A 288358-nucleotide genomic window follows, 5' to 3' on the forward strand; every position below is an offset into this window, starting at 1 on the left:
GCGAAATCTAGGGATACTGAGAGTGACCTTGCTCTACAGCCTTACTTCATTGACCGTTTTTGTTGAAAATTTAATGGCATTAGTGTCCCATATGTAGAAATAATCTGACCAAGTTTGGTCAAAATTGATCAGGTATTTCTGGAGGTATAAGATGGTTTAGAGACCAACCACATACGAGTACGTACGATGATCCGGAAAATTCCACCCGGTTTTTTGGTTTCTTGGGTGTCAAAACGTGAAGATCCGGTGAAAACCGCATATGGCCAAATTGGACCGATTACCAACTTCTACAGCTATAGCTCCGTTATAGCAATACACGGGAAAGCAAAAGGATCAGTAATTTCATTGATTGTTATTTATCAGTCTTTATTATTTGTTAATCTTCTTTTTTTTTTTTTTAATTACTTCGTTTATGCCAGTAGAGAGAATGCATATAATTAATATTTTATTAGTGTAAGCTTCCTTTCGATGGTTTCCTGAGCCAAAAAGGTTTTTCTTGGGCAAAAAGTTTACTTAGATCGTAATCCTTTTGGCGGCCGATTGTAAAAATAAATTACTCAAAAAAGATAAAATTCATTAAATTAAGAAAAAGAAATAATGATTATATTGATTTTTATTGAAATCCTTTTGATTAGAAAAATATATCTGACATAATTTTTATTGAGGTATTATTGATAATTAAATAAATTAACAACAGAAATATAAATTTAGATCAGCATGAAATTTATTCAAAACCTTTCTATTTATTAAGTCCAATAAATATAATATTTATACTACTTTTTACATTTTATTAAATAGAATCTTTTTTAAAGTTTTTTATTATGTTTGAGTAATCTTTTATTTTCATTAAACCACTATTTTACTGAACAATAATTTTTAATTTGGAATTTTCATTCTTCCTTGTTGTTTCTTAAATTATGGAAATTATTATTAAGATTCCCGACTTTGTCTAGAACTTAGTGATTGATATGAATGAATTATACTAGTTACTGATCATTAAATTTTTATTTACTGTTTTTAGGCGGTCTGATACGATGGATTATTTACTTTGAAAGTAAGACTTTGGTGTTCATTCATTTCGAATAGCGAGAACTGAAGCTACTTCCGGTTGCATTTGTGATGAGCTGAATATATTGTTCCATATAACCATACTAAGCCTACCGAAATGCATTTGATAATGAGTTCTATAAGCGAAACTCGCATTACTCACCTTAAGATCGCGTATATTAGAACATCATAACTCTTAAAGAAATCAATTCTGATTAATACAGGTTGTATCTCAGATAATTGTTTTTATAAAATAAATTATTTTTTAAAACTTACATAATCTATAAAAAACATATAGTTAAATATTCCTTTAATATAAAAAATCTCAGGTTTGAAGAATACATAAACAAATATTCAATGAAATTAAATGGAAAATACATTACATAAAGAATTTAAGTTTAAAAAATACATCCTTCGAAAATTTACGTTATCTTTTTTGAATGTTTATCTTAAAAATATTCAATGCATATGTAAATTTATTAGAAACTTTTTTTTTAACTGCAATTAAATTTGTTTTTAAAAAAATCGGTTAAATTCTCATAAAAGATTCTACGACTCGATTATATGTAAAATTCTGCTTATCTTTTCCCACTTTTAGTACTTTTGATGATTTACAAACTTCTGTGTCCTTAATATTCTAACTTTCTGTGAATCAAAGGAAACTGAATTAATCTGACTTAACTACATTTCCAAATGCGTTTCTAATATATATGGATATATATTTTCTTTTCGAGACAAATCCTTATTTTTCATACTTTCTTCATTATATCAGCCGATATAATTGGAATTCTATGTTTATGATTTTATTTTATAACTTTAAAAAATTGAATTTGAATCGAAACTGATACATATTTAAAGGTTACGCGGTAGCTCCAAGTGTGAATTGATTATTTAAAAAAAAAGATTTTTTTTAGATAAGTTCTTTTTTAAGTAAGTTATTAAACTTACCTTGGCAAGCTTATAGATACAAATTAAGTGTATGTTGTTTGTCAGAAGAGACCGTACACTTACTTGGCAGAAAGAATGGGATGCTATCGAAAAATATATTGTGGAGATAGTAAAGAGAATGGAGATAGATCACCGTGAATGAGGTGAAGACTAGATCATGGACAGGTGACGAAGCCCTTAAGAACACCCCCTCACGTTCACCGTGGAGGTTGAGTAGAATAATGCATCTGTGGGAGGCAGAAGAACATGATCGGAGGGCGAGGAGGAGGAGAAGGACAGCTCCCTGTGGAACCGTCGTTGGTCTGAAGTTGTGTGGATCGGCGACGGTGATGAGGAACGGAGACTCGGAATCCCCTGAGCCCGATGGCACCTCCCGGGGTTGCGTGAAGCTTAACTGCCGGTCTGGCCCCGAGAGTGGAGCATCGATGAGAGAGGAGATTTAGTCGGTAGGGCGCAGGGACACATACGCTCTCTTAATAACATTATGTGGAATCTGTTAGTGAGTCCGACATTCAGTAAATAAATAGTATTCCTCCGTCCCACCGGAAAAAAAAAGAAGTTATGTTGTTAAAAAATTAAATGAGAAAAAGGAAATTATTGTATATTTTTGCAAAATTTTAGTTAAAGAAAATAACTTAATCAAAAAATTATAAATAGTTATTTTAAAATTTAACCTATAAAATAGTGTCATCATTTCATCGTGCATATCATGATGCTATATAATTCCACTGTTGATTACAATACAGAGATACTCACATTTGATTTGATTCATAGAATGTAGTCATGCGCAAATGGCTAATATTTTACGGCAAGTGTAGGAAATGTTCATCATTTTCCTTAAGGCAGTTCTGAACCCTTCACATCATATTTTTTGACACCCTTCGTAGGACATCAGGATTAATGGAATTCATCTCTGCAGTAATGGCTCGCTCCTTTTTTTGTAGAGTACCTGAGTTTGCTCGATATACACTTCCTTTCAAAAAACCCCAGTATAAGAAGTCTGGTGACAATAAGTCAGGGGAACGAGGGGGCCACAGACATTTTGAGATCATGGGATCTCCAAACATTTCTTCCAAAAATTCCATGATGTTTTTGTATTTATGGAAATTGTCCCGTTATTTCAGGTAACAATATCTTTCATCAGGCTGGAGAAGCGTACAAATTGTATAATTATATCCTGGTATGCCGGACTGTCAAAGGTATCGTAAAAATAAATCGGGTCCACTATCCGTTGTTAGGAAATTGCACATCAAACCCCTACGTTCTGTAAATGTAGCGGCGATTCATTTAAGATGTGTAAATCTTGTCTTGAGCAATATCTGTTGTTCCGACTATTAATCTAACCGCTAAGGTAAAAATACGCCTCATCACTAAAAAAAACACATTATCCAGTATGTCCATCCTATAAATTTCCATCTGGTTTATAAACAAATGGTAATATCTTATTCCTTTAACAATGTCTGCGGATTTGAGTTCCTGTACGCAGTGTATTCGGTATGAATGTAAATTTATCTAATATCTTTGTGGTCTTTTGTGCACGCTTGTAAGGTATTTTTGTATGCGATGATAATTTACGCAAACGTTTCCTTGGAGACTGTTCAAATAATGTACGATAAAATGATCGTATAATATATGATTACAATAATGAAAGAAAAATTCCTTAGTCTACTTTAATTAATTTAAAGATAAAGTGTAGTGTTTTCATATATAATCAATTTTATATAACAAATTACCTATATTATCAATTTTATATAACAAATTTTAAGATCACAGAATTTTATTCCTTTATAGTTTATCAAACAGGAAATCCACTGGTCTAGTGGTGAACGCGTCTTTCCAAATCAGATGATTTGGAAGTCGAGAGTTCCAGCGCTCTAGTCCTAGTAAAGTCAGTTACTTTTATAAGGATTTGAATACTAGATCGTGGATACCGGTGTTCTTTGGTGATTGGGTTTCAATTAACCACATATCTCAGGAATGGTCGACCTGAGAATGTGCAAGACTACACTTCATTTACACTCATACATATCATCTTCTGAAGTAATACCTGAACGGTAATTCCTGGAGGCTAAACAGGAAAAAAAAGAAAAATGTTTTTCAAATAGGAATTCCACATTGAAATTACTGATTTGTCAACGTTACGAAATAAATGGAAAAAAAAACTTTATTACACAGAATAATTATATTTAGTTCTTGTTTACTTACAAATTTAGTTCTATTATATAAAAAAAAGAAAAGATTTTGTGTGAATGTATAAGTAATCTAAATGTTGAATAAAAATTCATTTTTATAATCAGACCATGTTTTAATAATAATTACAATAAATTATTTTTTCCCCGTATGTTATTTTTGTAAACATGAACTTCGTGCTTGATGGAATATTGTCTGTAGTACTTTCTAGAAGCCACAGACGTAAACTTCTATAAATTACTGTTTGTAACCTCTTTTACACGGTAGAAGATAATATTCTGATAGTCCAAGTGTGTGTTTTACATACTACTAGCTAGGTATTTGTAGTAGAATTCGCCCTACCATGTTTCATGTTTATGTTGTCTTGTGTATGAACTAATCACATTCACTAGGGGGTAAAAGCGAATGTACAACACAGATCGGTCGTAGAACATCTACATTCGCGGTAACATAGGCCAGTAATGTTTTACCCAAACGTAGCTATGCCTTCAAGCGTAATTAAATTTGAACCATTCAAATGCAAATTCCATCAGTTTTCCCTTTCGTATGGTATTATTCCCTGCTGTAATTTTCTCCGATCTATTCATACTTCCATGGTTACCGACATCTCTTTCTACATCTGTACTACCATCAACTCATCTTTTATATCTATAAGAGATCTCCTCTCTACCCTCATCCGCACAATTTATTTTGTATAAACCGTTGGTGGAGGAATTATTACTCGTTTTCATTCTTTCATATTAAAATGTATGACATTTACTGTGATTAAAGTATTCTTATATTTTGTTTAATGTTCTTGTTTTATACCGTTTTATAATTAATGAAAAAGGTTTAAATATTCTCAATTTTTTTCACGTTTATTAAAATAAAAAATATTTTTTCCCCTTTCAATTATTAATATTTCTTCTTTTGAATTTTTTGCTAGAAACAATTCGTTTGAATAAATTTTCAATATTTATATAATAATTGAAGAATGTATTATTTAAACTATTGTTTTTACTTCCTTTTATGCTTCTTTTTATTTATGTAAGCACTTGTAAAATTCTACATTTCAAACGGAATCTGTTTTTATATTTTGTTTGATTTATATGTTTCGGTTTTTTCTGTATTAATAATAATATATTTTTTTTTTAAATTCGGTTTTGTAAAAAATAGACTAATGGAATAAAAACAAATATAAATATTGTAGAACAAGTTATTTTTTTGTTATTTAAAAAGAAAATACTTCTTTTTTTTAAATTAATTATTACGAAATTTGATTTATATTGTTAAATGCCATAAGGCTATTTATAGAGTATGTCGGACACTGAAAAATAGAATTTAATTTTTTTATCCTTTTATAATAGTCTCATTATTTTTATGAGTGCATATTTTTGTATTTTAATTAATTTAAGAGGGAATGTGACAGAAGTTTATGTACTTTAAAATGAAAAAAGATATGTTATATTTGTTGTTGGAATCCACTTTGCCACAGTATGTAGTAGGCCCATATATTTATTTAGATGCTTATTAAATATAAATATATGCTAACGCTTAAAAATATATACTGAATTAAAAATTTAGTACTTTCTGGATAATAACAGAAATTTCAGACAGGATGAAGTAATATTTACAGAAATGTTTTACTATTTAAAAATTTATTAGTACAGTGAATAATACATTTTAACGTACCTGTATTAGAGATTGTAAGCGAATTTATTCATTTCCTTGATTGTATTATATTATATTCCACTTACCTATTTCGATGAATAGAAAGAAATAAATTTTATTTACAATATAAGAATTATAAAAAATTACAGATTACTTGTAAATTTTGACCTAAATATTATATATATAAATTTATACAGTATGTTTAGGAAAAGGGAATAATTTTGGAACTGATTCTAAAGCTGGAAATAAGGTAAAAATCAAACATATTTCTGAAAAAAAAAACTTTGTTATCGAGCAGGGGAAAATTTCGTGAGAAAACAAAACGAAAAAAAATTAAAAAAAAAAAGGTTATGAATTTGTAAAAATTAAAAACAGCTGTTTTTAGTGCTTTGAAAAATTAAAATACTTTTAATTTACTTTACAAGAATTTGATGTGGGCACCACATAACTTCCTTGTACGCCTATTAAATTACAGATACTCATTTTTTTTAAATGAGAAGTATATAAAATTTTATTTCATTAATAACGTCTGATATTTTATTGTTATTCTTTTACAATCAGAGGTTAATGAATTATATATTTAAATTAAAAAAAAAGAAAAAAAAAGGAGATGAAGTCTAATTCAAACATTCACCTTCTAAGATCCAAATATTTGATTAATTAAAATTTCATTTGGCTGTAACTCTGGAACCAATGAACAGAAGTACCAAAGCTCTCTACGACAGCTTATTACTGCAATTAAGAGAAAGTCCAAAAACTAAATAATTTTGGGTTTTTTGTGCAGTTTTGGTTCAGTTGATTGTAATCAAAAAGGGACGTGTACAACTAGATGTTAAAATAGTTCTAATTCCAAAATTTTAACATCCAACGGATAATCTATTTTAAGTTATGCGAGATACGTACATACATACGTACGTATAGACGTCACGCCGAAACTAGTCAAATTGGATTCAGGGATGGTCAAAATGGATATTTCCGTTGAAAACTGTAACCGAAAATTTTCGTAATTACAATAGTTCCTTTACTTCGTTCAAGGAAGTAAAAAATACTCTCTGTGGTTTATACAGTATTAATTTACAATGAAGTTCAAAACTTCCACCAATGACATCGGTGCACTTTTCAACACCTTATTTTCTATCGCTTATATTTTTTGTGTGTTGGAGATATCAAAGATATTTTTCTTTCCTTTATGACGGCAGCAGCATATAGAATATGAGCGATCAGTTCTTCATTTTCTCTACTTTTTGTTGGTATTCCTTGCGTTTCATCGATTCCTAGGAACAGTAAACTAAGAAACTCAGGTCCAGCGATCTAGGTGATCAATTTACAGGCTCTATAATCCAATCCATTTACCAGTAAATTTTTCATCTAACAATTGCTTTACGTTGTTCTATAATGAAAGGACCTATTAATTGGTTGTCGATCATGACACAAACGTTCACCGAAAATCATTACCGGAAATATAATTCAACTACTGCATGTGAGTTTTACTCAGACCACCGACGTGAATTCTTTGTGTTGTTTATGCCATTACAGGTAAAAGTCTGAAAGTATTTTGAACGGAATGAAGCGGTAATTATTGCTAACACCATGAAAAAAGTACTGACTTCTGGCACGGTCACCAAATTGGGAGGTGTTGAACTTTGTGAATATGATAAGGACGCAGTCCGTGAGCATGAAACGTCCTATATACTGTACTGTAATGATGAGTCTGAAGAAATTCTTTGCGTGTGCGTAATAGGACTAAACTGTCCTGAAGAATGTTTTCCTTTTCATCACCATGTACTGGTTGAAACATAAACGGTGGGAATTCTACTATTCTCACGAAGATTATTAAAAATTCTACGAAATATTTTTCGGTTAAGAATTACTCATCCAGGATACGGCTGTTTTTAATTTTTTAAATTAAAAAATATATTACTGTTAAGTTTTTCTGTTTTGTTTTGTTTTTCATAAATTTGATTACATCAGTTTCTTTAAAATTACATTTTCTACAAGTATTGATAATAAAATTTACGCATTTATTATTCAGTTAACAAAGTTATTGTACTTCAAAACTAAAAAAAACGTCGTTTTTCCGTTTTACGTTGGATAACATTAAAAATACAAAATAATCATTTCTGGAACCTGTTTTATACGATTTTTCAAGGCAAAAATCATAGAAAAACTCATGATACCATCATTTTACTCCTTATATAACGCCTTAAAAATTTCACTTCACCATGACCTCATTTCACCGATGAACTGAAATCTGGGCGAAATTTTTCACTAATAGTAACTGGATAACAAAGCATTTTCAGACATATGATTGTATGAACTTTGAAGCTCTAGAATCAGTTCCCAATTTCCCTCCCTCAGTTCCCTTTCCTCCTCCTGAATCACTCTTTCCGTGCAGGTTAAACCAGTCAGAAAACTAGTTTTTAATCTAGAGAGACTCCAAGAATTTTTGTCCTAACTTTCTTATATATGTATGGAATTTAATAAGTAAGGTGAAATTTTATTTTACATAGAATGCTTACTATTTTTTATGTAAGATAACATTTAAATAAAGCAGCGGTTGCAAAGTTATTAACAATTAAACAGGGCCACCAATTTGAAATGGATTCTGAGATCAGGTTCATTATTTTTATACAATAAGCCTCTAGGTACCGTAGCAATATACGAGATTTCAGATCTATACAATTAGATAAATTTTTATGTTAAAATTCAAAATGGCAGATTGTCGGTAAACTAAGCGTTTTCTGAACGTAGGCTGGCTTAAAGTTATCTCTTTACTTCGATGTGGAGTAAATTCCCCTGAATTCTTGAAACGGTTTTTATAAACACTTTTTGTATATATATGTACACATATATATATTTACATAAAGAGTGTTTTTATATATATACATTCTGCGATAAATACGAAGTCGTTGTTAAGAAGGAAACATAATAAATTGCATAAATTAATATTATGAATTTCCGAAATATAATGATGAAATTATTGTAAGATATTAATAAACTTACAATATTACTGTTTGGTCATCAGTAAGAAAACATCTTACATAACCGCACTCCATAGGGAAAAATGGGTGTATCAAAAAGGACGCAACCCTAAGTTTAAGAAGATAGCAGTCACGCGTAAGTAAATTTTATTTCTCTCAACATGTCAGTTGGTAACACTGTACTAAAATTTAGTAACTTGTAGCAGTTGAAATTTCCTTCTTATGCACTATTTCTAACCAACTATTTCTAAACCACTACAAATTGGTCACTATTATGTTAACTATGTCGTTTTCCAAGGACGAACGTGTATTTATTATTGAAACTTACCGCGCGTGTAAATCTTACGAAAGCGAGTTTCGGTTAAATTTTCCAATTCTTCAGTTCCTAATAAATCGACAATATCGCGTATGATTAATAAATTTTGTCACACTGATCATGTACAGTCCACATGATCGGAAAAGCACAGGTCGACCGTCACCGTGTTAGCAATAGAAGTTCTGGAGGACGTGAAAGAATGTTTGATTCTAACATCCAGAAAATCGCTCAGAAATTTATCTGTAACAGTCTGGACTTTCACTATCTACATTTTAATTGGCTGTTAAAAAATTACAATCGCAAGCTTATCGAATCGGTTCAAGAACTGAAAAAAGAAAACCTCGGAAAACGTTTAGAGTATTATCGTTGGTTTCGTTCTCTTATTGATGACAGCGGTATTGAAATTTTGATCGTGTTTATTTCAGCGACGAGGCACGGTCTTTGTAATGACTACATTAACAACCAAAACTACTGAATATGGAAAGCTGAAAATCCTCACGCGTTTCACGAACGACACGCACGTAAAATTGGTGTTTGGTGTGCTATCTCCCGGCGTTGTAGAATGGGGCCGATATTTTTTGACAACTCCGTAAACGGTATGGTTTATCGCAACTTAATCGAACAGTTTATTGTCGTGTTAAATTTACACGAACGAGAATGTCGGTTCCAGCAGGATAACTCAACACGTCAGACGCTGGATTTAGGTAATTTTTTGGCCATCGTTTGTTATCAAAAGGGTTGTTGCCTCCAAGATCCCCATATCGTACACCAGCGGACGTTTTCCTTTAGGGGTATTTGAAAATTGTAATTTTTATAATCCGTTCTCATACACTTGACGAATTGAAGGCTAATATTAAAAGTGAAATTTCAAATATTACTGAGCAAAAATTACGAAAAGTGGCTGCAAATGTTATGAAATATGTACGAACAAGCATCGGGATCACAGGAAATCATTTTGAACATCTATTATAAAGTTACTAAAGGTAATTTTAATATTGCTAAATAAATATTTTATTAAAATTAAAAATTTTGTAATAAATTCACGTGGCCAAACAAAGGGGTTGCGTTCTTTGTGAAACACCCGTTAGCTAGCAGTTACTTTTTCTCACATACATCTTTTTTCACCTATATGACGCGTCTACTTTTTATAAACATACATCTCTTCATTAAACAATTTTGCCATCTCTTTCCTAGTTTCGAACCAATTTTTTCAATAGGAAGTACATCTCAGATAGATGAATTTTAAAATAAAATCTGCCGCGTTAAAACCTATCCACAGGATCGTTTGGAGAAATTAAAAAATTAAAACAAGGGAGAAACGTAATACTTTTATTAATTTTCAATGAATAACCGTTATTATTTTACGTAAAATCAGCCGGTTCCCTAGAACCATGAACAGCAAACGATTACAATCCTTATACTCTAATTCATAGGGGTTATTATACTCATACATCCTTGTATTCCGTTCTTCTCTTTAGTTGATATTCACTCGTGTAATGGAATCGAGAGATGTTGTCATGCATATGAATTACAATTAACATCACCCGTTACATCATGTAATGATTTACTGGCCAGCTGTTCACCTGGGATTAATTCGTCTCTATAAAGTTATGTTATTGATTGATCTATTTAGGAAAGATGGACTGGTTAAGTCTCATGAGTGGAAATTATAATTTCTTGAGAATGTACAGTAGAAAAAAAACGCGGTTTATTGCTGAATTAAGAATAATGATATTAAATAATTTTTAAAATAGTAAATAATTTTCCTTTCTTTACGTTAAACAAATTTAAATCTCAAGAAATGTCTTCTTTTTTTTTATGCTTTTATTTACAGTCGCATCAACAATTACAGTCTTAGCGACTAAAGTAACACTATCATGTACTGTTACAGAAAACAACAAAAATCATAAACAATAAAGAATCAGGAACAATAAAGAATAAACATAGATACGTAACAACAATAAATACAAACTAAGATACATAAATCAGACAAAAACCACTAAATTGTTTTCTTCATTCCGCTGTAGGAGAGGAACTGCAACAGACGGTTTATACCTTCTTTCTGGTTTAGTAAGAATTTCATATTTGAACCCAGGTCTAAGTTTTGTTGGATGGTTCCAAAGACTGGGAAATTAAAGAGCAGATGGTGCACTAACAATTTGACCTTACAAGCCTCACAGATCTTCTGAGGAGAGCCAAATATCTTATTTTAAAAATAATGGAGAAAATTTAGTAAAAAAATACATCATTTCCCAAGTAATGCATTACTCCGATTATAGCTTGAATTCATATTTACAGTATTTACTATAAAATAAATTGTCAAAAAACTGAAAAATAGTTCAATTTTCTAATATGTGATAACCGTGTGGTCCTTATCAATTTTCACGACCAGTCCGATAAATATTTTATTAGAAATCTCTCTATTGTTGGAAAGAATGAAGGAAAAATCGATATTAAATTTCGTAATAATCGAGAATTTACTAAAGTATTACGCAAAATATTTCTTAAGAGTTCAATCGCTTTGAGAAAAAAAATTCTTTTTAAACATCTTTCTGGGCTAATTATCAACTCGATCAAATAAATATCAACTTAATAGGAGTATGACAGTACCTTTATTTTCTAAATGCCAACCATTTACAGTAGCGTTCCTGATACTCCATTAAAGAGGGAAATTATAATCAGTTCCGATAAGACTAAAAGAAAAATGTCAATTTTTAAGAAATGAGAAATGATTCGTTTAACAATTTAAAAATATTTTATTACGGCATTGAAGTACGAATTTTTTATTTACTGGATGGAATTTTTTTATTAAGAGCAATTAATTTTCATTTATTAGTTTATTTAACTAAAAGAGATGTTAATTTACTTTTCTTGAATATTCAGTCATTCCAGCATGAATGACCGAATAATCAAGTTAAGTATGTTAAATATACGGCCTCCGTGGCACGAATAATAGGATCTCGGGCTTTTATCCGGAGGTCCCGGGTTCGAATCCCGATCAGGAATGGCATTTTCACACACGTTATAAATCATTCATCTGATCCTCTGAAGCAATTACTAACGGTGGTCCAGGAGGTTAAAAAAAAGACAAAAAGAGAAAAGTATGTGATTATTAAATTAAAATAAAGTTAATATTTATCTTTGTAAATAACTAGCTGTTATATTTTTACGCTATGTTATGCTTATTTTGTAAGTATTGATTCTAATTCGATTAGTTGAAGATAAATGATAGATTAAATAATATATTTTATTCGTTTAATTAAAGCGTAACAAAATTATTTCTTTATATAAAATAAAGTAAACATAGAAGCGGTCCGATTAAAAATAGAAATAAAAAAAAATAGAGAAAATAAAGTAGTTACTACGTATTGAAGATAAGAGAGTTTTTTTGTTATTTTTTTGTGTTTGAAGTGTGTGGTGAGTTAGAAGGGAGGTTGAATGTATCGGTATGGGGGATTTTAGAGTACCGTAGAATGGAAAACAAACATAGTACAGTGAGGGGTTGTTTGTACAAGTCGGATCAACAGGCGAGTAGGCAGCTTGGCTGGCAGGCAGGCATGCAGATAGATAAGCACGTCGCGTCACCCCAGTTTGCTTTTAACCCCTTCTACTCACCACTTATTCTATCATAGGCTACTAGTCAGCCATTATAACACCTGAAAACAAGTGCTACCGTAAATTTTTAGAATTTATAAAATGAATTATATTATTCGTTATTTTGGGATTATTAGTTTTAGAAGCCTATTTATGATCGTCATCATTAATTGACTTTTTATTTCATTTTTCAGTACAACATAAACAACAACAAAGTTTATATTTTACCTTTGTCAACGTACCATTTTACGTTCGCAATCAAACAATTAATGTACTCGAACGACTAAACACGTTAAATATGGTGAAAATATTGTGTTTGTCATACTGTTCATCATATGTTTATTTACATAAAAACATCGTTCGAAGAGAATTTAAAATCATATCGTCCTAAATAATATTGGCCATTATTTGCAAATTTTTTTTTATTGATGTGGGCTGAGTTTTGTTCAAATCGGAAGTTGACGTGTCATTTGTGCTTTAGATGTAGCTGTAATTTTAAATATTGTGTTCTTCTTTTCACACAGCATGCGCCATCTTCGTATGTACCTGGTATTTGAAGAGAATAATGATAAAATGATTTCAATTTGACAGTCAAATGCTTTATTGTACCTTCTATTTAACAACATCGTTCATTTGACTGTTCGCTTTCTTGACTACCCGGTCTTTTTCATAGTGACCTTCTCGTAAATGATATTTTATACTAGTAGTATTTTTTTAAAATGTTTTGTAAATATGTATAAAAAAAAAAATTCAATGTAATTCTTACATGAAGTCAATCGGCTTCATCACATTCGCATATAACTGCTACCTAATAAGTAGTATTGTTTTTATTAAATTATTTCTTCAAGCTATGAAAATCTTTATACACAGAGAAGCACACGATAAGTTGACACATTGGTAAAGTCGATTGTAAATAAATGTATTTTTACTTGGTTTTTTAATATTGTGAATGCGTAATCCCTATATTTTTTTCTTTTTAGAAATACCGGCAAATATCACTTAGTCTTTGTATTCGTTTGTGAATCCGTAACACATCAGTTATTATTGAGCTATGAACGTTCTCGAAGGTTTGTTTAAATGACAAGTTGTAAATTTGTGTTTCTTTATGGTGAATAGAAAAATGTTACCACGAGTCAGCAACAATGTCGAGTACAATTTTAATAGTCGATGTATTCCAACAGGAAACATCATTCTTCATTTACATTGTAAATTTGAGAAAGAAGGCAGCACAAAAGAAGAGAAACGACCTAAAACGGCTGTCGTTGTTCTCCGGAAAATATCGAAGCACTTCGAGTTGTCATGCAGCGTAATCCGAGAAAGTCTGCACAGTGAGCTTCACGAGAAATGGGAATATCTCGTCGTATATTACAAAGAATGTTAGATGCAGAAATTTCAAGATGTTTCCATAAAAACTAACTTTGGGATGGTGTGGCGACCGGATGCGTCACAAGGTGGGTGTCTTCCCCTACGGGGTTGGGATGTCCTGCATAAGTTTGAGCTCCTGTGGACTAATGCATAAGGACACCTTTTGTCCTGCATAAGTTAACAGAACCTAACAAGCAAAAAGATTGGAATTTGTTGCACAGTTGTCGGAAGGGAAATGTTAAATTAAATGTTAAAATTTTCAAGGGTTGAAAGCTTATTTTTTTTAAAATAATACAATGTAGCTTGTGACACTCATTGGAATGCTTTTCGAATGACAAGCAATTTGGTACAAATAAAATAAAAATTGTTTCACTGATATTGAAGTTATGATTAACAATCTTTTTAGGTTATGTTGGGATACAGTGTCACTGACCCAGAACAATAGATCTGAAATCGTCCGTTCTTGTTAAAAAATGAGTTTTTACTTTATCCAACATTGATAAAACGTACCTGTAAACACAGCAGTGTAATATCAGCTAAATATACGAAAAACCATTAATAAGGTACCTACTTTTCCGGAGGCTAAACAGAAAAAGAAAGAAGTTGTGAGAAGAGAATTGTTATGTGGTGCTGTCCCGTAAAACACTATCTCTAATACTTAGCCGTATGCTGTCAAAAAGATTTCAAGGTCATCTGTGTGACCACATATTCCAAAATAAAATTTTCTGCTCTTTTGATTCATGGAGCTAAAAGTAGATAATTCAATTTGGAAAAATCGTGTTACCTTGAAATAACGGTCAAGGTCAATTTCTAGGTCAAATACAATCCATGAGTGTCTTCCTTCCAATCTGAGTAACTTATGTTTACATAATTTTTTGTATTGTCCGTAGTTTGCGAGAAAATCGCCTGGAGAGATTAAAATGAATCATCATATATAGAACCGATGCAAACGTAATTCATTTCATAACAGCAAGAATATTTTTATTTCAATTAATCCAAAAAATTCGATTTTTGATGAAAGTTTAAATTATATATGTATTTTTTATAATCCTTATTCTGAAATTGTCAATGTACTTACGTGAAACGTGATTCAGCCGCACTATGGGGTGGAAAGAATAACTAACTATTTTACTAAGAAAAGAAAGAAATTATTTGTGTAACATATTTTCAATAAAATTTGCGCTTCAACGTTCAGATCTTAATATTACGTATTTACTCTCTGTAGACAACAAAGTAAATGTCATTGAACTGTGTTCGACAAATATTCACAAAAATATGAGTATTCTTTTTTTATATATACTTTGTATATAAAAACATATTTTTATAATATGATGATTGAAAAGATTTTAAAATATATAAACTATAATTATTTTGTAACAAATAAAAGATGAGGTTTTCATGTAATAGGGCATAATAATCTATTTTCACTTCAAAAAAAAAAAAAATTATAAAGTATTGAATATTTTAAAAAATAAAAATGGTTTTTGACTTTTGGATGAAAAATATATTCTTTAATAACAAGACAGAAATATTCAAACGAAGTATTCTGAACAAAGTTTTAAAACGTTGCTCTTAAAACATTTCAAAATTTAACTCTTTAATTATTTATTTTAAAAATATTTAACCCTTAGAAAATAATATATTATTTTCGTAATTCAAAACATTTAACTTTTGAAATTTCTATCCAGTCTTCAGAAACGTAACATTAAGGAATGCAAATGTGCAATGAATCATTGTCTTCAAATATTGCGTTAAGCAAAACAATCCCCCCTTTCAAAAAAAAACTCCCTTTCCGATGGATATTTCTTGGTGAATTTAACTTTTTAAAATATTTTTCCTATCTTCGAAGTTACTTTTTCTATCTTCTCTACAGTTCAATTTAATTTTTAAAGCTGAAAAACTATTCCAGATCATTAGGAATTACTGAACACAGAAGATACGTTCAGAAACATTTTTAAAAAATGTACAAATGGGGTAGGTTCCAATAATACTTTTGAGTACATATATCGAACACTTTGTTTTATTTCCTGGCTTAAAGCTATGCTGTATTGTATGTAAATCTTCATTAATTACATAATAATATGATATTTGTTTATAAATTGTTAAATATTTCATCGATTACTTCCGCTTTGTCGGAATGATGACGACATCACGATATAAAAAAAAATTCTTATCCGTTTTTAAAAGCTTTTATTTAACTCGCTTTAGGAATAATCAAATCTTGCAACTGCTATATCATTTGATCTATCGTATGAAAATCAAGAAATTTGGTACACGTATGTAACTTCGATGAAAATAGTACGATACAATACAATACGGTGTCGGAATTTGATATGACCCACCCCCACGCGCTACCCCTACGCTAAATTCATGCATTTAGTTGAAAATTTTCATTTATCATGAACTATAGTATGAAAATGATTGAAATTTGGTACACGAATGTAACTTCGATGTGTAAAAATAAATATTTTTACTTATTTATTTAGTCTTTAAAAAAATACAAAAAAAAACAAAAAAAGTTACAAAAATATATTTGATTACATATAAAAAAATTATTTTTTAAAAAAGCTTTTATTTAACTAATATTAAAGTTAACATTAATAAAAAAAAGGAAACAAATTAGAAAAACCCTCTAAAGAGTAAAAAATAAGAATTAAATCAAATTGAGAATTTTAAACAAAAAAAATATAATATATTAACAAATATAAAACTGCACTGAAAAGTAAAAAATAAATTATATAAATATCTAATAAATAACCAATAAATAAATGTAATAATTATTACATTTTAAAATTAAAAGTTATGAAAATATTTAGTTAAATAAAAGCGTGGCGCAGTTTTTATAACAATGTTTTCGAATAAGTATTTCCTTTAGTTGCTGTATTTTAAAATATATTTTGTTTAATGAGGTTGTTTAGTATATATATACTTTATTTATCAGTAATAAAATAACTCAAGTTTTAATTCTTTGATGGTTCAAATTTGCACCGAGATGACCTTTAAGGGTTAATAAGATTAAAAATAAAAATTACATTTAGAAATCTTGCACAAAGTAATTACATTTTGACGGTAATCTGAAAGCTAAAAAACGAGGTATGAATTTTTATCCCGTTTCTGAGAAAAAGTTTTCCTGTTTCAAGCCTATTGACGGTTCTGACAAAATTTAAAATTGTTTATCTTCATTGACGACTTTCCTATTCGATGGATTAATATACCCAGGTAGAAGAATTTTTGGGGTTTCTTACTAAGATTAATTTATCTACTAAGATTGCAGAAATAAAAATAATATGAGAATTTATCACAAACACTAAAGTTATAAACTTTGGTATATACCAGTTCCGAAATAAAATTGTCAGCTTTCATTTTCATCTTTGAAATAATAATTTTTTAATAAAAAAAATAAAAAGATTTAAGAGTTTAAAATTTCTTGTTTCTTTCTGTAATACACCATAAAAAGCAAAGGAAATTCCGGAAATGGGTAAAATTGAATAAAATAAAAAAGATTAATTTTTTTAAAGAAATATAAGTTATTTCTAATATAGTATTTCATTAGTAACAATAATTCCTGTAAACTCTCTTTATTTTTTATTATCTGATATTTTATACCTGGGTCTATTTATCTATTTTCTTTACTATTTTTATTCTAACTCTTTCCCATATTAATCAGTTTCCTTCAAGCCATTAATCTTAACTGATTAATGATAGTATAACTTTTTAGCTATATTAGACACATTTTTCTAGTTATTGTTGCTTAGTAATAAAAACTGATTTTAGCACTAGATAGATCAGAGAATTATGTTCTTATGTTGTCTTATTAACATTCCGGAAATCTGCAGATATTGCACGCAGCTTTCTGGATTAAGCAGCCGCGTTAATCGTTCGTGAAGTATGAATGAGGTGTAGTCTTGTACAGAATCAGACCAATCATATCTGGAGGTATGGTTACCTGAGATCTAACCATCAATGAACACCGTTATCATTGATTAATAAAAGAAAATGCCTTTATTAGGATTCCAAACTGAGAATTCTCGAATTCGAAATCAGCTGATTTACGATAACGAGTTTTATCACGCGGGTTGGTCTGATATATTTGATCATCTGCACTCTTAGTAATTTACTGATAATTTGGTAAGAAAGATCAAAGGGAACTAAATAAATTAAAATATACCGTAGGATATCACTAATTAATAAAAAAATACAAAGTAGTTAACGGTGTGATGGTATTTTTCGTGAAAAATCGTTTGGTTTGTTAAAGTCTCATTTATAGTTAATATAATAAATAAAAGATATTACTTTATTTACTTAAAATAACAAGATATACTTTGTATATACTGATATCATAACGTGTGAGTTAAAAATATATATTTAAAATTAACATTTATGATTAAAAACACGATTCAAAAACGTGTTACAACGTTTTTTCTTTGTGTGTGTGTTTTTTTCTTAATCTCCTTGCTGCTATGTTCGTTTTGTTTGAACTTTAATTTATGACTACAAATTTTATGACATTAAGATGGCTAATTGATATAAATATACAGCTTAGTTTCATGCAACATTGTCGTCCCTTTTCTAGAATAAATCCAGTTTTTCCAATAGCTTCTCTAGTTATGAGGAAAAACGCATAACATACATACAGTTACTCATAAAGTAATAACACAAAAATAATTATGTCTTTCATCGTACGGATTGTAACTTTTGCGTTCTGTAAATTTTTTCATAACAAAAATGTAGTACATTAGTTTGTTACTTTCTCTAAGAGTAATAATGGTAATTATATATACAGTCCCAATAAGAACAGAATGTATGTATTATGTATAGACTTAAACGTTATCCGTATTTTAGTGTAATTTATAAATTGATATAATTATATAATATATTATTATATATTATATATTGATATTAATTAATTATATAATTCATTAATTAATGAATACAAACTATTTTAGATAATTAATATTGCTGTTTCGTATCTTCGTTATTAAAGCATTAGATTAGATCCATCATGTATAATATATCGTTTGTGGAATGTTTTGAATGTACAAGCGAAATTTCAGTATTTTCTTATAACAAATTCATTAGTAATTAAAAGGAAAAATCATAATTTCTTCCTTTTAACAACCGCAAATAAAAGCATTTTAATGATACGTTTACTTGTATGATAATAATACTCTAATTTGGCATATACGAGAATTACAATACCTGTTAATTTTTGAAGGTACTTAAGTTTTTACGTTACGTTAACTTTTTACGTTTTAATTATTTAATTTTTTTTTATTGAGAATAGCTTCGTACTTCGCTTAACTATAAAGGAAGTACAAAGAAGTATATATAACGTTTTAAAAACATCCCTCTAAAATCGTTTTAAGAAATTTTCCAGTTAATTCGATTTTTTTTTTTTTAATTACTTTTTTTTAAATAATTTCTTTAATAAATATGTGTATTTTAACTTTCAATAATTAATTTAAAAATTAGCTGTGGAAGAATGTGATACATGTTAGATGTTAATTTTTTGTATTACTAGATGTATCCAATGAAATACATGCAAAGGTTGATATTAAAGCATAGAAACGGCTTCCTATTTTATAACTGACGAGATAGAAAAAAGTGATCTAAAAAAATATATACTCATTGAATGATTTAATGAGCGCGGATCCGTCTCATTGAATCAATTTTAACTTCTTTGTACGAAGTAAGGAAGTATTGTAATCGAGAAAAATTTCGGTTTTCAGATTTCAATGGAAATATCCATTTTGACTAGTTTTGGCGTGACGTCTGTACGTACGTACGTATCTCACATAACTCAAAAACGATTTGCCGTAGAATGATAAAATCTTGGATTAGGACTTTGTACCATCTAGTTGTGCACCTCCTATTTTGATTGCAATCGACTTGACCAAAAAGTCTAAAAAAGCTCATTATCCAAAATAAATTGAACTGGACTTCTTAACTGCAGTAGTTAGTCCTCATTGAGAGATTTTCAACGATATATCATAAGTGGAACTTATTTTCATTGATTCTAGAGTTATAGTCAAATAAAACTTTAATTAATGAAACATTTGGATCTTACAAGGGGAAGGTACATTGGTTCGAATCCGACTTCCCTTTTTAACTATTTTTTTAAATTTAAATTTATTTATTTATCTACTAATAATAAATTCAAATATTTATTAAACATTATTAAAAAAGTTTTTATAATAAACAATAGTTCAATAATAACAATTAAAAAAAAAAAAAAATTAAAAAATTATAAGTTATCAGTGAAGTAAAATTTTATGTATTTTTCATTTAAAAAAAATATGTTATGTACGAATTATTTAGTAGGCGTACAAGGAAGTCATGTAATTTCCACATCAAATTTTCTTTTTTATTAGGAAGATGGACACGGGATACATAATTCTAAGTTAAAATTTAAGAGAAAAATAATGAAAACTGTTTCTTGATAAATATTTTTATTTTCAATTAAAAGCAATTAAATTTGCAAAAAAAGTAAAAATATTTGTAGTAATAAAACTAGTAGTATAGGTAAAAATTTTCCATTAAACTAGATTTACTAACATTTTATTTCGTATTTTCTCAAAATTACATTCGATAACAAACATTGATCAGTTATGGTTCAAACAATAATAATAATAGTTCACATTAATTTTTTTTTTTTTTTTGATAGTATGATGGTAAAATGCATTTACGCACTCGTGTATCAAAATTGACAGTGTTGGAATCCTGGAAAACTAGACTATCAACTAAAACACCACCCCTGACGAACATCAAAAAGAGGCAGGCAGCTTGGAAAAAACTGACACGTTTGAACAACCCAAGAGCCTTTGTGTGTGTGTGTGTGTGTGCACGACTTACGGACAGATATAATTAATAAATAAAAAGGGTGATCCATATGGGTTTTTAAGTTATTTTGTAAGCCGCGGGAGGCTCTGTGACTGAGCATAAGGAAAGCAATCAGGCTCTAATTGTTTCAATAATTTTCTTCTTAAATTACACTTCATCCAGCCAGAAATCTACTTGATTTTGAAATTTAACAGCAACACTAGCACACCTTTTTATTGGTGATATGACTGAACCAACATGTGTAAAACTACTCTGTAGCCTCTTATTGAGCGATACGGATTACCAATAGTTACAGAATGATTTACAGGAAGGTAGTTTTGTAAGTTTCTATGGAAGTGAAAAAGGTCGAAATAGGTTCGCCCCGAGAATAAGACGGGAGGTTGAGTTGTTTAGATAAATCTGCTAGTTTTGCCGTAAAAGTTATTAATTTTATGTTTAATCCAGTTGAGGTAACGATTCTGGCAAAAAAAATCAGCCGATTCTCGTATGTAGATCCGCACTATTTATACCATTAGTATCCCTCAGTTTTGAAATATGAAGCATTTTCCATAGTTTAGTATCATTTTGATGATATTAAACCGGGTATTTACATATACCCGGTGTGTCAGGAAGTTTCTGACATATTTATAAATTTATTCTATCATTAAAATAATTAAAAATTTCGTATTTATGTAAGTCTGAAAACTGTTTGTTTTCGAGTTGCGCTAGCGAAATATTTTGCTAAAATTTCTGCTCTTAAGTTCAGTTAATGTAATACTAAAATTCTACGAACACAAATTGTTGAGCAGAATTAATGTTTTTATATGCAGTTTAACGTGAAAAATTAATCCCAGAAATGTGTATCTAGTAGTTTCCGAGAAAATTAATGTAAAATCAAAAAAGAATGAGTCGAAAAATACAATTTATGGCAGTTTTGCTACTTATATTCTAAAATAAAATATTATAATCTTGTTTGAAAAAGTGCTACTATAAATAGCTACGGTTTTTGTATCGATAGATTTTTCTATACATTTTATTTTGAATGAATAAATTTCTGAGAAAAATTTTAAGGAGAAAAGGATCTTTGGACAAAATTTTATAAAATATTGTAGACAAAAATTGTTGTAATTCATCGGCTTTCTCGTATTATATATATTTATTGTCATAGTAAATTCTTATCTAAAGTCTAGCCATGAATAGTAGAATAATAATATTTTTTAATCAAGAAAACTGAAGATGTAAAATTTTACGAAAACGGTCTAGCAATAGATAAATTAATCAAATTTTTTTTAAAATTAATCCTGAGAGTAATGTATCACAAAACAACATTTATTTGTGCAAAGTGTGGGATTTTTTTTAATTAACAGTTTAAGATAAAATTAAAAATCTCCACAAGTTTAGTTTAAACCGGTTACAATAAGTTTGATTCAAGGCAGAACTGATAGAAAAAACCCAAAATTTCTGAAAGAAAAGAAAATGTTTGAATCCATTTCTCTCTCACTCTCTCACCCCCTCTCTCCCGCTATATATATATGTACAAGTAATCAGAAAATCCTAGGTTTATAAAAAAAAATTATACAATTTACACACCTCATTTAATTATCAGTGTATGTATATTCTGTAGTCAGCTTGTAGGTAGTGTCAGATAACTGCTACAGTTAAAATAAACATACATTTCATCGGCTTCATAAAATAAAGTAGAAAAAGAGAGCGAGAGAATGTTAACAGAGAGAGTTGATTCTATTTGTTATATGCACTATGTACCTAGAATGAGTGACATTTGCAAAACAGATACAAAACAGAAGTTCCTCGAGGCTGTAAGTCCTACGCCCGGTTTGTCATTTTGTGAACACTATATGAAGGAACATGTTACCTCACATATACGTATACTGTATATGTGACATATAAAACAAAGGGATGTGTACCTTAAGGCCGTGTAAAATTACACAACAAAAATGTAAAATGCTTCCTTTACGTTTTAAACCTTGGAGCAAACACTGCACTTTTATTTACAAACCATATAAATTATTTTATTAACTTTTCGTTTTTTAGTATTGTGTGATCATAAAAAATAGCAGTCGCAGTAAAAAAAACTGAGGAAAAAACGTGTTTATATAATATATATATATATATATATATACCCATTTCATAAGAAAAAATAATTTTAATTTTATTTTTAAAATAGCTATCCAACCAACATATAAAAATTTATATTAAAAAAGTAATTTTATAATGCGCTATCTATACAGTAGTTAGAAAATTCTGAAATATTGTCGTTATCAATTATTTTAAAGTTATGAAATTGTAATTTAAGCGAACAGTCATCTATTTAAGAAATCGCACAATACGTATTCCGCTGGAGTGGTAGTGGTAAGTTCACCAGCCATATGAAATGGCACTATCTGTAAGTTCTTGTATTTCAGGGTCGTTCGAAAATTCTCATTCTGATTCTGATTCTCAATCTCATTCTACAAGTGTAATCAAATGACTGTTATATTTTTCAAATATGATCCTTTAGATAGCGTACTGTGAAGTTTCAAACGCGTGCGTTTAGTTGTTTTACTTTTTTGGCAAAATGTCCACATCAAGCCAAAAACGTTCTCTTTCACCATTATCACCTGTCCGTACGTCTTGGGTTATTGCTTCAAAACTTCTTGACCTACGCTTCAAAGTGCTTCCACCTGCGCCGTATTCGCAGAATTTTGGTTCCCAGCCATTGCTTCCTCTTTCCAAACCTGAAAAAATGGCTTGGTTGTTAATGATTGACCTCAATTGTTGAGGTTAAAGCTGAGACAACAGCTTATTTTGCACGGTTGGACAAATTTCTATATAGTGGAATTTAAAAATTGGAATGTCGTCGGTCTAAATGTATCAAATTACAAGTGACAACGTTGAAAAATAAAAATAAAAAATCTAGTGTTTTCCTTTGTCAGGCCGACATTTTTCCAGACATCTCGTATTGTGTTACAGTAACAAGTAATAACATTTGAAATTACAGATACAATCGTGTTGACAGAGCGCCAAATTCGTAAAAATTGGTGGATTTTATGAGGTATTACTGATAATACTAAAATTTATATTTATGAAAAGTACTTTTTTGTATTTTTATACACTTTTGTTTAATACGTTTACTTTCAATGAATATTAATTTTTTTCAATTACATAATGATTTGGATCTGTTTTGAAAAACAAACCACTCTCCGCGTTAAATAGCAGATAGATTGTTAATAATGTTTAACAAAAGCCTGGATTCAGTTAAAAGTCTCAATTTTTGGAAGATCCTTTGTAATTTATTAGTATTACTGTATATGAACTTTATCCAACAGTTATTTTTATTCTACCTTAATCCTTTGGTTTTTCATTTTCAATTTTATATTTCTATTTCTACTTTAAAATAGTAAAAATATACTAAATGTCTGCAAAAATTAATTAAAACTGGAAAAAATAACCGTATATCAAAAACAGAAAAATTGCGCACATATAGCATATATTCTGCATATCTAGCAATGTGACATGCCTAGGGGATTAGCCTGCCATGCACATATCCAATAAATGACTGGTAAACATTTTGGTAGAACCGTTTAATGTTTTTGCATAATAATTTACTGTCGCTACTATTGGAGATATCGTTTATTCTGGTAGACTGAATTCGCTCCTCACAACAAAACCCGTCTGTTTTTTTTTTCAGAAATGAAATTACTGTAATTTTTTTTCAATTTCAGATTTGTTATAAATGAATCATTTTGAAAATGAAAATGCAAACTATAATTCAGTGAATTAAATATATTATACTAATTTTAAATATTCTGATGTGGACTCACATGAGTTCCTTGTGCGCCTATTAAATTACATATACACATTTTTTGCTGATCTTCATTTAAATTTCATTTGAACGTGTCGGATCCGTAACCATGCACACATCGCTTCGAATCCGACTTCATATATATACACTTTTTAAAATTATTTTTTCTAATTTAAATATAGTTAAAAAAAAAGTTAAAAAAATAAAGGTGATGATAAATGAAAGAAGCATGGGCTAAAAATTTGATTAAGCGTGCCTTCTAAATGGGCAATTCGAAAATAAAAAAAAGGGATGAAATCTGATTCAAACCAATATGTCTTCCCCTTCTAAGATCCAAATATTTCATTAATTAAAATCTCATTTGGCTATAACTCTGGAACCAATGAAAATAAGTACCACTTATGATATATCATTGAAAAGCTCTCAATGAGGGCTTATTACCTCAGATAAGAAAAAGTCCAGAATCCAATTTTTTGGGCTTTTTTGTACACTTTTTGTTTATTCGATTGCAGTCAAAAGTTAAGTTGTACAACTAGATGTTACAATAGTCCTAAATCCAAAATTTCAACATTGTACGGCTAATCGTTTTTGAGTTATGCGAGATACATATGTACATACGTACGTACGTACAGACGTCACGTAAAAACTAATCAAAATGATTCAAGGATGGTCAAAATGGATATTTCTGTTGAAATCTGGAAACTGAGATTTTTCGCAATTTCAATATTTCCTTTACTTAGTAAAAGGAAGTAAAACCTAACAAAAATGACAGAAAACATATTTGTAAAAATTTTATATGCCTAATAATGTTTTTAGTACTGGAGTTTTAATATTTTCACAACAGGTGGTCGGGGAGGTTTTATTTTTCATTTTTTATAAACTAAAATATTAAGTTTATTTTTTATTTAATAAATTAATACACGAAGAATAAGGCACTAGGAGAGTAGTTTATGCAAAATCCACCAGGTTGGTCTAACGGTAAATTCGCCATCGCAAATCAGCTGATTTTGAAGACGAGAGTTCTAAGGTTCAAATCCTAGTAAAGGTTTTATAGGGATTTCAATACTAGATCGTGGATACTGGTGTTCTTTGGTGGATTGATATCATCTCAAAAACGGTTGACCTGAGACTGTACAAGGGTAAACTTCATTTATATTCATATATATCATCCTCTGAAGTAATACCTTACTGTGGTTCCGGAAACTAAATAGAGAAAGAAAGTCAAATGAGTGAAGTCTAAAACAACCATGATTGCTGAAATAAACTGTTTGAAAGTGTAAGGAAGATTCAATCAAAACAGTATAATCATAATATCTAATCATGTATGACAGTAGTAGCTTGAGAAATATGAACATAGTTTCACGTATCGGGTGCAGAACGATCAGACTACACTGTGAATTTTTTTTATTGGTCGTTTCACAAAGTTCGTCGGCTTAACAAAAGAGGTAGAGAATTGCCCAAGACTAATAAAAGAGAGAAAGTATGAATGGCCGAGTACTATTCGTTGTCACTATCTAAATCGATAACTATTATTCATATAAGCCCGGCCGCAATACCCCTTCTCGATAGATTTTTAATTCTAATATGCATATAAAAGTAAAAGGTGTTTACAATAAGATGAGAAATTGGAAATATCAGTAATTAATAATAACTTTCGATTGAAATTTTAGAAATATACTAATTTAATTATTAACATCAGATTCCACTTAAGAAATTTTCCTTTACAATTAAGATTATGTGCGTGTAAGCTACTTAAAAAAACAACAAAAAAACAACCATTTATTAAAAAAATATACAGTCTTTTATAAACAGATTTTTTTTTAAACGATTGCTTCTTAGGTCTATGCTATAAAGTTAATTTACTTTGTAATAATATTTAAAATGTCTCTTATTCTCAAGAAACTAAACTAAGTTAAATAAATACGTTGTATTTATTTCTAAGCGAAGTTTAATTAAATTAAAATTAAATAAGTCGAGTTTATAATTTAAAATAAACAGAATTGCAATAAAAGTAAATTTTACTTGATTAAAAAATTTCTTTTAAGTCAATTTATTAAAATTAATGAAATAGCGTTTTTTTTTTTTCGAATGATGTTTTAACAGATAATTAAATCGCTAAAATAGAAAAATAATAAGAGCAGAAAAATAAAACAAGATTAATTTTTAATTAAACCTCTCCTAAAAATTAAAATTTTATACGCGTAAAATAAATTATCATGTTTTGTTAAAGAATAGATTTGTTAAAGAATCTGCGAGACTCTTACCGTACGGTTTACAATTTTATTATAATTTTTTTGGATATTAATGTTATTGTATTAATGAGTCAAATTATTTGCCACGTTACGTTTATTGTTTTTGTTTAATGTAGAAAAGAAAAACTTTTCTATAAAAGTTAAAGATTTTTCTCTTAAGTAAATGTTTAAAACAGAAATGTTATTCATAAAAAATAGTTTACGGAAGAATTTCTGTCTTCTACAAACATATTAGTGGGAATAGTTTTGCCAATCTTATCAAACAGCAATTCTTGGTTGTGATGATAATTCGCTGAATAAACTCAAAGCTTGCGTGTGAGAATAAAGAATAGAAATTTTGTATCGATTGAAAACTTTAATACACCATTGAAATCCGAATCCATAACCTTCCGGATAAATGGCTGAAATGCTCTACTCCATCACAAATTCGGTAATTCTGATATTTTTGTATGTGTCTATTTACCCAATAAATGTATTTATTTTTTATAATATTATTACAATTATTGTTAATTTCTAATTCTTCAAAGTTATTTTCAATACATTTACTTTAATATCACATCCGTTTTTGTTTTATTCCCTTTATACAGGAAATTCTATTTATTTGTAATTATTGTAGTGTTGTAAAAGTTCTTACGTTGTAGAAACTTCTTACGTTGTAGACTTTATTCATACAATTTTATTCAGAATCAAATTTTCTACAAGCTTTGTTTAAAACTTTCACGTATTCATTAAACAAATTTATTTTAACCTAAACATAAAATAGTGTGTTTTCGACCTTAATCTTTTGTGTTTTACCCTATACTCCTCTAAAACTATTAATAATGCAGTTCTAGAACATTTTTTTTTTCAATTTTATAAGCCAAATTTTATATAAAACCTCTAAATTTGTCCCTTAATTTTCGTCCCAAGAATTACAGTATGGATTAATTTTACCGAAGGTGCAGATATCAGGCCAAAATCTTTCGCAGCCTACACTCGTTAACGAAGTGTTTCTGTACTTATATTTATATGAACTTTCTTTTTTATTTTCATCAGTAGAACATGTGCCGAAAATTTTTTATATTCTTCGTAATACATTATATATTATATATATAATGATATTACTCATTTTTACCATATCTGATTGTTAGATATTATTTTACTTTTTTGAATAAATATTCATGTAGGAACCTCTAATTTCAGTTTTTTATTTTATATTATTCTACACGTATATTTTTAAATAACAGGTGATTCAAAAAGCGTACAAATTCGTTTGAGGTCTCATCTCATAGAAAGTTTTTCAACTTTGGTTCAATGTGGCTTCCGTTTGTAATGCGACATACATCCTACCTGAAGATGTTTTCATTCCAGACTGTAGCCAGCAAGTCGGCCGTTACCTGTGCAGTTGCAGCGTTAATTCTAAGTCTTAACTCATTAAAAAATTTGGTTTAATTTTTCTTTTTTTTTTGTCTTCAGTCATTTGACTGGTTTGATGCAGCTCTCCAAGATTCCCTATCTAGTGCTAGTCGTTTCATTTCAGTATACCCTCTACATCCTACATCCCCAACAATTTGTTTTACATACTCCAAACGTGGCCTGCCTACACAATTTTTCCCTTCTACCTGTCCTTCCAATATTAAAGCGACTATTCCAGGATGCCTTAGTATGTGGCCTATAAGTCTGTCTCTTCTTTTAACTATATTTTTCCAAATGCTTCTTTCTTCATCTATTTGCCGCAATACCTCTTCATTTGTCAATTTATCCACCCATCTGATTTTTAACATTCTCCTATAGCACCATATTTCAAAAGCTTTTAATCTTTTCTTCTCAGATACTCCGATTGTCCAAGTTTCACTTCCATATAAAGCGACACTCCAAACATACACTTTCAAAAATCTTTTCCTGACATTTAAATTAATTTTTGATGTAAACAAATTATATTTCTTACTGAAGGCTCGTTTAGCTTGTGCTATTCGGCATTTTATATCGCTCCTGCTTCGTCCATCTTTAGTAATTTTACTTCCCAAATAACAAAATTCTTCTACCTCCATAATCTTTTCTCCTCCTATTTTCACATTCAGCGGTCCATCTTTGTTATTTCTACTACATTTCATTACTTTTGTTTTGTTCTTGTTTATTTTCATGCGATAGTTCTTGCGTAGGACTTCATCTATGCCGTTCATTGTTTCTTCTAAATCCTTTTTACTCTCGGCTAGAATTACTATATCATCAGCAAATCGTAGCATCTTTATCTTTTCACCTTGTACTGTTACTCCGAATCTAAATTGTTCTTTAACATCATTAACTGCTAGTTCCATGTAAAGTTTAAAAAGTAACGGAGATAGGGAACATCCTTGTCGGACTCCCTTTCTTATTAGGGCTTCTTTCTTATGTTCTTCAATTGTTATTGTTGCTGTTTGGTTCCTGTACATGTTAGCAATTGTTCTTCTATCTCTGTATTTGAACCCTAATTTTTTTAAAATGCTGAACATTTTATTCCAGTCTACGTTATCGCAAGCCTTTTCTAGGTCTATAAACGCCAAGTATGTTGGTTTGTTTTTCTTTAATCTTCCTTCTACTATTAATCTGAGGCCTAAAATTGCTTCCCTTGTCCCTATACTTTTCCTGAACCCAAATTGGTCTTCTCCTAACACTTCTTCCACTCTCCTCTCAATTCTTCTGTATAAAATTCTAGTTAAGATTTTTGATGCATGACTAGTTTAGATGCATGACTAGGAATTTTTCATTATAAAATTAAAATACTTTAGTGGACGAAAAGATTTTTATAAATGTTTACAGTTATTTTTTATTAAAATTTGTAAAACGTTAGTCAACATTTTGAGATGATAAATGATTATTCTTCTTAATTTTTCTAAAAAAAATCACCTTTTAAATGTTGAAACAAACGTTTAAACATCAGGGTTTATTTTCGTAGGATTTTTATTTTGTTCATATGTCATTAATCTTGAAATACTGAACATTTAAAAAAAAATATTTCATTAAAATCTCATCCAATTTTCTTCCATAAGAACTGTTCAAAAGGAAGGTTAAAACCTAGAAGAAGTTAAAACCTAGAGAAACAAGAAATCAGACTTGTAAATTGTAAATACTTTTAAAGAACCAAAGGACAATAAAAACACAAACAATAATTAAATGATAAATTTATTGTCTGTATTTCTTTATAAATATTGAATTACTTACTGAGGAAGCTTTGCATCATTTACATAATATATTAATTCCAAAAAAAAAACATAGTCAAATAAGATTTTTTAGGATTTATTGTAAGTCTATCAGGGATCAAAGGTAGATATAAAGTGGATTTCATGGGCATTCATCTTGGTCTTAGTCTATAATGGGTCCTACATTTTTTTAAAATTAAAATTATTTAAATTATTATTTATAACATTTTATTATATCTTAATAATTTATAATATTAATCTATATATTGGGCGCGTTGAGTCAGAATTTTTTGTAAATACGAATTATGGGAAAAAATCGTTGACTCGTAATCAAAATCTGTAACGTAACGCAAGACGCTAAGCATATACATATGAAAGAGAAAAAGGCAAATTCGAGAATACATAATACATATATCGTACAGTATACATATATGTACATATGATGTACATATATACATATATACATATATGTACAGTATAATATGTAATAGCAGAGGATGGGAGGTGGGAGAAAAAACTACCGGTGATTTACAATAGTTCTCCCTCGCTCTCTTTTTCTCTTTCATTGTACGTGCCCACACACGCGTAAACGTACAGATTAGTATACGGTAAAGATAAACTGTGAATTATAGTTAGCCGTACCACGTTGCTTCTCGGTTGTGCTTGTATACCTGTATACATTGAAATGTTTGTTTATATGAAATATTTTAACACGTACTCATAATAATAAAAAAACAATAATTGTTTAAATTCAGTGTAACTGTATCATAATATTTGTAAAGAATACTGGATAAAAAAGTTAGTACATCAAAAATGTATTTCCTCTTTATATTTTATTATAACGTGTGCACGTGACACTTACATTCAAAAAGCATATACGGCATAATATATTATGTATTATGTATGTATATGTATAATATATAATTATATATATAAAAATTTTTTCCCCATGTAATTCGTATGTACAAGTTTTCACTGCAAAAATATATTTGAGTCTGTAATATATTTATTGTTATTATAAAATCTAATAATACATTTTTATAGTAATAATTATATTTTACATATCTATATATCTATAATATAATTTATAATAATAATAATAATCGGTACTTATGTATTAGCCCGTTGACCATAACCATAATAATCCTGTAACTTTGAAAAAACTTCAAAGCTACGGGATCGTTAACATATTTTACATATTAAAAATATAAGCATTATTGCTTATAATTATATATATAAATTAACCAAACTTTTAACCTACGCTCGCTAACCATGACTAATTACCAGTAGTGTTTGATTATTTAAATAATAAATAATTGTAATAATTACTGAATTTATTATTTAAATATTCAAACATTATTGTGTTAGTCAAGGATAGCGATCTAAGTGAGGGTAGGTTATTCTTAGGTAAAATATATTTATAAAATAAATAAATATTAATGGTTATAAAAATGGTAATTTAATGGTTATATCAGGTGATATTAACAATAACCCAAAAGTTTGCAATTTATTGGTCGATGGGCTAATACGTAAAAACCTAAAACAATCTTATTATTATTCCTAATCTTATTAATTTATTCCTAAGATCCTCGAATTGATTGAATCCAAGGTATAGGACAAGTTCACAGGACAGGAAGTTAGTTGTATTTGTACAATTTTATATGCACTTTTATTTAGTCGCAAGTCATTGAATGAACACTTATTGTGGGATGGATTTTAATATCCAACTACGATGTAAGTTTCCTGTGTACTTAATACTCATCTCAACTATCCTAAACATCTATCCCGTTTTTTGATGAGGGAACTAACAAACCTTCTTGTCTTCTGGATACTTTGTTATTCAACATTATTAGAGTAATAAAGCAGTAAATAATTTTTAAATAATGTCATCACCATGTCCACCTCATTCTTTCAATTCGGGATGTTTAATTTCCAATTCATGAAATTTATCACCTTCATAATTTTTAACTATTACTAATATTTAACTAATAATAGCATATTTCTTTTAACTAGCTTAATAGAAAATAATAGGTCATTTATGTGTTTCAACAATGTGATGATTACATTGTTATTAAATGATTTTGAGACATTCAATTAGTTATTTAGGATTTACTATTTTTAGCCATTTTTTCTGTTGACAAAAATTTAATTTTTTCAAATAATTTTTGTTTCATATCAGCAGTACCTTCAAACAAAATAATTAAGCCTTCATTGTATTAAGATTTTCTCTACCTTCTACCATTTCAGCATAAAATTTATCTTTCTTTTTTCTTTTCCTGTTTAGCCTCCGGTAATTACCGTTCAGATAATACTTCAGAGGATGAATGAGATGAAGTGTATGAGTGTAAATGAAGTGTATGTAGTCTTGTACAGTCTCAGTTCGACCATTCCTGAGACGTGTGGTTAATTGAAACCTAACCACTAAAGAACACCGGTGTCCACGACCTAGTATTCAAATCCGTATAAAAGTAACTGACTTTACTAGGACTTGAACGGTGGAAATCTCGACTTTCCAGATCAGCTGATCTGGGAAGACGCGTTCACCACCAGACCAACCCGAGGGTTTCCTTTTTTTTACTAGGTTGTGAAGTTGCTTACAGTTTTTTTGAAAGTATTTATTTTGTATGATCTTCGGTTTTTCATCAACAATCTCACTGTCTTCATTGGCTAGTAATTATTCTATTTCAACTGGTTTAAATTATCACATTCAGAGGCATCTTGCCTCAAAACTCTCCTAGTGCATATATTTTTAAAAATCAAACATTTTTAAAATAAGAATAATAAAGTAAAATCGTTTAAATAAGATAGTAATGTTAACTTATGAAAAAACATTATTAATAAACATTAAACTTTCATATTAGCCCGCATAAATGCTGTATAAGTTGGATTATTTACCTGAATCTATAAAGAGTTCAATGCACTTATGAAGTAAATACATCTAAATGCCACTAAATTATTGAAAAAATACCTGGAAGCACAAAGCTATGGAATGCACTCTTAATAAATCAACAGGAAAAACATTTAGCATGTGTCTTTGTAACAAATTTTTCTATTTTTTGCTTATTATATGGAAAGCTTAAACATTTTTATTATCTATTGTTTATTGCATATATTTAACTTTTTTTTCTTTTTTTTTAAAGAAAATTATAAATTAATAACAGATTTAGATAATAGAAATGTAGTGTCATAAGTTTTTTCACATCAGTATAGTTTTGTTAAAAACAGTTTTGTTTATATTACAGAAATTTTTGTTTTTGAGTGGAAGAAAAGATATCTGCGAGACTTTTACCGTACGGTTTACAATTTCATTGTAATTTATTTGGATATCACTGCGTTTTGTTAGATTCTTTTATTTTTTTATGAATTACTGATTGTTATCTTATGGATTTAATATTAAAATTTATTGCCATATTTTTTATCTTTTATAATTACCACGAATCGAAGATAGGTGATGTAATATTGCACTTAATTTAGTTTGTAAGTGTAACCCTCGACTTTTATCGTTAAACTTGATTTTACCATTCGAATCTATTTCTGTTTTATTTATCTCATTTTTAATAAAACTAGTATAATCTCTTGAACATTAATACTTAGAAATTATGGGAATTAATAAAATTGTTTCATCTTCAGTACTTTTATTTACGTAATATCATTTACTATTAAAACAAGCTGCAGTATATTTTCTTTTAAATTTTATTATTTCAAGTACATTATCAAGTTTTGTACCCTAGTACTATCAAGTACTGCTATCTAACGGCGCGATTCGTTACGTCACGTTAAAAATGAATAAAATGGCATATTTGCGTCTCGCGGTTCATCAAATGGAAAAATAAACGTTGTCTAATAAAATTCGAGATATTTTTTGGAAGAATTTTTTATTAAAAATCTAATTGAACTGAAATATAATGTTTTCATGCTTACTTTTTTTTTCTCTGTTTTATTTCACTTTTAGGTTAGGTCACTAACTTTTAGGTTAGGTCACATAGTTCGTTGACTTCGCCGTGTCGTCTAGTTCTGCGGACCCTTACCGGCGAAGCATATATTTTTTCACCGATTTATTCTTTAAAACGATTAGGTATTGTTTAATTTTTGTATTCAAATTTTAAAATGGTAAACTTCTTCTTTTTTAGATCTTCAGTATTTGGTAACAATTAATCACATTAACTTGCTATTTATTTGGTAATATCTGTTTTGAACGTGAGTCGACTTACGTCTTCTCTACTACGAAAACAAAAATAAGATTTACTCACAATGTTTTTAAACAGTTTTTTATATTTATTCCTTTTATTAATGTTAAAAATATCCTTTTACTTTTACAACTATGTGCAAAAAATAATTCTGTTCCTGTGAACGTGTTTATGCATGCGCGTGTATGTTCTAATGAAATCATAATGGACGCAGGTGATAAGTAATCCCTGAAAATTACAAACCCATTTACAAGAATAACATTCTATCGCAGAAGGGTTTACCAGGAAAAGTGAGGCGTAAAGCAGCTTGTCTTCTTCATTCATCCAGATATATGATTGCTCATCAGCATTCTAAGCCTACCAAGATGGAAGCAATATTTATCCCCACAAATGACATCTTCGCTGTATCAATCACAGGGACGGCTGTATAATGAACATAATTACTCTCAGAGAAAGCAATTCTAAAGTTGTCTGATATTTTTTAAACTTGTAATACCTGCATAACAAAAAGAGTGGCACGCTTAATGAAAAGCAATAAATCAATATTATGAAACATTTCTTTTGTGATATGATGCATTATACGCTGACTCATCTCAGTATTAAAAAGTAAATGAAAATTTTAAATAAAGTTTTATATTTTCATCGATAAAGGAATCAAAATAATGAAAAATAAATAAATTTATATAGGGTATTTTAACTATTTAATACTTTTCAGATATTTAGAAGTTAAATCGGATAGGAAAATTTATATTTAAGTAGAAATCTGAATGAAATGAACAGTAAGAATACAAAACAAAAAAAAGGAAAGAAGCAAAGCACAATAATCAAAATGAAAGCTGTTGTCCTGCAACTGAGCAGTACCAGGTGCTGGCATCGGCCAAGCGACGTTACGTTTGTTCATTTGGTCATTTTCGGTGCAAAATATACTATATGATAAACAACAAAGTGGACTGAGCCGAAAGGGTCAGCTAATTACATTAAGAGCCGGCAGAGTACCGTTAGTTATTATTTGCAGACGAAGTGCTTTAACAGTCTATATATCATTTTTACTCCGTCTTTCCTTCTTTATCCGCTGAGAAGAGTACACACGACTAATTATTATAATGGACTAAATGTTCATTTTCTATCCGGAACAAGTTGTAGCTAACATTTCTCACTAACCGACCCGTTCCATGAAAAAGATTAAAACTCAATGTATATATATATATTCTAAAATCTGATATGTTTTCGTGTATATATTCATTAACTTACAGATACAGGTGGATAAAACACACACACACATAATGCGGATATATATATATATATATAGCATTACAACAAGCAGTAAATGAAAATTAATTATAAATTTTTTTTCCAGCACTTTGTAAGGACATAAATTGCATATGTTTAGAAGCAACTATTTTTAAGAGATTGTACTTAACTACACAAACCTTGTAGGTTTCTCATTACTTCAAAAATATCTTAGATGAGAATCGTATAGTATTTTATTTCAGTCTTTTCTGTTTTAAGTCTTTCGCCCTTATATTTAATTCTTCTAAAACAGTTTGTTTTTTATTTCATTATAAAATCAGTTATAAAAAATAATAAATAAGTATTTAAAATATATTTCAATAGATTTCTCTAGGAGCTACATTAATTTCCATAAGTGCCATGAGTAAATAATCATTAGCAGTAGCGGTATAGCTAATTATCGTTTAGCAATAATAATAATAATAAGTAATATAATTATCTTACAGTAAAATGTAATGAACAAATTACGAATCAAGTTAATAATGAACATAAAACAAATTGTGAATATTATGAAAAGCTTAACGCTTAACACAAAACGTAATAATATCATAAAAAAGCTGAAACTTTTATCCTACAACTGCGGGTTGTTTCTGATGCACGGTTTACACTCACAACTTAATTTAAAATATTTATCATTTCATTTAAATATAATATTTTTTCGTTTTTTCAATGCAATGATTCTAACTACAGCGTGTGCGACGGTACTAAAGGCGATGGTCAGCACTAAAAAAATTAATTTAATTTCACAACTTACAACAAATTTTGCTCGTACGGTCGGCAGACTGGTGTAGCAGCGAGGCTTAACGCCAGGAACCTAGCGATCGAGTTCGAAAACCAGCCCGACCGAGTTACTTTTTTACAATTTAAATATTATTCATTTATTTAATTCTATGGCTCAACTGTGACGTCACAAAATAGCAGACGACTACAACATCATTTTTTGGGGTGGGGTTCCGATTTTGCAAAAAGTATTTTTTGAAATATTATTATTTTGTAATCGTTAACAAATGTGCCTAAGAAAAACATGACTTCATTAGACGATATCTCGAGATTCTGAAGGTGACCTTGCTCAGGCAGCCTCATCCCATCGACCTTTAAAGTTTAAAATTTTACTTAAATTATATTACACTGTCCCATATATAGAAGTAATCTGAGCAAGTTTGGTCAAACTCGGTCGAGTAGTTCTGGAGATATAAGGTGTGAAACATCGAATAAACACATGTAAATGCGAATATTTCTATCCAGTTTTTTTGTGTTCCTTAGGGATCAAAACGTCAATATCCGGTGAAAACCGTATATCCCCAAATCGGATGGATTATAATACTTTCCCTTCTACAGCTATAACTCTGCTATAGTGCTATCTACATGGGAAAATAAAAATCGAAAAGTTGGATACTGCTAGTTCAAGTTCCTTTAGTGGAACTGAATCTCATCACAACTCCGTCTGAAGTAACTTTTACATAGCATCGCTGGACTTTGGATCTTATGATAGATGAAACTGATATAACTTACCATTACACTTACTGCCCGGCTAGTAGGTTTAGTTATTAGTATATCGGCTTAAATTTTTTGATTTCAAAGCATTTGTAATTCTCACCCATCTCATGTTCCTACTCAGAATATCTGTAAAGCATGTCATAATCCTAAAATAAAATAATATATAATATTATGCACGTCTATGTAATATGAGAAAGGCATTAAATACTCATAATTGTAATAATAATATTTGATATGGGAGAATACATGATATATATATAAAAACAGATCTTTTCATTTTCTGTGTATATGATGTAGAACATTACTGATATAATATTTATTATTCTATATAAATAATTAAGAATCAGTTGTGCTAACTTCTACATAAAATCAAAGAGAAAACAGTAAAAAAAAATTGCATTAAAATAAAAATATGTGACTAAATGTGGAATTTGTGAACAGTTTTAATCAAGCAGTCAATGTAGAGTTTAAGTGGTTTAGGCTTTGTTTAAGCTAACTTTCCACTTAGTACTTCAGCTGATTCAAGCCACATTATATTCTATTATATTCATCAATTGCTTTGTTTTATTTATATGTTATTAAAGAAGCAATTTTTATGATTTTTATTTAATTTCATAATAATAATTGTTAAAGTAATAGCTTTTAGTAATAATTAGATATGATTCAAAACCAAAACTTTTTTAAATTACATATTGAGCCAAATTTCATGTAAAAGTTTTTAATAGCTTTCTTGGGAGAGAAGATGATTGTGTGTGACTCAAAATAGCTGAAGTAAGTTTTTAAAAACATTGTATTTTGAAATCAAAATTTTTTGGTCGTTTCAAAAGTTTATATTTTTTAAATTTTTATCGTTGACCACCACAGGCGAAAACATAACATAGATTAAATATAAAATGCATTTAATGAAAAATAATATTTGGTTTTGGTATACAATTTTAAATAATATGGAATAATTTATTTATTCATATATATATATATATATATAATAGCAACAACTATCTGATGCTGTATAATACTAGATGATAATGAATTTCTGTAGCATTAGATAAATTCCATGCCTGTCAGGGGCTTAAGGTCAGAACCTGCAGATGAAAGACAGAAATGCTACCACCCCACCTATGGATTGGCAGAATTTTAAACTAATAATATTTTATTAATTAATAATAAAACTACGATTAATTATTTACAACACAAATACAATGGAGAAATAAAATCCCATTTATATCAATGTTTTCAGTAAAACATTTAATTTAAAATAGGAGTCAAAGATAGAAATACTATTTTACACTGAAGAAGTTTGAACTAGTTATTTTAATCACGTATGCTAAATAACAACATCATATATACAAGTAAAACCCTTTTATGCTGTTCATCATATGATTTTACACAGTTTAAAAAACCACTGCAGTAAGAAATATAATTTCTTTTACAGTCACATTAAAAGAAAAAGTTTAGGAAAAAACTATTCGAGACAATAAACATATTAAACTAGATATCATTGTCACATGATATCTGCCCTGAGGCAGATTCCTTGCCACGCGTTAATTTTTCTTATTCTTTTCTAGTCCCGACTAGGTTTTTACATCTCTGATAGCTCCCATTTCCTTTAAGATCATTGATAATTTTTACTCTCTCCTGCCCTCTCTTTTTTTGCACCTTCTATTGATTCTTCTAGTACTGTTTTAATCAATTTTTATCATCTGACATGTCGTAGATGCCAGGTGGCTTTACTATTCTGAATTGTTCAGATTAATCTTTTACTTTTTTCACTCTCTCATTACTTTTTCATTTTTCATTATTTTTGCTCATTTAATTAATTTCAGTCTCATCTATCCTCACATTTATAATGCCATTTCTGACATAGGCTTTTATATGTTTTCTCTTTTCCTATTTCTTAGTGTCTACTTCCACACTGTTAAAGATGTAGACTCAAAACATTACAATTCATAATACACCTCTTTAAGTCTTTTTTTTCCTGTTTAGCCTCTGGGAATCACCATTAGGTATTAAGAGGATGAATGATGATATGTATGAGTATAACTGAAGTATACTCTTGTGTAGTCTCAGGTCGAACATTTCTGAGGTGTGTGGTTAATTGAAACTCAACCACAGAAAACTGGTATCTATGATCTAGTATTTAAATCTGTATAAAAGTAATTGGCTTTTCTAGGATTTGATCGTTGTAACTCTTGACTTAGCTGATTTGCAAAGACGTATTCACCACTACATCAAACCGGCGGGTTCCTCTTTTAACTCTGACTTACTGCACAGTAATTTGCTTCTGTTAAATCCTTCCTTTCCATTCTAATCTTTTTTTATTTCATTTACACTTTTAAAATCTTCTATTAACACTTTACCTAAGTATCTGAATTGTTTTACTTCGTAAGTCTTCCTTTTTTTAGTAGATATTATTTGGGTTATTATCTTTTATCTTTACTTCTTTTGTTTTCTAAAGATTCATTCTCATGGCATATGATACACTACTGTCTTATAACTTTGTAATCTCCTGTTGAATATAATTTGGAGCATCTCCCTAAAACATCATACTATCTACATACCTTATAACATATTTATTTTCCTCTCATCACCTTCTTCTGACGCACGTTTCATCAAATTTTTACTCCTCTTCCTAGACCAAATCACTCAGTTTGAGCATTTTTTATTTCATTTTGTTATAGAAGTAAAGAAAAATAGTAACAATAACAACTTTATTTTATTGGTGCTATAAATAATTCTAATTTTTATAATAAAACAAAATAACTTTTTATTACTTTCCATAATAGATTACAAGCCAACAAAAATTTCAACATTTTGTCTTGTAAAGTCTGAACCGATCATTTTAGGTATATTTCATAAGAAAGCTACCTACTGTAATGGGTACCATGTTACGACTTTCAGAAAATTTAGATATATTCGTGTTTCAAATCCCCCAGACACTAAAACCACCATCAGCACAAAAGTTTATATATTTATATTTATATATATTTGGCACGATAATAGCCATAATTTTGCACCAGTCACTCTCTACTTGATACATAAAATATGACTACCCAAAATCTTGGTCAAGTTCATTAATAGGTAAAGTCCATCTATGGTGGTGGAAATGTGGGGGGGGGGCTTTTTTCAGAAAAACAAAATATGGCTATAACTTTCTTATTAAGTAAAATATCCAATTTGTTTAATGCTCCTACTATTCTTTAGATAAGGGCCTAAAACTTATCTAAGTAAAGTTTTTTGATATAAGATCACTGTCCCAGGTGATGGAAAAAATTGGGTTTTGAAGACAAAAAAATCATACCTCCCTTAATAGGCACAGCATCGAATCGATTTAGTAATCATTAGTCCTCTAAACATTACCTAAAACTTTTGCCTGGAACAATTTTTGATATGAGCAACCCTTACAACAAGAGATGACAAAAATATTGCTGGAATTGATGACAAAAACATGTGCTAAACATATAAAACATGTTTCACATGTTAATTTCAAATTAAACTTAACTTAAAACTGAAAATTAAGAATTAAAGTATAATTTTTTTTAAAAATCACAATTTAAAACTTTTTTTAGAATATGTAAAAATTAAATTATGGAAATTAAAAACTACATATATAAAATATTACAACAGACTTGATAAAATTAAAATAGAAATAAATAAATAGTATAAAGTAGCTAGCCAGTGTTACAGGACTGTAAAATTTACTGCAACCATTTTTATTTGTACAATATTGATTTTTAACTCAAATTTTATGTCTTTCTTATAAATGTGCTACATAGAAAGCTAATACACATAATTTGGGTTGGTTTCTCTGAGAATAATGATGTTCATTGTTCAACTAGTTCTAAAAGGTGGAATATTAACTAAATTTCTTTTGGTATGGTATATTGATTTATTTGGCTCAATAAAGAAGCTACAGGAAACTACTCTACACTCTTCACTTTATTTAGTAAGCCTGCATAAGATGCTTATTATTCTTATGAACGTATATTTTATTTTCAGATATAACTTAAACCTTGTGTAAGGTTGACTATAAACAATTTATTATGACACCTAACACAAAAATATGTATTTAATTAATTAACATCAAATAATATGCTTCAATAAACTAATCTAATTTAATTTTAATCAAAATATTTTAAATCGGTGTGAATAATGTCAAGCGTCAACTATTATAGTGAGGAACTATTATTATAAATTAATATTAAAGCATGCCCCGGTTATAGTAAAATATAATTATGTGTAATTGGCGCTTTCAATTTAATATCGTTAATAACAGCTCTTGTTTCTTTGTCTGTGAAAAGTGTAATAATATAGTAGAAATGCAAGCCAGAGAAATGCAATAAACAACTTAGTGTCCCGATATTAATTAGTAAATCAAAGGGAAGCGTTATAATATGCTGTTTGTAGAATTTAATGCTCAATCTATATGCTCAAAGGTAAAGACCAATCTACAAAACATCAGCAGTATTAAGCTTTTGGTATTAAAATGTCCAGGAAAAACTTGCAAACAAACAAGCACAGCAACAGAAATAAGAATGTAACTTCAGTTACGACGTATTAAGTTTAAAACTTAAAAAGTACTGTGGCTCAAAAGAGAATTTATTCTAAAGCATGTACGCTTTATAAATTGCTATTTCATTATAAAAGATTTATTACCGCATATGATATTAACATTCAAAATATGCAACATGGTTTACATTTTAATGACCAACAGTTATCAATTCATTAATAATCTGTGCGATAACAGTCCCTAGTTTGTGATACTTCAAAACCTAAAATCACATGTTTATATAATGGCTTTAAGTTATTAAAGCCTTTTTGTTTTTTAATAATTAATATTTATTCTATTTTCTAATAATTCAGTATATGCAGTTTATTGTCTTTTTTCCTGACAAAGGGGAGAGGAATTAGCTAGGAATGTCATAGATATTCTTATGACCGATAAACTTATTAAAGATATAAAATGTAAGTAAATAGCCACTAATTAACCACCTATTAATTCTAATGGTAATATCATGCCTAATTTAACTACAATAAATCATATAATTTTCTTTTTGTTATTATACATATTCTTGATCTGTTTCTACAAAGTTAACTTTGGTGTGTTTCCACAATTTGTTTAAAAAACTTTTAATACTCATACTAAATAATATTATCACCATATTAATGTCTATGATGTTCAATTTATTTTTATTTTATAATTTCTATGTCAGAACTAACTAGAAAGAAAATGCTGGATAGGCAGACAGGTACATAAGGATTCAATTGAAAGAGTTAATTCAGTTTATCCCATTTAGTGACAAAAAATGGTGCGAGATTTATGATTCTAAATTCAACTTACATGGATCATGTTATATTTTTTTATTTTCAGAATCAGGATGTGCAGCTCATTATAGGAGCTGTACAAAAAAACTCCTATTCCACCTCTTTTGGTTCTATATGTTCTGAGGTGCAGCGACTGGCTTTATTAGAATATGAGAAACTTATTCGATTAATGTTCATCAGCTTCTGAAGTTATAGACAGAAAACCATCACTTGAAAACATAAGAAGATTTCTTTCAGTATCTCATACAATTAAGAGAAAGATTCTGCCCACCAGCACAAACAGAACCATTTTGTATTGTATTTCCACCATTGTGCCTTCTAAACAGGCACTACGCCTGTTAGAGTCTAAGCTACACTTAAAATACAGAATTTGGAGTTTATTTTCCGGCAGAAGATTTCCATGGAACAAGCAAAAACACTGAACCCCAAAAATGAATGGCTGTGGGTGTACACTGATGGATCATGTCCTGACTAGGAAAGTAATACTGGTACCATAGTGTACCTCTTCTCTTTTTACCATTCAACTGGGAAATACCATTCAATATCTGATGTGGAAGTTGCTGTGATCAACATTGCCCTCCAACAATTGTTTGTAAGAATACATGCCTTTGGCATGACTCAAGCCTTTCTTTATGACCCAAAAGCTGCTATTCAGGCTATCAGATCTTTCCAACATCCAACATCTTTAAAGATCTTAGATAAACGAACCTCAATTACAAAGCTCAAATTGTAGGAAAGGAGGTGATTCTATAGTGGATTCCACACCATGTGGGCACATATGGAAATGAACAGGCTGATCTCTTCTAAAAAAAAAAGCACATAAACCTTGCTTCAGCAGCCAACTATATTATTATTTAGCAAAGCTCTTTATTAACAACAAATTCAGAATTTCTATTCAACAATACCTGTAGTGAAAATAAAAGATGGTCTTTGCTGATAGAGAATGAAGTTATTATTGTAAGTTCTATCAGTTATAGAAGTGAGAGTATGACTGTGTTCAGACCAACAAATGACCATGACTGTCTTGGTGCCCACTTGCACCAAATAAATATATATATCCAACATCTAGATGTGTCATTTGCGAGGCGGAAAATGAACTGGAAGCATGTAGTGAATGAATATGAATATTTTAAAAATTGTAAAAGAATGTCTGTTGGAAATTTCTATTGCCGTACGGAAATTAATGTGTGTATCAAAATTAGAGCATTTGTACTTTATTCTTTGTCAGATGAACTAATTTCAATAACTTTTTATTTGGAAAAGGTAGCTTGATTAATGGTCGTATTGGAAATATTTTCCATATAATTTAAACGGTATAAAATGTTATGATTAACTATAATTGTCTACAAACAATTTTAAGATATTTTTCTTTTTTAGCCTTCATTACTTAGCGCAATCTAAAACTTTAAATAAAAATAGTATTTCAAATAAACACAAAACTAAAAAAACTTAAATAGATTTCTTGTAAATATTAAAAAAAAACTAAAAAAATACAAAACCCTACAAATTTTAAAATGTTACTTTTTCAGTTCTTTTAACTTTTTTAATTTGGTAGCAAATAAGGACTGTTTTTAGTATGGTACCAATTTCTAATAATCAAAATGTTTAGCTGTGGAAGCATATATTGTTTTTTTTTTTTTTTTTAGTGTGAATCTTTAAAAAAGACAGAATAATAATAATAATAATACTGAGTGAGCAACGTAAAACCGAATCCATATGAAACCGCTACCAAACACTATTTATGAAAGAATCACGCAGCTAGCGTGACTAGTGGATATATATGTTACTACTCATTGTTTCTGCCGTTTGTGAGGTGGTTATGTGTCAGTGCAGTACACCTTTTGTTGCGCTGCAATATTGTGACTGCAGTTGTGTTTGTTAAAAAGTCTTATTCAGTCCACGTGGAGATAGCTACGTTTGGGGCCTATATTCGTTCTGGATCGTTTGAAGAATCACGTCAAGTATTCGTAGAAAAATTTCCGAATTTCTATGTCCCAGCGAAGAGTAGCATACACGATTTAGTTAAAAATGGCGTACAGCAGGTTGGATTTTAAAGGCAACCTTCCGTTAGGATTCCACAGGCCACTGCCGATATTGAAAGAAGAATTACTAGCTGTCTAAAAAAATCACTACTAGTTATCCCAAAAATCTTGTGATAAATACATAATATCTTTTCGTAAAATTCTTTATGAATTAAAATTGAAACCATACCGCGTTACAACTGTACAACAACTGAGGTAGACAGACAAACCGAAACGACTTGATTATTGCAACTCGCTTCTCGAAAACATTGTTGGTGAACAGATAGACCCGATGTCGTATTTCATGTCAGACGAGGCGTGGTTTCATTTATCCGGCGATGTTAATTCGCAGAACACCAGGTATTGGATGGCGAGGTATCCTCACGAGATATTCGAGCTTCCACTTCACGATGAGAAAATTGGTGTTTGGTGTGCCGTTTCCGGTAATCGTTTAGTGGAACTAATATTTTTTGACCGGACTGTCAGTACATAAGTTTACCTCATAACTTTCAAAGAATTCTGTGCGCGATTAACTGATAATGAAAAGAATACAGCTTCTTCCAATAAGACGGAGCAACGTGTCACACATCAAACGTTTCACTGTATCGCGTTCACGGAACTTTCACAAATGAACGAGCTGTCAGCAGAGGACGGTGGCCTACACGTTCCCCAGAGTTGTCTACTTGCGATTTTTTCCTTTGGGGATACTTAGAGGATTGAATTTATGCAACTAATCCCCACAATATTGATGAACTGAAAGTGAACATTAAACGAAAAATCAACGTAATGACAACAACGTTTTGCATAAGACGATTCCCAATATGATCAAGCAACCATCATAGTGCATTAATGCCCAGAGTAGTCATTTTGAACATTTTTTGTAACAATATTGCAAATAAATGCAACATTTAAATTACGTTTTATGTTTACCTTATTTAATTTATCCGTATAATTTATAAAATTTCATTCCAGCACGACCTACTGATTCTGCAGCGGTTACGTTATGAGTTCGGTTTTATTTTGCTGACTCTGTATTTATAAATAGGCGCTATAATTTGTAATGAAAAAACCTGCTTGCTAAAAATTACAGTCGCATCTGTCCTGAGGCAGATTCCCTGCATCGTATCTGTCTCTGTTTTACAGCTAAATGTTTAAGGAGCTAATAGTTCTCAATTTCATTTTAGATGACTACAATGTTTTCTCCCTTTTCAGTCTTTCTTTTTTTGGATCTTCCAGTGATTGTTTTCGCATTATTCTAATATATTTTTCTACAAAATCTTGATATGGTTGAACCATTCAGCTTTCCTCTCTTGTTTTCATAGTTTTATGTTGCTCACTCTGTACTACACAATAACTAATAATTTGAAACATTATTACAAATTAAACAACAGCTACGTAAGCTGATATTATCTACATCAATTAACATAATATTTCATTCAAAATTTAGTTAAATGTTTTCGGTCCTAAATTACTTAATACAATAAATTGTAGAAAACTTTAAACGATTTAAACAATGTTGAAACTTAAAAAAAAAAAGTATTACAGAGTACTAAATCAGCTGTTACTTTACAGCAATGCTAACTCTATTACGGTACAACAGTGCATGTTAACTTGTCATTGTGGCTTCTTACTTCAACGTACAAGTACTGTACTTGATTGTCTCTAAAATTAATTACGTATTTCAGAATCTAGTTTATGTAATATTGCTTTAATTTATTATTGTTTTATAGAAATTTATTTCTTATTTTTAAACAATTGTTCACATTCATTTTTTATTTATCCTTTTAACTGAATTTTGGGTAATTCTAATCATGTGCAACTAAAATGCCTGTATTGCAGGCCACTGATTCCGATATTTGAGTATTTCTTTTATACTATTTTAGCATTTCGTAGGTGTTTTTTTGAATAGTACATTGCTTTTGTATTTTTAAAGGATAAATTGGGGTTTTTACACCATGTATTATAAAAACGCTTAGAAGGTTAAAGCTTAGATTAGGTAAAATCTAATTCAAGAATATCATTTTTATTTAATTTTACTATTATTCTAGTCCACATATATGTTTTTTTCTTTTCGTATTACGAAAAGATAATTAAATATTGTATAAAAAATTAAACATTTTTTGTTTATATTTGTAAATAAATATCAGGTTGTTCTACTAAAGTGTAATAAACGTGTCTAGAATTGCAGGTACAATAGTTTCAATATTTGTTTATTACTCTATGTTATTGAATCAGTATATTTTTAAAGAACAAATGGATACTTAAAATATTCAAGTTGCCTGTCAATATGAGTGTATTAAAGTGAAAGAATGTAATTTATTGATTAATATTATACCATTATTGTAATAAATTGTTGAGTTTTATTTCCATAATTGATACATTTATTTTAATTTATTTGCATATTAATTAGTTTTCATCGGTAAATTTTATTGTTCGAAACGTGTAGTGTACAGCGGCTAGGCTACTCAGAGATGACCCAACGGGTTGGTCTAGTGATGAATGCGTCTTTCCAAGTCAGCTAATTTGGAAGTCGAGAGTTCCAGCATTCAAGTCCTAAACAGTCAGTTACTTTTACACGGATTTGAATACTAAATCGTGGATACCGGTGTTCTTTAATGGTTGGGTTTCAATTAACCACACATCTCAAGAATGGTCAAACTACAATGTACAAAACTACACTTCATTTATAATCATACATATCATTCTCATTCATCCTGTGAAGTAATACCTGAACGGTAATTCCCGGAGGCTAAACAGAAAAAAACAAAAGGCTATTCAGACATATTCTATTCAAAAAATATTTCTCTTAATTTTTTTTAGCTATTATTTAACTAGATGTTTAGTTTTTAGTTATTTATTTTAATAACTGTTAGTCAAAGTACTGTTGATTTTTTTTTGTACGAGTTTGTTTAATGAATGAATGAATTGTGTTGTCCTAAGCACGTATTAAAAATATGTCTGATAATATAGATAAAGTTATCGATAAGAATTTAGATAATATCATTATAGTAGATGTTTTTTTCTCCTATTTTCTATTGTGTGTACTTATTTCTGTAATTTATCTTTCTTTTAGGAGTTTTTATTTTTATACTATTTTTCTAATTTACAGATTGTCTAATTCTGGCCTCCGTTGTGCGAGTGGTAGCGTCTCGGCTTTTTATTCGGAGGTTCTGGGTCCGAATCCCAGTCAGGCATGGTATTGTCACGCGCTAAAAATTTGCCATGCCACCTCATCCACTGAAGAAGTACCTAACGGTGTTCCCAGAGACTAATAAAAGACAATGTGTTGACCATGAGTATTGTATTCAACATTCAGATCCGCTTTATTCTACTGTATGTGATTTATTATCACATGTATGTTATTTATTATGCAGTAAAGACACTTTTATTATTATTATTATATAAAACGGCAAAACGCGGGACTCCCCAGTCAGATCGTACATAAATGAGAAGGGGACCTCATTTGCTGGCTGAATATGCATAAAGTTAGTTATTCTTGCAAATTTTAGTTCCCAAATCCCTTTTTCTGATAGTATTTGCATAAATCTCTGAACGAAATCAATATAAAATAAAATCCACTGTTATTTTCAAAATAAAATTTGATAGTAATATCTTTAATTATGCTCGAAAGACATCTTATTTTATTTAACGGTTACTGAAGTTTCAACTAAATTATAATATTACATTTAACAAAACATTTTCCATAATTTTCTTAATAAATGTATTAATTTCATTTGAAGCGTTCAAAAAATGCTAAAAAAATCGTCAGATAATCTATTTTTTTAGGGACTCGCGCGTGTGTGTGTGTATGTGACACACAAACACGATTTTCCACAAACACAAATAGAATAATAAAAAATGTTATTACTTAGTTGTTCTTTGTACCCGTTACGGGTCGCGGTTACAAGAGCTCCGCATGTTTTGCGCTCTTGAAGTTTCCTTCCAACCACACTCGTCATCATCTCTCTCCATCTCTCTCTCCACCACCAACCTCCTAATTCCATTTCCCCATCAACCCGCTGGCCTTCCCCTCCCTTTCATTATCTCGACGCTGCATTCTCAAATTTTCTTCAGCAACCTATCATCTCCCATATATTACATGTTCAAACCATCTCGGTTGAGCATCTTCCAGTATTCGTATAAGGGGTTTGCTGTCCCAAATTACTCATATATTTTGGTTTCTTATACTATGCCTTCTAGTCTTTCCTAATATTATTCTCAGAAACTCATTTCTTGCGCCTGCAGCCGACTTCTACTATTCTCATTCAGTTTCTATGTTTCGCCAGCATATGTAAGTATAGGAACATACGTAGACTTAACTGCAGCCATTTTAGTATTTACATTAACTTTTTTTATATAGAGTAATCCTCGGGATGTGAAAAATACAACTAACCGCCCGCAGGCACTCTAGAAACTATTTCTTCCTCCATTGTACCATTACCTCTAATAGCAGAACCTAAATATCAGAAGTTGAAATACCTGCTTCAACTGACATCCGTTTAAGTCTAATTATGTCTCTCTTTAAAGATCAGCACCGCTGATCAGTTTGCAATCAACAACAGACTGATCGTCCGCATATGCTAACTCTGAGATACACACTGGTTCCATTTTCCAATGTCCCATACAGAATCTTCTTTCTCTGCTGATGCAATCCTTTAGGATTTCATCTAACGTATATTAAATAGGTAAGGTGTTTCAATATGTTACCTTCTCTGACACCAAGAAAAAAATGGTGATTTAGAATTTCCCGCCCTAACTTAATTATAACAAAAAAAATTATGAAATAAATTATAGTTAACGTAAATTTAACTAATAAAAAGGGATTATAAGCAAATAATCTCCTCTTAAAAAAATCTCTGTACTAGAAAAATAGATAATTAAACTGTAAAAATTATGGTGGAGAAAAGCAATTTGACTAGAATAGTCTATGCTCTTTATTACATAGTTCTAATTTATATTTAACAAACGCCTGTTTATAATAAATAGAATAATTCAATTAGTTTCATATTGCGTTTTTTCCTTAAAAACAAAATTTTAATATATATCTTTTTATGTTTGGTTCTTAATGATTCTTTTTAAAAAAGTATTGCAATTTTAGAAATGGGTTTAGGTTGTACATTTTTCTTGAATACAATATTATTTGGTAAATATTGAACATTGAACCGGTTATGTTAGGTATTTATCAGAATCATATTTCTTTTTATAATGTCTTGAGTGACTGACTAAATCAAATTTGGCTGATATAGCCAAATATGTTTTAATTTCATGACATTTTAATTAATAAAAGAAAGTAATGATAATTTCATTTCTTTATTATTTTATTTAAATCGCGTTCACTATAATCGAGGTATCAACTGTTCGATCAAAATATTATTAACAAAGCAAAATAATTTACCTTTTTAAGGCAAAGGGACGTTTTAATGGCTTTGTTTTTTTCAGTTTGGAGTTGTTATTTCGCTTTATGTGTTACACTAATTTTTCTCGAATGTTTACATGAACTGCGTAGAATGGTTTTGGGAAAAATTATTAATAACCTTACTTAAAAAAGACGTTACTACGTCTATTTAATTTTATTTTTACATATTTTGTTATTTTTAACGTACCAGTATTGTATTCCTTCTTATTAATACTTTGGGCTGATAAAGTTTTAGTAGATTCTAAAATTTGCTTCAACAAATATAGACCGTATTTTTGCGTCGGATTCTAATTTAAATTTAACGATTAGTCGCATTTTTTGCATCTTCTAATTAAATACAACAGACAATTATCTTCTATTTTTAAAACTAAATAAAATAGTAATTACAATTTAGTTATATACAAACATCATTTTCTTCCCAAAAGCAATGATTTTTTACCGAAAATTGAATCTTTAAGAATAATTTTCAGTTTTATTTTTGTTTCAAATAATAATTCCCTGCTTTAAAATTTAATTTACCGTTTCTTGTGGTTCAGATATACGTTATTGTTTGTGTATGTTGCTGATGTATAGTTTTATTGATTGTAGCTGATATCCTTTCATTATACAGAATGTATCACGAATTTCTCTATTCTACTCGTGAAAATAATGGAAAATAAATCATATAAATCATGGTTTTTGATCTGAACAATCGAATAAAATAACTCCAAAATGGTTTTCGCACCTATACTGCATATACGGATGCAGTAGGTTTTGAGACATATGGGGTAAAAACCAATAAATTGGGGTAACAAATTTTTTTTTTGTTTGACGTACATTAACGGTCATTAACGTACATTTTTGAACATTTATTACAAATTGATACATATAATGCACTTTGATCTAGTGTACAGCTTCTAAATAAAATTCGAATTTCTCTAGCATTCCTTTGTTTTATTTAACTTATACCATTTTGTTTAAAATTAAATTCTCTACAAGTTTTATTTTTATGTGTTTATTGCCCATTTAACAAAGTTATTGAAAGTCAAATATAAAACACAGGGGTGTTACTCCATTCACCCTCCATACACCCACAGGGTGTTTTACTCCATTCTATTGATTTTCACCCAGAATTTCTAAAAAACTGTTGCAGATACGGTTCTGGAACCTACTTTATTCGATTTTTCAGATTAAGACCCATAAGAAATTACTAATTCTGTCCCTTAATTAACGTCCTAAAAATTTCAGTCCGACCTTATTATACCAGGGTAGCTGTTGTGAGTTACAGTTTGCGAAATCATTCAATAGCTGCAACTCCGAAGCATTGTAGGACATACGTTTAAAATTAAGTATTTCCGTTATTTTCACGAGTAGAGTATGTCATAAGAGTCTCGGAAGAATTTTGTGATATACTCTATTTTAGAATTACTGTCTCATGGAAACTTAACTGTCTTAATTATTCTTATCCAGTAAATTGATTTCTTGTTGTGCTATCTTTTATAATGCATTTCAGTGTAATATTATATTAAATATTCATATTTGAGTTCTTTAATTCATATATTTTTGTTGTATATGATAATGCCTTTGAGAAATACTGACAACTTATCTATTAGTATTTTGTTGTCTACGCTTTAAATTTTGCTGCATGTGTTTATGATAAGTTTCATAATTTTTCCTTTACGGAATATTTCCAATCAACACCTTTCTTCCTGGAGCTCTATAAATGTAATCTTAACCCTGAAGATTATGGCTTCAAACGTTCATTTCTAATGATGCCAATGTGACTCATTGCGGTCAAAAAACGTTTATTCCGTATTCTTTGGAAAATTTCAACGATGTCCGATCCATCCAGGACTCCATTAACATCCTACAATAAATTGACACTCTGAAATCGTCCATTTCTACTTGTCAGAGTCTAATGTTCACCATCATAATAAAAAGAAAAATTCAAATCATAAAAAAGGGAAAAGGAAACACAAGGAAGAAGACTTATCTTAAAAATCACGGTCAAATCATGATTTTTTTTATCTACCTTTCAATACCATACTTTTTTAAAAAATCCGTTGCCCTATTTGTTTATAATAGCAATGTTAAATACTATGGTTTATAAATATATATATATATATATATATATATATATATATTGTGAACCCGGTTAATTATCTTATTAATGTTCATAGTAAATGCTCAGTTATTGGTTTTGATGACTTCATTTTTGTTTCATTAATATTAGTATCTAGCAGTATTGTTGAATACTCTTTATCCCTAAATCCATAAATTGTTGCCAACTCTCGTAAGTATAACAGCTGCATGCTCTTTATTCGATATACATTCAAAACTATCTCTATTTTCATATTCTATAGATTTTTATTCCATTTCTACTGTACAGCAGAATTCTTTGTTTCCACTTCCATGATTTTCAATCAGTTTTTTCTCAGAAAGAATTGTACTTTATTGCATTGTATTCTACAATTCTTACATCCTTTTCTCTCTTATTTCTTAAATTATTCTACAGGATTTTTTCTAAAATTGTATTTTTACAAAAAAGTATTACTTTTCACTAATAATAGCATTGAAATATGTTTTATAATGTAAAATATTAGAAATCTCCTTTGAATACGTGTATGTTTGGGTGCCCACGTGCACGTGTGTAGAGTAAGTAAAGGCTGGATGGTTTTAGTTTTGGTTACATGTTTACATTAAATATTAAAATTAATACTATATAAAAGAATAATAAAGATCTAAATTAAATTTTTTTACCTAGTAATATTTATTTCATTCATTACTTAATTTGTTATAATTCAATACATTGTGTTTATTTCATATTTGTGATATATTTAAAAAAAAAGCAAAAGCAAAAGACAGGAACTATATCTCAGTTCTTGTTCCATCTATTTTCTGTATTAATTATGATTTACGAGTTTGTGTTTTGTTCAATAAGGTAATAACTTTGCCAAACAGTATTTTATAACTTTACTAAATAAGTTGAAGATGATTGCATACCTTGCTTCTACAATATTTCGGTTATGATCAGGTGAAATCATCATTTCCTGAAGCTGACTTCCTGATTAATAAGAGGGATTGGTACAGAACTACAACTGCCAGTTTTATAGCGAGAGAAGAGAGGAGTTCAGTCGGTATGAAACAAAGGCCCTTTGTGATTCTGTCAGGGATTAAGGTTTGCGTTCTTTGTGTACAAGCCTCCTGGTTGACGGAATACAGACCGAAGAACTAAGGGTACGAGCGGGACTGAAGGGGGCTCTTGTTTGTTTGCTTAGTACTCTCGTATCAACAGTTGGCACTTTCATCCGCTCTCCTTCTCCTTCCATTTCTCTCTACTTCTCCTTAACGTTTCTCTTTCTCTCCTACTTTATTCCACCCCCTCCGACATCCTTCTAAGCTGTTCGCTCTACCGCAAATTCTGAAATGCCAACTTCCTCTTTCCTCCGGTAATCCTTTCAGGAAGCTCAAGAACGTTGCGTTACTAACGCTATGAATTGTCTGTTATTCTTCGCGAATTGGGTATCGAGTTCCCTCTTAAAGCCTCAAATATGATTATCGAGTTATTTTTACACTTCAATCTTAACTCGTATCTTATTCATAATACGTAAATTACTTTTATCATACAAGTTATAACTTATCCATAAATAAGTTATTTTAACTTATTAGAGAACTTTGAATATACGTTACTTACTTATTTTCCTTTGACGATTTAATTTTAATAAGTTTCAATTTTACTTTAATATACTAAAAATGTAATAATTTAAAAAGAACCTATTTTTATATGTATACTGGACGTTTTGATTTAATAAGTTGATATTTTCTTAAAATATCTTTATTTTCATGAAAAAAAGATTTAATAATGAATAAAGTTATGTAAAAAATCTTATCACTTATTATTACAAAATAAAAATTGCTTTTCAAATACATAAAATTAAAAAACACTATGAGAATTTGTAAATGAATTTTAAACTATAAACGTGAATTAACTCGTTTTTATTAAAGAGGTAATTTCCGATACCACTGACCACCCTATTAATACAGTTTCTGTAATTGTCTTATATTCCCTTCATTTTAGAGAAAGTTGTTGCATATTAAAATATTTTAGAGCTTTCCATAAATCTTTCAATGAAATTTAATTTAAATATATTCATTAAAAGTCCATAAATAATTTGAAAGTTATTTAATTTCTTTAAAAATGGATTATCTATTGTAAATAATTCTTTTTCTCATTATTTTATGTTCATATTGATTTTGTAATTTATTGACAATATACTCCGAAGTCTTTCATATCTTTAGCAAATGTTAAAGGCAGTTCGTAAATATCGAGTAGACCTGTACATTACAATTAAATTTTAACATGCAGGGTAAAAACTCACTATCAAAAAAATATAATCTTTCACACACACACACACACACACACACACACACACACACACGCACACACACACACACACACACACACACACACACACACACACAGAGAGAGAGAGAGAGAGAGAGAGAGAGAGAGAGAGAGAGAGAGAGAGAGAGAGAGAGAGAGAGAGAGAGAGAGAGAGAGAGGGAGAGAGAGAGAGAGAGAGAAAGAGAGAGAGAGACATACATACATACATACATCCATACACACACACACACATATATATATATACATGTAGTATATATTTACTGAGTGTTCTAGACCACCTGTCCACCCTTTGTAATAATTGAAGGACATGATTTTTTGGGAAAATGCAAAAAAATGTGATCACCAGGTCGGGGGCTGTACCGTTTGGTCATATTGCCAACTTCCAGTTTTGACCGGAAGTCCATTTTTTAAACTGGAAACACATATTTTCACCGCAAATTTGGATTTTCGGGACATAGATACGTAAGTCTTGTCCGAAACATTTTTCCATAAAGTATCATCTTTAACCTCCTAATGACCTTCCAACTTTACCAAATCGTCCTGAATTCATTTCAGAAACTCTTTTAAGGACCAAAAACTTGATTTTTATAAAACAAAACATCTTACAATAGTATAGTTTTCGGTTTTGTAATAATAAGTACTACGTTTCATCGAAAAAGACAGTGATCCTGTCAAAATAATCTTGTTCCGGTCGAGACTGGACATGAACTCACCGTTTGATAGGATGCACGTGGTTTAGAATAAAACTGTTTTCTTTTCTTTTTATCAATACCAAGTAGTTGAAAAGATTTTGAAAGAATTTAGGACCAGTTAAAGTTTAAAGGTCATTTTAGAGAAAGAAAAAGTACTTTTGGGGAAAAATATTGAAAAAATTACATGGAAGGAAGAAGAAGAAAAATTAATATTAAAGGGAATGTTTATATATAAAAAGAAAAAAAAAACGAAAACGAAGTGGAAATACACAGTTTTTATAAATACATGAAAATAAAATAAAAATTTATAATGATGATATTAAAATCAGTTGTGTTCATAAAAATATCATAAATTATTAATATTTATTGTAAAAGATGCTAACAGTTCAACATTTTATCCTGAGATTAAATAGTAGGATAAGGAATAAATTCAAGACATATTGCAAACGTGTGACGTAATTAATTCTGTAGCATTAATTAGAGTTTTGTTTAATTTATTTCAGAGGTATAAACAATGTTTTAATAAAGATGACGGGAGCAATAAACTTACCTCGTTTCAAGATAATTAAGAAATTAACCGGAGAACCGGTCTAGAATTATAGGGGTGTAAGATGAACAGAGAAGAGAAAGAGCGGTGGCAAAGAAAATAGCTTTCAGGCAGATTATGTGCAGAATATTAGCTTTATTAGTACCAACGCTACTCTTAGCTTCCCCACCGACTGTCTGGGAAAATAACGTGGCGATAATCAACCTGAGCTTGGACTATAATGTAACTACATATGAAAATGCCTCCCGGGTAGCTTGTTTACCGGCTGAATATTAAAAACACATCGTAATAAAACACGTAAACGTTGAGTATTAAGCACACGTAAGCACCTCTCCCGATCATACTCAAAATTACGACAGTGGAATGTGCAATTATATTTACGCAAATTACATATTCTTGGCCGGCTTCCGTGGCGCTAATGGTAGCGCTCGGCCTTTCAACCGGAGGTTCCGGGTTCAAATCCCGATCAGGTATAGCATTTTCACACACGCTACAAATCATTCATCTCATCCTCTGAAGCAATACCTAACGGTGGTCCTGGAGGTTAAAAAAAATAAGACATTCTTGCTCATTTTGTTCCACCTCTTACTGCTAAGCTGATTGCTAATTTTTTGTACTAGCGCCTGCTTTTTTTAGATATCGTTTGCTTAATCGTTCCTTGAAAGATATAATAATGTAATAGAAATTAATAAATTACCAATAATTATAGTATTTCATTTAATAAAATATCGGTAAGAAATTGTCTTAATGTATTAAATAATGTGTGTGTGTGTTTGTGTGTGTATATGTATGTATATATATATGTATGTACGCGTATGTTTGTATATTTATATATACTTAAGGGAATGCGGTTATGTAAGGTTTTAAAAAAGTTGATAAAGAGATACTCGTTTATATTTCTGTTTACATGTATGTGTTTTTAGCCACATAATTATAATACTTTTTTAGCATTTTTTATCTTTGTAAAAGAACAAGCAAGCACCTTTTTAAAAATTAAAGGTTTGTAAATTTGTATTCATATAAAATAGTCACATAGTTGTAATTTTTATATGTGGGATTTTTCCCCTATATAGACTACGTAATCGTAGTATCTCGTATAGATAAGTACAAACGTCGTAAGTCTTTAAACTTACCTATTTTCTCATTAGTTTAAAATTTAATAACTCGCTAAAATATGAAAAATTAAAAAAAAATATGCCGTCGTTCAGAGGATACCATTAAACAGGCGAGTTATATACACGAAAGCTTTGCAAGTTAGCATAAAAAGCATTATTTTTTGTGGTTAAACGAAGGCAGGACTCTTTTCTGAGCTTTTTCCTGTCTTAATCACTTGAATAACTTCGCTGTAGAAAAAGGATTAATTTCAAAATCCATAGGGATTGAGATATCTAAGAAATCAACGATTTCTTCCTCATGAGGACTTCATATTTCAAGCGGTTGAAAGACATTTGAATATTAGATCTTGGATACCGGTGTTCTTTGGTGGTAAGGTTTCAATTAACCACACATCTCAGGATTGGTTGACCTAAGAATGTACAAGACTACACTTCATTTACACTCTTACATATCATTCTCTGATGTAATAACTTACGTGGTTTCGGTGGCTAAATAGAATAAGAATGAAAAGGTAAGCGGCAAATATTTCAGCCTTTTCCTTCTCATTGTTACCTATCAGACATTTTCATTGGAGGATGAGTGGATTGAGGTAGTCAAAAACTCGTCGTGGCCCTTCATAAAGAGTAATTGTCTCTACCTAAACTCGGTAAACTTTCATGATAACGGTTAAATATCTCATTCTTGTAGCTTTGTAATTATCGTTTCAACCTGTTTGCTTTTTAGAGATAATTTATTTTAATTGCATTATTATATAACGAATTAATTGTTGTTTTAATTTTTATTTTTCCTGCTTCATTCTCAGGTTATGAAATAATATTTTGGTTGGTCTCTCTTTAGAAACAAAAAATACAAAATTTAAATTAAAAAGAATAGTATACTACTATATATTTAATATTTCTAAGTTTGTCTTCTCCAGTGATTTTTCTTTTCAAATCTTTTTTGATCTGTAATAATTTTTTCATGTAATTATTAATTTGTTCTTTTTTTAATATTAAGACCACAATACAGTTATAAAGTACAAAGCGAAGAGCTAAGTAATATTACCTTTTATCTACTTATATTTATTTAATCTGTCCATTGCAGTGTTGTTAGAACAAAGAAAATTTAATTATTATGTTTATATATGAATGTAATATTAATACTAAATTTCTTCAAAATAGATTACTGGAATTTAAAGGTTATATTAATATCTTATATAATACAATATATTTAACAACGCAAAAGAGATTTTAATCTCTGCTGTAAAAGCATCCTTACATTATTATAACTATGTAATAGTATAAACATATTGTATAGACATTCCTTCATAAAAAAAACTACATATTCATTTTAACTGTAATTAACAGTTTCAATGTTTTACAAAGTTTCATATATGAAAATTTTCGTATTAATTATTTCATTAAAAGATATAATCTCTGGAACTGATTTGCATATCAAATATCTGTTATCTATTATCTTTTATTTTTAATTTTGCGTTTTATAAATTTCCTCTTTTAAATTATTCTTTTTTCTATACGTTGTTAGTTAGTTTTCCTTTATTTAGTTTTCAAATATTCACCACAGTGTTAAGTCTTTGTTTACTATCGATAATCAGTTTAAAAATGTATTCGGTAGTTAAAAAAAAAACCGTTAAAATTGTTAAAATATTGGTATAAAGATTCTATTAAATTTACATGTATTGCAGGTTTTATGTATACTATAAAAGTTTTGATTTATATGAAGAGGAAGAGGGTTTTTTGTTCGGGATACACGAAAAAACTACCAAATCTATCGCTACTAAATTGTTACCCATGTTTCTTGGCATAACTGAGAAGGTTCTTGGATATATTTCATTTCGAAAAAAAAATGTATAGTGGAGGTTTGCAGCTTGAAGTAAAAATGTTTAAGAGTTGAATTAATCAACTGTGAACAGACAGGGTTTCAACTGAATGATTCGAGAAAATCAAATGAATAATATTACATAATAATAAAATTAAATTTACTTTAAAGTAAAAAGTAATCTATATCTGTACTATTATATGTAGAAGAAGAGAGCTTTTGTTTGTTCAGGATAAACAAAAACTACCCGATCTTTCGCTACTAAATATTTACCCATGTTTTTTGGCATAACAAGAAGGTTTTTGGACATATTTCATCTTGAAGATTATCTAAAAAATATTGGAGATTTGCCGGTTGAAGCGCAAACTTTAATGAATTGAATTAATGCATAGAGAACTGTGAGTACTACTGCGTGAGTTGGGTTTGAAGTGATTGATTATGAAAATCTAAAAACCAGTTTCTAGATTTTTCTAGAGTTTCAAGAGCTAAATTGTTTTTTTGAATTTTTTTAACTCTGTTATATTTTTAACTTTTCTGTAATAAATGAAGAAATCAACCTGATTTTTGGTGAGTGAAATCTTCATGTCAATAAACCATTATTTGATTTTTGAATTCGACCTTAAACTGGGGTGAGTAAAGGTAAAAATATGTTTGAACAATGATCGTAAATTTTCCCAATACCCGACTTCAGTAAAGGATATACTCAGTAGATTTGGACTTGCAAATAGTCTTTTGGTAAATATTTAAAAACCATTTACGGATTTTTTTTAATTCCGATTTTTTTATGGGGTGCAAAAGGTATACGGCGCTGTGGCTCAACCACCACAAACACTGCCACCGTTACTGCATGTGTGTCTGGCTGTACCTGTCCCCGGTCACTTGATTAATAAACATAAAATAAAAAGATTGACCGCTACGGGAAACCCATAATCATATAGTGCTGGCAAAGCTGCAACAGGGAGCTAGTCGTTTATAAGTCAAATTTAAAAACTTAAAATAAAAATTTATTACACATATTTTTCTTCTTTTTTTTTGTAAGCATGCTTCTTCGTATTTTGTTTTTTTTAAATAATTTGTAAAACATCAATATAAAACATGAAACTAAGGTATATTTTATGCAAAGGTCCAGGTTCGAATCCTGGTCAAATCACAAAAAGCAAATTAAAGAAAAAACAATGACTAACTGGACAATTTTACTTTTCCGGCTATATAGCTAAGTAGCTATATTAAAGGAGAAAGTATGGTGATCATGCCAAACTGGAATATCGGTTTTTTTTTTGCAAATATTTACATTTACATTTTAGGGCCCATCTATTTCATCTAGATCATAAAAACATACGTATATTTATATGTACGTGGATACGTATGAACGTATTTGTATAGTAGTGTTTAAGCTTTATATCCCAAGACTGGCCAAACGGATTTTCTTCAAATTTGCTCAAATATTTCTATATATGTGGCGCTGATCATATTAAATTTATCAAAATTTGTACGGGTTGGGGGATATTGTTAAAAACCAATTTCGATTTTGTTTAGAGAAAAAATTATTAAAGAAATTTTTTTCCTACAATGCATAAATAATTTTAAAAAATTCTAAAAATCAACCCCCCCCCCCCACATAAAATTGGATATGTCTTTTTTGTTCTTTTGACCTATTTCCCTTCGGTTTAGATATGTTTCAAAATATTTTTAAATGTTTAAAATTCATATTTTGTGCTATGAAGAAATCTCGAATTCAATGTTTTTCTAAAATGCAGAAAAGTTTATATGAAAATTTATTTTTTTCTTATTTTAGCTTCTATTGAAGGAGTGGTGTATTTATCCCTCCCACCCGGAACCAGACATCCAATTAAGCATAAACACTGTTCCGGGAGGTGCCTTTGCCTCCAGATGAGGGAAACGCTAGGCCCGGCTATGCCGTTCCGGGCCTCCATGACTCAGCAACCAGGACTCAGTCCTTTGTGCTTCGCCTCTAACGGGGACACCTCCGAGAGGAAAGGCCCCGCGGGGACTCATTCTTTTAGCTCAGGGGCTCGAGAGTCTCCGCACTTCATCACCGAACGGCAGCTCCGTACGGAGCTGTCTTTCACCCCCTCGCTTCCCAATATTTCATTTTCAGTATTCCTGACCCAGTTTCGAAGTCCACCGAACTGGGTAACATCGTTCCAATGATGGTCCCCATCTGGAGATGTCCAGTTACGGCAGTACAGTCGCAGCGTTCCTCGTCCCACTGCGGGCACTGGAATATCACGTGTTCCGGTATGTCTAACTCCCAACAGTAAGCGCAGAAAGAGTCTTCAGCTGTTTTTCGTCCACACAGGTATGAATGAAAGACCCCATGGACGGTCAGGAATTGTGTCAGCCAGAATCCCATTTCGCCAAAATTCCTCCCGGTTCACGGCTCAATGTACGTGATCAAACGATGCGTCCGCCTCCCTTTCGTGGACACATCCCAATTGGCTAGCCAATCCCTGTAGAGAATTGCGTTGGCATCGTCCTTAGACACACCCTGATAAACTTGCGCACGAGCTGTCACCAGCTGCTGAAGTACTGGCATCCCAGTCACCATCAGCACCGCCGCAGTTGAGACCGAGGCGTATGCCGACGCCACCTAAAGAGCCATACGGCGCTGTACTCCCTCCAACAGTCTTCTGTTACGCCCTACCGCCATGGCTCTCTTTTACACTGAGGCGTCATAAAGAAGAATCGAGGTTGCCACATGCACGTACAGCCTCCTCTTCGATGCAAGAGCCCTCCAACGTTCGATGGTAACTTAACCAAGTTCTTGACAGTCTGCCCAGCTTTCTCACTCACCACTGGACTTGACGAGTGAACGAGAATAAGATACTTGTCTGCCTTTCGTGATTGGGCCATCGCTTCCTTCATTATTGAAATCGGGAAGGGCACCAGTTGCCGCCTTCCCACGAAGGGGGTGCTAGTTTAGAGAAACCTTACATAAGTTGAAAGAAACTTTAGTTAAGGAATTTATAAAGCTTAACCATATATATATATATATATATATATATATATATATATATATATACCATATATATATATATATATATATATATATTAGAAAAATTCTTTTTAAAAATTTATTCTGCATCTCTAAAAAATATATATATTTTTTTTTTACATTAATTCATTTAATTGATATTATTAAAAGAAAAAATATTATGTACTTTTCTTCATCAATTAAAGAGCTATTAAAATTAAATTAGCTAATATCAACATTATAATTTGAACAAATTATTTACATTATTATTTATTATAATTTTGAACTGACGGTGGTTTTGGAATATGGGGTTGTGAAACGCGAAGATATATGAAAATTTTCCGGAAGTCGAATCATAGTACCCATTACAATAGGTAGCTTTCTTATGAAATCTACCTAAAACTAAACTTGTCCAAAAATATAATCAAATAAACTATTTTGAAATTTGGGGTGTTTTACCAGTTTACAACCCCTTAAAATTGGGTAATTCATTCGGTTTGAAAAATAGATATTTTACGTGAAAATAAAAACAATAATTTATTTTTAATTATTAAAAATCTTTTATTGATTTATTAAACTTTTTTATTACCTTCATAAAAGTTATACTTTATTTTGTTTAATATTTTAAACAATTCCCTTTTAATTTTTTTTTTCAGAGATCACTTTTTTATTAACAGATTTTCCCAAAACAATCGGAAATCCCCTAAAATAGAAATTTTTTATTCAAAATTTGGAAATTTTGATACCTAAATCTTATTTTGTTAATCATCCCGGCTATACCTGCCAGATATTTAAAAAAATTGTATGTCTATTTTTTAAACCCAAGTTTAACAATATTCTTTTTTTTTATATAAATATTTGAATGTCATATGATTGCTTTTGCTTAAATACGATTTTGAAAGTGCAGTTACTTATTTCTTTGATTTAAAAAACTTTTATACATTGTAACAAGAATATAATATGAGAAGTGAATTATGGTTTTACTAATATTAAAAATTTATAACAGTAAGTTCACAGTATACCTAACAATCTCTGTATCTCGTATCTCCAGGATATTTTGTTTTTAAGATATTACAACTTAAATAAAAACCGATACAACTAAAACTGTATCTTTTTTCATTGAATATTAATTTAGAAACAAACTTTATCATTTAAAATATTTCAAAAGAGAAGTATAATATTTATGAGTTTAGAATAATATAGTGGCGACTTTTGTATTATAATTAAATTGATACGTTAAATAAGGCAGTTTTATTATTACAATTATCATTTGTTTTTTTTTAAAATAAATAGATTGTTTGAAATTTTTTAGTACGACATATTATTCAACGTAAAATTGACCAGCATTATTATTTATTAAAGTAATTATTTGAAATTAATGTTAAACTCCCGCCTACGAACTAATTCTGTTCACAGCGAACCACACAAATGACTGATGAGTTAATTTAAAGAGAGTAAAGTTCATTCTATATGCAACAATAAAGATTACTTGCCATCACCTATTGTTTAAATTTCCAATCGAGTTAGAAAGAATCAAAAACATATTTTAAAAATAATCTAATTCGCTATTATCCTTATGCTTATGATTACATAGGTAACTTATGATTCAAATCGGAAATAATTATTCCATGGATAAGAACGTTTTTCAGTTAAAAACTACTTTAAAACTTTTTTCTCTCAATACAGCTACCATTGTCATAAGATAGTTCCCTCATGAACTTTGGCCTTACGAGTATATAAAATTGTTTACTTAAAAAAAAATATATAAATATTATTTTAATTTATTATTTAATTTACATTACAAAATTTTAATTTAAACTGTTCTGGTTTGCTTTGAAGTGCCTTAAATTTATCTTCATTATTAAATATTTATTGTATGTACGTATATTCCCGTCTAAGTATAATGATTTCTTTTGGGGAAACCTGAAAAATTCACAACGATTTTTTATGATAAAAAAGCCTTTCGACATGACGGAAGGCGGAGGTAGATTTCACCGGTGCTGAATAGGTAATAAAAAAGATTTTCACCTTAAAGTTAAGAAAAACTTCAAATTTACTCAATACGATAATTGTTGCATGTGAAAAACGTTTCTCATGTTTAGCATACAACAAGCCCCATCTTCTTACAATTCCAGCAAACGTTTGGTCATCCCTTGCCGTAAGGGTTGATCATATCAAAAATTGTTGCAGACAAAAGTTTTAGGTAATTTTTAAAGGACTAACGACCACTTAAAACCGATTCGGTACTGTGTCTATCAAGGGAGGTATAATTTTTTTGTCTTCGAAACCCATTTTTTCCACCCCCTGGGACAATGGCTGGTGATATCAAAAAACTTTACAAAGAAAAATTTTAGGCTCTTATCCAAAGAATAGTAGGAACTTTAATCAAATTCGATATTTTACTTCGGTTTTGAAATTTCGGTTACTACGGAAATTTCCATTTGACCATCCCTGAATCCATTTTGTATACTTTCGGCGTGATGTCTGTACGTAGGTATGTGCGTATGTATCTCGCATAACTAAAAAACGATTAGGCGTAGAATGTTGAAATTTTGAATGTAGGACTGTTGTAACATCTAATTGTGCATCTAGCCTTTTTATTGCAGTCGACTTGAGCAAAAGGTCCAAAAAACCCAAAATCAAAAACATTTGGATTTTGGAGTTTTTCTCAACTACAGTATTAAGCCCTCTTTGAGAGTTTTTCAATAATATATCATAAGTGGTAGTTATTTTCATTGGTTCCAGAGTTATAACCAAATGAAATTTTAATTAATGAAATATTTGGTCTTACAAGGGGAAGGCACATCGGTTCAAATCCGAATTCATTCCCTTTTATTTTTTTTTAAATGAAAATTACATAAAATTTTATTTCACTAATAACTTATTTTTTCATATATTTTTTTTTATTGTTATTATTGAATTATTTTAAATGTAAAACTTTTTTACAATCAGAGGTGAATAATTATTAATAAATCAATATAATTAAATTTAAAAAAAGTTGAAAAAATAGTTTACAACGGTGCTAAGAAGGGAATAAAAGAATTTCCACCTTAAAGTTAAGAAAAACTTTAAATTTACTCAATACGACAATGGTTGCATGTGAAAAGAAATTTCACATGCAACACATGCTCCATCTAACAATTTCAGCAAGATTTTTGGTCATCTCTTTCCGTAAGGGTTGGTTATATCAAAAATTGATTCAGTCAAAATTTTTAGGTAATGTTTAAAGGACTAACGACCACTTTAAATTGATTCGATACTGTGCCTATTAAAGTAGGGACCTACCTAAAAAAAAACGTGATTTTGTCTTGAACACCTTACTTTTTCCATCCCCTGAGCTAATGGTTTGTGATATCAAAAAAATTTACTTACATACGTTTTAGGCTCTTATCCAAAAAATTGTAAGTACTTTAAAAGAATTCGAAATTTTAGTTAAAAAACAGTTACAGCAATTTTTTTTTTCTTCAAAAAAGCCACTCCGTTTCCACCCCCATGGTCCGATTTTGGCCGTAAACGAACTCGACCGAGATTTTGAGTCGAGGTTTTTTACGGAACAACTTGAAAGGGATTGGCACAGAATTACGGCAGTCATCGTGTCCACAAGAAAGTGAAATAAATATATATATATATAAACGTTTGAGCTGACGGTGGTTTTGGGGTCTGGGGTATGTGAGACGCGAAGATGTTTCGAAATTTTCTAGAAGTGGAATCATGGTACCCATTACAATAGGTAGCTTTCTTATGAAATCTACCTACAGATTATCAATCAATACTCGGCCTTCATAAGAATGATTTGCGTAGACAAATATTTAGAAGATTAAATATACTCGTATTCACTTATCCATGTTCATATTTATAAACGTACAATTAGTCATTTATTCTAAAATTTCTGATTTATTTAAAAAAAAAAAAAAACGTAACAATATCCATCCACACGACCAAATCAGACAGTGAAATTACCTCTCTCTTTTTTCTGTTTTAGCCTCCGTAACCACCGTAAGGTAATACTTCAGAGAATGATATGTATGAGTGTGTAAATGACGCGTAGTCTTGTGCAGACTCAGTTCGACCATTCCTGAGATGTGTAGTTAATTGAAACCCAACCACCAAAGAACACCGGTATCCACAATCTACTATTCAAATCCGTATAAATGTTTCAAAACCTTTACTAGGATTTGAACATCAGAACTCTCGACTTTGAAATCAATTGATGAAAATAACTTCTATTTTTGTTTTTTAACCTCCGGTATAATATAATAATAATTATAATAATAATAAATAAGTAATTTATTTTTTCTTCTTTGTACGAATAAAGAAAGACAGCATTGTTATCGCGAAAAATCTCGGTTTTCAGATTTCAACAGAAATATCTGATTAGCCGTATGATGTTGAAATTTTAGATTTAGGACTGTTGTTAACATCTAGTTGTGCACCTCCCGTTTTGATTGCAATCGGCTGAACAAAAAGTGTCTAAAAAAGCTCAAAATCCTAAAACATTTGAATTCTAGATTTTTTCTTAACTGCAGTAAAAAGCTCTGATTGAGAGCTTTTCAACGATATATAAGTGGTACTTATTTTCATTGGTTCCAGAGTTTTACCCAAATGAAATTTTAATTAATGAAATATTTGGATCTTATATGCAGAAGGGACATCGGTTGGAATCAGACTTCATGTCCTTTTTTTTATAATTTAAATATATTAATTTATTAATAAATATTAATCTCTGATTGTAAAAACGTTTTCCGATAAATAATAATAATAAAAAGTTATGAAAAAACATCACAAGTTATTAATGAATAACATTTTATGTAATTTTCATTTAAAAAAAAAAAATGTGATTATGTAATTTAACAGGTGTACAAGGAAATCATTGATGTGCACATCAGATTTTTTTACATGTGTTCTTTAAAATGTAAGTAAGATTATTGTTATAAACAATTTTTTTCTTATAAAATCATTTCATTATTTTTACATGTGAAGTTGTAGGCTAGTTTCGCGACTATCCTTTCATCTCACCGCGACCCCGAGGTTTGAAACGCTGCTCTATATATATATAAAACTGACCTAATAATAATTTTTTAAATAAGAATTAAATAATTTTTCTGTTACCTTAATTAACAAAGTTCAATATTATTCCTATTTTACCTCGGTTAAGAGTAATAAATTTATTATTTTACATAGTTTCAATGTAGAAAAAATTATAATTTATATTTAAAGTTACAATATTTTAAGAATATTTGGGAAAATACTTCCAATTTATTTAGCTTATATGTTTTTGTATAATTATTTATTTACTTCGCCACTGAAAGAGTTAGTTATGCTGTATTGTAATAGAAGTGCTAATAAGATATAAACTATTGTCAGAATATCAGATAAAATTTCATCTTAGACATTAATTTCATCTACCCTATTATTGAGATATTTTTTCTTTCTTTTTAACCTACGGATCTACCGTTAGGTATTGTTTCAGAGGATGAGATGAATGATTTGTAGAGTGTGTGAAAATGCCATGCCTGACCGGGATTCGAAACCGGGACCTCCGGATGAAAGGCCGAGACGCTATCTCTCGTGCCACAGAGGCCGGCATTATTGGGATATTATGTGAGTAGAACAATAACTAATTCGTTTACTTACATTAATGTTGAAATTTTTTGTATTTATTTCAAGATACATGAAATTATATAAGAAATATATATAAACATATAGACAAAAAAGTAATGGACTAAAAATGAATTGCGGTTTTAATTTGTTATAATATCTCTTGAATGAGGTTTACAGTTAATCTAAGGTGAGAATCAAATAAAAAAATATAGTTTTATTTGCGCGCTTGGATGGGATAGTTCCCCATCTTTTTGCACCACTAACAAAGACGGCGACTCTTGAACAGAAAGCCTTCTGTGGTTACAAAAACTTGCGTTCCGTATTAAAGTGAATTATGACTTTCCAGTTGACAAAAAAATTCATCAACAGCATAATTGGTTTGAAACAACCGGATGTCTGTGTAAAGGGAAGAGTACGGAACGACCGACTGTGTCTGAAGAAAATGTTGATCGTGTCAGAAAAGGGTTTTGGCGGAGTTCTGAAAAATCTGGTTAAAAGCACCGGCAGCGAGTTAGCACTGTCGCTGGTGATAGTGTGGAGTGTTTTAAGGTAACAGTTGCTTACGCGTCCATACCGTTTACAGCTTCTCGATGAAGCAAGCTGTTACAGGCTTGAAGGTTACTGACTACGCTACGCGTGCTGGCTTCGCAATCGAAATGTTGTAACGTGAATATTACGAATTTTTGTTGGTATCGTGGTTAATGAGAAGTCAACATTTCATCTTAATAAAAAAGTTAAAAAGCATAATGTGTGCTTTAATACATGTATTAATACGTGCTTTAATACAGGATAAATGTAGAGGGCGGGGGGTCAGAAAATCATCATAAACTCTAACCCAAAGGAATCCAAAAATTAAATTTTTCAGTGCGATATCCTGAGTTGGTCTTTTTCGATGAAGCAAGCCATAACAAGAGTCGCTTATTTGGATGTGCTGCGTACACCTCTCTTTTCTCAAATGCAATGATGGACAAGAGAATTTTATTTTTCAACAAGCCCTCTTCCTCACTGGCATAACTATACAGGATTGACTGAATGATGTTTTTCCCAAACGATGGATTGTTCAACTAGACCGGATGACACAGCTTGCTTGCGGGACCCTCAAGTTACCCAATCGGGTAACTGTAACCCGATCAGGATCAGTTACCCGTTAGACCTCAAGGGATTTTTTTCTTTTAAAATTTTATAAAGGATGTTGATTATGTGTCTCTATTAACCAGTAAAGTTGCAAAAAGGCCTTTTGTGATTTTTTTTTTTTTTATGAGCCTAAAATTAAATTTTCAAATTAAGTATAATTTAGATATTAGTTAAAATAATTGTTTAATTATTTTATACGTCATTTGGTGGTAATCTCTGAACCAAAAAAAATAAAAAATTTAGTAGAGATTCTCAAAAAATATCTAAACAATAAATTTGACCTTTTAAATCACTTTTTACTTTAAAGTTAAATATTAATTTTTTAATATACATGAAAAAGTTACTGAAGAACAAATTTTGTAAGGTGTTAAAATAAAAAGTTTTAAATATAAATTTTTGTAACCAAAGTTATGAAATTACTAAGATTTCAGAAAGTAAGTTTTTTCAATTTATGTGAGGTTAAAAGCTTAGATAATATTTGAGTTTTCTTTGGGTTATTTTAAACTACTAACCTTTAACGTTCCCATTACTTTTTTCTGATAATTCATCGTAAATAAATAAATAAATATATATATATATATATAATTATCGCTGAACGTACTTCTACTATACGCCACATATAACCATATTAAAAACATGTTTGTTTTTATATATAGATTATTAAATAAGGGAAATAGAAATTTCCCTATTTTAAATATGTAAAAACCACTAAATTAAACTGTATATTAAATGTTATTCTAATAATTTAGTTTGCAAGAATAATGAAACATTTAGATAAAGAAAATAATTTTTAAAATAAAAATATTACAATTCACTAACTTTTATTCTATTTATTTTCAAAGTATTTAAACTGTGAAAGCTGCAATTTTTAATTTATTTTTGTGCTCAAAAAATAATTTATAAAAACAAATAATATATAGTAAATTTTTTATTTATATTATCCCTTTATATATCTTGTAATTCTATTTTTTTTTCTTTTTATAAATCATTAAAAAGAGAAAGTAAAACAAGTCTCAGGTTAAAATAAGAGTATTTTAACAAAAAAAAAAAAAAAGCTGGCGAAGTATTGCTTGTCTTTTCCGGCTACAGCGGCCAATACATGGCTTTTCCATTACAAACATTAAGGATCTGACTTTTAGTTAAAAAATTAAATTAAAAGAGAATTGCTTAAAAACACTGAAGAAATAAAATATAAACTTTATAAAAGTAATGAAAAAATTGCCTCTCATTTTGGATCTGTAGTGTAATATAGGCCAACATTTTAATAGCCTTTTAAGTGGTGAAGAAAAATACAAAAGAAAATTAATTAAATTAAAAGATTCAGAGCCAATAAAAATAAAAGTAACAGAATACATATTTTTTGAAGGTTGAGAATAAATTATAAGAAAATCTTTTCTAAAAATATTCATGTATAGGTTAAACTTAAAAAAATTTTAATATTTTTTTTTTCTAAATCTAACAACCTCTTCAGTAGTGATTAAAATAAGAAATAGAAAATGTTTATAAAAACTTTCCTGCATTCAGTCCGGAGTCAATATTTTAAACAAAGGTTAGAAAGTTCTTGATAGCTCTATATATGAAGTATAAACTTTTAAAAAGTTTCTGAAAAATATTTAAACGGAAGGGAGATAGTTCAAAAGAACAAAAAAAGGTTGACTTTGTAGGTAATGTATGGGTTGCAATGTAGGTAAAAAATTTGCTTTAACAAAGTTTTCTCTAAAATTCCTGAGAAGAAAATTGGTTTTTTCGTGATACCCCTCACACCTTTGAATTCACCCCGTAATAATGAATTTAAAAAAAATTAATATTGTTACAATAAAGTTATTTGATCCAAATTTGAAGAAAATTGGTTCGGTCAATCCTGAAGTATAAGGCCAAAAGCAGTGCAACACACATGCCTCCGTACACACATACATATTGTTTTGATCTAGACGAACTAGTTAGACCCTAAACCGTAAGTATTTGCAAAAAGTTTGGATATGATCACCTTACTTTCCCTTTTAATATAGCTAGGAAATAGATAAATTGAATTGCTATGTTAAGTTTACTTTACATAGATATTCTACCTATATTCGCCGGGGAAAAAAGTAATAAACTGAATTGCCATGATAAGGTGTACTTCGTGCAACGAAGTATTATAATCACGAAAATTTCGGTTTTCAGATTTCAGCGGAAATATCTATTTTGACCATCCTTGAAACCATTTTGACTAGTTTCGGCGTGACATCGCATAATTCAAAAACGATTAGCCGTAGGATGTTGAAATTTTGGATTTAGGACTGTTGTAACATCTTTTGAAATTCCTATTTTGATTGCAATCGGCTAGATCAAAAGAGTCAAGCCAAAAATCCAAAAAAATTGTATTTTGTATTTGGTCTTCACTGCAGTAATAAGCCTTCATTGAGAGCTTTTCAAAAACATATAATAAGTGGTATTTATTTTCATTAACTCTATAGTTATAGCCCAATAAAAGTTTAATTAATAAAAAAAATATTTGGAACGTATAAGGGGGAGGAACATCGGTGAGAATCCGACTTCATTTCCTTTTTGTTAATTTAAATATAATGATTTATTAATAATTATTATCCTGTAATTGTAGAAAAATTTTATGATAAATAATATTCAATAACAAAAAAAAAAAAAATGAAAAACATATGTAATAAAAAATATAAATATATAAAAAATATATGTAATTTAATAGGATGTAAGGAAGTGATGTGATGTCCACATCAGATTTTTAATTAACTATTGTAATGTATTCTACAATAATTAATCAGTAAAATATTTTTTAACAGTCATATTAAATATTCAAGGGAAATATTATAAGGTAATGAGAAAAAATGAAAAGCTGACAGTTTTACAATGAAAGTGAGAAAGATGGAAACATTTTTTATACAGTTACTACTTGACATTTTGACTCACTGTCCGGATAAGAAGAAATTTGCAAAAGGAAGCATAATTATCTTCCGCAAGCCTACCGACCGACGTAATTGCGAAAAAAGTCTCGACAGCTTTTCCTGGAGTATAATTGAATCTACAGTCTGCCAGTGTTCTAGAAATAAGAAATAAAGACTCTTGTATATAGTTGCACTCGCTGGAACGGTTTGGGTAACAAAGAAAAAAAAAGGTACAAAGTGAAATGTTGCCGCTGCTGTAAAATTAGAAGTAAAGTATAAAAGTAGGAAATGAAAATAAGTAATGAGGCACAAACGTCAAGTGGCACTTCTTGTCACTGTTTAATTCACTAATGATTTGAGAAAAAATAACTTATCCTTACTTCGTTTCTCTCTCTTTAAACCCGCTGCTTGAATTTCTACAATTCCAAATTATTCTTCCTATTCTTAAAAAAATTATAGCCGACTAATGTCGAGAAATATTAAACATCATTTTGAATTTTAATATTCTATTTCTATTACCATATCTTTTATTTATTTTTGTATTAATTATTTCAAAAAAAAAGTTTTTATTATCATGATATTATGTATAAATTATTTAAAAACTGCAATTATACATTTTTAATTAATTTTTGGACTATTTCAATACAAAATATTAATACTCATAAATTCTGTTCAAATTATTTATTTACTTTATTTCTATGTTCAACTTTAATTTCTATAAACATTCTATGTATATATATACATAGTACATAATGTATATATATACATAGTATATATACATATAAATATATATAATATATACACATACTCCCTTAAAAATTTACTGAAAAATCGAAACAAATTTTTGTAATAAGATTAAATTATTTTACCAATTTTAAAAGCGGCATATATTTAGCGCAAGAGTTATAATCAATTCACAAACCATCCTTCTTTCGTACACCTTACAATTTAGGCCTATCATCAGCACATGAGATTCTCTCTGGCTACGGGAGTGCATTGCATCCCCCAACAATTAAGGTCCCATGAGGTGGACTTATTTAATGGGAATCATACCGGGAGAAACACGAAAATATATTGCTTGTCAAGCTTTCAATTTGATCTGCAAGGATCGGAAGGCAGTACACAATTCCATCCTTAAATAAAACCAATATATTACTGACACTACGTAAACAAATACTCGCCCGATAATAAGAAAGACCCAGCAGCAAGGGACTTTTTTCCCCAGGCTCCGCGATTAGTAACGTAATATATATCCCCTGTTATTCCTGCGTTCCGTTCCGTTTAAGTTGAATAATCATTCTGATATAAAACTGTTAAAAATAGTAGTATTTCTTATTAAGAAACAAAGATCATTAATCCAAATACTAATAAATTTCAACTGTAAACTTTAGTGTTCTTAAAAGGAGTAGTGTTTTCACACATCATTTTATAAACACAATTACATATCTACAGTTTGTTCGCACGCAACAATAAATATATTTACTTAACGTCTATTAATTGACATGAAGAAGAGAAATCCCAATTAGCAGTTTACTACTACACATTCAATTTATTCTGGCTAACATTATGCAACAGCTTTTGACTGATTATAACGGTAATCTTTTTATTTTTGTAGCGTATGACAATGTCCTTACCTGACTAGGGGGAATCGAACTCAAAATCTCCGGATGAATGGCACAAACGCTACCGCTCCTTCACGAGACCGATATTCACACATCAAAATCAGGTTTTACTTCCTTTTACGAGGTAAAGGAAGTATTGTGATCTTGAAACATTTTGGTTTTTAGATTTCAACTGAAATATCCATTTTGACCATCCTTGAATCCATTTTGACTAGTTTCGGTGTGAGGTCTGTACGTATCTCGCATAAATCAAAAACGATTAGCCGTAGGATGTTTAAATTTTGGATTTAGGACTGTTGTAACATCTCGTTGTGCACCTCCCCTTTTAATTGCAATCGACTGAACCAAACGCTCCAAAGAGTTCAAAATTCAAATTTGTTTGGATTTTGGACTTTTTCTTTAATAAGGCCTCATTGAGAGCTTTTCAACGATACATCATAAGTGGTACTTATTTTCATTGATTCCGGAGTTATAGCCAAATATATTTTAATTAATGAAATATTTGGATCATACAAGGGGAAGACACATCGGTTCAAATCCGACTTCATCTCATTTTATCTTTAAGTTTTTTTTTTAATTTAAATATTTTGATTTATTAATTATTAACCTGTGATTGTAGAAAACAATTGCACGATAAATAATAATTCAATAATAATAAAGTATATGAAAAAATATCAGAAGTTATTAATGAAATGAAATTTTATGTAATTTTCATTTTAAATAAATGTGTATATATAATTTAATAGGCGTACAAGAAAGTTATGTGATGTCCACATCAGATTTTTTAATCATCTTATTTTAATTTTCTCTCTAAAACATGCGTTTTAAGAACGTGTATCGTTTAATTGCTAATTACGATGATTAATATCTTTAGTAAGGAGTTACTAAACACTAAAATGCTCTTGTAAAATATCTCCTGTTTCATAAACAGTAGTACCTCTTTTTGTATAAAAAGGAATTTTATGCATCTATAGTTATATAACAATTTTTTAAATTTTAATTGTTAAAATAGATTACTAATTTTGAAGTTTTCTTAGAAAATATATTACATAGCAAATAGATTCGTATCTTTAAAGTTAATAAATTATGAACAAATCGATTTATAATATTTTTCGTCGTAGATATAAAAATTTCAATTAATAATTTTTTTTATTTTCTATTAATGTTAAAATAATTTAAGTGACTTTTTTTATCTCTAAGTAATAAATTGGTTTATTTCAGAAACTTATTGCTCATAAATTAAACTTATCCCTACAAAAAGGAAAATGATACGTTCTTTTTTCTACTGTGAAAACCGTTACATGTTCACAAAAAAAGTAATTCTTTTGTTGCGTTGATTCAAATTCAAAATTCAAATTTAGAATTTCAACGGAAGTATTTCTATTTGTATCTGTTAACAACTTAAAAAAAATAAAATTCAGTAAAATAGTATTTATGTATGTGATTAGTAAAAACTCAACGTATTAGTAAATAAATTATATTTATTTTTAATGAATAAAATTTATTCTAATAAAGTTTGAGAATTGAAATAACATAATTCATTGAGAAATAAAAATGTAAACAAATCTCTTTTGCAATTAATTTGGAAGCTTTTCGTATCTAATAAAGACTGTTTATTATTTATTTTTTGTGATATAAATATATATAAGTGCCGCAGTTTGTCTGTTTGTTTACAACTGCATCACGCGGTACCCAACGGATCGATTGCTTTCATTTTTTCATCATACATTATCTCAGGGAAGGTTTTAAGTCAGAGATCGAGCCCCTAGTCCCCTTGGGGGTTAAGATATAAACCGTATACATTATAGAAACAATAATCAATGGACCAAAAAAACGGAAAAGAGAACCAACGAGCCGATTGCTTTCAAATTTTCAGAATACATTAATTCTACATCAGGGATGGTTTTAAGTCATAGATCGAGGCCATAACCACCTTGCGGTTTAAGATATTATAAATATTCATTAAAGAAACAAAAATTAATCCTTTTAATTCATTATATTTCTGTCGTCATAGCAACAGAAATATAACCAAGTAAAGATTTTTTTTGTCTCAAAATTAAATTTACAGTTAGTTACACTATTACAGAAACCATAAGTAAATATGATCTCATACAATCACCTGTTGAGAGGCCATTTGAACCTCCTTAAAGATTACATTCTAATATTGCTACATAGAACATTTAATCTAAGTTCATACAAAAGGTTAGTTCAGAGAACAATGCATTGGTAGTTCAACAAAAAGCAATGACAATCACAAGAATTCATAAACAAGACAAAAAAATGAAAATAAAACTGTAATTAATAATGAAACAATAGTAACTAAAATTAGACGTAGTGTAATATATATATGGCTAACACTAAGTTGATGCAATTTCACCTCTCTCCTTTCTTTTTCTGTTTAGCCTCCGAAACCACCGTAAGATATTTCAGAGGAAGAATGAGGATGATATGTATGAACGTCAATAAAGTGTAGTCTTATTCAGCTCAAGTCGACCTTTCCTGAGATGTGTGGTTAATTGAAACCCAATCACCAAAGAACACCGGTATTCACGATGCAGTATTCGTATAAAAGTAACTGCCTTTAGTAGGATTTGAATCTTAGAACTCGAAACTTCGAAATCAGCTGATTTTTTTATGACGAGTTCACCGCTAAACCAACATGGTGGGTGGTGCAGTTCCATCTCAAAACACATAAAGCCACCAAGCTTCAACACGAAAAGTCGTTTTAGCCTACTAGCGTCTTCACTATTGAAGGCCAGACCTAATCCAATATGGTATGCACACAGCCCCTCTGCGAACGCGCGGACGCCTTATTACCACGTTGGGACGCCCAGGTAGCTTCCCCGAGTGTCTATTGACGGAAAACGACTCCAAGAGCCCCGCCGCCCGCCATCCACGGCTGGCCGACCATAACTATCCGGCAACGGTTATTCTGCCTCGGATTGATTACCTTCTTCTAGCTTGCTTTCTTCGTTCTTCTACAGCCTGAGATCTAACTATGGTAGTTATTCCAAGCTCTGAACATCGCGTTAACAGTCGTTTTCCTGCCACATCCTACTGTGATGGAATGTTCATTTTTGCCAGCAGATCTGTTGGGGGCATTCCGGCTATTACTGCCGCCAATTCTGTACTTATCGTCCTATATTCGGCGATAATCCTTAGAAAGTTAATAGCTATACAGTTCACGTGGTTGTTTAGCCGAAATTTATATTTTGTACCGAATCCCTGTGTTTCATCTTGTACATACGGTAAACCCACATATTCCTGGATTTCACCGTTTCTTACGAACCAAGAAACCTCCGTAAAATGACGTAGAAATACAATGAAATAAAATTATAATTCTTTTTAATGGTATACTTCTTTTTGCGCGTAGGATAAACTGATCAGAGTGTATTTTTAGCGAGTTATAGACGTTCCTCGAACCGTAACCATGAAGATTTGCGCAGGCCTAAGTGGATCAGTTTGCACGCACATGCGTGTAATGTCTAATTCAGTCAGTCGTTCAATACAATTAAGCGATTGTAAACAACAGATATTGAGTCGTAATAAATATATTTATATACACGAATTTCTGAAGACGGATATTTTAAACTGTGAATATTGTTTTTCATATTCATATAACATTTTTTATATTGCAGGGTATATTTATTTTTTTTTGAAGATATTTTGTGAAAGTTGTGTACCAAAATTTGAGGTTATATTTATGTATTATTTTTTATGAGTAAAATTATATTTTTTAATAACACAGAAAATAGCACACATCAGATAAATTCTTCATTTTGCATAAACAATTTTAATTTTACCAAAAACAAAAATTTTGATAAAATATACTATTATAAAATAAAACTATTGTATCATATTTTTCATATCGTAAGCCGCTGATAATCCTCGTGTCTATTCAATGGTAATCCGAAGAATTAATGGAACTAAAATAATCGAAATTTATTCGATGACCTTAGTTTTATATGATAACGAATATTTCAATACATTTTAAACTGTATAAAATAAGTATTATTTAATTTAATTGTTATTCATTCAAACTTTTTATTCATGGTATTTAATGTCGTCCATCGATCGTTTGATTAGGTTCAAATTTGTTTGAATGCGTAAAAAAATTCTTTTTATATTCACGCCAAAGAAGTATAACTTTTTATGTGCGTACATAAGTACACACGAGCTTTTTTTCTATAATGAATATCTGGAAAAAAATATTCTCACAACCATGAGGATAACGAATACAGGGGGCGGAGCTCCCTGGTTTGACGTCAAGTCCTGGTTTGGTTAGATGTCTAGTAAATACGAATAAATATATATATATATATATATATATATATATATATATATATATATATATGCGTACATATTTACGGATGCGCGAGCGCGCACACATACTTTTTATGTAATTATTTTGAATTTTTGGTCAAACTTTTTGAGGTATTCTAAAAACGGTGTATATATGTTTTCAGAATTACCAAAGAAAATAAAAAAATAAAAACAAAGACAAAGTTGTTGTTCTATTTATTTATATATATTATTATATAATAATAATATATATTATATATTAATAGTTCTATATATTTAATAATAATTTCATAAAAGTAATATTCCAATAAAGATCTTAGTATAACTGTGATATTTTTCGATAAAATTATCATAAAACTAATCTGACACAAGTAAATTTATAAAAGATAATTAAACTCCAGTAATTCTGTGTATATACTACAAACTTTATAATTCAGGTAGTTATACAATTCTTAAGTTCAAACGTTTTTAAAATGTAATTTCTTCTTACAACTAATTTTCTTAAGTAAATAATGAATAGTGTATATTTTTAAGAATAAATTTAGAAAGAGAGAATAAATTTCTTTTTTCTCCTAGAATTTGATCAAAATGAAACAGTGCCATTGATTAGATACTCGGGTAGATTGGTCCAGAAGAAAAACGATTTTTACCCTTTCTTGAGGTTAAGAAAGGTTAAAAGGAATGAAATCTAACCGAGCAAATGGGGTTAGATAGAATAGTAGTACGGTCTGAGTGCTCGGGCAGTTTGTTATAGTAAGTCAATGGAGGAGAGAGCTGCGGCCTGTTCTGGACAATGGATGTCCGACTGCAGAGTTTTTCAATTATTCCAACCCAAGGCACGGGGTTCGGGTTAGGGATGGTTTGTCTCCAATAAATAACCTTCTACTATATACTTCTCTGGGACTCTGAATCTTCAACTATACTTTTCGTTTTTACAAACTAAAAAGAACTTGTTTCCATTCAGTTCGTTTTCAAAAAAAAAAAAAAAAACTTATATTTTAAGAACAAAATTAACGTGAAAAGGTATCTTAGATAAAATCTTTTTATTTCTAATTTAAATTATTTTATTTTTTGAGGGTGCTTACATGTTATTATTATTGACTGCATAATTTTTATTATTATTGATTTTAAAATAATTTTATGTTTATTATTAATTATAATTTAATAACTTAAACCGGTATAATTTCTTGTCTTTTATGATTACTTATATTGTCTTTAACTCAATTGTCTTCCTTAATTATATATTCCCAGAAACTATCATAAAATGGGCGAATTATATCCTGAATAATGTTGAAAGATTTGAGGGTTGTAATTATTTAAACAAAAAATGACTTACCTTTTATTTTTATAGATTCAGTTACTACCAATAAAATTTGTTTCTCTACCATGAGTAATTAAACTGATTTGACATTACGTTCCGCTCCTTTTATTCTATTATTATATTTTTTCCAAATTATCTGTTTTATATACCTCAATTACAGTTTTTGGCTATTTTTACCTTTTACACATCCCTCTATTAGCAATATAATTAAAGTTTGGTGTGTACGTTTACAGTTATCTATGTGTTGGGTGGCATAATTTACAGCAGCTGGTAAGCTAATTAAAATACCAGTAACTCACAATCATGGTTTAAGTTTCCCAAAGAATACCATCGCACAGGATAAAATAAACAATCACTTTCCGTTAACTTCTTTACTAAGCTAAATATACTTTTGTATATCAGCATTCCAATCCTTTCAATATAAAGGTGATCTCTGCAAGCAACAATGTAATTCAGTTTATCTCAGGTACTGAATGCATATTAGATACCATTTCTCGTGCTACTTTTATCTCAAATGGATGACGTAGCAAAAGAAAGACCGAGACAGTTTAAAGCGATAAACGGATGTACCCGTTTCTGGAGAGATATACCGTGTTCGTATTCAGTCGAAGAATTTTACTCCTTAACTAACCATTGACTACCTCTATAAAGTTTTTTCTTTAAAATTTCTTACAGAGCTAAAATATTAATCCGGGATTTCTTAATATATGACCCACTAATCTATTTTCTATCATTATAATATTTTAGTACTCTTTGCTCTTATTTTTCTACTGCTCTCAAGATTTTTGCATCTTGAACTTTATCACATTCCACCTAATATTTTATGACCTTCCTTTAGCAAACATGTATAACAATTTTCTGTTTTTTAATCCCGTTTTCCTATTTTTTTATAAAAAATATTAAAATAGAAATGTAGAGTATTTCTAATTAAAAAACATTAATTATTTAATTTATTTTATATTTATAAAATATACTTCTTTATTTAATTGGTAGTGTAAGATTTGTTCGTAACATTTTCATTCTTTAGTAAAGGCACAAAAATTTTTTTGCTTTTATGTAGTTTTATTGAGAGATATTAAAGGTTTACAGAGTATAATTAACTTTATTTTATTCATATTTATATTCAAATTTTTTATTATAAGATCATTAAATACGTACTAATTAATTAATTTATTAAATACGTACTAGTCAACTTCTTTTACGTCTTTTTTTTCGAAAACCACGAAAATTACTGAACCAATCATTACGAAATTTTAACTGTAGTTTTCTTATCACCCCTGGAAGGTTTACCATAGTTCAAACTTCACCAGTTTTATTACTATGAAAATCATAAATGAAAAAAACTTCAAAATAAAGAAACCTAAAACTTCTTTTAATACGTTTTGTGTCATTGTCTATATGGTTGACGTTGTCTATCGTTATCTACTTCTTCATACAGTTATTGTATGATTTACTAAATTTATTGTCATTGTCTATAAAAAATCAGTTTATATTATTGTCGTAATTTACATAAAATAAAAAATAAAAATATTTTGATAATAAATTAAAGGAAATGTAAAAATATTTACAAATTTAACGAAGTTTTGATGATTTGAGAAATATTGAATTTCTATATCAATATCGACTTCTTCAGAGAATTATTATGTGTTTTACTAAGTTTAATGTATTTATCTAATCTGGCAGTATCCGCGAGAACTCATTCTCCCGCAAGATAAATATCACTGTTGATTTTTTGTGAAAAAAAGAAATTCCATAAAGGTAAAACAGATTTACATATAATTAACCTTCAGTTTGATATTATTAGGTATTACTTAAGTCGGCGATGTCATAGGTAGGAATAAGAACTTCTAGGGCTACTTGTACTTATAATCGTAAAACAATGTGAATCTACTCCACAAAGTTCTCAAAGACTTCAAGAGGAACGTATACGCTCGGCTCAAAATCGAGTTCAACCTTTGAGAATGTTAGGTCTAATACAGCTTTTGATTAAAATTCGTCTTAAAATTAAATGTTTGAATTTCACAGATCTTCAAATAGGTAACACTATTAAAATATATAACCGCCAAAAAATTTAACTTCTGGATTTTGGTGTGCTGTGGGAAAAGTACTTCTTGAAAAACTTCAATATTCTCTTGATTTCATTAAAACTTTGATTCTGGAAACACACTCTCTCTCTAAACATTTCTTAGATAATAATACACAGTACACTATTTTAAATTTCAACATTTGGAGTAACAGAGATAAGAGAAGGGAAGTTGTGAATGCAATAACTCTGAGAGTAACAGCCCTGCACAATTACTAAAACAACTATTTCCAATTTTTTTAAATTCTATAGTCACATAGCACGAGCGTTGACAAGACGTTGAGGGGAGGGGGGTATTAGTTTTTTATTATTCAATTGAAAAGAGAAGTTTTGTTGTGTATGAACAACGCACAATTTATTATAATTGATTCATAAATATTATTAATTTGATTAAGTTAATAAAAAATAATCTAATAATTCAAAATTTACTCAGTGTTTTGAAACAGGGATAAAATGTATGCTTCTCTGTGTAAGAGAGTATTCAGTAATTCAGTAGTAGCAATTTAATTTTAAAATTTTCTTGTTAAAAGTACAGCTCACCTAAATCCTACCCTACTAAACAACACTTGTATATGTATCTGTGTGTGTATCCCCCTTAACGTAGCACCGGAATGTACCGATCACTAGCGCAAAATTACAAATTATTAGTACATGTCTCGTGTTGGTCAGGTGTATACTTGTTACATATATCGATATTCCGTATATTTATATATATATATATATATAGATATATATATATAATGATATATATATTTATATATATATATATATAGATATATATATAATGATATATAGTACATTTAATATGCACTAAATAAAAAATACGTAAAAAAAATTTAAAACACCATTTCTAAATTAAACGTCCTAAAATTTAAAAAATAATTTTAGGACGATATCTCAAGAGTGCATTTGACAACAAGCTCTAGTGGTGATATATAAGATTATGTGTAAGTCATAGCTTCAAATTACAGATTTGATGTTTTTGCCACTTTTTCTTATACGTGAGGAAGCTTAAAAAGTGGGATGTAAACACGCATAACAAAAAATTGGCAAAAATATCAAATTTTTAATTTGAAACTATGAATTTAACATAATCTTACCTATCACCGTCAAAGCTCGCTGTCAAATCCATTCTGAGATACCGTCCTAAAATTATTTTTTACCTTTTAATGCTTTAATTTAAGATTGGTGTTTTAAACATTTTTTTAACTTTTTTATGTGAATGTTTGTTTTTCTTCATAAAATAATGAACTATAACCAAAACGTAGGCACCAGAATGTACCGAGCACCAACCGAAAATCCCGTTTCGTTAGTATCAATTCCTAGAGTTAAATTTCCAATTTAACTTTCGTTATATCAATTTTCATTATTAAAAAAAAAAAAAAAATTTTACACAAGAGGTAATCAGTTTTGGACACCTAATAATCCCATTCCGAGACACTGCTCGCCAGGGCAACCCGCCCGGAGAGACTAGCTGTGAAGGGGTGTTTTAACTAAAATACAGTTACTAATGAATTATTGAAGAAAAGAAATTACGAAAGATACAATGGAAACAAGTCGGTTTATGGAACTGATCACGTAAAACTAAATCAAATATCCCAGAAACTCCTTAATTATCATTATTCCTAATTTTAATTTTTAATTACAATCATTGTCGCACTAAATGTCTTTTCATTACTTAGTACTATCAAATTTTTTTTTAACGTTTTTATATATATGAGGTTAAGACAATTATTATTCGCAATGTAGTTATAATTTTTATTGCGATACAAATAAGAAACTTACATGTATATCATTTTTCAACATAATCCCCTTGCATTTCAACGCACTTGGTCCATCGTTGCACAAGCTTCCTGATGACCTAAAACTGATTCCGGAGGTTAAAAAAAAGAACAATAATTAATCCCCCACCGGCCCAATGAAATGAGGTAAATATGAGTGTGACATGGAAATGTAGTCTTACACAGACTCAGGCCAACCATTCCTGAGATATGTGGTTAATAAAAATCCCACCCATCAAATTACACTGGTAACAAATGTCTAGTACTCAAATCCTTGTAAAATCAAATTAGGGACAAATTTGAATATTATTTTATCTCTTAAATGGTTTTACTTTCTATAAAAAATTTTCTCGTGCATTATTTTCTAGTAAATTAAATAAATTTATTATTAAAAATACAAGTAAAAATAACAGCGATGAAACTTTTTTTTTAAGAAAAAAATTTTAAAAATGAAAAATAAAATTACCCTCTTTTTAAGGTTAGGAATTCCTTTTTGAATAAGGAATAATGAAATTTATTGTTACCGTTTATTGTTTCAACCTACTTAAAAGGGTTTAATAATTCTTGTCATAATTAAAGAGGCTATAAATTGCTTACTCATTGTTTACTTCCTTTTGGCTCGAAAATCTTCTTTTTGTTTTTATTATTTTATTTAAAGATGAATTTTCTTTGATATGAAATATTTTTAATCATATTTTATAATACGTTAAATTATAAAACGTTAATAATTGTTTGAATTTTATGGGAATAATAAGGACAAAAATTAAATAATTTTATCTAAAAGATAATATTAATAATAATTATAATAAAATAATTTCTTGACATTATTAGATATGAGTTACTTCTCATTGTTAAAATGAATATTTAAAAAAATAATTCTGATTCTCCATCTGAATAATCTCGTTTTATAAATCATTAAGAAGATGCAATGGCCAAGAGTATTTTGCAGTATTTTGTATTAAACTGTATTTTATCGCATATATTTTCATAGGTTACAATAAAACTATTTTTCATAGAAAATACATAATTTATAAATATTTTAAAAACGGTATTTGCATAAACCGACGGAAAAAATGGAATGACAATGTAGATATTTGAATTCAGATAGAATTATTTCTTGTTGTATGTTTTAAACAAAAAAAAGTGACGAAAAAAGAAAATGTACGGGTCGGGTGAGATTTAGTAGAGAGGCGATGGAAGGAATATTTTTAAAGATTGCTTGAAAATGATGTATGCGTTATTCTAGCGATGAATAACTTAAAAGAGAAAGAGCGCAAGTGTTCATATATGTGTCTCTACCGGAGAATCTGTGTGTAAGTATGTGTAAACGAGTGTGAAACGGTAAAAGAAAAAAAATCGAGGGTTCAGCGGAGGGATTGACGATTTGTCGCCTTCTGGCAGCCTGCCGTCCAGCTCAGGTTGAAATGTACTACTGGCAGATTCTATAATAGGAACTCCCTCCGTCTTTATCTCTTTTTGGTCGTTACACGACGCTATCTTTCCCTTTCTCGCTACCTACCCTCATCTTCTTGTATATCGCTGTCATACTTCTCTATTTTCACCCTCTTATCAAATGGAATATCAGAGGCGTGTTACTACAATTCAAAGGGACCCTGTCTTTTATCGACTCGTTATACTTCGTACTGCATGGACACACCGAGGGAATACAGCAACTTATACGGAGTAACAGACCTGTTTTACACCAGACTGATTACTTGTACCACCTACGCTCTAACCATTACAGCTGGAAAAAGGCGGTAACAATAATTTCACTAATGGAAAGATGATTACACTAATTTTAAGAAAATTAAAATATACAGTTTAAATGAGTCGGCAAAAAAACGAAAAAATAATAATATATATATAAAATGCAATATTTTTAACAACTTTTTTTGAATAATTTAAACTGATGTAGATCACAAAATTACTGTTATGTATGAGGCCACAATCCTTCTTCCTAATTATCTACTGTTATATTTTATTTTTATTTCATTGTGACTTACTACATTTTAATAACCGTTCAAATCGGTAGTTTATTATTACGGGCTGTTTGTTCTCACGCTCAATAGTGTTTCTCAGACTTTAAAGATTCACAGTTCCCTTGATTTTTAGGTAACTAGTTCCGGCTTCCCTAACTACATATTTACTCACATTTATATACGCGTGAATAAACAGAAATACACATATATTTATTATTTATATACAAATATATTTGCTACAAATTTTTACCGTGTACATGTGTATTTTTATATAGGTTATGCGTTTTTTGAGATAAATATCTTCTGCGTTGAACGTAAGATGAAAGGTATTAAGTGAAGGTCATAGCGTAAATTATTACGGTCAGTACACTACTTTTCTGTAAAATTGATGATAGCCATAGGATAAAAACTAAATTTGTAGAAAATCGATTTCAAGATGCAAAGTTTAGATAGATATATATATAAATGAAATTCAACCATAAATGCATCCATCAAAGCTTACGTTAGAAAATTATTAATTTCAAAGTTTATTACATCTCTGACTACTTTTAGCTCCACTACCAGGTCCAGTGCACCGCACAGTTTGTGATTAACTACTTTAAAGGTAAAACATGATGGCTTCTAGGGGTATGAAGACATCTTTTTTTCTAGCAGTAGCATAGTTGGAAGGATACGTTTATGCAAATTATCATTTCGGAAGTTATTATTTACCTTATCAAATAAAACCTTGATTTAGGCGTTTATAGACAGGTTCCTTATTCCGAAATCAGATACATACCAGAAATTCATCATCTAAATGCAAGAAGGACGGGAATAGGGTAAAAACTTATGAAAAAACTTAATGGTAAACTTATGGTAAAACTTAATGATATAATAAATCCTTTTTTTACTGAAAATTGTAATTGTATCATATGCTCACTTCTTATTTTATGTTTCTGCAATCTATATATCGTGAAATAAAAGTTTTTCAACCTTTCATCGGTCGTATGGTTATGTTTTTACAAATAAGTCTCACAGCTTTAAAAGTTTATTTATGAAAAACACCAAATATTGAATAATATTGTCGCGTGTTCGCGATTCGACCAGGATATTGAGAGACTAACAAATTAAAAATTTCTTATAAATACAATTTATTGTTCCAAAAAAAATTGAAAATAATAATAATATTATTATAATTATTAAGCCGGAACGCAGACGAATAAGCCCAGCAGAACGGCGGTAGCAAAAGAAGAAATATTGAAGTTAGAGGAAGGTGTTACGCATGAAGAAATCGCGGGCCTGACCACCGCAAGGTGGGCTTTTCTTTCTTTGATGATCTTTTATTTTTCAGTGTGGATATTAAAACGAGTATCCGGGACCTTGGATCGAGTCACAAGGCGATAACGGTCCTAGACTAAGGACCAAAATTCTCAGACAGAGACAAAAGAACATGACCGAAGGGTCGGAGGATGAAAGATAGCCCTCTGAGGAGCCGTCGTTTGTCTGCGCTCACGTGAATGGGCGACGGTGATAAAGCATGGAGACTGGATCCCTCTGACTCAAAGGCAACTCCTGGGGATGTGCAATGCTTAACTGTGAACCCGAATTCGGGAGGGGGGCTCGGTGAGATATGAAATTCGGTATGGCGCAGGCATACATACGCTCTCTTAATAACATCTAGCGGAACCTGTTAGCGAATCCGACACACACGGGGGGGAACCCGTAAATGGGGTTCCTCAGACTCATCGGAAAAAAAAAAGAATAATAGTGGTAGTAAATAGATGTAACATACAGAATAGTAATTCAAATAATAAAGATAAGATTCGTTTAAGACAGTTAAATTACAAAATAACCAGAATACAGTCGAATTTACTAAAAAGGTATAATAACCGCTAATTAATACCTAATAGGGAATTAATAAGAAAATAACACCAGAAAAGTCGAATGCTGACATAATTTAATTCTCTACAAATATTACCTTTACTGTTTATAATAGAAATACACTTTATTAATGAATAGAAAAATACTGTCTCTTTCACTACTGTTTATTAATAACTCATCGAACAACTTCCTGCACTCACGCGCTCTCAACAATGTCATTCTCGTGACGTACTCTTCATTACTCCCTGTTACCACACACTTACTGATATCGCCATCACCGTAACCGCGTCGAACGTCTGCTTGTAAAACTACTCTAATATCGCTTGTTATCAAGACTACGCCGAACACGGCTTTGCAGAACTAATGACCGTTAACTATTGCGCTGAAGACGGACTCGTCGAACTACTCGCAGAACTAGTGAGACTGTCCCTGGTTCCTGACAGTATTTATATCCTCTAGCCTGCTGTACAAGTACCCACCTCATCCTTTAACTGTTGAAGCGTTATAATTTTCATCGTCTCCGCCCTTACGTTTTCCCTTAAACTTTTATTCCTGTCCGGTAACCATTCTGGTTGAACAACAGTTTTTGGAAGTGTCGTTGTCTGTATTACAAACAGACTGTTAAACGGACTTATTAGTCTGTAAAAGAATCTCTTTTAGTTCCTTCTGGATTCTTTTTTTCGTTATTATTTTCTCCTTCTTTCTTCTTAATCGGATGAAATTTATTACCCTGGTCCATTATACTGAATCTATTAAATATCTATTTATAATCGTATAGTTTCTTCCATTATAACATTAAAACGTAGATTTTTTCTTCAGACCCTTCATCAGTGGATAAACTGAAACATCACGTGTAATCATCATCCATATCAAGGAAAAATCCAAGATATATGTTGGATAAGATCCAAGATATTTACTTTCTTGTATGAAGTAAAAGAAGTATTGTAATCATGAAAAATTTCGGTTTTCCGATTTCAACGGAAATATCCATTTCGAACATCCCTGAATTCATTTTGACTAGTTTCGGGGTGATATCTGCACGTACGTAACCTACGTATGTATCTCGCGTATCTCAAAAACGATTAGCCGTAGAATGTTGACATTTTGGATTTAGGACTGCTGAAACATATAGTTTTGCACCTTCTCTTTTGATTGCAATCAACTACAAAAAATATCCAAAAAAGCCCAAAATCCAAAAAAAATTGGATTATGGACTTTTTCTTAACTCCAGTGATAAGCCGCCCTCATTGAGAGCTTTTCAACGATGTATCTTAAGTGGTACTTATTTTCATTGGTTCCAGAATTATAGCCAAATAAAATTTTAATTAATGAAATATTTGGTTCTTACAAGGAAGGCACATCGGTTCGAATCCGACTACATTTCCTTTTTTTAGCTTTTTTTTTAATTTAAATATATTGATTTATTAATAATTAACCTCTGATTTAAAAAAAATTGCAATAAATAATAATTCAATAAAAAAAATATATATATAAAATAATCAGAAGTTATTTATTAGTGAAATAAAATGATATGTGCTTTTAAAAATATGTATATACAATTTAATAGGCGTGCAAGGAAGTCATCTGGTGTGTCCACATCAGATTTTTATTTTTTTTTTATTATTATTTTTTCTTTCTGAAAGAAATTAGTTACCTTGATCCATTATACTAGACACTAGACCTATTACAATATTTATAATCGTATAGTTTCTTCCATTACAACATTAAAAGGTTTTTTTTCCGCAGATCCTTCATCTGTGAACAAATTCAAACATTATGTATCATCATCCATTTCGAGGAAAACTCCAAGATTTTTACTTCCTTTATTTTTCATGTACAATAAAAATCGGATTTTTATTGTAGATGAAAAATAAAAATTTAAATCCAAGATTTTTATTGTACATTTTTTGGTGCCTTTATTTTAAATTATCTTTCATTCCAAAAAAAAAGAAATTATATTCAAAATCTTAAATAATTGTCGACGTTTAACCTTTTAAAAATAATTAACAAAAGGAATAAAAATTTTTATTTTACTCAGAATTATGTAGCACAGATATTCTTATTATTTTATATGATGTAAATTTTTATTTATTTGTTCTTTTAAATTTTTCCTGGTAAAATTAATTACGCAAGCCAGTTAAATACTTTTTTTTTATTATTTTTTTTTATACATTTCCAACATGTATTGTGTTATTATAATGTTTAAAGATTATTAAAACTGTGCATTTTTCTCAATTGTGTATTTATAATTTCGTTTGATAAATGGAGATTTATGGTATGACAAAAATTTCTTTCAATTTTTTTCTTCTTTTTTAAACAAAACGAAATAGTTGATTAGTTAAAGTGGTTGATACAAGGACAAGGTAATATATTTAGGTTTTAAGTGCAAAGGTAATACTCCTGTAGGTTAAACGAAGTAGAGACGGAAAAGAGTAATGTAGACAAATAGTGAGGATATGGTTTCTGTCATCGAGCTAAGCAAACTGCAGACAGAAAAGGAACAGAGGAGGTAAGGCAAATTGAATGCAGCCATCGGTTTCCATTAGCTCAGTTGTCGCAATAGCAGCGGGTGGTCGGGCGGGTCCTGATCACGTGACGTGACTCACATGACACCAACATGCTGTTACTTGCTGGCTGTCACGTGATATTTATCTCATTAAGTCCATTAGGCGTCCATAATGACGATCATTTATTGTTGACATCGTAGTAGTTGCGGGCGTAGGGCGATGCGGGTCTGTTCAAGCCGTTTCGTGTGCGGTTGTACATCAGGTTATATTGCTAGTACGTCGTTGTCCCTCCCTTCCATTATTTAATGTAAAACGTTGGTAGCAAATTGGTTTTTATATAGAAAACGGTTCTCTCTTACGTGAATAAAATTAGAAAATCATACACCGTTATTAATTGCTAATTAAATTTATACCGGATAAATCTGAAAAAAATGACCAATAAACTGCACAAAAGTAATGATTGTTCCCGGTGAGTTAATTAACATATTATGATACATACGATGTTTATGTACCTTCGGTAAATATTATAAGTATGAAGTGTTCTTATTTGAATAATAAGAGCTAACAGTTTTATAAAATTTAATAAATTGATAAATAAAATTAGTCGTGAATTTAAACATTCACACTACAAAATTTGTAAAAACAGTAATATTATCTTGAATTAATGAATTTATAACTTTTTGAATTCTATTCAAAAACACACACGAACACGTGAATATGTGTTTACGATGCTTTTCTGAGATATTCTGGATATTACAAAAATTATTTTTAAATTTTATGTTCGTTATAGATGGATATCCATCCATATCGTTATAGATATCCATCTATAACGAACATAAAACATTGTTACAATGGTACATTGTTTAAAACATCATAAAATAAAAATTATTATCCGTAATATATTACATAGAAACTCTGATGTGGACACTACGTGACTTCCTTGTACGCCTGTTAAATTACATATACACATTTAAAAAAAAAAATGAAAAGTGCATAAAATTTTATTTCATTAACTTCTCATATTTTTTTTTTCTTCTTATTGTTATTACTAAATTATTATTTATTATAAAACTTTTTTTTATAATCAGAGGTTAATAATTATTAATAAATAAATATATTTAAATTAAAAAAAGTCATAGAAAAAAAAGATGAAGTCCAATTCGAACCTATGTACCCTTGTAACCCTTGTAAGATCAAAATATTTCAAATATTTCAATAATTAAACTTTTATTTGACTATAACTCTGAAACCAATGAAAATACTTACAATTTATGATATATCGTTGAAAAGCTCTCAATGAGGGCTTATTACTGCAGTAAAGAAAGAATTCAAAATCCAGACTTTTTAGATTTTGGACCTTTTTTGGACACTTTTGGTCTAGTCGATTGCAATCAAATGGAGAGGTGCACAACTAGAAGTTACAGCAGTCCTAAATCCAAAATTTCAACATCCAACGGCTAATCGTTTTTGAGTTATACGAGATATATACGTACGTAAGTATAGTCGTCACGCTAATCAAAATGGATTCAGGGATGGTCAAAATGGATATTTCTGTTGAAATCTCAAAAACGTAATTTTTGGCGATCACAGTACTTCTTTACTTTGCACTAGGAAGTAAAAAATAATTAATTAAAATATTAAAAATTACGATACTTCATTAACGGCTGTTTAACTGCAGTTGACCAAGCTAAAATTGTGCTTGTTAGTTTTCCTATTTTACATTGTTTATATTAATAGAATGATAAAAAAATTCTGATAAAGAAATTTTTAATTCTTTATTACCGGAAATCTCTTAATCATTACTTTCCTTTTACAACTTCTGAAGTTTTAAACAACATATAACCCGAGAGAAACAGCGACAGGGATACTAGTAAAACATAATAATAAAATGTATTTAAATTATTTGATAAATCCATAATATACTGCTGTTTTGTTAAACCGATTATTTTTTAATCTTATTTTTTTCTAACTAATCTTAGACTTAAAACTTTATCATAATTATTTTGGTTGTTCTTGATAATTTTTAATTAAACAATATCAATTATTATTATTATTATTCTGCGGCCTTGCGAGACGCTTACGCGTAACGGACGGTCTCCCAGCCTGCCGTAATGGTGGGCGCCGGTTTTATTCCCATAGCTCTTCGGCAAGATAGCGCCAGATGTCTTACAGCAGGCAAAAACGGGGAGACCATCACCTAGAAGGAACGGACTTGCACGGCAAGAGACCTAGGGCTACGGGACCACAGGACGATGGAACGCAAGGCTTATGCCTCTGGTCAGACCGTACACAGAGAGGCGGTATGGAGTGTTGGAGTACTACGTGATGGAGTTTTTAACGGATGAAGGGTACTTCTGCGCTTATTTTCATGCTATAGGGAAAGCGCCGTCCCACGACTGCCTCTATTGCCCCGGTGTACAGAAGGACGCCGTGCACACCTTTTTCAAATGCGCTCGATGGACGGCAGATCGAAGGATACTAGAGGGGCGATCTCGGAGCACTGAGCCGCCATAACGTGGTTGCGATGATGTTCCGTGGACTGAGCAAGTGGGAGAGTGTGGCCCGATTTGTCGGGAGCGTTCTCAGCATCAAAAGTAGTCTATTATTATTATGGTCATTAATATTACGGTGATTATTACTCGTAATAATGACGGCAATTTTGATTTTGTTAGATATTACTACTTACAGCTTTCTGATTATTTCTGTCTTTTTGTATCAGTCTATTTATTTATAACATATTTGTATACATTTCAATCAAACACAAAATTCCATCTATCAGACGTTTGTTTTCTACGGACTATATAAAATAATTTTATTTGGTAGTTCTAAAGCTTGCAATTATATTTTGAAATTATGTTTTTATAAAAAAAAAATAATAATAATAATATTTTAAAAACTTTTTTTATGTAGTAAAATAATAATTGTTTTTTTTTTTTTAATTCAAAAGTTTAAAAAAGTATAAAGCTTCTCAAATTTATTGATGAATTTCAAGCTATTGAATTGAACTATTTGGATGTTTAACTATGAGTTAACGCGATCAGTACGTCTTAAATATTACGTCAAATGTTTAAATCTGAATTATATGAACAAAATAAAACTCCCTATTTCATTTGTCTGGATTCGACAATAGAAACTGATTTTCATGAAATGTAGCTAAATACTATTGTACTATGAATAAAGACATTTAAATGAGATCTTTTCTAACTCTCAGTGAATTTCCATTCAAAAGTTATAATCGAACAAGTTTTAAACAAGTAAAAATAGCGTATAATTTTTCTTTTTGAAATGGGAAAACCGTCTTTTATAATAATTATTGTCTCTAAATTTAAACAAAAGTATTTTATAGATTGTTTCACGTAATTAAATATTTTTAATGTATACTTATAAGGATACGATGAAGAAGAAATGTTTTACACATAGAGCATTGACTAAAAAAAAATTTGAATTTAATAACCGCATTAATCGAATACATGAATTATTAATTACTTTTGCAAATAGCTCTAGAATATAAAAGTATTTTTATCTCGTTTGAAAGCTTTTATGGAGTTTGAAGATTAGCCCCTCGATCGGGATGTAACAACTGCCCCCGGCAGATTACGAATAAAATGGGTGAAGTAGAAATTGTCAGCCGATAACCGCTACTGTGGACAGAGCGTGTTCTAGTGCCTTCGACCAGGATTACCCCTCACGACTGTTCGCTACCTTTTCAAACAGTACTCCCGGACACCTGGTGGTCCACGTGTCTTGTCCCACACATTTATCCTCTTGAAATCAATTAAACCCAGCCGCAGTTCTGATTAAATCTATCGGTTCAGTAGTAAGTAATCCTACTCGCTTAATACGTTTTAAAAAAAAATGTTTTTTCGTCATGCTATCGTGAACTTTTATTTATTTACGCTTATCTACTTTTTTAATTCACCCATTCATTAATCTTTTAACTTAATTAATACGAAAAGCTCTATTTCCTATTAATCATTTAAATTTATCCTCTTATTGTAATATACTGGTCTATATATATATATATATATATAACCCAACTCATTCTCTGAAGCGTTATCTAACGGTGGTGCCGGAGGAAAAAAAAAATATATATATATACATATTAAAATGTTTTTTTTTTTATCGACGATGATCGTATCCATATTAAACAGTGCAAATGATTTTACATCTTATTAAAAATACATTGAATTATATTTTCCGTTGTTTGTACCTTATCATATCTTTTAATCAAAAATTAATTCAATTTAAAATTAAAATAATTTTAATTATTTTAAAATAATAAAATTGTTATTATTTTAATTATTTAAAATTAAAATTAATTGATCTTTTATCATATTTTTAATTTAATACAAAATTTCATTTTAAGGAAATCGAGTAAGAAAAATATTTTTTCGTCTATTCTGCTTACAAATATGAGATGAAAAAGAATCTTTGCGTAACAACTTACTTGTAGAATATCTAAGTATAGAACATTCGAACATACATGTGGAAGAGGCAGCCAGAAAGGGCGAGAGCGTGGTTCAGGCGCTGAGTAAAATCATAACTAAGAAAAGTAGCTCAAGGACCATGAAGAGGAGACTGCTGGTAAGTGTACTCTCGTCAGTGGTTTTATACGGAGTGAAGATTTGGCAGGGAGCTCTTTCCACAGTTCGAAATTTCGGTGGACTAATCAGGCTGCAACGCAGACATAACCTCCGGATAATCGTTGGATATAGGACCAAAAGCACAGAGGCGGCATCGGTGATGGTAAGGGTTCCTCCGGTGGATTTGCAAGCTAGGATAAGGATCCTCATTGTGAACGGTAGAGACAGGAGGTCAGCAGTAAGTGAGCTGTACACGGAATGGAACGGAAGGTAGCAAACGATACCCAAGGGTAGATGGAGATACGAGCTCATCAGAGATGTCAGAAGATGGGCAGAGAAGAGCCGTAGAGATACGAACTTCGAGTTTACCCAATTCCTGTTCGGCCACGGGTGTTTTTGTGATTACTTATAACGGATGGGTAGGAGCATCACCGACTAATGTCATGATTGCGGGGAACAGGACACCACGGAACATGTGGTGTTCTTCTGTTTAAGATGGCGAGATTTGAGAGTCGGACTAGTGGAGAAAGGAATATTGAACGCGAGCAGTGTAAGAGTAATGCTTAGCAGCAAGGTGAAGTGGGATAGTAATGACGGTGGTCTCCACCATGATACGTGGAAAGGCGTATGAAGTGAGAATTCGGCAGAATATAGATCAACGGGTGAACCGAGACACGGAGTCCGAAGACGAATGATCGTGGGGCCAGCCTGTGGCGGTGGGCGGCGGGGGCTCTCCGGAGTCACCATCCGTCAATCGCCCCCCGGGGACACCACAGGGTCGTTTTGAATCGGATAGAAGAGAGCCCGGGTGATCACGCTGGGGCTGAGTACATACCATAGGGACTGGTTACGGACCCTGCGTGACTAGAGGAGGAGGTTTATTGCGGGTGAGAGCCCCGCACTGCCGTCAGAGCGGGCCTGAGTGAGCTTTTTCCTCCCCTTTCCGAAAACAAAAAAAAATATGCTGGTATGAATAATATTTATTACAATTATTTATGTTTTTTTATTAATTTTTTCACAAAAAAACATTAGCTAACATTTCTACTTATCTACGGGATATACTTTAATCTAGTCTGAATTTCAAAAATATATTAAATTTTTATCAATACCAGAGTTAATTAAATTAAATCAAGAGGCCACTAAAACTTAAAAATAAATTTATAAGCAGAATCTTTAAGGTTAATGTCCTACTAATTTTTCTCTGGAAAATGAGAATGGAGTATAACACAAAACCTTTTGACCAAAATATCATTAGTTAAAACAAAATTTAAATAAGTAATACTCTTAATTCGATTGATGAATTAAAAAGATAATAATATTTCTAAACTATTATATTTATTATTTATTATTATAATTTAATTAAAAATAAAGTAAATTTTGTATATAAATCCAGTGATTATATAACTTAAAAAAGTTTCATTTAGAAAATTTTTTAAACTACTTCATGCTGATTTACCTATCATTTCTGAGCATAGCCGAAATATTGGGTTTTCTAACAAAAACCAAATGCTCTTGTATTCTAATTTGTCCAACGAACCCTAAACTGCATTTACCATTATTACGTTATAATTTGAAGATGTTCATTTCTGAAACAAAGTTAACGTTCGTGGTACAGAATCCCCTTTCTTAAATGTATCCGTGATAATGACAAAATTATTTTTTTTAAGTGTTGTGATAATTGTAATTGTAGGCAATCCTACAAAATAAAGTTTTATTTAGTCAAACCAGTGTATTTTAACAAGCTTAAAGAGTATTTGGAGAGCTTATTTTTAGTTACTATTTACATTTTTTTTTAAATGTATATTATTTTTATGTATGTATTATGTAGCTACATAATGATAAATATTTATTTAACGTAATTAAAGATACAACAAGAGCCGAACCACTGTAATTTTTGTGAATCATTTATACGGAATTAAAGCAAATATAAATATGTGCGGAATCTTTATTATGCACATATTATATCTTATATATTAAAACAATTGGGATAAAACTTAATTCCAGTCCGTGTGGGCGTTTTACTGGACGGATCGGGTTGATTTTTTTTTATTCTACTCGGAATTATCCACAGATATGTCATCAAGCGACATCGGACCCAAACGTCAGTCTCCTCTGGGAATTCCTAAAAAAAAATCCTCATAATATTATTTAATTGAGGAATTTTCGAGATCATTATTCATAGGAAAATAACTTAAAAGGTCTGTCGATGCTTGATGACGTATTTGCGGGCCATACCGAACAGAATAAAAAAAAAATTCAGCCCGAACCGTCAGCCGGTAATCCTGGACGAAACCGAAATAAATTTTGAGCACGCATTTTACTTGTGGTAGGAAAAAAGAGAAAGATAAAGGAATTGGTGGTGAGACATCTTGTATATGGAATAAGTTTTTAGCCGATCTTTTGAATAAATAACTTTAATTTGTAATAATAAGGCTGTGGAGCAGCACGGGTTTACTTGGATTTTAGCTTGAATAGGTTTTTAGCCCAATTTTTAAATAAATAACATTACTTTGGTGTAATAATAGTGCTGTGGAGCAGCAAGGTGCCACTAGTAATTTTTGTATGACATTTATTATATTGTTGCACCACTAGGTGTCAGTTAATTTTTGTTTCGCTTGGTGTTTTGCTTATCTGTTCTACTGATGGTAGATTTTTTTGTTTTAAAAAAATTACGTTTTACGTGCAATGATGGACCCGAAGGTTAAACACAAAAAAAAACGATTATTATTATTATTCAGGTTAGGTTGAGCTTTCACTCGACGTGGTTGCCTTTTGTACGCCTCTATACTAGCATTTGGTTCCGCGTTCCCGTGTTCGTTATTTTGTTGGTTTGTTTCGTTAGTTATGTTTGTAATTATTTTCGGTGTTCTGAGTTCATTTTGATGTTTAATTTAGTTTTTCTTTCTAAGCCTGAGTAAGTGGCCATATTGACTATCTTTTTATTTTGTTAAAGAGGTGGGGAATCTCATTTACGGACGCCTAAGCAGTGTCGGGTTCGCTAACAGGTGCTGCAACATGTTATTAATATGCATATTGAGTTTCCAAACCTGCGCACAACCGACTAAACCGCCACCCCTGGCTATCACTCTTCCTGGAACTGCTAGCAAAGCATTCTTTCCGGAAGGGGGATTACACGCCCACTCGTACATTCATACGTCATAGTGCAATCGCATCATAATAGGAATATAAAAAAAAAAACACATTAGTCACATCAAATCAAAAACAAACAAGATACATACATTCCCATACATCAAGATACAGAAAATAAATTGTGAAACTACATACAAGTATACAAATATATGCAAATACAAGAGAAGAAAAACTCAAGAAAAACAAGTCTCACAAAAATATAAACATCATATTAAAAAAAAAATGAAATGTAGTAGAAATAACAAAGATGGACCACTGAATGTGAAAATAGGAGGAGAAAAGATTATGGAGGTAGAAGAATTTTGTTATTTGGGAAGTAGAATTACTAAAGATAGACGAAGCAGGAGCGATATAAAATGCCGAATAGCACAAGCGAAACGTGCCTTCAGTAAGAAATATAATTTGTTTACATCAAAAATTAATTTAAATGTCAGGAAAAGATTTTTGAAAGTATATGTTTGGAGTGTCGCTTTTTATGGAAGTGAAACTTGGACGATCGGAGTATCTGAGAAGAAAAGATTAGAAGCGTTTGAAATGCGGTGCTATAGGAGAATGTTAAAAAACAAATGGGTGGATAAAGTGACAAATGAAGAGGTATTGCGGCAAATAGATGAAGAAAGAAGCATTTAGAAAAATATAGTTAAAAGAAGAGACAGACTTATAGGCCACATACTAAGGCATTCTGGAATAGTCGCTTTAATATTGGAAGGACAGGTAGAAGGAAAAAATTGTGTAGGCAGGCCACGTTTGGAATATGTAAAACAAATTGTTAGGGATGTAGGATGTAGGGGGAATACTGAAATGAAACGACTAGCACTAGATAGGGAATCTTGGAGACCTGCATCAAACCAGTCAAATGACTGAAGACAAAAAAAAAAAAAAATTTAAAAACATAAAAATACGCCTGAAATGAGACTTTCATTAATATTACACGATCAGTGCAACAACGCAACATTATAAATGCATATACATCGGAAAAATAGCTAATCCTCACAGAATGCAATAAATACAAAATACTACATACTACAATAAAGCCCCAAGAAACAGGGAATTAGCGCAAGATTAGATAGACGTCATAAAGACATAATATACATAAAAAGCAAAATACTCAAATACATACGTAAAAAAAATAATAAATCATATTATCAGTACAGTAAACTTACAACTAACCAGGCACACATACATACCCCTTATACTTACTACTTCGCCAACGACGCCATCAGATACGGGAGCGGAGTGCCCGCGGCCTCTTCACGTCAAGGCGACCCCCACATGCACGGGGGACCCCCTAGTTGCTCACTCGCGGGGGCGGACCCCCGCACCAACCGATGCCGCCTATTGTTTCGTGACTTTTCCCATGCTTGGAGGTCTCATCATGATTTTCACATACGTAGTGATCGCCTTCCAGTTTTCTTTCTTTTCTATCATTAAGTCTATCAGATCTTCAGGCTGGAGCATCACTTCCCTGCCTAGTATAATCAAGTAGCTCTGTCCTAGGTCTTTCGTATCTCGGACAGCGGAAGAACACGTGGTATGGCGTTTCCTCCTCCTTGCATACGGGACAGTTCTGTTGGTCGTCGAAGCCGTACTTATGAAGGTATGCTCTGTACCTCCCATGGCCCGCCAAAAACTAGGTAAGGCAGTACTTCAGCAACCCATGAGCTCTCCCTCGCCAGCGCCTTACATCTCTCACCAGGCGGTGTGTCCATCTGCCTTTTGTGCTGCCGTCCCACCGTTCTTGCCACTTGCTTTTCATCTCCTCCGTCAGTGTGCGTGTCCGTCTTCATCTGACTGCGGGAGAGAGGGCCCCAAGCTCACTTAATATCCGTATTTCGATTACCAGATGTACCGGAAGGAATCCCGCAAATACTTCTATCACATCCTTCGACACGGTCCTGTTTGCTGCCGTGATTCTTAGGCGGCACCTCCTGTGTAAGGACTCCATCATGCCTTTGTACTTTTCGTACTTCGTTACTCCCCTCTATACCTCTGTTCCGTAGAGTCGCATTGAATAGATTACGCTTACAAGTAGTTTCCTCCTTTGCTGTCTCGGGCCGTGGCAGTTCGGAAGAAGGGCAGCAGCAACTAACTTCCTTGTTCTTTTGGACCCCACATACCTCCTTTCACATACCTCCTTTACGTGTGTGCCAAAACGAAGCCAGGCGTCCATCCAAATGCCTAGGTACTTAACCGCCGGTCGTGACACTATTCTTTTTCATTCTAGTAGTATCGCTATGGTGGATCTTCGTTTGGTCTTTGTGATCACGACAGCTTGTCTTTCCCGGCGCCATCTTTAGCCCGACCTCGTTTATCCATCCGCTTATTGTGTTGAAAGCACTGGTTATCTTCTCGACTGCCTCTCTCATGTTCTTGACTTCAGCTACGAGGGCCAGATCATCAGTGTAGCCAAGTAAGGAGACTTTTGGAGGGAGCGGGAGCCATCTTGACTACCTAGGCATACATATATATATTTTATTCTTACGTTTTTTCGTTGTTTATTCTGTGTTCGTGGACTGTGGTTAGATTTCGCGTCACGTATAGTGCGTTTTATTTTTATTTTTTTGGCAATTTTAGTAAGTTTTTATTATCTTACTATTTGTAATTTATTTGCCGTTGCCTTCGACTATTTAGTTAGCATAGCAACCGTAGGCTAACTACAATTTTCTTTTTTTAGATGTTTTCCTTATTTTATCTTTTCCACTATTCCTGTACTTTACGGCGAGTATAGTGTGGAAAACAGTTTATTTTACTTACTTTTGGAATTATTTGAAGTGGTTTTGTGTATAAATTAATTTTAATTCAGTCGTTGCTAATTATCATAGTAACCGCTTTTTTTTTGTTTTTATAGACTTCGAAATTTTATGGTGTTTGGACGAAGGAACGATTATTATTATCCAATAAGATGGGTGTATATATTTTCAGTTTCGGTAGTAATGCAGTCTCGACCTTCTCCAACACAAGCTTTTATTTTCATTGTACGCACTATTACTTATATGGTTGTAATAAACGTTATTTCGGTTCATACAGAGTATTTGTAGAAAGGGACTATTATTTAAAAGCCTAATGTATAACTTTTTAAAACAATTTTATAAAATATTATGTGTAACAATTTGTTTTTACTTAAGAATCATTATAATTAAAATTTATTTATTTATTTAAATTGTTTTTAAATAATTACAGAAGCTATATATACGTTTTAAAAGATTATATTTTTTACTTATGAAATTATTATTATTATGTTAAATTTGCATGAGAAGTGGTTAGTTAGTGAAAGTTATTTGTAATATTTGTCTCGCTTACAAACCATTTGATTGATAAGACAGAAATTAGATTGATGTCGAAAATTTATCTATAATAATATAGAGTTAGTGGATGGTTGTGCATCGGATTAAGGAGATGGCAGTTCAGTGGATAGGGACTGATAAAAGTGTATATGTGGATGAGGTTATCCTATCCGTCACAGTTTAGGACACCTGTGTCTCCATTACTTAGATTGTCCGTCCCATCTGGCAAGACTTATACGAAGCAACCCGTCGCGACTGATCCTACATATATACTGTAATTGTAATGGACTACTTTATCTCATATATATAAAAAAAAAAATATATGGCAGAAATAATATATAAAATAATAAAAGCTTTCTGGTAGAATAATTCTTTTTCTGATAACTACTCCCGGGTATCTATCACATTTCATTACGTTATATTTCATATTTCTTACTTCTGACGTTTGTCATAGTTCTCTTTAAGATGTAACAAATCGTCTTATTTTTTTTATATAACTAAAACCCAATTCACTTTCCATTTACTAAATAATGTCGTTTTTCTTATTACTTGCAATTCTATTTCGTCAGATACAATGTCAAAATATACATTTTAGACAGAAGATTCTGCTCATTATATAAATTATATTGTATTTAGCTATAAATAAATCTGTATTAAAATAACGTTTCTCTTCTATGATTATTAAACACTTATTAATTTTCAGTTTTCAATCAATGCCCACCGGGCTGGTATAGTGGTAAAGTCGTCAACGCAAATCAGTTGATTTTGAAATCGAGAATTCTAAGGTTCAAATCCTAGTAAAGGCAGTTACTTTTATACAGATTTGAATACTAGATTGTGGATACCGGTGTTCTTTGGTGGTTAGGTTTCAATTAACCACACACCTCTGGAACGGTGGACTTGATAACGTACAAGACTACACTTCATTTACATTCATACATATCATCCTCATTCATCCTCTTCTGCCTCTCTCAGAAGACTTTTCCCAGAAACTATCATTCCACTGGCAGCACTGTAGAAATCCTACCTAGTACCCTGATCAGTCAGCCAGTATTCCAGTTCACTCTTCTATTTCCTTTGTACTGAGAATATTTGCTACCATACTTGATATCAGTTCTCATTGTCTAGTATCTTTCAACATAAATTCTATCTCATTTTCCGGTGTCAACATGGCTAGTTTAGGCTAGACCCTAAAAGCATTCCATCTGTCACAAACAAAGAACACATGTTCTGGAGTATCTTCCGCTTCATTATATAAACAGTCAGATGAGGATCTTCTTTTGAACCTGTTTAGGTATGCCCCAAATCCCCTGTGGCCCGAGAGAAACTGCGTGAGGAAGTATGACCCTCTCCTACACCCCTTCCGGACACAGGGTTCAAGTGTGGGAATCAGACGTCTGGTCCACGCTCCTTTAGTCGATGGTTCCCAGGACACCTGCCAATCTTCCCGCATTATTTGGTTTGCCTGTTTCTTGGGAACTCCATCGTGAATTCTGCAAATCAAATTAATTCTGATGCTGATCGGTGGCACACCGGCTATTATTCCGACCGCTGCCCCGGATACTGTTCGGTATGCCATAGCTGACGCGATCGCCAATCTAAGCTGGAATGACTGTAAAAGCCCACAGCTCCTCTTAATTTCTCGAACTGACCTCCAAGCCGGGGCCGCATATAACAGTACAGATGTTGCTACTGATAAAATAAGCTTTTTTACACCAGCTTTGGGTTCAGACTTTGTCGGTATCAGTTTCCTTAGAGCAATCATAGTCCTCTCAGCTTACGCAACAGTCTTCCTGGCATGGGTAGTAAATTTCCTGGATCTATCCAAGTATACCCCTAAGTACTTAATTACCCTATCCTCCTTTATTATTTGTCCATCTACTATAACAATGAGCTCAATTTCCGTCGGCCAACCATCGACAACACCGCCGTCTTATAAGCCACCAGGGGGTGTGGCAGTAGATATGTTTCTTCAAAACGGCTTTTGAATGTTTCTAAGTCTTTCTAATTAATATTTTAATATTTAAATATCTAATTTAATTTCGTCGTGGGTTTTTAAACATTTTTAATTTCATCACTTTTTAAAAAAAATATAAACGCCAACTTTAATATAAATATGGGTAAAAATATTCCTAAGCTACGTTTGAATTGAAGATTTATAGGGGAAGCATTACATATTTATACATATGAAAAAAAAACATTTTGGAATGAAATCGCGTTATTTATTTTAGCTATTTGAAAATTAATCTTCATTAATAATAATGCAGTAATCACGTAATATTATTATTCTGTAAAACAAAATTCTATTAGCTGTTATTATAAGAAAACCGGTTGGACGTACTGGAGTTAGCTTCAGGGAAAGGTCGTCGCATTAAAATTTTGAAATGCTACAACCTTTCTGGTTAAAACGCTTGAAAATTTTAACAGATTTCCCTTAAAATCAAAAAACGAAATATTATATATTATCATTATTTTAAAATCCCAAACTATAGGAGAATAATATTACCGGTATACGTAAAAAATGTAGATACTCAACAAAATTCTTTAGCAGTCAGCTTCTTACAGAATAAAGATATTTCTGGAAAAAGAATAAAAATATTATTTGTTTCCCTTTTATATTTAATCAAAACTAATCGCTTATCATATTTTAATTAAATATAAATATTTCTGATTTTAATGATTAAATAAATAAATAAATTTTAACGATTTAATGATTAAATAAATGTAGTTATGAAGGATAATAATGGGCGTTCTCTTTTATAAAAATCAGACATCTATCATAAATAATTGCTGAAGATATTTTATTAATAAACTGATTAAAATAAATTTATTTCTGTAAAAAATTAATTAATATTAATTTCAATTGCACCATTCATCGTTTAATATATTTTTCCATTAAGAAAAAACACAAAGCTTTACCTTGATGTTGATAAATTAGACTATACTAAAGCACCCTGCTGATGGTTTATATTTAATTCCGACTTTTATATATATATTTTTTTAAAGTTAAGAAGATAATCCTACCGGAATAGAATCTGATTCTTTCACTTACCGTTAAAGTATTTTTCCTTCTTGCTTGTTTTAATAAAGCTAAATGCGTTTGTAAGAAATACAGTTCAGAAACAGAGTTAGGAAAAAAACTCGGACCAATATATTTAAATCTGGCTTGACATTAGAGGCTTACAAATAGGAAAGGGGTTCTGTGCAGCCATTCTTTCTAATTAACCCTCCACCCCTTCTGCTGACCTGGCGTGAATAGAGTTGGTGGTGGAAGAACGGTAGACGGGTCTAACGCAATTACAAGGGGTCACCGCGTGGTGCTACAACCAACCCCCCTTCATTTACTGTTTTATAAATTCACTCATAAATCTGCATATATTCTCACCCCTTCACTAAGGCAATCTCTGCTTGCTTTGTACCGTTTTTACCCTGTAGCTATAGTGGACAAAAGTTAGGTTTCACAGTTTTTCAACGCTTCAACAGGAATAACTGTGGTTTTTTCTCTGCAATTCATTACATAAAAATAATTAACTAATTATCGTGTAGAAATATATACGTTTTTGTTTTATTATTTTAATTTTTCTACTATGTTAATTAATTTAATTATTTAGTACAGACATTAATTTAAATTTTAATTACAAAATATTTCTTAATGAATTCTTTTATAAAATAATTGTTTAGCAAGGTACGGATACGACAACATAAATTTGTTTTTCTTGCTTACATTATTATATTACAATATTACATAATATTACAATATTTTATATTATACGTATTCCTATAATATTTGAATCGTATAAATTTTTGGATAAAAAATTATTTTAAATTTATTCTAATATCTAAAAATAAATCTTTGCTTTCTATAAATTTATTTATTCCTTTACCGATTTAAAAGCACTGTTAGAAACACGGCGAATCTTAAAGAATCCTAAAAATTGAAGAATTGAGTTTACGCGATATCAAATTTTATTACGTTGATAGCACCATATGCGCTACTAATTGACCATAAGACTAATTTTATTTACTAAAAATAATTATTACGATTAGAGAGTAATTATTTATTTAGTTTACCGAAGAATGAATAAGAATTAATTTTTTTTATGAAACTATTTTGTTGAAAACTTGAAATATTTTCATTTATTTAACGTTTGCGAACCCCCCTACAGCCATTATGGATCTAACGTATTTTATAATCATATAACACATGGTTTTATAACAAAAAGTTATTTCACAATAAAATATATTTCCCTTTTTTTAAATGAAATACACCTTACGTCATAAGCTGCAATATATAAGGTTAACATAAAGTTTATAACTTCTAAAATATATACAATAAATTATCATATTTCGTTAATGTCGATTTCAAAGTGTATAATTAATTGATACGTTCGGACGGGCCCACTACGCTATAAAAGATACGCTATAATAAATCATTTAAGTTGCGTATTATAGTCAAAGAAGCAAACTTCCTTTTTAAAGCTTATTTTCACTTTAATTGAGCTTTAGTATACTCTCTATTTTAAGAGGATTAAAAATTTAAATTTTAAAATTTCTCAAGGCTAAGAAAAAAGTCGAATACATAAATTTAAAAAGATTATTTTATTTAAAAAAAACTGTTGCAAACACATCTATAGACATAGATCTGTCTCTGCCGACTGATACGGCTGGTCAGTAATACTCTCTTGTAACGAAAAATTACATAAGCTTAGCGCCTACTCCTACGTGTTTTGTTGAAAGACCTACGCAATTTACTTAGCCTTAAGAGTTCAGGTCCTCTTAAGAATTCAGGTCCTCAGTGATGACAGCCTCTTAATAATAATGAATCTAGGTGTGTGCTTGAGAGTTTGAACTGCAAACAATCTGAGTTCATCAATAAAATTATCTGACAGCTTATCAAGAGTAAACAAGGCAGTGGGTCTCGAAACACTGCGGCATTCTTGGGAACGAACAAGCTGATGAGACTGCCAAGAAAGCGGCAACAAATGGCCACCGATTGAAATTGACGTGTAAGATTTCACGAAGGCATTCCGTGTCAAACTATGTACTCAGCGGAATAACTTCTGGCGTCTGAGTCCGCTGACGGCCTTACATGGAATCCGGGAGATAGTCTTGGAGAAACCTTCTATCTCAAACAACAGAAGTCATCCTAACGCGGTTAGGGATTGGGCACACAAACTAACCCACACCTACGTATTTTGTTCTCCTCAGCAGAACTGCGAGGCGTGCATTGTAAAACGGTCTGTAAACTACTTACTACTAGATTGCTCAATGTTTGGGACTATTCGTCGTCAATTAAACCTGGGTTCATATGTGTAGGATTTTCTCAACAGAAGCCGTGCATCAAAAGACTGTTGCAGTTTTACTGTGACAGTGAGATGAAGAATTCAATTCTCGAAACACTGCGGCATTCTTGGGAACGAACAAGCTGATGAGACTGCCAAGAAAGCGGCAACAAATGGCCACCGATTGAAATTGACGTGTAAGATTTCACGAAGGCATTCCGTGTCAAACTATGTACTCAGCGGAATAACTTCTGGCGTCTGAGTCCGCTGACGGCCTTACATGGAATCCGGGAGATAGTCTTGGAGAAACCTTCTATCTCAAACAACAGAAGTCATCCTAACGCGGTTAGGGATTGGGCACACAAACTAACCCACACCTACGTATTTTGTTCTCCTCAGCAGAACTGCGAGGCGTGCATTGTAAAACGGTCTGTAAACTACTTACTACTAGATTGCTCAATGTTTGGGACTATTCGTCGTCAATTAAACCTGGGTTCATATGTGTAGGATTTTCTCAACAGAAGCCGTGCATCAAAAGACTGTTGCAGTTTTACTGTGACAGTGAGATGAAGAATTCAAACTGGTGATTCTGCTTACATGAAATCGTTTACGAAGTACAATGTTTACATCAGGACAGAACTAAGATAAAGTGTAATTAATATTTTTTGCAATCGATATTTCTTTGCAAATTATATTGATTTTTAATCATTTTTTTCTTATTCTTTATTGGATAAAAAGGTTTTGAAGTTTGTTTTTTTCTAATAATTGTGTTATGTATTATTCTATCCGAATGAAATTAATTTTATTAAATTATTAATTTTGAAGTAACAGATTGTGTATTATAAACATTATTTCGGGTAAAATATCTTTGCAAGGTCCAAATGGTCAGGATTAATAATTTACGTATAAGAGACATATAAACGTTTAGAAATTAAAAAATAATGAAGGAAATACGACAACGGCATTTAAAATTTCTCACCAGTACTGTACGAAATAACGTATATAATGTTAAACAAGTAACATTTCTATATTACTAATCGTTATAAATCATAAGGGATTTTAGATTCTGAGTTATTTTGTGCCTGCGCGTTTGTGTGAATGTGTGCGTACGTCTGTGTGTGTTTGTAATTTATAGAATTAATATTGAACACTGGCAGTATTGTTACTAGCCATACAATTGCGATATGAACAAAGTTGGATCAAGTTTTCTGATATAATATTGAGAAGGGTGGCGGGAAGTTGAAACAGGCATTGTCTGAACTTCAATTCTCCACCCCATAGGCACCATACCGCTCACCCTTTGGAATCTAGGGTCGACTTAGCAAACAGAAACTTGCCATCCCTTTTGGCTATTTTGAACAATTTTCATCATTTAACTCTCTATGTATGAGTTACTAAAGGGTAAATTATTGATATTAAGAAGAAAAAATAATACGCTGTATTTAATGTATTTTAATTTATGAACGAATTAATTCATACATAAATTATTTATGAACTATTTAAATTTAATACGTCTCATATAAAGCGTTATTAAAATAATTCCAAATTCGTCTTATATATTTCAGATTCTCTTAAAGATTTTTTATATGCTTAATTGTTTCATTAAAAAAAATATGTGTATATTACATTCCAGATAAAAATAAAATGATTAATCAAAATTAACAAAATCATTAACTCTAAAAATATTGGATTTATGAAAATATTACATAACCCTTATAATGTAAGTATTCATTAAATAGATTACAAAAGTTTGTCAAATATTCTATTAATTGTTAATAATCTTTTGATATATAATTACCTTTTATAAATGTGTCTTATGCTATTATGGTGTATTATTCTTATTTTTAATCAAAAATATGATAGTTTCGATGTCTTGTATTCCACTATACAGAGTGTTTCTAAAATGGTGGGCTGGCTATACTTATCGGATTCCACTTGATTAAACTAATCAAAAAATATCCTTAGGAAAAATGACAATTTCTCCTTCGTTTTCCCACTGTACGCCATTTTGTTATTTTTATATAAAAATTGATATCTGAAGTTCAGACAGATGAATTACATTAATATTTGATAAGCATCTGGTAAAAAAGTTTTAAAATTAGCAAATAATCAGAGCTTAAATACCTTTGAAAATTACAAATTGGTGGCTATGTTTATTTATCAATCCGTTATTTCTCCAAAAATATTAGTTTTATAAAAATATATGTTTCACTAAACTATTAAGACTTTCATTCATGAACAAAATGACATTTTATTTCTTTTTAAATCGGTTAACAAATAACCGAGTTACGACAGAAAATTAATGGTGTAATTTTGTTTGTTTTCATGTTCTCCACTTTAAGTCCAATTCGATTAAATATTAATCGTTTTTATTTATTGTTAATTCTAGTAAGTATTAAATTAAGTAATAATTTTTTTCATAATAATAGACCTAATATTTATGACACAAAATTACATAAATTTTCTAAAAATGTTAAAGTTGGTATGTGAACGCTGTTTGAACCGGTTTTCGCTGGTTTATAATCAATATATATATGCTGCATTTCCGAACCCTCTTAGTCCGTTGCTAACCATCAGTTAAGTGTTGTTTTTGTTCGTAGTTAATTTACAGGGAATAAATTTGTTAGCGGTGAGTTTGTGTTAGCCATTTTAAAATAATATACAATGTAATTCCAAGTGCCATCAGAACAATCCTTATTCTAAATAATAATTAAAAATAAAATTAAGAATTTCATAAAGCTTAAAACTAAATTTTTTTGTTTGTTTTATTTTGGATAAAGTTTTTGTAATATTATTTAACCAGCGTAAGTTTTTTTACCAGCAGGCCTAAGTAGCTTAATTTTATATATAATCTTGCTTTGTAAAATGTAAAATTCAGTTAAATAAACATTATTATTTTATATTCTGTTACTTTTTTGTTAATGTTCAACTAAGCTAGTAAAATACTAAATATGTATTTTTTTGACTTCAACTAATTATTATCAGTTAACTTATAAAACAGCTAATTATTTTATGGACTAACTAGGTAAAGTTTGAATTAGTGTTTTTATTAGACACTTTAATTAATTCAGTAAGGTAATTCATAAAATACGTAGTTATTTCACGAAATAGCTGAATTGTATAATTTACCAGTATCATACGTAATAAACTGGCTTGCGACAAAAAATAAGAGTACACCAATCTGTGATATTTTTATTTTAAACACCCCCCAAGGCAACCGGTCCTCGCCGTTAAGCAAAACACAGTCACCTCGGAGTGTCGTGGCAGCAGTCTCTGCATAGCCTTGGTAGCTCCCTTCTGGGACTTTTCCATCTGGATTTCCTCGGCTTCATCGAGACAGACCGACTCCCACTTCCGGGTAGCCGATATGCCCCTCCGCTGAGAAGCTACCCTTCCCCACCCTACTCTACTAGCTCCAGATGTGCATTTCACGCATCCTTCGCTTCGCGACCCACTCATACCTTGAGGGTTCTCTGTGCCATCATCGGGGAATCCAGTCGCCACGTTTGTTCCCCCATTTTTTTTTAACAACATGTAGACTCCTATACATACAATCCCAACGTCAGAGTGCCCCTCACCCAAGCATATACCGTTATTTCGCCATATTGAATCACGGGACCATACCCACCCTTACCATTCACTAGGCTGCACATCCAATCCATCCCGTAGGCCGAAATACCATCCAGTAATCAAATAAATTCCAAAAACAAGAACTTTTTATTTTAATAAAAAGTACTTACACTAACCTTTATGCCACATCGCACCCGAGTGTTGCCACCAGTGTTTAGTCACTTGGTAGCCTCCGTCACAGTGTCGATGAGAAACTGTAGCCCCGTATAAAATCAAGATAATACAAAGAAAAAAAAAGAAAAGAATACACAATATTATCATCAAGTACAATAGAACAGAAATCACACATTTATCAGGATAGTCTCAATGATCCTCTCTCTGTGTGTATTTCTTGAATTATATTGAAGGCATTATATTTAAAAATAGTGGAAGACATAAAACAATTACATTGATCCTTTATTTATACTAATTACCTACCAAGAGAATGAACTTTGTGGATGAAAGGTCAATCAATTCTAGGGCGGTATTCTATCATGAGTAATTCTTTGTTATTTTAAAATCGGCTTAATTGCACTTATAGAAATTAGTATTGCTTATATTATTTGTCGAGTAATAATAATAATAATAATAATAATGTAATTATTGATTCTTTAAATTTAAAGAATAAAAATTCTCAAACAAACAAATATAAATTTTAAAAAAATTGGAGTAAATTATTAATATTTTCCATAACAATATTCTTAATATTTAATCGTAATAAGTAAAATACTGGTAATAAATATTATTACATAGAATCGTAATAAAATTCTTAAATAAATTGAAACTTTTCCCAAAAAATGGAAAACCATTCAGGCATTTCGAATTAATATTTTATTTAGTATATAAAATAAAAATACATATCTCGGATATTAGAAAATTATGACTGTTTAGAATATGTAAGAATCGTGGATGATTCGCTGATTATAGTAAAGGATAAGAACGGAAATAAAGGGAACTTAATACTAAAGAAAATGTAAAAAATACATAAAAGTTTACAATAATACAATGAAGTTTAAAATGAAAATAATACAATTAACTTTCGGGGATATTTTTTTATATTGGGGTATATTTCTGTATTTTTTTAATGTATGTTGGAAGTAGAAGAAAATCTTGTATATAGCTTAGAGCAAAAATTGTTTGTTACTAAAGAAGATATAGGCCTACAGACTAACAAGGTTATGTACCAGGGATGCTCTACTTCTCCAACTTTGTTCAATACTTCTTAAGATGATTTAATAAGAAAATATAAGTTAAATTTTGATGAGAATACAGTTTCAATATTTTACTTCAAGAAACCAGTATCAAACAAAGTTACCCGTTACCCATTATGTCCTTTTTAGTTGCTATTGTTGTCCTTTTAAATGCTATTCAAGTAGGCATAAAGATAGCAAGTATCCTGTTGAAGCTACTGGATTACGCGGATGACATTGTTATTTTTGCAACCAATTTGATTTCATTGTAGAAGATGATACATTACATCAGTATCGTCTAATTTGTAATCTGTAGTTAAATATTAATAAGTCAAAAAGTGATGGCTTCTGCAAAGGTGGAAAACTAGCAAAACATGAAAAGTAGTGGTGTGGTAATCTTCTAATAGAGGTCGAAAATAAGAAGAAAGCCAGAATTAGTAGAATTTGGTATATATAGAAAATCCACATACACAGATAACATTATAAATGCGAAATCTAACCATCCGTGGAAACAGATTTACCTGCATATTGAACATATGTTCAATATTGAGTAATCGATTTACCATTAGGTAAAAAAATAACTATTATCTTTAAAGTGGCAGCTAAAAATGATTATGAAAACGAAATAGTAAGGAAACTATTTATAAAGATAAAAAAAATCAAAAGAAGGCCAAAAGAAGAAAAATGAAACCGGGAAAAATTTACGTTCACGGGAAAAGAAATATAAAAAATAGTTTTTTTTTTAAATATAGCATTTATCAGAAATAATACCATCAGGAATAAATTTAAAAATAATAAAGGAAAAAAGACAATTATAACAAAACTGGAGTGTACCAAATAAAATGTGACGGTAACGTAACGTATATAGGACAAACGAGGCGAAGATTTAAACAAGATTTAATGAACATATAAGATCATATAAAATTATGCAACACGTTTGACAGCAAAAGGACATAATCCCGATGAAATAATAAAATCCATAAAAATATTATCTTATGCAGAAAAAGGAAAACGTATATAATATTCTAGAAAACTTGGAAATATTCATGGTAAAATTAAAAAAGATAAAACATAATTAATGAATAAATAAACACTCAATACAATAAAGTATTTAGGAATTTAAAATTGTTAAATTAAAGAATCAGAAGAATTAGTTTAAATAAATAACCGTTTGAGCGGAATAGTAAAGCAGAAGAGGCCATGACGGTGGGATTGGGTGTGGGAGTAGCTTAACATCGCTATTTATTCGCCGATCCCAACTCAGGAAGACTCATTGCTTAAAGAAATTTTTAGAAACAAGATACTCCGAACGCGTCAACTACGAATGTTACTGTGATAATGCTATAAAGGGAAATATAAAAACTCAAGTGAAATATAAAAGCTATTTTATATAAGTATACTATAACACTTTTTCTTAAAAAAAAGAAATAAATTCGTACAGGGAGTAAAATCAGACCTTCATACCGTTAAAAATGAATTTAGTATTTCACGTTTTATTTTTAAATAACCTTAAATGTTCTTAAAATTTTACCAGTCACGCAGATAACAGCATTTAGATCTGTTTTGTTAAGTAAAATCTCAGCTTAAATCTAACCATTAGAATTAGAATTAGATTAGTTATTATAAAAAGTAAAAAAGGAAGGTTTAAACCATGATTATGACTGAACTGACCATTCGTTTGTAAATTTGTGAAATTTCATCATTTTATATTTGATGAAATATAATAATTATACATTTTGTCCTGTATATTCTGGTTAATATTCGAAGTTATTTAAAACAAAGTTGTACTCCGAAAAATGTTTTTTTCGTAACAATAATTTATATACAAATCTACATCTTAAAAGATTATGCAAAAAATTCCAATAAATTAGATGATTACGGCAAAAAAATATATATATACACTAGCAAACCGGTCTATGCTTCGCTATTGCTAGATTTGAATATATATTAAATAAACACAATTGAAAGTTTCATAAAACATTAACAAATGAACATTAAGGAACTTCACAATATTCAACCTTTCCCTTTTAACGTTTCTTCTATTTCCCCTTTCTCCCAATTCCCATTTCTCCCTTTCCCTTTCACATTTTCAGTTTCTTTTTTCTTTTCCTCCTTTCCCATTTTCCTTTTTCCCATTACAATTTTTACCCCTCTTCACTTTCCACAATTTTTCCTTTTACCCCCTTTCCATTTCATTCCCCACAATTTTTTCTTTTCATTGCATTTCCCTTTTTCTTTCCCTGATTTCCCTTTCCGCCTTTCTCTTTCTCTTCTTTCCTTTTTTCTCCTTTCCCCTTTCCATTTTCTTTTCCCGTTTTTCTTTATCCACGTTTTTTTATATTTTCCCTTTCTTCCTTTTTCCTATTTTCATTTTTACCATATTCCTTTTCTCTTTCCACCATTTTCCTTCATCCCTTTCAACAGTTTTCTCCTTTTTCTACCCGTTTCCCTTTACTTCATTTCTGTTTCCCTTTCCTCCTTCCTCTTTTTTCCCTTTCCCTTTTTTATCTCCTTTCCATTTCCTTTTCCCGTTTTTACTTTTTTATTTTTTCTATTTTACCCTTTTTCCCTTTTTTCCATTTTCATTTATACTATATTTCCCCATTTCTTTTCTTTCCTTTCCAAAATTTTCTCCTTTTTTATTTATATTAGGTGTTATTTAAAAATTAAATATCTATCTTTATAGTTAAATAAATTATTTTCGGTGGTTTTTAAAGATTAAATTCCAGTTTACGTTAGTTGTATATTTTCTTTTCCAAGGTTATTTAAAAACACAAAATTGTCGTGTAATAAATATTTAATTTGCATTAACAAAGATTGAGGTCAATAATTGAGATAAAAACTTTCCTATCTTTTAAGTTGGACCAAATTACAAATAGTTACGAAATTTAATCAAAATTTGTTCCGTAGTTTTGGAATTTATCTCCAATATATATCGTGGTACGAGATTTTTATATATATAAGATATATATTAAATGTGCGTGTATATTAATTATTTACAGATTAAAAATCACCATATACACACATATAAAAAATAAGATTGATCTCATCTTTAAGTGTTAAAATATTTTCTTATTCAAGAAGGCCTTTTCGGACCTACTGAATCCATCATCAGTTGTTAAGATAACAAAATTTCTCATACCTAATAAGTGATCACTTTTAAAGGTGAGATTAAGAGTTTATTATTTATATATGTTTGTATATGTTGATTTTTAAACTGTAAATAATTAATTGTGATGTGACACACAGGACATGTTTAAAAAATTTACATATGTATATCACATTTTTCACATGGTATACCACAAAGTTCTCCCGAGATTTTCATAACTTACTCGTGAAAATTATGTTAAAATTTCATATAAACGTATGTTCTAAAATGCTTCGTTTGCGAGATGCGGCTAGTAAAAGAATTTGCTCGGATTTCAGCTACCCGGTGAAATGAGCTGGCACTGAAATCTTTAGGACGTTAATTAAGAGACAGAATTAGTAATTTCTTGTGATTTTTGACATGAAAAATCGAATATAATAGGTCCGAGAACCGTATTTTCAATAGATTTGAATAATCTGGGGTAAAAATCAATAGCCGTAACTCATAAACGAAGCATTTTAGCTTCATTTATATTTAGTTTAACATTATATTCAAAAGTAGAACTGGTTATGAAACTCCCGGAAGAACTTTGTGATAAATTACTTTGTATAAATATAAACTTTGAACTTTGTATAAATATATATACTCGGTTTTAGATGAATTTTTTTAACAAAATATATGATTTGTGGAAAAAATAACTATTTTATAATATTGGAATTTTCCTTAAAGAAAATTGAGATCTGGTATTTCAAAATTAAATTTAAAGGAATACGAAATGTCTATTCCTAATTCTTACAGATCACGGATAGGTAAGGTAACCCTGAATGAGTTTCTATATTATTGACAAATGAAATGAATTAAAGAATGTTGTAAGGTTAAGACAAACAAAAATAGTCCAAATATCACCCCTATCAATATTTTTAACCACGATATTTTATACTTTACTTGTCTTTTAAACAACGCCTGATTTGAACAACTTTACCACAGATATTAAATTTAACCTTTGTTAATTTAATTATTACAACTTATTTGGAAATTACTTCCGACGGAAAATGTATTTTCACAATACGACTTCTTAGTACCATCAGCATCAAAATTAGTTAAAATGTAATGCACAGCTTTTTCTGAAATTTTAGAAATATATTCATGACTCTTTGACGACTGCTTGGTATTAATAAAAATCAGAATGGAAATTTGTTTTATATTTTTAGCAAAATCTAGAATTTAAAAAACATATTAAAAAAAAAGAATATATCTGACATTTCAATGGTTTTACGTATTTCAATGGTTTTATTCAATGGTTTACTCTATTTTTTCTATTAAATATTTTAATATACAGAGATAATAATGTTATTGTCTACATGGTTGGTGTATTTTTGTGTGATTTACAAGGGACCTAAAAAAATGCAAAGCATGAAAAGTTTAAATAAGGATGATATAGGCCTCATTTTGCTTTAGTGTTATATTCCTTATTTCCTTAGACAGATAATACCGTAGACATCCAATTTAAAACCGATTTTCAACCACTTACTGCAGCAATCAGTTTATATTAACCCTCATAATTTAATCAATCAGCTCCATATATTTCTTTACAGTCGGTTACTCATACTGGACATAGCATACTATACTTTATATTTTTTTACTTTCTCCTCATCACTCCATGAAGTATCCTTTTTTTTGTTCTTACCCGCATTAGTAATATGAAAAATTTATCCATCCCCACCATGAAAAATAGGAAAAAAGTTGCGTTAGTATTCATTTAATAATTTATTTAAAAATAAAATTAATTTCTTTAAAATGCAATTAAAAAGAAAAAAAAATTAAAGTAAAAAGATAAAATAAAAATTAAAAAAAAAGTTACTTTTTTCGAATACGAAATATTCGAAGATTTTATTTATTCTATGCTGTATAACTTAGTGTAAGAAATGGTAAACAAATCACTCGTTGGTTTTCATTTATAGCGTCCCAAAAATGAACTATTATTTTAAATGTGCCGCCATTTTTTTAGCAGTAAAACCAGAGTAGAGATTTTTATTTGCCGTTATCAGTAAACATTGAGGTTAAATTTTGGAAACACATACCTAAACAACGCGAGAAATTGTAAAAACAACGAGTTATCGAAAAAAATCATTTTAGCAATGAGGCAATTTTCTTCTTTTCTTCTTACCGGTTTTGTCAACAAACAAAATTGTCGAATTTGGGAATCATAAAATCCAAAAAAAGAATGAAGAACTTCCTATGCATCACCGACGGGTCACGGTTTGTCCGGATTTTGGGCTGGGGAATTGATTGAACCTTACTTCTTCGAAAATGAAAATGAAAGTGCAATTAGTGCCAGTGGAGTTCGATGTAGTGAAATGATTTCAACTTTTTTGGGCCTAAAATTAATAATACGGATGTGAAAGACATGTTATAACTACACAGTGCAATATGCCACACTGCCAATGAAATCATGTAGTTATTACAAGAACAATTTAATGATCGAATTACCTCGCATGGAGGTGATCTAAATTGGTCGCCAATATTACGTGCTTTGACACCGCTGGACCTTTTTCTTTTGGGCTATCTTAATGATCAAGTGTGCCTCAAGAAAGCACGAACAATTGAGGATCTCAAAGAAGAAATTCGGCACAACATTGCCAACATTTCCCAGCAATCATGTCAAAAATTTTGGAAAATTTTATCAAAATAAAGAACATGGGCAGACATGGCCGGGGCGCTTATTTGTCACACAAATGAGTTTTGTATCACAAAACCTTCATCTCACTACTTTTTAATAAAGAAAAAATATTAAATAAAAAATGTGTTATTACAAAATTAAAATTTCAGCGCTCATTTTGGGACACTCTTTACATCCTGTTGAAAGCTATATATATATATATATATATATATATATATATATAGATTTAAACTACCAATGCCAACAGATATTTTCATATATGTAAAAATATACATTGTTTACAATCTTATAATTATTAATATAAAATATATAATTATATTAATACAATTAATATATCATATATGTACATTTCATATACTAAAAGAAGGCGGAATGCATCAAATGTTAGTTTCAATTACAATAATACTGTAAACTAGTGTCATAATTGTCAGAAACTTATGAAATATGTTTGTTTAATATTCGAATCAAAATAAAACGACAGTTTAGGTAATATAGAATATGTTTATATACAGTTATTTCCTCATTATAACAAACAAATTAATGGTCGTAAAACTCTTACTACGGTTTATTTCTTAAGTTTGTAATGTTAAAAAGATAAAAAATAAATTAAAATAGTCAACAGATGTTTATTTTTTATTTTTTTAAATAAAAAAAAGTAAAGTTATAATGCAACACTGAGAAATCAAGTAACAGAAACTATATTTAATTAATATTACAATGAATTAAAAATCTATATGTTTTTTAAAATTTTAAAATCATTTCTTCCAGTTTAATTTATAAATTAAACTTATTAATGTAAGAAAATATGAAAACTTTAGTACATAAGCCTTTATCTAACATTGTTTTTTTTCTTAATCATTTTATCATTAACCTAATAAGTTTAATGTAAAAAATATCCGTAACGAGCTATTTTTGTGTTCTTGAACCTAAACAAAGTCACAGTGATCTCATTTATGAATAAGTGCATATTGGAATTAAATTTAATTAAAATTAGAAAAAGCTTCAAATTTTGCTTAAAAATAATACATTAAATTCATAATGAATATTCTCTTTAATTAAACAAATGCAGTGTATATATGCGAGAACTTAAATACTATTAAACATTTTGTTAATAATGCGTTGCAGAACCGTTCTCATTTGTGATAAGTATGACAGAATCATGAACCTCCTTGCCCTTAAAATCATCTCGCAATTTATAGATGATCTCCTAAACGTTATGTTATATTCAAAAGTGATATTCTTATATATAATTTTTTTTTCATTCTTCAGTAACATGTTGAGCAGATATCTTCCGCCACCAAAAAAATAACAAGGTACTGATAAACTAGCCAATTATTAATAATAAGAGGTTACGTATCCCTTTTAAGTCATTACCCGAGTTTATCTTTTATTCCTTTCCTGGAAATTGGTAACAGTGATTAATAAGTTACAAGAATTAATATTTAGTTATAAATTGTTCCTTTTATTTTTTTAATTAAATACTGAACAAATTAAAAAACAATACTGAACAAATTTCCTGGAAATTGTTCGAAAAAAATAAATTCAGGGAAAACTAAAAGACAAAAACGAATAAAATTTTTATTTGTATGTTTTTGTATGAAGGATATTAGTCAAGCATTTTATATATATATATATATTTAAAAGGATACTTATTTGCTTTAGTTTTCTGAAAAAAGGAATCGTGATTAAATTCCTAAGTAAGCTGATATTTACAAAGAAAATAAAATTTAATTAAAATAAATTGCATTCGTTTTTCCGTAAATTATTCAAGAGTAAAACAAAGCAATTATTGTATTAATTTTATATTTTACTGTTTTTTAACAGTATTCTTTGTTTTTTTTATGATTTAAGTCTTTGATAAATTTTTGCAAGGGTATATATACTTTAACTTAATAAAATAAAGATTTTATTACAAAAATTCCACCTTAATCTTAAAGTAATTTAAAATTAATTTTAATTATTTTTATATTAAAGTTAAAGAACAAGCCTTTGTGCATAATTAATCAAAATAAATCTTTGTGAAAAGGTATATTCTTTAACCTAATAATTTTATTTTATTATAAAAACTCCACCTCAATTTAAAAATTATTTTAAATTAATTTTTATTTTTATTATTTTACATTAAAGCTGAACAAACCTTTGTTATAATTAATGAAGATATACAAAAATACAAATACTTATTTTTCATTGTTTTTGTTACTGTTATTATTTTCTTTTTAATATAACTTACTACGTTTTTATTTAAATTAAAAAAAAATTTCATTTTTATTTTCTATTAAAATATTTATTAAAGTGTTGCAATGAAGTAGAGTACACTTTTAGAATATTAACGATATTAATTTTGCAGGAATAGAAAAGAAAACGACATGGCTGTGGAGTAGTCTTGCTAAGAATTTATCATAGCTGTACATCCCTTCCTTATTTTCTCTTTTCTTCCTTGTTTCCTTTTATTACTCCTATTCATTTGTTTTATAAATGTTTCGTAGAAATTACTTTTAAAGTAAGCGAAAGTATAAATAACAAATGTACATTTTACTTACTAAAATTATAAAAATAGATAGAGTTTAAACGGTATTGCTGTTGTTGTTAACTAATGATAGTTATTTTGTTAAATATTTATTTTAAATACCTCCATTTTCACTTTTTAATTAACTTATTTTTATTCTAAGATTGTGTATTATTTTATTTTTAATAAGTTTTTCCATTAGCTCTTTTTGTGGTTTCGATTTTACCAGCCTTTCACAGTTTTATTATATCATTTCCGTCCTTCTGTTCATCAATTTTCCGTATTTCTTTGAACGTTAAATAACATATACCTAAGACAAACTGGACATTAGATTTAAAAAGGAGACTTTTTATTAGACTGCTTCTGCTTAGTAAAAATACTATTTTGCTGTTTTAAATAGGTTTTGCGTCGTTCAATCACAATTATAACTTATCATGTTGGGAAGATAGATTCTGTAATCGTACTTCAATTGTCGTTAAGCTTTTATTTGTAGGATATAAATACGTAATTCGATTAATTCTTTGTAAGTATTGACCTCATTAAACGATTCCTTTGGTAAGAAATTTTTAATATTTTACCTTTGCAAAATATGTATATTTATAAGGTGTTAAACTTTTTTTCCTTTAGAAGGGGCTGCCTCTTTCTTTCTGTTTAGCATCCGGAACCACCGTAAGGTATTACTTCGGAGGATGAATGAGTATGATACGTGTGAGTGTAAATGATGTATAGTCTTGTACAGTCTCAGTTCGACCATTCCTGAGATCTGTGGTTAATTGAAACCCAACCACCAAAGAACAATGGTATCCACGATACAGAATTCAAATCCGCATAAAAGTAATTTCTTTTACTAGGTTTTGAACCTTGGAACACTCAACATCGAAATCAGCTGATTTGCGATGACGAGTTCACCACTAGAATACTCGGTGGGTTACTTAAGATGGGGCTTTACTTTTCCTGTTTAGCCTACGGTAATTACCTTTCAGATAATACTTCAGAGGATGAATGAGGATGATATGTATGAGTGTAAATGAAGTGTAGTCTTGTACAGTCTCAGTTCGACCATTCCTGAGATGTGTGGTTAATTGAAACCCAACCACCAAAGAACACCGGTATCCACGATCTAGTATTCAAATCCCTGTAAAAATAACTGACTTTACTAGGACTTGAACGCTGGAATTCTCGACTTCCAAATCAGCTGATTTGGGAACTTAAGAACGGGCTGGATGCAAACAATTGCACTTTTGCGAATGGAAATTTGTAAAATTCTTGTTTACCTGTATTCACTAGGCCTAATGTAGAGGTTTTATAAAGTCTGTACTATTACTTGTCTCCTAAATCATACTGTTTACCTATTATTACCAAAAATAATGGAATCTTTAAAAATTTTATTGAATTAGTCCATTCTTAGTTATTCACGATTGACAACATCGATAAATTACTTCATTAGTAAATGTAAAATATTTATGTTTTCTTTAAAATCGAAATTTTTAAACGCATAAATTTTTTTTAGTATTTTTAAATTTATTTATAATGCTGTACGTTAAGTTACAGCACTCAAGGCTACCGTGAGTAATTTCTCATTATAATATTTGAATTACAAGGGTTAACTAAAATTGCATAAATATTTTTAATTACAACTGTAATTTACTGTTAAAACAAATTGTGTATAAAATAAATCATGTCACTTTACTAAAAGTTGAAATTCTCGTTAAACATACTCAAGGTAAATAACAACGTGTTAAATCTTTATAATCGTAGAATAAATTTATAATAATTTCTATTTTTCTTTTAAATAAAGCTTGATTTTTACACCTAAAAAAAAGATTTTAAAATAAAAATTTAAAATAGTTAAAAAGAAAAAGTTTTTAGATTACATTGCTGTTATGATACGAGGTTTGGCTATTAAATAACAAGACTAATACTGTAAATTACTTTATTTTAAATGTATACATATTTCGTTATTATTCCCTTCAATATACACCCTTCCCCATTCCCTACAACGCTCTACGCGAATTTTCTATTGTTCGAAACAGTGCTGGAAGTCTTCTTCTGTGAGTTCTTTCATGACGCATGCCGCTTTTTCTTTCACAGCTTCAATGATATGAAATCTTGTTCCTTTTAATGCACCTTGGGGAACAGTTAAAAGTCATATGGTATCAGGCCAGGAGAATAAGGCGGATGATCTAACGCTGGGATGTTATACTTGGCTTGAAACATCTTAACAGACAATGCAGTGTGAGCCGGTGCGTTGTCCTGAGATGAAAAAACCATGACTTGTTCTTCCACAATTCGAATCGTTTTTTTCTTATTTTTTCACGGAGTTGAGCAAGGACTTTAAGGTAGTAATGTTTATTAATAGTTTGCCCTTCAAAAACCCAGTAAAGGTATACAATCCATGAATATTGAAAAAACACTCCATCTCTTTGAATTTTGATTAACTCATTCAAGCTTTTCTCGTTTCCATCTTGGAAACGCTTAAACCACTAAATAGCCCGCTCACGTAATAAATATTGCCATATACTTTTTTTAATCAAAGATAAATTTCAAGTAGCGGTTTATCCAAGTTTCATATGAAATTTCACCGTAATTCTTTACTCTAATAAAAAAACTACTCATTTTTTTGGCAAACCAAAAAAAAGATGTTATCCACACGAAGGCCATGGCCATAATAATATGTCTACAAAAACTAGAGAGACAACTCGAAAGAGAATGTTTCACGCTACACAGCTGTCGGTCGTACGAATTTGACGCATGCGTATTTCTTCTGTTGCAGCATTAGTCTCGTTATTTAATAGCTACACCTCGTACTGCAACAAAAAATTTCGTTACAAGACAATTCAACATCAAACAATCGACCCTGAATAAAAGGAAAATGGTTTTGCGTAATAAATTCACAATAACATCTTGAATTATTCTGCATGTAAGTAATGAGGTTTCTTTAGTGACTGAGATGCGTTAGTGATGAGGTAGTGAAAGAATACTGAAATCAAAATGATGTTAGTTTTAAGAAATCCTGTATTTAAACATTAAATAATAAAAACGTATTTAATATTGTAGGAGTATTTATTTAAATTTAAAAAATTATTGATGAATATTTTTATTTTAATTGTATTTTCTAATATTGTTATTATTTTTTTAATATATCAGGAATTTCATTTTATCAAATATATTAATTCCTTTAAAAAAATATTACAAAGTTTAATAATTAATAATAAAGAAAATAAGAGTATTTCGAAACATATATTGGCTTCAAAATATAAAATCAGTTTACAAAATAGATATGAGGTCGTAAATGTATATTACAAAATATACCAAAAGGTATTGTCTGCGGGTCCCAGCTGACAACCAAGCTAGCCGACTAATTACCAAGGGTGAGCCCTCTATGTTATTTCCCCCGAGAAGTCTAGATTAGTTCTGCATCGCTGAGGAAAATCTGGATAGGGCAAATAACAGTCCTAAGTTCTATAACTTTCCAGCCCTCCACTGTTATGTTTTACCAACAAAATCTTCGTTGTATGACCGGCTTGTTAGTAAAATACAACGAATAAAGTGTATTAGTCTGTCTAATCTATAAAGCGTTTGTAAAATGTGTATAATTTATCATTTATTTATTTATAAATATTTATGTTTTTGATAAAACATATGGAATTAAAAAAATATCTCGACTAATCATTTGTTAATTAATTATTAACAAATAATAATTACAATTAACTTGATTAATCTTCGAATAAAAGGTTTTTGATTTTGTTTTAAGTAATATTGACTATACAACAGGCTGTAATTTAGTATAAAAAAGTCTGCATCTAGTTTTTGTAAATGAAAAAAGGTTACAAAACATTCGGATCACGAATCGAGTTCAATTTCTTTTTAAATTTCGTGTCATAATACTTATGAAATTAAAAAGATTTAGCGAAATTTTTTAAACGAAATAATCATTATGTCAGACTTATTTTATTTTTATGTTTTAGAAATATTTTTATGCATTTTTTTGTGTTTTAACGACTTCATAGACGTTAATGTTGCAAGTTATTTATTTAACTGAAATAAATACAATTCAACTAGGCAAAAAAAAATCTGATAAAAATTTGTTTAACATCAAACTGCTGCCTTGGTGGTATTGTGGTTAACTCGTCGCCGAAAAAAATATGTAATCAGCTGTTTAACAGCGAATTTTCGAAGTCGAAGGTCCTGAGATTAGAATCCTAGTAAAAGTTTGTTGCTTTTATGCGGATTTAAATACCAGACAGTGAAAACCAGTGACCTTTGGAAGTTTTTTTTTCCCCTACATCCCTGGGCCGGACATCCAGTTAAGTATACTCGGCCCATGGACGTGTCTTTGACTCTAAGGCGGTCTTCCCACCCGCCGGTTTTACACCCGGTACGGCAGGTCAACCGCCCCGGTACAGATCTTTTGTTTGCCTGCCTCTAATTCCCACCAAGTGGGGCCAAGCCCGGCTATGCCGTTCCCAACCCCCCGCGACAGGAACCGGGTCTCGGTCTTTATGACCGAGACCTTTGGAAGTTGGGGTTTAATTAGCCACACGTTTCAGTAACGGTCGGCCTGAGTCTGTACAAGACTATACTTCGTTACATGTCACACATATCATTCTCATCTCACTGGGCCGTGGGAGGACCCAGTTCTTATTGGCCACTAGTTACCATGCAGCCATGAGGTGTAGCGTCGTTTTGACGAGGGCAGTTTTAAATGAGCAAACATCACTGTCGTTGGGGTAGCGACTGCACTGCCGGGGGCAGGAATTCCCATGCAGCCGTGAGGTGTAGCGGCATCTCGACGATGGTAGTAAGTGAAGTAAATGTCACGCGGGACTCTGCAAAGAAGCTGAGTGGGAGTAGGAAGTCTGACCGCCACTCCCTGGTAGACCAGACCGGAGTCCACAATGAAACCAAGTCAGGGGTACGAACTGAAAGTTAAGTTCACTAAGGGAACTAGGAATGAATTTCGTTGTTGCTAACAACATTTTTGGTGGAATGTTATTTATTCAATTGCCTCGAATATAATGAGACATTTACGCGAATTGGCTCTGTAAAGTGTAGAACTATGTGCGTGGTTTGTGCTTCCGCTAACTCGGTTAGCTAGTTCAGAGGGCAACGATGTAGGACATTCAAGATGTCCGGATGAGACCTGCAGCGAAGGCAAACCAACGAGGCTTGACTTATTATTATGAGATGTAAAAAGTTAGAGGGTGAAAGACGACTCCTGTTAAAGCCCATCAGGCTAGGAACGGGAGGGGTGTGTGGCGACCAGAATCGTCACAAGAAGGGTGTCTTCCCCTACGGGGTTGGGATGTTCACTAATTGAACGAACAGATTGCAACGTATATATTTCGTAATATATATATAAAATATATGTACCTTATTTAATCTTTTATTTACACACACATATTATATCCTCCTATATTGCTCCACTATACGTGTTGAAAAGTTCTATAGAATTATTTATCATTTTTTTCTTTATGTGTATATCATGTACCTGATCAAATAGATTTCAACTTTTTAACAAGATTTGGCGTATTCTAGATAAAGATATGTATAAAAGAGACACATCGTTTAACTTTTTCAAATGAGGTTACAATGAAGTATAACTTAATTTTTCATTTATATAATACATATAAGTTTATATAGTACTTTTCCGTTACAAACTGTAGTTTCTCTTATTTTGTTTGGTTAACATTATTTTTTTCTCTTTTCTTAAAATTTTTAAGTTAATTAATTTAGTTACTATTATGTTTTTACTACAATTATCAGCTGATTTTGAAGTGAAGACTTCTCAGATCTGAATCCTAAAAAAAGGTACAGAATTTAATTTGGATTTGAATGCTAGATCGATGTTCTGTGGTGATTGGGTTTCAATTAAGCACAAGTCTCAGATATGTTCTGCCTGAGTCTGTACTAGACTACACCTAATTCACACGTCACGAACAATAAACACGGCTGCCTATTGACCCCGATTCCAGAAAGGTGTATGGGTTAATTTGCTACTCTCCAGATATGAATATTAGAAATATATATTTCTAATAATATTCTAATAATATTATTAGAAATATATGAATATTAGAAATGAATATTTCTAATATTCATTTCTTATGAATATTAGAAAATGAATATTTTCTAATATTCATAAGAAAATAGATTATTGTAATTTACACTTTTTCTTTCAAATCCCTTTACAGTTTCTTTTCTATTGTTTGTTTAAAAAAAAAAGTTTTAGTAGTATTTAATTTTTTCTCTGGTTTTTAAAGATCAGGTATTATATTGTTAGTAAAATAATAAAGTTTAATATTTTTTTGTTATTCAGACAATAACTCACACAAACAAACTTTATCAGAAATTTAATTAAAAACTGCTTTTATCTAATTTTTAACCTTTATTCTGGTAAACGTTTTTCATAAATATAGAATCGATTATTTAGAGAAAAATATGAGAGTAGAAATGTAGGAAATATTTTTAATCAAGAATGTACTGCTATTTTTAAAGAAATTTGTACAATGCAATAAAATACAACACTATTTAAACAAGATAAGTGTAAAAAACATCCAGAAATCCCTAAGAATGCCATGTAATTAATTTCATAACGAAACAAGGAACATTAAAAAATTAAGCATAAAAATCCGGCAAAGGATTACAAATTATTCTCGGCGCTGTCTCTTATGTTCAACAAGAAAAATTAAATTAAGTAAAGTGTACTTAATTTTAAATAAAATTTATAAAATGAAATATATTTAATTGGAAATATTTCATCCAATTGATCTCAAATATCCCAAATCTACCTGAATATTGTCTGCCGATGATCTCGCCCTCTTGGTAGAAAATATAAAAACGGTAGAACAATAATTAAACATGCTATACGGAATGGCCAAAAAGGCAGGTTATTTTCATAGAAAAAACATAGCATATGAGAAATATTAAAAACGTACCAAAATCGTTACGGATAGAACTCGGAAGAATTAATAAGACGAACAAATTTAGGTATCTGGATGAAGTTATCCATCCAAATGAAGCGGTCAATTAAGCAAACATTGTCAGGATCAATAAGATTTTAAAATCCTATGGCCTGACGAAGGACGTATAAATAAAAAAGGAATGTCAAGGGTGGGAAAGATCAGGCACTATACAAAGGTAATCCTATCAGAAGTTTTATTCTAACAATATCGAAATGAGTATTTCAGAACCAAGAGAAAATAGATAAACTGTAATTTTCTAAAACACGGATACTAAGGAAGATTCTAGGACCCAGAAAAACTAGTGATGGTTGGAAATTAAGAAAGAATGAGGAAATTTACCGGGAGTTAGATAAAATTACGGAAGCGATACTTAAGCTAAAACTGACATTCTACGAAAATCTAACAAAAATGGATTCAAGCAGGCTTACGAAGAGAATTTGTGACGACCGTAATGGTGACAAAACGAAAGTTAAATGGTTCAAGCTAGTTAAAGAGGACCAAAGGGTAGTAAACATAAACGTGATGGATTTAAAAGACAGAAGGTGCTTCGGATAAAATTTTTAGAATTCAAAGGGATCCACAAGGAGAAAAAAGAATGTGCTAACCTAAACTGATCGAAAAAAATAAGGAAGTGGCGCAGTAAAAGAATGAAGGTGCGTATTGATGAGCTAAAAATCAGCAAGAAATTAATTATTTTATGTGGTCCTAAAGTGATTGGTGTAGAAAAAACTTTTCTTATTGATATTACTATTATTAGTCGGCTTTTACGAATGCAAAAATCATATAATGTTTGATTGCGAAGCAGTTATTTTTTTACAGTAATTCAATAACTACTTGCATTCTTACAGTTCTTCTTCTTTTCTGCATAAATATTTTTCCATTTTTTAAATCTTTTAAGGTGAGAATTTGTCAAACAAAATTATTTTATAGGCGCTAAAAATTTTTAAAAGAATATAAGCCAAAATTATATAAATTTTGAAATATTAAAAATTCTGTAACTTTAGCATAGTAAATAAAATGTATAATCATATCTGTAATAATCCATAACATACCATGAAACAAACAAATAACTGTGTTTAATTATTATTTATGAGTAAATAACAATATCAAAACTAAATTTCTTTTAGATCCATTCAGAAATGATTCAAAAAGTAATCGAAATTTATAACATAGAATTAAGCCTGGTTAACAGAATGAAATATAATTAGATCATGATAAATGATTTGAATCGGTATAAACAAAAACCTAATCAATGTTACCCGATCACTTACACATTCATTTAAGCCTATCACAGAATCCAATAAAATTTCCCCGATCTAATGGCCCTTCCGAACAATCAGAATAGCTAATCGTTTGGACAAATCAGAGCGCACGGACTTCGTCGATCAAAATATCGAAAATTGTTAAGCAATCACAACAATGAATAAAACTGACCAATTGGAAAACAGCTTGTTTACTCAAATTACAACAATAAATTGTTTCGATTAATTAAATTTAAAAAAATTCTAAACGATCACCACACCTAATTTTTAACCGATCACGACTAGAAATGCTTCAAGAAAGTCTAAGTACACTAGATCGACACGTATCAGAACACGCAAATACGTTGACCAATTGCAGTACAGAACAGTGATAATAACAATAAAGGAAACCAATTGCAAAAGATTTTATTATAAACAGGAAAAAGAAAATATTTAATAAAAATCTAGAAAATACCATGTTTTAAACGTTATAATACAGAATTAACTAATAGCCGCCCTATGTGGCTGAGTAGGTAGCGTCCCGGCATTTAGTGATGCAATCCCAGGTTCGAATCCGTGTCAGGTAATGGCATCTTATTATACGCTACCAATTTCCGTCGGGGCTAACAAACATAGGTATTGGTGTCCCCTCTTTCATAAAAAAAAACAAAAAAAAAATTAATAGTATAGTATTTTTTATGATTTAATACATGATATGAATTCAATTCTTTTACATTTATCAGTATTTTTTTAAATTAATTTAAATCATGAAAATACTAGACAGAACCTATTAGTGCTTTTTATTAATAAAAAGTAGAAGCTGTATTTTTTTTATAAACTGGAAAATTATTTTAAAAACTATTTTTCAGCCAAAATTTACAACTTCTCGGGTTCGTTTTAAGGAAAAAAATTGTTGCGCTGTTCTACGCAAGAAGATCGATTTTCTGTAGTTTAATTTGATTTTAATACATTTTTAATTTGGTTTAATAATGTTTACAATAGAAACCGCAGATAAAGAAATGTCAACGTTCCAACATCATCATAGCTACATCATAACGATTCACGCTTCTAACATGCCCCGCTCAAATTGTTTTACCTTAAATTGAGCCTAACTCAAGAATCACTCAACTAATAGTCATAAAATTTTCACATACACAACTTTAGAAACATCTAAATTTCAGTGAAATTGGTTTAGTAGTTTTGGTAACTTTCGGGTCACAAAACTATATATCTTCTATTTTTCAAATAGAAGATAAATGTACCGGTAAATGTATAAAAATTCATTTACCGCAGCATTCACACATATATTGATGAGTAACTTATGATTTGTTTTTTATTTGCTTGATGCTATCGCCAAATAAGCTTTGAAGCTAATGCGTGGGGTATGGAAATAGAATTTTGTAGCGTATGAAGAATGCCATGCCTGACCGAGATTCGAACTTGGGACCTCCGGATGAAAGGCCGAGACCCTATCACTCGTGCCATGGGGGCCGATAATTTAAATAAAAATGTCATAAATCAAATTATTTATTTTATAATTTATTTTAATTAATGGCACTTTTTTTTCTAAACGTGAATTAAAATTAATTTTGAAATAATTACTAGTATTTTATTTTTTACTGGAATTATTTTATATTCATATTAACCTTTTAAATTTATCAATTTATAATTTTTTTTTTGTATTTTTATGATATTTTCTTTAATTTTGAGTTTACTAAGCGCCATATATCTAATTCCGCTCAAGAAATTCAGAGGAATTCAAGTGAAACTAGGTTTTAGACTTTAAAATAATATACTATTCAATATAACTATTGCAAGCTTAATGAATTGAATATTGATCAGTTTAAAAATTTCTAGTTAAAAAATAATTCTATAAATTTGCGATTCGTTGGAAATTTTCAGATATTAAGAAACATTTGACAACGAAATAAGCAATTGAATAATGAATAAAAGAAAGAAAATTCGTTTTTCTATCAATAATTCCCTTTTGTTTTTTCAAGCATTTTAAGGTTCACTAAACAAATAAAACGGAGTGTTACACTGGAATAGTAGTACTTCATAGTATTATGACCTTCGTTAGGGTATTGAACCGTAGTAGCGGGGTTATATTATAGGAGTGCTCAACGATACGTAAAATACTTTTCATGCGTTTCGCCTACTAATGTCATTCTTGTTGTTCGTTGATAGTTGGTAAGTAGAGGTAAATTTGGGAATTCATCATCTGTTTTAAGAAGTTTCTTCTAAATTCTCATCAAAAAATTTGCAGTTTATATTTTATAAGTGTTTAACTAATTGCTTCGGTGAAATAATTTAGATAATTACTCTATATATTAACTTTGCCGGTTCATATTTTGTAATAAATAAAAGTCGTTGTTCAATTGATGATTAATTATTAATTTTAATGAGTTATAATGATTATTAAATGTTTATTTTCTAGTTTTAGTTTATATGAAATGAAGATTACACTGTTGATGAAGTTATACATGACAGAATAAAGTGTAAAATTATACTGTAATTTGTTAATAATAACAAATTACCTATAAAATATCAACTGATAAAATAGGCTAGCTGTATATACAAATTTATTTACTTTTACAAAAGAGTAAGAAGAACGAGACGGTATACATATTTCTAAATTCATTAACAAGAAGAAAAGAGAATGAGTCTTAACAATAAGTTTTTTTATTTACCGTATTTATTTTTTATTACAACGGATTTAGTTGTGCATTTATTTGCTTTACAAATTATTATTATTTTTTTTTAATGTTTCTGTCAATTCTTCATTTCTGTGTCATTTAGGCTACAATTTCACTTTTGTTCCTTGCATAAGCCTTTAGTATGAATATGTATATTAAATAAAGATCTTTAAAAACAATTTAATAAAACAAAATATTTGATTCTTAATGTAAATAAAACATCTCTCCAATAAAAACACATGGTGCGTAGGTTTGTTTGTTTTATGTGCTCACGATTTTATTTTAGCTGCTGTTGGCGCAGATTTGACCACATGGTGCGCCGGGCGGCTGCGCACAGTCAATGCTGAGCGGAAAAAATTGAACTAACAACTGTGTAATAAATTTTATTGGATACTGTAAACAACAATACGTTGTTCGCATTAACATTTATTTTTTTTATATTTTGATAAAAAAAACTGTTGTAGACATATTTTTTTTTATATTTTTTTTATAAAAATAAATAAGAATAATATATAGTGCATAAAAATATGTACAATATGAAAATGTATTAATTCTTTTATTTGATATTTCTATCACTATGGAAACAGAAATATAATTTAGTAAAGTTACTAATCTTTTTTCTTTAATGAATTCTCTAAAACACTTGATATTCTAACAAATATGTGGATAGAAACGCGTCGAGAATCCAGGTGGCGACCCTGGACCCTCGACACGTTCATACATTTTAATTTTTTCAGAATTCTTTAATTTATTCTTGCAAAGAAAACGAGTGATTACAAACCGATTTTAAATATTTCCTATAGCTTACAGATATAATTTTATTTAAAAAAATAAACTAAAGTATCAATTATTAAATGACAATTTGAATTCACCTTATTGTTTAGACGATGAATTTTTAAACAAAATCAGATCTGGTGAAAATCGTTATTAAACGATTAAACGATTATTTCCTTGTAGGGAGAAAAGAAAGTTTTACAAAAATTATCACAGTTTTATATCTTTATAAATTTAAAAAACACTGGCATTTTTTTGTGAAAATTAATTACTATTATGTACATAAAATTTTGCCGTTTTGCAATGCTTTGTTATAAAAATTTCTAATATTTACGAAATAAATATTTTAATTAATACAGGTTATATAACGATTTTTTATATATATATATTTATAAATTAAGATCTGGTTCAATATTTTAATGTAAGTTTTAATAAATAGGTTGAAAAATTGTAACAATTCCTATTTTTAAGAGGATGTACACCCACCTCTGGTTTTGTTTTACTTTATGTTAAAATTTATTATTTTTGTATTCCTTTGATCCTTTTTTTTTATTTTTTAAATAACTTTGTTATTTATATAGTGGCTTAGTTTTTTTTTTATTCGCATTTCTCTTAAACCCTACCTCTCACGCTCTCTCTTTCTTGCTGTAAGAGATGAGAAATATAATCCTGCGCATAAAACCCCTATTTGTAGAAAAAAAATTGAATGCTAAAAAATCCAAGAGTACGAAAATATTTAAGTGTAGGTGGACTAATTTAAAATTTTTAAATTCTCTTACTTTCAATAGCAATATTTTGATAACTGAAAAAAACCTCACTTTTAAAATGTTTTCATAAAGTTTGCATTCTTTAAAATTTGGCTATCCAACTTTTTTTGCACTTTTTCAATCAATAATTTAAAAACCGAATAATTATTTTTTTTTCAGGTTGTAAAAGATTAAACCATTCCTATATATATATATATATATATATATATATATAAAATGTAATATATGTAAAATTAAAATTCAACGCCTATATGATGTGTGTGTGTGTGTGTGTACTTAATTTTATTCGCTCAAGCAAGGCTCTCGTAAACTACGCACAATACAGAAAAAATACCTAACAGAAGTTACTCAGATTAGAGAGGGACACCTCATACTGACCGTATTACCAGGTCACGGATGACCTGGTATTTCACCTTAACACACTGAGTTGGTCTGTTTGTGAACTCGTCATAGCAAATCAACTGATTTCGAATTCGAGAGTTGTAAGATTCAAATCCTGGTAAAGGCAGTTACTTTTATACAGATTTGAATACTATATCGTGAATACCGGTATTCTTTGGTGGTTGGGTTTCAATTAACCACATATATCAGTAATGGTCGACCTTTATTTTTCTTGTTTAGCTTCTGGGAATCATCGTCAGATATTACTTCAGAGGATGAATGAGAATGATATGTATGAGTTAAGTGATGTAGTCTTGTACAGTCTTAGGTCGCCCATTTCTGAGATGTGTGATTAATTGAAACACAACCACCAAAGAACACCGGTATCCGCGATCTAGTATTCAAATCAGTATAAAAGTAACTCTTCCTTTAATAGGATTTGAACATTTGACCTCTGGACTTTCGAAATCAGCTGATTTGAGAAGATGCATTCACCATTATACCAAACCGGTGAATTAGGAATGGTCGACTTGAGACTGTACAACATTACCCTTAATTTACATTCATACATATCATCCTCTGAAGTAATACCTTAAAGTGGTTCCAGAGGCTAAACAGAAAAAGAAAGTCGTTTTTGACCTTGAACTTTACCTTGACCTTATTTTAAGGTTAAAACGATTTTTTCAAACGAGATGACCAATTTTAGACCCCCACCGATGAAAAGAGCACAAAACTTTCATTGAAATATCTGGTCACGTATATGATTATAGAACTTTTTTGAACGTCATACGGCTAAACATCAGAGATATACGGGTGAAAGTGTTTGTTATACAGTGAAAGTATTATAAGAGTTACAAGTTTTTGAAGTACATACAATATTCCTGGAATATTTATATTCCAGGCAATTTATTTCACAAACTACGGGAAAGACATAAAAATGACTTTACACTAAAACTCTCCAATCTTTAATTTATTAATACGATGTTGTTAACGAAGTGCAATTTTTAATGTAGATATGATACCATGCTAATGATTGATTGATTGGTTGAAAGCAATAAAATTTGAAATGAAAACCGCATGTTATAAGCCGGGAATTGAACCTGGGAATAAATAAGTTATTATTTAATATAGTAATTTTAATTGATTTAGATTTTATATGAAATGTCTTTTATTTTTTTTTTGAAATTATTAAATTTAACTGAAGAAAAGTAATGTGAAAACGGTAAATTGTTTGAACCCTTAAGCTCAAAACAGTCGGTCATATATATGATGCTGCTAGTACCATGGTATTCGATTCAACTCCGCTCAAACTTTACCTTCTCTAAGCAGCTAACTACATTGGAATCTCATTCATCTCAAGTGTCAGATAACTCCTCTTACAAATTTACGAAGTATTATCACAAATTATATATTGCATTTCCAACATCACTCTACCTATCGTCTTGCTTGAATTAGCTTAAAAACTTAGCACTCAACATATTAAATAATCCATTATATCTTGTTTGTTATGTTATATATAGCGTCACATCATTACTTAATATTAAAAACTGTAATAATTTACTGTCAGTTTGATTAATGTCTTTTAGTTTTATTTATTCCCTGAACGTTATTCTCTCGGCGTAGCCTAGACCATCTCGTGATGGAGAATAGGGTAAAACAGGTAGACTTCGCTTCTCTTCCAGAAGCACATAATTGACTGACATAATTACCACCATGCCTTCACGCCTTTAACTTCTTAATCGATAAGATGAGAACAAATTACAATTACGTAGGATTTTGACATTTTTGTTCAATTAAATTTTAAACTTTAATTTATCTCCCACTTATGTATTCGTTAATTATTACAACTATAACGCAAGAACGTATACTAATAAAGGTGAAAAAAAAAAATAAAATTAGAAAGCATTTTATAGAATTGAAAGTTTTCTCTTAAGAAAGTCAGGGATAAATTTAAGTAAAATATTTGAACATAAAAAAAATTATATTTGAAACAATCTGTAACGGACATCCAACTCATCATAATAAAAAAATATGTTTTTTTTTTAAAGTTTAAAAGTTTTAATTTTGTTCGCTGAAGTAGCTTCTTTTTTTGATAAAAATTTGAGTAAACAGAATTTAAACATTTTATGTTTAACAATTTTTTGTTTTATTTTCCGACAATCGTTCATCCTATTATAATGGAAATAATGTTTTATTAAAAAGAATGTACTTTTCAATTTGAAATAATTTTACAAAATTACTCAAGAAGATTCCTTCGGAGGTATTTTTTTTTTTTATTTGCACTTTACTCCCCGGGTCGGATCATCAACGCAGCAATACACAGCCCAGGGATTGTCTACTCAAACGGGCCTCCCCGAACGCCGGCCAAAAGTCTAGTCTGACAAGTAGCCCGCCGGTTACATCTCTTCATTGCCTGCCTTTAACCCGTACGGCGGGGTATCCAAGCCCGACTATGTCGTTTCTGGACTCCACCCCAAAAGCCGAGACTCGGTTTCGACGCCAATGCCTCTAGTGAGATCCGGCAGTCATACCGGATCTCGTGTCTTTTTCGGGAAGAGATGAGAGAGTCCCAGTGCCTTATCACTGCCGCCCATCCGTACAAGCACAGACGAACGGGAGCTTCGTAGGAGGTTGTCCCTCAACCCCTCACACTCGCTGGTTTTGTACTGGAGTATCATGTCTCAAAGTCAGTTACCGCACGAAACCTCTCTGCTTCTGATAACATACAATCTATGATTGTGTCAACTGTAAGGGATCCAGTCACCAACTCACAGGAGCGACTTTCAGAAGCCCATGTCCAGCAGTCGAACATGACGTGTTCCGATGTATCGAGCTCTCCGCAAGAAAGGCAAAAAGGGTCGTCAGCTCTCCTTCTGCATGTAAGTACACCTGAAACACGCCGTGGCCAGATAAATATTGGGCCAACCAGTAGGTGACTTCACCAAAGCTACGGTTGACCCAAGGCTCGACCTGTCGGATCAGGCGTTGTGTCCATTACCCCGTGGAGGACAGGTCCTAACGGACCTGCAATACTCGGAACAACCACGTGTGCATATCACTTCTGTAAGCTGCGCCAATAATCCCAATCCTTATCCTCCTTCGGAGGTTTAAATTAAGAATAATCAACTGGACGATCTCTGGGAAATTAATTAATAAAAAAAGTAAGTTGAAAAATGTGTCTATAATAATTTATTTATACAGTAACCAGGCTTACGTCCAGTTAAGAGTGATGCGTGTGAAAAATGCCATACCTAACCGGGATTCTACTACGGGACTTTCGGATAAAAGGCTAAAAGGCTACGACTCCTCACGGAGATCAGTAGAATAATAATTAGAATTAATAATAATAGCCCATTATAAATTCTACCTTAAAATTAGTTGTGTTAATTAATTAAATACAACTAATTGTTTAATGTTTTTTTACGTTTTATGAAAAAATGGAATTTTTTCTGTAGGGTGGAAGTCATATTAAATTGATATAAAACTTACATTTTCTAAGTAGTAATGATCCGTGTATAATTATTAAGATTAAATATCTAAATGTACATTATAACTAAATATAAATATTTTTCTTTTCGTTTTTACTTCCTTGTACGAAGTAACGGAAGTATTGTGACCGTGAAAAATTTCAGTTTACAGTTTTCAAGAGAAATATCCATTTTGACCATCGCTGAATCCATTTTGACTAGTTTCGGTGAGACATCTGTACGTACGTATGTATCTAGCATAACTCAAAAACGATTAGCCGTAGGATGTTGAAATTTTGGATTTAGGACTGTTATAACATCTAGTTGTGCACCTCCCCTTTTGAATGTAATTGACTTAATCAAAAGTGTCCAGAAACGCACAAAAATCCAAACCTTTGTCCAAATTTTGGACTTTATCTTAACTGCTGTAATAAGCTTTATTGAGTGCTTTTGAATGATCTATGATATGAGGTACTTATTTTCATTAGTTGCGAAGTTATAACCAAATAAAATGTTAATTAATGAAATATTTGGATCTTACAAGAGGAAGGCACATCGGTTCGAATCTGACTTCATCTCCTTTTTTTTAATTTAAATTTATTGATTTATTAATTATTATTAATCTCCTATTGCAAAAAAGTTTTACAATATTAATAATTCAATAATAACGATAAAAAAAAGAATATGAAAAAATATAACTTATTACTGAAATAAAATTTTCGTAGTTTCATTTAAAAAAATGTGTATATGTAATTTTATAGGCGTATAATGAAGTCATGTGGTGTTCATAGCAGATTTTTTAATTCTACTTGCAACCGAATTGAAATCATTAGTAAATGTACTAAAAGAGTTTGTTTTAAAACGCAACCCAAAATACGCAACCAAATTTAAAGAAAAATAATGTAATATATTTAATGCGATTAGTAATAAATATTACGATTATTTGTGGAAAACAATATTGTGATCAAATTTTTTTATCACAAATGTTCAGTGTCCACGATTTTCATCAATACAAGCCTTTACCCTATTTTTAATACCTGTGGCAAATTTTCGACGTGAACCTTTTCCAGTCTCGTAATTCTTGACTTATATTTACTTTCAATTCTTCAATGGTATTTGGATTATTTCTGAATATACACTCTTTCAAATATCTCCAGAGAAAAAAATCTGCAGGAGAAAGATCACGTGACCTAGTTACCTCTAAGCCAGTCGATATTATTCATTCTTTTATCAAAGAAATTTCTCGAAAGATATTTTGTTGCTCTTGCCGTGTGATATGTAGCCCCATCTTGTTGAAAACACTAATCTGTCTCATTTAATTCTAAATTTGCAATAAATTGCGTTGTAATTTCTTGGAAGAGATCTACATTAAGAGTATTTTCAAAGAATATGGAGCCAATTATTGTTCGCTTGGAAATTGCACACCACAGACAAATTTACTATGGGTATAGAGGTCATGAATTGGTGATGTGAGGATTTTGAAGCTCTAGTAGCGATCGTTCCAGCTATTAACGTAACCACTCAAATGAAACCAAATCTCATCTGTAAAAAATATATTATCCACCACTTTAATGCTCTCCCAAATAAACTGATTAAACCATTGAGTGAAGCCTAACACCATAATTAACTGGATGTAATTCAAGTGATACATGAATTCGGTTTGGCTTTTACGTTAAATAGACGGGTAACTTTAAAGGCACCCGCAGAGATATTGCCTTTTGTTGCGCAAGTTTCCGTAATTATTTGTTACGTGAGTTTAAAAAACTTAAACTAACATCTTCCAATGTTTTGTCATTAAGTACTAAACGTTTCCGGCTATTTCTCTGATTACAAACAGAACCAGTCCCTCTTAATTTCTTTATAAAAACGATGAACCGAAGATTTACTCGGTACATTCTTACCTGAAAACTGCAATTGAGAAGCTTCTTGCTACAAAAGATTTAGTTATTAAATAATTTTCCATAATAAAAATCCTTTCTTCCGTGTTTAAAATAACTTCTTTTTAGTAAATAACACAGATAACCAAAAATAACTAATTGGTCACAAAAAATAAACAGATAATTATATCAGCTGATTATAAAACAAAAACAGTAGGTAGTCTCCAAACTTCTTCATCCAAAATTATTGATTGCGTTTTAAAACAAACACTCAGTATTTTTTATTAAAAAAACTCCTACATTTAAATATATAATTTATTACTTTTTTTATTTTTATCATATTCCTAGCCTTATTAATTTTAATTAATGTAAACTAATGTCATTTAGTGTACTCTGTAATAAGATTCTTATTTTACATGTTTTCCTTCAATAAACATATACAAAGCTATCTAATTATCCCGTAAATTTTGTAAATTTTTTTTAACTGAGCTGCCTTATTTTATTATTTCTTCACGCAAACTCTATACTTGTATGAAAAACGTTAGAAATGTTTAGAATGCGTGCAAAGCAAGAAGGTTTCAAAAACAGTGATAACAAATTTATTTATTTTTTGCACGCATTGTTTTGTTTTCTTTGAATGAATGATGATTTTTAATTAAAATTCAATCTCTTTATTGCACTTTACTGCATAAAAAAAAATATATATTTTTTATGTATTTTATTAAAAAAAATATAAATTATTGATTATTTTTTTGTACATAAAACGATAATTAAATATTATATAAAACTGGAAATCAACGAATTCTAAGGCATTTTATCTTGACAAATATGTATTAATAATCATTTTGTTATTTTATGTAATGCTTTTCATGTTTATTAATCTGTATTTATTCCCCAAACCATTTGTTTGTTGTTTTACACCTTTTTTCCATGTTTTTGTAGGATTATACAGTTGATTATTGGAGAGAATTTTTTACGGCCGATGGGCCTTCACAAAAAAATATTTTAAAGCATTTTACAGGGATTGAGTTGTAGAACTTTTTTTAATAATTTGGTTATTTTCATTTACTGGAATGAAAAAAATATTACGAATGCTGGTGTCACGACTAATACAAAAAGCCTTCATTGTTTTATATGTAGATGTAACCAATTAAATGTTATCCGAGTTTAATTATTATAAGTCAATTTTATTTGCTTTCTAAAAGGGTAAAATAATTATTACAATTTTGATTTTTGAAATAATCTCATAAATGGAAGAAAATAATTAAAAAAGTATAAATTCAAACTTCACATCTATAAAGACAACATTCATTGTTATTACAAATAATATTGGTACCAACCAAATGGAGTGTACCATATGGCTTCGCAAATAGTCATGGTCCCGAAACCAGGCAAACCGGTAAACGATGTGACATCTTACAGACCAATAAGCCTGTTACCTATTCTATCGAAGGTATTCGAGTCAAGATGAAGGTATCAAAGGTTATTCTTTTGGAGAATTTGACCTGTTTTGGTGCATGGCCATGTAATTCCTGACCATCACTTCAATTCCATTATGGATACCTCTATTGAGGAAAGACACATGCTTGTAAACGTAATCAACAAAATCCTTTCAGGCTTCAGAAAAAGACTGTTCGGCAGTTCTTTTCAGTAACATTTTTTTTCCTGTTTAGCCTCCGGGAATTACCGTTCAGGTATTACTTCAGAGGATGAAATGTATGAGTGTAAATAAAGTATAGTCTTATAGAGTCTCAGTTCGACCATTCCTGAGAGTGTAGTTAATTGAATTACCCGACCATCAAAGAACACGATATCCACGATCTAGTATTCAAATCCGTATAAAAATAACTGACTTTATTAGGACTTGAATGCTTGAACTCTCGACATCCAAATCAGCTGATTTGGGAAGACGCGTTCACCACTAGAACAACCCGGTGGGTTACTTTTCAGTAACCTGGATGGACTTTTCTTTCAGGTAAAATATAACCAAGAGTTGTGATGTTCTTCGAAATTAAGGCGGGAGTTTCTCAAGACTCTGTCTGGGGCTCGTATTATACACCGTCTATACTGCAGACCTTTCACAGGAAGACTTATTGCAAACCTTTTCCAGGAAGCGGCAGTGACCTGCAGCTTCCTTTTCGAATGCTCTGGCAGTTAATCCCAGCCCAATTATAGCATCGAATAGCCTACAATCAACAGATGGTTGACTACATAGAGAATAAGCGTTAACTAAGCAAAATCGAAACATGTAACATTCACAATGAGGAGAACAGACTGCCTTCAGGTTCACCTTGGTGGCGTTCTAATTTCACAAATTGTGAGTGAGATACCTAGGTCTACATCTCGATCATTGTCTGACCTGGAAGGTTCATATAAGAGAGAAGAAAGTACAACTTGAGATAAAGTTTATGAAAATTATCTGGTAGTTGCTGGAGAGAAGATCTAGGTTGTTCTTGTCTAATAAGTTGCTGGTATACTCACCAATTCTAAAACCTATTTGGACCTATGGAGTTGAACTGTGGGGCACCGCGAGTAGAAGCAATGTGGACATCTTCCAGCAGTTCAAACTATAAGCTGGCGAGGTGTATAACAGAGGTACCTTGGTTTGCAAAGAACGAAGAGATACAGTACTATTTAGGATTCTGAACAATAACGTTCCAGTTCAAATACTATTACTACACAAATCACTTGGCAGTAAACATAATGGACAATGAGGATGACGATAGAAGATTGAACCGACTGCGTTCTAGACCTAGTGTCCCTATAGAGTCTATAGTAACTTTGGCTAGACCCACCGGGTTGGTCTAGTGGTGAACGCATCTTCCCGGATCAGCTGATTTGGAAGTCAAGAGTTCCAGCGTTCAAGTCCGCGTAAAGTCAAACGTCAAGCGTAAAGTCAGTGATTTTTACACGGATTTGAATACTAGATCGTGGATGCCAATGTTCTTTGGTGGTTGGGTTTCAGTTAACTACACATCTCAGGAATGGTCGAACTGAGACTGTACAAAACTACACTTCATTTAAACTCATACTCATTCGTCATCCTCATTCATCCTCTGAAGCATTATCTGAAATATTAGCCGGAGGCTAAAGAGGAAAAAGAAAGTAACTTTCGCTATGAATATTTTGCATTTTCTGTTCGAATCTTAAATTCAAATTTGTTACATATACTTTTCTTTTTTTTTGCACTGCTTTATCGTTTATTACTTCTTTTTTTTTTTTAAATAATTATGATATCCTATTTAGATTACTATTGTTCTATTTGTGTTGAGTGTCTTTCGTAATTTCTAATTGTATGGCCTTGCCGTATAAGATTTTACACGAGTATTACTAGTCGGTAATTTTTGAAAAGTTTCGCTGAGGATTTCTTATCATGTGATTTGGGATGTCATCCGATTTATTGAAGGTTAATCTATTAAACGTAACGGATTTTAAATAAGATTTGAAACAATAAAAAAAAATTCTTCTTCCAGTTAAAATAGTTAGATCCAGTTGATATCTATTTTATAGTTTGTAGACCAAAATTTTTAAAACACTTTATTTAAAAGATAAAAATCTTCTGATGGATTAATTAAAAATATAAGAACTGATTTCTTGTTTGAAGAATTTGTTTTTAGTGCTCTTTAGTTTATTGTATAATACAAAAATTAAAAATATGAACTTTCTCAAATGTGTTGTCTCATCCACGTGCTGGTACTAGATAACCGGATTTATTTTTATATCTAATTAGAATATATTATTGTATTAATAAAAGGAAATTAAAAATGAATAATTTTTCGTTTTTTTACAAGAAAAAAGTTATTACTAATAAATATTAACTTTTTCAACCCTTTATAAAAACAAAACTACGTAGTTCTAAAGTTTTCAGCTATTATTGCATTTTGATCATTATTTGAACTATATGCTATTTAAAAATACATTTCAATAATTTTGCGTAAAGAATTCAACGTAAAAAATTATAAAAATATTTAATTACCATTTCCATCATAAAAGACTTTTTTAAAATTGTAAAAAATATTAATGAAGATTCTAAGATTGATATAAATAAGCCCAAATATATATATATATATATATTTATTCCGTAGTTTCTTTAAGTTTCTGTCATAATATTAATGTTTATTATAGTAAATTTAATAACTGATTTAAAAAAAAAAAATATTATTTGATATTTCTGTAAATATTATTTATCAGATTTTTGCGTGAATGAACTACTTTTAATACAACTGATGTTTTATTGCCGTCTTTAGGCCTCCATTAATTTTTTATCTCTAATTAACAACTGCAGTTCTACTAACACAAAGATAATAATGGCCGGCTTTATTAGCACACTATTGTATGTCATCTATTACTTATGATTTCTGTAATAGTGTACCGTAATAACATTTTTTTGAGACAAGAAAAATTTTATAAATTTTAAAATTTTGTGAAAATTTTATTAAAACTATCAATTACAATTTAAAAAAAAATTTTTTTTTTCATTTTTTAATACGATAAAAACGTCATTTTTATCGTAATCATTGTAACAAAACGACAAAGTTAACTGAACCATTTTAAACATAAATTAGTGTTAATTTCAAGATGATAAATTCATCAAATATTTTGTTTTAATCATTAATAAATATATTTTTGGTAGGTTTTTGTTTTTATTGAACTTAGTATTTAAATAAATTATACATTTTCGTAATAAACAAAATATACATTTTTTGATAAAATTAAAAAAAAATTAAGAAAAAAACGTGACTAATTTTATTTTAATAAGTCTTAAAAAAAATTAATTAAAAAAAATCAATGTATGGGAAAAATTTTATGAAAACGAAATAAGAAATTAATTAAAACTTATTAGTTGCGAAAATCTCTCATACCATTATGTTAATAAAATTTCATATTCACCTATCTTCCTTGAGCTTAGAATTTAATATCCTTTGAGGAGATTACTTTTTAATAGTTTTTAAATTAGATTTACGTACAACAGTGAGGTACTCGTTTTACTTACTACGTATATATATATATTTTCTTTTATTCTCTTTTTTTACCTTTTACGTTACGTGTAATTAATCTAAAATATAACTTATGTTAAAAATACTTAAATAAATAATTTTATTCAAAAACTATGATTAAGGTTTTAAGATTTTTCATCAGTTAAATAAATTTCATACATAATAATTTCCACTCGCCAACAATTTTTATTTTATGTCCGAGCGCTTTCGGTATTAATCCATCAGAGAACGTTTAGAACATTTATGTGATATGCATTATGTTTATTTCCTTCACAAATTAATATATTAAATGAATTTTGAATTTTATAAACAAAAATTATAAATACAACAATTGATCGTCATAACGTAAAAATAATGTCAACGTTGCTCGTCATATCAGTATGAAGCTCTCAATTATGACGAATTATGATGATTTATGAAGTACAATCGAGATTTTAATACTGAAATGTCGGTCACCCTTTTGACGATCAATTGTATTTAGAATTTTGGTTTTTAAAATTCAAAATTCATTTAATATATTAATTTGTGAAAGAAATAATTTTAATGCAAAACACATAAATGTTTCTGATGATGAATTAATACCCGAAAGCGCTCGGACATAATAACAAAAATAGTCGGTAAGTGGAAATTATTATATATTTAATTTATATCAATACCAAAGGGCCATGATTAAAAATAAAATTAAATAAATTTTAATCCTTCCACTATTTAAAAATAATTAATTTGATTTTTTAACCAATTTAATTATGAATTAAGACAAGAAATAGAAATCTACGAACAGTTTTTGAATAAATATTAAATAATACTTACCGAAAAATAATATTAAAATTCTACTATTTTAATAAATATTAAAACATAATGCTTACACGAATTTTTGTGCTTTTTTTTTCAATGTAAAATTAAAACTTAAACATTTTTCTGGAGGTCTCATTGGGAGAGTTTAGGAAATGATAACCTCAGGGTTCAACCTGATTGCATCTCTTTTTCTACCCATTTACAGAATTTATAGTGTATCCACATATTCTACCCTACATTAATTACGGAATAAAACAACTTAATAATAATTATTATGCAATAATATATTTAATTAAAATTTATTACAACTCAAACAGAATATTAATTTTATCCCTAAGATAAATTCACGTGTAGATGTAATCCTTTTAAAACAAGCATAATTTTGTGAATTGTAGAGGAAATATTTTTAACTTTACACTACTGTTGTTGAGTCGATACTGTCACACAAGTGCAATATTTCCACAAACGGATAAATTGAAGCAATCTCACTATTTAAAAAGAAATAGAATGGGCACAGGTGAAAGAGGAGTGGAAAAAAATCATCCCCTATGAGTATTCAAGAATTAAAATTTTTAATTAGCCATATTTTTGCCGACCTCCATGAGGGAAATATTAGGGTCTTTGCCTATTATTCGAAGGTTCTGGAATCGAATTCCGATCAAACTTGGCATTTTTTACAAGATAAAATTTTCATTATCACACTTTATAGTATATATATTATTAGGTATATAAATAAATAAATAAGTGGGAATATATTATATTTTATAAAAATCTTGGTCTCTTCGTGATTATACTGTTCATAATTTGAATAGGATTACAACAAAGAAAATCACACATATTAATCTCAAATGAAAAATAAAAAAGTATTCGAGACTAGACACATTTGTAAATATTCTTGAAAAGTAATTATTCATTATTTAGTCAAGTGTAATAACCGGTTACTTAAAATTAACAAATTTCATAGTAAAGCAACTAGACATAAATTTTATTTTGCAATGGCTGTTTCAAGGATTGTTTTTTCATTATTTAAATACAGGGTGTCCCATATAAAACGCAACCCAACCTTATATTGGTAGGTATTGAAATAATAAGAAGGCATGTGTAAATGTAAATGTAATTTTTATTATTACCATCGATTATCTTACATTTAGAGTAAATGTTGGAAGTGGCCGCCATCTTCTTGAATACAAGCTTCAATTCTTTTTACAGCGTTTCTTGCAACGTTTTTCTAAGTTTGTGGCTGGATATTTAATACAGCTTGTTCAATATTGACTTTCAATCGTTCAAGTGTTCGTGGTTTCTTGCTGTAGGCTTTTTCTTTGAGGTAACCCCGTAGAAAAAAATCCGCCGCAGTCAAATCTGGAGATCTTGGTGGCCACAAGCCTTGACCGATAACACGATTACCAAAGAATTCCTCAACGAAATCAGAAGTTGAACCTGTGTAGTGCGATGTCGCACCGTCATGTTCATGTTGTAGCCAGCAGTGTCTGTCTTCCTCTTTCAAGAGTGCGATGAACTGAAATAAAATATCCTGATATCGTTCTGCATTAATGGTGTACTCGAAAAAAATAGGACCGATTATCATCGTCCGCGATATCGCGCACCACACGCCCAACTTCTGCTTTTGCAACTTTTCAGCGCTCCAAATTCTACTGTTTTGGCTGTTTACTTAGCCATCCAAATGAAACCGTGCTTTATCTGTGAAAAATAACGAATCCATAACATTAATTCCCTCACGCAGAAATCGACGGAACCGTTGACAATATTGTAGCCGTTTTTCTTTGTCGGGCTCAAGAAGTCGATGAACCGTTTGAATGCGATAAGGTCGTAATTGTAATTGTTTGGTCGCCCGATGAACAGTCGATTTAGACAAATTAATTTCAGCAGACAAACGTCTGATCGATTTATTTGGCGAGGCGAGTAATCGGTCTTTGATTTCAGTCACTGTATCTGTATTTAACACTGACGCAGATCTTTTGTGTTCCTTGTTATTAACAGAACCGGTCTCTCTAAATTTTGCGACTAACCTTAATACTGATGTTTTGTTAGGAACTGGTTTATCTGGGTACTTATGGCGAAACAAATCTTGCAATGCAACCACTAATTTCGTACTGAAGTACGACTCAACAATGAAAACATGTTCATATAACGAAAACACCATCTTGTCTCTAGCAATACACTGAACGTTATGATTGCATTGTTTTTGTTTTTGTTTTTTTTTTTAAATTTTTATGGGCATCGACTGCTAAGGTCATTAGCCCTCGTCACATTCTTTAAAATAAATTATTATCTCCATCAGGATCGTCATATGTAAGGGTGTAAAGGGCCCTTACATTTTATTTAAAAACACAAACTTCACAATAAACATTAAGACATAAAAGAAAAGGACAATCACAAAAACTTACGGGGTGTAAAGGGCCCCAATATTAAAATTTGAGATAACGTTCTCAAAAGACAATGAAATTAAAATTTCAACTTATCAATACCATTTCTTTCTTTATATATATATAAGACTACCGCTTAGAGATTCTTTTATCACAGCTTTAAACTTTCATTTTATAGACTTTTAAGAAGTCCACTGGCGTGTAAAAATGCAACTATATTTTCTTCATTTCCATTATCCAGATCAGCACTAATATTATTTGTAAGACGGAACCTCTTTCTGAGGTCCTCATATATGGTATACTCTTCTATTAGATGCTTGATTGTCAGTGTTTTATTACAAACACCGCACATTGGTCTCACTTCGCCGGTTAACATATATAAATTTGTTAATCGCGTGTGACCGATTCTAAGTCTGGTCACCGCTACTTGTTCACGGCAAGTCAACTTAAAGTCGCTTTTCCATTTATAAGGAGAAGTTGTTACTGAGTTTAATTTTGTATTTAAACTCCTCTATTCAGCATTCCACTTGTTTTTTACTATGTTTGTTAGACGGTTTTTAACATCTGCCACTCTTACAGGAAATGCATCTAAATCATCGCAGACTGTTGCCTTTCTGGCAACTTCGTCTGCGATTTCATTACCTGTAATACCAGCAGGCCTCGGAGTCCATACAAATACACATCGCTGTCCTCGTTCGTTTAGAACGTATAAAATGGACAGGATGTTTGCAATTAGGACATCCTTAATGTTCTTGTTCCAAATTCCGAGTAGTGCACTTAAAGAATCGGAACATATTAACACTCTCTCTTCGCAAAAGTGTTCAGTGTAGCGAAGAGCTTGCTGAATTGCAGTGAGTTCTGCCGTCTAGACACTGGCCACATCTGGCAGTTTCCAAAATTGGGCTTCTCCATTTACATATATTGAGCATCCAACACCATGTTCCGTTTTATAAACCGTCAGTATAAATTCTGATATGTTCTTCATAACTACTGACGGTTGCCAAAAATTCCTGTTGGATGATCACTGCTGGTTTCTTATTTATTTCTCCTTGAGAGAGATCCAAACTTGTATTTACCGCTGGCAAGAGCCATGGTGGTATTTCTCTAGTAGAAATTGCTAGGTAAATTGCTGGTATAGCAATTTCGTATTTTCTTCTTAATTCGTGGTACCTAATTCCGGCTGGTCTGGAATAGGTAACAATATGTTCATATATTGCAGCCATAGGATGATTCGTAAACAATTTATTATTTACATGAGCAGGGAAAGCCCATACATTTGCTGCATATCTTAACAAAAGGATCTCTCTTCTATAATGTAGTGGCATTATTCCGGCTTCAGACATCAGACTAGCCGCCGGACTTGTGCAGAAAGCGCCTGTTGCGTATCTTATTCCGCTATTATGAACTACGTCTAACTTTCTTAAGTGCGACTTTCTAGCGGATGAATATACGATACATCCGTAGTCTAGTTTAGATTGAACCAATGCTTTATACAATCTCAAAAATGTATCTTTGTCTGAGCCCCAATTTAAGTTCGATAAACATTTTATAATGTTTAGGGCTCTTATGCATCCATCACTCAACTCCTGTATATGTAATCCCCATGTAAGGGATTTATCCAATACTAGTCCTAAATGTCTTATGCTGTCTTTATATTGTATTGGATTATCATCAATTGTCAACGCAGGACTTTGATGAGGAATTCTCTTCTTACAAAAGTGTACACAGCACGTTTTTTCTGTTGAGAATTGGAATCCGTTATTCCTTGCATCTTCATTTACAGCATTGATCGCTCGTTGCAATTTGTACCTCACCATAGCTGCTTTGTTGCTGGCATGCATAATTGCCAGATCATCAACATAGACGCTTTTGCTGATTTCTACTGGAATGGCTAGTATCAATTTATTAATGGCAATGGTAAACAAGGTACCGCTCAACGGCGAACCCTGCGGTATGCCATTTTCCAAGATTCTTTCACATGAATATTCATTGTTGACGCGTACTTGGAAGGTACGGTCATTCATATAGTTGCTGAGCCGTATAGGCAGATTGCCACGAATGCCCCATTCATGTATCTGGAGCATTATACCATGACGCCAGGTCATATCGAAAGCCTTCTGAAGATCAAAGAAGACTCCAACACAATGTTTCCTTTTAATGAAGCTGTTATATATAACGTCCTCTAAGCTGATCATTTGATCAGTGGTAGAATGGTATTACCGAAAACCTGCTTGATACGGTGATATCAGGTTTTCTTTTTCCAAAACCCAGACAAGTCGATTATTAATCATTTTTTCAAATATTTTCCCCATAGCACACGTTAAAGAAATAGGACGGTAGCTATTGGGATCTGTTAAATTTATATTTTTCTTTGGTACTGGAACAACATGAGCTTTTTTCCACTGCTGCGGGTACGTTCCATCCCGCCATCTTTGATTATAAAGTTCTAATAATCTGCGTTTTGCAGTGGGATTCAGCTGCCTGATCATATTCTAATGGATTTCATCCGGACCAGCAGCTGTTTTACCTGCTTTTTCCAACGCTTTCACGAATTCTTCCATTTTAAATGGTACATTATATGAGTAATTATACTCAGTTCTAAAATTTAGTAGACTTTCGAGTTCTTTTTTGGTTCGAAAACCTTCCTCGTAGTTGGCCGTTTTGCTGGCCTTCTCGAAGTGATTGGACAATAGCTCTGTTATTTCGTTTGGAATATCCTTAATTCCATCTTCATCTTGAAGGCTAGTTATGGGAGCAAAATTTTTACGCCCTCAAATCGCCTTCACTTACCTCCAAACATCTGATGCAGTAGTGGTTCTGTCGATGGATGACACGTATTGCTGCCAGGATCGTTTTTTCGAGTCAATCATAAGACGTTTTGCATACGCCCTGTATTTTTGAAAGGCAACAAGATTTTCTATGCTAGGACGCTTCTTGAAGGCGTTATACGCTCTTTACTTTTTTTTATTAGCTTCACTTATTTCATCGTTCCACCATGGAACGGGTTTCTTCGTAAGTTTCCCAGATGTTTTAGGAATATATCTCGATGCCGACTCAATTATTGCATTTGTTATGGCGTCGACATCGTCTCCGATAACTCCAGTTGTTTCCGGGAGTATACTTCTAGCTGAAGCTCGTCCAGTCTGCCTTTTCAAATAACCATCTTTTAGGGATGGGATATATTGTTCTTGTAACATCAGTTACAATTTGCACCGGGAAATGATCTCTTCCATGCAGATCGTCTAAGACATGGAAGCTGTACCTCGGTGCTATTGATCCGCTTATAAGTGCAAGTTCTATACAGGACGTCGATCCATCTCTGGCATTGAAAAAGGTACCTGATCCATCGTTTAAAATAATAAGTTCTGAATTCATCAGGAACCCTTCCAGTTCTCTTCCACGGGGATCTACTCGATCTGATCACCAAAGAGAATTATGAGCATTGAAGTCACCCACCAGTAAAACAGGTGGGGGAAGCTCAAAAATTAATCTTGCTATGTCATCCTTATTCCAATCAAAATTCGGCAGGTATATGCTGCAGACAGTGATCTGAAGCGGACGCTTCATTCTAATGGCGACCGCTTGTAGGTTTGTGTTTAGAACAACCGCTTGGGTGGTAGCTCTAGTCGATGTTAATATAGCTACTCCACCTCTAACTCTTACATTTGGCGGTTGATCCCGCCGAAATATATCGAATCCTTTTAATTTAAAATTTTCATTTCGGCGGAAGTGCGTGTCTTGCAGACATATACAAATCGGGTCTATATCATGTACTAAGCGTTGGAGCTCATGGATGTTTGAAAAACATCCATTGATGTTCCATTGTACTATCGACTCGCTGATTTTAAATAATATTATAGCCTAGGTTTTCCCTTCAGCCATCCTTTTTTTCTTTTCTTCTCCATCCTACGAACAGCATCGTGTTCGTGGAGAAAGTCGTCGCCTGTAAGGCTTCCGGTCTCCGTATCGCAGACTACCGAAGCCGCCGACGACGACGGGCATGGATCGGCACCGGTTACAGGCTCCGATTGTGGGGTGGCAACTTGGCCTATCCCAGACATGGGGGTCGCACCGGTCACCGCCTGTGGAAGGGGGGACACTCGTCCCCCCTGTGAAATTTTTTGTGGCCTCTGAGGCTTAGAGGCCACTTCAGTTACAGGAGGCTTGGGAGCCTCCATAACAGACTCTGTAGCTGTCACTTTCTTTTCATCGACTGAAATCTCACTAAGACGGACTTGAATTTCAGGTTTAGTTTGCGTTTTCTTCTGTACTGGAGTGACTTTCTGTTTTGGAGATGTGTCTTCAGGAGGCTGTACAATTATTCTTGGCTTAAGAGGTTCTTTAGTGCTGAGAGGATTCATTTTATTTTCAATTATCCTCTCAATTAAGCCAGCCAAGTTAGGTGCGAGTTTCTTGATGATTGCACTCTCATCAACAGCAACTGGAGCAGGAGTAGGAACAACAGCCGCAGCCTGAGTATAGGTTGTTGTTGCTCTAGGTCTGCGGGCGTTTACGATCCTCTTGGCTTCAAAGTAGCTGACCTTTTGCAGGGTTTTTACTTCCTGCACAGCTACTTCGTCTTTGTATACAGGACAGTTCCTGGATCTACAGGAATGCTGTCCTCTGCAGTTTATACAGGTAGGAGGCTCCTTACACGCTCTCCTTCATGAACTTCATCACCGCACACGTATATTTGCGGCTTCTCACACCTAACAGCGGTGTGTCCAAAGCGTTGGCATTTAAAGAATCGCATTGGTTGCGGGACAAATGCCCGCACACCCAACCGATGTATGCCCGCTCTTATCTTCTCCGGCAAAGTAGGCCGGTTAAATGTAAGAACATGGGATGCTGAAGGCAGGACTTCGCCATTCCTTCTCATGTTCAACCTCCGATATTCTAATACTCTCTGCGGCGCTAATTCTTCCACAATTTCCTGCTCCGTACAGTTAAGAAGATCCCGACAGACCACAACACCCCTTGAGGTTTTGAGCGTGCCGTGGGGATCAACACGTACAGCTAGTTCTCCAATTTTTTTAAGACCTAGGATCTTCTGAGACTGTATATCATTTACAGTCTCTACATGAAGTCCCGTGAAAGTTTTCCTAATTTCCTTAACAGGGCCTCCAGCACATTTTGTTATTTCTCGAGCAATGAGGAATGGACTCACCTTCGAGAAATTACCGTCTTCTTTTGTAATAACTAAGTATTTTGGCTTTGGAACGTTGCTTTTGAAGAAAGCTTTTTGCAACCTTTTCCTAGCCTCAACTTCCATTTTACAAGATTCTGCGCTCTTACTCCGTTTTGCCTCAGGCGAAACGGCTGGTTCTAGACGAGGGTGTTTACGTCAACCCTCTGCCACGTTTGGTTGTTCAGTTTGCATGAACGATTAATCCCTTCTGTAGTAAGGCTAGCCGCCGGGGTACACCCCCACTCCAGGGCTACTAACCCTGAAGGTCCGTTCCGGTACTCCGGTGGAACCGGCATATGTCCTGGCAGAGAGCGGATGCGCAGTCTCTGCACTGACTCCAGGTCCTTACACACCGAGGCTTTCAGGGCTCCCATGCCCCGAACAACATGGGCACCTTAACTACATGCTTGCCATCGCGGGGGGCATGTGGACCACGAAAGGTCTCCGTTACACCTGCAAATAACTTCGACCGTGGCCGTCACATCCCCAGCTCTAAAGGCAGTATCAATCCATTTCCATAATCAGTTAGAATTTCGTATCTGCAGGTGGCCGCGAATTCCACTCCTCTAATTCGGTCTGCAGATGAAAATCAGCCGAAAAAGTATATCCGAGAAACAATACTTGGAACCCCGTTAGCCAGCTATATGTAATGTTCGTGAGTACAGCTGTTGCCGCCCTGGACGTGGAACGTAGATGTTTTGTTCCGGACGTGGGGATTATCTACCTCAGGGCTATTGCATTGTTGTTACTATCGGTAGTGTTCTACTGCGTCGCCGCGATGTTCAGATGTTGGACGAGTCCATTTCAGTAACGAGTAGGGGAGTAAGCTTGATTTTTGAAATTTCTTGGATGAGTGATTGATGGGATGCGTTTTATATGGGACACCCGGTATTATCAGTAGTACAACCAGATATTAGTTCTGGTAAACAATTTAAAAAAAAAAAATGTTTCCTACAAGGTTTTTTACAATCTTCAATGTAGTAATTATTTTTCTTCAATCTTTTTAGTAATTTAAATTTATGAAACGACAATGTATAAATCAAAATTATTTATTTACGTATATATTTTATTAATTTATTAAGATAAAATTTTTTATAGTGAATTTTTTTCTTTTTTTTCTCTGTACGTTAAATAACTGTATATAATATTTTTTCAGCCTCCGCAAAGTACAGAATTAGAGAACCTTTACTTTTACTTACCTTTATAATTTTACCTTTTTCTTATATTTACTTTTTTATGTTCAAAACGTTTTCGGGCCTAAGCCTATCTTCAGTGATATATTTATTAATAATTCTTCATTTGTTTATATTTAAACATTAAATGTAAACAGGTGAAGAATTATTAAACAAAAAAAAAAAAAAATATATCACTGAAGATGGGCTTAGGCCCGAAATCGTTTTGTACATAAAAAAAGTAAAGGTAAGAGCGTTCTCTAATTGTGTACTTTGCGGAGGCTGAAAAAATATTATATATATATATGTATATATTTTAATAGAAATATATCAATTTTATACATATAGATTTCAATATTATAAATATTTGCTTTTTTCATGCAGATCCTTAATATTTCATAAAGGGAAAAGGTTATGGATTACTTATTAAGCTTTTTATTTGTCTCTTAAAAGTAAAATTGTTTTTTGTTTTTTTTAATAACAGTCTGATTATCTCAACACTTTAATGATTTTGCTAATTAAGAAATAAAAATATCAAAGGATATGTGTATGGATAAAGGAAACTCCAAATCTTCGAACATTAATTTTTTTTTTGATACCCGTCGAAAAATAAATTTAAAAAAAGTACTCTTTTTAAACTGTAAAAATATCGTGAAATTTTATTTAATTTTCATCCCAGGGCTCAAAAAACCCAAGATGACTGAAAAGCTTTCATTTTTTTAAAGGTAAACACGCTTTGATAAATAACAATTGATATATTATTGTTTATTGAAGTGATGGCTTTTGTATGAATGGACGAAAGTATATAAATATTCAGTAAATTGGGTTTTAGAAAGGTCGTCTGGTTGTAAAAATTCCTCCTAAAGCTCAGATATACATGTAGAAAGTAGTCGTTAAAAAAAAAAATACTATTATTTTTACTGTTTTTAAAAAGTTATATATTCATCAGGATCAAGAAATTCTATAATCGTATTAAAAGTTAAATAAATTATTTACATTGCAAAATATCTATTAGGATTACGGCGCATAATGTAATTAAATGAAATTTTATATTAGATTTCCTTAAAGCTTAGAGGTATATTTTTTTTTTTTTTTTTTAGGAAAATAAAGAAGGGTATGATGAAAGAAGTTAGGATATAAAGAAAATGGGGTGTAAACTTATGAGCTCGGTGAAAATAATTGTTTATAAAACTCGGACAAACTTCAGGGAAGTAGAAAATTGATAGAAGCTCTATTAAAAAGTGTAGTATTAATCCGTTTATTCTGTGAGATGAGAGGAGTGTGCGAGAGAGTTGAAAATACACGGGGGATAGGAAGGTTATAGTAGGGCGGCCGTTAAATTAAAAAGTGATTACAGGAACAACGTTAGGGAGTTTGCGGTACGGGCAGAGACTTTAATCAGGTTAGTTTTCGCCACAATAAAAAATCTACCCCTACGCTTCTCTAACTTCGACCTATCTCTCTTTCACTAGAGCCTCGCTTTCTGTAGCCGCAAGTTATATTGCGGTAACTTTTCCTGTTCGGTCTCACTCAACCCCGGTAAAACGATGCGACAGTCCTCGGCGAAGTAGAGAGGTCCAATAGAAATCGCATGGAAAACAAACGGTATAAATTTTGCAACTTCGCCTTTTATCTCTCCCCGCCGACTTTCTCTCCTTGTTTCTGTCTCAGATTTAACAGCGATAAAACCACTTTTAGAACAAATCGACTTAAAAACATCCCTTACTATTATTACGACTCTTTAAGAGAGTGAAACAGAGAAAACCAAAGAATGTAAAAATAGAAGAGATTTAGTAAGGGAAAGAAATGAGGAAGATTTCTATTACAGACCGAAGATAAATTTCTTCTTCGATCTCTATACTCAGACGTACCTACTAAAACTAAATTTCTATAGAAACGACTACAACAATCTTCATAAGTCACCCCTCGATTGTATTATTGTACTGTTTGAACATTTTCTTGGTTTTAAATCCTTCTTCTTTACGTACTGCTTTCAGTAATTTATTTCTGTACATTATTCTAATGGAATGTTCTTAATACTTAAAATTTACCTCAAAATTACTATGTAAATTAAGCTAATGATCTTTTAATTTTCGTTTATATATTTGAACACTACAGTGGGAAAAGTTCAATTTTTAAGATTTAATTTCTGATGCTATAATGTTCTGCGTGAACATTTTTTATCTGGTACGTTCTTCAAGAGAATACAAGCCAACCGGCTTGTTAAAGTCTATGTTATAAATCTTTTAATTTTACAATACAGAACATCACATATTCATTTCTGACTCACATTATTCTGTAATTCGTTTTTTTAAGTTAGCTATAAATAAAAATATTTTATTATGATTTTCTTTTATGATTTATATTTTTACAAATTTGAATTAATTTATTTTGTGTTTAGTTTGCCTATCAATCTCTTAATTAAAAATTTTTTTTTTTTAAAAGTACATTTTTAGGTAAATGCTTGTTCAATTTTTAGATATAATATGAATACGTACATTATACCTTGACAGAAAACCGAAAAAACAGATTAGGTGAGTGATTCCTTAATTGGGCGCTTCGACGCTCCGGGGAACCACAGCCTCATCAAAGGGGCGCCGCAAAATATTGTAAAAGCTTCATAATTAATTAAGCTAAGACATTTATAATTAATAGAGTATAAAAATAATGAAAATCCACGAGTTTTATTTATTTTTATCTCTTACTTACGAGTAGTCATACTTTAACTTAAGGTAGGGCGCCATGGAAAAATGTTAATTGAAAAAGGGCGCCGCGACTCGGAAAAGTTTGAGAACCACTGGACTACGTATTAACCCATCTGTAATCAGATAAACTATAAACTGATTCTATAACATTAATGTTAGCAAAGTAATTACCAGACTCGAAGGAAACAAAAAAATGGATAGCAGCAAATCAATACGATACCTAAATTAATATCATTTTAATCATTATTAATATCATGTTATAAACCCTAAAATCGCCTTCCTGAAAAATTTGACATACGTACTATCCTGCATCCTTATTGGTTCACATACTGTTTTCTGCCTTAGTGATCGGATTATTGTAGTTTCAATTCCAGATTAATCAAGAGCTATCGTATATTTTTAACTTTTATTTTGTCCTTCATTGTAACAAAATTAGTAGATAATTTTTGCCGTCATACTATTTTTGGTTAGGTTTTTATTCTGAATTCTTGGCTTCGCAAAATTTATTGATTTCAGCTATGTACGTTTTTTTGTTAATATATCACAAAAATACTGTAATTTTTTTATTTGTTAATAATCGCCACAATAATTATTCATTACAGATTTACAGACTGAGATAATACTAAGCGGTTTGTAAAAGAAAATGATGGACATTGAGCATTACGCATGTTTTTTTTTTTACCTCCGGGACACCGTTAGGTATAACTTCAGAGGATGAGATGAATGACAATTTTTTTAGTGTGTAAAAATGCCATGCCTGACCGGGATTCAAACCCAGGACCTCCCGAAGAAAGGCCGAGACGTTACCACTCGCGCCACGTAGGCCGGCTACGCATGTATGTTAAGTGCTACAACCGTAACGATTATAGGCAAAGTTACATGTTACCAGCCACTCCCAAATGTAACATAACAATTTATAATAATAACAAGCATCCCATTAGAGACCTGAAAAGGAATATAAGTAGTAAAGGGACTTTACCATTAAGCTCTTCTCTGTGGCATCTATCAACGGTTCATACAGCCCATCGAAATGTAGATAATAATCAGTCGTATCAATGGCATTTTAAGTTTTCTACATCATAGGAAAGGCTATTTAGTTAACATCGTTACTCTGAAACAAAAAAATCCTCATTACAGCCTTTTGTTTATCAGATAATTTTCATGCATCACACACTAAAGGAAGGCTGGAACAGATAGTGTAAACGATAATACACCTATTTCTTTAATGATAAATGCCTTTCTTTAGTGAAAACGTACCACAACTAAGCAGGAGAATTTAGTATTGTATTATATTTTAGCGATATTCGTAATTTTATCAATGTACTTAATGATCTATTCTCAGCTGTTGAGTTCGTTACCGTTGTTTGTATACTGTTGTTTTTTTTTATTCCACCATTTCTAAGCTTATTATTTTCACTTATTAATGTTTATAAAGCGTTAATTACATTAATGGCATTGTCTATTAAAAGAGAAAAAACAGTCCATAATGAAGCAAGGTAACAATTATAACAAAGAATCGGAAGTAAGAGGAGGAAATATTTTTATGCAAATAATTATTACTATTGTTGTAAGACTATTGCACTTTTTAGCCATTTGATTTAAAAATAATTACAGTACTTACCTTTTTATTGAATGGCTCGGTCAATGTAAGTATTTTCCTTTAATTCATCCATTTATCGTGCCAATAACAGAGACCCGAATCGCAAAAGTAAATCCATTAGTTTCGGAAAACAGCCCAGTATTGTACCACGCGAAACCAGAGTCTCAGTCCACTCCATCGTACAACACGGATTTAACAGATCATCCGTGGAATTTTCTAGCCCATCATTGCTGTATTAATGTTTCATCGGCTGGGGCATCTCGCAAAGTTAGAAGTCAGCATCTGTAAGGCGCAGTGAAATCAGACAGTCGTCCTCGTCCGTTATGATCTTGTGAAGCGAATTCTCTATAATAATCTCCAGGAATTTGCAAATGTTTTGGATGAACCCGAAGAAAAATGAATATTATTATTTTATATATTACTTAATTTTCAAATCGCTTACGAATTATATAATGTATTTCATTTAAATCAGTCCAATTAATTTTCTCGTAAACTACGCACAATACATAAAAATTACAAAAAAAGTTAATGACTGAAAATTAGGCCCTTACAAGAGCAACGTTTATACTGAGGCATACGTACCCGATTTTTAATAAATTAGCTTTTCTGATATTGTCGGACAATATTCTCCCTAGGGAGAATTTGATCATTATTCTCCCTAGGGTCGGAGTTGATCATTATTTCGTTTATTTGTTTTTTGTTGCGAATCATTGTCGCTCTTTGGTTTGATATAATTCTTCTGATCTTAAGTTTTGTACTGATATAGTAAAAATATTGAATAATACTGATCTAGTAATAGAAGTAATAAAGGAACTTTTACTCTATCCTAATATATTTCGTGAAAAATTGTTGAATTAATAATTGTATAAATATTTGTTGTTAATAAAAACTAATATATCAGCAATTTTGTAACTGTCCACTTTATTAATGAAATGAAGGATCGTATCTCACTTTCAAATAAAATAAGTTTAAATGAAGTGCAGAAAAAAATGTGTATATGTAATTTAATAGGAGTACAAGGAAGTCATGTGGTGTCCAAATCAGATTTTTTTATTTCATTTAATTAGTTTTTAAAATTTATACGAACTCTATTTTTATAAATAAACACAATTATTATAAATTTCACAATTATTAAAATTTAATAAACTAATAAAAATTTATTTTCATTAAACTAATAAAAACATTTATATCTCACTTCAGTTAGTTTATTGTTCATTCATATGTATTCTGCCATTAGAGCAGGTCCCCGGCTGCTGCTCTCCAACTTGTTCTTTCCTTTGCTAACCTCTTTATTTTAGCGTATTTTCCATTTTCCATAATCCCATCCAGCATTTGAAATCTCTTCTTTCTTTCCATTCACCAAGCTTTCTATCACATCCTTAAATAAAAACCTTCTTATAAAATGTCCTAGCCAGGTTCTTTCTCTATATTCAATCATATTTAACATTTTCCTCTTTCCTCCGATTCTCCTTAGTACTTCTTTCTTCACTAGTTTCATAAAATTGACATCAGATATATATCATTCTACACCATCCACATCTTAAAAGCCTAGATTAATTTTCCGTTTGCCTTTCTCATAGTCTATGTTTCAGCTCCGTAGAGCATCACATTTCAAATAAAAGTTTTCATTAATCTTTTCATTAATGCTATATTTAACTTTCCACGCAGAAGTGTTCTCTTCTTATTAAATTCCTGCTTACTTTTTGGTATTCTTGTTTTAATTTCTACTGTGCAAGTCAGATCATAAGTTACAGAGCTCCCAAAGTACTAAAATTTCTTCACCTGCTCTAAAATTTCATTTTCAATCTTAATCTCAATTCTCTCTCTTTTCCACCTAATACTCGTAACCTACATATGTCTGCTTTTCATTGATCCTCATACCCTGTCTTTTGCTAGTTTCAATTATAAGTCATCAGGTATTTCATTTAGTTTACTTCGGCTCTCTGCCAGTACCTCTATGTCATCAGCAAAATATTACATTCTATTCTGCTTCCCATTCAGACAGTATTTAATTATTTTTTCCAGATATATAATAAAACAGAGTTTTTTGTTTTGTTTTTTTCGGGAGTGTAAAACGCTTTGGCGTTATCATCGCCCGGAATAAAATGTTATAAAAGAAATGAATTAGCTTAAAAACAAGAAAATTAAACAATAACTTACAAATAATATCACAGCTAAAATTTCTCTTAAAACTATTTAAAACTAATATCACAGCCGTAAATTTTGAATTAAAAATAAGCGTAAAAATAAAATAAAATGAAGTTAAAAAAAAATTAATTAGAAATACAATAGAAATTAATAAAATCCAAGAAGGGTGTAAAGGGCCCCTTCTAGGGATAACGGAAAGACTAAAAAAACTAACATGAAAACTATAACTAACATAAAAACTAAAACTAGGTCAAAAACTAAAACTTACAACTAATAACACCGATAAAATATCATTAAACCTTAAAACTAATTTCACTAAAAATTTATAACTAATATCACAGTCGGAAACTTAACAGATAAAATTTAAAACTTAATAAATAAATAAATAAAATGTAAATAAAATATTAATAAAGTCCGAGAGGGGTGTAAAAGCTCCCTTATCGGATACCGAATAAAAAAAAATCAAAACAATTAAATGAAATGAAAAAACACATTAAAAAATTCTTAAACACTAGAACAAAAAAAATATGTATTACAATTTTAAATTTTGTGTAAATATTATCACTTCGTAAAAATAGTCACACCTGGTCTAAAAATTCCTTATTATTATCCAGAATTTGACAAATGTTTCTCTGTAATTTAAATTTCCGACGCAACGTCGCAAAAAATATGCAATTAACAACTATGTGGCGCACAGTCAAGCGGCAGTTGCATCGTACGCATAGTGGTGCGTGTCCTGCTGACATGAGGTACTCGTGTGACTAAACAGTGTTGGTGACATGCAGCATCCCTGCCTCACTCCCCTTTCAATCATTATACTTCCTGTCATTTCGTCTCCTACTGTCACTTTTAGTTTATCAAATCCACGTGTAAGACATATTCAATAGTTAGCAAAAACATAAGCTATCATGAGTTTGTATATAGAAGATAAAAAAGGATAAATACATTTTAAAAAAACCAAGTATAATATTGGAAATTTACGATCCAAAGAAAAACATAATTTGAACGATAGTCCAAAAAAAAACCATTTTGTTGGAAAATGAATATTTCGTGCATGGTTAATATCACACCTTTAATATTATATTTGACGGAGATATAGCGATTGTTATGTGCATTCGAATCTGATTACAATTAATTTATGCAAAAGTAAACCAACAAAATAACAGAGAGAGATATATATGTAAGAAAATAAGGTAACATGATTATTACTTATTTATACGTGTTGTACTTAGTACTGATTACTTGTTACGTTAATTGATTTACTATTTACGAAATCAACTAAATGTATCTTCCAATAGAGTGAACTAATTTTTTAAGTCAATTTATATCTAATTTTTTATATAATTAAAAGAATGGATTTATATTTTCTCAGAAATTATCATAAAAAGAACAGTCAAAATTTTTTTTTTGTTCGTCAAAGTTTAGAAAGGTTAGTTTATGCTCAGGGTAGGGATAGATTTCTGAACCAGCAACTGGCTTCTGGCTAGTTACAAAGTCCTGTTGCAGTATACTAATCCCGTACAGCGTAATATTAGCAGTACGAATACTACTTCAAACATCCAAGGCAGAAATATTATGAATATACTGAAATACTGTGAATAAGTTTAAACTTTATAAACATTAATGAGTAATATTACACATGATACAGGTTGCTTATTTTTCTTGAAAGTACCTGTAGCATTTACAAAGTTGTCTTTAATTTATACTAGACCATTTATAAACAAAGTGCTGTTTATATTAAATTATTAGAAGTTTTATTGATTTTTAGTTGTGTAAACAACCAGTTAAATGAAATTTCATATTACATAAATGTGTTAAGGGAATTTGTGGTAAATGTAAATTAGAATTTATTTGTTTAGTAATGTTGTTCATGCAGAAACGTAATATTCGATTGAGAATTGCAAATGAAATGAAATACGACGGTTTAGATTGTTCCACTATGTAGATTTGTTGTCGCGGTGTTAGAAATGGTTTGCATTTGTGCCGGTTAGGTTAGAGGCGATGGTAGCGGTGACGTAGTGTATACGAAACCAAGACTGCGGTCGGGTACATGACATTGTTGAGGGTTGTACGTAATAACAAGGCAGGAAAGGGGTCTGAAGGGGTTCTGGGTTGAGGGTTTAACACAAAGGACCTAATGACTCTTAGCTGGTATTCATCCTTTCTCTAATCAAATTCAAAGACTGAAGCCAGGTGACGCGCAACGACTCTTCACTCCCACCGTTCTATCTTTGTATTTATTCCATATACTACCTACTCAGGTCGACGAGAGAAAAGCCCCTTCTTTGTCACCCCTTGGCACATTTATATGATAACACTATGAATTCTTGTTTTCTTCCTATTATTCTTATTTAAGACATTAGAAAATTATAAGTATACTCTTCTTTTAATGACTCATTCTTCTCTGCTTCTACTTTTTTGTTGACATAAAAAAAATTTAATCTTAAGAAATCTTTTTAAAATGAACAAAATAATAGTTTTAACGAAAGTCTGCTCTTATTTAATTACACCTACTTTGCATATTAAAAAAAAAAAATTGAATATTAAATAAAATTCTAGCTTATCTCAAATAATTTATCACATTTATTAAAAGTCTACATTTAAACATTTAGAGAGATTTTTCATAACGAATTAATTATACTTTAAACTCTTTCTTTCTTACTTTACACCTTTATACTCTGTACTTTACTATTATATTTTATACTGTTTCTTACTTTCTAATTTTACTCTTCAAATCGTCTTTTAGCCACTACTTTGTTGTTGAATTCTAATTGTCAACACATCCTGACCAGGTGAGCTACAGATATAAAATATTATATGACAATAAAGGATAACACAGTTGAAAAAAATATCTAAAGAATTCAAAAATATTATATGAATCGAATCAAAATTTATTACCATGTAATCAGATTATATATTGGTTATAGTATTACACTTGCCCTTATAACTGAAGCAAATTATTCAGTGGATTCAAATTTATTAAAAAGTTCTTGGTAATTTTAATACTAACATCTCTCTAAAATAAAGGAACTATAATCTTGAGATCGACAAAGATAGAATCAATTCAGATCTTTCGAGATCATAAAAGATGGTAACCGTTGAGGACCCCACGGCTATTCCATAGAGAATAAGTAAAAGTATTACTCGTCTACGTTTAGATTACATAGATGCTCAATCATTTTATTTGAGATGAAATGGTGATAATACTGTTAATATAGTTGAAGGGATTGCCTACCGTGACAAGATATCATAGGTAGCAAGAAGCCAGTCGCCGGTCCGTATTCCATTCCCACTATGCAAATCGTATGAACTTTTAAACTTTGACGAGTAATACACTCCACAAAGTAATCCAATTTGCTGTTGCAATGTAGGTGGATAGGGGGAAGGAAGTGTGGCTTGTGGGATATTTAACGTGTTGATAAGACTAGGGTGTAACTGTTAACGTTTTTTGCGTTGATCGTGTAATATTAATGAATGTCTCATTTCAGACGTATTTTTATGTACTTGCTGTGTTGGTTTTGATGATTTATTTTATATGGTGTTTATATTGTTGTGAGAATTAATTTTTATTTTTTAGTTTTTCTTCTCTTGTATTTGTATATGTTGTATATGTTATTTCTTGTGTATTTCTAACGTATTTTTTACTGTGTTTTGCATCCTGTAGTATGTTTGATGTGACATTTTTCTTTGTATGTCGTTTCATAATCTGTTTTCTGAATCTTGATGTATTCTGATGTATCATGTTTGCTGTAACTGATGTGTTTTTGTTAACATTGCTATTGTTACGCGATTGCACTACGACGTTTGAATGTGTGAGTGATGGTATTACCCCCTTCCAGAAGGACTGCTTCACTAGCGACACCAGGAAGGGTGGTAACCAGGGGTGGTGGTTTAGTCGGTAGTGCGCAGTATATGCAATATGCATATTGATAACATCTTGCGGCACCTGTTAGCGAGCCCGATACTGCTTAGGCGTAAGTAAATGTGATTCCCCGCCTTTAACACAAAAAAAAAGAGTTGAGTGTAATTGAGAGATGTGTATACGCTTTCTTCTATCACAGATATATTTTGATCATTAGTTTTATCTTCTAAATATTTTACTTTCTTCTAAAGCTTCGGAAATGGTATTCTGTGTTACTTTTGTTTATACTAGGATATTTTTTATTAATGTTATGAGTTTATATTAATTTTTTTTTATAATGATCAAATCGTATTTGAGTGTAAGTAAATGCTTACACGTTTAACATCCTTTTGATATGTTTTACAATACGTTTTTTTTTAGTAAATAACGGTAAATTAATATGAAATCCTTTTGCCAGATATTTCTAAAATTGTCGTTGATAATATGAAATAATTTCCAAAATAATTGATTCTAATTGTTTTTAATGTACCCAATACTTGATATCTTAGACAAAAATGAAGATATCAATTAGAATTATCAAAAATTGTATAATATTTTACTTTAATTTTTAATTTAACGTTTTTACGAAATATAATTAAGTAATAAATTTTTCAATAATTATATGTAAGTTCTAAATATATTTGGAGAAATATACAATTCTAACTAATAATTAAATTTTTCAAATTCTTCGTAGTTCAAAATAACCTTAAGAAATTTTCCGTAAAGCTTCTCCGTGAAACTTGAACATTCTTACCAACGTTGTTACTTTTACGTTAGGGTTAAGGTAGTTGGTTATAATTAAGTTGTCTCTTTAAATTACAATGACATACTGACATTATCATATATATTCGCTTCTTGGAAGTCAACTGATTTTTTTCATTTATTTTTTGCAAAATGAACTTATTCAAAACTTGTTTAAGTTACATTTAAATCTCAAGAAAATAAAATTTCATTAATTTATTTCAAACTAATTTAACTGGTTCTTCGCTTTTATGGAATTGCGCTAAATGAAATTTTAAACATTACTCAAAGCATGATTTCCTTAAATGGGATGATGTTTTTATTAATTCATGTAATATTTCCTAATAACCATTTTAATTTTGAAAGTTAGTACCGATGTCCGAATTAACTGTATTACAGCTATGATTATATCTTGAATTAAAAAAATATATTTCATTCAGTTTTAACCTCTAATGTTCGATATATTTGCCACAAGTCTGGAAAAAACTGGGAATATGGTAAAACTATTATTTCGCATTTTTTCGTAGGCTGTCAGTCGTTGTAAAAGAAATTGAAAATTCTTTTATTACTGAATTTAAATTACGAGTAGTTATGTTATAAAAGTACTGAAAACTTTAAATTAATATACTCTTCGAATTAGAATCAGTTACGAAATTCTTTAAAATTATTTGATAAATTTATGAAACAAGATTTGCATTATTCAAAGAAAAATAGCTACAAGATTTTAAAATTGACTGTAAAAAATTCTCATTAACTTAAAAATAACCATTTAAATCATTATTTGATATTCATTTCCATTTAAATAAGATTAGTAAAAAAAAAAAAAAGATGTTAATGTTACTTATTACTTAATAAAATATTACTTTATTGTTTATGTATATATATTTTTTTTGGGGGGGGAATTTTTGTTTTACTTTTTTTTTATAACATTTTATAATATGTATATTATTTGTTCTTTTCCTTTTTATCGGATCAGCTTTTCCAACAAGCTGACCCGGCAATGCTTTTGCCATTGCTAGATTTGAGTATATATGTAGATTAAACGAACACAAATGAAAGTTTGATAAAACATTAAAAAACTGAACATTACGAAACTTCACAAAATTTAACCTTTCCCTTCCTTCCATCTTCCCTTTCTTCCTTTCTTCCTATTTCCCTTTTTCCATTTTTCGCAAACATATTTCTTTTCAAGTAACTAATATATTTTTTGAATATGACCCAAATCGGACTATAAATTACAATTTTTCGAAATATCTCGACCCCAACACCACATAGCGGGTCCAAACTAATTCAGAGACCTTTGTGAGCGTGCGCACAATAACTCGCCAAAGTTTAATCGCAATCGGATGAATGGTACAGGAACGCTTACGGGACAAACCAACAAACATTCATTTATATATAAATATAAGATTAGAACTACTTATACATTTTTGATGGAACAATTTTTAACTGAGAAAGATAATCATTTAATAAAAATATTTATACGCAAAATATCTGATTTGATAGATTAATTTACATACTCTTAACTAAGCATTTGATAAGTTTGGTTGCCTGGTCTTTTTTTCAAATTAAAGTCATGCCTGCCATAGCCTTATTAGTTAATCCTACGCAGCTATCGTGATGGTCGATTCTCACCAGTTTACTATAATCAAGAGATGTCTAAATTTTTCGACAATAAACCAGAAGTTCCATAGAGATCAGTTCTGGGACCGGTTCTATTCCTGGTTTACACTGCTGAGCTATCTAATTCAAACTATTTTACATATGCAGATGAATCGGTAATCTTGGCGGTTAACGGTAGCCTGAATATATCCTCGAAAAAATTACAGTGTGCAATGGATACCATCAAAGATTGACTACGTAAATGGAAAATTAAGATATGACAAGTCCAGCCATGTTCACGATGAAAAGAAAAATATTGTACTGAAATTCATTTAAATGGTTTCAGAATACCTCATGCGATTAGGGTAAGGTATCATTAGTAAGGTATTAAGGTTGTATAGCTTGACCGGTATTTAATTTGGAGAGATCATGCAAGGGAGAAAAAGAAGTTGCTTCACATTAAGTTTAACAGGATGTGCTGGATACTGGGTAAGGGATCTTAACTTTCTTTATCCATAAAGATTCTAGAAGTTGAAGGCCTTATTTTGATATATGTGTCCAGGTTGGTAAAGCATGTTAAATCTATAATTTAATTGGTAACGGTGAGGATGTAGAAGGCTGAAAAGGCTCCTTGTTCTTTATCTGGTTAATGGACCGTTATGATGACCCGGTTTGTTGGAGATACCATTTCTTATAATTATTTTTGTTTGATTATGCGTTATCAGTTTTGTGGATACTTACGTTTATTACTTATCTATAGATATCTTAAAGCTAATGTTTCATTTCTTGTTCTATTTGCGTATCCGACTTAATTAATGGTGTGAAGATATTTTACTATATTTTCAGACTCTATCAAATATTATCAAATTAATACATAGTTACTAGTATCTATTCTTAGTATTTGTCTTGTATTTATTCATTTTAATTGTTTGATACTCGTAAAGGGCTATCAATGGATGATCCTATTTCAAGTGATTGTCTATCGTACAACTTGCTTTTAGCTTCAATATAGAAACTGATTTTAAATAAACGAATTCAGCAAAAAATATAATAATAATACAAAAAACACACACACACACATATATATATATATATATTCCTGAGTTTTATTAGTGATAAGAAATAGAAAAAAATATTATATATAAATAGTTTTCCTTTCTCTTTCAAGAGGATTTCCTTTTAACTTTTCTTAAATTCTCAGAAAGAAAAATTTTTATTGAACCGAAATTTTCTTCTTCTTTTTTTTAAGAAGATACAAATTTAATAAATTCTTATTACATTTCATTACTGTTATAAATTTTACAAATTATTATTCTAATTTCTTTATCCTCTTTTTTTCGTGGAAATATTTTTTTTTTTTATAACTGTGTATATTTCAGTTGTCCTAGATAATTTGACCTGTAGAAGTTTCCCAGTTTTTCTAAATTCTTTTCTTCTCATTTCCTGGATTATGTACAACTTTAATACGTAAACCGATAAGCATCAACGTCTAAATGATAAAAAAAATCATCGCGTGAAATGATACTCGTCTAAATATACTCGTACATCAAAGGGCTTAATTTTTTTGTAAAAAATAATTTCATTAATAAATAATGCCGAAAACTTTAATAATTTATATTAAATTAAATTTATTTTTTATAATAATCATGTTTCCTTAATTATTAAAATTGTTTATTATTTTTCTTCTCAACACTTTATAGGATTTAAAAAACAGATAATTTTTTTGCTTACTCTTTCAGGTCAAATAATATTACAGTTGTTTCATAATTATGTCGGACTCAGGATTAGTTTCTATCAATATATAAATTACTTCAATGTAATATGAATCTCTATGCTACCGATATGCTTGAGAATTAATTAAATTGTTTTCGGAAAGCTCAGCCTGAATATACAAGATTAAATGCCAAACTATTCCACTAGATATGTCTAACTTTATAATAAAATGTGTTATTATATATATATATATATATATATATATATATATATATATGTTATAATAAAAAAATTAAAAATGATGTATTTATATTAAATTTACATTTAATGTTTTCTAATTATAGTTAGGTTGTCATAGTTAGTTTGGCTAAAAAAACATATGATGTGGACACCACATGACTTCCTTGTATATCTATTAAATTTCATATACACATATTTTCTGCACTTCATTTAAATTTATTTCATATGAAAGTGAGATACGATCCTCCAATTCTTTAATAAAAGCAGACAGTTGCACAATTTTCTAAAATATTAGTATAAATATTAACATAAAATATTTATACAATGATTAATTCTACAATCTTACCAGAAAAATTAGGTTAGAATAAAAGTCCCTTGATTAAACTTTAAATAAATTGTTTACCAAATAATCCAATTATAAAAACTAATTATCCTACACCGTAATGAGTTCACCAAACAAAATAGTTTTAACTATTATTAACTTTTATTTATACGACATACCAGAAATCTTATGCATATTACGCTCAAGTTAAAAAAAAATATTTCAACAATCACTTTAAATTGAATACAATTCAAAAATGTATTTTCAATTTTGTGTCAAAAAATTAAAATTATTTTTTTTAAATAAATATAGAATTTTTATAAGAATTTGCTAAGAAAATCCAAAAATAATACGATTCTAAACTATAATTTTCAGTTAATATTAAATAATCAGATGTTTCACCAAATTTATTATATATAAACATATGTAATGCCTATTAAATTATATTTACATATTTTTAAAAGCACATAAAATTTTATTTCACTAATAATTTTTTTCATTTTTTTTTTTTATTGTAATTAAATTATTATTTATTGTAAAACTTTTTTTATAATCACAGATTAATAATTATTAAATAAGTATATTTAAATTAAAGAAAAGAAAATTTAAAAAAAGCAAACTGTGATGGAAGTCTGATTTGAACCGATATGCCTTTCCTTAAGATCCAAATATTTCATTAATAAAAATATTAATTTTAATTTCGATTGCAATCAAAAAGGGAGGTGCACAACTTGGTGTAACAATAATGCTAAATCCAAAATTTCAAAATCCTACGGCTAATCGGTTTTGAGTTGTACGAGATACATACGCACATACATACATACATACGTACGTACGTACGTACAGACGTCACGCTTAAACTAGTCAAAATAGAATCAGGGATGATCAAAATGGATATTTCCATTAAAATATGAAAACCGAAACGTTTTGTGACCACAATACTTCCTTTACTTCATACAAGGAAGTTATAAAAAGTTTAAAAAAAATAAAAATAAGATGAAATCTGAAGACCGAAATTTTTCGCGATCACAATACTTCCTTTACTTAGTACAAGGAAGTAAAAAAAATCATATGAGAACTTTTAATTCGTAGCAAGAATTTGTTTCATGCATAATTATGGGTTACATGTTTGATACTCGCTTCTGTAGTGGTTGTGACGCAGATGAAGTATTTATCGTTGGTTAAGAACACACTTTATGTCTCCTTTACTAACAAAAATTGACACAATTTAATTTTACAAATAATAGAAAATAATACAGAATGTTATTATATGCAACATAAATAACTGAAAATTTCTATAGGAAAAAAGCGGAATTGTTTTTTTAATATGTATTAGTTTTGGATTGGTTCTACTCGTTCCAGCAATTATAGCTAATGAATTTCCCATGTGGTATCCGATTCTAAAGTGTAATAATACAATCGCGCCAGTGTGGATTTACACTAATAAAACATTTTTACGAATATTTAAAATATCATTAAAAGACCTTAATGTAACATTGTTGAATCATAATTTCATAATTAATTAGTTTATTTATTCCTGTATGAATGAATATATTGTAATAATTATCTGATAATTTAAAACAAAATAATTGCGTATAAAATATAACAAAAGTGAACGAATATCCCAAAAATTAATGAACGTTATTTTCTACGAGCATCATTATAAAACAAATAAATATCATGTTTTTCAAACAATGCTCATCTTATTGAGTTTCAACCATGATAATTTTTATTGAAGTTTTGGTTATAATTATTCCCTTTATTTTTGTAAATTTTAGTTCTTAGTTTTTTGTTATTGTTTTTAAATTTAGCTTTAAATTTATAATGCATGTAAAGTTTTGTTAATTTTTTTGTTCTTGTTGATTGTTATATTCTATTTTCAGTGCTGAGGTTTTTGCAAACTATTTCTGTAATTGGAGCTAATTTTTTAAGACTAAATAATGTTGTGCCAGCATTTGAGATTACACATAAAAGTTCGGGTTAATTTTTCTTAGAGTTTAGTTATTACTTTATTTAAAAAAAAAGTATATATATATATATATATATTGGTAAAATTTATATTAACATTTTTTCTAATTAAATTTAGATTTAAACCAGGATTAGATATCCAGTTATTTAAAATCAGTTTTATTTCTCTAAGGTAGTAGTATATTTTATTAATTGAATTTTAATAGATCTGGCGGTTTATAAATCTGTTTAGAGGACCTGTAATTTAAATGGGTACCCCGTCAAAATAGCCCCGACAAAACTGCCCCAAGAAATAGCTTGGCCTATTTAAATTCTAAATATTAATAAAATAATAGACAGCCACGACAAAATAGCCCTTACCAAACGAAAAGTTAATATTTAGAATAAAAAATTAATAATTTTTTTAATTTTAAGTAAAATTCAACTTGCGCGTCGGAAACGCGCGTAATATGTCTTCTTATACTTTGGAAAAATGAAGGTAACTTAGTGGAAAATTATCCAAGTATGGAAATATGGACTTTCTTCGTGGCATTTCACATAACTTTGAAATGTAATTTTTGTAAAGAATGTGATACAATTGTTTCCGCTTATATTTGATATGTTTCACCAAGTAAGTCGTCGGTCATGATGAAAGCCCAAATATTTACAGTCCTGATAACTCGGAATCGGAACATTGAAGATAAAAACAGGAGGAAGTGTTCCTTATGAAGAGTGAACGTGACGTGCTTCGATCTTGTTTCGTTTATTTTTAATTTTCAAACACGTATACCACGATTCGAGGAGAGCGATATAACCTTGAATAAAACGAATAAATGAAGGAGTTGTCTAATGTGTTCTTTATTTATAAATGGGGCCTTATTATCGGCTAATTTTTATTTAACCCTTTCCTAATTCGGAAATCATAAATTTGTATTTAATTCGGTCCAGATAATTTGAGTGATTGACAATTTGTTCACCATCAATTTTGTTTCTAATAAGTGAATAGATATGAACATTCGTTCTTTCATAATACATAAATTATTAGTAAACTTTCAGGTTTTTGGTATGATATAATTATTATATTAGTTATTATTATATTATTAGTTAGTTTTTAAGCTGTTTTTTCTTTTTATAAATAAGAAAAGTTTCACGTTACTAAAGATTTACATTCTATTGCAGTAGATTTGCTATAAGACGCTTAACATAATCTTTCTTTTAACATTTACAAAGGGATCTAATTAGAGTAACTTAACATTTAAGTCCGACTTAAGTCTTTTTTTCTATCTTCTTTAGGAGTTATATTCCATTTACTGTGCTATAAAGTTCAGTTTCTTCATATTCTTAAATTTAATTTTGAAAACAATGTTAGAATTACGACCAATTAATGAATAATTTTCTTATCTTTTATACTTAATTTTTTTTTTACAAAATAAAATTACTATTTTCTTAGTTGCTTTTTATTTATTTCCCGTTTTATTTAACTCGCATTTTATTGTTATATATTTTACTAAACCAATTAACATTAATTTATTATTTAAAAATATTTAAAATTCAATTTAAATTAATTTATTTAGAATTTTAATCAAACAATTAAAATGAAATGTTTTATTTACGTGATAGTAATTACATGGTAATTGCGTAACATATATACTGAATATTTAAAATAAATTACCTTAATTCTTATTGGAAAAATGTAATCGTTTATATTTAAACATTCATATCTAGTTCCTTCTTTTCTGTTTGTTGAAATATAAAATGTAATAAATAAAAAAAAATAATAACAATTATTAATTATTTTACATTTTAATTCATTAGATAAAGGCTACTAGGAAAAAGGGTAGAAAAAATAAGCACAAAAATTGATAATTAATAGAACAAAAACACAAATCAGAATTATAGGACAAAATAACAAATTACTCACCGTCGGGCATTAAAAAAAAAGAAAACTTTTATAAATCTCTTGGAGTGGTTTTAAGGCCAACGATTGTAATATGTTGTTGGCGGGAAATCGTTCTGTTTGTGTAATCGTACCAATTTTTCTTCAGTTTCAGCATTTTCCGGGTTTTCTTTTGGAGTCAGTGATTTCATTTCCTTGTATTTATTTTTACATATGTTTCACTTTGTAACTCTCTAAAAAGTTCAAGGAGTTTACAAATAGATGGGTGTTTTTTAAGAGGAATGATGATTTGAAATGACGATGAAAAGTTTCAGCTCCATTTGTTGTTCTCGGCAACACTTATTCAGAAGGCTCATTGGCCCGTACATGAGGGAGGAAGCTGGAGGTGTCAATGTATATATCTACAATGTAATCCGAGAAATTAGTAATACATCTATCACTTGATGGGACTAAACTAATTAGTCTCGTGTAAGCATCTGGTACTTCTGCAGTAAGTAGGAAAGTTAATCCAAAGAACGATCTCAACCAGTCACTCGTTTCGTTGTTATGGTAGCAGTAGATATTTTGAAGACCTAGATTCACAATTTTTCTGTCCTAAGATTTCTCCAAATCAAATATACTTCCGCGGACTTGGGATGTCGGTAAAATAAATTTAACTGCGAGATGCGCATTGCACTTAAAAATCACTGTGTTAAGTTTTATTTGATTATCAGAAAAGTTTATTTACAGCGTTGCCAAATTTCTAACACTCTACCTTTCTTGTTCATCCCGATTTGAAAAAACCAAAGACACATTTGCACATTTACCCTTTTACATTGATATTAATATTTCCACACTTGTCCTACGGGATTCAAATTTGGGGGGATACTGTGGTCGGAGTTTGCAGAGTTGGGTGTTTCGGCTGCAGAAGAAAGTTGTTAGAGCGATTATGAAATTAAAGTTCAGAGTCGTGTAGGGACGCCTTCTCGGAGCTGGGATTTCTGACTTTTCCCTGTCTTTATATTTCGAATGTTATGGTATATTGACGTTCGAAATGCAATTAAGTGCGGAACGGAAATGTACATCTTTACGATACCAGAGAAGGGATAACTTGCGTGCCCAACAACACAAAACACTGGCTTTCGAACGTTTGCCGTCACAAGTTGGTGTCAGATTAATTAATAGGCTCTCAAAGGATTCAAACAAATTATCATTCTGATGCGGTTTAAATCTCGAATAAGACGCCTTGAAGCGTTCTACTTTGTTGACGAATTCATGAATGGCCGCAGGGATAATTAATTAAAAAGGACAGAGCCTGATGTCAAAACATGTGAATTGTACATGAATGATACGTTTTGTTTGTTTGTATGGGGGATGACTGAATGGACAGAAAGGACTTTAAATTTTAATCATTTCTGTAGACTTTTAACATTTTCTAGTTATTGATTATTGACGATTGTGATGGAAATTTGTATAGTATTTTACGTAATATAAAGATTATTATTATTATTGATAGAATTGTGAGTATGACCGTCACCAAGAATACATTTCAAATTATAATCGTGTTCCTTTTATCTGAAAGTTAATTTGACCTATATATATATATCAGTAAAAAAAAAAAACCAACGACCTTCCCTCTCAGCATGTCGTATATACGGCTATTTAATAACGCTCTTTGCACATTCAAAGTTTGGCAATTATTGCTAGTTTTATAGAAATTGTACTGTAAAAAAAAAGTAAACCGAATAATTCTTTAAATTCATAATTCGTGATATGTAGTAGGTAGCAATCCGATCACCAGTCTAGCAATCCATTCCCACTCTGTATGTCTACTGCGCTTTCTAAACTTTGACGTGTACACGTTCCAAATAATGGCAATCAGTCTAAAATTTTTTGAAGTGAATGTTACCAGTAATATCTCGTCAACCATTAGTCTTAACTATTTTTAATGATTAATATATGATATCTTTTTTTTTTACTTAAATTCTTAATTTTATTGACACTTCGTAATGGTTTAATATTTTGATAAACTTAAACTATACAAGAAATAGCTTATTTCATTTATTTTTTCCCACAACATTTTTTCCAGTTTAAATCGAATGGTCATTAGCCCGGTGAAAATTGGTAGCGTATGAAAAGATGCCATACTGCACCGGGATTCGAACCCGGAACCTACGTACGAAATGCCGAGATGTTACTTACTCAGCCACGGAGGTCGGCATTTCTTATTTACTCTTAGTATAATCATTACATAATTTTTTTTTTTAATTAATTCTTTAAAAATTTACTTTTTACATGGTTTTATTTTTTTTATTGGGCATTTAAGAATCTAAATATGTATAAAACCTAAAAAACTTGTGGTTTTGCAAATTCAGTTTTTTTAGATTTCACATATATTTTCACGGAACTAATAGAAATACAATTCTGGGCCTATTTTCTTTGTTTCTTATAAAAAAAAAAAACCATTAATTTTTCTCAATTTATGTTTCATGAATTTTAGTATACAATAATTAGAGTACTGATCAGTAAAATCAGTGTGAAAATCGCCTGGCTTTTGTTTTATTTTTGCGTAAAAAAAGAAATTTAGCTTAAAAATGCCTCTGTTTTAGCAAGATAATTTTCAAAATTTTCTATTACGGAGAGCGTTTTTTAATCATTCCTCTATATTTACTGCTGCTTTTTTTCTAAAAATTTACCTCTTTAAGTTTATTTATTACTAATAATGATTTATCTTTGAAAAAAAATTAAGAAGAGAAGTTAAACTGGAGTTAGCATAAAAAAGATTATACTATGGTTGAATGTCAGAATCACTTATTTCAGAATCTATCTTTGTTGTGTAATTAATATAACGAAACAGAATTTGTTAAAAAAATAATAATTGTTCCGTGAAATATCTCTTATGCAGCATGTCTTGGATCTATGAATTATTATAACACAGATAAAAGTATAATAACCAGTTGAAAGTTAGATCATCGATATATCGATGATAAAATTTAAGTTAATGTTATTAAGGCCTTTTTTTTGTAGAGATGGGGAATCCATTTTACAGACACCGAAGCAGTGTCGGGGTCGCCAACAGGCCCCGCTAGGTTTTAAGAAGACACCTGCGCACTACCGACCAAACCTACATCCCTGACTATCCACCCTCCTGGCATAGCTAATAAGCATTCATCAGGTAGGGGGAGATTCCCATACACACATTCGTACACTACATCCATACATAATATTTAGCAATAAAATACATTATATAACCTCAAACGATAAAAAAAATACATACTGTTACAGTGAACTAATAATAAAATGTAATAAAAATAATAATACAACATAATACCATTAAACAACGGCTGTTACTACCCCAAAAGGTATACTGCAATATATAGATAATTTTATAAAATCACTCCTGTACAAAATACGAGGTGTGTGAGAAAAGTAATGAGACTGACTTTTTACTTACCAAAGTTTTTATTTTTTTCAAACAATATTATCCCCTTCAAAATAGTTCCCTTGGGCAGCTATACACCGGTGAATTCGTTGTTCCCACTCCTGGTAGCAGGGCTGGAAGGCTTCAACTGGTAGTGCTTTTAACTGGTCGGTCACAGTCTTTTGAATGTTCTCCAGAGTTCCAAAATGATGTCCTTTTAAGACACGTTACAATTTCGGGAAAAGGAAAAAGTCACAAGGACTCAAATCAGGTGAATAGTGGTTGGGGGGGGGGGGGGTTGTGAACTGTAGGAATGAGTTTTGAGGTCAAAATTCCCTGATGGAAATGGCCTTGTGACACGGAGCATTGTCATGATGAAGCATCCACTTGTCTGCAATGTCTGGTCTCACACCAATCACTCTTTTCCTGAGCCTTTCAAGGACATCTTTGTAAAAACTTGATTGACAGTTTGTCCTGTAGGAACAAATTCTTTATACACGATACCCCTACTGTCAAAAAAGCAAATCAGCATGGTTTTGATCTTTGATTTGCTCATTCGACATTTTTTCGGTCTAGGAGATGACGGAGTGTTTCATTATTCGCTTTGCCGCTTTATTTAAGGATCGTATTCAGATATTCAGGATTCATCACCTGTGATCACACGATTGAAGAATTCTTGGTCATTATCAATCCTCTCAAGAAGATCAACGTACACGTTTCTTCGATTGTCCTTCTGTTCCGTTGTTCGGCACCAATTTCGCACAAACCTTTCGCATGTCCAAATCCTCTGTCAAAATTTGATGTACGGTGAAAGTGTTAAACGACGCTCTGATCTCACAAGAACCCTCACACGGTCAACGTTTTCGTCAGATTTTGATGTTGAAGGTCTCCCTGAGCAAGGTTGATCTTCAACGTGTTCTCGGCCTTCCAAAAATGATTTGTGCCAGCGGAAAACTTGTGCTCTTGATAAGCAATGTTCCCCATAGGCCTGTTTCAACTTTTCAAACGTCACATTCGCGGATTCCCCACGTTTAACACAAAACTTGATCGCACAACGTCGCTCTAAATTCCGATGCTCCATTTTCGTAACACAAAACAAAAATACAACTTCACTGATGGCGCTGTCAAAAATAATATGTTGGCTGAACGGAGTTGAAACTCGTACTGAGCATGTGGAAGGGATGAACAAACCGGTCTAGCACAGACCGGTAGACACAGCGTTGCCAGAACGCTCGCAGTGTTTGTTACCAATCTCATTACTTATATCACACACCTCGTACAATATCATAATGCATTATATACACGCTACAATGTATGTTATTATGTAATACAATCACCCGCTTAGTACACTAATCTTATAAATTCAGGCATAATATGTAGCTTAGAAATCCTTAATATATCCGCGAACAATATACATTATAACATTTTAGTACAGGAAAATAATATAATAAATAAATAATGCAAAAATAAATAGTACCAGTAATAAAAAATACAAAAATACAGAAATAAAATGATACAACATAATAATACAATAGAATCATTGACTGATATTACCCCAGGAAAGAAACTATAATGGTTACATAATTGTTCAGTGACACCAGTACAATATTCAAGAAAATGTTGTTAACGATAAACAACTTAAAAAAAAAAGTTGATTAAATTTTCTTCATGTGTTGCCATGAATATATTCTTCAAGACAACGTAAAAGAATACAAAATTCTTAAATTAAAAGACAATACAAAAGTGTTAAATTAAAAAAATATTTTCTTCAACTTCCATACGAAAGAATTCGAATTTAAATTATAGAAAATTTTCTTATTTCCAACTTATCTTTAATATTAGAAGTTTGGCGTGTATAACAATATTTATTTAAAATTATTCTTGAAATACAGTTGATTCAATAAAATTTTATTATTAGAAATAATATTTAGCTGTGCTTGTGAAAAGACGCAGCTGGGACGGTTGAAGGCATTACACGTAATGCTAGGAAAAAGCTAGTAGAAAAGCAGAATATATTTGGGTGATTGTGCGTTTGTGTGTGTATTTTTACGATCGTGTATGCACATTTGTATTTCAAGAAATATAAAAAGAAAACTATTTGATTAAATAAAGTAAAGTGAATAAACATGTTATTATTTCACCGTATGAAGAACTTTCTATATGCGTTCGGAGAAACTTATATCGGGATCTATTCGTGTGCATTTTATTGAAAACGTGAACATAAGGCTTATTCATAAAAATATATTCCTGTCAGACTTCAATACGACGTATACTTATTTAACAAAGTTAAAGCTGAATATGATATATGAAATACAGTAGTTTAGTTCAAAAACAAAACAGATTGGAGAACTATTAGCTTAGTGAGTTCAATAATCGTAGTGTAGAGCAGAGCTCTAGAATAATAAATTTAGGTGAAAAATGTGAATAAAGGGCACCACTCTTGGTACCAGTTGTATAAAAAGAGGCATTAAGGAACAACCTTGACTTTGATCCCGTGGAAGTCATTGTCCTTTGCCTTTGATTTTTCTTTTACCTTTGACCAATATTTTTATGACGTCATCATTTTTTTTGGATTTCTCTGATCACCACATTCTGAAATACGTGACCCTTTTTTTAAGTGTGCACCTGCCAATCTTTTCCCGCTTCTTTTTGTTCACGGGCTTATCACATGACCATTTTTTTTTTTTTGCTTAAGCAATATTGTGCATTTTTTTCGATTGCGTAATATTATATTTTTCAATTTTTTTTTTTGGTGACGTCAGACTTTTTTACTTGTTTATTTGACTAATGAGACTAACGATTTTGTATAATTACCCACCAAATTTTCATTATATTTATTCCCGCGTTTTCTGTTTTCTGCATATATTTTGCTATTATTTTATTTTTACCTACATTATCTTTCATCTTCGCTATCTTCATTATCATACAGGTGAGTGAAAAGAATTTTAATTATAAATAATTATAATATTTATATATTAGAAATAAATTATTAAATAATATTATATAATAATAAATAAATAAATATTAAATAATAATAATAGGTATAAAATTGATCTTTATATAGTAAATATAATTAGAAATAATTACGAATTCTATATGTTTTCCTTTTCAGTTGAATTATTCACTTAATATATCTTATTTTCTAGTTTAATTACGTACATTAAATATTATTTATAAGCAGATATGCCAGTACAATTTCTATAATATAAGATATTAAGTGGGTGTTAGAAATAAAGCAAATATTTGTGTAGCGGTTGTTAGAGTTGAAATTAATTTCTTAAAATAAATAGTAAACAATAAATATAAATAATACATTGTGAATCAGGCCGCAATTCAGCTATTACTTTCACAGAAGCGTATTTTCCCTGCCGGGATTTACCTTGCTTACCCCCTTTATCAGACATACTCAATATTAATTGAATTAAAGAATTTTAATAAGAAAAATACAAGAAAATAATTTTCTAAATAATTTTTTTTTTATTTTTACAAGGAAAAATTTTTGATTTAATTATTTTATTTTTTTTAATTATTAAATTAATTTAAAGTTGGTCACTGTCAGTAACAAGTCCAGTAAATAGGATGGCCATGTAAGCAAAGGAAAGACCAATAAGATCAATTCAAGATGGCCGCTGACAAATACAACGACCAATGACAAAGAACCAATATGGCCGTTACGAATGTAAGCAAAATCACAACTGATTAATTAACAGATTTTTTAAATTACATTAAATTCAAACAAACAGCTTAAGCAACTGCATTTTATTCCAAAACACGAAAAAGAAAAAGGAAAGCCACCTAGAAGGGTAACTTAAATAAATTAACGCACCGTTATCTTATAGCCCAGGTAGCATTAAGACTATCCAAGTAACAAAAATTCTAAATAACCAGATACATAGCAAATAATATCCCAAAATAATGATCAGACAATCAATTACAGCCTTATTAACAATCAAAGAACACAATTCTCAAATAGTAATATTGAAACCGCACAAATAAATATGTTTGTTCGGAGCCAACGTTTTTCATCTTTCAAATGTACGCTGTGGGAATAGATTGAATTTTATGGCTTTTTCACATTCGTTAGCGACTCAGTAAGTAGATCTATAACATTTAATTTTAGGATGAGTAGGGATCGGAATATATCTTTTTCACCACTTCTGTTGCTACAGAACGCTTCTGTTGCTGATCGCTATTGAACGCGATTTCGATTATGTTGAATACTGACGGTTTTTGCGATTCTAATGTAGCAAGTTTTGTTTTTGATAGCTGAGGAGGAATGTTATCGAGGCTTAATTCAGTTTTGCATATTTTACACCCTTTTACAGTTTACGGTAATACGGAGCAACAAGCTATTGATGTTAACCAGATGTCAACTGTTATCCGCCTTAGTAAATTTGCAAAATGCTTTTTCGATCGCCTCTTCTATTTCACCTACATCATTCATTCAAATATCACCGCTGTAGAATTCGATGTCTTTATTCCACATTACATTCGTCTTCTGTACAAAAGCTTCTTATTCAAGGATGAAGCTGTACGTATAATAATAAAATCCGTCTTTCTAATTGATTCTGTAAGCAGTTTTTTACATTTACTCCCGATGTTGGTCAGGAATGCGATACCATTTGCTTTATCGTTGAAAAGGATGTTGAACTGATATAATTCCAGGTTACATTTTTTGGGTGGCTGTAGTCCAGAGATTGAATAAGTTTGATTCACAGGGATCTTGTCTGCCCCGATTTTTTAGGGTTGATTCGCTATCGTTCGGTAACTGCACTCTCTTAAAGGATCCTGTCGTTAATAAATCCAACTGTAGTCGTCCTACACTTGCTTGCTAATGATGCTTCGGCATAAAAGTTATTGCATTTATAAAACGGCGGAAATACATGACACCAAGCAAGGAGCTGATACCGACCAGATACTCCCTGACATCCGGCACTAAGCTAATGTTGTGCGATTCGACACACACCCGCTCTCGTACTCTATCTCGCGAGGCCGGTTAGATACCTCGTCTAGTGCTTCGGCTGCAGGTGACAACTGCTTTTCCGATACATGGCCTTGAAATGCGCCTACATCGGACCCCGTTTCGGCAACTATACCGCTTCGATCTAACACATACACCTGCGACGTGACAACTTCTTTCTTTTTCCTATTTAGCCTCCGGGAATTACTGTTCAGATATTACTTCATAGAATGAATGAGAATGATATTTATGAGTGTAAATGAAGTGTAGTCTTGAACAGTCTCAGTTCAACTATTCCTGAGATGCGTGGTTAATTGAAACCCAACCGTCAAAGAACACCGGTATCCACGATCTAGTATTCAAATCCCTATAAAAGTAACTGGCCTTATTAGGACTTGAACGCTGGATTTTCTCGACTTTCAAATCAGCTGATTTGGGAAGACGCGTTTACCACTAGACGAACCCGATTGGTTCTGATGTGACTACTATCACCTGTTTACTACACGGAGTAGTGCTGGGAGTAAAATCTGTGCTAACGTTTGACCTGCATAATACACAAGATTTAGATCGGGTGGAGTGGTGGGGATAAAGTCTGCGCTATCATCGGACCGAGAATCTACATCTAGACCAATCGACCGCTTCAAGGCGAACCCACTGCAAGGAGTCATGATGGAGGAAAATCTGTGTTAACGTCGGACCAACATAAAATACGACATTTAGATTGGGTGGAGTGGTGGTGCTTTGGACAGATTAGATTTTGAACGGGGGGTTGAATTGGGACCAAATTTTGGGCTTCCATCCAACCCTAATATATTACAAGATTTAAATCGGATGGAATGGTGAAGGTAAAATCTGCGCTAGCATTGGATCTATTTAAGGTACAAGATTTTAGATCGGTCGGAGTGATATGACGCTTGGACGGATTGGTAGGCGCTGAAATGCAGCGTTCGAGCAGAGTGGTGGGGTCTTGGCGGTGTGCTGGGGCGCAGTGAAGGGCGGTATGGTGGGGCAGAATAGTAGGAGGCTGGAAGCGGAGCGATCGGCGGAATTGGAGGGGATCTTTGTAGGGAATGGTGGGGGTAAATTTTGTATTTAAATTGGTAAACCTATTATACTCAAGCAGACTGCCAAATCAGTCAGTAAAGTAAATGCCAATAATGCTGCAGAAAAAGATTTAAGCACTTTTAACAACTATTTACATGGTAAATTTTCGAAGTTTATCTTAGCCAGACACGTCGTCGAGGCAAAACTACAATTTGTTTCTACATTTCAACGAAAACGCAAGGGCAAAAGGAATATTAGAACAAATTAAAAAAAAAAAACTATGAAAAAACTTACTAGGAAATATTAAAACTCAGTACGTATACTGTATAAAGTATAAATGTAGCTTCTGTTAGAAGAGCTGCCTGGGATATTGCAACAGATACATATGGATGCCTGTGCACACCTTCTTTTACGTGTGCACAGCTGTAATTTAAATCTTCCCCTAGGTTTTTAGCAATATTGTTTACAGTTTAATTGAGCATTTCCTTGTCACCCAAGTACCATAAATATGGACTAAGGTAAAGTCCGAATTCTGTTTTTGATTAGCTCTTTAATATCCGAGGGAATATTTTTGTACAACAAACGTTTATGCTGGTCAAATCCAGGATACGTGTACTATGAATTGTTGAAGAATTTTGATTTTGAATAGCATCTTAAACATATAGAGGCTTTGAAGAATCTCTTCTTATCGATCAGGGTTTATTTCCTTTTGCAGTTTCCTGTCAGTACAGCTTACTTTTCTTACTGTCTACTCATTCCTCAAACTAAATTCCTTCTTCATATTTTATAAATTTTAGTTACGTTTAATTCTTGGAACTATGCCACGTATTAAATAGATAAAAGAATCACATTATCAATCCATTTGATAAAGAATAAGGCAGAAATGTATATAAATATATACCCGTCATAATCAGAACTTTCTCATTTAATAATATTGGTTGAAAAAAAAAATTATCTCCGTTAAGATAAAATATTTAAATATATGTCGTAGATAATAGGATATAAGATTGTAAAATAATTAATTCAGATATAAAAATGGCCAATAAGGAATATTTCTGATGTAATTAGATTCATATAAAAAAGCTACCTGCAAGGTTAGAAAAAGCTTTCCTGGCATTGGTAAGGACTAGGTTGACACAGTACTATGTTGTGATGAGATGTTGCTCCTTAGATGGTAACGATAAGATAAAATGAAACTAAAAAAAGTTTAAAAATATCGGTATTTTTAGACTTTGATCGGCTCGCTCACCTCCAAAGTATTTTTTTGGGGCCGCTTGCATTACTATTATGCTTAGGAAGACATAAAAAAATGATTCTGTTAAAAATATGCAATTAATATAAGGATACCTATTTTCCATTTTTTGGGAAGGTTAATTTGGGGACAAGTTTTTTGTTCAATGGTAAGGTAAAAATTCATACCCCATTCTTTAACTGATTATCATACATTCCTTTTTGGAACATGTTGCTAAATACAGCTAAGTTGCAAGGAAAGTAAAAATAAAATAAATAATTAATTTGTTAGATGTAACAACTTAGCTTTTCTATTAATCATATACATTTTCACACTTTAGCATTCAATCTACCGTTTTTATTCGTACAATTTACTTTGTTATAGAATATTTATAAAAACGTGGAGCCATAAATTCTATATATTTTGATAACCAATCTATTTAAAATAACATTTCTCAAAATTAGGAAAACATTCATTTACATTAAAGTTAATCTTAATGCTTGTTAATTGCTTTTATGTAAATAAGGTTTCCTCAATATGTAACAGATATGGAAGATCATCACTTAATAGACTGTTAGTGAGTAAATCAACTAATAAATATTAATGGAAACATTAATACGTGTTACAGTTTATGAGATATTAATAACAATATTATATATACGCGTATATACCGATTATTACGTACAAACACATGCGCAAACACACACACACACACACACACACACACACACACATATATATATATATATATATATATATATATATATATATATATATATTTGTGTATGGGTGCACGCGTGTGAGTGTAAATACAGTACATATGTGAGCGCGTATGGGTTTATGTTACTACTGAGTTTGATTTATTTTATTTAATAATTTGGAAATTCGAAATGGGTATAATTTTATAACTTTTTAAGTTGTTTTTAAATTACTAAGCGGAAAACAATTAAAACTTAGTAGTTCCGATTATTAGGCTTAGGTGATCTTAAAGTTTATTTGTTTATGCTGTATGATAAAAAGAAAATGAAACAAAACGGGTTTTAAGGAGCGTTTAAGCAAAGATTGACCACAATTAGTTGTACCATTGTTGGTTTTTGTTTAGTATCTGGAAATTAAAGAATATTTATATCGACAACATTGGATTCTTTTTTTCTATTTAACCTTTTGTTAAAATTTGCACATCGTCTTATTAACTACGAGTTTGTTAACTTTTACTGATAAAATAAGATAAGAAATAGCTATTGATACCTATTTCTTAAAACATTGTTATGAAAAGTAAGGACTAATTCAAACAAGAAAGCTGTTCTTAGCTGTTTTCTTAGTCAAACGAAAGAGATTTTTCTTTTGTCTAACTAAAAAACATTTAAATGTAAAAGAAAATGATTTGAAGTATTCCAAAAATAATTTGTTTACTTTCATAAGAAACTACAGTCTAACCGTCGAATTACAGATGCACGTGAGAAATGAATTTTTTTACCGTGTGAAAAATAGCAACCCGACCGGAATTCGAATCCAGGACCTAAGACTAGCGACTAGTGACTATAAGCGAAAACGATAACTGGCGATTACGCACTACAAGCGACTACTATTGACTATTACCGACAACTAAGGACTACTTATAACTACTAGCAAATACACATGACTACATGTGATTCTTAGCGACAAGCGAAAGTTAGCAATTAGGTACCAATATCGTCTACTACCGAGACTAGATGGAACTATTAGCGGCTATATGCGAGTACACGTAACTACAAGCGTCTTGCAACTACTACTGACTTCGATTGACTACTCTCGACTACTAGCGAATTGCATTATCAACGAGTTCTCACGACTGCTAGTGACTGCTGACGACTACAAGCCACTAGAGACTACTAGCAATAAATGGTAACTGGTGTGACTACTTGCGACCACTAATGACTATCAACTACCAGCGAGTTCTCTCGACTACTTACTGCTCTTGACTACAAGCGACTACCTACTACAAGCGAAAACTATAACTGGCTATTAGGCACTACTAGCGACTAATTGCGACTATTAGCGATTAGATTTTTCTAGATAATACTAACGGCCGGCCTCCATGGCGCGAGTGGTAGCGTCTCGGCTTTTCATCCGGAGGTCCTGAGTTCAAATCCCGGTCAGTCATGGCATTTTTAATGCACGCTTTAAAATATCCATATCATCCTCTGCGGAATGAATTGCTTGACTGCGGACCCGGAGGTTAAAACAAACCAAAAAAATAAATAATAATACTAACAACTAATCGCGACTAGTAACTTGCAATTGCAATCGACTACTATTGCAATTGACTACAAGCAACTGTATGCTACTACTCGCAATTACTAGGGTCCAGTGATTAGACTAGTGTGGGTAGCAACTACTAGTCAAACTTAACTACTACTCGCGATTAGGCACTACTAGCCAGTATCGCTACTATTGGTGACTACTAACGAATAAAAGTGACTACTAGCAACTGAAAATGACCACTTGTGACAACTCACAACTAATAGCGACTAGTAACTAACTACCAGCTCACTACTTCTAGTGAATTTTAGTGTCTTGCGATAATGTACTTGCGATTAGTAGCAACTAGTCACGACTTCTATTGACTGGATTCTAAGCGACTAATCCCGACTTCTAGCGTCTACTCTCCTAGGGAAAATTAGAGATTACTCGCAACTAAACGTGTCTAGAGACTATAAGGACTAGCGATTACCAGAATTTACTTGAGAGTATTATTGCGACTAGTCTCTACTAGTGCGTCTTCAAACTACTAGCGACTACTAATGATTAGAAACTACTCGCGCCTACCTAGCGACTACTTACGATTTCTGTCGACTGGAAACTACAGGCAATTACTAACGTTCAACGACTTTGGGGAATATTTACAAATTCTTCCGACTAGTAGCGACTACTACCAACTACTAGTGATACGCGACTAGTAGCGGCTTAGTATTAGACTAGTATTGACTAAATGCTAGCTAATACTAGCAACTGCTAGTCGCTAACTATACCATTTTCTTTTCTTTTTCCTGTTTAGCCTCCGGTAATTATCGTTCAGATAATACTTGAGAGGATGAATGAGGATGATATGTATGAGAGTAAATGAAGTGTAGCCTTGTACAGTCTCAGTTCGACCATTCCTGAGATGTGTGGTTAATTGAAACCCAACCACCAAAGAACACCGATATCCACGATCTAGTATCAAATCCGAATAAAAATAACTGACTTTACTAGGGCTTGAACGCTAGAACTTTCGACTTCTAAACCAGCTGATATAGGAAAACGCGTTCACCAGTAGACCTACCCGGTGGGTTAACTGTACCTATGCGCTACTAAAGACCACTTGTAACTACTGGCGATTGCATGTGACTACTTGCGATTTCTAGCAACTGCTTGTGACTAATAGCGACTACTTTTGACTAGTTGCGACTACTAGCAAATACTAATGACTAGGCGTTACCAAGGATTACTAGCATTTACGGTCGACTACTAGCGATAATGTACGATTTCCCGCGACTATATGTGAAAACGACTATATGCTACTTTCCATTGCCAGCAACTACTAGAGAATACTCGTGACTACGGTCAATGAATATTGTCTAGTCACTAGCTAGAAAATATTATACAATACTGACGACTGCTATCGACTACTCTGATTAGTAGGGACTACTAGCGTTTACTCTTGACTGCCTCTACTCCCGACTACTAGCAACCAACTACTACTAGGAACTACTCACAACTAGGGCATTACTAACGACTATTTGTGACCGTTAGCGCTTTGCGAATGCTAGTGACTTCTCGCGATTATTTGCACTTTCTAACAACTACTGTCGACGACATGCGTTTCTAGCGACAAAGACTATTGGTGACTAGGATAACTAGCAACTATTAGTGACTATTTGCGACTAAAATATTGTTTAAATAAGTAAGTATACCTTAAAAAAAAAGTTTTAGATTTCTTTCTCAATATTTGTAACGAAGTTCACAAAAATCTCGTGCAAGTATTGATTTCATAGTTATCAAATATCTCAAAACACTTAAAAAACACACAGCTACACCAAAAAATAGTAAACATTATTTATAAGAATTTATCATGAAAATTTTCTAACTTCTTTTTTATTTTAATTTTGTAAATTAAAACTATTTTATCATTTGTTTGTCAAGGTTACATTTTTAAATAAAAAATTTCACATAAACGTTCCAAAAATACTATTTTAAGAACTTCTGTTTAATGTTACGACAGTGTAGCTTAACAAACAACCTTAGAAATTTAATTTGTACTAAGTTTTATTTACAACTTGTTTATATAACAATTTTTAAACGATTTTTTAATATTAGTATTTTTATTTTTTTTAAAACTGACTTTTTTTTTATTTGATCAATGTAAATTATATTAAAATAACGTGTTCGGGAGAAAAGAAATTCTAAGCTATTGTGAAGATTAATTAGAATCTCTTAGATTTGTATTCAAGGAATAAAATCTAAAGTATTATCAAAGAATTAAAATATATATTTTTCCTTTTCCGCTGTTGTGTAATTAGTTTTAGGAAGGAAATATCTTTTACTCATAAATACATAAAACAGAATAATTTAATTAATAAATATTTTATCTGTTTTTTTTCATAACCTTATATTTCCAGGTTAAAAGTAACGACTAGATTATAATATTTAGAACTATCTCCAATCTAGAGAAAATTTTATTAGAGGAAAACTTATGAAAACGAAGAATTCTGGGAAAGATTTTCCTTCATTCTTTTAGACATAATTATTATAAGTAGTTTATTAAACTACTAATAATAATTATTTTTGCCATTCTGCCGAAGTCCATGACTCACATTGATGTGTTAGCTTTAAAGTCTTTTATCCTTAAGATTCCGTATTTGAGTCTGGACAAATATGATAAAATCTCTGTACCAATTCTCACTCCTTGATTGGATTCAGGAAAAGAAAACAGCCGTTGTAATACCATGAGAATAATTGCACCCAAAAATAATATAAAATAATAAAAAAGGAGAAAAATGTTATTGTTAAAGGACAAAATTGGGAATAATTTATCAACTATTAACATTTAAGAACGTATATATTTATGTAACGATCAATAATATTTTGTATGATCACCTGATCTAAACTACGCGTATTTCTTGGGTTTCCTTTTATGTAATGAATGTAGAAGCTATGCTACATATTGATTCTAAAAATTATTTTGAATGATAAATTATTAACCATTCCCTCTCAATTTTTCAATTACTGATTACAGATAATGAATTATATAAGGCATTATTTTTCTACGTAAAGAGGTACATTATTTTGTGGCAACACTCTTAATATCTGTCCCAGTTCTTCTCATGGCTTTGGTACGTATAAATTATCTGAGATCTAAGTCAGAGAGCATTAATTTCTCTGGGAAAAAATAGTATTCAATAAAATCTTTTCTGTAATAATAAGCTACACCCCAATTTTTTTTCTTTCACATGTTATCATGTGTTTCAACTCACTTGTTTAACAGTTGATTTTTAAAATCGAAGGTTCTGAGGTTCAAATCCTTGCAAAATTTAGCTACTTTTATATCGATTAAAATACTAGACTGTGGATACCTATGTACTTTGGCAGTCGGGGTTCAATCACCAGAGTCAGACTGAATCTGTTAAAGAATATACCTCAGTTACATGTTACGTATCATCCTCATTTCAATGGGCTATGGGAGAGGGTTGCTTGTTATTCATTAGTAGAAAAAATTACTTAGGAATAATATAAATATGTTGGATAAAAATGAAAATTGTTTTTATTTAGCTACAGAAAATTAGATGAATTTTTCCCTTCAATATAAAACTTGGGAAAAAAATAGTAACCTAACTAAATCTTCATCTTTATTATTATTTCTAATTTTAAGGCGATAAAAATACCCTTACATCCAATACTGTTATATTAAAAAATCAAAATTTTTTTGCTTTCTGATTTTGCTTGTGCCATGAAATCTCAAGCAAAAACCGAGCAGATTTTCGCTTATTCTTCATATCATACGTTTATGACATATTGTTGAAAACCATATTGTATTTAAATTCTATGTATACCTGTTACAGATCATATTAACAAAATTTTGAAATTGATTTACGGTATAATGTTGATAAATCAAACCCATTATTAGAGTAATGCTTTTATATAATTCCCGCTAATCAAGTAGCAGTATAGTCCAGTTTTTATAAATTCCTGGCTCATTCTTTGAAAAGTGTTAGCTATTCGATCAAGAATTGAGTAAAACATACGTTGGCTCTCTTCTCAAAAACCATTAATAATGGGAGATAAATCCATACAGCATTAATTTTCCTTCTTATTTTGCTTGCAATGAGTAGAGTGAAGGTGTTGCTTGTAAGGCTGATAATTATAAGCATTTCAGTGGGCATAGTAAGGGCTTATATATGCAACAGTATATATGACCTTATTTCAGGTCGTATAAAAACTTTTTGTTTATGTTTAAAACATACAGAATATTAATATAATTACTTTTTTCTGCTATAACTGAAAAAAAAACAATGGTTATACGTGATGACATGATTTACGAGTACAAGACACTAGGGAAAATAGCATAACCATTTTAAACAATAAGTATTTTATAATGGTTAGTTTTCTTAAATAAAAGATGTTTGAATTTGTTGTTAATTTTCTTCTTCACTTATATCCATTATATATATAATAAACATATCACCAAATAAAGACTACCAATATGCTGTTGATTTTCATAATTTTGTATAACAACTTCATTTAGATTACCATAGGGGCTGACTATTTAGAATGCTGTATTTTTCCGCGGTAGCTATTTTCATTTGAAGACTGGGCTAGATAATTAAAAAAAATACTATCATTTTTTATTTTATTTAATTTGTTTAATTTTTTGAATGAAGAGATTACAAAATTTAGATTGACGTGTCTTATTACGGATTCACATTTTTATGGATTCGACGTATTGATAATTAATTGGAAAAATAATTATAATTTTATAACTGATTACATAAATCAGAAATTTTCATTACGGAAAATAAAATCTAATTTACTTTTTTTAATACAATATTAAAAGGTTTGTACATTACAATTATATTACATATAATATACAGTACAGTACTAATGATTTTATTATAATAAATTTGATCTTATATAACCATAAGCCATTCACCGTAATCTAGATACCACTAGCTTAATAAAAGACATATACTTTATAATTATACTCCATTGTAAATACAGTTTATTATATTTCCTACATTCTATCCGATTAACTGACTTAAATGTAAGCAATAAGACTTAAACTTTAAAATTTGCTCAGTTCTTGAAATGAGAAAATCTCTTTATAGAATGTATGAGGAGAATTTCATAAGAAGCTTACAAAATCGCTGAAATCCTTTAGTAGAATATGAATTTTGAACCGGTTATTATCAGCCCATTTTATGTTATCAACGTTTTCGACAAGCAGTACTGAACAAAAGAGATGATTAGAATCAGTGTTGTGTAATATTTACGTACTTTTTACTTTATTTTATTCAACTTTTTCGTTTCATATAAGTACAAATGAAACCGAAATAAAATTTACTGTGATGATGAGAGATAAGTAATCACAACATTTACGTCTTACGTCTTTTATGTAGCATAGATCAATCATCATAGTTGTAAAATATATTATTTTCTGAAAATTTTATTGGTTAACTGGATTTTTATAAAATTTGTTGTTTAATCAACTGCTTGATTCACTTATAGTCATTCACCTGTCCCAGTTTGAGAAATTAATATCTAAGTTATATATTTCTAGATTTAGATTTAAATGATAAAAATATGTAGCCTATTTTTTTATGTTTTTATTGAACGCGAGTGGTAGCGTCTCGGCCTTTCATCCATGGTCAGGCATGGCATTTTCACACGCAACAAATCATTCATCTCATCCTTTGAAACAATACCTAATGTTGGTCCCGGAGGTTATAAAAAAAAAAATTGTCTTACTTTCGTGGAATTTGTTGTTTACTCTTATATATTGGAAAAGTACATAAAAAAGTTATCTAAAATCTTAAAATTATTTTTTTTGGAGGTAGGAGTAATTTATGATGACATTTTATTGTAAAATTATAATTATATGTTTAAATAAACAAAAAGAGTTTTAAAAAATCGGTATTTTTTTCTTTTTGATTTCTTCCATTTGTAAAATCACCTTTGAAGAAAACCTCTTGATTTTTCTACGTTTACAATGCTAAATTTAAGAAATTAGAAAAACTTCCACTGAAAAAAGTAAAAACATAAAAAGTTACTAATGATTTCTTTTTTTGGGGAGGATTAATTAGGTGAAATTAAAGATTTATTATTTAAAATTTTAATAATATTAAGTATAAATAAACCAAAAAAGTTGATATTTTGTAAATTTTTTCGACTTCCCCACCACCAATCATCTCCCAAAGTATTTTTTGGGTCACTTTCATTATCTTATGTCTAAGAAAACCTGAAAAAAAATCAGTAAAAAGTATGCAATAAACAAATATATAGCTTTTTTTTATTTTGATGGAAGGAGGGAATTTCGGGAAAATTATTTTAAAATTGGTAAGATATGCATTGGTATGCATTTACCGAACTTATTATAAAGTGGGATTATGTTTCCGAAATTTTGAGAAAATTCACCCAAATAACGATCTAGCCTAGTAACCTAGCCGCAAACTTTAACCAAGAAATTGCCCTATATACACGAGTCTCTGTAAAAAATTTCATCAAAATTTATTGATCCAGTCAAAAGTAATTAGCTTTAAAAACTCCCAACTTTTTTTTATGTACGTATAGGTATGAATATTACCCCCCTTCACTTTTGGGGGGGGGGGTCCCTTGGTCATGGAAGGTCAAGAATTGCAAAAAATCCCTTATCCCATTTTTTTTTATGATACCATAATTTCCTCTTTACAGCGTAGCTCTAGCTAGAGCTCTCATTATGCCATTATAATTTCCTGGCATTATACATGCCAGAAAAGCAAAATCTATCTCTTATTTTACCTCAGTTGTATACTATTTTTTTTTTTTTGTCTTCGATCATTTGACTGGTTTGATGCAGCTCTCCAAGATTCCCTATCTAGTGCTAGTCGTTTCATTTCAGTTGTATACTATTATGTATTTAGTTTTCTTTTTGCACCTTTTCTTAATATCTATTGAAAAACTTAATTAAGATTTATTATCAAAATTTTTAATAATATTTTAATGTCTATTTAAAAAATATTTATTGGGTAAAAAAATTTCATAAATTTTTAAAACAGATCAACAGTTATAAAATGTATTTCAGAATAACAAAATCATAATTATAATCTGAATATAACAAAAATATACCTGAATATGACAGTTTAATTTTTTAAGCAGTAGTTTTTAAAAAATACAATAGGAATCAAGTAAAACGGTGTTTTAAAAAAAATATATTTTACCTAAACATTTTTGAAACAGCTAGAAATGTATCATTTACATTAAAAAAAAATAAAAAAATAAAAATAAAATGCTGGAAATTTTGATGAATTTTATTTATTACTTTTTCAAATCTAATTTTCAATCTCTACTATGTTACAAAACACTCTACTATGTTAAAATGTGTAGATAATATTCCTATCTAAAACGTACATTTTAAGATAATTATATCTCTTTGCCCTTATAAATTTAAAATCGATTTGGTGATAAAAACATTTACAAGTCTTAAGATTTGAGCATTTAAATATATTATACAGGTGTCCCGTAATGATGAGACACATTTTATATATAAATATCTGGATTTGCAATAAAAATTTTTAATGAAAATTATGGTTAACACATACCTGACATACAGGATTTTGCATACTAGATTAAGTTTTGAAAATCACCTTCTTCAGGTGTCCACCATTACAACAAGAACATTATTGGGCTCTGTCAGAGTGAAGCGGTGGATCGTGTCAACTGGTATGGTTACAATTTCTCTTCTGATTTCTTCCTTTAGTGCACCAATTAATTTTTCGTGGTTTGTTGGCTTATATTCTCTCGACGGGTAGACTTATTTGGACTTGGTTACATGGCGTTTGCAACACGTTGAATTGTGTCATGGTAACGAGACTGTCGAGGCCGTCCAGGGGACGTTTTTTGTTGGCTTTTCCTGTTTCTCGAAAGCTCTTCACTGCACAGAGGATCACTTTCCAGGATGGTGCATCGTGTTCATTGAAGTGTTGTCTAAATTTCCTTTCTGCTACCATGATCAAGTCTTGAGAAGCAGAGTACGCTTCTAAAACGTACGCAATTTCTCTTGAGATCCACAACATCATTAAGGACTAGGCACCTGCAACAAATAATGAAAACAGACTTATATGCATTGGCCTTCAAGAACAGTAGCATAGAAATATATAAGATTACTCATGTACCTCCAAGTTACAAATAAAATGTGTCCTTTCTTTATGGGACACCCTGAGTAAAATAACATAATGTTATTAGTGTTTATTTCTAACAATTTTTTTTTTAAGTAACAATTAAAAGTTTTATAATTGAAGTTCAGATTTTGTTTGCTTATATTCTCAAATTTTTAATTGTTTTTATAACCGTTTAGCTACTGCTAAACACGCGCGCGCGCGCGCGCGCGCGCGTGTGTGTGTGTGTGTGTGTGTGTGTGTGTGTGAAAATATACCTGTATATTTATTCAAATAGTGAAGAAGAGGGAGAAATTGATTAAGTAATAGTACTAGTACGTGTAGAGAGAAAGTGTGTGTTAGAAGTGGAGGAAAGTGAGGGAGTTTGTCTTATACTATAACAAAGATTTATCCTGAGATATATTGAAGATAGATAAATTATATTTGTTAATGTTGCTCATTATATTCGACTTATAATGAAACTCGCTGGTATATCAACATTAATGTTTACTGAAGCTTCCAATTTAGACGTTGCTTTTAAAGGAAAGATTAAGACGTTTCCAAGGAAATATTGGAAATTTCTAGCGACGTAAAACCTTAAGTACACAAAGTATTAAAGTTTTGAGAAGCAGTTTCATGGCATCTAGTTCAGTTCTTCGTATACAGCCTGCAGGATTTGTACTGTATATGACAATTTGGATCGTGATCGAAGTTTCAGAATTATTTTTTGTAAATTAAAAACTAATCTTAAACATATTAGATAAGAACATATATTTACTCTTTATTTATAATAAATTTATGTTATATACGTCATAAAAGTTAGATATTCACTATGTTTATATATCATTATGCTCTTTAGAAGTTTTCCAACAACTGATCTATTACATTATTTGTAATTTTATACCAATGTATGTTAAACATGGATTAGGCTTTATATTACGTATTCTTTATAATCACACACTGATCTTGCTTTATTAATGATTAATTACATCGTTGAACAATATTAAATAAAATCATAGTATAACAATAAATTATACTTATTTTTATATTATAGACCACTGATTCCCAAACTGTGCGCCGCGGTGTCCCGGGGAGTTGCGGCCTCTTCATAGAGGCGCCGCGAAATATTATAAAATTTTCATGATTAATTGAACTAAGACATTTATAATTATTAATTCAATGTTAGTGAAGTAAAATAAAATAATGAAGATACACGAGTTTTATTTACTTTATATCTCTTAGTTACGAGTAGTCATACTTTTACTTATGGTAGGGCGCCATGGAAAAGTTTTAATTAAAAAAAGGGCGCCGCGACTAGGAAACGTTTGGGAACCACTGTTATAGAGCGTATGAGTACTATATCGTGGATACTGACATTCTTTGGTTGGGTTTTAATTAATTACACATCTCAGAAATTGTCGACCTGAGACTGTACAAGACTACACTTCACTTACACTCATTCGTATCATCCTCAGAAGTAATACCTGTCGGTAATTCCCGGAGGCCAAACAGTAAAAAAAAAAAGGTTAATTTTAGTTATCACGACCGTGTATTATCAGTACATGCAATTAACACACGGATACGTAATTTTGAGGAAATAGGTTCAGCAGTGTAAAAGAAACATCTAGATGGTGTGCGGACTGTTCATATGCCAGATGGTACCGGGTCTGTTATTGACGATATCTAGACTGTTCGAGCTGCTGTCAGAAGAAATCCACATTGTTCAATTTATCGTCATGCAGTGCCTTTACAGATGCATTGTTCAAGTGTTCGAAGAATACTGTTTTAGGGCATATATTAGCATCCGAACAGGTTGCACCAAGGAACTGAAACCAAACGCATAATGCGCCATCAATTATGAACGAATGATTGCAAAGATAAACGAGGACAATTTTTTAACAAAGTATGATTGTTGGACGTACCTCATTACCACCTTGACGAATTTTTCAATAAACAGAATTTTGGTATTTGGATTCAACAGAATATACACTAGCTACACCCATCACCTGCAACACAGCAACAAGGTTGCCGTGTGGTGTGATGTGTCATCATTAGGTATAATAGGCTTTATTTTTTTTTTTTATAGAGATGACTTCAGACTGCAGTTATATTAAACCGATACGTCACCGTGCTGAAAAATATTGTTGCGCAAAAACGTTGGGGTAATTTCCACTAAATACAGACAACGTTCGGTTACAACAAGATGGAACAACATCACATACAGCACGAATATTGTTCGCTACTGTACGGCAATATTTTGACAACCGTTTAATTTCGAGGAATGGTGACATTCCATGATCTCTGTTGTTTATCGGTGTACAATATCTTCTTGTAAGTTTATCGTAAAAGAAAAATATATAAAAGCTGATCTGCTAAGCTACGACAGAACAACTGAAAGCTAAGATCCGAACAGCAATTGTAGAAATTCCTTTTGAAATTTTTCACCGAACTTCATAGAGTTCACTACGAGACTGCAGAAATGTCTTCGGAAAGACAGAACTCACGTGCAAAAGTGTTTTTCAAAAAAAAATGTTGCGTATGTTTTCATAAATGGCATGATTTTTTCTACTAAATTGTTATAAATAAGTCTATTTAATACAATTTTTTCATAATCACATTTAATTTTCAAAATTTTCCGTTTCCCTGAATTATCCTGCAGATTTTTTAATTAATTTATTTAATTGCATCATTGAGATTTAAAACTTTACAATCTTACTTTGTTTCTTACATCGAGATCCCTGTAGAGAAAGACACCCGCTTTGTGACGTTCCGGTTGCCAGACCACCCCTTCCGTTCGTAGCCCGCATGGGCTTTACCGTAGGTCATCTTTTAGATCCAATAAACTTGATAACACAACACAGTCATTAGTTTCTGTCAGGATACTACCGATGAAAATGCTTCGGCAGACATTTCCATCACTGTATTTACACATCCCACTGTTACCGCTTCCAACTACTACTACCTATCGTAACTTATCAATCCTCAACAACCAAATTAACCGATTCGCAGAAGCACAATCTCCGCACCTTCCTCTAACACCGAAGGATTCACACAAAAACTCTTCCTATATCTAACTTCAATTAGACTATACATTCAGATCATTACTTGATTGAACTTTTAAACACGAAAAATATTATCCTCATACTAACAAAACAAGTGTTGATTAAAAAACCAATATGTTCTACAATTCAATTTACTCAAAGTCAGTCCTCTTCATTTATTCAAGAATCAAGAAACAGATTCACAAATGTAATAAGCCTCTAATGAAATCATACCCTCTTTCTCTTCTCTGCTCGGCTTTAGGAAGCGATTTCAATGCCTACACCCTCCCACATCGCACTCCATAGAGAGTTGTCCACACATTCAACTCATTCTAACAGGAAAGATCTCAGCTAGCCGGGGTTCGATGCCAAAACACCGCCTATCTTGACGAAGTAAACACCCAAGCTGCTATTAGCTTGGATGTTTACCCAAGTGCTTGGGTGTAGTTTCTATTCTCTCTATTAGTTTATAACACATTTTTACAATTTTTTTTTTTTTTTAATTGTATTAAACATAGTTTAACTTCCTTAATTCTTATAAGAATAATACTAATAGAAACCATTATGCTTATCCTGTAGCTGCAACACAGGAAACGGAATTTCAGATCCAAAGGTAAATTGGTTCCTATCTAATCATATCGAGAATAATCACGCTATATTCGCTGTTTTAGTTAAACTATAATGCCAAATTTGTTGTTTATGTTTAATTGTTGGGGAATAATGATTTATTTTTTAATAATTGCTTATTTTACATTTCAATAATAATTGATTTCTGATGAAAAAACAACGGGTGCAACACTGATGAAAAAAAGACAGCCGCACCACTTTAGCATTTATCAAGGTGCAATCTGGTTGAAAAAGGAAGATATACATCACATATCTATGGAAGAAGGATGGATGACAAGGGGTATCTAAAAAAGAACCAATGGTATAATATAAATATTATTATCTACAGATTACTTTTTGAGGCTCCCTTAAGGTAATAGGAACCAATCTTAGTCACAGTCGTTTAGAAAATCGGACAAATTTTCTCTAAAATTGAAGCAACGTATTCAGCAATTCTTTGATCAACTTAAATAAAACATCAAGATCTTTCCTTATCCTTTAGAAATTAAATCCCACCTTAGATCATACTCAGGGTTTTTAAAAGAATACCATCACCATCTCTGGAGCTCGCGTGAAATTTAACTAAAAACAATTCACTCAGATCGTATACAAAAGGTTCTTATTATTAATTGAATAGTATAACGAAATTGCTAGTTTTCTTTCTCGATTCACAAAGTATCCTATCGGTTAACAAAGTATCTTTAATATTAACGTGAAAAATACTCGTACGATTGCCTTAAAAGTTCAGATATTTTAAGATAAAAGTCTGCCACCACTTTTTATCTATTTCAATTTATTATTATTTCTGAATATAGTTAAAAGAAGAGACAGACTTATAGGCCACATACTAAGGCATCCTGGAATAGTCGCTTTAATATTGGAAGGACAGGTAGAAGGGAAAAATTGTGTAGGCAGGCCACGTTTGGAGTATGTAAAACAAATTGTTGGGGATGTAGGATGTAGAGGGTATACTGAAATGAAACGACTAGCACTAGATAGGGAATCTTGGAGAGCTGCATCAAACCAGTCAAATGACTGAAGACAAAAAAAAAAAAAAAATTATTTCTGAATATTTCATTGAAGCTTTAAAATTAAAAAAAAAAACAAATTTGAGGAAAAAAATTTTTAACTAAGATTTTTATTAGTTAATTATATAATGATAATTAAACCTTTAAAGCAATTAATTAATTATTTTAAAAAAATATATTATTCCTTTTCTAACATGTATTGAACTGATTTAAATTTAGAGTTTTTTTCAAATTGATTCTGAATGCTTTGAAATTTCCTATAACTTAGAAATTAGTATAGACCTACATATTCTGTAACATTCTTATCTATTTCCTTATTTGATATCCTTATAAATATCTACGTAATAATTTTTTTTTTACTTTATGCTGTAGTTAATGCTTATAAAAAAGTAAGTTATTAAAAGTATCTGTGTATGTGAGCGTAATTCTGTATGCCTGCAAGAGTATAGGTTTGTATATATATATATATATATATATATATATATACTTCTTAGATAAAGTTGTGTAAAACTTATATCTAAAGATGTACGTAAGAAAACTTCATAATGAATATTCCCTGCACATTAATTCTACTTTAAATAAACTACTTTTATTAGTAAAAAAAAAGAAATCATAATTTAAGAACTAACTAGTTGAACAATTGTAGTACCTTGTACTTATAAAAGTAGTTAAAAAGATTATAAAATAAGTTTTAACTGAAGTATAATTTATGAAGAAAGATTACAAAAGCTAGAAAAACAAAATCGACTTAATATAAAATAATTCAAGCAGAGTACACCTGTGATACAAATTGAGTTAACTACTCGTAGATATATCACTTAATGTTACGTTTAAATGCTTTAATTTTACGTACTAACAGATTATTCACAAATATTTTTGAGCAAAAATCTATTTAAACAATTCACGTTTCTCCATTAGTTGCTACATAAATGTTGCCATTAAAATCTACATCTGGTAGAATGAATATTTTAATTTGACTTTTAATAGGTTTTTAGAATTTTCACGTTTATCCAATTACATGTTAAACTTAAACAAAAAAAATCCCTTTCGGTATGCCGTAAGGCGGAGGAAGATTTCACCGGTGCTAAGTAGGTAATAAAAAAGATTTCCACCTTAAAGGTAAGAAAAACTTCAAATTTACTCAATACGGCAATGGTTACATGTGAAAAAAGTTTTAAATGTTTAGCATACGACAAGCTCTATCTTCTTACAATTCCAACAACAGTTTACAAAAATTTTAGGTAATGTTTATTAGACTAACGACCACTCCATACCGAATCGATACTGTGCCTATTAAGGTAGGTATGATTTTTTTGTTTTCGAAACCCAGTTTTTCCACCTCCTGGGCCAATGGTTGGCGATATCAAAAAACTTTACTTATTTAAGTTTTAAGCCCTTATCTAAACAATAGTAGAAACTTTAAACGAATTCAATATTTTATTTAATAAGAAAGTTATAGCAATATTTTGTTTTTTTCAAAACAACCCTCCCCGTATTTCCTTCCCCATTTTTTGATTTTGCCCATTAACAAACTCGACCAAGATTTTGGGTCATTACATTTTATGTATCAATTTGAACGTGATTGGCGCAAAATTACGGCAGTTATCGTGTCCACAAGATATATATATATAAACTTTTGAACTGACGCTGGCTTTGGGGTCTGGGGATGTGAAACTCAAACATATGTCGAAATTTTCCTGAAGTCGAATCATGGTACTCATTGTAAAAGTGAAAATTAATTTTACTGAAAGTTTTTGTAAATAGTCTTGAAAAGTTTATTTAGAACAAATTACACTTTATAATAAACTTTTCGTTGGATCTTTTTGTACTCTCTCACTGAATAATGCTTTTTTTAAAAATCTTCACTGAATGTGGATAATAAAATAAATAATAATAAAAAAAAGAATATACCAATCAGACCTTCAGTGATGTTATTCAAAAAATTTGTTTAAAATATTTTGTTTTCTTTCATTAGAGTCATAAAATTATGAATTATTAGTTTGGTTTTACTTATGACGCATTTCAGGAAAAATGACAAATAAGAAACTGAAGTAATTATGATTAGTGAATACCAATGTAATCATTTGCACATTTAAACTTAGATTGATTAAACTTTTATTTTCTACTACCTGCATTCCAATCGAGGTATATCCACACCAATATCAAGATCAGAAAATACAATATTATTATCTGTTCATGGGTAACATATGATAAAGAGCGATAGACTTGAACATCCCGAACATTAATTTCAGGTTGTTAAAATTTTAAATGGACTCCTGGGAAACGAAGATAGTCCGAAGAATATACAAACCAGTTCATGAAATAACTCTTTGATTATTCTAAATAACCACAAGTTGTCGCAAATGTTTAAGGAACTTAATTTTTCTGCTCCAAACTGAAATTTCTATTGTGAAAAGAACACTTACCTCGGATGCAAAGCAGAAAGAATCTATGAAGGTTTTACTGGGTAATTAGGTGAGACGAAGACCAATTAGGAGACAGATTGATGGATGAGTTCAATGAAATAAAAATACTTAACGTCAGAAGTGAAAATGAAAAACATTGAATAATAATGGATGGTGGCAAAGGACGGAGAGGAGGTCGTTGCCATCATTTGAGCTATAGAGCGAAAATAAGAAGAAGAAGGCTAATCAATGAGGATACTCTGAGGCAGAGATTCTCAACCTGTTTAGCTCCATGACCCCCAAAAAGTAAAAAAAAAAAATATATTTTCTGACCCCCAACTCCAACCCATAAACAAAGATCTTTCTCCAATGTATTTACAGAATAATGAATATATGTTGGCTTACTTAGCTAATATACTTCTACATTTAAACGACCTGAATGTGAATTTTTTCAAGGACGTAATAAAGACATTTTACTAATGTCATACAAAGTTAATGCTTTCATTAATCGCCTTCAAAGCAAAAGTTTTGATACTTCCACTCACTTCTGGTTACATTGAGAAAAATTGGGATGAAGAAAACAGTATTTTTCACCACAGTTTGGCTAGCATGAAGATGCATTTACGTGAACAAAAATTAAGTTGGCGAAAAATTTCACCGAATATAAAAAAGATGATTTCTCGAAGAGGTGAGTACTGAATCCATTTAATGAAATCAGTTGACATTCATGACCAGTTCATGGAAATGTCTGCTGATTAAACGTTACAACTATAATTCACATTTGAAGATTTAGATAAGTTTTGGCTTGTTCGTCGAAGTGAATATGAAAATTTAGAAGCATTTAAAATATTAATCCTTTTCTTCACGTCTTACCTCTCTGAAAAAGGGTTTTCGTCTATGGTTGCGCTAAAGACTATATATAGAAATCTTATTTTGTCACTTATTAAAAAAGTTTGTAACATAGATCCACGTAAGGAGAAAGTTTTAAATGAAAAACAAACATGACGTCTCATTAATTTCTTTTCTTTACATGTATACTTGCAAATGTAAGTAAAATGTTAATAATAAATGATTTTTTTCTCATAAAATGATTTCATTATTGTTTACGTTAAAGTTGTAAGATAATTTTGCGACCCCCCCCCCCCTTTCATACCACCGTAATAATAAATATAGTTAAAAGAAGAGACAGACTTATAGGCTACATATTAAGGCATCCTGGAACAGTCACTTTAATATTGGAGGAACAGGTAGAAGGGAAAAATTGTGCAGGCAGGTAACGTTTAGAATTTGTTTTTTTTTTGTCTTCAGTCATTTGACTAGTTTGATGCAGCTCTCCAAGATTCCCTATCTAGTGCTATTTGCCGCAATACCTCTTCATTTGTCACTTTATCCACCCATCTGATTTTTAACATTCTCCTATAGCACCACATTTCAAAAGCTTCTAACCTTTTCTTCTCAGATAATCCGATCGTCCAAGTTTCACTTCCATATAAAGCGACACTCCAAACATAAACTTTCAAAAATCTTTTCCTGACATTTAAATTAATTTTTGATGTAAACAAATTATATTTCTTACTGAAGGCTCGTTTAGCTTGTGCTATTCGGCATTTTATATCGTTCCTGCTTCGTCCATCTTTAGTAATTATACTTCTCAAATAACAAAATTCTTCTACCTCCATAATCTTTTCTCCTCCTATTTTCACATTCAGTGGTCCATCTTTGTTATTTCTACTACATTTCATTACTTTTGTTTTGTTCTTGTTTATTTTCATGCGATAGTTCTTGCGTAGGATTTCATCTATGCCGTTCATTGTTTCTTCTACATCCTTTTGACTCTCGGCTAGAATTGCTATATCATCAGCAAATCGTAGCATCTTTATCTTTTCACCTTGTACTGTTACTCCGAATCTAAATTGTTCTTTAACATCATTAACTGCTAGTTCCATGTAAAGATTAAAAGGTAACGGAGACAGGGAACACCCTTTTCGGACTCCCTTTCTTATTACGGCTTCTTTCTTATGTTCTTCAATTGCTACTGTTGCTGTTTGGTTCCTGTACATGTTAGCAATTGTTCTTCTATCTCTGTATTTGAACCCTAATTTTTTTTAAAATGCTGAACATTTTATTCCAGTCTACGTTATCGAATGCCTCTTCTAGGTCTATAAACGCAAAGTATGTTGGTTTGCTTTTCTTCAATCTTCCTTCTACTATTAATCTGAGGCCTAAAATTGCTTCCCTTGTCCCTATAATTTTCCTGAAACCAAATTGGTCTTCTCCTAACACTTCCTCCACTCTCCTCTCAATTCTTCTGTATAGAATTCTAGTTAAGATTTTTGATGCATGACTAGTTAAACTAATTGTTCTGTATTCTTCACATTTATCTGCCCCTACTTTCTTTGGTATCATTACTATAACACTTTTTTTGAAGTCTGACGGAAATTCCCCTTTTTCATAAATATTACACACCAGTTTGTATAATCTATCAATCGCTTTCTCACCTGCACTTCGCAGTAATTCTACAGGTATTCCGTCTATTCCAGGAGCCTTTCTGCCATTTAAATCCTTTTGCTCTCTTAAATTCAGATCTCAGTATTGTTTCTCCCATTTCATCCTCCTTTATTTACGTTTAGAATATGTAAAACAAATTGTTAGGGATTTAGGAAGTAGGGGTTATACCGAATGAAACGATTAGCACTAGATAGAGAATATTGGAGTGCTGCATCAAACCAGTCAAATGACTGAAGGCAAAAAAATAATACTTAAAACCAAAATAGATTTCACAAATATTTAAAATTTATAATTGGAAAATTTGACATAAAAAAATCTAGAAATAAATTGAACGTTTTGTAGGCAAATCCTAAATATGATCATGTGTGGTTCTTTATTCTCGAGAAGAAAATCAATTTTTTTGTACCATGTACTAAAAAATTGATCAACATAAAATCCTTGGATTGCTCCGATCATGGTTAACGAAACCTCCATATCTCGTTCAATTGCCGATGAGGTGGACATTTACAATCTGCAACAGCTTTAAAATACAACTTTGGGAGGATTTTTTGCTATTTTTTACGATTCCAGTATGAATGAAATCTTCTTTTCCTAGTAAACATCGTTTATCCTAGTCATGATTCCTTGATTCTTTTCACTCCGGTGACATTCTATACCTTTTGTTAAATTTACACTGGACCCTGGATAGGAACGTTTTAATGACCTTTGAGGTTTTTTCTTAGTGTTTAATTTAGTGTATTATTGAACTTATACTAAACTCTTGTTCACATCGGTGAAAAGCACTATTTAGTTGTAAAAGAACACTAGCCTGTAGTTTAATTGGTGATCGGGTAATGTAGCTCCTCGAAAATAAAAACGTTCATCATCTGATAATTGTATAATGTATTTTTAGGTAAACCCTAATACCTTATAGGATATAAATAATAGGATAACCTGTCAAGTTACAAAAAGTTTTAGACAAAGGTTGCTCATAATTTTATAGATATCTAAAAGTTTTCTTATAAATACATCTATAAAATAAATTATATCGATTGCCAGAGAAGGAATGGCATCTTTGGGAAATTTTTGGAATACGTATAGTCTAAATTAAGGAGAGAACCAAACGAGGTTGCAAATTTTATTAAAATAAATTATTCAGTAATGAACATATTTAGTACTTAACCAACCATTTTTTAAGGTAAATGGATGGATGTCCAACATTTTGTCTTGTTTTATTTGATAGTACAATATTTTAAGTGTAAATAACATTTTTTGTTAGTTCATTTACTAACGATGAAATAATAATTCTTGCATCTGCATAAATATTACACTTCTTACTGCATTTTATCTGTTTAAATGTTTTGTAATATATTTCAATTAAGTAGTGATCGTATAGCTTGTTTGTTTCAAGAGTATGATACAGATATGAGGATAAGTCACCTGTAATAATTTAAATAAATTTATTATGAAACAAAGTTTGAGTAACTAGAAATTCCCGGAACCCAATATATTCTTTTCTTAATTCTTTTCAAATATATAAATATTTTTATCTCAATTAAAAATATATGAGAGCATTATTAAAAATTAAAAGCAACTTTTAAGTTATTTGAAACTTATTTTCTCGTAAATACGAAGATTGAATTTCAAGTAATTTCCTTCCATGCGTCTTTTTTTAGGAGGTGAAGTAAAAACTGGTAATTTCATAAAAACTGGATGTATTCAAGAGGAAAATTTAAAGTGTAATCTGAAATTTAATTTTATGTTACAAGAAAAACTCACCTTTACGCTAAAATTAGCGTAGCAAAGTTTTTCGTTGTTTTTACTCTACTTTTTGATATAATTTTATTTTATTATATTTCTGGTAAAATTAAAGACGAAGATTAGGTAATTTAAATATTAAGTTACTTAAAAGTGATTAATTATTAATGTTGTATTACATAATATTATTATTATTTTACATACAAATTTATAATTACAATTTCTATTATTAATTTATTCTTTTTTAAATTTTTCAGGTTACATTTTTATGTAATATAAAAAACAAAATTGAAAAATGTTTACCTTTATAAAATAAAGAAAAAAATTTAAATGATTAAATAAAGAAAAAACATAAATATTTTTCATTTAAAATGAAAAAAAGAAAGAATTTTTTTTTGCTGAATTCGTTTGCTTACAATCAACTTCAATATTGAAGCTATAAGTAAATCGTATGAGAGATTATCACTTGAAATAGATTCTATTTATTAAGAATATCATTGGATGATCCATCCAATGATATTCTTAATGAATACAAAAAAAAAACTAATATGAATAAATACAAGAAAAATTTTAATTATGAAATAACATGAAAATATTTGATGGAATACAGTTAAATATAGTTAAATGCAGAATTAATATATAACTTTACACCATTAATCAAGTCGGGTACATAAATACAAAACAATAAACGAAACATTAACTTTAAGATAACCATAGATAAATAAATAATGAAACTTAGCATTCATAAATCCGTTAAAGTCCAGCCACGTAACGTTCACGATCAGAAGAGAAGACATTGTGAAGTTCACTTAAACGGTTTCAGAATACCTCATGCCAGTATGATAAGGTATAATAAGATAAGAAAAGGCATATACCTTGATCGCCGTCTAACTTGGAGAAATCATGTACGGGTGAAAAGAAGGCTGCTTGACGTTAATTTTGAAAGTATTTACTAGATATTGGGTAAGGGATCTCAACTTACTTTATACAACAAAATTCTTGGTTTACAAAGCTTTTTTGAAGCCGGTATGGACTTACGGAATTGAATTCTGGGGTAACCTAGTAACAGCAATGTGGAGATTATTCAAAAAAGGTTTCAGAATAAAATACTATGGAATATAATCCAAGCGCCGTGGTTCACGAGGAATACTGAGATCAACGATTACGTAGGAATTCCATAAGTTAGAGAAGAAGTTGAACGTCTAGTTTCGAGATATGTGTCCAGGCCAAAGAAGCATGTTACTCACCTAACTTTGAATTTACTTGACGACAGTGAGAACGTTAGGAAGCTGAAAAGGTTTCATGTCTTTGATTTGGTTGATGAAAGAAGACGTGAAAAAGAAAATTTAGTAAGTGCTGTAATCAGAACATTTAAAATCATAAAGGTACTTACTAAAATAAAAAGTAAGTAAAACAGTGTTCATCAGTAAAATATATGAGAAATAAAATAAATCTATAAAAGTTTAATAGATCAGCTTAAACAGAAAGAAGAATAGTTCTCTACATAAGAATGAATAAAAAGAGATGATTTTCTTAAATCAACATGATTACTTTTCAATCCCATCACATTATTTATTTGTTTTTAAGTAACTATCAATTTCGAAATGATAGCTTAAATACATATATTCCGTTTTTTTTAAAAATATTACTTACTTCCTTAAATATTACTTAATTTTTAAATATCTTTTTCATTATATCTTTTCACAGTCATAATTAACACATAAATAATCTTGTATAATAATTTATTTAGAATGTGCGAGAAGATTTCTTATAATTACTAACATCCAAATTAAATTTTTAAATTCAAAATAGAAGAGTATGATTAGAAATTTACATTCATTTTATTTATGTATGAGATGCGAAATGCCTTATATAAACTTTTAGTTAATTCGAATTAATATTTTTTACAAACTTAGTTTTTCAAGAAAAAAAAATACTTTCACATCACCCAATACCACTTCAAAATAGATAAATAATATATTTTATGTGTTTGAATTCGTACACAGAAATTTTAAATGGTTTTAAACGAGGCTTTTGTGTTTCTAAAGAACACGCTTTTCTCATACGAGCAGTCTCTTGTGTATTCCTCCTCACATTTTTGCTTCGACAAAGTTATAAAACTAAAGAGAATAAAATTAATTTTTTTTTTTTAAATCGAATCAGCTTCAAAAATAAAAAAAAATTCTATGAAAAAGAAAAAAAGCATTTTTTTCTACTGTTGTAAATACAATCAATATAATCTTTCAACTTATTTTTTGAGATCGGCGCCAGATTTAAAAAAATAATAGATTAGATTATCCGTAATTAATTTAAAATTTGGCTTTTCAATTCATGTACAGAAATTAATCTGAAAATGTTCTTTTAATTAATCATTAAGAGTACAAATTTTAAAAATCCCGTATCATTAAATCCTTTCACATGCTTCTAATTTAAGAAACGATCTTCTAGATCTCAATACTTTGATTTTTTCTATAACTTAAAAAAAGTTACAACATAAAAAAATTAGGGAAAAAATATATGAGAGAGTTTTTATTTAGACAATATTATTTAAGTATATTTTAGTTCCAGCAAAACAGTAAGAAGAGCAATTTTAAAATTAATGGATGAAATTATAGACTGATCACATTGAGGCTTATTTTTTAATGATAAGGCCAAATTTTAAATGAATAACGCATAAAGATAATACGGATTATTTAATCTATTATTTTCAAAGTCTGGCGCCGACCTCAAAAATAAGTTCAAAGATTGTACTTACGACATACTGAAAAAAAAGCTTTTTTTCGTTTTCAGTAAATTTTTTTCCTGTTTGAAGTTGATTCGATTTTTTTAAATTTTATTCTCTTTAATTTTGTAACTTCGTCGATTTGGAAATATGGGCAGGAATACAAAAGAGACTTCGTATGAGAAGAGTGTTCTCTAGAAACAAAACAGGCTTGTTCAAAACCACTTAAAAATTTGAGGTATAGGATGCGTAGGATTCGAAATCGAGAGTCTGATAGCTTATATCAGCAGAGGCAGTTAAAATGAGAAAATATATAAAATGTAAGTTGTCAGAAGAAATGCAGTTAGAAAGAGAATATTGATATGATCCGCAAGCGGCTTTTAATTGAGACCCAAGATCAAAGATCGCATAATTTTTTCGCTGATCCGTAAACGTGTTTTTAATGAAACGGCTGAAGAATTCTCACATTTATGGACTGTAGCAAGAGAGCGTCAACGTGAAATTTTGGAATCGAATTACCAGATGAAAGACGTAGTCGTTCACACGGAATTCGTTAAGTATGGAATAATCTAAGGCACGTATTCAATAAAAAAGTTGTTAGCAAAAAAAAATCAATTCACAGGCATACCGTTTGTGAATAAATGAACTTTAGTATGTAAAATGAAAAAGTAGTTTCAGTTATAGTAATTGTCTAAATCGAAGTTTTTCGTCCAATACATTATTTTGAATGGTTCAGTGCCTCTCCGACATGGTGTGTGGACCACTGAGGGTTCATTATATATTCTTTAAAAAATATTTCATCCAAATTGGTGCAATTTTGAAAAGTTATGCCCGGACATAGAGAAAAAATTATATAGTGATCGAATTCAAATCCTCTTTTTTTTTAATTATTAATTCCTAATCGTCATTTTAACAAAAAGTACTGAACTGTCTTACATGTTATTAAATAATAAAAACTAATACTAATAACTTCTAATTATAACTAAATAAACATCTGTTATTTTTTATTAAGTTTCAAAGTAGATTATTAATTAAACTTTATTAAACATTATTTTGGATATGTATACACTAAGAACTAATTTTTAGGCAATATGTTTTTATTTATCAATATGTTTATTTCAAAATATTTAAAAAAATTAGTGTTCAAGTACGAGATACAAGAACAATTGCTAACATTTACAGGAACCAAACAGCAACAATAATTGAAGAATATAAGAAAGAAACCGTAGTAAAAAAAGGAGTTCGGTAAAAATGTTCCCTATCCCCGTTACTTTTTAATCTTTACATAGAACTAACATCTAATGATGTTCAAGAACAATTTATATCCGGAGTAACAGGACAAGGTGAAAAGATAAAGATGCTACGTTTTACTGATATAGTAATTCTATCTCAGAGTAAAAAAGATTTAGAAGAAACAATAAACGGCAAGTCCTAAGCAAGAATTACCGCATGAAAATAAACAATAACAAAACGAAAGTAATGAAATGTAGTAGAAAAATGTAGAAGAACCACTGAATAAAAAAATAGGAAGACAAAAGATTACTGAGCTAGAAGAATTTTGTTATTTGGGAAGTAGAATTACTAAAGATGGAAGAAGCAGGGCGATATAAAATGCCGAATAGCACAGGCGAAACGAGCCTTCATTCAGAAATATAATTTGTTTAGAACAAAAATTAATTTTAACGTCAGGAAAACATTTTAGAAATTATATGTTTGGAGCGTAGCTTTGTATGGAAGTGAAACTTGAACGATCGGAGTACCTGAGAAGAAAAGATTATAAGCTTTTCAAATGTGGTGCTATAGGAGAATGATAAAGATCAGATGGTGACAAATAAAGAGGTGTTGCAGCGATCGATGAAGAAAGAAGCATTTGGAAAAATATAGTTAAAAGATGAGAGACTTATAGGCCACATAAAGGCATCCTGGAATAATCGCTTTAATATTGGAGGGACAGGTAGAAGGGAAAAACTGTGTAGGCAGGCAACGTTTAAAATATGTAAAACAAATTGTTAGGGATGTAGGATGTAGGGGTTGTACCGAAATGAAACGACTTGTACTAGATAGTGAATCTTGGAGAGTTGCATCAAACCAGTCCAATGGCTGAAGACAAAAAAAAATGTTTATGTATCATTGGTCAACATGGTTTTTGTCTCACAAGTACCAATAGGTGTAGTTAATGCAGTTTTTATCCTGTTTTCAAATATGTATTCGGAATTTCTCCATCACCCACAGTTTTTTGTTATTTTAATTTTTTTAAATAATTTAAAACCTTTATTCGTCCATTTGTCCATTGTCAAGTAAAAGCTCCTAGAGCATTGTAAATATGATTGAACCAAATGAGCTAACATAAAGGGTATCGTTGCTACTGTTGTCCATTTTCAGACGTGTATAGACATGTACAAACGTGATCTTGTGTAGCACAAATTCATCAAAACGATGCCAGTTGTGAGATAGTAGTGAACCAGTAAACGGGTCATTGTGAGTGCTTTGTGTGTCTCAATTATTGTGTATTACATATTTACAACTTTTTTTCTTTCAATTAGTGGTTAGTTACAAAATTCCTAGAGTTTGTTTAAATCATCCTAACAATTTTTGTTATGTATATGGTGAAGTGAAGTCCCAAAGGCGAAATCTTACGCCATTATTAAACATCGTGTTATTAAATTTATTTTAGGTGAACCAAACAAGCACCTGGGCCCCACATATCTGTTGTTTATTGTTCTGGGCTTCCCACTGCATGGAAAAATGGCACACGTAACATGCCATTTGCTATCCCTTTGATTTGAAGGGAATCCAAAGATCACTCTTGTGACTGTTATTTCTACTTAACAAACATTAATGGGATTACGCCAAAATCAAAACATACAGTGGTTTACCCTAAATCTGAAATGGTATCTGAAATGAGACCAGTTCCACACTGCAAAGAATTGCCCGTACCAAAGCCTCCAGAACATGTGACACTAGATGAAGGGAGCTCTGAGTCTGATGGAAGTAAGGAAGAAAAATAAACAGATTCTGGTGGTACAACTTTTGAATTAATCAATTCATCTGAGCCTCATTTACTGACTCAAGAAAATCTTAACGATCACATACGAGATTTAAAGTTATCAAAAAAAAACAGTCTGAAATACCTGCTTCCCGGCTAAAATGATGGAATTTTCTTCAAAAGAATACAAAGATATGTAGTTATCGTAATTGTCATTCTGAATCTAAAGACTATTTTTCTAAAGAAAATGGCTTATTGTTTTGTAATGACATGTCTTCTCTTATGGAGACACTTTGTAATGAACATAACCGAATAGAATGGCGCTTGTTCACTGATTCCTCTAAAGTTAGTTTAAAAGCTGTCTTCTGCATAATGGCAATAAATTCCCATCAGTACCTGTGAATCACTCTGCTAGAACGAAAGAAACATATGAAAACTATAAATTTATATTGGAAAAGCTTCAATATGTAGTATATGAATGAAATATGTGTGGTGATTTGGAGGTAATTTTACTTAGTATTGGTCTGCAGCTTGGTTACACAAAGTACTATTATTTTGTGTAACAGTACTTTGTGTGAATGAAATAGTAGGACAGAAAAAGAACATTTCTTTAGGAGAGAATGGCCTATACGCGAATCACTCATTCCTGATCAGAAAAATATGAAAAATGACCCATTGTGTAATCCTAAAAACGTGTATCTACCTCCGTTACATATGAAATTAGGATTTATGAAGAATTTTGTCAAGCCCATGGATAGTATTCCTGGTTTTATTTACTTATAAGAAGAAATATTTGTGGATCTACAAATACGATGATTAATGTATGATGAAAAGTTTGAGGAACTATTGAATCCAATGGAGAAAGCAACTCGGCAAGCATTCATAAATGTTACTCAGAGTTTTTTGGGAAATCGAAAGGCGGAATATTACCGTGATATTGTCAACGATCATATAACATCTGAAAAAAATTTGGGTTGTAATATGTCCTTAAAAGTACACTTCCTGCACTCGCACCTAGATTTCTTCCCGGAAAATCTTGGTGCAGTGAGCGATGAGCACAGAGAACACTTTCATCAGGAGATTTCAGCTATAGAAAAGAGGTATCAAGGCAAATGGAATCCTAATATGCTGGCTGATTATTGTTAGACCATCAAGTGGTTGTTGGTTCCACAGGCGAAATATAGCAGAAAATCGTCATTTCTTACATTCTAGGTGAGTCAAATGTTTGAATATTATGTAATTAAGAGGGCAGAAAGTATTAAAATGTTTGAAATTATAGTTGCCTGTATCTCAGAAACCTTGCGTGATGGAAAAAAAACCGATATCATATTTGAATTCAGGAGAAAAATTACTATCAGAATCACATATTTTTCTTCCTGAGAAAAAAAAATTGTTCTCGTGTTATTTTCGTTATTTTGTAACGGATTAAAACAATTATTCTGTTTTATATATACATCTATTCATAATTTAATTATTAAATTAATTAAAAATATAAAATAATAACTTAAAATTAAGAACTCAAGAATTTTAAATTACGTAGCAGTAAGTTTTATATGCGTGAAACTTCATCACTTAGAATATTCGATATTTTGTGTTTATTAAAAAGGGTATAAATTCTAACTAGTAAGTGTAAATGTACAAATGAAACGTGGTAAAATTATTTGCATATCGGGAAGCACATGTTATACGGTCAAGATAAGAGACGATGAAAGGAAGACAGAATGATAAAACGAGTGGAAAGGGTGCTGGAGGTTAAATAGAAGATGAAGGAAGGTTGCGTCGCATGGGATCTCTCGGGTTCGTGGCGCTAGTGGCAGCTGTTCTGTTCTCCTACGATTATGCAAATTTTGATACATACAACAAACCCGTTCCACATCTTTCTGGTTACCCCTCATCACCACTTTACACTCATACTATTTCACTCTCTCATACCGCTGTACTTCCTTGCGGAAGTGTTCATTTAGAGGCACGGCCTTTCTCTAATGAAACTTCCTCAGTTCATTTCTCATGCTTCGCTTCATTCCCTTCTCCCGTTCTCTCACGCTCTATCTATCTCTCTTTCTCGTCGCTTCCCTTTCTGTCATTACTACAAAACCCAACCCAAATATTCTACTTCTTGTTATAGTTTGCCCACACTAAGGAAACCATCTGTACTCGGTTTAAAATGCCTTCATCATACCGAAACACGTCTCCTCTTTGCAGACTCTGAAAAAGTTTTTTATTTTTTTTTTAAATATAATTTCAAACTCTCTTCGTTGGGTAAAATAAAACACATCGTTATAACATGATAAATAAAGATGCTTACTTATATAATATTATATATAATTGTAACACGGATTATATGGTGTGTATATTTTCAAATTTTAGTAATTATAACTACTTCGTTGCCCGTTTCAAGATTTTCTTCTCTTTACAGAAGAATATATTTTAATGATCTCTTTTTTTAATAATGTGATTAGTTGTTTATAGATATGGTTTCAAATTGTTTAAATTCTAAGACAAAGAAAATTTATAAAAAATAAATAATCGTTTAAAAATAAAATACGATAATAAAAATTATTTATTGAAAAATATAACGATATACGTGCATATAAGGCATACGAATAAACATCTATAAAAAATCTACGTACTTCCATAATTAAAAAAAAATATAAATCTCGTTATAAATTTATACAATCACACCTTTATTTTCTTATAAAAGAAAAGTAATTGAAAAGTTATGAAAAACATGGCCCGTGGTACATATAGGGAGTTAAAGAGACTTGCTAAAATCGGGAAAACTGGAGTTCAACTGCTAACCAATCCTAGAATTGTCAAACAAAAGAAGATAATTTACAATTTTTTTTCTTCAGCTTTATTATTCTGTGTGATTACTTTATATTTCCGTCATGTATCAAAACTACTTTTTTAATTTAAAAAATTAGATTTTTTAATTAATTTACTCACCGAGTTTTAAGAAGGTTCCCTTTGTAGAAACATTAAAAAAGAAGTAATTTGTTTTGTTCCAGATGCATTTTTTAAACAATTTTAAGTGGAGGTGAAAAAATATTAAACAAACTAAAAATTCTGAAATATTTGTTTTTGAATATTACTTATAGATTTCAATTACGGTTAACGGATAACCGAATATTTCAAGGAAATCCTAATAATGTAAATAATTATTTTTTTGTAATTTCAAAATATCTTCAAAGAAGCTAATGTATTGTTGTCAAAGCTCAGTAAGCTCAGTTGAAGCATATATGGTTCGATGCTGGACCGTTGACTGGGTTTTTACTAACGATGATATCTTGCAATACGGTATTCCCTCACTGTGTATTAGCAGTACAAATAATTTTTCAAAACTGCCTCCCCCACAGATAGAACTTATGCTCAACTATTTACGTTTTCTAAACTTTTACTACTTATATTAATATTTATTTTTCTATTTTAACAACGACATAATGTACTACTTGTAAAATAAATTTTCTTTCTTTTAAAACAAAATAATTAATCAGTATTTCATTTATTATTAATGGTTATCAAGGAGAAAAAAACTATAGTCTTAATATAAAATATACAGAACAGTAATTAATTAATTTTACAAAGACATTGAAAAATGAAAAAGAAAATCCTGATTTAATTACCACTAAATTAACGAAATCTAAAATTTAGAAATTTATATGGTAAATCGAAAATACTGTATGTTTTCAAAATTGGAAATCCGGGTAATCTGAATTTACTAAAGTATCAATTTTGGATTATACGGAAGTGTTCCGAGGGGGGGGGGCGGTGAAACGTTTTTGGAACCTGTAACACGTTCGGATGAATGTGAATTGTCACTGGGGGTAATAATTATCGGTTTATGTTTTTGTAGTATTACGATCATTTATAGTGATATAGTTGTTAATATTTCGTTCTGTTTAAACGGAAGTTATAAAGAACAAAATTTCATTATACAGAATGTATATTACGTTATCATTATTGTCTGAACGATTTAACGCCATATGATTATGGTGTTCGTAAAATCATATTTATTAGTAAACACTTAAATACCGTCTTACATTGTATTTTACCGTTGTGTAAAAATGAAATTTAACGTACAATAGGATTCTTAGAAATGACCTCAAGGTATTTCATTTGAAAACATTCTAGAATTTCGATATTAGAGTAATTTGGTGTACCCAGAAGTTGATATATACCAAGTAATTAGTTATAATGGGTGATCGTAAAGTTGCGTAACCCAAATGACAACAAATAGTTTTTTAGAAAGCCTTTTTATTCATTTATAAAATAATATTAACATTTACAAAGTATTAGTTACAAGTTTATAAGTCCTGGAAATGTCCACCATGATTTTCAATGCGTGCATCAACGCGTTTTCTTACATTGTATGCGACCTTTTTCAGTTAGCAGCAGTGATATTTGATATACAGTCCTCGATATAAAGTTCATCAAATGTATACAGGTTGTTTGAGTACACATTATTTTTCAAAAAGCCCCACAAATAAAAATCAGAATTCAGGTCCGGTGAAAGAAGAGAAATTATCCGATCATAGGAGAAATTGCATTCTACTGCTCGCCTTGTGTGCAGTTACTCCGTCTTCAGTAATCCCGTTCATCAGCATGTAGCAATGCTGTAATTACATGATCATTTCTTGATACCGTTCAGCTGTGGTGGTCTCCGAAAAAAAGATAAGTCCGACAATTCTCCGTCGAGATTCACCACACCACACCCAAACAACTGAAAAAATAATATGCTCACAAAAGAATATGTTGCAAGTCAATCATAATCAACTCTCAGCACAAACTACTGAAGTTAATTTATAAAAATTTGTATACAAGTTCTTTTTAATGTTTAAGTGCACGCTAAGATAGATTTTTTTGACATTCCGTGTTTAACGAGTTAAATTGGGAAACAAAGACATTTATTTTTTATTTTTTTAATTTCTCTCTTACAAATGACGTTATTAACTTGATTTTTTGGTATGTCATTCTCACGTAAGATATAAAACCCAATTCTAAATTTTACAAAATTTAATTTTTAAAGGGGTGAAGAAAGGAAAAAAAATTGAAAAATGCTTACGTTTTTTCCCTATGCTGACTATACTAAATGAGTTGATATTCCATAGACTAGTGCTTACAAATACTCTCCAATAAATATTTAAAAACAGTTTTCGGGTTTTTTGGATTCTAATATTTTAAGTGGTCAAAAAACATAAATTGTTTTTTACATTTTTGCCGTTTTATGCTACCGCTATTGAATAAATTTTTATAAGATTTGGTAGCACTATGATGATAATTTATTCTTGTAATTCTGATTATGTATTTCACGAGCAAAGCCGCGACGGGAAATCAAAAAACCAATTAGTAGATCCTGTACTGATAAAAGTAATTTTAAAAAGTCATTAGATTATATAACAAATATGCAAATATTGTCTGTGAAAATTGGTAGTGTATATACAATACAAATACAAATACAATACAATACAAATATAATATTATTATTATATATTATATATAATAATATAATATATTTATATATATATATATCGTAAAGTTGCGCAGCCCAAATTTTTCTGCTTTTTACGAATGACAAATTTGAAAAGATATTTTAATTACGGTAATATTTTGTGTGACAGAATAATGTATAATAGCTCTGCTAAATCACTCCTCCAGGAATCAGTGGGCGTATTTTATATATATATATATATATATATACATATATACTGGCATATCCGCCACAGCTTCAGCCGCGCTATATGGTGTTCCATTTCCCGTCGCGGTCAGGAAATTTTAGCCGTTCAGGGCTCGCTTAACTCGCTCTTCCCGTCTGGTCAGGACCTACGTGTATTCATTAAACTCATGCTTGTGATAATAATAATAATTATAATAAATAAAAATTAAAGCAAGTTCAATTTATAAAATCTATTTTCTTCACAGCAACAGTTTGGTCAGTACAGACCCACCGGGTTGGTCTAGTGGTGAACGCGTCTTCCCAAATCAGCTGATTTGAAAGTCGATAGTTCCAGCGTTCAAGACCTAGTAAAGCCAGCTATTTTTACACGGATTTGAATACTAGATCGTGGATACCGGTGTTCTTTGGTGGTTGGGTTTCAATTAACCACACATCATGTGGTGTATGGTCGAACTGAGAATGTACAAGACTACACTTAATTCACACTCATACATATCATCCTCATTCATCATCTGAAGTATTATCTAAACGGTAGTTACTGGAGGCTAAACAGAAAAAAGAAAAAAAAGACCTTAACTAGAATGATCTAAGAATGTGGGTTTTAATAAAGTCGACTTCCATCTTAAAAATATTAGTTATAACTAATATTAGTACAATAAAAATACTAAAAATTAGTATAACAAAAATATTAGTATTTGTTTAAACAATACCTTCACCCGTAAATTGTTACCCTTCTTAAGTATAAGTACCAGTTACGGGTGAAAATGTATTTCCCTTCTTAGCGTTACCCGACAAACACCTCTAGGAAATGACCGTACTTCGTTTCTCTTTTTTATTAATTACTTTTATTTTATATTTTTTTAGTCAATTAACAGGTAGCAGATGCAACCAGTTGTGCCGTAGATACAATAACAGTGGCTGTGTGCTGGTTGAGCCGCCGTGCCGTATGCCATCATACCCGTTAAAAAATCTAAATTCAAAATACCTAAAAATGAGTTTTAGATATTTATCTGAAGAATATTTGCAAGCCTCAATATAGGGAATATTTCATTTAGTACAGTTGCAAATGGCGAAAATTTGCTAGCACTGTTCAATTTTTTTTACCTTTCTTAACCCATTTCAAGATTTAATTTCAATTTTTTTTTTTTTTTGTTTAACGATACAGCAGCTTTACAATCTGTTCACCAAGATAATTGAACAGGAAGTAAATAAGATCTATATTTGAACTAACATCAAGTAGTCATCGACCCAACGGCTGGTGACAACAATAACAACGAAATAAAAGAAATGAAATAAGAAGAGCACTCCGTACAGCCAGACCATAAAGTCACAATATTGAAACGATAAGGCAAATCAAGAATATTGTTCCTTAGCAATCTTGAAAAATCACTGATCGTGTTATTCAATAAATTGACCGCCAAATAATTCGGGTGCTATCCAAGCGATTTTGATACCATACCGTAGGAGGCTGACCAGATATATTTATCTATATATATATATATATATATATATATATATATGAGACTGTACCAGGATATATTTAGCATCTTTCGCAATGTTTTCGTCTGGTAGCGTTCAAGTATGTCAATACTAGAATTGCCCGTTATACCCTACAATTCAACCCGTAAGTCCAAATAGGCTTCAAAACTGATTTAAAAAATCAATAATTTACTTTCTACTGAAAGCCGAGATTTATGTCTTATCAGCCAGAACATGCTTTTAAACTTGAGATCCAACTGTTTCTGCTTAGATTTGATAGGTTTCGCCCAGATAAGTCGTCGGTCAAAATAGAAACCCTATCATTTACAGTCCTGAAATCTCGGAATTGAAACTTTGACAATAGAAACAGGAAGACCTTAAAAAGGGTGAACGTGACGTGCTTTGATTTGTTTTTCGTTTATTTTTTTCCAACACGTAAACCACGATTCGAGGAAAGCGATTTAATCTTGAATAAAACGAGACTCAGTAGCCGATAAACTAGAAATTATTTTTTAGATATTCACATGAAGATAACACCCACCAAAGATCATTAATATCATCATTTATTACCTAAAAATAAAAAAAACGCAGTTGGGAAAAAAAAAAATTAAAGTCCATTTTAACTCTTTAAACATGAATTTCAGAAATTCTAGATATTATTTTTTAGGTATTCATATGAATATAATACACATTAAAATCAAGTTAACATGTTAGTTTATTACCGAAAAATTAAAAAAAAAGAGAAGCAATTCTCATTGTTACTCAATTTTAACCCTTTAAATCGAATTTAAAAAAAAATCATTTTTAGTGTGCACTAATACCGTAAGAAGAACGTTTATATAAAATTTCTTCAATTTCTCTTCAATATTTTTTGCTGGATATTGATGAACCAGTCAGTCAGGTCAAATTGCTTTATAGGTACAGATATACATGTTTATGATATGATATATTATGTATGATATTATATTTATATTATATTATATATATATATATAATGTAAAGTGTGATATATTATGATATATAGGTACAGATATAAATATATTCAATTTCAAGCGAAATTTATTTTTTATATGATTTAATAGATTTTTAAAATAACGTTTATCAACATTTTAAGTTATTACATTTATTACTTTATTTACTGTTATGTAATTAAATACGAGTAATTCTACTTAAGAGATGTGTTCAAATTTATTTTCTTTCTTGATTTAATTTCATTTATTTCGTTTTTTTTTTTGTTTTTTTTTAATTACAATACGTCTTTTGTTTGAAAGAAGAAATATTATCATACAGAAAAGAGAATGGAAGCTAAATTTAAATCACTAGTGAATCCATTTTAGAATTACTAAAAAAAGGGAGAATTAAAACAGAATGAGAGAGAGAAAGTAACGATACAAAGAGCTGATGGAATCGTAGTTTGAACAGAATAAAAAAGAAAAAAAAATAGAGTGACAAGAAAGTAAAAAAAAAAAGAACAAGGTAGTTTGCAACGTAACATGTTAAGTCCATTAGTATGCCGTTTCAATGGGAGTGAAGCCAGGACCTTTCAACTCTTACAATATTGAAAGTCCGTGTGGGACACAATTCAGTAGCAGTTTTCCTTTATCGTAACACGTCACCTATAGAAAGAGACTTGTACCGGCCGAACAAAACATCTCTCGGGAAATTACACTTTTTATATCTTTTTATAAGGAAGCCTTGTACGAATACAGGTTAGTGTGCTTTGTGAAATACGCAATACAATTGGTACCCTTCTTCTATCAATTCTTTACCGTTCTGTTTAACTGATACGACTTGATATAGTATAAATTTCTTATTTATATCTATCTAAAGCATCTATATTTAAATATTTTTTGTATATTATCAGAGTAAAATATTGTCTATATCAATAACAATACTTGACTTCCATCTCATGCAATATTTTAATTGCAAGAAATGAAGATATTGATGAATTTATTAACGGTTCTATGACAGAACAGAACTTGAGAAAACAGAACATGAAGAAACAGAACACTGAAAAAACAGATCAGCGAAAGAACAGAACAGTGAAGAAACAGAACTATGGAAAAACAGAACATATCATATTCAGAAAATCCAGTATTAATTTTTTGAGTATTGAAGGGAATAATTAAAGGAATACTTATTCATATAATTATATTTCAATTTTCTAATGCAATCTATTTAGGATTCCTGATACAAAACATATGTTAAACAAAATAACGAACACAAATAATAACAAATATAGTATTTTGTTTAATTATTTTTTATATAGTCATTTATTTTAACACCAAATAGAATAGGATAAGAAACAAAATTTTCGAATAAGAATAATAACAAAATCGAATAGGATAAGAAACAAAATTTTTATTGTTAATTTTATTGTTTCACATCTTGTATATTTTTGATTTGTATATTTTAGATTATACTTTCGCGTTGTAGTAAAAAAACAATCGAAAATAATCATCAAGAGGTCAAGAATTATCACAAAAAATTCAGTAAATAGTTCCTGTAAGTAGTAAAAATGTTCAGTAAATACAACATTGGTTTATAAAAAAAAATAATAAATATATAATAATAATCGTTCATTTATTAAATCTTTAGTAAAAATTATAAAAGTTAGTGTTCGATATTTTAATTTTGATTCAGTAAAAACTAAATTATATAGTTAATAAAAATATTGTTTTTTATAGAATAACTTTATCAGATTCAGTGAAATGAAACTACTGATTTTATTTTAAGAGATCAGACCATTAATTTACTTCCCTAGTTCTTCCCTATTCTGCCATTATGGAATAAATTATAATTATTAAATACAAAATTAATAAATAAATTACTTTATTTTAATAATAAATAGATAATATAATATCACGTATATGTTTCTGCTTTACTTTACTTTACTTTATTTAAACACATGTTTTATGTCAGGAATCCTAAATAAACTTCATTAGAAAATTTAATTATAATTATATTATATGAATAAGTATTTCTCTTATTATTCCCTTCAATAGTCAAAAATAAATACTGTATTTTCTTTAATCAATTGAAATTAGACGATTGTAAATATGATATGTTCTGTTTTTCCCTTTTCTGTTTTTTATATTCTCTTTCTTCACTGTTCTGTTCTTTCATTGTTCTCTTCTTACGCTTTTCAGTTTTTTCAGTGTTCTGGTTTTTCCATGTTTTTTTTTGTCAAGTTCTGTTCTGTCAGTTCACGTTGTTAACATATCATGTTATTATAAACTTATTACTCGCATTACTAATTGTATATATTTTTAATAAATATTTTTTTTTAATACAAAAAAGGTTTTTAATAAAATAAAACAGTTCAAATTATCTTAAAAAAATGTGAAATCTAACTTAAATTTTTGACATTAAATACACGAACTTTTTGTAGAAGTATATTTAAGAATAATATTTTTTTCAAAGTAATTCCATAAATGCTTTTAGTGAAAATATTGATGAAAATCAAACCTTTTCAGATTATTAATATCGGTAAGGGAGCATTCATGTAATGCATGAATCATCTTATAATAAGGGGAGGTTTTTTGACTTACTTTTAGGAAAATACACTTTGCTTACGTTTTCTGACAAAGAGTGGAAGGACTACATAAAATGAAATAGAGAAAGCAAAATCAATAAAAGCGTTTCACCAATAATTATGTAATATATAACTAATAATAAAAATACAATTTGTTTCAGTACATCTAAAATATTCTAGGATCACTACGTTATAAGCATCTAGTAAGGATATTGCAATAAAACTTATATAAGGAATTTGTATTATTTAAGGTTTACTTAATAAGCCTAAATAGAGGTTGGTACTACACTATAGGATCGAAATTTTCTTAATACACTGCTGACTTAGATTATTTTCAATAATCTCTATGAATTTAAAAAAATCTGAATCAAATATGTACAATAATGTAACATTTCTTGAAAAGTCATAACGTATTAACCAACTTTCGAAATGGATTTAGAAGCAAATTCTCTACAAATACAACCATTTCTCAACTTTAAAAAAAATTAATTTCGTAGATCAAAAAAGATTCGATTCTCAATTTTTTATATCGGTAAAATATGTGAAGCTCAATCGAATCTTCGAAAAGATGAAGATAAATCGAAAATTAGATTTATAAATATATATAGATTTAGCTTCACATCTTTTACCGGTGAAAACGAATTAATAATAATAATAATAGTAATAATAGTAATAGTAATAGTAATAGCAATGTCACCAGAGAAGCTAATAACAATTAGTTAAAGTCACACCGTAAAAACCGTAAACAAGTAGTAAAAATTTAATCTTTTGATAAGAGTTAAAATGTAAATTTAGGTCCTGTCTTGAAAATATAGATAGAATGCCTCATGGGAGTGTTTCTGGTCCGTTTCTTTTGTTACTGTTTTTAAATAATGCTTCAACAACTTGAGCCATTCATTATAACCCTTTTTGCAGATGTCTCAAGTGTATGTCTGAAGGTAATTATTTGATAGGAATTTCAGTTTTCACTGGATGATTGATTGTAACAATCTAACTTTAAATATATCTAAAACCGTTTTTACTGTACATCTCAGTAGACGTAACATTACTGATCGCGTGGATAGAATTCCAATAAAGAGATAGTATTTTTATTGCCCTCAAAGTTAAATTTTTGGCTGTTCTAAACCAAACAACGGTACTATTTTCCTATAACTTAACACAAAATTAACGTTCTAACTTATTTAAAATAAAATTTAAACATTTTCTTTAACGGAAAGAATATTATTTTGCTGATAAATTAAAAAAAAAAAAAAAAAATACAAATTAAAAGGAAAAGTTATTTATCTTCATTTTGTTCAACGTGAACATAAATACGTATTCAAAATAATTTTTAATAGAGGGTTTTGAATATTGAATTATTTTATAGTAATTTTTTTGTATTTAATTTACGAATAATTTAGCTTTACATTACTTCATATGTTTGTGCTTAAACAATTAATGTGAATTTTCATTACGTCTATCTCTTTCGTATTATCTGATTTATATATATATATATATTTATCTTATAATGACATGATCTATGTAATTTATTGATCAGAATAAAAGGTTTGTTTATTTATTTAGCATCTAGTCTGTTTTTGTATTTTTACCCAGTCGTTATGTAAAAATAGTTGAATTAGTCATTTTAATGAAATCAAGAGCATTTTCTTTATTTACTGTTTCTTCTTTTTACGTTTTTATACTTTACATATATGCAATTTTCATACCGTGGTCAATCACTTTTTTCTCATTTATAAGGTGATTTGTAAAATTTTTTAATAACACTGCAGTTTTTAATAATTATATTTCTGAAGTTCAGTATTTGTTGGTGTGTGCTTTGTTTATCAGATATTGAGTATTTTTTATATGGTCATGAACAAGATTTATTGGTAGTTAAAATAATTTTAATTTAAAAAAATATATATTTACTTAGATATGAATTTTAACCTGTTTCTTACTGTTACAATAACGATTATTGTAGGTCACCCGGTAAAAATCCAAGTCATTATTTTTATTTATTTTTCAGCACTTCAAATAAAAATAAGCAAATTAATTAAATCGATTTAGAAATACTATTTAAAGATATATTAATTGAAGTACTGTTAAAATCAATATATAATTATGTAATAATTAAAATTTGCATTTAAGCTAATTAATTGTGAAATAACATCGTACAGAAATAAAAATTCAATTTATTACTTAAAAGAACATTAAATTTATTGTACACTGTTTATCACAAAGTTGTCCCGGAATTTTCGTAACCTATTTTGCTTGTAAAAAATAATGGAAAAAGTTTATATAAACATACGTCCTAAAATGCTTCGTTGCGCGTTACACCAGTGAAATATTAACTAGGATTTTAGCTACCTCGGTGAAATTAAGGGACAATTAATTAACGAACAGAATTAGTGATTTCTTATGCTATTTGACCTAAACAATAGAAAAAAATAAGTCTCAGAACCTTATCTGCAGTAGGTTTTGAGAAATTTGGGGTTAAAGCCAATAAACTGGGTTTAAGAGCCTGTTTTTTATGTTTGACCTACAATAACGTTGTTAAATGGGTAATAAACACTTAAAAATTTAAATAAAAGTTGTAGAGAATTTTATCCTGAACAAAATGGTATAAGATGAATTAAATAAAACAAAGAAACGTTAGATATATTCGAATTTTATTTAGAAGCAGTACCTTAGACCTAAGTGCATTATACGTACTAGTTTATAATAAATGTTTAATTAAAATCGTCTAAAAATTTCAGTACGATCTCATCTCACTGGGGTAGCTAAAATCCGAACGAAATCTTTCACTAGCCATAACTCGCAAACGAAGCATTGTAGGACATACAGTTATATGAACTTTTTCCATTATTTTCACGAGTAGAATTGGTTATGAATGTCCCCCCGGTAGAACTTAAATTTAATCGGGACTTATGTTTTAAATTTTAGTTTAAATCACATTATTATAGTCAGTACATCTTTTATTTTTTGTTCGTCCGGACGATTAAGTTTCACGTTTGCATAATAGTTCGGAACTTCTTTGGTTTCCCAATGTTTTTTTTTAATTTTCTCTCTTTTTTTTCTTCCTCTGTTCATTTTCTTCTTATATTTTTCTTATCCTTCTTTTTTGGAAACGTGGTTCATTGATTCATTTCTAAATTGGTCTCTATTTAAACTTTTCTGTTTGGAGAATTTAAAAATTTTAAGATCGTTTCTTTCTTTTTTAAACCAGCTGGTTTTATTAATTCTATTCTTACAAAAGTTAGCTATTTTTTTGTTTGTTCTCTCTTATTCTGTATAAATGATCATAAAATTGTAATATTCTTCTCCGGATGGTGTCTTTTATATTTTCTGTATTTTTGTAAATTTTTGTTTCAAATTTTAGTTTATAAATTCCGTCCAAGTAATCGTGTCTACATATGTTTCTTAATTTTTTTTAATCTAAAAACGTCTTTATCGAAAAAATTTGTACTCAGTTCCATATAACATCTCCGGAAGAATTACTGTTTTACAATGTCGAAGTTTGCATCTTTTATTTTATTTTCAATTTTATGTTTTTCCTTTAATATAATTAATATATAGTTCTGTGAATTACTATAAATGTTTAGTTACATTAATAAGTTTGTAATTTTTACATTTTCAATTAAAAATAATTTAAATATTTCATACTTTTAAAAACTATTTTTACATATTTGATTATATAAATTTTTAATATTCGGTTAAACGGTTAGTTATAAGCAATATATTTTTAATAATACAAAGTTTCATGTATCGAAATTGATTCTAAAAAGGGATATCAATAATAATAATAATAAATATTACACAATATTATTATATACGTCAGCCCTGGCAAGCCGGTAGTAATAACTGCATTTCCCTATAGAACACACACAGACCCGGCAGTAGCTGGAAAACTGGTTCGAGAAACCATTATTAAATATAACAGGATGTCAAATACTAGTACATAGCTTCAACCTAAACCCAACAGAAATTACTTTAACAATTTAGGATCACACAGCTTTTAGATGCACTTTAATTTCGTTTTAGTCATATGCATTTTAGTTCAGTTGAACTAACAAGAATTCGATTGAAATTAGAATTTGTAGCGCATGAAATTCAACAATGGTGTGTTTAGAATCTATCAAATAACAATTTCCATTTAATTACGTGTTTCTGTATTTATTATGAATTATAAATTGTTATTATCAAAGGAACAAACCACTATTTAAATATATTAGTTAATGAGTTTCCATGAAAATTAAAAAATGATTATTCGGTTTAGTTTTATTATACGTTGTATAACTTTGTTAATGATATTTACGTAGTAATTACTAAAATAATACTTAAGCTTTTATATAGCTATCAAAACTTTCTGGTTTATTATGTTTAGGTTGATTAATAAAACGTAATATTGATTGAAACAACTTGTAGAAAATTATAATTTTTCCATTAACTAAAGGTTTTTGAAGAACATTATTTTATTTAAGTTTAATTAAAAAAGTAAATTGTCATTATATATATATATATATATATATATATATATATATATATATATATTTTACTTTGAATCAGAATCACTCTATTTGTATAATATTAATGTTAACTGGATTTCGTATTGTAAGATTCAAAAAGGTCAACGCTTGAGATGTTCACTCATCATATGTTATTCAACTTAAAAAAAGAAAGCTGACAACACAATTGCAGGACTTTCCCGTTACGCGGCTTTTTTGTGATGCACGGCTTACACACGCAACTTAATTTAAAATACTTATCATTTTATTTAAATAAAATATTTTTTATTTATTTAATTCAGTGATTCTATGTAAAGCGCGCGTGAATATCGTATTTATTCGGGCGGGGGGTGACGGTACTAGCGGCCACTTTTTAATAAATTTTTACACTTTAATTATTATTCATTTATTTAATTCTTCCACTCACCTTTGACGTTACAACATTGCAGACAACTACAACAGTCAGTAGTCCGGCCGCAAAGTGGGATGTGGGGTTGTGTAAGGGGGAGTGGCTGGGTTGACCCCACTTTTATTGGGAACAAATTTGTGGATCCATCGAGATGCTAATAGAAAAAACTGCAACGAAAAAACCCACTGTACTGCCTTCTACAAAGTTTCAAAAGTACTACTATTTTTTGGAGTGGGACTGTAATTTAGCAAAAACATTTTTAGATTTAATTTACTAAGCATTTGGCACCGTTGTTATTAATACAATTGTATAAAGTTCCACTACCAACAATTTTAAAATGTATTTCCAAGTATTTTCGGAGTTGCTACTCCATCATCAGGGATTTCTTATAAGATGTTAATTCAAAGTTCATATGTCATATGTATAATTATATTTAAATTAAAATTGTTACGTTGATAATAGTCGGTCGTCAAAAATAAAAATTAATTTATACGTCAATATGACTGTAACGTCATGTCCGTAAGACGTTTACGACTATTAATAAATAATCGTAAACATCTTACAATTTTAATTTAAATATAATTATACAAATGACATATGAATTTTGAATTTACATCTTACAAGGAATATCTGATGATGGAGTAGCATCTCCGAATATACTTGGAAATATATTTGAAAATTGTTGGTAAGTGTAACTTTATACAAAAACATTTTTACAAAAGTTCACAAAAATATTTGTTAAAAATGCAATGAAAATCACCCCTTGTACTTGTCTTCTATAACTTTTCAAAATTAAAACCATTTTTATGGGTGGGGGTAAAATTTAGTAAAAGATTGTTTTTTGCAAAATTTGTCTACTTTATTAATATTATTAAAAAAAGTTAACCTTAATTATGGAAAATCTGGAGACGATTTCGTTTTACCCCCTCTATCAACCATCCCCTGAACTTTTGAACTGAAAATTTAATATCATCAGTTCCCCATATATAAAAGAAATCTCACCAAGTTTAGTCAAAATCGATCAACTAGTTCTGGAGATGTAAGGTGATTTATAGGCCAACACCGAAAACCATTTTTATGGGCAGGATGAAATTTAGCAAAAACCTTTTTTTTAATGTTGTTTACATTATTAATATTCACAAAATTATAAAAAAATAATACAACATTAATTATGAAAAATCTGGAGACGATTTCGTTTTTCCTCCTATATCCCCCACCCTTTGACCTTTTGAATTGAACATTTAATAACATTAATGCCCCTACTATAGAAATATTAACAGCCAAGTTTGGTGAAAATCGGTCAAGTAGTTCTAGAGATATAAGGCGATTTACAAGCCAACATAAATACGTACGCACATTTTGTTGCGGAAATGTCGATGTCATTTTTCGGTTTTTCAGGAGTAAAAATTTGGTGATAACCGGATATGCCCAATTTTGACCGATTACCATACTTTCCCTTTTGTATGGCTATAGCTTCTCTACAGCTGTTATATAGACGGAAAAGTAAAAACATGAAATAAATTGTGTTTCTTTATAAAAGTTTTAAAAAACTGTTTCCTATTTTAAAAAAAGAAAGCTGAAAACAAAGTTGTAATATACTTTTCTGCTATTTGTTATTTATTCTTATATAATTAAAAAATAATGATACATGAAAAACATTTTGTAATCGAATTTATTTTTATTTTTCTTTGCTCCCACACCCAAAACCTCTTCCCAAGAAGATTGTTTGATTTGTCTACGCTTTGGTTACGATTTGTTACGTTGAATGGAAGAAACAAAAAACGTTCCACTGAAAAATGAACAACAAATAAAAGGTTACCTAAGGTTTCCTTTTTTCGGGATAAGATGAATTCATCACCATCTTCAAATTTTATTATAATATTATTAAAAGTAAAAAAAAAAAAAAGTTGTTTTCATCTTTTTTTGTAAACACAAAAGATTTTATTTTAAAACTTTTTTCTTTTTTAATAAACTAAAAATGTTTTAAAAAATTTTAAAAATCTATGTTTTTAATCTTTGATTGGCTTCCTCAGCCAAAATATTGACCACGAAGTATTTTATTTTTTTTTTGGGGGTCACTTGCGTTACTACTATGCTTAGAAAGGCATAAAAAAATCAAAAAGTATTAAATAATAAAAAAAAACGTTTTTTCCATTTTTTGGGAAGAGAAAGAGGGTAAAGTTTGAGGGCAATATTTTTTTTAATAGATAAAAATTCATGCATGTAATGAGCTTAATATAACGTATGCAGAATTTTGAAGAAATTTATTCCAAAGAAGCTATCAATCCCCTGGAGATATTGATCCCAAAATTTTACCTACGAATTGCTCATTGTACACGAATTTTTGTACAAAATTTCAAATTTCATCAAAATCAGTTTGTCCAGTCAAAAGTTATTAAGGTGCAAAAATACCAATACACACACATACCTACATAGTACGGACGTACGCACATTACTCCGTCCCCAGTTTTTTGTGTTTTGGAATCTCGGGTCGGTCATGAAACGTCAAGAAATGCTAAAAAACGCATACCCCATATTTTCCTACCGTCCCCATTTTTAACGTCCTTCTTGTATCAGACTCTAGAGCTATGTTACTAAGAATGTAAAAGAAGGATTTAGTTATTATTATTTTATTTTAATTTGAATCAGAATCAGTCTATTTGCGTGATAGTAATAATGTTAACTGGATTTTGTATACGGAGATTGAAAAAAGTCAACGCTGGCAATACACTCATCCACATTTATTTTATTTTTGTCTTCAGTCATTTGACTGGTTTGATTCAGCTCTCCAAGATTCCCTATCTAATGACAGTCGTTTAATTTCAAAATATCCCCTACATCGTACATCCCTAACAATTTGTTTTACATATTCCAAACGTTTCCTGCCTGCACAATTTTTTCCTTCTACCTGTCCCTCCAATACTAAAGCGACTATTCCAGGATGCCTTAATATATGGCCTAAGTCTTTTTTATTTTAACTATATTTTTCCAAATGCTTCTTTCTTCTTCAGTTTGCAGCAACACCTCTTCATTTGTCACTTTATCCACCCATCTGATTTTTATCATCATCCACATTTCAAAAGCTTCTAATTTTTTTCTCAGGTACTCCGATCGTCCAAGTTTCTCTTCCATATAAAAGCTACGCTCCAAACATATACTTTCAAAAATGTGTTCCCGACGTTTAAATTAATTTTTTATGCAAACAAATTATATTTCTGAATGAAGACTCGTTTCGCCTGTACTATTCGGTGTTTTATATCGCTCCTGCTTCATCCATCTGTAGTAATTCTATTTCCCAATAACAGAATTCTTCTACCTCCAAAATCTTTCTCTTCCTATTTTTATACTCAGTGGTTCATCTGCATTATTTGTACTATATTTAACGTATAATGTAATAATTTAATTGCAATTTATTTAAATGTAAAAATAAATAAGAAATCTAAAAGTGATAAGGTTTATATTTTCTATAATATATTTAATGAATTACAACGGTTAAAATCTTTTAGTTTTCAACCTAAGAAAACATATAAAACAGATTGAAAATGTCTAGAAGCGACTTGATCAATGAACCACGAAATTTTATTACATGTTATTCTCTAAGAAATTGGCTAACAACCAATTATTATTTTATAAAAACCGATTTATAATTAAGGCCACTATTCTTAAGTCCTATACATGATTTTAAATTTTAAGTATCTCTTAGGTCCTACAGATGAACCCACTGTAATCGTCTTACAACTTCCCCATTGTCTAAGAGGTTAACAGGTAGATAGTTTACGTGGTCATTAAGTCTTATTTTATACTTAGTTCCAAATCGATCGACTTCCTCTCGAACACCCAGTAACCCTAAGTAGTCGTGAATTTCGTTGTTCCTTACGAACCACGACGCCTGTGAAATGGATCTCGCAAATTTATTATTTTTTTTGAGATTACGGGCTCAACTGTCATTAGCCCAACTGGAAATTTGTAGCGTATGATAAATGCCAAGCCTAATTGGGATGAATTCAATCATTATTACATGTCCGGTTTGGACATTCGGACTCCTCTCTGGATTCAAATCGGTTTTAGAATCACTTTGTACAAAAGTAGTTTGTTAGGTAGGTAGGTAATAGTTGCGATTTTCTCGTAGTTTCATAGGCTATATAAATTTGTGTGTATATATATATATATATATATATATATATATATATAGTTTGGAGATTTTCCGCTTGAAGAACAAACTTTAATGAATTGAATTAATGAACTGTGAACTGCGAGCCTCTATCACTGAGTGAACTCTCTTTTTTCTTTTTTGCCTCAGGAACTACCGTAAGGTATTTCTTCAGAAGATGAATGAGATGATGTATGAATGTAAATAAAATGTATTAGTCTTGTACAGTCTCAGGTCGACCATTTCTGATATGTTTGACTAATTGAAACCCAACCACAAAAGAACACCGGCATCCACGATCTAATATTAAAATCCATATAAAAATAACTGTTTTTACTAGGATTTGAACCTTAGATCTCTCGACTTCGAAATTAGATGATTTGGGATGTGCAGTTCACCAACAGACCAACTTGGTGTGTATTACTGTGTGAGCTGGGTTTGAACTAAATGATTCGAATCAATCGAATGAATAATATTACAAAAATAATAGAATTAAATTTACATTAAATAAAGTACAATAATATTATATAAATGTAAAAAAAGTTTGTTTAGTAAAGATTTCTGTTTAATAATAATGGACTGCCCGTGGGGAACTGTGTGTATTAGGCTCTGGTGTGTGTGTCTTTTAGGTAGGAGTGATTAGGTGATGCGAGCACCTCGTGTGAGGCTAGACCAATCACCACCATCAGCTGGTGACAAACGGGATGCCATTGAGGAGCTGTTTTGGGAGGTGCTCTTTAATATCTTTGCAAACAATCGTCCGATTTTCAAAATTCAAACGGGGTATTTGTTACTAGGATAAAGGCTAATTTTTGCACGCATCAGGTACACTCTTGATCTAACAGATCATGTTTATTAGGAAATTCTGTTATATCATCACAACCAATCTTCCGATTTTCAAAATTTAAACGGGGTATTGGCTAGTGTAATACAAAATCACAATGGAACCAAAACAGAACAAAAAGAGCAATGTTTGTCGGTCAGTTTTTTCCGCAGTAGTGATTTTTAATTTTCCATAGTTATCTCTTGTATTGATTTTTAAGCAAATGCTTTTTTTTAAATGCACTGTTACATTTAAAGCACTTGGTGATAGACGGTAATTTTGTATAAAATGAAGAAATTAATACTGATTATACAACAGAAAAATGTTTTGATATATAGGATTATAATTAATTTATAAATGCCATTTTATACGTGAAAATAAAACTAATAAATTAACTAAATAAAAAGAGATAAAAAATAACTTTTATATATACCAATACTCATAAAGTTTTGAAAAAACATTTAATTTAATTATATTAATTTTTTAAAACCGACCACAATAAATTTAAAACTAATTACTAACAGCAAATTCAATTTTAATATTTATAACAGTACGTGTCTATAAAATAAAATACAGAAAACTAACCCGTAAAAATTCTACATAGAAATGACAGACACAAACTTTTTATAAACGCTTTCAGGAATATTTTATATGCATATAAATACAATAAAGAAAAATTTTAATTACGCTTTACACTTTAGAGAAATTGAATCATTTATTTTAAAGTACAGAAAACAAATCAACACTACAATTCAATAATAATAAATATAAATTCCTTACATTTGAAAACATCTATATTTTAAATAAAACCATAATGAAAATATAATGAAGTTCTGAAATTTGAACACGACAACGTTTTTACAATAAAGTGTTAAAGCTACTAGCAATTTAAAATGTTTTATTATAACAATTTTTTAATTTAATTTAAATGTGTTTTTTTTATAATTTGGTACATTTAATATTTAAAGATAGGTTTTAAAATAAGCTACCCACGTTGTATTCAAACAACGTTGGTAGAAAATATATATAGGTATAAATATACCTATATATAGATAATTTATTACTCCTTTTAATTTGTTTCTACATACTATTTTATTTATTTTTTCGTGTTGTATTTAGAAATGTTGTTTCTAGAGTAGCATTTTCCGTTAAATAAAAAAGAAAAGAACCGATTGATTAAATTTTATGTTCTCACCGATATTTTTCTTAGTTAAAGTTTTGTTCTCGTTAAGTTAAAGTGTAAAGTTGATGAGAGGAAAGTATCGAATCGGGCAGGTAGGTCAAGCAATTCCAGTTTTATATACGCAAAGGGATTGTTATCTTATATGGTGTTGAAGTTAAGCCTTAATTCCATTAAGTTGATTAATTCTAGTGTGGTGTTCTTCAATCGATCGTATTGTTTTGTAACAACACTTTAATCAAATAAATTGTATAACATCACCTCTGTCTTGAGGCATCTACGACCTGCTATCATCCTTTTCTAACAATAAGAGATGAAATCTTATTGTTCTTCCATTAAAAAAAAAACTTTTAATTACTTAAAAACGTCATAGTATACTCTTATGTATTTACTAATGTAGTCTTTTGATTTCTTTTTTTTAGAAAATTTTAATTAATTAATGTAGTAATTTCTTTGTTTCGTTCTGTCATAAAAAATTTATTGTTAAGAGACAATTCTGTGTTCTTTTATACACTATGATAACATTTAATCTCAGAAATACGATTCAAGCATGCAAAATAGTTACATTTTTGTTTATTTATTTTTTTAATTCACAACCTTCATCCTTTATATTTAATTAAATTAGTAATCCTGAATAATTAATTTGGCCTAAAGACGATCTTTGATCTACCATACATTTTATTACGGTTACAAACTTCTTTCTTTTAAATATTATCATAAAATCTCCTCACATCGCTGTTCATTAAGCAGACTGTTTACATTATTTGGCAGTAATTTAAACGAAATTTTATCTTTTAGGTTTTTCTAATAAAATCAACTTTATTATTGTTTGGTCTATTTCATTACAATAAAATTTAAAAAATTATATATTTTTTAAGAAATCCTTTCTAAAATACTTTAGAAACAATTGGCAATTGTACGTTATACCCTTTCTACAGTTCATTTGTTTTAAAAGTATAATCGTAATATTTTAAAAAGTAATAATCATAATAATTTTATTATTTCTGTAAATTTGATATGCACTATTCGTTGTTTAATGAATGAAATCGGGCCAGAAAGAGTTTTGTAATAATTTTTTCTATTTTTTGTTTATTGTATGGAACGCTTAAACATTTTTGTTATCTATTATTATGTACTACTGTCTAATACATATATTTAACTTGTATATATTTTTTTAAGAGAATTCTAAATTAATAACAGATTTTCATAATAGAAATTTAGCAGTGTCTTACCTTTTTTGATATCAGTATCGTTTTGTTAAAAACAGTTTTATTTATATTACATAAATGTTTGTTTTTTGAGCAGAAGAAATTATATCTGCGAGACTCTTACCGTACGGTTTACAATTTCATTGTAATTTATTTGGATTATTGTTTTACAAAATCTTAATACTTTTTTAGAAAATATGAAATTTAAACTTACACCCAAAAAAGATATTTACAATATAATATTTTTTGTCGACTGTTATTCTCTGCACAGCACACGATAATAAATTGTTACTTTCTATTGGACTTGTATATTATTTGTTTCCCTTTATAATTAAACTTTGCACTCATTAGGATGCCGATAAATAAAATAAAAATACAATTTAATATTATTAAATCGGACTGACTATCACCAGGTGATAGATAACTAAATATTTTAATAAATTCTAAATTGATAAATTGTAAATTGGGTATTGGGTGAGACTAGACTATATGTGAGAAAAATAATTCAGTATAGTCATTATCCAAAACACTTTCCTTTAATCCGCTCCTAAAAACACCTACTAACTTAATACATTTTATATAAGGAGGTACTCTACCGAATATACAGGGGCCTTGTTTAAATAGAATCTACGGTTTATTTTTTTATGTGTTCTGGGAAATGGAAGAATACACATCGATCTTAAATTATACATAATTACTTTATATGTAGTTATATGAGTATTGGCCCCCTTTGATGTAATATATTTTCAGAACTTTATAAAAAATATAAATATCTCAGTGAAAGTAATTATCTCTCTAAACCACAATCTTTGTAAACAACAATTTCATACTGAAGCCTATTTTGAACTAACCATAATATAATAACATTCATTATATCACATAACGTGTGATGCAATTACTTGATGCGTCACTTGGTTATCACATCATTAGCTTCTTGTTTTTGATTGTAAGTAGTTTTGTACCGTCATTTTTTTATTACCCTTTTTTTGGTTCAAATGTTTGCTGAATTGATACAAATAAATTACTTTTAATTATAATTAGTAATTTTTAAGGACTATATTGGTTCGGTTACCATAATTTTAAATAATGTAATTTAAAATTAGCATTTCATAAAAATGTGATGAATAATTTATATTTTTTAACATTACAAACATAAAAAATTTAACTATATGTCTTGTTATAATAGTTATATCTATACTAAAATATTACTCGTTTTTTTTAACCATTCCGCTTCCTGTGTAATATATAATATGTTTATGGTCTAATGTATTAGTTCGACTATTTCAGATTAAACGGTTAGGATTAGTAATTCGTAAATAGCTTGTTCCTTTTTTGGTCACTTGATTACATATCGATAAAAAATATTTATAATCTTGAAATAATGAGCTAAATTGAAATAAATTAGAAAAAAAGGTTACGCTACAAAAATAGTTAAAAATTTCTTATTTTAAATAAGCCATAAGCCATTTCGATTGTTGAACTACGATCATTAGTGAACACTACTGATAAAGCATATGTAAAAAATTAAATTAATAATAAACAATATCAATTTAAAAAAAAAAAAAACATTATATTTGACACACTATAAAATATAAATTTTTTGCTGGCAATTTAGAATAATAATAAATAAAAATAACATAATTATTGCTTTCTAAAGAATTATAATAAATGACGAAAGTCTAATTAAAAATACCCATACTAGATAAACAATCAATCTAGATTGCCTATAATGATTTAGCACACCCCTCTTTATAGGTTGGATAGACAAACCTTATATAAACAAAGATGAAAACAGCATGAACCTTAAACCAATCAAAGAGATATCCCCAACCAAAAATAAAATTTTAAGAGATTGTTAAATAATCAGTTGAATGATTGAAAACTTTTGTACATGGAGTTTTAATAAATTAAAACTCTAAATAAGGGTGGTTCCCTATCTGTATTTCCTTAGGGATTCAGACGATTTATCTGGTCTTTTATATTAACAAGGAGCCAAATATTTACTATTTCTAGTTTCAATCTTTTCCTTTAGTGTTCCCATATGTATTGCAGTTATTATCATTACAAATTTTATATATATATATATATATATATATATATATAAAAATCTCGTATCACGATGTATGTTAGGGATAAACTCCGAAACTACTGAACCGATTTTGATCAAATTTCGTAACTATCTATAATTTGGTCCAACGTAAAAGATAGAATAGTTTTTATCTCAATATTGACCTCAATATTTGTTACTGCAAATTAAATGTTTATTATACGACAATAATGTGTATTTATTGGTTAGTTTTATGAATTCCTAATAGATGGCGGTGTAAATTCATTCATCGATACAACTCTCTAACATCGTTTGACATCTAGGTTGCGTAGACATCCGGTAGATGGCGTTGTTTCGATTTCTAGATACATTCTAATCCACGTCATGTTTGTTTATGTTCACGACATAACCGTACTATTTTAATTTTTCGTGAATGATTTTTATAATTATACTGTATATTGTGTTATAATTGTGCACAGTGCATCGTTTGGATATTGTTATAATTTTTAACAGAAAAATAATAACAGAAAACTATATAGATAATTTTTTTGTCTATTAATTTTCATACCACCTCAAAAACGTGTAAGTATTTCTTCCTTACTTTTTATTTTTTGTATTTTATTTTGATTTTTTTTCTGTTAATTGTTAATTAATTCATTCATTAATTTTGATCTAATTTATTTATTTAAATAATAAATATTATCAATTTCAGTATAATGCCGCGGAAAAAATCTAACCTTAACAATTCGTGTAGCAAATATGCACCACACATGCGTGTTAAGAGAGCTCATGAATCGGAAGAACAAATTGCAGCAAGAAACGCAGCTCAGCGAATCAGAACAGCAGAAATTCGTAGACAAGAATCTCGAGAACAGCGTGATAAAAGTCTGCGACGAAATATCTAAAAATTGTGTTCGGGTTTTACTGGGTTTTAATTTTTTAAGAAGTGCTGCAATGACTCTACCAACACAGTCCATGCCATTATTACTGTATATGTGACACGACTGGCTACACCAACCTCTGGGTTACTTAACTAAAAAACATAAAATAAAAAACAATTGCTGCGACGGTTTAGGCAAGCAAACATATTTAGCGAGCGAAGCCGCGACGGGAATGCTAGTTATATTATAATTTCATGCTACTCGTATTTCAATGTTTAGTTTTATCGTTCGGCTTCCGAGGGCAGAAGCCAATTTTGTTGATGCAGCTACGGTAACGTTTAAGTTTTAATCTTTTTAAAAATATCTTTACCTTTTTTTCTATACGGAATTGAGTAGTATGCAATTTTTTCTAGGATTTTGTTGAATTTTTAAAAATATTTTTTTATTTCTGATTTATATACTATCAACGGTTTTTCTCATAAAACGATTGAAGTATGCTGTATATTTAATAAAATGTATCTCTTTGCGATCGAGGGGCATCCGATTTACATTGTAAATCAAAGAATAAATCTGTCATCTTACATTGTATAAAACGTAAAGAATCGTCGGTGTTATGAACGATCTCGCCTGAAGACCGTTAACACGTTATGGTAGATTTTAAAGCGAGGTTGGACTGTATGTTAATAGGTGATGAATGAAGAAAACGCCATGTTGTTTGTTGAATAATGGTTTAATGAATTGTCGTCTTGATAGTTAATGAAATGAATTGTAACGTAACGTACAACTTGACATATAAAAAATTAAATCTAACGTTCATCCGTACAAAGAATGGAGTCCATCCGGAGTACGAGTATATCGTGACCGCCTTGGATCAGATTCGAGCGTCGAATGAGTACGTCTCTACCTCATAATGACCACTCCCTGCGGCATTATGACGTAGCAAATGGCGTGATCAGATCGCCTGACCAAGCTTGCTGTGGAGACTCTAGCCCTCGCTAGGTAGCAGCACACGGCGGCAAAGTGGAACGTAACAGTCGGTGATGTATCAGTGTATATGTTTAATATAATAAAATAAAGAAAACACCAAAGCACTGCATTCTCTATACAAATTATGTATTCATTTGTAGTAGAATGCTTGGTTATTTTATAAAGCAACTAAAAAAAACAAGTACGCCAGTTTGTTTGAAATTAAAAGCGAAAAAGTTTTTCATTCTTGTGGTTTTTTAATAAAATTTATCGTTTTCGCGTTATTTGTATTTAAAAATTTTAAATGGCCGCCATTTTGAATAATATTACTAGAAAAAGTTGTTTATTCTTCCAACAATAAGTCTTTATGTTAGTAAGTACCGTGCTAAATTTCAACGCAGTTAGTCAAACCATTCTGGGATAAAAATTATTTAGTGAAAAAAACAAAATGTCGGCTAGCGAGAAAAGAAAAGCATCTCCGGTCCCATGTTTATAAAAATTTTTTTCTTTATATTAATATAAGAAAACCACTGCAGAAGTTTGGCTGCCTATTTTAGAAACACTATATATATATATATCAACGTTGAATTTATTCTCTTTCTGAATTAATTTTAAATCCAAAAATAGAAACATTAATTTTTTAAATTAAAATTTTTTGTAAACGGCTTTTTTGGAGGGTAATCTTATTTTTTTAATTTTTTGTTCATTATGTATTTATAAATTCACCATTGTGAATTTATTAAATTTTACAATATAACTCTCTCATCTTTTTCTGTTTAGCCTCCGGAACCACCGTAAAAGGTAATTACCTCAGAGGATGATATGTAGTATTGAAATAAAGTGTAGTCTTGTACAGTCTCAGGTCGAGCATTCCTGAGATGTGTGGTTAATTGAAACCCAACCACCAAAGAATACCGGTATCCACGATCTGGTATTCAAATCCGTATAAAAATAACTCCCTTTACTAGGATTTGGACTTAAGAACTCTCGATTTCGAAATCAGTTGATTTACGATGACGAGTTAACCACTAGACCAGCCCGGTGGTCTTATTATGATATGACTGTTGGTGAATATCCATGATTTTTTCTTTTTTTAATTACAAAGAAAACGTCATATAGCAATAAATTGCTTCAAACAAATTTTATGGGAATGTCAGAATAAAAAGAGTGCCAACCCACCGTTCTTTTTAAATGATTATAATTCTGAAATTTATATTTTATACAAGAGGTTTGTGTTTCTGTAGGAAAATTTTTTGCTTATGCTATCTGTCTGTGACATCAACCTCATTCATTGATATTTTTTAATTAGATTAATTCAATAAGTAAATCTTCAAATTTTATTATTTATTTTTTTATCATAATATAAACTTGTTTTAGTTTCCGTAATATTTCAGTACCTTTAAAAAGTTATTTCAATAGTAAGTTAAAGTCAAATAAGCGTTTTAAAAATAATTTCCATTTTCTTTGATTTTGAAGAGTAATTAGAAAACCAGGCTTTATCCGAGAGACAATTCAGCTAAGAATTCTTCCACCAAACAAGAACAAGAGTGCCTCAATCCGAAACAAAGCACATAGCGCTTTACAGGACCAGGTACTTAAAAATAAATTTAGAAGATTAACAAAACTAAATAATGAACAAAAATAGGGAAAAGAGGTGGATTGTGACAAAGGACGATCTACTTTTGGAGAAAAAACAGCAGGAGAAACATAACCCTCTTAAATAATACTTCAACAGCCATCTCCAAACATCGAGAACCCAATTCCAATTAAATTCCGTCCTGGGGTAAATGCATTAGCAATCAGTATGGATACAGTGCACCCACCGGGTTGGTCTAGTGGTCCGCGTCTTCCCAAATCAGCTGATTTGAAAGTCGAGAGTGCCAGCGTTCAAGTCCTAGTAAAGCCAGATATTTTTACACGGATTTGAATACTAGATCGTGGATACCGATGTTCTTTGGTGGTTGGGTATCAATTAACCACACATCTCAGGAACGGTCGAACTGAGAATGTACAAGACTACACTTCATTTACATTCATACATATCATCCTCATTCATCCTCTGAAGAATTATCTAAACGGTAATTACCGGAGGCTAAACAGGAAAAAAGAGAGTATGGATACAGTGCAAGCTGATCAACCATCTTGTGTTTATTATCTTAAATATATTAAAAAGAAATAATTTAAACAGCCACCGGTGAAGAGATAATAACATTCTTTTAGGAACATTATCCATAATCTTTGGTCGGTATCGTGTGGCGTGTGATTCATATAAACTGTAAACAATTTAGACACAATCTTATTGCAGGATTATATAACGTAAATATATAATCAAGAAAATTTTAAAAGGTACAAGGCATGCCTCCCTTATTTGCCTTGAAGCCGTAATTAATACAATAATTTCGTAAAAGTAAATTACGAGAAAAAAATTTATAATACATTTTATATACTAATAAATCACGTCTTTATAAAAAACGTATGTTTAGGAAAATTTTACCTGTACAGATCGTTTAATAATTAAAGAGACAAATGGTAACAGCGAAAAACTGTTTATTATAATAAGCTGAAAGTGTTTGGCATTCAAGTAGACACTACGACAGAAAATATCAGCATTTTAAAAACAATCTTCATTATAAATTTTATTATACATTTCAAAATGACGACTCAAAAAGTTTACTGTGAAAAGAACAGCATGCCGTGAAAAAAATTTGATTTCTGAAGGTGTAAGACCGCCCGAAATTTACTAGTGGATGTTCAAACAGTATAAGAAAAAGTGAATTAACCGTGCAAATTTTAATAACTGGATCGGATAGATTAAATCAGGAACTGATTTTCACCGTAGCAGAAGTTCGGTAGAAGTTTCGACTGACGCTTTAGAAAATTACACAAATAATTTTATTCACTAGAACAGACGCATAAAAATTTGGGAGATCGCTGAAATTTTTTAATGAGAATTGGCTTTATCCATTGCATTATCCATGATAGCTAAAATTGTTTGAGTGGGTACAAAGACAGTTAACTAAAAATCATGCACACCCAAATTCTCATTTTTAAGGCAATTAAACAACGGTATTTATCGTACGGTAATCTTTTAAATCACTCTCATAATAACTTGTAAAAAAAAAACCTGGGTTCATCATTTTGAATCGGAATACGTACGTCAATTTATGAATTACAAATATCGAAGTTCATCCGCCAGGTAAAAATTTAAGACCTACACGTTAGCCAGTAAAACGGTATTTCGGGAATATAAAGGCTCAATTTATTGCGATTATTTGAAAGAACAATGTACGATCAACAGCGAGTACTACTGTGATGATAGAAAATAAAGTGAAACCCGCAATAAGGAAGAAACGTCCCGGTTCTCTCCCAAAAGGTGTAAATTTTCTAAACGAAATCTCCCGCTCCATTACCAATCATGGCTATGTTTACTGACATTTTTCAGTCGGCAGGTTTTCCAGATCCACCTTACAGACCCAGTCTCGTACCATTATATTTTGTTTTTCTGGTCTTTTAAAACAGTCTATACTTTGCATCCAGTTCGGCACCATGAATGAAGATACAAGAATGGCACTTATACCAAGGTGAATAATTCTTTACTTATAAGGAAGCACATAGAAAGATAGAAGTAGTTACTAATTGTAGCCGGGAGTTATGTTGAAGAGTAGTATTTATTAGTTTCTTTGTCACTGAATAAATAATATTTTTTTTCTACAGTTATTTGTCTCTTTAATTATTAAAAACCCTCGTACTAAATCCAATTATCTTTTAAAATAATAAACCTAGATTTTTATTACAATAAAAGTTAGATCATAAATCTTTCTTAAGTTTTTACTTAAAATCTTTTCAGATCATTTAGTCTTGGAACTGGTCATATACGGCGTCAGTTTTAAAACGCTGTTACAAAATAATTTTATATGGCATCTAAGTCAGTTATTTTGTTTTACATTCACAAAGCAATCAGTTTTATTACACAATTTGAACGACGTTTATACGATGAAAAATGTTTTATTTAGATTAGAAAGAATATGACCATTTTTTTCTTAGAAATGTGCGTGAAAATTGTGTGTGTGTGTGTGTGTGTGTGTATGTGCGTGTATTATAATTGCTGTGACGATTACGGATTTATTTATTACTTACAAAAATAGCTTATCTTAGTAGCAACATATCGATGTATTATGAAACATAATACATTATGATATACGGCACATACAAAAAAAAAGGAATTGTGGTCATAAATACGTCACTTTTACTTGAGGTCTATAAATATCTTTTCTGACAAATGATATCGGTCAACATGTAACACATAACGATTCGTAATGATAACAGTATACAGTAAAAATTGTTTTTTGTCAATCTGAAGAGCCTTTTCAGGGGTAGGGATTTTTATAAAACGTAGTTTCCTGAATCTACTTTCACTTATACTAACATATGTTACTAATCTGTGATTTATGACACGGGTTTTTCATCATATTTTGCCCAATTTTCAACCGATTTGCTTGAAAGTATTATTTTTTAAATCAACAAACTATGTTTCATAAACCCAAAGCAAAAAAAAATATTCAATAATAAAAAACGCAGTAGAAATGCGCAAAAAAAAATCTGCAATTAAATTATCGTAATTTTTGTACTGTTTCAATTTTTTTGTTGTAACAAGCATAAAAAATATCCAATCGTAACGGTTTTTTTTTTGTCAGAATCTGTTAAATCTCTTTAATATACTGTAATTTTTTGAAATTTTTTTCACAAGAGGGTAGCATAAGACTATGAATGGAGGCAATCAGATACCAACATATTTTCGCGGAGCGCTAATCAAGCGCGGATCATTGTGATGGGAGAATGTTAAGACATAAAATAATAACTAATATTAGTTAAATCCTATAACTAGTACTGTTAAAAAGTTTCTTGTGAATAATTTCAAGAAATTTTCCATGAAAATATCATTTTAAATCTTCATATTATTATATAATGTTATAATAAAAATTAAAAAATTGGTTATTTATTTTAATTTATAAAAAAATTGTGGTTTTAAAAACGAAATATACGAGTCGGCTTCTCAGGAGACCTTACATTGAGAGATGGGGGACTGATCAATCAGAAATCCAAACTGATTGCAGTTTTTTTTTTTTTTTAACTTAATACAACCCATTTATTGAACCCTCTCACAATACACGTACATTACATACAGAAATATTTCATTATAATTTAAAAAATACATTCAGCATTTTTTTTTTTTTTTTTTAATATACACAGAATAAATTTAATACTTAAAATCTAAGATATAAGAAACACTTCTTTCATTTAACATTAACATGATTGATATATACATTTTTTTTTTAGTACTTTTATTTAGAGTCGCATCAACAATTAAAATAATTAATGACTAAGTGTAATGTAACTGTACCGGTAAATTTGTAGTCTTGAACAAATTCAGGTAGACTACTCCTGAGACGTGTGGTTAATTGAAACCCAACTACCAAAGAACACCGGTATCCTCGATCTAGTATTCAAATCAGATCCGAACAAAAGTTATTAGTATTTGAACCTGACAACTTCGACTTCGAAATCACCTGATTTACGACGACGAGTTTACCACTAGACCAACCCGGTTGGTTAGGACTGATGTTACTCTGACGCCGTTACAGATAAACTAAAAGAGAAAAAATATAACTATAATATAAATTATGAATCCTAAAATTTATGATCCCATGATTGGGGTTGAGAAAAAAGTAGGAAAATATAAGTTAAAGATTTTAGGAAATAACATCGTCGTTTAAATATGAATTTCAATGGAATTGATCAACATTGAATGTGGTAATAATATGGTTGTGAAAAGTAAAAATTCGTTTTTTTCGTATAAAATTATTTGCATTTATACAAACGATTGTATTTTTATTTCGTGTAACTAATTTATTTTTATTTATTTCAATTTATATATCACTTAAAACGTATTATTAATTAGTAATCGCGTAAATAAATTTTATTTTCAATAATATAAAAGGAAACTTTTTATCGGCCTTTCCCTTTGGGTAGAAAGGGCCTTCTAATTGTCAGGTAAATTGAAAAGCAGTTTCCCCCCTTACGGTTGGTTTTTGAACCAAGATGCTGGAAAGGAACGGTAAAAAGAAGGGAAGCAGAGGATGAAAAGAGTGATATAGTAGGAGAGAGAGCGAGACAGAGTCCTTCGGGAAATTAGCAGAGTTTTTTGATTTCTGTTGGGAGGGAGGCAACAACAGCTCGTTAAAAGTTGATGCGACCATCTCCCTCCCCTGTTTTTCCTTCTAAAGCCACAATTTCTCCCCTACTGACGGTGACTTTTTCTCATAACTGTTTTATTTATATATAGCATAGCGATGTAACTAACGTAGAAGTTTGCCGTCGAACTGACAGATTTTCTATTTATTTCGTAAAAAAAAAATCATTGTTTAGTTGTTTAATTTAAATGTCGTATGATTTTCTGTTTTAAATCTATTTTTTATAATTTCAATGTAAATAGTATAGCACTAACTTTACTTCTTTTTTTACTTGATGTGTAGATGACCACCCGCTGTAATGGGAGCGTAAAATAAGAGTAGTCCTTTATGTTTTCATTTTATCTGTGTTACAGGTTATCTTCATAATAACATTACAACCGATATTAGGCCAGTGAAAGAAATGAAGACTGCCACTATGCTGTTTACACATTTTTTTGTTTTTCTTTTATAGCCTTAGGCTTTTAAAATACTTCCTAATATTCACTCTTTTAAATAATCAATTTGTGTGAGAGAACAAGTTCTGGAGACTTAGAATTATTTCTTGCATGTTGTACGCAATTTCTGTTATGTTAATTACATTAGCTATAATTAACTGCTAACAGCCACAATTTTTTTTTCAGTTCTTAATTTAACAAATTTTTTAAATTTTGATTTAACTAGTCAGAAAGTATAATGGAATTTGTATAATGTAGTTTTTCTTCGTTATTACTATCATTATTTTTGTTCTGACTACAAAGAAAGGATCGCTTTTACATATTTTGGACGAATTTTCTTTTCCCTAAAGGTCGTCATTATTTCGCACAGTTGTTGTCTTCTTTTTCCAATCCATACATTCCGGTATGTGTACCTTCATTGTCTCTGGAAATCTAGATTTTGGTATCAATTTTTAAATTTATTTAAATCTTTTAACATATTCAATATCTTTAAAGTTTTTCTATTTTTTAAAACCACGTGGTGTTTGTCGTTTTCATCAAAATTAAATATTTATTTTGCTAATCTGTTGCTCATTCTGTAAAAATGTTCATAAAATCTTATTCTTCTTTCCTGGATTAAATTCCCAATTTTTATCTTTATAATTTTTTTTTTCACTTTCATGTCCATGAGGATCCGGCTACTATGTCCCGTTTTATTTAAAATTATAACACTCTCCTTGAATCGTGGCTTACATGTTGGAAAATAAAAATAAACGAAACGAAATCAAACAACGTCACGATCACCCTTCGTAAGGAACACTATCCTCCTGTTTCTATATTCAGTGTTCCGATTCCGAAATCTCAGGAGTGTAAATATTTGGGTTTTCATCTTGACCGACGATTTACTTATCAAGGGCGAAACATATGAAATCTAAGCAGAAAGAGTTAGATTTCAAGTTTAAACGCACTTACTGGTTAATAGGATATAGATCTCGGCTTTCAGTAGAAATTAATTATTGATTTATAAATCAGTTTTGAAGCCTGTTTGGACTTACCGGCTCGAATTGTAGGGTACAGCGTGCAACTCCAGTTTTGGCATACTTGATCGCTACCAGATGAAAACATTGCGAAAGGTGCTAAACATACCCTAGTACAGCCTCATATATAATGATCTTAAGTTGCGAACTTTTCGGTAGAAAATCTCTCTGGGCCTACGGTATCAACATCGTTTGGATCGGTACCCGAATTGTTTGGTGTTCAATTTATCGGATAACACGTTCAGTGATTTTTCAAGATTGCTAGGGAACAATATTCTTGGTTTGCCTTATCGTTTCAGTTAGTTGACTTTATGGTCTGGCTGTATGGAGTTCTTCTATTATTTCATTTCTTTCATTTTGTTGTTATCGTTAAGTCTGTGACTTAACGATGCCCGCTGGGTCTGTGACTACTGACCCACCGGGTTGGTCTAGTGGTGAACGCGTCTTCCCAAATCAGCTGATATGTAAGTCGAGAGATCCAGCGATCAATTCCTAGTAATAGTTAATTTATAAATAACAAAATACAATCCCGATTTAGTAAAAACTTTATAACTAATAGAAGCTAATTTTTTTTATCCCATCCGCCTAGGCACGGACCCGCCGCAGAAGCACACTCGGTCCTAGGGGTGCCATTGCCTCTAACCTTCCGGGCGACCATGCCGAAGCCGGCTATGCCGTCCCCGGCACGTGGTACTACCCGGTTAGCCGGGACTAGGTCCTCTTAATCGCCTGCCTCAAATCAGGGTCTCCCTAGGAGTTCTTCTAACTGGGTCTCCCTAGGAGGTCCTCTAACTGGGTCTCGGTCTCGGATTTGCCTGCCTCAAATCAGAGGTACCTCACAGGGAACCTCCGATCGGGACTCGGTCTTTACACTTCCCTTCCAACTCACCCCTGTAGTCCCCGCTCACTCATCGGAAGTGCAACACCTCAGCATCACACTCCTAATGAACGGGGCTATCCAACCACTCCCTACACTATCCCACTAGGTATAATCATCTTCCTCTTCAACTTGCTCCATCGCCTTCCTTTTCAAAATGTTGCCCACCATCTTACCGATGAGGTTAAAGTTTCTAGGGCTATGCAATATTGCCTCTATCACATTATATGGTGTTATGGCACCAACAACAGCCAGCAACAGCCTAGCATCCTCCCATCCAAAACAGTTAAACTCCGTGTGTTCAACCGTATCGCATTGCCCACAATACCTACACCCTGGCGACCTCCTCCTCTTCCTATCACAGAGAAACTTATTCTTTGGTGGTCGGGTTTCAATTAACCACACATCTCAGGAATGGTTGAACTGAGACTGTACAAGAATAGACTTCATTTGCACTCATACATATCATATTTATTCATCCTCTGAAGTATTAGCTGAACGGTAATTACTGGAGGCTATACAGGAAAAAGAAAGGAAGCGTCTGTGACTACTTAATGTTAGTTAAAATATAAATCTTATTTACTTATTGTTCATGCTGTTCATTGTAAAGTTGCTGGGTCGTTATAATATAACAAAAAACTTTTCGTAGTATAAATTCCACTTTCATATTTTGGTCTGTATATTTTTCTTTACATTTGTTATATCTTGTTCTGAAAACCATTATAAATATTTTGCACCGTCTAGTGCTTCTGGTAGGACTACAGTTTTACGATGCCTTAATTTTGAGTTGCATGACAAGAATGTTTTATCGTAAATCTTCTTCGTGATAGCGATTTCCATTTTTTGTATTCTGCTTTTTTGCCGTTTATTAAAAAAAAAAAAATACATTTTGGGTTAATGATTTTTTCCAGATATTTAATTTTTGTACTCCTTTTTATTATTCTTTGTTTTCAGAAATTTTAATGGTTTGAATTTTATTCTCTTTGTCATTGGAAAATAATTCTGTTTTTTTTCATAGGAAATTTGTAGATCAATTTTACTTGCAAATTCGTGTATTTTTAGAATTTTGATTGTCTATATATTTTTAAAAAAGTTGCAATATTGTATTCAAAGGCTTGCATTATTAATAATATTATTGTTATTATTTTTATTAGGTTTATATTATTAATTCATCTTTTGTGCCCATTTGTATGTCAGGTATGTAAAAATTTTTTCAAGTTATTTTATTTATACTGATCGAAGAATTAATTCACTATAGAAGCTTATGATAAAGCTTGTACGTGGAAATGTGAAAATGGAAATTTTATATTTATAATTACTTTTTTTATATTTGGTTTTTTTCATTAGAATCTGAAAATATTTGATTTTTGAGTTTTTAGTCCTCTGAGTAAAGCATTTTAAAATATATTTTAAATATATTTGTATTTATTAAATATAAAAGAAGTAAAAATAAAACCGATGTTTTTTTTTCAATTTTTGAACTTTTTCATTATCTTTTCCACTATTTAAGAATAAATAATCAATGCCAAGAAAGTAAACTTTGTTGTCGGCTTTCTTTTTTTGTACGCTGAAAGTTGCTATTCATAATAAATAATTCTCGTTTAATTGTTGACCAGAGTATACCTAAGTTTATCTTCTTACTCATGGTATCCGACACATCCACCTCTGAATTACTGTAATCCAAAGCTTATTTAGCTTATATTTTTCTTCTGAACTTAACGCAATTTCTATAATAAACTTTATGACTTGAAGATTGTTTTATTAAACACATGAAATTTATATATTTATTTTTATTTTTTTAATTTTATGATTTTTATGGTTGATAAAAATATCAGCTTAGAATTGAATTTGGTTATATTTTCCTAAGATTTATTTATCGTTTATTAAAAATTTATCAATTAAAAATAATTACTGATCATATGAACAGTTACTATAGTATCTACATCATGACATATACAACTAAATCACATTCATAAAGAGTAAGTAAAAGAAATGATTTTTACAAAAATATTAATTTCGTGTTTTTTTGTTTGTTTTGATAATATCACCACAATGAGCTTAAAGCCTGTGCGTGGGATATGGAAAATGTAGCGTATGAAAAAATGCCATGCCTGACCGGTATTCGAAACGACCTCCGGATGAAAGGCCGAGACGCTACTACTCGCGCACGGAGGCCGGCGCGAATGGTTATATGTATTTAAATATTTTAAATACCAGAGAGACAATTTATCTACATTTAAAGTTAAATAATTGCAACCCATCTACTGAATAATTTTTGAAATGGTTGCATAAAACTTTCTAATTGTATTAATTTATTAATTTGTAATAATTGTGTATGACGTATATTCGGTAGTGCTGTCTGTGCAGAAAAGTTAATGAACTGATATTTTTTTCGGAAAATCATTAATAAATAAGAGTTAAAAAATACTTACTGTGTTTTATACTTCAATAATTTATTACATGATTACCAAAAATACATTGTTATTTAATATAGGATAATTTAGGATAAAAGTGTGCGGGTGACAATTTAGTATACAGTACTTGTATATAGTATAATTTTGTTTTCAAATTTTTAAAATATAAATATAATTTGTTTTTTATTGTTAAATTATATATATATATATATATATATATATATAGCCTATGACTCTCCCGGTAACGTAAGGATTCCAACGCAGGGTCATATATCTAAATCGGTTCAGCCATTGAGCTCCTACGGTGAAACAAACATACATATATACATACGCCCTAAATAAATTACACTCCTTTTTTGGCAGCTGTGTAATAAATTATTGAAGTACAAAACACAGTGAGCATTTATTTAAAGTAAATTAAAAGTGTTTAATTTTTCAAAGGTTTAAATTTATTATAGTAAAAACAGTTGTTTTTAAATTTTACGAACTCGTAAGATTACTGATCACTGATTACTGTTACTGATGGTTTTTTTTTTGTTTTTTATAGCTTTATATATAAATTATTTCAGAATAAAATCTTTTACGCGTTTTGATAATAAAACTGACGTATTTATTAGTAATTTAACAAAATTATGTTACTTCCAAACTAAAAAAAAATGTTTATCGTCATTGAATTTTTCTGTTTTACGTTGAATATCATGAAAACTACAGGAAATACAGTTCTGGGACCTGTTTTATTCAATTTTTGAGGTAAAATACAAATATAGGATTCTTTAATATTGTATAATCAAAAAGTGTGCGGATAATAATCTTGTATACAGAATTGGTATGTAATATAATTCTGTTTTCAAATTTTTAAAATATAAATATAATTTTTTTTTAATTGTTTAAATTGTATATATATATGTATGTATGTATGTATGTATGTATGTATGTATGCATGTATGTATGTATGTATGTATGTATAGAAAAAGACATATTTTACTTAAAAATATTATCTTTATTAATCTCTTGGGTTAACCAACCAACTAAACAAACTTATAAATTAAATTTACTGTTGACTGATTAACCCAAGAGATTAATAAAGATAATATTTTTAAGTAAAATATATATATATAATAACAATTTAAGTAATATATATATATATATATATATATATATATATATATATATATATCTTATAATACGTCAGTATTATAATACTGACGTATAGGGAGTTAGGGAGTTTATATATCCTATAAACTCCCAGTAACGTTAGGATTCCAACGCGATATCATATACCTAAATCGGTTCAGCCGTTGAGCTGCTACAGTGGAACGAACTTAAATACATACATACACCCTTGTGTAAAAGATTACACTTCTTTTTGGGCAGTTATGTAAAATAAACGAAGAACCGATGATACTTTAGTAACATCCCGCGTTCATAAGAACCAATATTTACTATAGCTTCTTGTATTAAAAAAATATATTTTATTATTTATTTACGGTCAGAAGTTATAACTAGTTGTAAGCAGCAGCATCGATTCCATAATAACTAAGATTTATTGGTAATAATTAAATCATTAAATAGAATAATTAACTGAGATTTAAAAAAAATACTTTCTAATACACGCTAAAATTTTTAGTATGTATCTTTTTTTGTTTTATTTCAAGAAAATTAATAAATTATTTTGCGTAGTTAATAAAATAATTTAGAAAATATTTTTAAAAAAAATATTTTTTTAACTAAAATTCAGAGCCTTTGTTATTAGAGAAAAATATAACACTAGAAATCTTTATGTTAACTAAATAACACTGATTGCTAAATGATTCGTTAATTAAATTTGTTAGACGGACAATATTAAGGGAAAACATCTACGTTTATTTTAATACAACTGAAGGAATTTTAACAATGCAAAATTAAATATTAATTTTGTATATTTAATATAAATTTTTAACTTTTCTCATTTTACTCAAAAATATTTAGTCATCAACAAAATTATTTGAAGAGCTGTCCATGAAGAGTCAGTATTAGAAATACTAGAAAAGTTTATTGAAATTCCTTTGGTAGAAGAATAGGAAACTTGTAAGAAGCTTCTTTTTTGTACTATTTTCGTTTTTGGATTTATTCCTCTTATAGCTTTATTTTTATGAATAAATACAAAATAATGTTTTTTTTTCTTAAAAATCTTTAGAATTAAAATTAAGCGTAATACTATTTTTATAAATTGAAAATTAAATGTTAATATATCTGAAAATATTTTTTAACTACTGAGTTTTTTGTTTTATAACAGAATTATGTGTTTTTATTTTAAACTGTTATAACTACAGCGGTTATTATTTATAGGTAGGGATTTCGTTGGCGACCGCTCTTCACGTGATTATCGTTAATCAAATTTACTTATGGTCCAGATGAGGTACCGATTTTGTGAATGCTAACAAATAGACAGTTTCGTCCCCTTAATCACACCTTTAGATTTCTTTCTGATATTTAATAAACGAAATTCCCATACGGAAAACTTGATTTAATAAACTCATTAAACTTAGTTATTATAACTTAAAACTTATAGAATATGCAGTTAAAATTAAGTGGTTTTACCGAAAAATATCTATCTATAAATAAATTACCTATATAAAAAAATATATAACACATGATAAAATAATTGATTTAATTATAAAAACCAATCAAAAAATAAATTCTGAATGCAGTTTATAAAAACTTCTTTACAAAAACTATATATTTTCATTCATGAATCCTTTGGAATAGGAAAACTGATAAAATCACAGTTAGTGTAACATTTACGGGTTTTTGAGCGTAATTTTAACTTTAAATGTTTAAGCTTATCAAATCAATTGTGTCCTTTCTGAGCGAGCGGACAAGCGAAAAAGGAACATTTATTCTCTATTAGTTTTTTCTTCTTTTTATTAAACACCCGTATATATTTAAATATAAAACCCGATAAAATAAAATTACAAAAATTGTTTATAATATTTTGCTTTACATTTTGTAAAAATATAATTCATCAGGTAGTTTCTAAGTTTATATCTGAAATATTCATTAATTTTAAGGTTAATGAATGCGTCTTTCTTTTTTTAATAAACCAGTAGAGATAAAATAAAATTACGTGAATCGTGCTGTTTTAATTTCCTTTTTGACATGACCGAGAACGAACCTCTAAAATAATGCAATCCTCTTTTCTAATTGTGCTTATTTTCCTGCTTTTTGCCTTTTTTTTATTACATGTCCTCTTTCAGTTTTATATGCGTCTATCTCACACAAAATTATTATTTGGTCCTCCGTCCTTCATTAATTACTGTTGGTTATTCTTCAGAAGGTATAAAATCTTTCCTTTTATATATATATATATATGTGTGTGTGTGTACATTTATTTTTATATTAGTGAAAAATTTGTATCTTTTGAGCTACCTTAATATAATATTTTTAGCTCTTTTGAAGTACCCCATAGGGTTTTTAATTATAATATAATGAAAAATTTCTCTTGTGTACGCATATATTAACTGACTTTTGCACTCGTACATAATGCTTATAATAATTACAAAAAAAAAACGCATAAAAGCTTAATTTAAATATGAATCAGTTTTTTTTCATTATATGAAAACAGGATTTTTTTCTAGAGCTGACTTACATACGTATAATACACATAAATATCTATGATAAAAAATTAGTTTCATGTTATATAAATATTTTTTCCTCTTTAATATAAATATTTATTTGAATCAGTTTTATTAATACCTCTTAGGATTTTTTTTTTCTTCAAAAAATTGTTAAAATAATTATTAAAACTCATTACAGGACAATGTCATAACAACAATACGAACAAAAAGCTACTCATATTTATCACGGAGGGATTAAACAGATTACATAATGTTGTAAAAACATTTCAATTACGATGCACTAACTAAAACAACACAATAATCTGCTTGCCGTTAGTCAGTCACTTCACTCGATGGTAGTACCCTATCTATTTTGAAGTCGAGAGTTTGGGGGTTCAAATCCTAGTGAAAGCAGGTACTTTTATACTTGATTATAAAAGTACTTGATTTAAATACTTGATCGTGTTCTTTTGTAAAAACAAACTTTTATTTTATTTACTTATAAAATGTCTATATGTAGATATTCTTTCTATAATATTATTTTGAATATACCATCCAAATTCAAATTTAATTAACAATGTCACGCTACATTGCAAGAGTGATTTCGAGAGCGAAACTTTATATTCGATGTTCCTTCAAATGTAGTGAGTGGAAGAATAATGAAAAATTATACACAAGTCAAAGGCTTCAACATAATAAGATTTTCTAGAATTACTACATTCCAGTAATAGTGCTTCATGTGCTAAATACTACATTTTATCTTATATATATATATATATATATATATATTATATATTAAAACCAATTGTGTTTTTTTGTGATTCTGCTCTAATCAAAGTTTTCCGTGGTTGTATCCAGGGGAATGCCGATGCAGTTCCTTTAATTATCCTGGACTAGCATACATAACTACTTCTGACACTTTCTATTTAATGTATTATTTTCCGATCAGAATAAAATATTTATTTATTTATAAAAATATTTATTCAGCTCTTAGCAAAAATATATTTTATGTTAATATGAAAAATTGGGTAAATAGGGGAACTTTAATATGGTCTTAATAAATACAATTTATTATTATTATTTATTTATTTAATTTAGAGAAAATGCAAGTTTTTACTGAAATAGCATAAAACGGTGAAGTAAATAATTTTTAAATTATTCATGTTTTATTCGAGGAAAAAACAAACAGATATGCTACATTAAAATGAATATTCATCCGTTGTTTTCTAACTTTTTTCATTATTTATTATTATTATTACTTTTTTACATTAAAATAAATACATAATAAATACTTATTGTATATATAAGAAACGTACTGTATTTTGTTTTAAATTTATTCAATACGTTACTTTGCTGATAAACTTCAAACAGTATCAAGGAAAGTCTAAAGAAACTTTTTGCCGTTACCGTTTCGAACTGTACCTTATTTCAGATCGGCTCCACAAAGTTAATACGATGTTAAAGTTCCTTCCTTCATATACATAGAAGAAATATAACTTTTTTTTTTAATTTTTAACTCTGATTACTCTTGGGAGTGTTCGGGTAAAATGTTTATTTTCATTGGCTGTATTTTCATCGCTGTATTTTAGAAAGAGTAATATTATAATTTATGAACCGTTACAGGCTGAAATTTATCCAGATAATAATATTATTACTATGATTACCATAATATTATTATAATTATTACTAAATAAAGGGATACGTTACCAGTTAAACAAATTCATTCAGAATATTTATATTGATTGATTGATATTTTGCTTTTATTCGATCGTATCTCTTCAGTATTCGACTGTATACCCTATCTCATAAATTAGACGGTTCACTCAAAAGTAAATAAACCCTTTTATTTTTCTATTTTCTTCAATTGAATTCATCTCAATCAGGGTGACAAATACATAGTCAAAATTATTTGTTTAAACTAAGCCAAAGTTTCAACAAACGTCATAAAGTAACTGAAAAATCGAAGATCCAAGATTGAAATTCTTTTCTAATTGATAAGTAGGTTATCAAATACGATTATTTAAATAGAGAATATTACTAATACATATACTATTATCAAATCTCGTAAAATTACTTTGCGTGGAGAATTGAAAAACAAATCATGTTTTTTTTACAATTCAAACAAATATGAATATATTAAAAATAATTTCTGAATCATAGCACCGCTGATATGTTAAATGAATAAATTAAACATTAATATAATCCACCTTACCAGCACGTTGATATGTAACCTAGATCTTTCGGGTTACTTGGAAGCCATCATTAGGAGTTAAAATTAATACGTTTAAAGTTAAAAGATTAAAAATCACAGTAAAAATTTTATTAATTTTAACTCCTGATCATGATTTCCAAGTAAGCCGAAAGATCTAAAGTACATATCAACGTGCTGGTAAGGTAGATTATATTAATTGTTAATTTACTTATATTAAAAATCATTAAAATAAACTTAAGAAATCTAAAAGTGAACATGAAGGTGAAATATAAATTAAATTTAACTTGCGTCAACAAAAATCATTACAAAAATAGTTAGAAATTGATACTTGAAAAAAAATAATATGGTGTTTGTAATAAATAATAATAATAAAAATGCAAGTCATTTGATTAGATGATTTGATCATGCCTGAGCATGACTTAGCAACTAAATGCTCTCTTTGCCAAAAGATTCAAAGTTTTCAGTACCGTCCACGTAACAGTAAAATAGAGTAAAAGCTTGTCCTCCCGTACCTGTCGATAATCATTATCCCACGACTTTAATTACATTTATTGCTGGACGTATAAAAGACCGTATCAACAAAATTTATAACTGAAGTTCATGTTCATTATTTTCCTTTTTAGTTTAAGATAGGCCCCATCAAGAGTTTGGTCCAATTGTGATTACTATGTAAAACTCTTTTCAGCATGTTAGTACTTGACAGATTACTACGAACAGGGAAAACGGTTTATCACAATGTGTTTTAACTAATTCTGAAAGATATTGCTGCTTTTTGGCCTACGAAATATTTGTGTTCATATGTAAGTATTCAGTGTTTCGAATAATTCTATCTCAGTTTTAGCTTTAATTAATCTGTGTTTAATCATTTAAAATTGCAATTTTTTTTTAAATATAAATTTCAAAACAATAATTTTGGATATTTTTGCACATTTATTTATTTGAAAATTATTTATTATTATTTTTTGTAATGTAAAGTAATAATCCAAGAATTTAAAAATATATTTCTTAAAATGCTAGTGAAACTTTCTGCTAGAAATATACCTAAAATCAACGGGGTGGAAGGATAATGGAAGATATTAATAAAACATAACTTAATTCAACTGCTACATAAATTACTATGATACCACAAAGTAAAAAAAAAGTTATGTATTTTTATGGCATTCACATTATATAAATAATAGCAATTTTTATTTTAAAAAAAAAGGAATAAATCTCTTTTCCTCTATTTTATGAAATTTTTAATGGAGATGTTGAAATTTTGCAACTATGTACAGTTGGTCTGAATTTTAAACATTTTTAATAATAGTTTTACCAGAAAGATATTTTGAATGGTCTAAATCTTTCAAAATGCTTATAGCAAAACACATACAAACTTATTGCAAATACAGTAATCGTAGAACTAAAACCGATTGAAATCACTACGTTATACAGCTCCTAAATACAAATAAATTACCACAATTGGAAATATAAGCTTCATTTTCATATTTATTATTTTATATACGAGGTGCGACAATAAAGTAATGAGACTGATGTGAAAAAAAATGTTGCTTACCGTTTTAGTCATGTTCAGTGTTGTCTCCTTCAAAGTAGTTCCCCTCTGATTGCACACACTTATTCCAGCGCTTCTGCCATTGATGGTAACATTTCTGGAACTCATCTTTTGTAATATCCTCCAAGACCCTCGTCACAGCTTTTTAGACATCTTGTGTTGTTTGAAAATGGTGTCCCTTGACCGCCATTTTGACTCTTGGAAATAGAAAAAAGTCGCACGGAGCGATATCTGGTGAATAAGAAGGCTGTGGTAGTACTGAAATTTGTTTTGAGGTTAAAAATTGCTGTACTGACAGAGCAGTATGGGATGGCGCATTACCGTGATGCAGAATCCTATTATCAGCAATGTTGGCACGGACACGAAGAACTCGTTTACGAAGTCTTTCCAAAATTTCTTTGTAGAAATATTGGTTAACTGTTTGTCCAGGAGGCACCCGCTCTTTATTAACAAATCTGGATTGATTGAACAAATCTGGTTTGCTCTAACAGATCGGCTGCCACATTTATCCGTGTTTCTCGCTGTTGTTGTGTGAGATTTTTCGGGACCATTTTTGCACAAATCTTTCTCATACTAAGATCTTCAGTTAATATTAGACGAACCGTTTCTCGATTGATGTTGAGATATTCTGCAATCATTTTCACGGATAATCTTCGATCAAATCGTACGATTTCACGCACCCTGGTCAAGTTGACATCTGTCCGTGAGGTTGATGGTCCTCCACTGCGGTCTTCATCTTCGCCATTCGTTCTGCCTTCACTAAAAATTTTATGCCACCGAAAAACTTGAGCTCTTGACATAACCTCCTCTCTAAAAGCCTTCTGAAGCTTACAGTAAGTTGTCGTTGCGTTTTCACCCGATTTAACGCAAAAAGAAATGGCATACCGTTGCGCAATATTTTGCGGTTTCATCTCTGTGACGAGAGACACAAACACGTGTTCACTTATTACGGCACAACTCACGACTGAGCAGTTGAATCAATGTGCCGCTTGGACTAGAAGTAGCTTATAGACCAAGGTCAACGATGGTGTGCCTACGCAAGCTGCAGGGTTGCCACATCTTGCAAAGAAAAATCAGTCTCATTACTTTATTGTGTGTATATATATATATATATATAGAGAGAGAGAGGTTTATATATATATATATATATATATGCAGTGTTCCGCGAGTATTTGCTAATAATAGTAATAATAGTTTAAAATTCTTTCATTGATTTTATTTGTTTCACAATCTTCTTTTTTCAGAATATTTTTGTTGAAAAATATGAGCATTATTTAATGAATTGTTGTGAAATATCAATACGTAATTTGATCTCATATTTGTGTGCATCCCAGTTTCTAGCAAAATAAATTTATTTAAAATACAATATTTAGTGTCCTGAGAGGTTTACGCTAAACTTCATAGGCGTATTTCTCTTCTTATAATAATTAAAAAAAATTCATGTCATGGATCTGAAAACGCTTTATTAGCGAGTTACGGACAATGAAAGATTTCGCCCTGATTTCTGCTCTTCCGATGAAATGAAGCACCACTGAAATTCTGGGAAGGTAAATTAAATGGTGAATTTTATGGTTTCTTATGGTTTTTGAGTTAAAAATTAAAAAACAATGGACCTAGAAATGTATTACTATTATTTTCTACGAAACAAGGTGAAATAAAACAAAAAATTAAGTTGAAAAAAAATTTTATCTTTGACGTAAAATAACTTTGTTAAATTGTAAATAAACAAAATTTATTGATTAAACTGATTGAAAATCTAGTTCTGAGAAAATTTCTATAAATTATCTACGAATAACTTCCCACAACAGCAATTTAGTTGTCCTTTCATGTGAAACAATAACATAAAAATTACGCTAACATGTATTTGTCTGCCTGCAGTATTACGATGGTATTACTTAATTATTAGCGTATTAATTTCCCACTAGGGACGTTGTAATTCTGTACAATATTAGCAGTCTGTATTTAATCTCTCAGAGAGCTAAGCTCTACAAACAAAATTTACAAACATTGTTGCGGTTATAATTCAAAATCTCGCTTCTGTGTGCTGTATTTCTTGTTGGGTAGTTAATTTTCAATACAACGTTTTATTTAATTTGTGAAGTGTGAATTTGTGATGTATGTATACTTAAGTAGTACATTTGCACTGATTTTAAAAGTTAGATGATAATAAGTGATTTTTTCGGCAGTAAAAGGAAAATGCCGTATAAATTTAAAAATTAGGAATATGCCGACATTCATTGTATCTATGATTTTTGTAACAACAATGTACACGAGGTGTTAAAGAATATCGGAGATTTCCCAGTCGAAATATTCCTAATCGGGAAATATTTGCACCTAAGGGAAAACGGAACATTAAATGTGATATCTGAACGGGAAACAAATGTGAATGGACAGATTTTATGTATGATAGAACAAAGGCCAACTACTAGTACTCGTAGGTTATCTCCATATTTAGGGATTGCATGCAACAGTATGTGGCGGACACAACACAATGAAGGTTTCTACCTATATCCTCCTTAACCAATTCAGTGTCTTGAAGAAGGTGATTATAATCTGCAGCTGAATTATTGTCAATGGTTATTACAAAACAACGTGCTTTCATCGCTGATATTATTTACAGATTATTTACAAGCAACACTTACGCAAGATGGGATAAAAAATACGTGAAAAAAATACTTTTGGAAACGTGACAATCCTCGTGAAACCATATAAACTAATCTCTAGCACCCTTTTTATTAAATGTCTGGTGTAGGATAATAGGTAATATTCTTATCGGACCTCACATTTTTAACGCACGCACACACACACACACGCACACGCATGCGCATGCGCACGCGCGAGCAAGCGCGCACACACACACACACACACACACACACGTAATAGTTACTTAAACTTTCTTCAAAATCAGCTGCCAGTATTCATTATCAGAATAAAAAAATTTCCTAGCCGCTTGATTAGTCGAGGTGGACCTCAACTATGAACTAGATCACTTGAATCCCTTGGATTTCTTTTTGCGGGAATATATGTTAGCGTTATTGTATGCAAAAGAGTCAGAAAATGAAAATACATTTTACAAACAATCACGTGGGCCATTGAAGAAATCAAAAACAACCCAAGAACGCTATAAAATTTTATCTCATCTGTAATTCGTCGTGCTAAAATGTGTTTTTAGGTTCATAACGGATAACCCACTGGGTTGATCTAATGGTGAACGCGTCTTCACAAATCAGCTGATTTGAAAATCGAGAGTTTCAGTGTTCAAAACCTAGTAAAAGCAGTTCTTTTATACGGATTTGAATATTAGATCGTGGATTACCGGTGTCCTTTGGTGGTTGGGTTTCAATTAACCACACAACTCAGGAATGCTCGAACTGAGACTGTACAAGACTACACTTCATTCACATTCATACATATGATTCTTATTCATTCTCTGAATTAATATCTTACGGTGGTTCCCGGAGACTAAACAGAAACAAGAAAAGAAGAGGTTGATGACGGACATTTTGAACACTTGATGTAATGAAGTATAGTTTATGCTATTTTATTTTTTTTTAGAAGTTTAGTTTATTTTTTATAATTTTATAGAATAGAATGATGCTCGTTTATTCTAAAATTTTAGTTCAGTATTTTTCATATTCAGTATTTTACAGGTATTGTTCTGCATTAAAAAATACATTATTTTCTTTTGATTTACCTTATTTACATAAATTTTCTCAAATTTAAATTCTCTATCAATTTAATCAATAAGTTTTATTTTTTTATTTGAGATTTATTTTACGCCAAAGTTAAAAAATTGTTTTTCAATTTTTTTGTTTATTACGTTCTCTTTCGTAAACAATAATAGTGATACAGTTTTGAGACCCACTTGTTTTAATTTTTCTGGGCAAAACCTGTAAGAAACCTCAAAATTCGCTCCTGGATTTACTTTCAGTATTTCAGTAGGGCTTCATTTCAGCGAGGAGGAGAAATCGGGGCGAAATATTCCACTAGCCGTAATTCGCTAATTAACAGTTTTCAGGCTCATGTGTTTACTATTTTTTTTCATTATTTTAATGAGATAAATACGCCTATGAAGTTTAGCAAAAATCTCCCGGAACACTCTGAATATTCAGTATTAAATAAATATATTCTACTTAAAAATGGAATGTACACAAATATGAGATGAAATTATATATTGCTATTTCACACCAATTCATTTCATAATGTTTATATTTTTCAACAAATATATTCTTAAAAAAGAATATTGCAAAAGAAATAAAACCAATGAAAGAATTTTTAACTATTATTATTATTATTATTATATTTCCCGATATCATATATCGTACCTCGTTATATAAAGATTAATTTAAGAAGGAGACTGCATGATTTATTATACATTATACATTGTGAATAACTTCTTCGTATTTCTACTCATATTATTTTTAAATTAGCATCTGTGATCGATTTAGAAATATTTCATTAAATGAAATATTTAATAACAGAATATGTTATAGAATCATGAATCTGTATTATAGCGTGCTGCGAAATCAATATGTCTTCTATAAGAATGTATTGGTTGAAGGGGGGGGGGTAGTTTTAGGGGTTGAGGTAGGTGGGATTTTCATTACTCCAAGAAGCATTGTGAATAGTTTCAGTGGGAAGCGAAACGTACTCTGCATGTGAAGGAGAGGCCGGATAAGGGGAAAAAGGGGCGTTAGTAAGAGTTCGGAACGGAGAAATATTCTCGTTCTGCATCTACGGTGCATTCTCTTTCTCTTTTCTCACTCTGTATCCCTCTTTCTTTATTTCTCTTACATTCTTTCTTTCCCTATCGCCCATTGTACCCCTTCGACTCTAGAGGAATGAAAAGACGCTCAAATATTCTGGGGTCTTGATTTGATTGCTCCAGACTTTGAAGAAAGCAGCATTCACTCAGTCTTTTCCGCACTCACCGGTTCGAAACGTGCCCATTCACGGAATCTTAACCCCCGTACTAAAACTGCCCTCCACGTAGCCTAACTGAATTTTCACACTCTCTATATGTCCCACATTTCTCCCAACCCGTCACCCTTAACCTTACATCCACACGCTCGATTCACATAAATGCACCCGCGCGTGGGCGTATCACGTTGACGTACATGTAAGAAGTACTGGTTGCTTGTGTGTGTGTGTGTGTGTGTGTGTGTGTGTGTGTACACCTAAGTATATAACAGACTTGGCTTGAATGCTTCTTTTCTTCAGTGAACCAAAAGAAACTTTATGCGACTTACTGGTCGGTAAAATTCGTATTCACTCAAATATTTTACGCATTTTCCATTGTTCAACTTTATATTGTATGGAAGCATATAACATTTTTATTTTTTTAAGAAAATTTAATATATATACACGAATTTATAATAAAAGATAATTTTATACCTCCAGTTTACCTCTTAATTGTATAAGATTAGTAGATCCAATCCTAATCAACATTACATTTAAAATTCAGTCAAATGTTTAATCAATATTATTTAGCTTAAACTATAAGACGTCAAGCATCAGCTTGAAGTGATTTGTGCCGTTTAAAAGAAAACCGTCTCAGAATTGTTCTTAACAAATCTAATATTCTAACTCTTTCCATTAGCAGAAAACTACATTGGGTAAGAATATTTACTGCGCTTAAGATCTAAACTCTTAATGATAAATTTTATATTTTTTTATCCGAATTTTAATTAAAAATTAATATTATATTAATAATGAACTTATATTTATATATTATGATATTAATCTCTTCTTGTATATTAAAATAGTACTGTAGTTTTTGTAAAACAGAAAGCATAATTTAAACATGATTGATTTGATGACATACAAAAAATTTAATAATTACTTTTAAAAATTCTACTTATATTAGCAATTGTTTGAAAAATAATTTTCAATGTTAAACTAAAGGGAGGCTAACAAAAACAATATTTAGAAATGATAAGGGAAACATTTCTATCCATGTTGTAAATGCTGATCGTGACGTAAACAAAATTAAATAAAAGCTTAAACGTAAAACGTGACATTTGCATAAATAATTATAAATGCATTATGAAGCAGTTGTTTGTAGATAATATGAGAGCAAAAGGCCCGTTATATTGTCGTTACTACACAAATCTAGAAATTAATCCTACATTTGTATTTGATTTCACACTTTGTATTTTCAAAGATAAGTTTAGATTTTCAACAGAGTTTAACTAATTTTTAATTAGTTAACTCTGAATTTTATTTTAAATTATTAGACTTTGAATTTTATTTCAAATAAATTTCTGGGAGATTTTCCTCTGTAGGCTAACATTAACATAATATAAGATGTTAATGTAAATGTTCACGTCATAACTTTTTTATTTTTTTTAAAAAGGAAAGAAAACTAATGAATTACTTGACACAATAAAAATCCTATTTTACATTTGACGTAAATTACTCTTTTATGATTGTGTGACATAACAAGCAGTTTAATTATTAACGCTATGTATAAATGAGTTTTATGTTTCTATAAATGTCTAAATTTCATTTCACTATGTTGGTAGATTTCATAACAAAGCTATCTATTGTAATAGGTACCATGATTCGACTTCCGGAAAATGTCGTTATATTTTCGCGTTTCACATCCCCCAGAACCCAAAACCACCGTCAGTTCAAAACTTTATATATATATAATAAATTTATTAAATTATAATAAAAATTTATTATTTATTATTATGAATAAATTATTTATTATTTATTTATTTATTATATTAAATTATAATTTAATTATAATAAATGTATTAATATTTCTTTTTTTTTCCCGTATATTTTTATATATATATATATATATATATATATATATATATATATATATAAATGTACGATAACTGCAGTAATTTTGCGCCAATCACTTTCAAATTGCACCCTAAAAATAACTTGACCTAAACTCTCGGTCGAGTTTGTTAACAGCCAAAATCGGACCATGGGGGAGGAAATGGAAGAACTTTTTTGAACACAAATTATCGTTATAACTTTCTTATTAAGAAATATGTCGAATTCGTTTAAACTTCCAACTATTTTTTGAATAAAGGCCTAACACTTATCTACGTAAAGGTTTTTGATATCACCAACAAATGGCCCAGGGAATGGAAAAAAATGGGGTTTCGAAAACAAACAAAAATATTATACTTACCATAATAGGCACAGTATCGAATCGGATTAAGGTGGTCGTTAGTCCTTTAAACATTACCTAAAACCTTTTACGGAAATAAGTTTCAATTCTTACGGCAAGGGATGATCAAAATTTTGCTGGAATTTTAAAACTATGAGGCTTGTCTGCTAAACATGTGAAAATTTTTCACATGCAACCTTTGTCGTATTGAATAAATTTGAAGTTTTTCTTAACTTTAAGATGAAAATCTTTTTTATCCCCTACTTAGCACCGATGAAATCTACCTCCGCCTTTCGGCGTGCAGAAAAAGATTTTTTTTAATTATTTATTTATTTTCAGTATATAGTCATGCAACTTAAACTGTTATATTTGAATGTGTATGTGTTCTTTAATTAGGGTGTTCCTACTGATATTACATATTTTTTCCTATCGCGATTCATTTATTTATAATCGGTTTCAAGAAGGAACCATAAGTAAATAGAACTGCAAAAACAACTGATGACGGGTTTCCTCAATAAAATATACTTACATAAGACAATAGATCAAATATGATCTAAGTAAATATTTTCTTATATAAGTGTAAGACGATAAATATATAAGTGCATAAGATAATAGTTCATATGTATAAATGCACTTTCACAGATTCATTTCATAGAAAGTACAAAAGTCCGTAAAACCCTGACCAAAAACAAAAGATCAAATAATATTACAAGACAAAGGAAAATAAAAACAAAACAGCAACATAATTGGCTTATCAAAGGAATTTAGGCTCTTTATCAGCTTAGAAAATAAGCTCTTCACTTAAGGGATTGTCCCAGCCCAAGATTCACTCAAATTACCCTAGGTCCAGCACAGGAAGGCGTTTGAATTTCCGGACATCCTCACTGTTTTGTAGAAGATTCAGCGCTAGATAGTTAACATGATTACTTAGCCGTTGTTTATAATGTGAACAAAATCCCTTTTCCTTAAATGTAATGGTTAGCTGACTTCTCTTCTCTTTCACATGTTTCTTTCACGTGAAGCGACAGTCAAAGTGGACGCCGAGGTTTGGTTTGCTTGGCATTTCTCCCGCCATCACCCCATTTGGTCGCCCTAAAGCTTAAGACCGAATGTCTGTGTCACAAACGGCTACTGAGCCACGAAACAGTTTAGCGATCAATGTCCTAACTAGCTGCTAGAGCTAACCTAAAAGCGCGAGCGGAATAAGCGTGGTACCATACACTACTCACTTGCGTGTCCCACCGCCCACTTGTCATATATCACTAAAATGGGTAGGCGCACCCCGTCAACTACAGAAACATATATGACTATCAATAATTAATTTATCTTGTCAATGACAGCAATTCGCTGCCACGCCTAGGCCGCTGAATGCCAGCAAGTACCTGTCCACCTTAAAAACGCTTGGAGTCATTAAAGCGCGTAGAGGCCGAGGTATCATACGTGTTCAGAATGCGGGATGAAAATTCCGTCTTGATTGACCCAGGGACAGCAATCCCTTTTCTTTCTTTTTCCTGTTTAGCTGCCGGTAATTACCTTTAAGATAATACTTCAGAGGATGAATGAGGATGATTTCTATGAGTGCAGTCTTGTACAGACTCAGTTCGACCATTCCTGAAATGTGTGGTTAATTGAAACCCAACCATCAAAGAACACCGGTATCCACGATCTAGTATTCAAGTCCGTGTAAAAATAGCTGGCTTTACTAGGACTTGAACGCTGGAACTCTTGACTTCCAAATTAGCTGATTCGGGAAGACGCATTCACCACTAGACCAACCCGGTGGTTAGGGAAAGTAACCCCAGCCTAACGCAAAAGTGATATGACTTGATTTATTGTGATCTACTTTTATTCTCAACTTTGCTAGCCATTCGCCTATCAGATCTAAAGCCGATTAAAGTTCCTCGAGACCAGACGAGGGTCTTCAACAACAGCCAGGATCGCTGTGTCATTAGTAAATGATACGATGGTTACATAATCCGAAGCCGGTAGATCCGCTGTGAAAATTGAGAACAGGATTTGTCCAAAAACAAAGTTGAGGACCCCTGATCTAATGCCAAAGAAGATCGGGACGAGTTATCGTCCTGATCTTACTCGTCATTGTACCTGACCTTATATAATAATTATAAAAAAAATTTGCTTGCAGTGGATTTTTGAATTGGTTCTAAAACCTTTTATTTTCAATATGAATTTCAATTTTAAACAGTGTATGGTTTGACAAATGAAAGAATGCAACTGAATTAAATTGCTATAAATTCTCGATATACCGTTTTAAAATATCATTAAATACCAAACCAAAGATTGTTCATTTTTACATTTTCATAACTAGCTTATTCAATCATTAATATTATTTTTTTTAAATATGAATTATATATTAAAAGCAAATTAAAATTATTTGCTTTAATAGTAATAAAAAAGTACCTCTTAAAAAAATTTCATGTATTTTTGAAAACAACTACAAATCAGTTTTAATAAAGAGAGGGCTTGTTCATAAATTCATCACTGGGTGGTGATAAATTATCAACATACGGAAGTTACGCTTTTATAACGAAAAAGGCAACTGAAGGGAATTTTGGAAGAGAATTTCGTTTTTAATTAACTTCATTTTTTTGCCAAATTTCAAAAAAGTTATTGCTTTTGGTCACATGCAAAATGTAATTTCCTTTTTTATATATATAAGAGTTTTTCTCGAGAATATAATAAATGTTAATAAAGTTCTCTTTTTAAAATAATACAAAAATAAACAAGCTTTGTTTCGGTATATTTGCAATTGTTTACATGGTTTAGTAAGAAATTATTGAAATTTAGGTTCACATACATTTTTTCATCCAACAGATTATAACAGCTTTTTATTTAACAGTATGTTAATGCTTTTAAACTACTCTGTTGTTAATTACCTTCCCATTTGATCTTGCTGCCTGGCTTCTTCTGTGCATCTATGTGGTAAGGAATCACTGTAATGCCAAAGAGGTGACATCCTTAAGAAATTTGAATAAAAATAAAAATTATGACATTCCAACTGTTATATTTTATTTTACTAACAAACTGTATTAATTTAATTATGTGATTTTTGGCAAATATTACATTTATCTTACACACAGATAAATGCAGAAAAAACTTTTTCAATATATTCGTCTTGGGGCAAAAGACGTGTAAAATAGTAGAAATAAACTTACATTATCAAGATCAATCATAAAAAAATGTTAAGACACCTTCAACAAAGCAAACCAAAAGTATAGGATTTTAGTTAGAGAAAAGAAACGGAACTGGACTACACAAAAATATATAAGTTATATTAAGTCAATCATTTATTAAGTTATGGTTTTATATGTAAGGACGTGAAAATTAATACACAAAAAAAATTCCTTTCGGCGCGCCGGAAGGCGGAGGTAGATTTCACCGGTCCTAAGTAGGGGATAAAAAAATTTCCACCTTGAAGTTAAGAAAAACTTCAAATTTACTCAATACGACAATGGTTACATGTGAAAAAATTTTCATTGTTTAGCATACGATAAGTCCCATCTTACAATTCCAGAAAAATTTTGCTCATTCCTTGCCGTAAGGGTTGGTCATATCAAAAATTGTTTCAGAAAAAGGTTTTAGGTAATGTTTAGAGAACTAACGACCACTGTGCCTATTAAGGGAGGTATGATTTTATTTTGTCTTGGAAACCCCATTTTTTCCACCCCCTGGGCCAATGGTTGGTAATATCAAAAAAACTTTACTTAGATAAGTCTTAGACTCTTATATAAAAAAATAATAGGAACTTTAAACGAATTCGATATTTTTTTCTTAATAAGAAAGTTATAGCGTTTTTTTATTTTTTTTCCAAAAAAGCCCTCTCCCATTTCCACCCCCATGGTCCAATTTTGGTCGTTAACGAACTCGACCGAGATTTTAGTTAGTTATTTTTAGGGAACAATTTGAAAGTGATTGGCCCAAAATTACGGCAGTTATCGTGTCCGCAAGAAAGTGAAATATATATATATATATATATATATATATATATATAATATTATTAATATATTATATAATATATATATATATATATATATATATAAACTTTTGAGTTGACGGTGGTTTTGGGGTCTGGGGGATGTGAAACGAGAAGATATTCGAAATTTTCCGGAATTCGAATCATGGTATCTATTTTAATAGGTAGTTTTCTTATGAAATTTACCTAAAAACAGTTAATACACAGTTTTACATAATCGATAATGATTTTAAACAACTAATTAAATAATTATATTTTTATATAAATTTAGATAATATTTAATAAAATTTATAGTTACTGAAGAAAAAATGAATATAAATATTGTATAAAATGATTATCATACACCAACGAGTTTTAATATTACGTTAAATAATACTTTTAAACATTAAACGTCTTTGTAATATTGTTAAAAGTTGTAGAAAATTGGTAGCAAACTTATTTTAATGGGCTGAATAAGAAAGAAAACACTACGTGGAGTATAAGATAAAAAAGAACATAAGTAAAGTAGAGTTATAGGTTTGTTTTCCTTAAGAAAAGCGGCCGCTACAAAAGGTCGATAAATGTTCGGTTATTTTTACCTTAAAAATTATTACATTTATTTGTTTTAAAGTCATTCAATTAATAAATTATAAAATAAACCTACGTAATAAAATTTTCTTTAAATTAAATTATATATTTGTTAAAAATTACCTACTTTTCCTTTTAAATCTGATAACTACTTTTAAATCCTGATTTATGTTATTCTTTATTAGATAAATGCATTTCAACTCCTAAAATGGCCATAATAATTCTAGTAAGCCAAATAGTAACTCAAGTGAACCATTTTTTTCATATACGTGGGAGTAATTTTCTTCCGAAAATGTGATAACCACTCTTTGAAATCATTTCCGTTGTTAATTAATCACTTCTTTTACACCTATGCTTGCTTCATTTGCTAACGTTATCCATGCTATCAAAACTTGCGTTAGCATCTTTAGCAAATTTATAATTTTTATAAAATTAGTATAAGTAAACAACTAAACAGATGTAACAAAATTGTTAAATTTACGCAGGAACAGAATTAATAATAATAATCTCAGTGTCAGCGGAACAATATACAGTAAACGTTTATTACAGATAAATTTAATAAATTAATTTATATCGAATATTAAACTTTCATTTCATTCTTCTCATACAATTACGTTATATTAACCTTTCCTTTTTAAAAGGATTTGCTTAATAGTTGCTTTACGATATATATATATATATATGTATATGTATATTCGAATGAACATAAACATCGCAATTATGTCAACAATATTATGTCAATAATAATTATTACACAATTATTAATCAATCAATATTATGTCTATTATACCTTTTTATCGCAAACACAGGTCACAGTAGATTAACCATTCCAATACTTCGGAGGTAAAATCATAGATGTCTTGCAGGGAGCCTCTAAAATAAATATTTTGATAAACCAGGTCTAGGTGGGCAATCGTTTGCACTTCACTCTCTCCACATTGGTCGCATCGTGGGCCTTCCGCAGCTCAACAATGGGACAGGCTTTTGTTACAGATACCATGACTTTTGTCATGGTACAGATACCATGAATTCTGTTGATGTTATACTACTGCCTTCTGGGAAGAGTAAATCCTGGTACCTTCAGAGTTGCATCTGTGACAAGGTTGGAGTTAGTGATATTCTGACGTTGCCATAGTGATGTCCAGTGATCCTTTGTGTTGAGGTCGTCGACCCGATCGGCGACTGCTACAGCAGGTGGATGTCTGGACTTCAGTCTCCGGTGCTGTTTGAGAAAATCTATCTAAGCATCAACAGGTAGAGATTGGTTAGCATTATATTTTTCCAACTGTGATTAATGTTGCGACAATCGTCAATATTTATAAACCTCCAAACAGTGCCCTAACGGCGTAATCCCCGGTTTTAATCATGCTTATATATATATACAGGAGATTTTAACTCATACCACCAAATTTGGGGATACAATGGAAACAATATACAAGGCTTAGTTACAACAATACAGAAACGTAGTTGATTTTCGATAGGATACTTCCATTTCGTTTCACTAATATTAGAATTTTTAAATAAAAGTTAAGTATTCTGTATGATGAAAATGCTAGAAGATTTCACTACTTTTTTTTTTAATGTCATATTCATTTTACAGTGTTGACTTTTACAAGGTTTGATAAATTAATTTCCTAAACGACAGCATAATGTTGTACCGTGTGACGATTTCGTTAGAATCACTAGTAAGTAATTTTGTTTATACACCTTTTAAATAATCTTAAACCGATAGAACCACTTATATTAGTTACCAGTTTTGAAAATACTAAAGATCTGTATGTTAATTTTGGTGTAAAAATTGATGACTGAAATTTAGAGTAGCGTGTTATCATCAACTTTTGTGTGAAAATTTGTAAAATCACTATTGAAATATTGTAGGCGTTGAAAGCTGTCATGTAGGATGGGTACTCTGAAAAATTCAAATAACTTTGAGTGGTATAAGGTATTCAAAAATTAGTGAGAAATCGTGAACGACTACTAGAGAAGCAGACCAAAAATAAAAAAAATTACGAACGCCAGTATGAATAGATTACTCTCTCTTTATTTCTGTTTAGCCTCTAGAACCACGTTAAGGTATTACTTGAGAGGATGAACGAGGATGATATGTATGATTGTAGTAAATGAAGTGTAGTCTTGTACAGCCTCAGGTCGACCATTCCTGAGATGTGTAATTAATTGGAACCTAATCACCAAAGAACACCAGAATCCAAGATCTAGTATTCAAGTCAGTATAAAAGTTTACTATGATTTGAACCTTAGAATTCTCGACTTCGAAATAAGCTGATTTGCGATGACGAGTTAACCACTAGACCACTAGACTAGCTGGGCTAGTAGTAGAGTACTAAATCTGATATGTTCTATTCAATTGCAAAGCTATCCGTTTGTAAAAAAAAAATCGCGTGGTGTTGTAACAGACTGTCTCGAAAGTTAAGTGGTTATTATGTTCTATGTTTGATTTATGATCTGATTTATGTTTGATAGTTTCATTTGGCGCCGACTGAATCGAGTTATTTACGAATTAATAACATGACAACCATATTTAAAGTTATATCACTCACTGCTGACAAAAACACAAAACACGGAAGAAGATAGTGTATTATATAAATACTGGTGAAGAACAAACGGAATGATCCGGTACATTACTGTACTAACAGTCGCATACGCTACAATAACATTTCACTACGTTGTTTGAGAAGTAGATTGAAAGGTAGCGGATCAAGGTGAACGGAGATAAATCCGTAGCCATGATGTTTGCGCCTCCCAGGAAACGGAAAAGAACCCACCGGGTTGGTCTAGCGGTGAACGCGTCTTCCCAAATCAGCTGATTTGGAAGTCGAGAGTTCCAGCGTTCAAGTCCTAGTAAAGCCAGCTATTTTTACACGGACTTGAATACTAGATCGTGGATACCGGTGTTCTTTGGTGGTTGGGTTTCAATTAACCACACATCTCAGATATGGTCGAACTGAGAATGTACAAGACTACACTTCATTCACACTCATACATATCATCCTCATTCATCCTCTGAAGTATTATCTAAACGGTAGTTACCGGAGACTAAGCAGGGAAAAAAAAGGAAAAGACCCGCACGGCTGGAAATCTGTGACGACCTTATTGAATACAAAAAGTCGATGAAGTACCTGGGAATGACTTGATTATCGATGACCGGCTGACCTTCCGGGAGCACATTGTTAGTGTGACCGAGAGAGCTAAGGCTTGAGGCGAGCTCCATCCGCTACTAAATCGACACTGCTCAACACCAAATTTAATAAAGATTCTTCTTTTTAGCATATATGTACTACCGATCATGGTCTACGCCTTCCGGCCTGGGGAGGACTGGCGAGTTCATACCTTCTGAAGAAGCTGCAAATCATCCAGAACATCGCCCTGAGGACGATATTTGGAGCCTTGTAGTTGGTCAGGAACTCAGCTATGCGCAGAGATGCCAGAATACAAACAGTCTGCGAGTTGGGACTGGGCAGGCAAAGGCGTTCTTCAATTCAACAGCTTCATCCGAGTCCCAGCACATCCGAGACATATGCTGCGAGGACTCGCAGCCACAAGAGGTTAGAGAACGGCCTCACGCAGTTTTTTGACGAGCCACCATGAGGCAACAGCCAACCAGATGAAGTACAAAAGTCCAAGGGCAGCAACAGAATAGCGTGTTAGACCAAATCCGTCAAAACCCAACACGGTCCATGTAATATATGACGACCTCCAGATAATCTCACTTAATAGGAGAAAACATCACACCAAATTCCTTACCCGCCATCCCAACCCCATTTTTCCACAGACTGGGCTATTTCTGGGACGCAACGCCCTAGAATTGCGCAACCAAAACATATTTCCTTTAAAAATAGACAAATTTAATGAAGTACAGGCCCCAAAATCGCCTCCGGTGCCCTCTCCTCTCGAGAGGATGACCCCCTTAAACAAAGGATTTTAGCCAATTCTGAGCGGAAAGAGATAGCATCACGGAAGGTAAACTCATTAGCGTATCGTTTCAACGAGTCTCTACCTTCAAAAACTTCCATTGGATCGGAACGCAGTCTAAATTTCCCCAAACGAATCAACGCCACTTTCTATTTATAATCCATCAACTCGTTAGGATCATCCAGCAGCAAAGGACAAGTCCGTATACTGCGATCTGTAGGAGGGTATTGCACTCTCCGACACCCTTGCGTCCCGTTCCATAAACTACATAAAATTAAACTTCATAATTTCACTACATCATAACGCTAAACAAAGAATAAAATTTTACATCTGGATGTAACTCCTCTTTATTTTTGTTTAGTCTCCAGAAGTACCCTAATGTATTACTTCAGAGGATGAATGAGAATGATATGTATGAATGTTCCACGATCTAGTATTCAAACCCGAATAAAAGATACTGCCTTTACTAGGATTTGAACGTTAGAAATCTTGTCTTCAAAATCATCTGAATCCGATGACGCGTTCACCACTAGACCAACCCGGTGGGTTTTGGATTTAATTCCTCCTGTTGAAATAATATTATGATGTAAAAGAATTACAAGATTCTGTTCTGAGGAAAACATCTGATTTGAAACATAAGTGGGCTATCCATCACAAATTGCTAAGTAACATTGCGGTTAACGTGAAAGAAATTCGGGCCAAAAATTTGGTTACCAGATTACGTCTTAATAGTTTTTTATCTTAGGGCCTTATGACTTCCGGATTATTTTCAATTAAAAACTGCGCTACAGGAAGGAGATTTTATGTAATCGCAGTTACGAAATAAAGGAACTCAAGAGTATTCCAGAAAAATATATCCATGATTATTTTCACGAACAAGATCGTCTAAATCAGCCTATTAATAGAGAAGGGAAAATATTTCAAGGCGACAGCAATCTCTAATAAGCAACGACAAACGTATGTTTTTAAAGGTGCATTGAAATTATGAGCGCCCACGCTCTTTCTTTCTAGGCGTTTAACATAGCTGGAACTGAAGAAGTGGAATTTATATATCATGATTGATTGTTTATAAATTAATAAACTTGACAAGGGTTCCTATATCCTATGCCGAACTTTTGTTGATAATTTCCTATCTACTCATTGAAGAATCCTAGTCGAATGAGTGTTTTCTTCAAGTTCATTAACTTCGTTGTATAATTTTTCCTTCTCTGTTTCAGTCATACGCTTTTCTTTTAAATTAACTATCTGAAGGCATCATATATTCATATACGCGTGCTCCACCACAATTTTTTTCAGTAAGGTATTGCTTGATTACCTTCTAAAAATCCAAAAATCAGACTTTTGTCTCAATTTTTTCATTTTAACTTTTTTCCTCAAATTTTTTACCGTATTTAATTTCAATACATGGATATACCAAATTATATATATGCTTATATCAGCTGTGCGTTCGTGTTTATGTGTGTCGGCATTTATTTTGCAACTCAAGAAAAAATTATTTAAAAAATGAAATTTAGTGTAACAGCCTGGTATAGGGGGAAAGTTTATTTGAATGGGATGGAGATACGAGTGAAATTATATTTTTACTCCTTTTGAAAAAATTCTATCGTCTTTTTTAACTTGAATCAATAACAGGTTGGAAAAAAAGTTTTCTTTATTAACTACCAACCGTGTTTATCTGAAAGTTAAGATGTAATTACTTTGCTTTCTTAAAAATAGAATTTCTATAAATATTTACAACTATCCCAGGCTATTGACTTGAACAATTTTTTTTCTCTAAATGACGTTGTAACAGAAAATAAATAGTTTTTATTTTTTATTACTAAAATAGAAGTTACAGTTTTTGGATTAATTTTTGTTTAAACGGCTCAAAGTATTTGATAAAATGTTTGTTAATTTGAGATGTTTTAACAACTATTTTTTATTATACTTTATGACAGCATACAATTGATTTATTTTTTTGTTTTTTTCTTAATAAAATTATTATTACCAATCCGCTGATCTCCCTGGATTAGTGATAACATATCTACCGGAAAAATTATGGGTTTGAATCCCGATCAGGCTTGATATTTTTCGTACTAAAAAATTCATCTTTCATAAGTAATTGTAATTGAGTGATTAACTTGTAACTGAAAAAAAAAAATCAAAATTTCTATTTTTTTTTTTTTTTTTTTTTTTTTTTTGACAAGTCTTGTAAATAAATAGATAACAAAATTTATACGGTATATATATTTTTTTTTTGTTAAAGAGCATGGCATCAATGAGTATGGTCATTAGCCCGGTGGAAATTAATAGCGTACGAAAAGGTGCCATATCAGGGGATTCGAACCTGGGACCTCCACATGAAATGCCGAGAAGCTACTTACTCAGTCGTGGAGGAGGTTTTTGTGAATGAGAATGTTTTATGAATGGTTGGTTTTATGGAGGAGGTTTTAATAATAATGGAATTTAACATTATCCCTTGTAAAGAGTTTAAATTTTAAATCCTTTTGTAATAGTAAAAAAAATACAATTATTTTATTATTATATTTTTTTACTTAAAATTAATTTAATTTTTTTTATTATCACTAAACTACCAGGTAATCTAGGAATGTAAGCTACTATCTACCGTTTTTTTTTTTTTACAGGAAATATAGATTCAGTAGCTGAAGTAATGTTTTTAAGTAAATTTTCATTGTTATATCATAATCACGTTAAAAACTCAACTATTAAAATTTTGGATAGAAAAATAAATCCGACGTAAAGAGGAATAAATTATATAGCTACTTATTTTCTATTTGAAGAACTTAACCTTTTAAATAACAAAGTACAAAATGTTAAAAGTTTTTGAAAATGTGTTCATGTTAATTATAAAGACAGACGAGTGCACGTTTGAAAAAAATGGGTAAAATATACTCATCCCGGATTTGCACAGCGTAACAGATGGCGAGTGCATTAACTGACCAATAATCTTGTTACTATTCAGTACTATACAAAGATATACGATTAAAAGAATCGGAAGTGCAGAACATTGTTAGCTTGTCTGAAAGGAAAAGGGGAAAACGACCATTAAATGACTATTGCATTAAAGAAGATAGTGAGTGAACGGGAGATGTGTTGGAAGTTGAGTGTTTATAGGGTGCTGGATCTATGAGAAAGAGAAGTAATGTGTTAGTAGAAGTGATAAAGGAGGAGGTAAAGAGAAAGAGGGGGTCGTTGACCAATGCGAATTGCAGTAGACAAACAAGGAGTAATCTTCTCTCTACATTTAGTCTTCACTCACTACCGTTGGGACCACTCTTTCTCATTCTTTCTCGCTCTCTAAAAACATCTTCCTTCCTTTTTTTTATCAACTGCTTCTCTTTTCCATTTACTACTCTCACGTTCCATTCCTTCACATTTTTTTTCTAACTTATCCTTTAATGCTAGTATAATAGTAAAGAAAAGCATTAATTGACCTAGTACTACTAAAAAGCTATTCCCAAACTTCTGGAAAGGCGTACACAATAAACAATTCTATTAAACAGATTTCTGTGCGTTACTTTTACAAATATACTCTCCGTGCGACTATTTCATCCTCAGTAAATTCCTTTTCTTTTTTTAATCTTCGCCTGAATTACGTCTCTTTACTTAAAACTAATTTATTTAAAAAAATAACAAAAAAACAAAATAACAAAAATAACAAAAAATAACAAAGTAACATCTAATTTATTATAAACAGATATTATTCACGCTATGTTTTAAACCATAAAGATTATGTATCTCCAAAAATTGAATACTCATTGTAAAGAATAACAAGTTATCTTAGAATAAAATTTGATGGATGAAGTGGTCCATCTCACTGATTTCTTCATCTAACCGAATTTATCGGTATATGTCAATTGGCCAATCTCAAAGAAATTTAGGTTGAATTCAGCATTATAAAGTAATATTTTCATGAATGTTAATGTACGTATGTAATTTCTATCTTAAAATGCTTCTCTTAATATTTCCGATTTTACATTAAATTATCGTTCATTATTCAAAAAATAGACAGATATCGTAAAGCAAACCACTAATGTTCGTCATTTTATTGTGAAGCATATTATAAAAAAATTGTTTAATAAAAGAGTATAATTAATTATTTTTTATATAATGAAAATTAAGCAATTTTTTTTGTTTACCTGTATTTATTGAATTTTTATTATCATTACCACTGTTTTATTAATTCGCTCTTGTACGTGAGTTGGAATATGCATATGAGATTCATAATACGGAACTTTTAGTCTAATTTTGAAGCACTTCCGCTTATTCATTCGCTCTGAAATTTTGCATACAGGTTTGCTTCTGATGACAACACATTTTAGCACCATTTTCAAGTCGCTAGGATGCGTTAATTGTGAAAAAAGTCCCTTGAACTTATGCAACCTCGTTTACATGCGTATTTTCTTAGTGAAAGAATTATCCCTGTTTGTAATATTATCGTTTCAATTGATTAAATTGAACGTTTAGATTAAATTAAAAGTATTTTTTCACGGCTGAGACAAAGATTCAAATTTCATATAACCATTACATTCAATATTTATGTCTGATGATTCATGATAATTATGAGCTAGTAAATAAAATTCGTCTTTGATCGTAAATGAGAAGTGCGCATTTTTGCGCACTTTTTTTCGCGCGTTTTCGAGTTGTACGAGATAAATGTGCACATACATACATATATATTATTTATTTTTTTTTTAAAAGAGCATGGCATCAATGACTATGGCATTAGCCCGGTGGAAATTAATAGCGTATGAAAAGATGCCGTACCTGACAGGGGGACTATGTTCAAAATTGATTCAGGGATAGTCAAAATGAATATTTCCGTTGAAATCTGTAAACCGAAATTTTTCGCGATTACAATACTTCCTTTACTTCGCAAAAGGAAATAAAAATTTGCAAAAACATCAAATTTTTAATTTGAAGCTATGACTTTCACATAATCTTACATTACACCATCAAATCTTACATATCAAAGTTACAAAGTAACTTTCAAAGTTCAAAGTAACGTAACAAATCTTACATATCAAAGTTGTCAAATACATTCTGAGATACAATCTAAAATTATTTTTACGTTTTAGTGCGTTTAATTTAAGAGTGGGGTTTAAAAACTTTTATTATTATGAAAGTAAAGGAATTATCATAAATTTTGTAATCAATAATTTAAGCACTCGTATTGCTGTAATGTATGATTTAATTGGAAAACATAAATTCTATGGACTCTTACCTCCATCACCCTCAAAAATTTAGTGATAAGTAGAGTACCAATTTTTTGGTAAAATTATATATGGGTAATATGATACTCTTAAATAACAATTGTTTTATTATTATTAATAATATTTTATATCTACATATTATAAAATGATACTAGGGTCGTCCCTCTGCACGCATCACGCAAAAACTACTGGACAGATTTTAATAAAACTTTGCAGGTTTACACCTTAGAGGCTTGGTCATTATCTGCGATTATAACTACCACAATATTCTTAATGGAGGGTTAAAATATTGAAGATATTCATTATTAGTAAAATAATTAATAATTTCTTTAATTAATATGTGTAAGATAATTCATTAATTATTATTGTAATTAGCTTAAATAAGCACATTTAGTGAACTTTTATCTGATTTCATTGTTTTTTTGTTTTTTTTTTTGGCTGTCGATATATATTGTCAAAATTTAAAAAAAATATGCCTTCAAGAAAGAGAATTAACCGTTTTCATTATTAAAAGTTTGCTAAAAGAATGAGAATATCTCGGTCCTCTGAAACAGCTGAAGTGCATGATTCTCTATTAGCTGCTGACCGAGAACGCTACGGCCAGACTAGAAATCTTGCTTCGTTTACAACAGTAGTATGAAAACCTGCGGTTTAAACTTCATGTTGACCTTTGACCTTTTGAGTCCAAGTTGAAGCAGTACCTCCAAGATTATCCCCTCTTTGTAGTTAAATTTTCACACTGAAAGAGTGCATTTACTGCAAAATACGAGTACATTGAAAACGGTTTTGAGACGAGTCCAAAATTACAACACAGAACCAACAAAGAAATTGAAGTTTAAACCTCATAATTTCTTTTCACGGGTTTATTCGAATACATTAAAGAACGGCTACTTTCAATAATGAATGTGTTTTCACGTTAAATTTGCATGTTGAAACAGCTGATTTACTGAAAAATTCATAGTAAAACACATGTTTTAACTGCACCATGATTGATTTATGATGATGATGATGTAGGTCATCATTACTTTCAGCGAAAGCGGGTGTTGTAGCTCTTTAATATTTTATAGTTGTGATAGATAATTATTGAGATCTGATGTTATTTTATTTATATTTTACATAAGAAACAGGATTTCTCAGACACATCTTTCATTAAATAAAAAAAAGGCGTATCTCAAAAACCTTGCGATCACCCGAAACGATAAGTCCTAGACCCATGCGTCTAGCGGCCACCGTTCTCGAGGTACTAGCGCAAGCGAAATTAGCATATCTCGATTCACCTCAAACCTACTTTTCGTTATGTTTACCAATAAATCTACTCCTTCATCTTTTAAATTTAAGAAAAACTATTATGAAGTTCTCCATCAAATGGTCATCATTGCTTTCAGAGAAACAGGGATGTAACATTATTTTTCAAGTTAATGTTTCTTTTATTGTTTATATGTTCCTTTAGATTTGTGAGTCTAAAGCCGCAAATACAGTAAATTTATCGATCAAACAGCTTCTACATTACAATTCACAGTTTGTTATAAATGTATTTTATAGCATTAACAAAATATAGACTGTCTATGACGTCAGGGGATTCCCTGTAGCAGCTGTTAATCATTCAAAATTAGTTGGTTTTTTAGATATTGGTTTAGATAGGTATTAAAATAGCATTGATCTTTAATCTCTACTTAATGTAAATTACAATTTTTTCCACGCATGGGCAGCAGTATATTAATCAATATTAATATTACGAACAAATTTTATTTGTTCGTAATTATTCATGTAGTACTTTCACCTATTTTAAGCTAATTATCAATACAAACACAGGTTTTTTTAGCACTAAAAAATGGTGGAAAACATTTTAAAGCGTGGTATTATAATAGAGAAAAGAATCAAAAGAATTTAATATGTACAGGAGGGAGAAACAAAAAGAAATTAATAAAAAGGAAAAAAGTAAATCAATTTTTTATTTTTTTTGGATAAACAATTATGTTATTGGGATATCTTTTCTGAGTTTATATAATATAAAGTTAAATGTCTATATTGAATATGAATACCATAATATTTATACTCATCATTAGCTTGATGTAATAATAAAAATTTAATTAATGAACGAAATTTTTTTAAAGACGATATATTATTTAAAAACATAAATATAAAGAAGTAATAATCTAATCTAATAATTATCTCTGTTCGGTTTGATGAAAAAAAGCCGCGGTTGATTCCGGCTTCGGCTTTGGTTAAACAATAATTTTTCGATAACAGTAAAAATAAACTTAAACGTGTCATTATTTATTGCTGTTTGTTTACTTTTGTAAAAAATGTGTTGGAAATATTAAATTTTGTCATCGGCCGGATTTCCGGCTGATGAAATGAGTGATATATTCAGAAACTTTGGCTGATCGAAATTCCGAGTAGCCTAACACTATATATGTTAGTCGAAAAGGTAATAAAGAATCATTAACACTGAAAATGTTGACGTTAAAATTGCTATTTATTATAACAGTAATTATACATTAAAATGATGTCATGTTTACAGATTGCAGATATTTTAGAAAAATATGATGATTCTACAAACAATATATCTGAATCTCTTACATTGTTATATTTAAAATTAAACGAAACTGTAAACGTTATTGATTATAAACTTAAAAGTAAAAATAAAACTTTAAATATAAATTATATTGAACATATGGAAAAATTGTCCAAGTAACTGTGCGTAATTCTCAATATAAAAACGCAGCGTCAAATATATTGTATAATATTGATTATGAATTGGTATATCAAAAATAAAATTTAGAAAACAAAAGAAATCCTCTTTTAAAAAGAAGTTCGTTTATGTTTAACGTAAATCAAAATAATTATACTTATGAAATGGTAGTTGAATCGTATAAAAATTTAAATCAAATAATACATTTTTTTTGTAATAAATATTCTTTATATATCAGATTGCAAACCTTATATTCATATCTCCAAATTTGTATAAATAAATTTACAGTTCTAACCAGATAATACCTATCACAAAAGATTTATGTAAAGAATATCTAAATAACTATACTATAAGTGTATCTAAGAGACAGTTACGAATTATGACGTCTTTATACATCTTATGACGTCTTTGTATTTAAACGTTTTATTAGGTTTAGATCTCGGAAGTGTAATGTTGTTTATTAAACACCAAATGGAAAACGGTGCAGTGCCAGTTGTAATAAAGCATTTATTGACTGGAATTTGTAAGAAAATTTCTACAATGCTTTTTCTAAAATATTTCGACAAAATATATTTTTATCTCTAATTAAACTATTAAAAGATAAAGATTACGAACCGCTATTTGACAAAATATTACATTTATATTGTAATATAAAATATAAAAAACACACAAGCAATATATTTTTGTTTACTTCGTCCGAGTGCTTAGAACCGACATGAGAACACATAAATAAGATGTGTAATGGACCATAAGGCATTCCTGTTTACAATCATTGTACGTAAAAGATACCATGCAACTTATGTAAAATAATTTTTACCAAAGCTGCGCGTGGTTGGCGTAGCCGAATGGATTAAAGCGACAACCATTGTCATTCCGTACTCCATTGTAGTGGTTCGAGTCCTAGCCAGGGAGTTTTTTTTTTGTTATAATGTATGCGAAATGAAAATAAGTAATCATTTCTTAAAAACATACATACCGGTTTTAGTTGTTTAGTCATAAACCTTTAACCTCATAATAAGCCGATGATGGAATTCCAACGTCGGCTTTATTATTGTAAAATTCAGTTAATTCTTTTGATTCTTTTCTTTATTATTATACCAAGCTTTAAATTGTTTCCCACCATTTTGAAATAATTTATTAGTATAATAAAAACCGTATTTGTATTGATAATTAGCTTAAAATCGGTGAAAATACCACATGAATAATTATATTTTATTTTTTCTTAATAAACATCGATTAGTATGCTATTGCGCATGCGTACAAAAACTGTAATTTACATTAAGTAGAGATTACAGATCAATGCTACTGTAATATCTATCTAAACCAATACATAAAAAAAAAACTAATTATGAATGATTAACAGCTGCTAGAGGGAATCCCCTGACGTCATAGACAGTCTATATATTATATTATATTTTGTCTGTATGTCTATTATATTTTGTATACTACAAAATACATTTATAACAAACTATGAATAGTGATGTAGAAGCTGTTTGATCGATAAATTTACTGTATTTGCGGCTTTAGACTCGCAAATCTGAAGGAACATATATACAATAAAAGAATCATTAACTTGAAAAATAATGTTACATCCCTGTTTCTCTGAAATCAATGATGACCATTTGATGGAGAACTTCATCATAGTTTTTCTTAAATTTAAAAGATGAAGGAGTAGATTTATTGGAAAATTCATAACGAAAAGTAGGTTTGAGGTGAATTAACATATGCGAATTTCACTCGCGCTAGTATCTCGAGAACAGTGGACGCTAGACGCATGGGACCAGGATCTATCGTTTCGGGTGGTCGCAACGTTTTTGAGATACGCCTTTTTTTTATTTAATAAAAAATATGTCTGAGAAATTCTGCAACACACACTTTCGCTGAAATTAATGATAACCTACAAAATCAATATAAATTAATCATGATGTTTGCAGTAAAACGTATTATGTTTTACTATGAATTTTTCAGTAAATAAACTGTTTCAACATGTAAATTTAATGCGAAAACATTCATCATTGAAAGTTGCCGTTCTTTAATGTATTCGAATAAATCCGTGAAAAGAGTTCCTGAGGTTTAAACTTCAATTCCTTTGTTTGTTTTGTGTTGTAATTTTGGACTCGTCTCAAACCCGTGTTTTGCTATGTATTTTTCAGTATATGCACTCGCTCAGTTGAACATTTAACTACAAAGAGGGGGTAATCTTGGAAAAGATAGCGTGAGGTTCTGCCTCAACTTAGAGTCAAGAGATAAAAGGTCAACGTGAAGTTAAAAACCCAGGTTTTCATACCACTTACAGCTGGGGTGTGACAGTTTCTACATCAAGAATGAGGGAAACGTTGAAGGAAAGAGAGCTTTTCAGACTTTATTGTTATTTATTAGTATTACTCTAATAACCATGAAGATAGTGAATACTCCGGGGCAGGAGCCCCCTTGCCACACGAGAAAAAGGGTTCATTGCGCTCGCCGTGGCTGGCTATTAGCGGTTTCACGTTTTTTGTATTCCCTAATTGTTTGCTAAATATTTTTTTTATTTTCCTGTAAGTTATCATCAATCCTAACATCTTTATAATATGAGATTTATTAATTCTTTATTTGCCGTAAATTCTATTACATCCGCATGGGATCGTTTACTTCAAACACATGTGAAACTTTTATGTGCGATTATTTAAAATCTCCTATTACAAAAAAATAATAATAATAAAAATAGAAAATGAGAAAAAAGCTGAAAATAATTACACTTATACATTATTACTAGTCGGTCGGGTGAGTAAAGCGACCCGGCCGGTCGGGGGTCGCTTTACTCACCCGACCGACTAGCCACGGGAACCTTTGAATCCCCGTGACCCAGTTCAGCGCAGGTGAACCCCAGGGCCGACCCAAGGACTCCTCAGGACCGAGGTTTTCCCGAAGACCTCCCGGGGCCCCACTCCAAGGCCTCAGAGCTCGCTTCACTCACCATTCTCGTGTAGTCAGGACCCCAGCAGTGTTCGTTATCCTCATGGTTGCAAGAATAATACTGATAAATAACGATTAAAGTATTCAGTTTTTATAGAAACCTGAAAAGAAGCAAAATTACAAAACAGAATAGTAGTAGCTGTGGTAACGAAATTATACAGACTTGTATTGACAGAAATTAATTCATTTTTAATAATTATTTTTTAATTTTTTAATGAATATCTTTAATTGATAATTTTACCCCTAAGTGGGCTAGAGCCTCAGTCTATGGATTAAAACCTTCCCTGGGATAACAGGATGTATCGTGAAAATTTGAAAGCAATCGGTCGGATAGATTTTGTGTGATGCGAGAACATACAGTGACAAACAAACTTACTTTCGGCATTATATAAAGGATACTAATCGTGTATATAAATCGTCTCTTAAGTTTTTTTTTTTTTATAATTTAGTTTTATTAATTCTGTCTAGGTTGTAATAACATTTTATGAATGTGACAGAAGGGTCGGATATAAGGAGAGAGCAGGCCTTGGATGGATAACGCCCGAAAACACTGTAAGCTGAATGATACAAGGGATGATAGATTGGAATGTTATAGATAGTTTCGCCCCGGAAATTCTTCAGAGGAAAGAAGTGAGGAGCAGGACGTGACTGGAGCAGGAAACAGCAAGTATAAAAAAAGGAAGAGAAAGACCGAGACCCGGCTACTAAGGGGATCATTTTTTTACCTGTTTAACCTCTGGTAGTTACCGTTCAGATAATACTTCAGAGGATGAATGAGGATGTTATGTATGAGTGTAAATGAAGTGTAGTCTTGTACAGTCTCAGTTCTACCGTTCCTGAGATGTATGGTTAATTGGAACCCAACCACCAAAGAACACCGGTATCCACGATCTAGTATTCAAATCCGTGTAAAGATAACTGACTTTACTAGAACTTGAACGCTGGAACTCTCGACTTCCAAATCAGCTGATTTGGAAGACGCGTTAACCACTAGACCAACCCGGTGGGTTACTAGGGCGGATCTGGGAACGGCATAGCCGGACTTGGTTTCCCTTCCTGGTTGCTTGAGACAGGCAAGAGCCAAGACCGAATCCCGGTTGCTGTGGCGGGGCCCGGGAACGGTATGGTCGGCCCGGTTAATTACTTCAATGGTTTGAGGCAGGCGACTGAAGTGAATAAAGGATCCGCCCCCCTCGGTTGAGTATTGGTCGAATGCCGATCCGACCCAGAAGAGCAGGAGAAAAAAGAAATGAAAAAAAGTTGTAATAACAGTTTATAGATTTCAATAAATAAAATTTATAGCATAAAAATTAGATTAATAAATAATTAATTGGTATGGAAATAAACAGTTTAGTTCATCTTTTTTAAATTAGCAAAAAGTATCATTGTAATATAAAAATAAAATGAATAACAGAAATAAAATGTTTAAGAAAGAATTATAATAATAAATAAAATAATAAACATAATCACTATATGGAATAAACATTTTTAAAAATGTATATAAAAAACTACTTTCAAAACGTTCACCGCATAGCAAAAGAACAAAGGCGGTTTTGGAAAAACAATTTGAAAATTGAGTTAAGGTTAAGAATGTGTTGCAGTTGAACTAATGATTGTACTAATGAGACGTGACATGCCTTTGTTTGTATTCATTCCGTAGGGATGTTATAAATAGATTAAAGCTTTAGTTGCTTTACATTACTTTTCAAATGAACCAATTTTTATTTAAATTTTTTCCCCTGTTTCTCTATTTTGCATTTAATTTTCTGAATTCTGTGTTTACTATTTTTTAAACATGTGCTATGTAATTCTCTTTCACACACACACACACACACACACACACACACACACACACACATATATATATATATATATATATATATACACACACACACACTTCGGTTCCTTTGATTATAGTTAAGTATTGTGTATAATCGCTAAAAGCGGTCTTAATTATATGCTAACGTAAGCATATTAAAGTCTTCATTTAGCACTTATCTTCCACTACTGATATAGCTACCATTTTTGAAAAATAGTACAATTTTACTTTTCTGGTTGTAGCGATATATGCTGCTATAAAATCTGTAGCTATAACGGGAAAGTATATAAATTGGTAAAAATAGAGTTTTGTGCCTTAAGAAGATATTTTTTTTTAAGTTTAAACCAAAGAAAATAGATTTAAATAAAATGTAAACAGTCTGAAAAAAAGTTTTTATTCAAGTCCTCCCAAGTTCAAAAATTCTACTTTTGGCATAAGGACGTTATTACGTATGTTTGAAAGCCTGTATTTGGTCTCATAACTCAGAAACCCAATGACTGATTTTCTGTAACCTTGGTAGTCAGGTACTACCTTCAGAGGAAATTAATGTATTAGATTTTTACAAATATTGGAAAAGGCGGTGGGATCGTTTTGTCCAAATACATTTTCAAATTTTTACTCGCAACACATAACAAAAGTTTTCTTACAAAATATAAAGTTTTTTTATCAAGATCTCAAACTATCAAACATTTTACTTAATATTCACCTCTTCCCCCAAAAAAAATTTATATAAATTTTTTATTTTTTAAACGAATTCAAAAAAGGAAGTTATGTATTTTACCCGTATATTTTTTTATCTTTGTTCACGCAAAACATTTTCTTATTAATGCGATTGAAATCTTCTTGCAATGGACGCAGCTGCTTTACGTGATCGAACCATAATGTTGAAAAAACAGAGACAATCGGTCAAAAATTGACAAAAAAAAATTTTTCACACTCCGGTGGGTCGATAAGAACACTAGAGATATTGATATTCTATATGTATGCGTTAGATGATGTACGTATGTACGTCTTCTTTAGAGAACGTAATGTTAGTTTCTCACACTAATCGAGTTATCTCGTCTCAAACTAATCAGACCCAATACACATATTGGGTCTTTTGTATATAATACAATTATTTACAATAATACATATTGGGATGTTGTATATAATAAGTATATAATAAACAACATCGGCAGGCACAGTGGGAGTCTTATAATTTTATATAACTGCATCACATTACATGGCCTTGATGTCGGTACCATTATATTTTTAATAATTATTTACCTACATCATGCTTCAGAAGAAAAATTAATAATTGTTTTTTGCATTTATATTTTCTACATCGATATGGAGGTAGAAGAATTTTGTTATTTAGAAGTAGAATTACTAAAGGTGGACGAAGCAGGAGCGATATAAAATGCCGAATAGCACAAGCGAAACAAGCCTTCAGTAAGAAATATAATTTGTTTACATCAAAAATTAATGTAAATGTCAGGAAAAGATTTTTATGAAAGTGTATGTTTGGAGCGTCGCTTTATATGGAAGTGAAACTTGGACAATCGGAGTATCTGAGAAGAAAAGATTAGAAGCTGTAGATTAAAATGCGGTGCTATAGGAGAATGTTAAAAATCAGATGGGTGGATAAAGTGACAAGTGAAGAGGAATTGCGGCAAATAGATGAAGAAAGAAGCATTTGGAAAAATATAGTTAAAAGAAGTGACAGACTTATAGGCTACATACTAAGGCATCCTGGAATAGTCGTTTTAATATTGGAAGGACAGGTAGAAGGAAAAAATTCTGTAGGCAGGCCACGTTTGGAATATGTAAAACAAATTGTTAGGGATGTAGGATGTAGAGGGTATACTGAAATGAAACGACTAGCACTAGATAGGGAATCTTGGAGAGCTGCATCAAACCAGTCAAATGACTGAAGACAAAAAAAACATTGATAGGCTTTCAAACCACTATAAAAGTTTTCCCATTCCATTCCTGTCGTCTGTGGTAGAAAATATATTTTTTTTAATTTTTAAAAAAATTTCAAAAAATGTATTTTAATTTTAAATCCATTTAGCAATTTACCCATTATATTTAAAAAATTAAAAAATCTAATTCTTTGATAGCCCTTATTCTTTAGTATTTCACAAAAAAAAATAACCAAAAATTTTCACCCCTCCTAGAAAATTACAAATTGTTTATTTAGAATTGTGGTTATATATTTATATTGTTTAAACAATTTTAAAAAGGTTCTTTCCTTTAACCGACTTCAAAAAAGGCGGTTATGAATTCGAACCATACATTTTTTTTATGTTCGCGAATAACGTTTTTCTTCTTATTAATCTGATTGAAATATATCTTGATGAAATTTACGTAGCTACTTTTCCCGGAGGTACCATGTTGTTGAAAAAATTCTTTAGACACAAAAAATCGATTAAAAAGTAACAAAATATTTATTTTCTTTAAAATTATTTTATTATTTATCATAATATTTATTTTTAATTGTAATTTATAGCCAAATTTTTGGCTGTAATTTAGTAATTTATTATCGACGGAAGCGTAAAAAAACTTCTAATAAAATTTATGGAAAATAAATTTGTTTTTACAGTAATTACAAACAAAAATTTTATTAATAATTTGCAAAAACTTTTTCTTCTTTATATATACATTGATATTTATTCAACCATTTAAAAAAAATATCTATTATTGAAACATTAATTTATATTTTTAAAAAATGTATAAAAGAGAAAAAAATACTGAAACTTTTTTTAAATTTAAATTTAATTTTTTTAGGTTTTAAAGATGAAGCACATCTGTAACCTAAGATTAAGCCGTTCTCAAATGCATTTGTATAATGAATTATCATTCGTAACACCTGTGGTTTGTTACACATTTTCAGTATCCCAGTTTAACTATTACCTCTTTCGTTTAATAAACAATCTTTTTAAAATTTCTCATAAAATTTTTATGTTTATACATTTTATAAATTATTATCATTTAATTTAAAAAAATATATATATTATTTCTGTTTCATATTTTTAAATGTATAAACTGTATGTAATAAATTTTCATACTACTTTAAAAATAGTAACTTTTTTCTCCCACCTCAAAATTTTTGCAAGGTTTTCACCTGGAAATAATTCAAAATAGCAGGAAATATTGATATTAACAATAACCAGGTTGGAGAAATAATTCAATCTGATAACACATTAACATGCTGTTTTATACCGGTCATTTTAAACGTTCTCAATATAACATATAACTAAATATAAAAACTTGTAATACATATATTAGTTTATTTATAAGAAAACCGCAACGATTGCAGTTGTCCTAACGTGATAAACAGTTTTATAATATAATACGCGATAAGCTTCCGTACTAGGTATCCCATTTCTCATCTGCCTTTTGAGCAAATCTGAATATAACATCGGTTTGATGATGTAGTAAAATGTAGATGCCACTCAGTTTTCACTCTGTCATCCAGGGACTACTGTCTGCGTCATTAAAATCATAATTTGACGATAATTTGAGTTACATATGTTGAATTAAACTATTATTTCCGCATCAATTGTTATAATTCAATAACGTTATGTTGTTCAAAAAGGAAATAAATCTTTTTAAATTAAAAAAAAATCAAAATTAAAAAAATGAGGATTTGATTTAATTTATTATTTTAGAATGTGAAGATGGAATTTAATTCAACTACCAATGTGCAATTATTTTTTCAGGACCGTTAAAAATAATTTCACTATTTTATTCATTCATTTTATATAAATAAAATTTTTTATCACTTATAAAAAAAATTACTGAAGAATCTTTGTAGATTAACAAGTAGTTTCTTGAAATCTTGGTTTACTTTATACTACTACTATAGGAATATTTGAATTAATTAAAAAAGTTATATTAAAATGATTATTTATTTATATAAAAAATTTGGCGGTTTTTAAAAAATTATGATAGTATTATGTAAGAATTTCATTTGTGTAAGAGTCGTGTAAAGTTTCTGTCAAAGTGCAAAAATAATTTAGAGATAATTACAGAAATTAAAAAACGTAAAATCAATTGTAACCTGACCTTATCTCAACTCTTACATATATTTGTTTTTCAAAACGCTTTCCAAGCTGTAATTTATTTTCAGTGGTTACAGGTTAAACAAAAACAATTAAAGTCGTTGATAAAAGATGAATTTTTATTGCGTGTGAAAACTTCCAAGCGTGAATGGGGTTCGAACCCAGGATCTTCCGGATGAAAGGCAGTGAAACTACCACTCTGTCAGGCTGGTCGGCAATAATGTTTCTATATTATATAAAAGTAATTTTAAGAGGAGTATAAATGATACTGATAAAAATTATCTATCCCGAAGATATTGTCATTGTCATTGTAATCAAATTTAATCATCTTTTTTTCCTGCCTCCCAAGGCTCGCATTTAAGTATTAACACAGCCTTGGGAAGTTCCTTTGCTTCTAGCCACCCAGACGACCATCCCAGGCCCGGCTATGCTGTTTCAGCAGCACTCCCCAAACAGCCGGGACTCGGTCCTTTCTTCTGCCTTGCCTCTAACTGGGTGAGACCCCATGCGGGGTCTCCCCACCGGGACTACGGTCTTTACTCCCCCACTCTTCCCTGGATTCTTCAATCACGCATCGGGAGTGGAATACCGGAACGTTCCGCCTCTCCTGAATGAGGCTTCCACCCTTCCCTACTCACCGTTGCCTTATGTCCTACCCCCGTACGTCACCTTCTCTAGGAGAACCCATGCGGCGAGCTTTGCCACCAATCGCCACTGTCTCTCCTCTCGAGCATAAAATCCAGTATGTTGTCCGGCGTTATGTTTTCCACACCGAGCTAAGGAGAGACTTAGCGGAGCCCACCTACTACATCTCAATCCCCCTCCCACCCCCCGCCATGAGGAAGAAAACCCTCCTTGTAGCGTGTCTGGTCGCTACACCACTCACACTGCCCTGTGAAGAGCTGGATCAGGTGATAACTCAGCTCCCCGTATTTTCTTCGGTATCACGGCGCGATCCTCCAGATTAACTTCTAGGTCCACCAACCCTTCTCCGACCTATTCCACAGGTCTTTCCAAACTGTCATCGTCTTTTGTCTGGACTCCTGTGGTATATATATCTAATCATCTAGCCCTAAGTATATACTGATAAATATACTATACCATCGAAGAAAAAAACATACTTATTTTAAGTTAAGAATATACCATAAATTTAATTAGAATAAATCATATGATAACTTCTAAAATCGTACTGAAATAAATTCTAAATCAAAAATTTTATAACTTAAAATTTATTTTCTTAATTTCTAAAATCAGATAACAAGTTTTACTTTCCCGATTAATTGCTGGTACGTAGCAGCTATAAAGGAAAAGTATATTGATCGACCCGAAACAACGATGTCGAGTTATTTATGAATGTGACTTCTGACGACTCCCTGAGAACAAAAAGCACTGAAAAAAGAAACAGAATTCCCGGTAGATATACGTACGCATATTGTCTTGTATTTTAATTATCTCCGAATTACCTCAATATAAATTCTTTGGAAATGGCTCAACAAATTTATGTATGGGGCATTGAAGAAATTAAATTTCAGGCAAAATTAAAAACTTGGATCGCTAGTTTACACCATTTTGAACTTTTGACTTCTTGTTTAATGATTGTAGATAATTAAATCAATCGGATTTCGACGTGCGTGATATTCAACATTATTTCTAAACAGTCTTATCCCATGTCTCAAATACCCGCCGATCAAAAAACGTTGTAATTTGGTACACATACATGTAATACGTTGTAGTTTTGGCATACGTTGTAATTTGGCTATATGCATCTCAGCTTTGGACTGATTTTCGAAACCAACAGAGCACGGGGCATCACGGGATCTAAATATTTTTTTCCTTCCTCCCTCACAGGCAATAGCTATACACAGTGTCCCGGGAGATGTTGTAGAAACTTAAGAGACTGACTCGGAACAATGAAAATAAATAAAACTTTCAAGTAGATAAAAGGCTTTTATTGATTATTTTTTCCAAATGTCCACCACTTTATCCTTTTAAAATAAGAATTTATAACTTAAGAAAGGATTGAGATATTCAATAACATTTGAAGTACATGTATTTAACAATATCATCTATAAATAAACAAGTTTGAAAATTTTACATCTGGAACTTATAAATGGGTGGTCATTAAAATGTTTTAATCATTAACAGTTCCGTAAATATTATTTATATCAAATTATGTTTTATTAAATAAAATGTTAAGTCATTATTGTGAAAAAAATTACATCTACATTTGTTCAAATCGATTGACAAATATTTGATATATAGCTGAAATTGTTAGCGAGATGAAAAAAATATGCGGGAAAAGAAGTAAGAAATGTCAGATTGCATAATTTCTATCTATACCCTTACCGACAGATGTAAGGCGGTACCCGATTTCACATTTGATTAGATTTCTCAAATATCATTAAACAGACTTTGTACTAAAGCGCGAAATTTGCTTAAATCGTCTCTTTATAAAATGAAATCGTATAACTGGCTATTAATATTTTGGATTTCTTTTATGGTTTCTGATACTTTATCAGTTTTTCTAGTTGTGGTTGTTATTAAAACTTATATGAGCCAGTTTTTGAGTAAGTAGACAGTTTGAAACCAAATGTTTTCACTAAAGATTTTGATTTTTTTTTTTTGTAGGTGATTATTCTCTAAATACAGTATAATTTTCACGATAAAAACGTGATTTGATTTTGGGGTTCAAATTTTGATTTTTGATTAAAAAAATGTTTCTGGATTAATGGGAATTAAATCAAATCCAAATTTGTTTACTAAACATTGTTTATACTTTTTTGCAATTTTTTGGCATAATTATTGCATAAATTATTTCAGAATAAATAATTAAGCATAAATATTGTCATTAATAATTTTTAAAAATTATGGAGTGTTTGAAATAAAAATCTTTCAATAGCAAAGCAGGGAAAATGATATAATCCTTTGCTAAATTTTTACAAAAATTTCATCCTATCTTCTTGCCAATGTGAAATATAAAGGCTGAATAATACTTCGCATTAAATTATGATCAAGAAAATAACTAACCCATTCTCAAGAACAAAAATTATATGTTTGATACAGTAAAAAAATTAGACAGTTAATTTTTGTGTTGCCTTCTTAACTGAGTTGAATATACTTTTGCATGTTATCACAATAAATGCCTCTAAAACATTGGCCATACTCAACTCAACCAGTGGTAACTGGTAGTTTACGAAGGGTAGATGGACCCACCGCCTTGTTGGGGACATCACGGGGTGGTGCTGGAGGATCCATGGCACCCTGAGTTTTTAGTTAACGCAATTCCCTGTAGATCATGGGGGATTCAGGTTTTATTTGTGTAGATTCGGGCTCGATCAAGTTGAAAATTGTCCGGAATGCGAGGTGGAAGAGACCCCTCAACATGTTTTCCTTTTATGTCCGCGATT

The sequence above is a fragment of the Lycorma delicatula genome, chromosome 6 (genome assembly GCF_047948215.1).
Source record: "Lycorma delicatula isolate Av1 chromosome 6, ASM4794821v1, whole genome shotgun sequence".
NCBI lineage: Eukaryota > Metazoa > Arthropoda > Insecta > Hemiptera > Fulgoridae > Lycorma > Lycorma delicatula.